Source organism: Podarcis cretensis (genome assembly GCF_951804945.1).
Source record: "Podarcis cretensis genome assembly, chromosome: 4".
Lineage (NCBI taxonomy): Eukaryota > Metazoa > Chordata > Lepidosauria > Squamata > Lacertidae > Podarcis > Podarcis cretensis.
The window spans coordinates 55,550,531-55,838,888 of NC_137173.1; the positions used below are offsets into that span (position 1 = coordinate 55,550,531).

The window sequence follows — 288,358 nt, forward strand, 5'->3', positions numbered from 1 at the left end:
TTGTTTTCTGTAGGTGTTATTTAATAGCTTAAGGAACCTTGGGGTTATCAAACCAGTGGCTGTTGCAAGAGAGCTTTCTGGTTGTCAGGGCAACTGAATGTTAGTGACTAACAAACAGCTTTTGCTGACTCCCTCCTTGCCTTTCCACCCCAAATAATCTTTCAGTGTCCCAAGTTGATTCATGAAGACATGCTAAGCCACCTGATCTGGCTAATTTTGACTGGAAGTGTGGGGAAGTATTTCTGATTCTTCCCTTTCCTCAAACCTTTATATTGTATAATATCTTACAACATAATCCTACTCATATTTTTCAAGAAATGAGTCCCACTGAGTTTAATAGGACTTACTCTCAAGTAAGTGTGGGTAAGATTGTAGCATGAATCATCTTGAAAATAAATGTTAATCTTAAAATGATCACAGTTTTTGCATGTGCAAGACATCTTATTGGCAATCTGATAACATTAAAAAATGTCAAAGTGAGATTTCGACTACCACACAACATCATATTTCCTGACTTTTATGCCAGCATATTAATCATTAGAAATCAACAGCCTCATTTACAGAACATTATTTTTGAATATGTATTGCATGTCCAGATATTCCTTCTTGTCCTCAAATAAATACCAATAAATTTCTTTGTTATTTGCCTGGCAGGAGTAAGGGGAAATGATCTGTACTGATTATAATTCTTGTAATAAAAAAAAAGGTGAGAAAGAATCTTACGGACATTAAAGACAAACAGATTGCATATGGTATAAAAAGTTTTCATGGATTTCTGCCATAATAAAGGTGTTAGGATTGTATCCAACATTAGTCATAGCCAGAGCCAACTCACTGTTTGTGCTTGCAAAAGTCTTGGTGTCATTATACTGCTTCATTTCTAATCATTGCATATCCCATAAATGCTAGAGTTGTTCAGTGGAATCCCTGATCTGGACCTGGTGTAGAAATAAATGAACTTCCCACCCCCAAAATGAATTCCAAAGCTTTTTGCAGAACAGTCTTAAGCTAGTTTACAAATAAACATTACATGAACAAAATAACAAAGTAACATTGCAAAGAAGCATTGCAGTTCAGTAAACTTTCCACTCTCTGGTTCCAGAGAGAGATCCTAAGCTTGTACATCATTGCAGAGCTTCTCTTCTAGTGCTGCTGCTACTAGCCCTCTCTCAAGTTTTCTCTTTTGCTGTGAGAGCTGCAGCTCAGGTTTCCAGGATGAGTAATCAGGTACCTTAACTCACTTAAGTGGGGGGGGGGGACACCATACTTCCGCTTTCACCCAGAGTGGAACCTCTCACTTCTCTTTATAGCATTCCAAATACCTGTACAATGAATTCAAACACAGCATTTTATGTACATTAAACATAACTTTAACAATAACTTCCTGCTGAAATCCTGTAAATGTTTATACCACAAATATTCTGGGATATTTTTGCCCTGCTTTTCTTGTGCTATACTCTGTCTGGACAGCAATAATGTGGTAGCATTGGGGAAGCATTGCTGAAGAATCTAAAGCAGAATAAATCCAACACAAATTCACTATATTATGCCAAGAATATGTTGCAGAATATACCCACAATGAAACATCAGTCCGGAGGGACCCTAAAGGACATGATTAATTTAGGTCATTATTTGCAGTGGGTTTACACTGAATAGAATGTGGTTGACTACAACTGTTTAGTTTTTAAGGTGCCAAAAGTCTCTCTTTTTTTGTTGTCTTCTGTTTTGGTTTTGCTGTAGCAGACAAACCCAGCTGCTCCTTTGGATTTGTATAAAAAATGGAAGACCTTTATGAACAACCTCAGAAGGATTTAGGAAGCACTGGTTGCTGTTACTACTTCTACTACTACTTTTCTAGCAAAATGATAATGATGCACCTTTTCTTACTCTTACAGAACATTAAGACTTCGATACCTGGGCAGGAATTATTCCCCCTTGATATGAAACAATGAAAGTATGTAGATGATTGCAATATTCCTTTGAATGGTAAGGAATTTACTTGAAATGCCACTTCAAGGTTCTTCTTATTTCTCCATTCACTTCCTCTCATCTCCCTCCTTACCTTAAGTACAGAACCCTTACTTTATAAATATGTAGATACCTGCTGGCTGTTCTCTGTAGAATATCTTAAAAAAAAATTATTAATAATTTCATCACAATAATGTTATAAAGATACAACATCCACATTATCCCCCCGAGGCATATGCCCACCCTCCCATCCCACCCCTTCAATTTCACTCAGCTCCTATCTCTGGTTTCTCAACATATGTTTTTATCTGCATGTTATAAAATTGTAAAGATCTTCAATTTATCTATCTCTATATTACCAATAAAGATTTTGTGAATGTTTATTCGTTCTCTGTAGAATATCTTGAGAATGATGTAATATGACGTGTCACTGTTTCCCAGACATTCCAGATAGTGTGATCTGTGGAAAGCTTCTGAAAGACCTGTTGCACTGTTGTGAGCGGTGCTGGGCTTTTAAAAAAAGTTTTAAAAAACCAAGAGAGGAAAACACAGGAAACCCACAGCTATCTTGTAAGGTTAAGTGTAGTAAGCAGACACTACCCTCCAAGCATTGGGTGAATTTCTTTCTGCCAGCCACAGTAGGGGAGGAAGGGATGTTTTGCTCCCATCCAACAAATGACTGAAAAAGAGCTGGCTGAAATGTTCAAGTCAGCTCTGAAAGTGGATAAAAATACTAGTTCTTAGAAACAGAATATGCAGCGGAGGATTCACAGTCGTCACATCCACATCATACATTTAAAACACTCTTATACCACTTTAGCAATCCTGGAGATTTGTTTGTTAAGGATGTTAGGAATCGTATCTCTGATGTCAGCACCTTTAACAAACTACAGCTCCCAGGATTCTTTGGGGGACTTTTTGACCAGGATTGTTAAGTGACAATAAGGTTTTATTAATGCAGCGTGTGGAGGTGGCTGATTTATGAAGCCACCAGACTCACCGCAAAAAGCCAGTGGAGCCTGCTAAGAAACAAAACCATGCCTCCCATTTTCTTTAAACTTCTTCTTGAATGCCTTAGTAGTCCTGCTCAGGGCAATCTCTCAAGGACTTAACCTTAAATCTCTTTCATAAGCCAAGCAATTTGGCATAAGGGAATACTTGATTTGTAACATTTTAAATGATTTGCTTCATCACTGCTTTTCCTACAGATACCAGCTCCTTCAGGGATGGTGTTCAGAATAACCTTCTGCTTCAGTTGCTTAGCTTCATTCTAAACAACAACAATAAAATAGGCAACTTATTTAGATTGGAGTATTTCCCCAGTTGCATACTGTGACCAGTTGTGGTAGGTGGAGTAGGGTGGCAGGGCTGCTTACAGGGAAGAAGAGTAGGAGCCTGAGGTGGCAGGGAGGTCAGCACTGTGCAAACTGGCACAGCACTGGCAGAGTGACATACTGGATCCACTGGGACATTTGCACAACACATTAAGATGCATGTGAAATGCCAGATTTACGTATAAGCTAAACAAGCTATAGCTTAGGGCCCCAGTCTCTTAGGTAAAGGTAAAGGGACCCCTGACCATTAGGTCCAGTCGCGGAAGACTCTGGGGTTATGGCACTCATCTTCCTTTACTGACGAGGGAGCCGGCATACAGCTTCCGGGTCATGTGGCCAGCATGACTAAGCCACTTCTGGCCAACCAGAGCAGCACACGGAAACACCATTTACCTTCCCGCCAGAGCAGTACCTATTTATCTACTTGCACTTTGATGTGCTCTCTTGGGCCCCCCCCCCAAATTATGAGTCTTTGTAAACTGTGTTTCTAAAGGAACATTTGTTATTGCCAAATGCCAATGTGTTTGCATTGTTAAAATGATTTTTTATTCATAACAAACTTAAGGTAGAGCTTAATAAGCATTCCACTATTAATATACTTCTTAATTGTATTTCACTATTAATATATTTCTTCTTAATTGTATTTCAGTTCAACAATTACTTTGATAAAATACATGTTTTGTTATGTGCAAATGGCTTTAGATACCTATTAGGTCCATAAATTACAATATAGCATATATTCAACACGAAAAAACAGTGACAATTTGTTGTTGACAAAGGACAGCTGGACATATAAAGGGCCCCATTGCCTTCAGTAGCTTAAGGCCTCATCAGACCTAAATCCGACCCTGTGCATGTGCCACAAAGGGCTGAACTTCTCAATGGCAAAATGAAATAGTATTTAGAAAAGTTATCGTTGGAGGTGTAGCACCCTGCTTGTGGTTAACGCTTAGCTGGAATGAAATATTCAACGCAGAATAGAGAAATTAAAATAATAATTTATTTGTCAGACAAATAAATGAGAGGCACAGTGGTATATGGTTACCAAGCTCTGGCCTGCCCTCCTGCCATTCTGGCCAGCACTTATATTTCCTTAATCTAGCCCCCTTGCTCCTCCTGTGGCTGCCTCTGTCCAATCAGCCTGGTTGAAATTCCTATTGGCTGTTTGCTAGAACCAATCACAAAAGATACACCCATTTCCTTTTGCCCTTTTATGGGAAACAAAAAGCTATATATTCTTCTATCTATAAAAGACAAATAAGTAGTAATATATCTTACATGTGTCTCAACAAGGAACCTTAATTACCAGCTCACCTCTTGCCCTCCTTGCCCTATTGCCCTCCAAAACAAATGGTTAATCTTAAATTTTTATCTTAAACAGATGTCAAGGATCTTGAGTTCACATCATCATTGAAAGATCTCCTTCTCTTGGAGGTCTTTAAACAAAGGCCTGACAACCATATGTGTGCTCTAATGATGTTTCCTGCTTGGCAGGGGGGCTGGGCTGATGGCTGATGGCCCCTGTGATCTCTTTCAACTATATGAAATAAGAATCTAGCATAAGGATTTAACATTTCTTTCTTTCTAAATCCTTTGCATAATTACATTTAAGCCAATATATTTAATACATAACATAGATAGCTTTTTAGAAGAATAAACCTTTTCAAAGTAAAAAAGGAAGGAACAGTTTCCAGCCTCAAAATAAGATAGGAAGAAACCTATCTTCTCCAGCCAAGCCAGTTGCCTTTTTCACTGCTCTTGACCTTTCAACCTTAGGAAAATATGGCTCAAGTTTAATGGGAGGCACATGGTTTTATTTTACTATTTATCAACTCTTAATTATGTTTATCTCTTTTTTTATCTTCTGTAATATGTAGGGTCAGTGTAACCTTGGCTGTCAGCCTGTAATTCCCTTTTTACGACTTTGAGAATTGTTTTCTGCTATAAATCAGGGGGGCCCCTTGTCCAGGAGAATAAACATCTTGCCAAGGTTCTTAGGCAGCTGGTCTTCTGCCTGGCATGAACATTTGAAAATCTTTAAGCTCATTTTAAAATACAGGCCCTGATCAAAAATATAAGCTTTGATAAAAATGCAGGCTTATGATTAGATGCCTCAGAGGCAGCTGCTATAAAAAGATTAGGCAGAAAATGCTTCCTGTTATTGTGGCTCATTCTGCAGTCATGGCTGCCTTGCCGCAGTCTTTGTTTCCTCAGCAGGTGATTACAGGAAAGGAAGGGCAAGGAACGGATGGGAAGGCATGGAGGACTTCGAACTCTTAACATGCTCAATTATGGTAGCGATGTCACTTCTCTGGCATTAAGCTTTAACAACTGCATGGCTGATATTCGACAGATGCAACCTTTCCCAGCAAGGACAGTGGTAGGGAAGCTAAATTAGTTGAAGATCTGCCCGTCATGCAGTGATAAAAAGCATACAAACCCCTTGCTGCAAACAGATAGCAGCTGGACATGCCAGCAATACCTCTGAAGAAAGCAGAAAATAAATTATGTTTTGGGTCAATTGGCATTTGACTGGGTTACTTATCCTATTCAAAAATTCTATTTTCACCCTCTAACCCAGTGGAGAAATGGAACTGGCTAGCCTTAGGCTGCAGTCCTAACACCACTTACCTGGGAGTAGGGATGGGGGAGAAATTTGATTTGGTTCACATTTAAAGCCAAATCTATCAAATTCACACATTCTGAACAGTAAAGGTAAAGGTAAAGGTACCCCTGCCCGTACGGGCCAGTCTTGACAGACTCTGGGGTTGTGCGCCCATCTCACTTAAGAGGCCGAGGGCCAGCGCTGTCCGGAGACACTTCCGGGTCACGTGGCCAGCGTGACATCGCTGCTCTGGCCAGAGCCAGAGCCAGAGCCGCACACGGAAACGCCGTTTACCTTCCCGCTGGTAAGCGGTCCCTATTTATCTACTTGCACCCGGAGGTGCTTTCGAACTGCTAGGTTGGCAGGCGCTGGGACCGAGCAGCGGGAGCGCACCCCGCCGCAGGGATTCGAACCACCGACCTTTCGATCGGCAAGCCCTAGGCGCTGAGGCTTTAACCCACAGCGCCACCTGCGTCCCATTCTGAACAGTAGGAGGACTGAAACAGCCATCCTCTGAAATTCACACCTATATGAATTTTGCAATGTAGTTCCCCAGCCAAACAACATTTCAAAAATGCATATACTAGGGGAAAGTGTACATAAAAATGGATATGTGAGTGAAGATAACATGCAAGCATATTTGCTTAAACATGCAGTTTTAACTAACCCAGCCTGATGATGACAGCTGAGGGAAGAGCCTGTTGGTCTCTCAGTAGGACCCTAGGCCTGAACATGAGATTAATACACAATCTAATTGACCCGTCTTCAGTATCGCTTCCCTGTTGAGCACCACTTTGCTCTCTGTAAATGCTTACAGAGTAGTATACCTAGGGATTCGTAATATACTTTTTAGTTTACCCACTGTTATAGCATCAGTTTAAGTCATCTCTGCTGAGCTGAATTGGGCGAACATACTGGTGCTGCTTTTGTTTTATTATCCTCAAGCTGCTTTCTGGCACTTAAATAGACTTGATGCCTTGTAGGCTTCTCTGCTTCAAGGCACATGGCAGCAATATGCTTGCTCTGCGTATTCTGACCACTGTCATTTCCTCATTCTCTGTCACTTTCCTTCTGGCGGACTCCGGGTAGCGTGGGCAGGCTCCCAGTCACTTCATCTCCATGCTTGATGGAGCTCACTTGCTCAAGGTCTGCCTCACACACGGTCCTTCTGGTGGCTTGCAATAACTTCTTTGTTTCTTGGAATAATGAATGCACACTCTACGAAAGGCGTTGAAACCAACCTACGTGCGGCAAATGTGAACTTCATCCCTACCCTCAGACTTTACATAAGTATGGCTTTTCAAAACATTCTTGCACTCCCATTGTGAGGCTGCTAATTGTATCTCCCAGTAGACAGGGTTATTATATATTTCATGTACAGTGTCACATCCGCATTCCCACACAGAGGAATTTTAGCTGTCACCCAAGCGGTTTTGAATAGGAAGCAGGAAATGGTGGCACTCATAACAACAAAAACACAGCACCAGTGCCATAAAAGGTTTTTATGGACTATCTGGAGAAATGAAGCTGCTACAAGAGAAGCTGCACAGAAATAATCATTTTATCTTAAAGCTCTTTTTTCTAAATAATAATAAAAAGTCTTAGAAGTGGTTAGGAGATCTCTCTTGATCCTCTGCTCATGTCAAAGGCCCAGCCTAACCTTTGACTCTGGCTTTAAGAAGTATTTGAGGGTGGAATTGTGGGTGCATTCAGACATGGGGAATATTGCATTAGTTTCCCTGCTTAATACTAGTGCTTCTGTCTTGCTTTCTAATGTTCCCTTCACACTGCAGTACCTGTTGTGTTATAGAACTGTGGCTTTTTCACTGATATACTGGCATGTCATGCTAAATTTCGTTTGCACCAGTGAGCATGGTGTGATGCAGCAATGAACATTATGGGACAAGATCCCTATTCCCCCATCCTTTCCGCACATGCATCCTTCCGTTCCCTCATTGGCAGAACTGTCTGCCAATATACCAGCCCACATTTCATCACTTGCTATCATGCAAAGATGCTGCTCAGGCTTAGGTAGAAGAATAAACACTGGGTGGGAAGCAGGGCTGGATTTCGGTTTGATGAGGCCCTAAGCCACTGAAGGTAATGGGGCCCTTTATATGTCCAGTTGTCCTTTGTCAACAACAATTTGTCGCTGTTTTTTGTGTTGAATATATGCTATATGGTAATTTATGGACCTACACAACACAAAACACTGTTGCTGTATGTAGCTTTTATTTTATTTGTTTTTTATCTTATATTTTGGAAATGTATATCCAGTTTTTTCCTTTAATTTTTTTTTGGGGCCCCCAAGTGAGTGGGGCCCTAAGCTACAGCTTGTTTAGCTTATACGTAAATCCAGCACTGCTGGGAAGTAAAGCCTACCATTGCTTATTTGAAGCTCCTGGTTCTCTGAGGAAGGTGCATCCTTTAAATGGATGAAATAAGCTGCTGCATTTAAATCCTCCTGCCAGTACTCTGCCACTTCTCCACAGTCTTCCTATGTCTTCCTATGGTGTTATGTTTTCCTCTCAGTATGGCAGTATGTTATTTCATTCTGTATGTCATGTTGTGTCTTATTTAATAGGATTGAGTCACATAAATTGTGAAATAAACGCCAGATCGCTTTCCAGTTTAGGTGTATCCAAGAAGCATGCATTGCTCACTTTGTAAAGATGAATTTCGTTTACCTTCCCCTCCCACCAGCTGTGCTGTTCCAGAACACTTAATTTGTCTTCATTAGGAAAGATGCTCTCAGGCAAATTGTGGTTACATGGCCATAGAAGTTTGCTTCTATGGCCAATTCAGATCTGCACTGACTGTTGAATATAAGCCCATCTGACTGGTGCAAACATTCTAAGTGTAACAATCAGAATTTTTAGGGCAATACTTCGGTTCCATGTTATTGAGCTCTTTTCAAAGAGGTTAGTTTGTCATCAGTGCATATACCAGTTCCAGGACTCCAATTATGTTTTGCACTGTTGTGTAAACCAAGAATAAATCAAGCTGGATACATTTCTGGAATCCTGCAAGGGGTTTGTAGCAATAGCTCAAATTGGAATCGGATCAGAAATCATGCACTTTCTTGATAACTATTCACAGTGGTGTAGAAAAGGGCAAGAGGGGCTTCTTTTTTTAAGAGCAGAAGTGATATAATTTTCCTGAGTGCCTGGGGAAATGATGGGATAGAAGGACCTGTCTTCCAATCTTAAATCCAGTTTGCCCTGTTTCTGCAGCAGTTTGCACAAAAAAACCTCATGAAAATTCTTCTGTGTTTTAGTGGAAAGTTATCCTAATCAACATATTTTGTAGGCAGTTTTGACTAATGTACATTGTTTTGCAAACCATTTCACTTAATATAATGCATTTTAATGTGCTATTTTCACTATTACTTTTCATTTTTATGTACATTTTCCCCTAACATATGCCTTTTTTTAAAAAAAAAAAACAACCAACACTGGTTGGAGAACTGCATCATAAATTTTGGATAAGTGTGAATTTTGAAGTATGTCTACGTTCAAGTTCTTGCATTGTTTCGGAACATGCAAATTTGATTCGTTCCTCTTAAAATATGAATTGAATTCAATCCTCCTCCCCCCCCCCCATTCCTAATGGCAGGTGAATGAGGTCATAATGAGGCATTCAAGTTGTAACATATTAGCTAGCTTACTAGTCTATGACTGTGTGGTGATCCTTATACAGATTGAATCCCCACAGGTCCCTGCATTTTTTTAAATGGGGTGGGCATGGCTTTGGGGACTATCATGCTGTTCTCCTGCACTTCAGAAAATACCACCGCACTAGATAATTTGTGGGAAATATCTATTTTCTGAGAGTTCTCCCTCAGTTTTTAATATAGGCATATGCACACTGATGGTGCCAAGGACATGCGCTTTATCATAATGTTCTCTGGGAATTGTAATTCCTAGCAAAGTCGTGGTAACCAGCCAGCTGAAAATTAAACTGTCCTCTCCACTCCCCCCAAAAGGCTTTTTGACTGGGATAAGGAACAACTGCCATGTAAAGGGTTTACAAGCAATGACTGAGCGGATGGGCCCACATGGAGAGGGTTCTTTAAAGAAACCAGGCTTGTTTGCTTGGGTGGTCTGAATATCAGCAAGAGGAAGGGATTTAACTTTTGCGCCTGTGCCTGTACAGCATCTGGTTTCGGGTGTCTGGCTGCTGAATGCATATGAGCAGAACCTTGTTCAAAATTCCAAGCTGGAAAAACATGTTTTTGGGAGAAATACAGCTTGCTTTGTAATACAGCGACTTGCAGCAGGTTAGACAAATCTGTTTTCCGGACCAGGTAATAATGAACTTGAGTGATATCGGTAGTGAAAAGCAGCTGGGGGAGGGAAACAATTTTGAACAGAAAACCCAGGTGCTGGGGAAAGAGTTAACCACTTGCCCGGAAGCTGTTTTTCTTCTAAACACATCCACCAATACATTAGCCTTTTATGCCTAGCAATGTGCCCTCTTTCCCAAATTCCTTCATGGGACTGTCCATCCTACTGTAGATCTGATGCTATTGTGGTCCAACGCACAGCTGTAGGCAAAATGCTTTCAGGAATTACCTTGGCAACTGCCTCTCTCCTCTTCTTTCCTCCTCTCCCTTTCGGGCTGCAACCCAAAGCCTTGCATGTACTCTTTTTGCTCCTTTCCCTTGGAAATACCATTTCTGCAATGTAATTTCTTGGCAGAGAAGTTTCCTTTTTCTTTCTTGCTTTTTTTTTGTATTCCAGACTTCAGCCTGAAGCAAATTAGCTACAATGAGTTCTGAACTATTGGAAATAAGGCTTTATTGGGAAAAGCTGACACCAGCTTAATGAATGTACTGCAGGAGTGAGACTGACTCCTGCTCAACAGCAAACTGCTCTCCTCTTCATCTGTACCAGGCCTCCCCAACCTTGTGCCCTCCAAGTCTTGCTGGCATTCAACTCCCATCAGCTCCAACCAGCATTGCCAATGGTCAGTGATGATGGCAGTGTACTCCAGACACCTGGAGGAACCTATACAGTGGACAGGTGTAACATGAATGAGAGGCTAAAGGCAGGGTGGACACATTGATTTTCAACAAATAACACAAGCCTGAGAATTCTTGGGAACATTGGAAGCTTCCTTTTATGGAGTCAGATAATTAGTCCATCTAGCTGAGTATTATCTACAGTGCCAGACAGCAGCTCGTCAAGGTTTCAGGCAGCCCTATAATAGAGATGCTGGGATTGAATCTGGGACCTGCTGTGTGCAAATCAGATGCTCCACCACTGAGCTACGGCCCTTCTGTTAGTTGTCTGGGTGAGCTCATGTGAGTTATGCCTACAAGCAAAAAGAAAAATCTTTGTGTATTGGTCTTTGCCTCCTCCTCCCCCCTGAATGATATAGGATCATTTTTGTTCTTGGTTGTCTGGTGTGATATTTCAAGAGCTCTACTGTCAGTATATGTGAAGCCATTTGGGAATGCATATCTCCAAATCTGGGGTGGGGGGAAGACTTCCCTCCTTGCAGCTTGCTGCAGTGTGCTGCAGCACATCAGCAAAATCCACCCCCTCTTGCCTTGTCTCCAGCAACACACTGCCTTGTCCTACAAATTGCGGGATTTGCTTGTGCACTCCACTGTATCTTTAAGCTGTTCTCTCAGCTTTAATTGTCTCTCCCAAGGAGCCTGAAGAAAACGGGGGAAAGAGCCACTGAGGTGCTAAGTTCTTTGGCCCCGAACTTCTTAAGTTCAAGAATTGGGGACTTTGAGATTAGCTTGTGTGGAGACGATTATGCATAGTGCTGCTGGCAATCCAACTTGCATGCCGCAAAACACGAGCTGCGGGGAACTGGGACCAATGGCAGCTCCCTGCAGTGTGCTTTCTGCAATGTGCAGAGTCAAGGAAAATGCACCAGCCCACCTCACACATTACTGGATGCTGGCAAGGGCATGCTAAATCTTTCATGGGCCCCTCCTCTCCCAGTGTAATGTGTGAAGCTTGCCAAGACTGAAGCAAGCAAGCTCTGTTTCCAGATCAGTCTGATAACGTAGCTGTGCAGTGAGTTTATGCGTCTCAGTTGCAAAACTGGGATGCATTACCCAGCTGTGGCCAACCTGGTCTGGCTTTCTGGAGACAGAAGCTCCCTACAAATAAAAAAAGGGAGTCTCTTGCTTAATGTGAACCCTCAGCAATGCCTCAGAATGTGGATTCACATCCTGTATCACTTTGTTCTGCCTTTTCGATACTAGGCGATGGGGTGAGCTCCTGTTGCTCAGTCCCTGCTCCTGCCAACCTAGCAGTTTGAAAGCACGTCAGAGTGCAAGTAGATAAATAGGTACTGCTCCAGAGGGAAGGTAAACGGTGTTTCCGTACTGCGCTGGTTCTCCAGAAGTGGCTTAGTCATGCTGGCCACATGACCCTGAAGCTGTACGCCGGCTCCCTCAGCCAATAAAGCAAGATGAGTGCTGCAACCCCAGAGTTGGTCACGACTGGACCTAATGGTCAGGGGTCCTTCACCTTTAAAGGATTTGTAGGGCTAACACCATTTGTTTTTTAAAAAGGCTCCTGTGCCTTTGGAAGCTGCGGGACTGCCAAAAATTCAACAGATAAATGCTTTTGGTGACTACTAACTCTAATGGCTATGTTCTCCATCCACTGTCAGACACAGTATGCTTCTGAATTCTGAAAACCACAGGAGGAAAAAGTGCTGTTGTGTGTTTTCCACAGGCATTTGTTTGACCACTATGAGCGCTGGCAGGCTTCCCTTTGTGTTGTGAGCTTGTGGGGTTAGCCTGCATGATGCCTGAGTGCCTTAAATTTTGGGGAGTCCTCTATCCATGAACCTGAGCCTATGATGGAGGGGTTCCCAGCCTAACAAGCCAAGAGGGTCTTGCTTCTTCCATAGGCACAGCCTTAGAGCCAAACTGAGATCCAACACAGAGCTCTCTGCCTCTCGCTCCAGCCCACTGCTTTACTATCTCTGTTACCTCACTCCTAACCTCCTACACTAAGCTTCCAGCCAGCTTTGCTTCTTTTGGTTACACCCTCTCTACACCCTCTTTACTGTAAGCTCTCTTCTGTAGAGGGAGGGACTCTGCTCCATTGGCATTTCACTCCCAGTTTCTTTGACCCTTTGATGTCTTGATGGTCTATTACCCCAGGCTATCACCTTGTGCAAGAAGCTAAAGGTAAAGGTAAAGGTACCCCTGCCCGTACGGGCCAGTCTTGACAGACTCTGGGGTTGCACGCCCATCTCACTTAAGAGGCCAGGGGCCAGTGCTGTCCGGAGACACTTCTGGGTCACGTGGCCAGCGTGACATCGCTGCTCTGGCCAGAGCCAGAGCCAGAGCCAGAGCCGCACACGGAAACGCCGTTTACCTTCCCGCTGGTAAGCGGTCCCTATTTATCTACTTGCACCCGGAGGTGCTTTCGAACTGCTAGGTTGGCAGGCGCTGGGACCGAGCAGCGGGAGCGCACCCCGCCGCAGGGATTCGAACCGCCGACCTTTCGATCGGCAAGCCCTAGGCGCTGAGGCTTTAACCCACAGCGGCACCTGCGTCCCACATGCAAGAAGCTAGTCCTGGCTTAATTAGCTCTTCACACATCACAGGAATCACCAGCCTGGCTTAGTTAGTTTTTCACACAGGATGATTCCAGAGGATTAGAAGCATGTAATGCACAGCTTAAATACACACAGGTCTAGCACAGTTTTAACACTAAGCCTTTATTAAATTGTAACACTAGCTTGAACTGGGAATTCTAGGAGAAATCTAGCACCCACAACTCATATCACAATATTATGTTCTTTCTCATACAGTGCTTTGCAAAATATACACATCGACAATGTGTGTTTTTCACAGAGCCTTTGTTAGGAATATGGTAGAAAGCCTGCTTGAAATATCAGTATTATTCTAGCAGGGTTTAAATGACAGTTTATGTGCACAACCTGTTTGATAGACCAATTTGTATTAGCACTGGAGGGAAGCAGCTGCACTCCTTATAAAACAGCACTATAAATATTGTCACTGATTGCCAAATGACAAGTTTGGGCTGTGGATATGCACTTGTGTGAGTGTACTTGAATAACCCTCCTCTGTTAAATTAACACCTCTGTTGCCTGTCAAAAGCAATCAGTGCCTCCCACAAATTAGTACCTGTGATTGCAATGGAAGACTACTCTGCAGTGATACCGGTAATTGACAAGATGATTACAGTAACAGCCACAGCATTTGCACCTGATTTGCACAGTTGTACTGAGTAAAATTATACAACAAACAAAAGCTCCCCATTGTTTGATTCTTTAAGACAGTGGTGTGCAAGACACATTTTCTGCATTGTGAGCAATATTTTTATAATGGAGAGGATAGCATACTATATATTGTTACATGCCACCCCAATATCCAAGCGGTGCAAGATTCCAGGAGTTCTAGGCACTCATGCAGAGTCTGTGTTGCCTTTGGAAAGGAGGCTCTGTGGAGACTGTGGTGCCTTTATGATATATGGTTTATTTACACATATATACAACCTGAGCCTACAGTGGAGGGGCAAACAGCATTACACTCAAAGAGGTTTTTACTTCTCCCCTGGCCACGGTCTTGGATGCCAACAAAATCGGCTATGCCCTCTCTCCCTCTCCTCCAGCTTGCTGTGTTTAACACACTGGAAAGCCACCATGAGTTATAGCAGCTTTGTGGGGAAGACATGGGGAAATGGGCACAGGGGATCAATCCCCTCCTCCAGCACTATGGCCCCTGATCCATATTGCTTTTAGCAACACTAACATCGACAGGCATGAAGACATCACAGATGAATGGACAGTCACACTTCAACATCACATTTAGTTTGGACTTCAATCAGATACAGGCGACATGAAAAATAATCAGTCTGACCTGAGATAAACATGACACCCCGCACTAAAATAAGACGGCTAAGGAGAATCTTAGTGTGAAAATAAAATGTGTCTGTGGAGCCTTTCCAAAAGACCATTAATTTGGCTTGTTATCACTTTTCTACTCCCCCCCCCGACATAGAGGAAAGCAAAAATTAGGAAAGATATATATATAGAGAGAGAGAGAGAGAGTGAGAGAGAGAGCATGTGCTCGATGCTCAAAATACAATTATATTTCATTTGCTCCCTATCTTACATCCCCTCTATTAGCTGTCATCTACAGAAATGTTGCATACCAAACATGGAGCACTGGTACAGCAAGAGGGATTGCTGGAGGGTACAGCAGCTTCGAAGATGCCTTAAGGAAATAACAGAAGAAGCTTCTATGCAACACCACACGGCTGTATCAAATTAATTCAGAGAAGGTATAATAGGCACAAATGGAATAAGTGGACAAGAAGATCTGCAGATTTGCTTCATGTGAACATCTCATCTGAAGCATTTTAAAGTATCCTTTACTTCAAAAAATGCAAACCTGATGCTCCCCTGCATGCCTCTTTTATTCCTAATATGTGTTCACAATGGGAAAGAAATCATTTTCTAGTCAAATTCTTTCCTTCCTTATGCTTCTAGTTCCAAATGGCCTGGGGGATTTCCCACAATCCCTTATACTGTATTTTATATTGTGGAGACATTGTACGCCCCGTTACACTTAGCTTGCTTCTCTGAGTGGTTAGAGATTTGAGTCAGAGAGTCTATCTGGGTTTGGTTTCTTTTGGAAGGAGGTCACAGGAGACTTATGGCATTTGGAAATATTTCTAGATTCCCTTGGATAAAAATGAAACAAAAGCACCTTAGGCAGGTGGCTATATATGCATTTACTATTAAAACGTGAATGCTGAGAACCACAGGAAGCTCACAGAAGGTCATCATCTTCTTCTCTCAGCTGCAGTCACTGTGCCTCCCCTTTTGAAATGTGGGAAGGGGAAAGTGCCCCAGAATGGAGCAGAGTGGAGGAGACTTGCCCAAGGCAAGCTCCATGGTGTCTCTGCTAAGTTACCCCTCTTTGGTTAGCCATTGTGCCACACAGCCCATGCTTCTCAGGAAGATCTCCTGATGCTCCAGGGGAGATTTTCAGGAGTGAGGAGGGGATGGAAAAGTCCCCTTTCACAATCTTAGATCTACTCATGGTTCTTAAGATCCACAGTCCCCTTTCTCCCCCCCACCCAATTTTCTTATGTCTGTTTCTTATAGTCAAGAAACAAAATGGTTTCATAATTTACTTTTGCTTCCAGGTTTCTTTCTCTCTCTCTCTTTTGCACTGTGGAATCTTATATGCCAGGCCAGTCTATAGCCAGAGGCATAACATTCAGCTAAAGATAGCAAAGGCTCTCAAGATTTCCATCTCAAGAGCTCGAGTGAATGTGGACAAGAACAACTTGCCTTATCTGCGGGTGAACAACCTTCCTAGCAGAACCAGCCCTTTTCCTGACCTTTTCGTTCTTGTCCTAAAGGAAAACCTGAACAGGTTTTACAAGGGACGGCAACCTTTTGTTCGACACTCTTGCTTTGCTTTGTAGCCTGCAAGTTCCATGATATCTAGATCTGGATCTCGCAGTCGTTGCTAGATCTTGGAAAGTGTGTATCTTAATATCATAACAAATAATATGGTGTTAAGTAAATGTATGCAAACAACGTCCCTGTTAATGCAATAGTAGTTCTGACATGAATTAAAATAATTACTTAACTGCCAAATGTGGAGATGAATCCTTACACACACGGTGTTAACGCACCAGGGCTGCATTTTTCATGCCATCTGCTGCTCAGCTTACCTGTATCTGTTTGTTTTCTCATTTGGTTACCTGCCGTATGAAAGCTATAAAAACAAGTGCAGATGTAAGAGCAGAAGAGACTTTAAAAGTTTAAACAAATGCAAGGCATGAACAACAGTTCTGTGTATACAAGTCCTATTCTAGGCAGGGAAATCTTTTGCAGAGACAAGAGTTTTCCTACAGAGGTGCGGTGCAGCTTTGGACCTGCTTACCACAGAGACTAGGACTTGCCAATCAGAAGGTCGGCGGTTCGAATCCCCGCGACGGGGTGAGCTCCCATTGCTTGGTCCCTGCTCCTGGCAACCTAGCAGTTCAAAAGCACATCAGAGTGCAAGTAGATAAATACTAGTGCAAGTAGATAAAAAGGTTGCCGTCCCTTGTAAAAAGGTTGCCGTCCCTTGTAAAACCTGTTCAGGTTTTCCCACTCCAGCGGGAAGGTAAACGGCGTTTCCGTGCGCTGCTCTAGTTCGCCAGAAGGGGCTTAGTCATGCTGGCCACATGATCTGGAAGCTGTACGCCGGCTCCCTTGGCCAATAAAGCGAGATGAGAGCTGCAACCCCAGAGTCGGGCACGATTGGACCTAATGGTCAGGGGTCCCTTAACCTTTACCTTTTAAAAATCAGCCAATCAAAGCCCGGTGCAAAAGACACACAAGCTACACACACCATGCACTGAAAGCACATTTAAACCGCATTCCTCTCCCTTAAGAATCTTGAGAAATGTAGTTAAGAGTGCTGGGAATTGTAGTTCTGTGGGGGGGATAAGCTACAGTTCCCACGATTCTTTGGGGGAAGTCATGTGCTTTAAATGTATGTTGTGTACATAGCCACAATTAGAATTAAGGAACAAGGTGCCTTTGAACATTCCAGGTTTCTCATTTCAGCAGCCTAATTTAGGTGGAAAAAGCCATTTTGTTGTTGTTACTGTAAAACAATTGGGAGTCAGAAACCCTTGTCAATCTCCTGCAAATCACCTGGTAGTTTTACTGTGCATGTGGGGCTCATAGAAGAGAACCAGGAGGAATCCCTTCTGCTGTTGAGAAGTTCTGCACATGTGTCAGAGCTGTTAATCCCTACTGTGGTCTAAAATCATAATCAAGAGAGAGTTAAAGAGGCTTAGCTTGCTGAATCTGATAGGATGGGGACACAGAAGCTTATGCCCTATTGATTTCCATGGGCCTTAAATGAAGTCAAGTTCAAGATCAGATCACATTTATTCTTTAAGCTGAGAGGACCCTGCAATAGTGGTGGTATTAAAAAAAAAAAATTCTAGTAAAATCGGCCAAGGAGTTCATTACAATGGCAGTAGCCTAAAAAAACCAGAATGCAATTAATCAGAATAAAACTAATACTTCCTGCAGTAGAGTTTATGGAGCGATTAGCATACCAAATGAGGTTGGTTTTCTTTTTCTTTTTTACAGTCTACCACATTTATTTCTATGAACCTGCTCAACTTCTGTGCTCTGGTTTCTCTGGATTTTATTCTGCTTCTGCTAAATAATACATTCATTTTCATTAATCAAATAGTGGTTTATCTTTGACTCAATATGATAAATCACATTAGGGAATAAATTCATCTATATAAAGCAAGCTTCCCTTTCCTTGCCAGTTTGAAACCAGATGGTGACATTTTCCTTCATTATTTTACTAATTTTTGTGAGGACTTCCCTTGAAAACTCAGATTAATTACAGAGTCTTTGAGACACAGATCCTGATCACAAAAGAGCACCTTTTAGATGGGATATTTTAATCTAGAAGAAAACAAGCAGGCAATGAATAATTTTGCAGATCTTTAATGATATTATTTGCTACCATCATACAGCTTTGTGGGTAAGGAAGGTGCTTTAAAAAACCAAGAAAATGCTCAGGCTGCATTGCAGTCATCCACTTTGCCAGTTTCCCATACATTGGTGCAGAATTAACTTATCACAGAGATGTTGTCAGCACTGAATGAATGTATACATGGTTCCCCAAACCTTGAAATTTGACGGGCAATATTTGTGTTGCTTTTTCACAGCTCCTTGTAATAAAGGATGGTGTAGTAAGCAGCTTTGAAGTAGAATTTGATGGAATAGAATATGATGAAGTAAGCTGGTTTGAAGTAGATTTTGAAGGGAAATTCCAGCTAAATGTAGAACAGACTCCCTTCAAGGAAATTTTATTTCCAAGCAAGTGGAAAAGATTGGCATCAATGCAGGACTTCCTGTACACCCACCAGGTTCACTGGAAAACTGGAATGTGTTAGCACTGTCTCCTGATAATGTTCCATAAAAGGGATTTTGCTACATTACTTTGACAGCCTGCTTTTTATATGGCACCATGGCACAGTGCCCTGAACATAGACATTAAAAATTCCCAACATCCATTCCGTGCTTAATTCCCATGAAAGCTACTATCCTTTGTATCCTTCCGTAGGAATAATCTCATAGAACTCAGCAGGAGTTCCGAGGGAATGTGTAATATTACACTGCACAGCTTTCTCCAGAAATGTTTTGCAGAATAAATCAGGTGTCTACATAATTGCCAGTTCTTTGTTTTTAGAAACTACAGATGGTTGAATTAATTCCTGCCCATCAAAAGTTGTTATTATGTGGTGCTGTTTATTCCTTAATTTCATCTTCATCTGCAAAAGAATAAGAATAATTTTATTATTTATACCCCAGCCACTCTGGGTGGCTTACATCACATTAAAAATGGTAAAACATTAGACATTTGAATCAACTAAGTTAAGCACTCAGCAGTTTGGAAACAGATGTTTTAAAAGGGACTCTGAGTGATATCCTACAGTAGTCACACTTTATTGTATGGTGAAGCAGAATTATTGTAAGAGTCCCTCAGAGGACAGGATGGATTTTTAAAAATATAAATAAATGAAAATGAAAATGTTTGTGATGAGATCAGTACAAGCACCCTGAATTCTGTCATCAGGAAATCCGTGAAAGGATAGATATATAATTTTGAATTACAAGAATGGCATAACCACATCTTAGAATTGGTGGGTTTAGTATGAGCTGAATGAAAATTGCACAACATCTTGTCTAGTTGACACAAGGAGATTATTCAAGCAAGTTTGGCATTAGAATGTTCACAAGTGCTATTGTGTGTGGCAATGTTATGAAGCCTTTCAACAAGCATTCTGTGGTATCCTTGCATAGAAGCAGAACAATTTATCTTTCTTTCTTTTTTTAAATAAATGATGGGATATTGTTTTCAGATTACAACACAGCAGGAAAACAGAAGAAAAAATGGCATTTTTTGAAGAACAGAGATGCCATCTAGTGGATATAATAAAAAGAGAAAGTTGCAGAATCCATTCAATGGCCACCTGGAAGTGCCCAGAAATATATAGAGGAATGGTCTGAAAAGCAACTCCAGAGTCCCTTTTCAGAAGAAAATTGGACTGAATCAATATTCTTCCATTTCTGTAACCATTTCAGAATGTTTAATAGATTTGATAAAAGGTTGGTAGAAATCTGATTAATGGCTTCCCTGTTTGTTTGTTTTTAACGTTGCATTTTCCTTGTTTGTTCCCCTCTATTGACAGAGAGCTATATTTGACTGAATGATTCTACAGAAAAGTGTAGGAAGCCTGTATGTTTCTTTCACTGATTATATATATATTCCATCTTATGCTGACAAGATGAAGAGCAGCCATTAAAAGTGGGTTTGCTGGCAATTTTAAAATCTGTCTTGGCACTTTGTATAATTTTAGCAAACTGCAGCCTTGCAGATTCTTAACCTACAGCTTTTCTGTATACTGATATGCTAAAAATGCCAATGGGCTTGTAACAGCACAAGAGCCTGTCTTTGATTAAATGAAATAAGGGAGATTTGCTGAGCTTATTTCAGTGGGTTGGATTTTTGCTGACCTAGACACAATGATTTTTGAATTGGGAGGTTTACTATGGGGTCACAATTCTCCTGATGGCAAATGATTGCATTGGGCAGGGCGGGATGACACACATTTTCAATCTTTTCCCAGGGCATGTTAATTTGCACTATTAACTACAAGGGGGGGGGGGGGCTTTTTACAAAACTACTTGATAATGAAGGACATCATGGTTGTTGTGGTATGTCTGTGTGGTGATGGGGTCTTAGTGACAGAAAACATACTTGGAGAAGGTGGTCTTTTGCAGATTGCATCCTGACTGAACGACTATAATGCATTTTTTAGATTTCAAATTGAAAACCAGCCTTCCTCCCTGGGTTTTCAGATGGTATCTGAAGAAGTGTGAATACACGAGAAAGCTCACCAATACCAATAACAAACTTAGTTGGTCTCTAAGGTGCTACTGGAAGGAATTTTTTTTTTTGTTTTATTTAAAAATATTATTATAATACATTACAGACAGTAGTTAAAACCAGTACACCATAAAACTATCAGTTAAAAGTCTAGATAAAGAATATTTTAAAAACCTTTGCATTTCCTAAATTTTGAACCTCCGTCTTGTCAGGATTTAGCTTCTGCTTGTGAGCTCTCATGGAGCCCATCATTGGTCCCAGACCCTGGTTCAGTTACCTGAACAGCCTCTCTTGGTTGAGATGGAATAGAGAAATAGGTATGATCTGCATACTGACAACATCATGCTCCAAATACAGTTGTTTGGAGTTATGAATCCAGACAAGATGTCTTTGCAGTGGATTTTCAGTGGGGGTTTGGGAGGGGGCTGCTGTCAAACAACTCATCATTGAATGGATTGCTAAGGCTTCACCTATCTATAACATAGCCTGTCCATAAGTAAGTGTGAGTGGCTGGAGGTTTAACGTTAATATCACTTTTATTTACATAGAGGTGTATAGGGGACCATACCTTGTCAAACCGATCAGGTTTAGTATGACATCGAACAACCCTTCTGTGTTTCAATAGATGCTCAGAAAGAGCCAGGTCCCAAACTTTCCCTTGCCATTCTGTTGGAGATGGACCTCTGGGAGCCTTTCAATTGGGAGGCGATCTCTAAATGAGCCATCCTAAATTGTAGGGCAGTTAGGTCCTTATGTATAAGGGGAGGGTCTAGATCAGCATCTAGTGACAGGAAGGCCAGAGAAGGATTTGGGTTCAGTGATTGACCAATAATATCAAACATCAAAAATGTTTTGCCAGAACCTAGTAAACTTGTCACATGCCCAGTAAGAATGCATGAGCTCGCTTGTCAAAAGCTTTTTGAAAATCCAAGTACACTATACTAACCAGGTTACCACTATTTTATATGCTTCTTGAGGACCTGCCCTTGCAGAAACCATCATGGCACTGCTTCAGACCCATCGTCCCACTCCATTATAAGGCAGCTTCTTGTGTAGCAACTGTTGACTGACCCTGGTTTTGGTGCATCTTTTTGAGTTCAAGTGAGGCAAGAGAAACAGTAAGGCGTCCTTTCTTTCTTTTGAGCAAATAGATAAAAGCAGTCATGTAATCCTTGTGTTGTTTAGTTGGGCAGTTAAAAAAATCTTCAAGCAAAATCTTCATATATTCTCCATTTTGTTGATAAGTAAGTCGGGAGAAGCCCACTGAGGCAAGATTGTGCCCTCCCCTTGTCTATGGCTTTTACACTATCTCAAGGGCAACGGGGCACTAATCTTCGTTAAATCCTCTAGGTGCTACTCTGAAATTAGTGCTAATAATTAATAGACAAGTTGGAGCTGAGATTAAAATGAAACATACTGGGTATTCCCAAGGACAAATAGAAGATTTAACTCTTCCTTCACCAGCAAAATGGGTAGATCTACCCATGCTAGCAGAGGAAACCTTTATCTGAAAGACTCTGGTACTGAGGCAAATCACCGTACTAAAATATAGTTTGCTAATATTGCTTGAAATTAGCATACAGAACTAAAGTCACACACATGTGGATAGCCTGTATATCTGGACTTTCTGGTTACTGAATGTTGTTAGATTCTTGAGCAGCCTTTTTCAACCTTGTGCCACCAGATGTTGCACTACAATTCTAATCATGCCTGACCACTGGCCCTACTGGCTAGGGATGATGGGAGTTGTAGTCCAACAGCATCTGGGGATACAAGGTTGAGAAAGGCTGATCTGGAGATTCTCATCGTTCTTAAAACTAAATAGAACAGAATCTAGGTTCCTTGCTTTGATGATTCCAGATGTTAAATGCTTATTGATTATTATTAAATAAATGTTATGAAAACACTCTTGTTCATTATGTGTAAATGAGATGCAGTGAAATTATACATTTTATTATGCCCTCCTGAAGTGACCCACTTGCCTCAGTATTGCACTATAATGGAATCAGGCTTGACGTTTATAGCAAGTAAACAAAATGAATGCAATGTCCAGCTGTGGCGATTTTGGTGTTTTGACCAAGGCCAATGTCACAGATGGTGCTGGTCAGTAACCACACAGTTCAGAGTTATCTCTTTATTAGCAAAAACACAATCTCCACAGACTTGGCTGAGTGTCAGGCCTAATGAGCACAGCAGCTCATTCCCAGTGGTCTTACTCCATGAAATCAGTTGCCGAGTCCAAAGGTCTCCACCTCCCCACAGCGGTCTATGTCTCCTCCTCTCCATGGTTTCCCCAAGCAATCTCTTCTCTGTGCTTTTCATGCCTCTCCTGGTTCTGGGAGATGGGGGAGGGGAGCTTGTCACAGAAGGAAGGGAGACACCCCTGACTCTTCACCAGCCTGACTCATCTCTGCTTCTTGGCCTCTCTCATACTCGCCAGCTTCTGCCTCTGATTCTTGACTTCTCCCTGCCACAGCTCACTAAGCCCTGTTACCTTTTCAGCTTCTGACACCTCTTTCCAGTCTTCTCCCTATGACTGCTCATTGTCATCCCACCACCACTCCCCAGGTTCTGAGCAGTCTTTCCTTGGTGATTCCCCAGCTGATTCTCTCCATGATCTATGGGTAAGGATCTTAACCAATTTAATTCAGTCCTTTCCTGCTACTACATGTCCCAACAGAGAAAGGACTGAAGTTCTGCTGGTGCTCAGTTCTTCATGCCTAACAGAACTCATGCTCTTCTCCTCATGCTCTTCTGATGGCCCGTGGCTGTGGAATGTGTCAAATCAGGGCCAGTCAGTTCCTTTCTGCAACCCTTTTCTGACCCTTGTAAGTATATTCACAGATCAAAGAGCTCTTCAAATTGCCCCTCCAGCTCTGTAGAGAGATTTTCCACTTCAGTACCAGCCATCCCATGGAGTTCTCCTGCATCTAAGAGATGAAAAGAGACACATTCATTTTGCATTATGTAATTGCTCAGAGCCAGTGCTTTAGGGCATATGGAAGCTGAGGGAGCTCCTCATATGGGATCTGCAGGTATGATTCTCTCATATTTACAATACATTTAGACAGCACAGGTTTGCATTTGTCTGCCTCACAATCACACTAACCCCCCACTATCTGTTCTATACTTCAATTTTTGGGACACAGAAAAATTGTGTTCCCTGTAGTGTATGAATGGTGGTGGTGCCATCATCACCTGTTTCCTCCCTTAACACCTGAGGCCAAAATTACAATTAATTCCATATCAGAAGAATTAATGACCTTGTGATATCCAGAGTGGAAGCACATACCCATGCATGATTCTATAATATTATCCCTCTACCTCACTTTTCCATCTGCGGTAATGGGCTACTTCCCAGTAGTTCTGCTGAGTAGCTAAGCTATAGAAAAAGTTCAGCCTTGCAGGGGAACAAAGTTCATTTACTATAGCTTTTAAGAAAATTAACTAACATCCAAGCCTGTAGTGAACAATTGCTAGGAGATTTATGGTTTGAAGAAATGCCATTCCTTACTCCTATCAGCACCTGCTTTGCTTTCTACTCAAATAATGTAATCATGAGACTTTGTTGGCTTTATGGGAGAGAAAACAGCAGTAAAAGGAAATTAACATTTAACTTTCTCTGGAGTACTGATAAGAGTGTAACTGAAACATCAGAATATTTTTTCTAGCTGGATTGACAAATTGCTATGGTTAAAAACGACAATAATTGACTTGGGGTAATTACTGTAACATTGTAAAATGTATCCTCAAGTGTCTAATGTACTCTTAAACAGAAGGATGCAGGTCCTTTATTGAAGCCAATGTAAGCTTTGCATCCTGTGGAAGCTGATGGGAATGTTCTGTCCACTTACGGTCTAGTAATCCTGCTTCTACCTCTCTCTTGTTGTTGTGCTGAGAGATGTCTGTGTGGGAGAAATTTCCTCCACTGTTGTCCCTTAATGTTTGACCATGCTCATTTGGCAGTGTTATGGCTTCATTATTGGATTATAGGATTGCTAAACAGATCCCAGACCCCAAACTGAATTGGACTGATTCATATTGACATAGGATTCAGCTGGATTGAGTTGAGGCAGCCCTGAATTGCCTCTGGTTGGATTGGGTCCTCTTGGAGGTACCTGGAGCTGTCAAAAGCAGGTGGCGCTCTGGTGATGAGTAGATGGAGAAACTTGGTGTGCCCATCCATTGGGACAACTCAGATGCTTCTGTGCAGCTCTGAGCTCCTTGCCCTGACCTTGGCTTCTTCTTGACTGGCTAGTTTCACCTTTCCTGGAATCCAGCCTGAGCATAGCAGCAGTTGTGACTCTTAACTGTTATTGAGCCTGTATCTCTTCACTGCCTCCATTAAGATAGCTTCCTTACTCTCAAGTAAAAGCCTCTGTTGTCATAGTCTGGGTGGGAGCCAGGACAACCTTCTGCTTTTTCAACTCACTATTGCTATTTGTTTCCGGCAAAATTTGTCACTCAACTAAATGACAGAATGGCAGAAATAAAGCCACTTCTATAAAAGAGGTAAAGCAGAGGACCAAAAATGGGTGATGGAAAGGAGGGAATTGTTATCATAGAATCATGTTGTATAAAAAGAGTATGTGAAGAAATTGTGAAGTGTTAAATGGTAAACTGTAGAGCTGAAGGAACTTTCCATAAACATTTCCAAAGTTGCTGTAGGATCGTCCTGAAAAGAGTTGGCATAGGTACAGAAAGGAAAAATAGATGAAGTCCTCTCCACACAAAGACACAACTATTCCTACTTTGTTTTTTAGCTGAAGGGAAGGTTAGCAACCTTGATCCATTTCGCTGGTGAACACTTTGATTGAGTGAGCTTTCCATGCTGAAATTGTAGGGGGCTTCACATTTCTCTGAATTCTTCAACACGTGCCCATCATGGGATCATCTCATCAAAAGGTGGTGTGATGTGATCAAAAGTATTGCTTTCCATAAACTTCCCTGTGAATATTCAAGATAGGAACATCCAGTGACATTCATTCATTCATGCACCACAGTCTTCTTTAAACACAGAGCTTATGAATAAACAACCCTTATGAAAATCAATGGAACAGCAGGCACTATCCACAGTGGGATGGGATTTTACATCCTCTCCCTTGGACAAGTGCATTGCTCAGTCTTAGATTTCATAAATTACATAAACCTGTGATCTCAGAACAAAGAAGGGGGGAAGCTGGTTGGTCTGTGGAATGAATATAGCAGGCATAGTCAGTCCAGTGTCATTTCTATAAGAAAGCAGAACTGGGCTTTTTGCTTAGCACTAAGGGTTACCTTAGAACTGAGCTGGACAGTTGCAGCTTCCTTACATGTTTTATGGAATATGAAGTTTGTTTGAAAGTGAAAACTACATTAAGTCCTAAACATGTGTTTGTCTGCAGAAATAAAAAAAACTAAATGAATCCTGTTTATTTGCACAAATAAATATTGGATTAACCTTGCCATTATATCCACTTTGCTGCTCTTTATGAGAAGAAGCCTCCTTTGAGATGCTGGTGGCCTCCAGTGCCTCACTTCTCAGCCTCATAGCTAACAGCAGTACTGGCACACTTTGCTGTAAGTAAGAGCAACAGAGAAAGTCCACAGGCCAATGCTAGAGTGCATGTCTTAAATATATGAGATCTCAAGTTCGGTCCCTGGCATCTCCAGTTAAGACTTGGAAAAGGTCTGCAAGATAAGAGCAGCCTATGTGGACAAATGTTCTGACTCACTATAAAGTAATTTCATATGGGCTCTAAAGTTCCGTGTAAATGCTAACTGGTATTACTCCTCTCAACTCTAAGAAGCAGCACGTAGAAATATGTTTCAGACCTGCTAGTACAGAGGCTTTAAATGAAATTGCCTGAAGATCATGAAATATAAGAAATGGGATGAGTTGCTGCTATTAATTATATTCGTACCCACTTTCTCTTTTAAAATTTATATTTATTTATTATCTGCCCTTCAGCCTAGGGTATCAGGGTAGGTTACAGTATTAAACACAGTATTAAAAACAAATTCACCAAGGATCTCAGGGCAGCGTCCAAGGTTCTTCTCCACATCTCATTCTCACAACAACCCTGTGAGGTAGGTTAGGAGAGAGAGTGGCATGAGTGCCCCATGGCAGAGTGGGGCATTTGAATCTGGCTTCCCCTGCTCCTAACCTTACACTATTCTAGGAGTAGCAAATGTGGTTACTTTTCCTCCAGATACTGACCTTGCTCTAGGCATTACACTGCATTGGCTCTGTTGTAGTCCTTATTTGTAGACTGGGATTGATGGAAAATAAAGGAACTTTTAAACAATGATGGCAAGGGAAGTGAATCCAACACATGAGTAAGTCGAAATACAGTGGTACCTCTAGTTACGAACTTAATTCGTTCCGGAGGTCCGTTTTTAACCTGAAACTGTTCTTAACTAGAGGCGTGCTTTCGCTAATGGGGCCTCTTGCTGCCGCTGCGCCACCATCACACGATTTCCATTCTCATCCTGGGGCAAAGTTCTCAACTTGAGGTAACTCTTCCAGGTTAGGAAAGTTTGTAACCTGAAGCGTTTGTAACCTGAGGCGTTTGTAACTCGAGGTACCACTGTAGCAGGATGCATCAGTGCAAAGGATACTGAGCATAAGTGAACATTTGAGTTTTAATTCATCCAGGGCTTAAGAAGCAATTTAAGGTAAACATGAAAATATACTAGATTAGAATAAATCTTGAGGATTCTGAAATGCACAAGATAGAGTGTTTATATAGTGCCAGGAATGTATCGATCTGTTATAGGTCATTACCTAGAGAAAACAAGCTCCTGGCTTGAGATGCAGTCTTCTGTGTTTAGTGGTATTCATCATTTTTGTGTCCATTCATATGCCCTATAAATCTCCAGCAAAACAGCTGTAATTTGGTGGTGAGCGCAGTGCAAAAGCACTAGTTAGGATTAAGCATAATAAGCTAATTCTTGTTTATTACCTGCAGCGATGCTCAGATGGTGACAGCAGTCATGAAATTAAAAGACGCCTGCTTCTTGGGAGAAAAGTGATGACAAACCTAGGTAAAGGTAAAGGTACCCCTGCCCATCAGGGCCAGTCGTGCCCGACTCTAGGGTTGCGCGCTCATCTCGCTCAAGAGGCCGGGAGCCGGTGCCGTCCGAGGACACTTCCAGGTCACGTGGCCAGCGTGACTAAGCTGCATCTGGCGAGCCAGCACCAGCACCGCACATGGAAACGCCGTTTACCTTCCCGCTAGAAAGCGGTCCCTATTTATCTACTTGCACTTAGGGGTGCTTTCGAACTGCTAGGTAGGCAGGAGCTGGGACCAAACGACGGGAGCTCACCCCACCACGGGGATTCGAACCGCCAACCTTTCAATCGGCAGGTCCTAGGCTCTATGGTTTAACCCACAGCGCCACCCGCGTCCCATGCTGACAAACCTAGACAGCACCTAAAAAAGCAGAGACATCATTTTGCCGACAAAGGTCCGTATAGTTAAAGCTATGGTTTTCCCAGTAGTGATGTATGGAAGTGAGAGCTGGACCATATAGAAGGCTGATCGCCGAAGAAATGATGCTTTTGAATTAAGGTGCTGGAGGAGACTCTTGAGAGTCCCATGGACTGCAAGAAGATCAAACCTATCCATTCTGAAGGAAATCAGCCCAGAGTGCTCACTGGAAGGACAGATCCTGAAGCTGAGGCTCCAGTACTTTGGCCACCTCATGAGAAGAGAAGACTCCCTGGAAAAGACCCTGATGTTGGGAAAGATTGAGGGCACAAGGAGAAGGGGACAACAGAGGACGAGATGTTCTTGGACAGTGTTCTCGAAGCTACTAACATGAGTTTGACCAAGCTGTGGGAGGCAGTGGAAGACAGGAGTGCCTGGCATGCTCTGGTCCATGGGGCCACGAAGAGTCGGACATGACTAAACAACTAAACAACAACATGCTCATAAAAATGCCTCTTGGCATGGCACCAAGAAAGAAATATTATTTGCTATCCTTCTTAGGAAAGACAGTTGACCTTCAGAACCAAAACAAATTAGCATCAGAAATCTAGGAGAAATAGGAAGGGGAGGACCCAGAGCAAAAACATAGTTGAATTGATTTCCCTGTTCACACACTATATGCATGGGAATGATTACTGGGGGTTGGAGCCATGTCACGGGACCCACCCTCAGCATCTCGTGCACACCTGGTCCTGCCCCCTCCATGTCCATGCACCGAGCATGGATGCCTTCAAAGAGGTGCCTATGAATGGGCAAGTGAGTACACATAGGTGTACGTCACAGAGTTCAATCCGGTGACAAGGGTGATGCTGCGGCAAGGACAGCATTGATGTCCTGCTCCACAGTAATTGCTTACAGCCCCTTAAAGCATGTGAAGGGTGCCAGTGTTTTCTCAAACAAAGGTGAAACACGCAGTCTGAGTCTATGTACATTTATTCAGCACTACATTCCACTGTGTTCAGTGTCTATGTGAGCATAAGACTCCAGCCAAAGAACTCTACCCATTCATCTTGTGGCAGAGCAACTAATTCTACTGTGAAAAGTGATGACTAGAACCATCTTTTCCCATGCATCCTGATCTGCAGTACTGCAGGACAAACCATTGTTATACCAGAACAACCAAAATTGGCAGGGTGCAAGGAGAGAAATGGAATCTTCCTCTTAGCCCAAAGACCTGGGGCAGGTTTGTGATGTGAATTGCAATAGATTAGTGACACAGTGGGGAAAGGCTGTAGCTCAGTACTGTACTAGGAGCATTTGCCTTACATGCAGAAGGTCCCAGGTTCAATCTGTGGCACCTCCAGGTAGAGATGAGAGAGAAGCTTGCCTGAAGCCCTGGAGAGCTGCTGCCAGTCTGTGTAGACAGTACTGAGCTAGATAGACTCTGTATAAGACACCTTCTTATGTTCCTAATTTTTAATCATTGCACACTTCACATGTGCATAGTCTCAATGTACCAAGGCTTCCTTTAAAAAGAAGAAGAAGCAGATTTTGCAAAGAAGGAAAGAAAGAGGGGGAAAGTGAAGACACCAACCCCATAACAAAAAATTCTGCAGGTGAGGCTTCCTTGGGACATGGGGCCCAAGTTGTACAAGGTTCTTGCTCCTGTAACAGCCTTTGTCCACCTTGTGCCTTACAGATGTTTTGGACTACAATTCCCACCGTCCCCAGCCAGCAAAATAAAGTTTAAATGGTTTAAAAAGGGAGAGAAAGGACAGGGGATCTAAGGCCCAGTGCAAACAACCCATGTCTCATGCCCCCTGGGCCACCTCCTAACAACTCCCCTAGTTGTCTACTGTTTAGTTTCTTACACAAATAGCACTTTATATAGCATGCCTGGATAGCTTAGTTGGTTAGAACAGGGTGCTGATAATGCCAAGTTTGCAGGTTTGATCCCCGTATGGGACAACTGCTTATTGGACTATCTCTCCCAATTCTACAATGCTCTGATTCTATGATTCCCTGAGGGCAAAAAACATTCAATGCAGTACTTATATAAAATGTCAAATGATGCTAGCACCTACTTCTGTTTTAGAGCATTGGTCCATATATGTGGGCAGGGATGGGCCACGGTGCCATCTCCTGCCGCTGCAGAGCCACTGCTTCTATGGGATCTCTTCTGAAGCTGCCACTGCTGCTGGGGCACCCATGCGGGATTCCTGTTCACCTCAGTGGGCTGGCCCTATACGTGGGAAAGACTCAGTCATACTTAGCTTCTCTCAATACATGTCCATGCAACTAAGCAGGTGTGGCAGTGATGGTCACTTGTGGCAGTTTGCATGCACTCGGCATGCTCCTCCCCCCCCCCCCCATGCTTGAAGGTTTCTGACTAGGAAATGCAAAATGTTGGAAGTGGCTATCAGCCAAAATAGTAGCTATAAAGTTTTAAAAGCCATCTGAAGGTTGGAGTTTATGCAACCAGTCTTGAAAGCAAGATAAAGTACTTGTCCATCCAGAGGCTTTATCTTTCATAATTAGCACAAATTAGGTAATAATTAACTTACTATTGGTTAAGCACTGCACTTTTTAAGCCCCAATATCGACACTTCCTAGGAATTAAATGAAGCTTTACAGAATTAAATTTGACTTATCTGGGAGCAGGATTAAACACAAAACCCCCCACTCCTAATCAGTAATGAAAAGCTTCTTTTAAGCAAACTTCCTATTCATTTAAAAATATTTTTGAAGCACACTTATTTTGAGTTGAGTTGTCCTGTAAATATGAAGAGCAGATTGTGTCACTTGGAAGCTTCAGTGTTTTGCTTCCCAATAGTTCCTTCCAAAACTTTGCATGTAAAAGTACCATCATCTCTGGTCTAGCACATTCACTTTCAAGGGGGGATAAATCTTTATAGACTATTTTAAGTACTTAGGAACATATGAAAAGCATACTGGATCAGACCAATGGCCCATCTAGTCCAGCATCATGTTCTCATGGTTGCCAATCAGAAACTCCCAAGTAGGCCCTGAACACAAGACCAGTCTCCTCTCCTGCAATTTCCAGCAACTAGTATTCAGAAGCAAACTGCTTCCAGCAGTGGTGGTACATTGTAGTCATCATGATTAGTAGCCATTGTAATGTATGATAAAGTATTGTAAAGTACAGTAAAGCCTGAGATTCCATTTAAAAGAAACTGAAATAAGGCTCGAGATTGGAGTTTATAAACATGCTCACAAGCCGTATTTTATCCACCGTATCAGAATTCTTACACTTGTGCAGAAACTGATTGTATCCACATCAGTATAATTCTCCATTTTCTCTTATTTGTTTTACTAGACACCCCCCCTCCCAAAGGGCTTAACACATCATCAAACATCTGCTCAGACATGTCTATCAATCTTTTCCCTTGAAGCGTCTATCATTAAGATATGGATTCAATAGGCAAAATGCTGAGCAAAGGGGTTTCAAAATGGTGTTTTTCATTTTTAATGACTTGCTGCTGCAACTGCCATTTTCAAGGGAAAATACAAATTGCAAAATTCAACTTGGTCCAAAGCAGCAGAAATTCAGCATGAAAAGTATTTGTGAGGACTTTGGAAGGAGAAGCACAGTACGAAGACAACAGGAACTTTCTCTAGCATTAAAATCCAGCACCTTGTTGTCAGTCTTTGCTGCAGTTTGAGATAAGTAACTGATCTCAGAAACAATATTTGCAGTAATATCTTGACACAGCAAGGGTATTCAAAGGTGAAGTGCTGGTTAATTAAAAACAGCCTTTTGGATGTAACTTCACAACAGGTTCTCCCCTGCCCTCTGTAATGGAGATGAGTCTTGATACCATTGAATATGATCCAAATTTTAATGTATTTTTTTTAAAAGCCCCACATAATTGTTTCCTAACAATCTGGCCAAAATGGATAAATGAAGTTCATTATTTTTGGCACCTGTGTTAATAATAACAAAAAAATATATTATTTACTGGATAGTTTACGGGAGTTTTTATTAAATCACTGCAGTCTATTAGGTAAACATGGATTTGCCACACTGCGTGATTGAACAAACATATACACAAGCTTCTTGAAATATTATGCAATTAAAATTTTATTGGACAAATAAAATAATAATAATCTGGACCAATAATCATGAGTGGCATCTTGACTATGGAGTTGGCACAGGGAGTGCTCCCTAAAGCTTTGTTGCTATTCAGTCTCCATCCAGTACAAAGATAATGTAGCAGCAGCCAGGATTGTCTTCAGATCACCCCATTTGTTGCCCTTTCATATGACTTTGGCAATAGCATGTGCAGACATACATTTATCTGTTTCAGCAATTCCAAACACGATCCATGTGGCAGCCACATTGTCCCAACACCACCATTGACTTGGACATTAGTTGATTCACGAATTCTTGAGAAGAGGCATTTTTTTTATGAGAAATAAACTGACCACAGTTGAAGACACTATGGATACCTGGAAATTCAGTTTCTGTTTCTTGTGGGTCCTTTAGAACAGAGATCAGGAACCTGTGGCCCTCCTGATGTTGCTGGACTACAGCTCTCATCAACCTGACCATAGGCCATGCTGGCTGGGGCTGATGGGAGTTGGAGTCCAATAATATCTGGTCAGTCACAGGTTCCCTATTCCTGCTTCAGACTCACTGCTAGTGGTCAGAACATGCTGCGATGATGGTCAAAGAGAAACAACAGCATGGGACGACCTGTTTTGAAATGGACTTGTACCTCTTCTGAGTGAAAAGATGAACAGAAGGATTTTGAGGTTCAGCCATGACATCCATGATTTGAACAATGAGCATGATGCTCTTTTTATTCTTTCACTCACCTTACACCTTCATAAACACGTTCTCCCATATCCGCTGAGCAAAAACTGATTTGCCAATAAGAATGTGCATAGTAGGGCTGCTTCAGTTGCTTGTGTTGAATCTTGACCATGAAACATTGACACCATATATGCTGCTTGGACTATGAGCCCATTGAAACCCTGACATTTCCTCCTGCAAATTTCCTTAAGACAATCTGTGGGTCTTTAACATTCTTTCTTTTATTGCCATTGAACACCCTGATAAAGTATGTACTCGGGGGTGTTCAGTAATGCTGGAACCTAAGACGATGAAGAGTTTCTTTATCAGTCCCACATCTCAGTCTGCTTCCAGCTGGCCTATGACTGCACCAGGACGGGGGGAACCAAGCCTACAATATTGTGAGAGCTGCTGGGAGATAATGCCATGATTTTCACTGCATTTTCCACCCAGAACTATGTTCACAACAACTAGCAACAGTTAAGATACTGGTCTAACAATTATTCTCAAGTTGCGCATTAAAATATTGGCACACGTTTCTGTTTCTTGTCTAACCATTGTTGCAAACAGAATCAGACATCTTCGCTGCAATCTTCTCTTCAGAAAATGGGACTTTTGGTGTTACCAGTATTTTTGTCATAGATTAATAGCCATGTTCTTCTGGAAAGTTTTGCTGTTATCTGTGGGAAATGTGAGAGATTTCTTGCATCTTAGAGGTATGTACAGTTTTTTGGCAGGGTAGAATGGGGGCTTCGCTATTGTTCCACAACAGTTGTGGGATCCATGCCCTGTACATTTTAATGTCTGCTGCTTTATAATTGATTAACTCAGCAAAAGCTGTGCCCTCCCACTGTGCTGGTGTTTCCTGCCGAGTCACTTGCCTAGAGCTTTATAAAGCCCCAAATACACATTTTGCACTCTCAGTGCTCTCATCACATCAGAACTTATTTTTGAAACATTTTTGCTGTCATTGCTATTTTGATCGCTTGTTCCATTACCCATTTTTCTTTCTTTTTTATTGTCAATTTATAGAAAAGTTATATATTTTGTATGTTTTAGCATTAAAACATCACATTATAAAATGGGGTAAAATTGAATATACTCAGAAAACAAAACCCACAATATTTTTCATTGTATATGGATTTGACCGGCTATTGTGATGAGTTGTTGAGGTTACTTGTGCTTATTAAGCTCCCCTTCAGTCCATTTTTGTTCTTTCTTCTTGTAACTTTGCAGAGTTGCACTTCTTTGAAGGATCTCCAGCCCCATCCTACCATTGGCTTTGTAGGTGTTCTGCGGGTCAATGTCTGTTGATAGTATGTCAATATTTTTGGATTCTCTGAGATGGTTGTCCAAGATAACATAATCTATATGGCCTGTGTTTCAGTGTACAGAAGACAAACCTCTGTTTGAAGGTCTATTTAGAGAATAATTGTTTATTTGAAGAAGTCTATTATTCAGCCAGTTTCGCTTCTCCAAATCATCTTACAGATCACCTTCAATCCCCGTTGGACCTCTGTTCCTGTTCTCTTAGTACCACCTCTTCAGTAAATTTTACCTCAACCCGTATCTTCAACATCATAATGTCCATGCGAAGGAATAAGGCCCCCGGCCCAGACATGGTCCCGTTGGACCTTTTCCTGACTGATCCTCTTTGGTGGAGTGAACAGCTGACTCCTGTATTCACCGCTATCTCCTCCGCCCTAGACATCCCCGACTCCTGGAGAGAAGCTACAATAGTTCCGATTTTCAAAGGCGGCCAGCCAAACATCCCTAGGAACTATCGCCCCATCAGTTTACTATCTATTCCGGGGAAAATATTTGCCGCTGTTCTACTGGAAGAACTTCTTTCATGGGTCCATGAGAGAAACATTCTACCGCCAGAACAGATTGGCTTCCGGAAGTCAGCATCAACCATGGACCACTGTTTAACTCTCTATCACCTTGCCAGTAAATACACTGCACCAAGGCAAGGCCACCTGTTTGCCGCTTTCATGGACCTGGAGGCCGCCTTTGATTCCATTCCTAGGCAGAGATTATGGTCCAAACTTGCCCATCTGGGAATTGATCCGCACCTCCTCTCCCTAATTATTTCCCTTTATTCAAACACCACAGCTCGCGTCCGAATTGGTCCCAACGGCTCCCTTACCACTCCATTCCCAACGGCTAGGGGCGTCCGACAAGGTTGCCTCTTGGCCCCTTTACTGTTTAATCTTTATCTTCATGATGCTCTTTCCCCTTTGAAGCTAGCAACTAAGTATCCTCCTCACTTAGCAGGCCACCCCGTTGCTTCCCTTTTCTATGCAGATGATGCCGTCATCTTATCCAGAACAGCTGTGGACCTAGCAAATGCAGTTAATGCATTTATCGCCTATTGTAAGGCGGAAGCTCTTAATATTAATTATAAAAAATCGAAAGTCCTCCACTTCACTCGTTCCCGCAAACTCAAGCTGGAGCCGCTTAAGATCACAGGTGGCTACTTAGAAAAGGTAAAAGCCTTTAAATATCTAGGCTTAATATTTACTTATAATCTCTCCTGGACCACCCATCTACAATCTGCCTCTCTTGCTGCAACCACGACCTCTAATGCCATTGTCCGATTTTATCACCAGAAGGGCGGCAAACAGCTTCCAGCAGCAATTCAAATATTTAATGCCAAAGTTGTCCCTAAATTATTATATGGCTGCGAAGTATGGACTACAGCAATATCAGGTAACTTGGATCGCCCACTTCACATGTTTCTGAGATCTCTTTCCGGCGTCCCGAGATGTGTCTCAGGTGCAGCCTTACGACTTGAGTTCGCCCAGCCCTCAATTGAAAAACGAGCATGGAGTCGAGCCATTTCCTATAGCTCCCACCTACTAGCATCGGATGCTCGAATTAGAGGTGGTTTCTCCAATCTGATCCTAAGAGATATTCATGATTCTCCTTGGAAAACCACAATTAATCTCAAATTCCGCTCTCTTCTCAATTTGAACCGCAAAACTGTTTTTAACTTAGAGTGTATTAGCCCGGCGGCCCTACCTCCAATCAAAAAGAAGCTACAGCAACTTGACTTTTCTAACACAGCTTCCCATGCGAGAGGGCCGTGTTCAGGCCTAGCCCTAGCTATTCCACCCCCTGAAGGGATCCCTCTATACTGCTTCACAATTCCTTCGGAGGCCAAGCGAAGGGCCTTTACCTGTGCCCGTCTCAACTGTTTTCCTACAGCAGTTTTGTCGGGTCGTTACTCCAGAGTTTCCATCACAAATAGAACATGCACCTGCAATGACATGGCTCTGGAGACTATGGAACATGTAATGCTCTTCTGTCCCAACTGGACAGATGAAAGATCTCGGTTTCTAACTCCTCTCATGAATAAGCTTCATCTCCCAATCCAGCCTTGGATAGTGCCCCTTCTTCTGCAGGATTCTGACTGTTGGATTACTGAGATGACAGCTAACTTCCTGCTTAGTGTGATGAAGAGGGAAGCGGCACCAACTTCTTCTTAAATACCACAGATGTAGTCGATACGCCGCACAATTGAACCTGTTTTTGTATTCTCTGTCACTCGATGTTTTAAATCTCCTGTTACTTTTGTTATCCCCATTTTTTTTTCCAAAGTATTCGCCCAGGACGACATCCACTTTTACCTCCCCACCCCCATTTTATGTTGTTATTTCTATGTATATTATGCTATGGCCATATGGCTAATGCAATAAAATCGATTGAAGAAGTCTTCTATTTGATGTCTTGTCTAAGGCCCATCTGCACTCACTCTGTTACAATTCCTAGAGTGCCCTGGGAAAAAGGAATGAAACTGCTCTGCAGTTGTAGCTCTGTGAGGGGAATAGGGGTCTCCTAACAACTTCTAGTACCTTTAAAAAACTATAGTCCCCAGACTTCTTTGGAGGAAATCATGACTAAATGATTCTGCTTTAAAGGTTTAGCACAGAAAGAGCCAGAGTCTAGCTTAAAGATTAAGAACCATAATAAATATGGATGTGTGGTTCCATATTTTACTGTTCAACATGTAGCTCAAATTCCTTATCCCTTTGTACCATTTCATATGTGAAGGTAGGCTTTACAGTTACACTGAGACCTTATGTAAGAAGTTACATCCAATATTCAGTTTCATTTGTTAAGAAGATAGTCTTTTGTTAACTAGATAGCAAGTTTTTTGTTTTTGTTTTCAGTAGGTAGCTTTGAATATTCTCTTTTGTTAGAAGAATGGCCCTTTAGTATAATGAAAGAGTTGTCCAAGTTTTGTTGATCTGTTGCCATAGTAGTTGATAATCAAAGGTGTTATATGGAAGCAGTAATGTCAGAGTAAGTAGTGAGGAGAAAATCTGCCTTTCACTCCTGACATTGGATGGTCAACAGGAAGGCTGCAGTGGGTCTCTGTTGTGACACATGGCATAGAGACACACACATTTGCCACCCATCCTAAGGAGAGCCATTTTACTCATCGTATATGAATTCCATTCTGCTGTTGTGTCCTTTGATTATGCTAGACTTCCACAGTGGTGTGCTTCATCTCCTACAGCATCTGTAGACACACCACTTATGTTTAGCACAATGAAAGTTGCAAGGCATTAGGACTCAATGTTCCTCTTCAGGTCTTCATCATAGTCCTTATCCATTATCTCTACTCCCCACCTCCATCCAAGTCAGTTGTTCCTGTGACCTCCAGGGAGAAGGTTGTAAAACTCTTGAAGTTGGGCAGGAAGAGATTTCTTTCAGACCACAATTGTGGTCTTTCAGCAGCTACATCAACCTCTCCACTTTCTTCTAGAGAAATAAATCAAAGCCAGACCTTTTGTGTGTGAAGGAACATTCAGTCCATCATACTGACAGGTAATTTGCCAGTATCTGTGTAATAATGATGGCGATTAATGAATACTTGATAATCAATGGAAATATGTAAATTTTAAAGACAAACCTTTTCACATCCTACAACCTTTGAAAATCACGATTTCCATATTTGTGGGCCTTTATATTATGTGTGTGTGGTTGTGGGTGTATGGTGGTGGAGAGCTCACATTCTGTGAAGGATGGGTGAGAAAGTAAGTGTAAAAATAACCTGAATCAAAGCCTGTGTCCATGAAAAGGGTTTGAAGAGACATGTTGTACCCTTAACTTTAAGCTTTAAACACATAAAATATGTAACTGGAAAGGTCAACATTTTCCTGTGTTTTGGAACATGTGAAAACAAGGGGCTATGATGGAAACAATTGAGCAGCTCACTGCCCTGGATACACTTGGTACCTAAAATTCTAGAGGTAATTCTGTCTCACCTTGATTAAAAGGATGTCCCTTTCATCCCCTTGATCACAATCTGATCACGTTAACTTTTTCTATTTTTATTTTTAAATAATATTTATTAAAGTTTTTAAGGGTTACAAAAAGCAAAAGTAAAAGTAATAACACCATATTAAACTAAAACAAAACAACACATCACAATAAGGAAAAAAAGAAAGAAAGAAAAAAAACCACAACTAATCTTCCCATGACTTATCTTTCATTTGCTTGCTTCCTTGACCTCCTCACACCTCCCTTTTTTGTATTCTAATTCGGTTAACTATTTCAGCAAATCCTTTCCATCTTTTCCAAATTTTGTTCTGTAATTTATCTCAATATGATGTAACTTTACTTTCCCTCCTTTCACCAATTAACAGTCTATTTTTTCCTAAACCCTTATAACATTTCTGCTAAAACCACATAACTTCATTCCAACATCCTTCTAACATTCATTAATTTTACAATGTTTCTGTAAATAGTCTTTAAATTTCTTCCAATCTTCTTCCACCGACTCTTCTCCCTGGTCTCGGATTCTGCCAGTCATTTCCGCCAGTTCCATCATGTTAACTTTTTCATACTTCTTTCTACCATTACAGATTTCTTCAGATACTGTATATAAAATCTGGACGAGATTATAATTCATTGCCATTTCCTTATACTTGTCATAATGGTTTGAAGTATTTACGCACCCACACCCACATAGGTTTGTCCCCCATGGCCAGCATTTTTCCATAGATTTTAAAGAAGGTAGCAAGTATGTAGCAAGGGAGAGTCATCACTATGCAAGTTCATCAAGCCTGTGGTTTCGACTGAGGATGGGGTTGGAAAGGAGCTGGGAAAATGTTGGGTCTTCTCATAGCAACAGCTTTAATACTCCAGGAACAGCACTCCAGGAAGCCTGTACCAGCTTGAGCAAAGACAACAGATACTCCCACATCCTTTTTGCAAGTGGCAATCAGAAGACATGTGCCTACCAGTCATTTGGGGTCACTGTGCCACTTTCAAAGCAATTTTTCCTTAGTGTTAGGGGGAAGTTCTGAGGGTTACATTTGCACATGGGGGCTGCATACCGGTGGTTGGTGGAGACCAGAAAAAAATATGTGCATGTCATAGGCAAAAATGAGTGAATCAATGGATGCGACTCTTACCTTTATATTGTAGACCACATTCCAGCCACACAAAAAACCAGTGGGTTCTACACACCCATTTCTCTATCCACCACCCAGGGACCAAGGGGTATTATAACAGTTTAATGACATATTGTAGCTGGGCAAAAGCCACCCACAGAGGGTGTGGAGCAGGGTAGGTTAGGGGTGAGACCTGGCTAGTGCCCTGAGGACCAGATGAAAAGGATTGGAGGATAGAAGTTCCCTGTCCCTGTGTTAGTGTAACTTTAACTTTTGGTAGTCTCAGTGATTTTCTTGATTCTTGACACTATCGTCCAAGTATTTACACAAGTCCAGTAGTTCAACAAAACTTGCCCTAAATCTTGCAGTCTCTGAGAAGAGTCAGATGACAGTCCTTTAGACCACCATGCAGCGATATTTCCTTCCAGAATCACTAACTGAGAACTCCATCTTTCACAGGCCGTAAAAGTTTGAAAGGTTAAATACTCAGCTAGCTGGAAAGCCTCATTCCATTTTTAGCAAAGAGATCTGGCTTGCTGAGAAACTGATGGACTCAGAGGCAATTTGAAGGTGCATATGTTACACACACATTTTAACTCCACCTTTTCTCTAGTGAGCTTAGACCAGCATGCATGGTTTCCCCATTTTGTTCGCAGAACAGCCCTGTGCGGTAGACTAAGCAGTACTCTTCAATTTTGAGTCCCCAGTGTTGTTGGGCTACAACTTCCATAATCCCCAGCCAGTTTAGCCAATGGTCAGGGATGATGGGAGTTGTGGTCCAACAAAGAGTGGAATAGAGTAAGTGATGGGCCTGACCTGACTTAAGGTCATCTAGCGAGTTTCATGAATAGCCCTGGTCTGACGTGCTTACAACTGCACCATACTTGCTCTCTAAATCCCCCTGACTCCCTATGGCATTGCAATGATAAAGGTCACCTTGTGTTGGAAAATTCCTCAAGATTTGCATTTGGAATGCATTGCAGCTTGGATTGACTGCTAATTGTACTAGGAGGCAAAAGAAGAATGTTCTTCTGCATTGATAACTGGGGGGGGGGGAGAGAATGGGGGGAAAAACCAGTCTTCTGGAGGAGCCCTCATACAGCCGCCCAACTTCCTTTACACCCTCTAGGCGCAACTGCTATCAACATTCTTGGAAGTCTAGGCCCTCACAGGTACTTGTTAGGCCTTTGGGGTTTTATTTCATTTCTTTTAATTTACCAATATATCTAGGGAGCCCTCCAGGTATGTTGAAACTTCTTCCCTTATTTGGGAGTTGCCTCATTTGGCTTCCAGACTGATGGACACGCAACCACCTGCATTTGCTACTAGAAGGAATGATGCCCAGCCCCAGCCTGTCCCTCTCCCCTGGCTAATGTTCTAATGAAAACAGAAGCAGGGTCAGAGGCCATTTTATGGGCCTCCAGGAACCATCCCTAGATAAAAGTTTATTGTTTACGCTGGTAATTTAAAGGAAAGGTCTCTGGCTATCTATGCATTGATAACATGATAATTCTTTATCCGGGTGCCTGCTTAAGTCTGCACACAATCCACCGATACTATAGAACAGAGCAGTAAATTTAGCCATTCAACTAACTACCACAGATGATCGCACAAACCATGCTTTGTTTCTCAAAAGTTCATTTTATTGGTGTAGCGTGGTTGTGGGGGGCACAGGGGCGGTTGTCTTGGGCCCAAAATTGTTAGGGGCATAAAAAATTCAACACCCAGTGCTGCCTCAATACAGCAGTGCACTTCCATCACTGGGCTCCACTGAAAATGGCTTCTCCATGCGAACAGAAAGTGACCTCTCCAGACAACAGAATGACTCTTCTTCTCTTATGTCTGGGCTTGCAATCTCCTGGGTGACATGGACACTGTTAGGCAGTTGAATGTGCATGTGTACTTCGTTTGCCTCTCACCCACCCCCTCCATGTGGCCCTGGGCACTGGCAACCCATGCTATGTCACTGGTTGATTGTGTTTTTCATTTGCTCTTTGCTCATGCCTTTGTAGCTTGGAAAGAGGTTCTTCCCATGTGTCTCTAAGCAGAAAAGCCATGTGACTGACTGGGCTGCTGGATAGTCAGTCCTGGTAGGAATGCTTTTACTCCATTTGTTGTTGTGAGGCCTGCCCTGCACAGCCACTATAGCAGATATGAGAGGAGTCAGGACTACTTCAAAAGCAGCCCTATGTAGTAGCATTAGCCTAACAGAATCATACATTGGTTCTAAGCCTGCTCAAAGTTGTTTCCCTGAAGGCCAGGGCAGCAACAGGGAGCATTTCTTACTTTGAGGAACTTTGTGTTTGCGTCTAGGCTTAGTATTTGTTTTGTGACCTTCCGGGGGGGGGGGGGGTGAGTGAACAAGCAACAGTGATTCTCTATAATACATTTCTGTTGTTGTTGTTGTTGTTGTTTAGTCGTTTAGTCATGTCCGACTCTTTTTTGTTTAATTATTTACTTTTTAAAAAATTGGGGAATTGGAAGGAGCAATAGTGGATGTCTAGTGGATATGTTGCAACAAACTTTGTGTTAACCATTTCCCTACATTCACTTATTAAAAGCTGCAGCGACTGCTGGCTGGGGTGGGGCAAGTCCAGTAGAATTTCTTCTGACTGTCAGTGAGGGAGCCAGAAGCACCTCACCAGGGAGAGTATTCCACAAATGGAGAGTCACCACCAAGAAGGCCCTGCCGCAGGCCATTACCAATCAGGCGGCAGCCCAGCTGATCTTGGGACCCGAGATGGTTGATATTGGGGGAGTTGCTTCTTCAGGTTGGGAGTGCTTGAAGGAGGTTCAGAAATGTATCAAACATATCAGAAAAAGTTAAAAATTAAAATACCCTTCCAAATCTCTGAGGCAAATCTAGAACTTTGGGACCAGCCTATTTCACCTCAGATCCAAATTGCCTTGTATTCTGAATAGCCTGAATAGCCCCAAAGTAGGGCCGTTCACTTTAGGTTAGTGCTTCATCTGGGGCTTTTACATACTCCTACTATTTTGGCATACTGTTGAGACTAGCTTTTAATCTGAATATAGTTGTTGTTGTTGTTGTTGTTGTTGTTGTTGTTGTTGTTGTTGTTCTCCTATTGGTGGCTATGTTAGTGCTTTCTTTATTCTGCTCCCGGATTTATTGTATTTGAATTGGTTATAATTGTGTTTTTATTAAAGCTGCTTTGGGGACCCTTTTTAGGGCCACAAATCAATTGTAATTGTTTTTGTAAACAAGTGGGTTTTTTTAAAAAAAGTGAAAGGTAATGTGTATATCAGAGAACAATATTCCAGGGCTAGCAGACTGAGTCTTCTGAAAGGCGAATGTCTCCTATTTCGCTCTACATTTTACTGATTTACTTCTGGAAATCACATCAAAAACCATAATGCCCAAGACATCCTGGAACCATTAAGAGTGGCAAAATATAGCTCTCTTTCTCAACACTCAGTGTTTCCCAGTGTTTAATTCTCATCTCTTGTAAATAACAAAGGAAATGCCACACACAAGAGATCAAAAAGAAACAGCGATGCCAGCAATCAGCTGGGAACCATCGATATTCTGGGCTATCGACTCTGTCCATGGTTATTACCAGACCTGCACATTAAGCTAGACCTGCTGTGTATTTGCCTCACAATCAACCTGCCATTTCCCTAAAAGGAAGGAATATTCAGCCATTTCTCTTTCTCTTTTTAAAAAGGATAATATCAAGATTTATTCAAAGCTTTTTACACTTGTTTATTTGGGCAATAAGGTCATGAAGGGACTTTGATCAAGTTTCTTCAAAGATTAACTGACATCCTCTGAAAGTACATCAGTTTCTTTTCAATCAGGTATTTGCTCAGCTCCTGACAGGGTGTTGAATTCATTAGAATTATACGGTTTCCTGGTCTTCGCTGTAGGTTTCCTTAAGACATGCTGCTGAAATCACAAAGTCTCCTCTCAGATTCCTTCCCTCCCTCTGGCTTCCTCATTCAGGTAATTCCAACTCAGAAAAGGCTCTTTCTAACTTGTTTTTGACTGACAGCAAGTACGAGGGGACGTTGGGTGGGAGTGTGGAGGGGAAGGAGGGGTTTCAAAAGCACGCACAGATACATTACCTGAGGGACACACTCCTTCAAGGAAGGGCCACCCAGCTTGACATGAGAGTAACTTCAAGAAAGGAATCTGAACTTTGCTCTTTTACAGGTAAGAGGAAATTATAAGGAGGAATGCATAGTTCCTTAGCAATAGCTGAACAACACTGCACAGAAATGCAAAGCTGATGATTAAGACTTGTCCTGATTATTTCTTTTTTTTTAAATCCCTTTTAAAGTTACTCAAACTATCTGGGAAGCCAAGCTTGCTGAGTGCTGATGAAATTCTGTCTGGGGAAAGAAAAATAAAGGTATGTAGTCTTGATGGGTTATCCTGATGATCTGAGGTGCTACAGGGTGGTGACGGTGATAAATTCCTCAACTTTACTTTGCCAGTCCTTTTCTTGGGCCATTGGGTTGTTTTTTTTTTGTTTCCAAATGCTTATTCTGCTCAAAGACCCTGGTGTTGTTTTTCTGTTCACTTTTCCTTTTGGTTTTTTTTAAAAAATCATCTTTAATTGCTGTATTTCTTAACTCGATCAGAACTCTTTAAAGTCTCTATTAACTATGTGCATAAGAAGGTATTCCACAAGAGTTTTTGTACTAATTATAAGGAGGCATAAAATAAACAACACTTGCATGAAGAATATGACCGTCTTATTTCCAAGCGTATGAAAAGTGAGATAGAATTGCAAAGCCCACCATTAATTTGTGGCAACTTAGTCATATATCCCCTTTTAGAACGTACGCCTTAAAACAGATTTATAGCGAAATTAATATTTTCCACATTGTGCTAATTCCAGAAAACAACAGATCTAGATGTTTAATGCGAAACGGGAAGATGTATGCTATTTTTAACTTCAACGGGTTGACCTTTTTCTCTTTGATTTATTGATATAAATTGTGCCCTTTTGCTGTTCAAATCATGATGCCTTTACTTTCAATATCTTGAAATATTCATGTTTTAAGCCATCAATCTTAAACAGAGGAATGAACATTAAACAATACCATAATAAATAAATGCCTTAGTTCGCAACTAGATAAGCATCTTAGTGCACAGCTTACTTTCAATTCCGTTCATTTATATGGCAGAATTAAGTACATGATTACTTTTCTCCCATTACAAATAGTGGGGTATAGAGCTTTTGATTTTGCTAGGTTTGTTCAATAGCATTTTGTGATTTCTGATATACCTTCAAAAGTGAGAAAAGCTCACTAAACAATGTTAATTTGTAAGTTTCTTTTTTAAAAAACCTGTAAATAAAAATGCTATGACCAGGCATCCATTTGTATGCTGAAGATCATGCAAGGCCTAGAGAAAGAAACAGTAGTCATTGGCCTGAATTCTTTAACTACATAGATATTGTTTTGTCTGAGATATGATATATCTATGTAACTGAAAATTTGTGTGCATGAAGTGTTGATCCCAAACATTTAGCACATCCTGATGGATCTGGGGAAAATGTAATAAGATTCATCCTAGACATAACACAGAATATGTCAGAATACTAAGGTTAAGAATTCTAGACTAAACTACTTTAGATTGTTGCAGGTGAGAGGCAAAATTTTTGACTACTCCCTGCACTTTAAAAATTGCCTAAACCAGCACATTATGAAGTTTTAATGCTGTAGGAAATTTAATACATGTAGGAAATCATTTATGTAGAGCAATCAAATTTATGACACATAGATGTACACCCCCACTGAATTCTGAAAAGGTACGGTCCAAAATTCTACCACCTAAGTTGACCACTTCATTCTGTGCATGTCACTTTTCAGTCAAAGGCTCTCTGAGGCAGCTTACAACACAATCTAACAAAATTGTACAAATCACGCCAAACAACCTTGTTCCTTTAACTAGTGGCAGTGTCCAAAATGTGCTTCCCTCGCAGGACCTCGGGGTGAAGGGGGGTGGGGAGGAGTAAGAAATCAAATTAGTAACAGTAATTTCCGTAGTAATTTGTAAAAGGGCTCTTGATGACAAAAAAATTCAGAAAAGCCCCCAAAATTGTTCAAGAACCATTGAGGTAGGTGCACCACAAATTGTCTGTGGCCAACCCAGAATTACGTTACTTCTAACAAGTACACAAGACACACATCCAAAGACTGTACACATTTTTAGATTTGGCTTGGACAGACCTAAATGTGTCCAAGGTTCAGGTTTTGTATCTGATCCTGGTTAAAACAGGTTAAAGCAGATCTTTTAAACTTGTTCAGTCAAGCAAAGAAACAAGTCAATGTGGCAATCATAAACTCAGGGACTCCAAACTTCTTTTTTGTTTGTCCTGATTTTATAGATAGCGCTGTTTCTTCCACTTTTATTGCCCCAGATATCTTTAGCTAACACAGACAGCCGGCAGCCTCTGGTAAGAAAGAGAGAGCTAAACCTTGAAGTACCAGACAGTGCTGAGGTGTTGAGCCAAAAACAACAGAAATTAACTATTCTACATACTGCCCTGAGACTGTGTGTTTCAAATCATTTTTGGCTTTTTAAAAAAGCCACCTAAGTAAAATATTGGCGGTTTTATATTATTTCTCCTTTCTCTCTTGCCCCAAAGTATTTTTGTCTGTCTCTCTATATGCAGAAATGAAACACAGAAATATACCAGATACAAGTTTCTGTATTAAAGAGTTAAAATCAAAGTTTGCCATCTCACAGAACCCATTAAATGTCAAGTGCTTGAAGGCTGCTGCCCTGCTGTTCTGTTTCTAACCTACTGGAAAGAAGGAACACTCATGAATGAGTTACTACAGACTCAAGCAGCACTTTACTATTTTGTTTCTACAGCATGGGAGACACCGAGGAATGGCCAGGAAGGGAGAATAAATAAGGGGGAAATTCCCGTTCTTGCTGTATCATTGAGAATGGCGCTGGGGCAAACATTCATCAAACCAGTGGTAGCCAATGTTGGTGCCCTGTAGGTGTTGTTGACCCTAACGTCAATCAGCAGAGCCCGTGGTCAAGGTGGGCATTGGAGTCCAGCAACAATCTGGAGGGTACCACATTGGCCACCCCTGCCTTAAATCCTCCAGCACAGCAAGTGGGGGGGGGATTTGCTGTTTTCCTGATTTCTGTGTGAGAACGGGTGAAACATTGGGGGTGGGTGCACATCCCATAAACCTAGGGACTCCCTGCTCCAGGATCCTATAAGCTATTATATGGAACTGTCCCTTTCATGAGAAGGGCTGTCTTTCAGTAGAAAAGAATATACTTTGTTGTCAAAAGGTCCCAGGTGCAACCTTTGGCAAATCAAAGCAGGACTGAGAAGGACCCCTGCCTCAAACTGTTGCCACTCAGTGTAGACCATGGGTAGGCAAACTAAGGCCCAGGGGTCGGATTTGGCCCAATTGTCTTCAAAATCCATCCCGCGGACGGTCCAGGAATCAGCGTGTTTTTACATGAGTAGAATGTGTGCTTTTATTTAAAATGCATCTCTGGGTTATTTGTGGGGCATAGGAATTTGTTCATTTTTTCTTCAAAATATAGTCCTGCTCCCCACAAGGTCTGAGGGACAGTGGACCGACCCCCTGCTGAAAAAGTTTGCTGACCCCTGGATACTGAGCTAGATGGACTGAGAGTCTGACTTGGCATAAGACAGCTTCCTCTGTCACAGCTTGTGGGAGGAAGGTTAATTTGTGCTGGAGAAAGTGCTTTCCACTTCAGTCTCCATTAACCATTCACAGAGGACCCTTTAAAGTGAAGAAGGGGGCAGACAACCCCTAAGAGTTTAGAGGATTGCAGGGAGAGGAGGACTGGAGTTGGAGATGTGTGCCACTCATCTTTCATCCTTTCATCCATTTCCTTCTTCTGTTAGATCATAGCTACACCACCCAGGTTCAGGCTTGGGAAAGAATTAAGCTCTGCCCTGACCGTATTGAAACTTTTCTGTTGAACAACTCAGATTTGAAGAGCTAAGCTCCTTACCTAGTCCCAAACCAGAGTGGTAAAGCATGGGGAGGGAGAAATGATTTGTACATCTCCAACCATAACTTCTTCCCACTTCAGGATGCTGTAATCTCTGAAGACCTCTGCACCCTTTGCAGTTCCAAGAGTCCTTTGAAAGGTTTCTTTGAATGGGTGGAAGCACTACTATCCCATTACCTACCCAAGGTGACAGACCCCCTCATACCTTAAAGGATCCTGGAGGAGGCAAAATTGGGACAGGGCTGCATGGTTATAGCATGCAACTCCTGGCCCCTGTTTTACTCCCCCCAATAAGGACAAGCAGGCTGCTTGCTTCCTTTCACCCTGTTAGCCTAAGTGAGGGCTTGCACCTGTCGTCTGCCTTCACACTGCCAGAACTCCATGGCCCAGCCACATCCTTTAGTCTTCCCATTTGGGGTTTCTTTCTATGATATTTTCCTGCTTACTCTGATGGACACTAAGGGGATTTAAATTTGGCTGGATTCTGCCCATGCATCATACTTGTAGGCATGCCCTATTAGACAAACACATGGGACAGCAGAAGGTCACCATACTTTTAAAGCACATGTAAGGCACATAGCTCTCACCAAATAATTCTGGGAAGTGTAGCTATGTCACAAAGGTACAATTCCCAGCACCCTGAACCCCCAGGATTCTTTGGGGAAGCCATGTGCTGTAAATGTATGGTGTGGACAGTCAGAAATCCTATGCTGCCCAATCAAGAACCACATACAGTGTGTGAGAACAACAACACTGTGGTACTGTAGTTATCAAATTCATCTTATGTACAGTGGTACCTTGGGTTACATACGCTTCAGGTTACATTTGCTTCAGGTTACAGACTCCGCTAACCCAGAAATAGTACCTCGGGTTAAGAACTTTGCTTCAGGATGAGAACAGAAATTGTGCTCCGGCGGCGCAGCAGCAGCAGGAGGCCCCGTTAGCTAAAGTGGTGCTTCAGGTTAAGAACAGTTTCAGGTTAAGAACGGACCTCCAGAATGAATTAAGTACTTAACCTGAGGTACCACTTACTTTGAATTTAGGTTTAGAAATCATTTGTAGAATCTTAATGGCCATTCCTTGTATGCTTATTTTCCACAACTGCACTGCCATATCAGTGTTTATGTTCTGTTCCCACCAGTCTCAACTCAGCTGATATCCATCATCAGCCTTAGTACATAACTGAAGTATTTGGCAAAGGCTAATATTTGTTGTTCTGTTGCAACAGGTGACTTGGAAAACACCATAGTAAGTTCCCACCTTCCTTTAGTCCTGGAAAAGTCAATGAAACACACTGTTATGTGTTCCGATTGTCACATTACCATTGCCTGGATCTGATTATAGAAATCTGCTCAGCGACAGTGAACAGTCCTACATTATTTAGCACAATCGTTTCAGGACTCAGCGTTTGACGTTCTCAAGATTGTTGAACTTTTGAGCAGAGAAAGGACTGTAAAAGAACAGTAATAAAGATAAGATAGCATGAAATGTAATTAAACAAGCACCACATCACCTCATTTTGCTGAAGTTATGTGCAATTGATAATGCAGAGGTTTTCATCTGTCTTCTTTTGAAATGTAGCATTGCAAAACTTTCCATAACAAAGGATAGTCAGCTACCACCTAATCCCCAAATTATGTTTCTAAAAGCATTCTGAAGGTTCTTTGATGCACATTCTATGGAAGGGATTTTGGCTGTGCTGGACTCCATTGTTTTCTCTAATTTTTAGATGTTGCTCACATGCTTCAGGACAGTTAAGCATGCATTTAACTCTGCAATAATTGGAACCAAGCCCTTCACTGACACACAACCACAGGCAAGGGTGATTTGAATTGTATCTGCAGCATAGAATGGGGGGGGGGTCTCTGCTGTTATAGAGACGCCACCCCTCCTTCCCATTACATTAATGAGAGCTAAGCTGAACTAGATGGGCACAGTTTGAACTAAAACAACAGCAGGAACACTTAGTTGGCATTGCTGCCTTGTTTTGGGCTCTGGAGGACAAAGTGGAGCAAGAAAAGCGAAGAAGATGCCACATATTATCACAGAAGGCTAGCAAAACTTCCCTAGGGGAAGCCTTACATTTCTGAGATGTGCAGGAGCCTGCTGTCCCTGGCCCCAAATTGGTCAGCAGTCCTACCCAACACCAGATATGCAGGGGAGGGGGCACACTCTGTTATGCGGCTCAGAAGAGGGAATAAACACACTGACTCCATCTGCACATAGACTGGGAGGTCAAAGAGGTATTCCTGCCTCCTATGGCAACAATCTGCAACTCTTTAGGAAGCATCACCGTACACAGAGTAGCAGTAGTATAACACAAAATAGAGCAAAAGGATGACTCAACTCTTCTTAGGATGTAGAATGAGACCTGGTGGAAGTAATTTTATTTGATGGCTCTGACAGCATTTGCTGCTATTTCCCTCTCCCCCATCCACCAGCCCCTGAAAAAGAAACAGGAAGAGGCTGCTGGTTAGCTGGGCGCACGTTTTGCTGAGTGTAAGTTGTTTTGCCTCTCACTCTCTGTCTGTTTTCCTCAGCCTTGTTTCTTTGATAGGCGTGCAGCCATGTGTGTGTCCCCTCTCTACCCTAAGCCATGATTTGTCCCCAACCTATTACTCTCCCTATAGCCTAACTGTCTTTTCTGGTATTCCTGCACTTGATTCTATGTTCTCTCTGTCCTGGAAAAAAATGCTACACCTGTCCTAATCTAAGTGAGAACTTCAAGGTCATCTATAAATATGCTCCATTTATCCCCTGGCACCTCCAGCCAGCTTTTTCTATTTCTCTGAAGCATGTTTCCTGCTTTGAGTGGAAGTAAGACCTATTGAATTTAATGGGGCCTACAGCCAGATAGGACTGCAGCCTTATTTGCATTCCATCTCTCCCTCCAACCAAGAGCTAGTCAGCATTATGTGGCTATTGACCATGCTCAATGCTCATAGAGATGCCCCACACCCAAATAAAGCTGTACTCCAGCAAACTTTGGGGTTCCCTCTTGTGGGCTGATAACTCCCTCAAGTGGGTGTCATTTTAGCTACAGAAGGCCTCTGTAGGGGGGAAGTATGGGTTAGAGCAGTGCTGGAAGCCTCTGGGGCTATTTCTTTGTTATCTTACCCTGACATGCTGGCTGCATCTTCAAGAAGTGAGAAAGAGATTTAGGTAAACTCACAATGCAAGCTAACATCCAGCAGCAGGCAATGTCCTTGCAGAGAAGGAAAAGCATCATTGTCAGTGAGCTGGTCACTCGTCAAGCATGCTGGTCTGGAAAGTCAAAGCCATTCAGGAGGTAAAGGGAGAGTTATCATCTGAAAACAGTGCCAGTATGTGGGATCCTTCAACTCAGCTTCCACAAATTCATCCCTTGTCTCCTATGCTTCAAGCATAAGGAAAAGACAGCCAAACTCTCTGCCTTTCATGAAATGCTGAAATCTATTAACTTGCTTTTCATTAAAGAAAGGATGTGAAGCTGCAGCTGAAAGCTATCATTTCATTATGGAAAACTCAATAGTTTTCCCTGTTGAGCTTTGATGTTTTCACCTCCCTCATAAAACATCAATGAATTCAAGGGACTCATTGACATAGTATTGAACTGGAACAAAGAATCATGGGATCTTGCATTCTTCTTGTTTTATAATTCTTTTGAAACATGGTCACTCTCCTCTGCTTCTTTCTGGAAATCATACTCAATTTCAGTGATTCTTGTAGAACACAGTTTCACTTGCAGGCACCAGGCTACTTGCTCTGAGATACTTTCATGTTTCACATTTGAAACAACAGGTAGGACCAAATTCCTCTGGAGCACTTTCCTTCCTTTCTCCAAGAATGTGCAGAAATGGAAAAAAGGGGGGCATTTTTTTTCCATTCGTTGCATAGAGAGCAAGAAAACTTGGCACATTCACCAGCCAAGTACTGGAATTTGGGTGGGTCTCGGAAAAAGCACAGACTTCAGTGGAAAACATATATGGGTGTGCGTGTGAAAAAGTATTTTAAACTATAAATTGACCACATACATAGATTGGTGAGAAAAATATATATGTAAGAATAATCTAGAAACGGGATCATGAAATTTTTGCTAGAAGACAAGCTGATTTTTTAAAAAGAGTTTTGTCCTAGGAAAGCACCATGGACATTTGTCAAGCTCAGTTATATTAATGGATCTCCAAAGCTGTACTAATTCTTAGAAGGAGGGAGGAAAGCTATAGACTCCAGTTGAATGTGTAAACAGAATTTCTTTTTGATTGGAAATGGGAATGGATGAATCAGTCTGTTTCTGGTCAGTGACACTTTTGGAAGTGTTCAATCATAAGTCCATTCCTTCCTGTTTCTGCATTAAGCTGTACTGTTTTCTTTTCTTTTCTTTTCTTTTTAACCCCCCCCCCAAAAAAAATCACATTTAAATAGATAAAAAAAAAATCTAAAAAAATACAATTCAACACACGTGTGTGTGTGTGTGTGTGTGTGTGTGTGTGTGCATGTGCGTGTTACAAGATTTGGTTTGGACTCTGATTCACTGCTTTCAGAAGCAGCATCCATAAATATGTGCATGCATAAAAATACGCACATATTGTTCAGGTTCTTCCTTTGAAATGAATTGGCCAGTCAGTGTTTGCATGTGTTGTCTGTGAATTTGAGCACCTGCAGTTCTCTTGACTGAGGCAAGGCTGGTGTCAGAGATTGACGTATTTTTAGGCACCTGCTGGTATCCAGCGGTTTGAAGAGATGTCACACTGCAAAGACCCCATTAGCTTCTGCTCCTTCTCCTCACTGTTGCTGCTTTCTCCTTTGTTGTTCCAGAGAGGATGAACAAGTGCAGTAAGGAGGAGGAAGCAGTCACTGCTCACTAGCTCGCTAGTTTTCTCCTTGGCAAACAAGAAGGCAGCATTGGCAAGGAGAGCAAAAGCAGGTGACAATGGCAGCAAGGAGGAGGTAGGCCTGCGTCAAAAGGGGCCTTGCCCAAAGGACCAAAGGCTTTCCCAAACTGAGAGCCAGCAATGAGCCGTGGTCATGAGTGATAGGAGCACCAGCCATAGATTTTGTGTAGGCCCCATGCTGAAGCTTTAACAATCTACCCCAAAGTTTATTTCAGCCAATTGTTAATCATTCCCTTTCCTTTGTGTACATAAACAGCAATTCATTCCATGGGTTTCTTTGTATTTAGCGTATGTGTTAAATGAATGCAAACATTTTCATGTTTTTATGTGCTTAGCGCAGGGGTGTGTTTAGCCTTGTGAACTGGGAAGGCTTCTCTTAAAAATACAAAGGGATTGAATGTCTCTCTTTCAATTAAAAGCCATGCCAAGGTACAACCCTGTTGTTTTTTTAAATGTAGAGTATTTATGCTTTGGGTGTGTTTCAAGATAAGTGTGTGAAGAGTAGGGATGTCAGAGAATTCAATAAATGGACACAGGGGCAGAAATGGCCCCAATTCGCATGTGCACCCAAGGTCAGGAATGGAAATCATGTAAGCAATCATGTAGCAGGATTCGCTATAACTGTTATTGATGTTTCCCTTCCACTGATATGCACTGAAATGAATTTCATAATTTATTATGTTAGTTTTGTCCACAGCAGTTAGAAATACAAAAAAGGAAGGTTTTAGCAGAAGCCAAATTGTGGAGAGATGAAACAAGTGCTGATTGTGAGGAACACAGAATGGGACAGAAATCGCTGCCTCCATACCTCCATAGTGAGGAAGGACTTTCCTATCTCCAAAATATTTCAGAAGGGCTTAGCTAGTGAACATATCACCCATGGTTCTTCTTTTTCTTTAGCCTCTGGGCAATATTCTCACAAGATTTCTTTCACAGAAGAGATGTGTGGTTTGCCCCACCACATTGTGTATGTGTGTGTGGATAGATAGATTGACAGATGGATGTTGTCATTATTTTAATGGCATTTGCTCACATACTGGCATATTTAGATTATGGATTGGGAGTTGTTGCAAAACAAACCTGCTTCCACGAATGATTGGACTTTTTGCAATAAGGAAAGTGGTAGGAAAGTGTAGGCCAACACAATACATGCTTGATACAGCATTGTTTAATCTCTCCACAAACAAATCAGGATGGGTACACATTAAGCAGGTTATCTGGAAGCAACCTAGGAATAAAAAACCAACAAAGTATAAAGCTAAAATCCACAATATTCAAATAGACTTTGTTATGATATATGTATTTTTAAAAATGGAGAGGAGGCGCACACTTCATATAACTGTGGCTACTTAGAAATGCCAAACACTATTTCTAAGGAGCACGTTGTACAGAGTCTACTTCTGAGTAAGCTTGCATTGAATTGTGCTGCAAGAAGAAGAAAAGAACGTTTGCAAAGTGGTGGGGCTTTGCTGAACAGACCTCTGCATGAAAGTTGCAATTTGTGTGTGTGTGTCTGCTGGGAACAGCGGCAAGGATGCTCAGCTCCAAAGTTTTACTAATGATAAATAACATAAAAATGGAACTGGCATGGGGAGAGAGTGGTGTTGCTTAAATCAAAAGGTTGGAGGGCCTTGTAGGACAGCTAATGTCACCTGCTGCTTGCTGCAGGAAATCCGGAGTTATATCACCCCACAGTCCAGCTTGAAGACCTTCAGAGGAAGAAAATCCACCATTCCTCTAGGTAGTTGCTTTAACTGGAAAACTCCTCTTCTATCAGTAAGATGGCCAATGTGGCATCATTCATGTCACAGGCAGTCGTTCAAGGTGACTGTGACACCTGCACAACCATATGGCAATTTGCTTACTTTAAGGGCAAATGCCAACAGCTGCACATTTCCATGGTGAAATAAATAGCTCAAGATGAAAGGCCCCAGGATTGCAAGGAAACTGAGATACATGGTGATATACAGATTTGCAAGGACGATGCCATGTGTGGAATAATCCTGTGTTCTAGGAATCTCCTGGTTTGGAGAGCTATGGCTAGTGGTTAATTTCCGAAAGTGTGGCAAGGCTAATATACCACTCCATATATCATGGATGCCTTGCCACTCACCCCACCCTGAGGAGCTGCTGTGCTCAGAGGCAATGGCTCCAATCTGGATGAAGTTAATAATGCTCAAGTCTCACTGAAATTAGTGGTCAAATTATCTGTCGTAACCAACTGAAACCCAACTGATGCCCGTGGGACTTAGTCATGGTTAACCTTCTCTGGACTGGGATCCATTTCATCAATTTTGTTTTGTGTATCTTGCCAGGGGATGCTCAGCCACTGATGACTTCTGGCTGAAATACAGACCTTGTTGTGACCTTCACATAACACATAAAAATTCAAAACACTGTGGTCTGAAGGGTGAAATTCCTGGTGGGCCTGGACAACTCATTGTGCCTTAATTCCTCCAGCATAAAATATCTACTTCATGGGTTTGTTATGTAAGGGCAGCTAGTCTTGAGTTTGGAGACGAAGGGGAGAGTCCTATGACTAAGACTACTGGGGATTGGCTGACTGTGTAAAGTAGAGAAAGTGATAGCTTTGAGATTATCAACAAAGCTATAAACACAGAAGGTTAAGCAGAGGAACAACCATCCTGAGTTGGATATTAGGAACAACCATCCTGAGTTGGATATTAGCCACAGTAGAATGTAATGTTGGGGAACTAGTGGGGAATAGAAGTGGGAGGGTGTGGAATTGGATGGATTGCAACTGAAAGAGCCTGATCCTACCAACTAGTGCTGGCATACATGTGTAGAATTAGACACAAGGGCAGGTGTGCACTAAAACACCATAGATTTTTAGGTCATTATAGCATTATAGATAATGGCTGCGTTCTTATGCACACTTACCTAGAAGTAAGCTCTGTTGTACACAGTGGCATTTACTTCTGGGTAAACATGCACTGGATTGTACTGTAAGAGGATTGTCTTCTTTAACCCCCCAGTTCAATTGTCACCTTAATAGCAAACTCCCCGGGTAGACCAGCCAAACTTCTGCCTCAGCTATCCTCTCCATCTGCAAAATGGGGATAATGATATTTTCTGATCTTTAAAGGTTGTTGTAACAATTACTAAAACTTTTGGGCATTGTGCATCCAGTGATATTGGTGTGTCCCCATGGATACTATATATAGTCTAGTCTGAAGTTGCAACTGAGATTGCAGCTGACAGGCAGTGCAGAAGAAAATAGATCCGTTTCTGATGTGCGTGAAATCTTGATGTGAAGACCAGTCTCAGGAATGAATGCACAGACTACTAAAACTGGTGTAAGAAGTGTCTATTGCAAATGTAATGCCTGCATTGCTGGGGGTTAGACTAGAAGACCCTTGGGGTCCCTTCCAACACTCCTATTCTATGAATGAAAACCTGTGAGCTTAAGGGGGGAAGGGAAAGTGCCCCAGATTTAATGAAACAAAGCATTCCAGTGAATCTGCTTAGGTAGTTCTCCACAGTTCCATTTCACTACTGTATTTGCAGTACTCTTAATTTCATGTGTACAAAAAGGCCCTCACTTTCCAATGACTTTTCCTTTATGGGTGTTACTGCTATAGTGCAATTCAGAAGTAATCATAAACTTGTTATCGGAACTCATTATCAAAAAGCACTGCTTTATATGGCTCATATGTTTTGAAGTCAAAAACCAATTCAATGAACGTTAACTGCAGGATGTAAAATTGTGTGCTAAAGAGGGTAAAAGTTTCCCCTCCTATCTTTGCATGTGATATTTTTGAGCCCCTGCCATATGTCTGCATCCTTTTAAAACGCTGAAGCAGTGCTGATACAGAGAGAAACAAAGACTTAATGAAATTTGACACATACACATGAAAAGTAGCAGCCCACCAAAATTGTATCTGCTACAACTCAGGGTGGCCATTCTAAGGATGGTCCCCATCTGTCAATTTTCTTAGTCTTCTGGTCTTACCTTCCATTCACCACATTTCCAGGTCACGGTGTGAATTAAAAAATTTTTAATTTTTTGTTCTCATGAAAATTCACCAGCCTCTTAGTACAGTATGTGTTTTATACATTTTTGTCTAATACATACATTTTTGGAAGCAATTTCCCCTCCTATAAAGCATTATAATGATATTTTCGCTAATATGAATTTTTATGCACATTCCCCTCTAGTTTTTAATTTTTTGGTTGATGAACTGCACCATAAAATGAGAAGGGCATATTTGGAAGTATAGCTGTATTTTGGCTTACATATTGTTGCAGAAAGTGCAAATGAGGTGAGTTCACATTTAAATACAAAACAATACTGAATGTCTTTCTCATCCGTAAGCCTAACAGATCTGGCAAAATAATGAATTATAGTTCATTAATGAAGAGTCTCTCTGGGAGATTAATCACTGCAGAAAATACCATGCCATACTATCTACAACAAAGCTACAAAACAAAATTGTGCTAAAATTATTGAAATACATTTCTGGATTCAATAATCTGTTAGGCTGGCCAGCATATGAAATAAAACAATGAGACAATTTTGGGAAGTCCCACTGAATGCAGTTGAAATTGATTGAATAGTCCGGGAATCCACATTAAAATAACAACTCCCCCAATGATGCAATGTTTGTTCCATTTTTGGATGGCAAACCAGGAATCCAGGGAACTCCTGGATCCATTCTAGCCCATACCTGCCATTGGCAAAAATGTCCTGGAGCATGAAATGTATTCATTAATAACCAAGTGCTATAAAAAGACAGGAATATCTCTCTCTCTCTCTCTCTCTCTCTCTCTCTCTCTCTCTGTGTGTGTGTGTGTGTGTGTGATTGGCACACTGTTTAGATATTAAGCCAAATAAGTATGTGCTACTTATACATGCCTATAGTATTATCAAGCGGTGATTAATAGTATTATTTATAACAATACAGTTTAGGGTGATGTGCAGCATAAATCTTTAGGTCCCAGTTTTGCAGGGTTAAGCCTGGCATTATTCATCTTGGCACACAACCTGTAATAACTTTCCATACATAGCCCATACTGCATTGGTTTCATATTAACAGCTGGAATATTATTAATGTGATGCTTTCCCCAAAGAATCCTGGGAGTTTGTTGAGGAGTGTTAGGAGACCACTGTTCTCCTCACAGAGATACAATTACCAGAGTGGTTTAACGGTGAATCCCTCTTCCCAGGGAACTCTGAGAACCCTTACCAAACTACACTTCCTGGGATTCTACAGTTTCCCACGACTGCTTATGGTAGTACGATACTGCCTTAAATATATAGTGCAGATGGGGGCCTTATTCTCTGTAGCACTGATAGCTATCCTATATGCTTTTAAGGAATGATAAACAAATGAGCCTTCATGCACACAGAGAGCTCCATGATGTCATGGATTGCTGCATCATGTGAAGAAGCCGAGAGATAGCAGTAGAAAAGACCAACCATTCTGGGCAAGCTGTTTTAATTGACAGGAGAATGACTATGCTGAGCTTAACAGATCACCAGACTGGGGGGTAGCAGGACAAGGCACTTGTCTCTGTGTCACTCTTAATTAATAAGCAGGAGTCTGTGCAGACATTGAAAAGAAAAGAGAGATTAGAGTATGGAGAAAGTGATGCCAGGCAGGAGGCCCATCAAAAATCAAGGGGAAAGGGGAAACTTGAAACTAGAGCACTGCAAGAAAGCGAAAGGCTGGGAGTGATGCCTGAGTTTTGTTCTTGGCTCGCTAGCCAGTCATTACAGGGATCTGCATATGACTAGGCTCCTTTCCTCCTATGTAAGTAAAATGGGGATATAGATACTGCCTTCTCTGCAGGACTGTGGTTAGGATTAATTAATGTTTGCTTAGCACTTTGAAGATGTAAACTTATACAGAGCTGAAATGCTCAGTGTTGTTTTTGCATGGGCATGCAGATGATAAAATCTCTTGGTGACCTGCAGTTGAGATCTGGCACGTGGAGCTGTAGGAATGGAAAGTTTAGCTCTTCAGTGTGCTAATATCTGTAGAAACACTCTGTCTTAAAAAGGCAGGTAATATTCACACAGCATGAACTGGGGCAAGGGTGTGTGAGAGAGAGGGAGAAGTGGAAAATCACTGAACTCTGTTTTGGATGTCAAGCTGTGCTAATGAAGATCCACTGTGAAGGTGTCCAAATTCAAGGAAGTTGGCAAGAGAGAAGCAAAAGGCCTGAGAATGTTGCAACTCCGGAAACGTCATTCATAAAATAAAACGTAAAAAATAATAATCGTCTGATCGCAGCAGGGAATGGGGGATTCTTTGTGTAAGGTGTTGTCTCTATTCCAGCAGCTTTGTTAGAACTCCTGCTGCTAAACAAAATAGCAGATGTAAGAGTCACTGCATTTTAAAACGGTTTTGATTTCCATGAAAAAACAATTTTGGTCAACCAACATCAAATGTAATACAGCCTGCTCTTTGGTCACTAAATAACAATAGCAATTTGCAAGCCTTTCACTGTTGCATGGATTGTGGCAGTACAGTGATACCTCGGGTTACATACACTTCAGGTTACAGACTCCGCTAATGCTTCAGGTTAAGAACTTTGCTTCAGGATAAGAACAGAAATCGTGCTGCGGCAGCACGGCAGCAGCAGGAGGCCCCATTATCTAAAGTGGTGCTTCAGGTTAAGAACAGTTTCAGGTTAAGTATGGACCTCCGGAATGAATTAAGTACGTAACCAGAGGTACCACTGTAATCCTAAAAGCTTCACCCACTCATACATCTAACACAAATCAATTGAGATGACTCCTAAAATAAATAGTTTATGATGACAAGCCATATGCCATAAACCTATTGGATTTGCTGAATGCTTTGTCCATAAAGTCTCCATGAAGGCATAAGATATTATTTGATACACTAACCTTCTATCCAACAGAAGGCTCTAAACAGAACTATATGAACATTCTTTGATATCCAAGAGGTTAAACTGGGTTTTTTTTTGGGGGGGGGGGTTTGGCAAATGTATAATTGGAATATATTTATATGCCTACAAGGAAGCACAGCTATTTTAAATGCCGAAGGTATTTTAAAACATCGAAGTTTATCCATTGATTAAGATTAGCTAGTACCTGCCACAAACACTTGTGTTAGTAAGACATGGGTGACACAAGTAACTGAGCCACAGATTGCAAAATGTTGCTCAAAGAAACACAATCAGCTCAGGAAATATGGACACACCAGCCATAAACTAGTATACAGTGGTATTTCGGGTTACATACGCTTCAGGTTACAGACTCCACTAACCCAGAAATAGTGCTTCAGGTTAAGAACTTTGCTTCAGGATGAGAACAGAAATCATGCTCCAGCGGCGCAGCAGCAGCAAGAGGCCCCATTAGCTAAAGTGGTGCTTCAGGTTAAGAACAGTTTCAGGTTAAGTACGGAACTCCGGAATGAATTAAGTACTTAACCTGAGGTATCACTGTATGTCACCCCAAGAGCTGTTTGACAGTGGAACAGACTCCCTTGAGAGGTTGTGTACTCTCCGTCACTGGAGGTTTTTAAGCAGAGGTTGGATAGCCATCTGTAATGGATGCTTTAGTTAGGATTCCTACATTGTAGGGGGTTGGACTTGATGACCCCCGGGGTCCCTTCCAACTCTAATTCTATGATCATGTTTCTGTGCACAACAGACAGGGCAAGCTTTGGGATTTTCAGCACCTTGCCAAACTATAATTCCTGTAATCATCAGGACGGTGCTACGAGGCAAGTGCATTTCAAATGCAAAACTGCACGTGCTCAGAGATGTTGTTGTTGTTAAGCAGTGTTGGCAAGCTCTTTCCGTTCCTCCAAACATATCAGTTGTAAAATATGGAATGTTGGTGTGGAAAGAGAAATGACAATTGTTGGCTTTGCATGGCTGTTTATAGCTCTAACCAACACCATCATAAGACCATTAAGTCCAGAGTACAAAATAATCCAGCTTCACCACTGCCCTGCCCACATCTTCCAGGGATATAGGCATCTATTTTATTGCGATCTCTGTCCTACCCCAACTTCACAATTTTCATGGAAATGTTGCCCATAGATCTTTTATTTATCCCGTACCCATCGTATGAGATGGCAGTGGAAAAGAGATACCCATTCTTTTATTTTTGTTCTGTGTCACAGCAGAAAAGCAGGGGAGCATTTGATGACTGATGTGGCAAAAGGAAAAAAAAAAAATCATCTCAGTTCAAAATTGGGCTGGAGAGCTCATTGGCCCCACTGTACATCAAGTGACATTGACAGGGCTAAGAAAGTGGACGGCACATTTCTGCGAGTTAACTGGAATATCCAGTCTTACGACAGAGAATATTGGAATAAACAAAGCAGAGGTTTGGAAAGAATGCAATCTTTCATGCTTCCAGGCAGAAGTCAGTCAAGCTTGGAGGGAGGAGGTGGGGATGCAACTAGCCTTTGAGGATAAGTTTACTGCTTGCCTCAGGGTCTTTTCCTAGTGCGGCTACCACCATTGCAACAAAATTGAGTATCCAATGGCCCCTTGTGGCAACCAGCCCCTATTCTGACAAGCATGGCAGAGGAAAAGGGGAGGGGGGATACTTCTGCCAAGGGAAAAAATAAACCTCCATGGATTTCTGTGGGCTTTAAGGATATAAACAACAGGAATTCAGGATCACATGAGAAGAGAGATGATGAAAGAAACAGAATGCAGGAAGTTGGGGTGGGGTGGGGGGAAGCCAGGATCGGATGGGATCCATTCCAGGATAAGAAAGGAAGTGACGAAAGTGGATACGTGAATGTTACCTAATAAAGAAACACAAATGGAAAGAGGAAGGCACCAAGGACTGGTGAGATGCTATTCTAATGCTTCTTTAACAGGTCAGGGATTCAGAAATGCAGAGCTTTATAACCTCGATAATAGAGAAGACACTGCCTTGACACACAGTGAGAAAAATGGCAAAATCACTGGAGCCAAGGGGACAGTGGCCAAGAGTGAGGCTGTGGCCCTTCTCTACAGGGGCAGGCTGATGCTTGGGGTGTTGAACTGTGTAAGAGAGAGCCTGGAGCTCCTTCACCCCCGGCACAATCCTGGGAAAATGCTTTGCATTGTTTTGGAAATTCACAGCTTAATCCTCACTCTGCTATGCCAGAGGTGAATGTGGGCTCATTAGACACTGAAGGCCCTAAAAGCCTGCCCTGTGTCCCAGCTAAATTGGTCATGAGGGCCTGATAACATTGAGAACCACAGGTCAAGCCATGATGGCAAATTGAAAGGTATGCTTGTGGGTTGCTCCCTATGTCTGGAGTTCCTATCTTCTTCTTTTTCTTCTTCAGAGGCTTATCACCCCAAGGCAATGTAAGACTTCAAATAATAATAATAATAATAATAATAATAATAATAATAATAATAATACATGTTTAATGGCTGGAGGGGGGATTTCTTCTCTTGTGATGTGTGCATGTGTGCACTTTCTTTTAGACTTGCTTCAGGAGATTCTGATGCATACCGGAGTTGTGAAAATAGGCAAATTCCATGCTAGGGATCCTTGGAATTGAAAATGTAACTGTTCATATCATAATGCTGTTTTCCAAATCTGTGGTGCAGCCGCTTTTGGAATGCTGTGTTCTGGTTCCCTCACCTCAAAAAGGATAGAGTTGGAAAAGGGTCTGAAAAGGACAATCAAGGGGACGGAGCCAGCCCCCTGTGAGGAACAGCTGCACCATTTGGGACTTTTTAGGTTAGAGAAAAGTAACAAGCAATAGATAACCTGGTAGAAGTTTATAAAAGTATGCGCTGCATGGAGAAAGCAATAGAGAAAAGCTTTCCTCCCTCTCTCGTGGCACAGGGATTCATGCACATCCCATGAAGCTGAATTTTGGAAAATTGAGGACAGATAAAAGGAAGCGCTTATTCGCACTGTGCATAGTTTAAACTGTGGAACTCACTCCCACAGGAGGCAGTGATGGCCACCAAAAGATTAGACAAATTCATGGAGGACCAGGCTATCAGTGGCTACTAGCCATGAAGTTAAGTTCCGCCTTCACTGTCAGAGGCAGCATGCTTCTGCATTCCAGCTGCTGGGAGTCATAGGTGGGCTGAAGACTGTTCTGCTGATGCTCTGCTTGGGGGTTTCCCACAGGCATAGAATCATAGAATTATAGAGTTGGAAGAGACCACAAGGGCCATCGAGTCCAACCCCCTGGTTGGCCACTGTGAGAACAGGATGTTGGACCATTGGCCTGATCAAACTACCTTGTCTTGTGTTCTTAAGAGTCAATAGATGGAGATGGAGGGGCAAAATAAGGAAGCAGGAAGACTCTGTGTAAGCTGAGGAGGAAAAGGAAAAATATATCAGCAATATAGTTGATGTTTTGTCGCATTTTTAACATTCTGTTGGGAGCTGCCCAGCCAGATGGGCATGGTATAAATAATAAATTATTATTATCATTTGGATAGGGTGGGGACATTGGATGGGGACATGTTCTTGTAGCCTGACATGTGAGTGCAATGGTGGACTGGATGTAGGCTAACAAGCCAAGATCTAATCCATAAAGGCTGTAGCACAGTGGTTCTCAACCTGTGGGTCCCCAGATGTTGTTGGACTACAACTCCCATCATCCCTGAGCTCTGGCCTTGCTAGCTTGGGGTGATGGGAGTTGTGGTCCAACAACAGCTGGGGATCCACAGAAGGTACCAGTCTCCATCCATGACATCTCTAAGTAGGGATGGGAATGCCTCTTGTCTGAAACCCTGGAAAATTGCTGCCAGTCAGTGTAGACAGTTCTGAGCTAGATGAACCAATAGTCTAATTCAGTATAAGGCAGCTCCTGTGGTTCTATTGTCCATTCTTTCAGGTGGCTGTTGTGTGTTTGCTTGAGGATTGCCTAACAACCTTTTTAACTGCCTCAGAGTTAAGGTGTTCCACCAGCCATTTGGGGGCAGCATTCCCCAACCTGGTGCCCTCCACATGTTCCTGGAATTCAGCTCACTGCATCCCTGACCATTGACCATGTTGATGGGAGCTGTAGTTCAACAACATATGTAGGGCACCAGGTTGGAAACAGCTGACTTGGATGTGCCCACCACATCTCTTTCCCCATCTTGTTTCCCTGGAACATACGGTGCTAGATATTTTGTCTTCAGTCTGCATTCTAGTTCCAGGTCTGTTTGTTTATTTAAAAGATTTCTAGACTGCCATTCAACCACTGGATTCCAGGATGGTTTTTAATAAACATTACTTTAAAAATGAAAATACAATAAACCAGAGCTTTCCAAACTGTGTGTCGCGACACGTCAGTGTGTCAGCTGCAGTGTGTAGGTGTGTTGTGTGCACTGGTAGAAGAAGGGGGTGCGGTAGATGTGGTCCCCCTGAGGGGGGTGACATTGCCGCCCTGCCCCCCCTGGGACACTCACCACTTGCCGTGGGCAACACCCCCATGGGAGGCTAGCCCCACCCCTGGGTACCCAGCATGTGTGGCGCTCCGGGGGCCAGAGAAGCTAGCGCCGCCTCTGGTTTCGTGAATACTACCTATGCTCCTCCTGGGGCTGGAAGGGGGTTAGTTTAATCTCTGGTTTGCTAAGTAAAACTGAATTACAGTGTTGCGAAATGATGCATGTTTAAAAAGTGTGTCATCAACATGAAAAGTTTGGAAAGCTCTGCAATAAAGCATAAGTCCATCAAACAATTACAGACTGGGAGGCATCAAAAACTTACAACAGCTAAAGTCAGACTAAAGCAATATCATGCTTTATAATGCCTAAGCAAATCAAAGTGTTTTAAGTCGTTGTCATGTTGGCGCCAGGAAGGAATTCTCTGGGGAGGGAATTCTAGAGCTGGGGCACTATTGCAGATAATGGAATGAATGAATGAATGACCCTCTTCTTAGTGCCTACATAATGCATCTGAGCTAAGGACAGTACTTGGAGAAGGACCTCCACTGAAGATCTTATGGCATGGGCTGGCTGGTATGCAAGGTCCTCTTTTAGATATTTGGGTTCTAAGCTATTTAGGGCTCTGAAGTTAAGTACCAGCCTGTCGAATGGGATTTGGGAGCAAAATGGTCACTCAGTGTAGTTCTTTCAGGATTGGTGGAATAGGACTCCATCTGGCAGAACCAATGAAAATTCTGTCTGCCCATTTCTGCACTAATTTGAGCTCCTGAGTCATTTGCTGCTAGGAAGCAATTAGAAAGTTGATCCCACTGCTACCATGTTCCTTGGCACTTCAGGAAATGTGTTTTGCTAGGAGCTCCAAGTAGCATGTTGCTTGAAATGACTTGTTTGGATTTGTACTTTGGAGTAGACCCATGCAGACATGATGCCTCCTCACCAGAAGACGTGTCTAAAGGGTGTCTTTTCAAGGCTGCAACTCTTCTCTTGCAAGCTGATCTCAGCAAGCTACTTTGGGTCCAAGTTGCCCTTCTAAGGGGCTAAATGCTCCTTATTGCGGCCACTTGTGCATTGTTGAAAAAGAGGAAATGTATCACCAACAAGATGACAAGAGAGACTACCAATATGCATAAAAAATGTATTTGCTGATTTATATGTAGAGATGAAAATTTACAAATAATTGTGATAATTTAAATAGCAATGCAATGCATTTGGCCATAATGGGGAAGTCAATAACTAGGTGGCTTCTGTGCCTATTCAGTCCACTATCTAGGTGCTTGCTGTTGTTGGGAGCCTTCAAGGTCCCTACTCTCTCTTCCTAGAGTTATTTACGTCTAACCTGGATTCGTACCAGACCACCTTTCAAATGGAGAACTCCCTCAAGCAGAAGACTGCCTTTTGTAAAGGATACAGTGGTACCTCTGGTTATGAACTTAATTCGTTCCAGAGGTCCGTTCTTAAGCTGAAACCGTTCTTATCCTGAGGCGTGCTTTCACTAATGGGGCCTCCCGCTGCACGCGTTCACATCCTAGGGCAAAGTTTGCAACCAGGAGCAACTACTTCCAGTTTAGCGGAGCTTGTAACCTGAAGCGTTCATAACCAGAAGTGTTCGTAACCAGAGGTACCACTGTACATGGTTAGTCTAGCCTTCTGGCTGTCTCTCACCACCTCCACCTCCAATACTTGAGGTGTGAAATTGACTAGGCCAGAAGGTTGCTTATTTTCATGATCTGTTCACTAGGAAGGAATTCAGTTTTGAGAGGTCAGCTGCAGCCCTCTTCATTAGTGGATTTACGCACTCCTGTTGTGCCAGGAGCTGCTTGATTTCTTGTAATTCCTGAGTCATGTTTTTGCACGGTGGACTGCCAACACCCAAAAGGGCAGTATGTTAAAAGAAGAAATGAGGATTAGTTACCTTGGCAAATTAATTCTTGCCCTTGCGTGACTATAGGCGGCTCAGTTCAACAATTCCTTATGGGTTCACGGACTCTGTTTTACAGATGGAGCTTCTCCACCCCCATTTTGGTCAACAGCACAAGGGCTTTTCCATTCATTTCCTACTTCTGTAAATGAATTTACCATCTTCTCCCAGTGGCAAGTATGGGTGACTCACACCCAAGCTCCATTTGTACATCAGAGAGAAAGTAACAAGCTGCAGGATGAAGATCAAACCTTGGGGAGCTGAGAGAAAATCTGGTACTGTTCTCTGTCCGTTGGTTAAACAAACCAAACACTATATTTTCTTGTCCAAAGGTTGTGAACAAGTACCATGCATTTCTTCTCAAATGGTTTTCTGGGTTGGGATTTGTGTGCCATTACCTAAGCTGCATTTCCTCCTGCCCATGTCCCAGTTGTTAGTCCGTTGAAACTAAAGCACATTTTCTGATGGACTGCCCCTCCTTCTCTCTTTATTGTTCTTGCTCACATATCAGGACTTTGTCTTTTTCCTCCGGACATGTTGCTGTGTGTGTGTGTGTGTGTGTGTGTGTGTGGTGCTGTTTTTACTGTCACACAAAAGTTCTTTTACTGGGATCCTTGGTGCTTTCCCCCTTCTCCTTTTGAGCTTTCAAGAGTTGTCATATGTGAGCTGGTTAAGGAAATAAAAATAAACACAAATTTACCTTCAGGCTGCCAGCAGTTACTCAGTTATGGGTGTAAACATAAATATTCTTTCACTGACAAAACAGGAAAGTTGCATTAGTGAATAATTACATTGTTATCCTGGCTTGGCACACATGTCTACTACAAGTACGTTGATTTCCAGAAATGTTCTTTTAAGGAGTTACAAGGGAGAAGTATTTCTCTCTCTCTCCTGTGGTTCATAAAAATGAATCACTTATTAAAGTTCTCTCTTGAAGCCAAACAATGGAACAAAACAATACTAGCTGCATGAATTGCCAGAGTACAAAGGATGCATGGGGGTTTTTTTGTGGGGGGATTTAAGCACAGGAAGTTTTGTTATTGGAAACTCCTGCTAACTTGCTCTGGCCTTGTGCTGCGTAACCACTGTCTGGTCGTGGAAACCGTGTCTTTTTTTGTCCCATCAAACTGGCAAAGACAGGCACCTCCTGCTTTTTGTGCGCTTTGTTCAGTCCTGGACAGAGGCACACTTCATCTCCATCTGCACTGAGCTAGGATTCACAGTAAACAAACTTTGAGAAACTTGTGGTCCAGTCCCTTCTGTGTTTGCTAAGGGCAGGGCCCATTGCTAGAAAGCTGAATTTGTGAATTGCCTCCTGTTTTTTCCACTGACTCTTTGAAATTGGAGAGGCCTATGATGTAAACAGCCTTGAAGAGCTTTCAGGTGCAAATATTTCTTTCTCACGCTCTTTTCTAGGCATTCACAAGATTGCTTGCTTTTATTTCCCCTCTAACACAGCTAGGCATTGAGGACTTCTGAAAATCGAAATCAAAATGCTCATTTTAAAAATCTTTCCCCCCAGCATTTCTAAGGGAGACATAATTACAGAACTGATTTGGAAAATCATAGCTAAATTGGTCTAGTGTTAATGGAATATTTGTCTCCTGAGTGGATCACATTCAGTAAATTAATGTTGTTATCGTTTTCTTAAAAAGAGAGGCCTGTCTTCTTTCCATAATAATAAATATGAGAAATATTTTAATACAATGTAGGACTGAATTGATAAAATTACTTTCTGGACTCTTGAGTCAAGTCATTTATATTGACATGAACGCCAGGGAGGAAATTATATTATTTTCTGCTTATGAAATTAACTTGGTGCAACATTGCATGCTGATGCCAGAAACTTTCAAAGTGTAGCAGATTTTTGCCCATAAATATGGAATGTAATCATAATCTGGTGATTTTAATATAGAGTCTGTTTTATCATAGCTTTGTTGTTGTTCTTTTAAAAAACTATTTCCCCCCATCTATTTAGGTCTAAGACACTGACAATGGAAGCCACCCAAATCAATATGTCACAAGCGCCACTAGTGAACGGCAACATCACTGCTAAGTCGAAGAAGAGCAAACCTCGTGTGATGTCCAAAAGTGGCCACAGCAACGTGAGGATCGACAAGGTTGATGGCATTTACCTCCTTTATCTTCAGGATCTGTGGACCACCGTCATCGACATGAAGTGGAGATATAAACTGACCTTGTTTGCTGCTACCTTTGTAATGACTTGGTTTCTTTTTGGAGTCATCTACTATGTCATTGCCTTTCTTCATGGAGATTTGGAAGGGAACAAACACCCGCAGAACCAGGCCCCCTGCGTCATGCATGTGAGGTCACTCACTGGAGCATTTCTCTTTTCTTTGGAGTCGCAGACTACCATTGGCTATGGCTTCCGTTACATCACAGAAGAGTGCCCTCATGCCATCTTCCTTTTAGTTGCTCAGCTGGTTCTCACCACCTTGATCGAGATCTTCATCACGGGGACTTTCCTGGCCAAAATTGCTAGACCCAAAAAAAGGGCCGAGACCATTAAATTCAGTCACTGTGCTGTCATCTCCAAGCACAATGGGCATCTGTGCCTTGTAATCCGTGTGGCAAACATGAGAAAGAGCCTCTTGATCCAGTGCCAGCTGACAGGAAAGCTTCTCGAGTCCTACGAAACTAAAGAAGGTGAGAGGATTCTGCTTAACCAAGCGACTGTTAAATTCCACGTTGACTCCGCAGCAGAGAGTCCATTCCTGATTTTACCTCTGACTTTTTACCACATATTGGATGAGAGCAGCCCTTTAAGAGACCTTTCACCCCAAAACCTGAAAGAAAAAGAGTTTGAACTGGTTGTCCTCCTGAATGCCACCGTAGAGTCAACAAGTGCCGTCTGCCAGAGCCGAACATCATATATCCCAGAGGAGATCTTCTGGGGTTTTGAGTTTATGCCTGTGGTCTCTCTCTCTCCGAATGGGAAGTACGTTGCAGATTTTAGTCAATTTGAGAAGATCAGAAGATGTCCAGATTGTACCTTGCACAGTATGGACTCTGAAAAACAAAAACTAGAAGAGCAATATAGAAAAGAAGATGAAAGAGAAAGGGAGCGCAGGACAAAGTTTTTACAGCAAAGCAATGTTTGATTTCTCATCCAACACCAACCACAACAAATATTTATACAGCAAGAATTATCATCACCCCCCCCCCCTGAAAATGGAAGGGCATCAAAAGCTCATCCAAACAGCTGTGGCTGCACAAACAAGACATTTTATTCTAGAATCCATGAAAACCAAGTACACTATCTAGATCTGTTGCCTATTTTTCGACCCTTAAGAGTGCTTATTGAGAAACAGTTTTTCTTATAAAGAAAAGGTCATAGCAGATTGAATCTGCATTCACCCCTGCCCCCCTCTGTTTGTCCACCTGAAATAGATGGTCCCACTAATCAAGACAGCTGTCACCACTCCCTTCTCCGTTCATCTGGGGCGTGTGCAGGGAGGAAAAAAGCATGGATAACCTAACCTAGGGGAGGGTTTTCAAATGTGCGTAAAGTAACCATCCTTGTGGACAGCAGGATCAAGACTCAATCTAGAGTGCAAGCAGCATGTTGAGGACAAGCAAGAACAATTCCAGATTGAGGAAAAAACTACATTTTTGTGCTACAAATGGGTTAGTGTGTGTACACAGCCTAAGATGTGGGGCGCATTCACCACTTTTGCATCATTAATCAAAGTGGTTTGTTTTTTTAAAAAAATTAAATGACTTTTGTGTATAGGATGCTGTAACTGAGATGAATATCTTTAGGGAAGCATAGATAGTAGCCTTGTACCGAGTCAGACCATAAGTCCATTGAGTTCAGTCTACACCGATTGGCAGTGACTCTCCAGGCTCCAGAAAGGGGTTATCTCCCAGCCTTTGCTGGTGAAACTAAACTGTACATGGTCTCTTATTTCAGAGGCAGCAGCTCCATTGTAAATTCACAGCTATAGACTTCCCCACTCTAGGAACATAGGAAATGCGTTCTACTGAGTCAGAAGTTTGTTGTGATGAGTATTGTCTCCACTGACTTGCAGTGGCTGTCCAGGATTTGAGACTGGAGATACAAGATCTTGGACCTGCTGAGAGCGCTATGGTGTCTCCTTGTGTCTTAACACTCTGCCATATGGCAATTTTCATAAGATTGATTTTCAGTTAACCCATGTGAAGTTCAGTATATTGAACAAATTTACTCACGATATTTATTTGACATAGATTAGCCATATAAGTAGGATGAAAGAGTAGGTTCTGAAAGGTTATATATTCTTTGGTATAGTGAGGCTGCAATCCTCTTACACTTCCCTGCAGTTGAACTCAGGGGGGTTTACTTCTGAGTAGACATGCATAGAGTTGCACTGTCAGTGTTTATTTACCCAGATTTTCATGCTTCTTAAGAAAAGGGAAATGACATTCTGGTTGTGTCATTGGAAATCAGTTTCACGGAGCGGAAACAATTTGAATGACAGTAGACAGCAGCCTCTAAAATGACTGCCCAGTGCAATGTGGACTTGGAGTGTGGGGTTGTACAAAAACAGACCACCACCCCTCCAAAAGCATCCACATCTGTTACAGACAGAAGGTTTCTCCCCTTGGCCACCAGTGTAAATGTCTGTGCTATAGGGGAGGATTAGAGAACCACATCAGAAGAACAGAAGTGCAAGAACAGAGGGAGATCTAATGTGGCCCCCATAGGCTCTATAGCTCCCTAAAACACCCTAACTCTTGCCACTCACCAAGGATGCCTCCACCTCCCTTAAAAAAAACCAAAAACCAACCTGAGGTACAGGAGCTTTTTCTGGTTGTATGTTGAGAAGTTTGCCTGTTTTTCTGTCTGTGTTCTATTTCCTGGGGGATGTAGGTTTGTTTTTCCCCGTTTTCTTTTGATGGTGGTCCTGAGGAGCACCAGTTTTTCTTCTATGAAATGGGTATGTTGTGGTGCTCATAGCAGCATCTCAGATTTCTAAATGTGCCCCTGCCCCCACAGAAAAAGTTGGAGACACACTGCTCTGGATTCTCTCTTTCTGGCACAGCAGAGCAAGAAACTCAAGGGGAACCACACACATATTGCAACAATGGCTTGGGAAACAATCATTTCCCTCTTTCCCACTTCACAGGCTCCTTCTGCCAGTCTTTGCCAAAAAACAAAACAAAAACAAAACAAAAAGAAACAGAAAGAAAATGAATGGCTCCAAGGGACAGTATAGTTTCTTCCCCATCTGCCATCGTACACACAGCAGTGCAGGTGATCAGGCTGTCCTAGTCCTGCCAAAAATTCTGTTTTGAATCCCTCCTCCACCCCTTTTTAAAAGACAGCTGTCATGGATATATAGGAATGGAGTTGTAAAAGAAAAAAGAGAAATGTATTATTGGGAAAATGCTACTGGATAACGTTTTTATGATATGACATGTATAAGCATTAGAGTCATGTATTTAAAAGATTGCTTGTTTTGCTTTGGACCACTGTTTAATATTCTTAAATAAAGATTTCTGAAACATTTGCTGTCAAATATTCATTTTTAACTGTTAGCCTGTTGTTACTGTTCATCTATCAGATAAAATTATTTTGATAGATTGCATCCCGGAGGTTGCCAATCCAACACCCAAGAGTGCCATGGCATTCATGAAAGTCTCCATTTGACACACCCAGACTCTGAGCTTTCATGTTAAAGAAGTAAGCCTCTATCCTTTGTAGAAAGAAATTTATGAAGCAAAATGTGCAGGTCCCCTCTAAGAGATTTCTCTGAAATAGCCTGGTTGCTCCCACCTAGCAGTGTTTTTAGGCAATGAGTGCAGTCAGGGCTCTGATTGATAAGTGAGTTGTTTGGCAATAGTAACAGGAATTCCTAGAGTCCTTATTTTCCCTTCCCCTTTAGGGGAAGGACTTATTCCCTTCAGCAAGGATACATCTTTCCTGTGGTGGGTTCCCTAGAAGTACTTAATTTTCTTCAAATATTACCAGACAAGAAGTGTGGGTGGATGTTAAAGATCCCCTCCTGCACAAAAATGACAAATGCAAGATGTGAAATCTTTGCAGAGGCTTGGGCTTCTTTCCTAAGGAGCTAAAGACCAATCACTACTTAAGAATTCACTGTTAACTTACATGTCTACTCAGAAATAAGTCTCTTTGGGAAGACTTCAGTATTGTGCTAATATTATCATTCCATCAGTGCAAGCATTTCTGCTTGTCAGATGAAACCATCACCCCTCTCCTCCATGTTGTTGTGGGGGTTCTCCAGGGTGAATTTGGGGCAGACATGAGAACACATGGAGGGAAGAGATATGGGGAAGGAGTTTTTGTGCTGTCTTCCACTAGCACACTGGGTTAATTGAATCCAGCCCTTTGTGTTTAGTGGAACTTACTCCCAGGTAAGTGGATGGCTGAGCAGGCTTTGGTTTTGAGTTAGCATTGGAGGACACAGGGTTCTTGTGCCATTAGCAGCTGTACAGAAGAATTCAAGGGTTTTCTAGCATGCAAATCCAATTATGAGAAAAACTTCACCATGACAGTACTCACATTTTGTATTATGCCATGCCCTCTCCCCCATGGCAGCCATGTTGCGTAATGCTATGCTCCCTTGTGGCCATTTTGTGACTGGTGCCCACAACACTCTCTCCAACACATGTTTCCACTGGTCTAAAGAGGTTGGAAAACCTCTGGGGTTTTGGGGTGTGTGTTTTTTTAAGCAAGCCCAGCCCCAGGTATTCTTGTAAAGCAGGCTTTAAGGTCTGAAGGAATAGCTCGATTCTGTCCAGGAGGCCACACTAGGTTATCTTTTGGTACATTAGTTATTTCTTGTAACACATCCACCTCACATACCATAACCCAGGGCTGGTGTTAGACATGGGTTACATCATCAAACACCTGTGGGGATTCATAGCTAATCAATAGAATCATAGAGTTGGAAGGGACCCTGAGGGTCATCTGTGATGGGGCCCACAGTCCTGCATGAAGTCCAGTATCAACGCTAGGCATCTCCTTGACTTGATGAAAGTAAGCAGTGACAGGAGGGGACCAGTTTCTCTCACTTGCCTTGCAGATTGAGTCCAGAGGGGAATTGGAGGAACCATCGTAGATTTCTTTATTAGAGCTATTCCTCATAGTTATTGATAGTCTCTACTGCTCAGTAGGTGCTCAGTAGGTGGTGTCAGAGCACCTGTGGTTTAGAGAGATTTATTTCACAGCAACATCACACATTTTAAGCACTCTTATATTACTTTAACAGGCTAGATAGCCACTTACGCAAGTAACGTTTGAGTGGAAATCTTTGGCACTCCAGATGTTGTTGGACTCCAATTCCCATTAGCCCCAGACAGCATGACCAATGGGAACTTTGGTCCAACAACACCAGGAGAGCCAAAGATTGCCCACCATTAGTATACATGAACGGTATATGCTATTTGCTTCAAAGAGGAGCTGTGTTGAAATGTTTGAGGCAAATAAAATCATTTTGATTGTGATGAAAATAACATTACTTTGAAATGAAGATGACTGCCATTTAGCCTTGGTTGCTTGATTTATTGCATCTTTGTCGTACAAGGTTATTAAAACAAGTGTGTGTGTGTGTGTGTGTGTGTGTGTGTGTGTGTATGAAAGACAAAGTATTAGATTGCATTGTGCAATCTACAAAGAACATATGTTTTTGCTGGCTACTCTATGATAAAAGTCCATTCTATTTTTATAGATTATTAAAAAATCCCAGTGAACGTATCTTTAAAATGCCTTTTAAAGCTGCATTGTTTTTCCACTTGCTTTTTCTGCTAATAATATATTTGATAAATCATGGGGAAAGAATTCAGTACGCTCTATTTTATGGTGTGTTCTCTTAAATTAAAACCATACCATAAGATCAACAAATATATCTTCTTTTCCTGGAAAAGCAAAACCTCTGTGCCTCAAAATCATCACTCCACACAAGTACTCTTATTCTTAAATCTTTTTGTTATAATACAAAAGAGATAAATGTGTACACCCATTTAAATTTTGAGGAAATACGATCACTCCCCTACTAACTGCAGCTAGTTAACAACAGAAAGGTACTCCTTCGCCATACTTTTGGGAATTGATATGAAAGAGTCTGGGAACTATTGCCGATGGAAAAATTGAAACATCAATTGAAATTTTCAAAAGGGCAAGACAGAAAGTAAACTTGGAGGAGACACATTTTGACAAGCAATAAAATATTGGTGAAAGAGTTTATTTTATCCAATTTCCTTTCAGCATTTAATAAACTGAAACTTTATGTAGTAGTGGTAGTAGCTATTCACGTTACAAATGTGATAAGTGTTCTTAATGTTACGAGAGGTGCAATGTGCAGAGTGCTCCTGCTCAGTATTCCCTTCAGCCAGCCATGACCTTTCCAGGATAAGCCATTCTATTCTCCCTCCCTCCCTGATTTCTGTCCCTAACAGCCTCTCAGCATTCCACAGTCACTGAGCATGCTCAGTCCTCATTGAGCTGTTTAGGACTTTCTCTGTTTACTTCAGATTTCAAACCCCCTCACTCCCCCCCAAATACTTTTTGTACAGCTGCAAACCTTGGGGTTCCTCCACCCCTAACACCCTGCTGCTTCTCCGGTGTGTGAGGAAAGATGCTGCCACTTTGACATAATAATAATAATAATATATACCCTGTCCATGGTGGCTCCCATCATCATCATCATCATCATCATCATCATCATCAAGCGAAACAACATCAAATATTAAAAACTTCCTTGAAAAGGGCTGCCTTCAGATGTCTTCTAGAAGTCAGAAACTGTAGTTGTTTATTTCCTTGACTTCTGAAGGGAGGGCATTCTACAGGATGGGCACCACTACCAAGAAGGCCCTCTGCCCGGTTCCCTCTATATAAGGATTCACACTTTAAGAATGAGTTTGCTCATAGTATATAGGATTGGATTAATATTTAGGTTCTATTTTCCCATTGTGGTTTTTTTGTGGGGAGGGGCATTTGATATGTCACAATGTTATCACTTTGTGACTGAGAATATGGTGGGGTTTTAAAAAATATAAAAATAGAAATATCAAAAGCACAAGACAAAAAAACCAAAACCAAAACCCATGGATCCAAAGCAAAGGTTTTTTGTTTTCCACCTTGCTGTTCCTATTTCACTTGAGTTCATTTAACCTCAAGTAGTACAGACTGGATACATTATAAGCCCACCTACGCCCAAGTTTTCTGGAGAGAGAAAGGATTATTGAAATTTCCCAGATTTTCAGGCACACCACAGTGTATTCTGTATAGCAAGCAGGACTCAAAACTTTTAAAGCGCATGAAGAAGGAAGGGTGGAGAAATACCTTCCTTCTCTAGGAAGTTATTAAGCATGTCGGAGCCCGGGAGCCAACTGGCCCCATTTCCCTCGCTTTCTTTTTTCACCACATCACTGTGACTGCCCAAGATTATAAATGAATGCGGTTCTCGCTGGCAGAGCTCCTTAAGAGCTTGAAATCGTCACCGATTCTCTCCTCCAAAAGCAGGTCTGACATACAGGCCACCTGAAAAGTACGGACAGAGCCATAAAACGCTTGCAAGCATTTGGCCACTCAGCCGACGAATAGAATAGAATAGAATAGAATAGAATAGAATAGAATAGAATAGAATAGAATAATCAGTGAGCTGGCAATCTGATTTCTTTGAAATTGAAACTGTTACAGAAGTTATGATTTATCTATCCCTCCCTCACTCCCCCAGCTAAGTTAAACAGGTAAAGCTAGCGATGTTTTTGAACAATTTGAGAAAAGTAGGGAAAGGGGAAAGAGGATGCCTGTGCCCTCATTATATCCGTTGTAAGAAAATGCAAGTGTTACATCATTTCAGCTAGCTTCTTAAGGAACTGATTTTGAGGTGAGGGTGGGTTGAAACTACCCTCAAGTGGCCTACTGGGTCAGTGTGTCTGGCTGTTAACTAGAAGGTTGGTGGTTTGAGCCCACCCAGGCATGGCTGTGGGAAAGATTACTGCATTGCAAGGGGTTGGACTAGATGACTATAGGATCCCTTCCAACTCTACAATTCCATGATTCTATGAACTGTTTGTTTGCTTGGTCGTTCATTCCTGTTCTACCTTTCCTTAAGTAGCCTGAGGTGATGTACATGCCCAGCTCCCATTTATCCTCACAAAAACTCTGCAAGGTAGCTTAGGCTAAAAGATAGTGACCAGTCAATAGTTTGTAGCTGCACGGGGATTGGAACCTGGGTTTCTGCAGACCTAGTCTGCGGAACTAATTACTACACCTCACTATAGTGACTTTTAACAGGACTGCGGGGTGGAATAAAATGGGGAGAGAGTACAAATGGAATTTCATAATTTTCAGCCTGCTTCTCTCACAGCTTAGGTGACTGTATGACTTTCCATCTGTGTGGCATATATTTGCACTACTGTGTTAAAGGCACTAAAGATCAAACAGTCCATAACACAGTGATGCAGAACCTCCAGCCAACGGGCCCATTTAGTGCTTCCAGGCCTCACAGTTGGCCTGTTAAGCCTTTCTTTCTTTCTTTTTTTGTAAGCCACACCCAACTTTACCGGGTGTGTTGTCATATATGGTGTCAGGCTTGGAATAAATTCAACCCACAGCTGCTGCAAAGGAATCCTTGAAGGGTTGTTTCATAAGGTAGGAGCCACTACTGAGAAGGTGCTGTCCTCAGTACTTGCCAATGCAACTGATTTTAAAGTACAGGGAGACATATATGGGCACAAGCAGTCCTTCAAATAACTTGTGTACCTATAACACAAGCATAGCCCTATTGGAATGAGAAGTATCTGAAGAACTCATCTTACTGGCTTAGTGTAAACATCTCATTATCATGTACTGTAAAATAATATGTTTAGTATTTTATCCCCCCTCCTCCTGAGGCTCCTTTTTGTTTTGTTTTGTTAGTCATGCCATGTTTTTTTATTTATGTGTGTACAATTTTGTAAAAAGAAAATTAAAAAGAAAGACTGACAGACCAGTTCAGGCCTGCACTGCTGCTCTATAAATATTAACTTAGCACATAATCAGAGTTCATGGCCAGCTATTTCTTTCTTAAATCTGCTCTTTACTTTGATAGCCCCATTTGAGGTATTCTATTTCATCCTTTTTTTACTGTACATGATGCAACATGCAACACTTCCTCGAGCTGAAGACCAATTACTCATCCATGGATTGACTTCAATGGTGTGATTCATTTGAATAAAGAACATCCACTAATGGATGTTGGCATTCATGCCTTCCTCCTTTATGTTTCTCTAACTGAATTTATTCTGGTTTTTACCTATTGCAGTTGCATTGTGCTGAAATCTGAAGAATCCCTCTGAGCTGCAGAGTGCATTCAAGGCTTACCCAACATGCCCTCTTCCCTATTAGCTAATCTGGCTGATTCCTATTGCACAGTAATATCCGACTTAACCCACCTCCAGCTCTCACCTGGGGGCAAAAAATTATTCTCCTGTTTCCTACCCAGGAAGGGCACAGTTCCACACTAAAAGGACTCTCACTCAAGGGATATGTAACACTTCTCTTTTGCACTTCTAAAGGCTACTTCCATCCTCTCATACTGGAAGTGGTCTAGAGTAGGGAGGAAATCACATAATACTCCCCTGAGAGGGGAAAGTCCAGAAGTTCAAATGCACAGTCATGCCCACTAAATTCAAAGGGGGTCCATCCTGAAGAAGTGACCCCAAAAAGATAAGTCTTTTTTTGTGTTCCCCCTTTGGCAGTGGTGTTGTGTCGGCTGCCAGGGTAAGGCGTGGGGCACTGTGCCAGCCCAACCCTTGCCACTAGAGCCAAGTGAGGCCATGCTGCACTGCCTGCCCATCCAATGCTGGCCAGGCGGCCATTCAGTGAGGGGGCTGGGGACCCTCAGCGAGACAGGCTGGGCTCCAAGCCCAGAGACCCCTGGCGGCATGCAGGGCAGGACAGAGATCCTAGTTTGTGCCCCCTCAAAATTATGTACCCAGGGCTATGATCCCCTTGCCCTTCCAGGCTATGCCCCTGCCCTTTGGATCACCTCTGAATGGTGCAACCCGCCGCCCCCAGCAAACTTGGCTTGTATCCTCCCTTTCTCTATCCCCCATGCAAAGTGTACTGGCTTGTGGGAGTATCCTGGGCAGTTCTAGTTGCTCAGTCTCAGCGGGGCCTAATCCTGATATTAGGGGAGTTCTTAATATTTGATGTTTTGCTGTGCTTTACTGTGCTTAATGTTCTTTAAATTTGTTGGAAGCTGCCCAGAGTGGTTGGGCAACCCAGTCAGATGGGTGGCATATCAATAATAAATTGTTGTTATTATTATTACTATGTGCCTCTTGGCAGGCAGCTGCTTTTGCAAGGGGATGGGGGTCTTGATATATTCTCTGTTTCTCTCCACTCCCCCAGGCTCAGCTGCCTCCTAACTCACTTCCTCCTCTTAGTGCAGAATATTTCCTGTGGGGCTCATTGGATCAACAGCCTTGGTCCAAAACTACAACATACTTTCATTCAAACTCCTGCAGTGCATGATGAAAAGACAATTGACTTATAACTAACCATATACTGTGACTTGTTCTACTCTGCCTAGATATAGTAAACAAAACTTCTGAAAAACACACAGAAGAAAACCCTACAGAAAAACTCCAGTTTAATCTCTAGACAGCAAGCTATGGTTTAAGGGCAAATGTGTACTCGTTAGAAGCACTCGATGTTTATGGATGTGCTGCCGAGCATTCCACAAGCTTTGTAACAAGGTGTCACAAGATTTGCAAATATCATATGGTTTCCAGTTCTTTTCTGTGTTTAACTGCCTTTCAGGGGTATCACATTCAAAAGAAAGGCTTTAAGCATATCCCAGGAAGCACCACCAGCCGATTTTTAAAAGAACACAGGAGGTTTATTTTGTGAGCTATTCTTACCCCAGGCTTCATGCCACAGGATGTGTATGAACCATGGCAGTGTTTACTATTTACCATTCTCTGCAGTTTTGCCTTCAGTATATCTGAAAGATTGCCTTCACCCATACCAGCTGCCTGTGCTTGAAGATTGACAGCAGAGAACCCTCCTCTCCTCATATGCACATTTTACAATACTTCAGCTGGTGAGCAGAAAAGAGAGTCCTTTCTGCAGTGAAACCTCAGCTCTTCAATCCGCCACCATCAACACTGCAAAAGGCCCTGTCACTTCAAGTTTTCAGGACAGCCCTAAAGATTCATTTGCTTCCAATTACTTTTTCTTGAGTTGTTTTATTCTTCTGCTGATGGTTTCAGTTAAGTGTTATATTTTAATATTTTGGGGCTGTATATTATAAATTCCGGCTTCCTTAATGATGTTACGGTTATTGATACTTCATTGCATTTTTTAAATTGTTAGCCACCTTGAAAGGGATTAATTATTTCTCATAAGACCTTCTGAGAGTTTATCTGGTCTCCACTTCCTGCCTTGTAAGCATAAAGATTGTAGCTGGAATGTAGCAAAAGCTTATCCCTGAGGACATGGTGGCTGCTCTTGATGTGAATGCAGAGAAGATGCATACAAATGCTGATCATTCAGCTCAGGGAGGAAAGATGTCCAACTGCTCAGCAAGGAGGGCTTAAGGTGTGTACTAGCGATTGCTGATGCTTCTGAGACAGGAAGGTAATTTAAGCAACTCAACTGATGGCAGGGGCCTCGTCTTCTGCAAGTGCTATCTCAGTAAACACACTTTCTTTTGACCTTTGTAAGCCTGTTGTGACCCTGGGCATTTGAACCATATACACATTTACCGCAGGGTATTTCCAATAGCCTCCCTGTGTTTGTTCGAACTATGCTTTCCCTTCTGAACTCTTTTCAGCAAGGTCCAAACACTACAATATATAATTAAGGGCCCAATCTAGTGTCCTCACAAACCAAAGTGTTGGTCCCTGAGGGATGTTTAGTTCTCACTCGTACTCAGGTATCACACAAAGGCTGCTGTGGCCCACTGCTTCTGGCCACTTTAGAAATATGTACGTGATTGCACATAAAAGCATAGAACAATAGCATTGTAAAGTTGGAAGGGACCCTAAGGATTCTCTAGTCAAATTGGAAGGGACTCTAAGGATTCTCTAGTCCAATCCCCTGCAATGCAGGATTATGCAGCTGTCCCACACAGGGATTGAACCTGCAACCTCGGTATTATCAGCATCATGCTGTAACCAAATGAGGGCCTTCACATTTGATGAGGTAAGCATTGAAGGAGTGTCTCCATCCCTATTGTTCAGCTCGGACACTGAGGTCCAGCTCCGAGGGCCTTCTGGCGGTTCTCTCCCTGTGAAATTGAGGTTACAGGGAACCAGGCAGAGGGCTTTCTTAGTGGTGGCACCTGCCCTGTGGAATGCCCACCCATCAGATGTCAAGGAAATAAACAACTATCTGACTTTCAGAAGATATCTGAAGGCAATCCTGTTTAGGGACGTTTTTAATGGTTGATGTTTTATCGTGCTTTTAATATTCTGTTGGGAACTGCCAAGAGTGGCTGGGGAAACCCAGCCAGATGGATGGGGTATAAATAAATTATTATTATTATTATTATTATTATTATTATTATTATTATTCTGCACATGGCAGTCTGCATACCTGAGTGCTAATACTTAACTGAGAATTTGAGCTTCAACTCTTGGAGAAACTTGCTGCATTACTCTGAATATCCCTTCTTCCATTCATAGATCTGACCTTCAGCCATGAGATTTGGATCTCAATGGTTGGTTATGAATCACAAGATAATTAGGAGGAGGACTTTTTCTAGCTTGAACTGTATGCATTTTCGAATCATTTGCTACCGAGTTCGGAGAAATCTTGAGAGCCCGCTGCTCCGATTATATCAGTCAGACAGAAGGCCTCATTACTCAAAAGGCTGTGGGACCTGCCTGACCACAACTTTTCAAATCTGCTCACAATGATTTCTAAAAGTAGATTTTGTTCCCATAATTATGAGGCTTGGTTCATTGCAAATTGTTTACAGCTGAGTAAAGTCAAATTAGAATTGCAGCTGCTGGCTGGTCATCTCTTTTGTCAAATTTTTGGCTGGCTAATAGTCGGAGATAGCTTCATCTGAGATGATCAGTGGATGTTTCATCAATGGCTGCTAATGACAGTAGATGGTCTCCTGATAGCTGAGGATCTCTCTCAGTATTTGGAAATGGAATGAGATACCCATTAGAGGCTGGAGAGGTGACATGCCTCCAGCTTTTGAGAAGAAAGGTAAATTAGGCTGAGAGACAGTGACGAGCCTAAGGTTACTCACTGTACAATTGGGACTGCCACTCCTGGTATGCCCTGTGGAGGACCTTAAGGTCCACAGATGACAACATTTTGGAGGTCCCAGGTCGTAAAGTTGTTAGATTGGTCTCAACTAGGGCCAGGGCCTTTTTAGTACTGGCCCCGACTTGGTGGAATGCTCTGTCACAATAGACTAGGGCCCTGCGGGACTTGACATCTTTCTGCAGGGCCTGCAAGACAGAGCTGTTCCGCCTGGCCTTTGGTTTGGACTCAGTCTGACCCTTATGTTTCCCTCCCCTTATGGTTTTGATTTATGGGCTACTTTTAAAATGAGGCTGCATTTTAAATTGCATTTTAACCTGTATTTTAAATTGAGGTTTTTTTCCTATTATGTTTTTACTGTAATTTTACTGGTGTTAGCTGCCCTGAGCTCGGCTCTGGCTGGGGAGGGCGGGGTATAAATAAAATGTATTATTAATAATAATAATGAATGAATAAGGATTTGAATCCAAAGTTTAGTCAACATGCAGCTAATACTACATCACCGTGGCTTGCCTTCACTAAGTGGGAATTTGCGCATTTAAAACAAACCGATGTGGATATTTTTGGATAGTTAAAATGAGGAGTGTTGAGTTTAGATATTTCTTTATACCATACATGCTTAGTAGAAACAGGATGGGGCATTTGAAGATGATAACCTGCGAAAATTACTACAACTATTCCTGCCACATATCAGAGACATATCAGAGTGTGACCACCAGTTCCTGTGCAGTAAACGGAACAGGAAGAAGGACCGACAAACCTAATCTCCACTTGCCTTGTTGTTTCTGATGCTCAGAGTTAAGGCCCAGCAGCTCGTTTCCCCTGATGAATTAGGATCTCTCCTTCCTTTGGATTGTCAAAAGCAAACATTTGGCTGACAAAGTCAAACACCATCATTTCCTCATTAGGATGAAGAAAAATCGGTGCATTTCCCAGTTGCCTATTCCCCACTTAGAACTGCCATGCCACTGAACGGAATAACATTGTATTGCATAAAAGATAAGGAAGGAAAGCAGCTTTTATTAATTTTTAAAATCTAAAATTATTCAAAATGACAATTGGCTATAAGCCAAATAAGGAGAAATGGGGGGGGGGATTTGATGAGGAGTCAACTGAAGAATAGGTTATGTTCATTGTTATGTGTTATGGAAGGCTTCGGCAAGATCTAACTTAGTTTTAAAGAAACATTTGAAGTAGATTGGCCATAACACTTACCATAATGAAGAATGAATATCCAGCATGGCTTTCCCTTTTGTTAACCCCCCCCCATCTCCATTTTGCTTTCACAACTTAGACTTGCATGTGTCATTTGCATCTGCCAGTATTTGTATCAATAACAAAATGTCCAGTTATATAGTAGTAGTAGTAGTAGTAGTAGTAGTAGTAGTATATTAATTAAATTTGTTTACCACCCTTCAGCTGAAGATTACAGGCTGGCTAACAACGTAAAAAGAGGAGAACAAAAAATACATAATAAAAACAAAAACAATCACAAACCAATAATCCCCCCTCTCACAAACGCATTTAAAAGGACATAGAATATTAATCAGCCCAAGGCCTGGTTGAAAACATTTTTCTCTGATGCCTAAAGATACATAATGAAGCTGCCAGGCAAGCCTCCCTGGGGGGCCACCACAGAAAAGGCCTGTTCTCATGTTGCAGCCCTTCAGATTTCTTGTGGAGGAGACACATTAAGAAGGAGCTGATCGCAGGGTCTTGGATAGTTCATACATATAGGGAGAGGCGGTCCTTGAGGTATTGTGGTCCTGAGCTGTTCAAGGCTTTATAGGTAAAAACCCAAGACTTTGAATTGGGCCCAGAAACTAATTGGCAACATCTTGCCCCAATGAGCAACCTGGCTGCCAAATTCTGCACCAGCTGAAGTTTCTGAACTGTCTTCAGAGGCAGCCCCACATATAACACATTGCAATAATCTAACAGAGATCAGCAGAGCATAGACAACAGAAGTTAGGCTATCCCTGTCCACATAGGGGCACAGCTGGGCCACTAGCTGAAGCTGATGGAAGGCACTCCATGCCACAGAGGCCACCTGAGCCTTAAGCAACAGGAAAGAAGTACCCCCAAGCAACATACCTACTCCTTCAGAGGGAGGGTAGCTCCATCAAAAGCAGGCAACCTTCCACCCGGTCTAGGGAAGTGGTTCCCACTAACAGTGCCTCAATCTTATCTGGACTGAGCTTCAGTTTCTTGGCTTTCATCTAGTCCATTACCAAGGCAAGACAATGGTCCAGCATATCCACACCTGCAGATGCAAAGGAGAAGCAGAGCTGTGTGTCATCAGCATACTGCTGACAACATATTCTAAAACTCTGAATAACCCCACTCAGCAGTTCCATATAGATGCAGTGGTGTAGCGTGGGGGGTGCAGGGGGGGCCGGCTGCACCGGGCGCAACATCTGGGGGTTAGGGTTAGGAGTAGGGTTAGGGGGCGCAAATCCACGGGTTAGGGGGCGCAAATTACTTGCCTTGCCCCGGGTGCTGACAACCCACGCTACGCCACTGATAGATGTTGAACAGCATAGGAGATAAAACTGAATTTTGAGAAACTCCACATTGAAGGTTCCACGGGGCTAAAAAGCACTCCCCAAGCATCACCCTCTGGAAATGGCCAAACAAACAGGACTAGAACTCAGACAGCTGCTCCAGAAGGATACCATGGTTAATGGTATCAAAAGCTACTGAGAGGTCAAGGAGAATCAAGAGAGACACATTTCCCCATCTCTCTCATGACAGAGGTCACCATCATACATCATATAATGGTCCACGTTGAACAAAGGTGGCACCTATATGCTGTTTTATAGGACTGTGTCCTGGCTTCCAAAAAAGAAGTTCAAAAGCTGAGACCTGGCATCCTGCCTTAGCTGGAGACAATCCTGGCAAGCAGGTTTCAGCAGTACATCCAATGCTGTATATCAGTGAAGATGAAAAAGGAGATGTGGTATAATAGAGCTGGCGGACTAGTAAAAGGGTAAAAGAGTACTGGGAAATGATCCATAATGAATTGAATAAAAGTTTCAAAGTCCTCCCCCCAAAAAAAACCCCAAACAAATTCCCAGGTGTCAAAAAGGTTATTTTTTGTTAGCCCCAAAGTGGAAAATGAGCAAGGACCCAACCAAAGAAGAATGGCAACTTAAGTTGACAGAATATGCACAACTTGCAGACTTAACATACAGAATAAGAGAACAAGAAGAACATATGTTTAAAGATGATTGGAAAACATTTATTGAATATAGGGGAAATAATTGTGTGCAGCTGAAAATGCTGGCAGCGTTAAATATGCAGGGATTTATGATATGTAAAATGAACCATGGAAAGAGAAGAAGGGAAGTCATTGATATCTTAAGGATGTAAAATGAGCATTTTAAATGGAAAATTTAATAACAATTATATACAAAGATAGAGCACTGGAGCACCTGATTTCAAACCACTGGATGACCTCAAACCAGCCACTAACTTTCATTCTTACCTTCTTACAAGGTTGTTGTTGAAGTGGAATGTGTGAAGCATGTGTACCACTCCAAGCAGACCGGAGGCAAGAGGTGCTAAAAATGTAATGCATTAACAAATGCAATAAATAAATATTCATATGACAAGATAAGCTATTAGATACAATTTCTGCTTCTGCAGAGGCCTGGATAAGATCAACCAAGTTCCTTCCAGCTCTGACATCTCTACCATTCTGTCACTAAGGTCTGGCAAAACTGCATATGTTTTGAGTTTCAAAAGGCTCTAGATGAAGAACAGCTATTTTCCCAACATTTCCTTTGCTTGTTTTCTTTAGATTTCCTCTAGAATCTAAAATTACCCCAGTGGGAGGGCAGTGGGGGTGGGGGGAGAAAGTAAGCGAACAAAACGTTGACTTGCTCATTGAGTGCCCATCGTGTCAGCCTGCTTGTGAGTTTTGGCTGAAATCTCTGCAGGAGAGCTGGCTACTGCTGTGTGTTTGGGAGAGCACCAGCAAGACCCACAAACAGGTGTCAGCCTTCAACAATAGGCAACTGCTGTTCCTAGTCAAATATTTCTTCACTGGTACAGAGAACTGCATCGTGTGAAAACATGCTTCCACTCAGTCCTGGTAAAAGGGTAAAGGTAGAGAACCCCTGGATGGTTAAGACCAGTCAAACATGGCTTTTCAGGCTGAGGGAGCCAGCGTTTGTCCACAGACAGCTTTCCAGGTCATGCGGCCAGCATGACTAAACCACTTCTGGTGCAACGGAACACTGTGACAGAAACCAGAGCAAACAGAAACGCTGTTTTCCTTCCTGCCTACCTATTTATCTACTTGCACTGGTGTGCTTTCGAACTGCTAGGTTGGCAGGAGCTGGGACAGAGCAATGGGAGCTCACCTCATCGTGGGGATTTGAATGGTCGACCTTCTGATTGGCAAGCCCAGGAGGCTCACTGGTTTAGACCACAGCACCACCCACATCCTGGACAACTGTGTTCTGTTACATGCACACATTGATGTACAAAACCAGAAAGTTTTGAATAAATCATGCTATGAAAGCATATACATATTATCTCGGATAGCCTGCCAGCAGAGATTTATTTATTTATTTATTGCATTTTTTTTTTATCCCATCTTTTTTTCCATGGAGCTCAAGGTAGCCTACATGATTTCCCCTCTCCTCATTAACCCCCACAACACCACCATTAGGCTGAGAGGCAACGACAGACCCAAGGACACCCAGTGAGTTTCATGGTTGCAAGGGGATTTGAACTGTGGTCTCCCAGGTCTTAGTCCTACACTTTAACCACTACACCACACTGGCACTCTCAGTGAACCTAATTACTTCAAAAATTCATTTCTGCTGTTGAAGAATGGCCAGAGCTCCACTGCAGAGCACACATCCTGCATGCCAAAGAATCCTGGTTCAATTCCTGGTTCAGTTCTAGGTAGGAAGATGACAGTAAGTGAGGTGAACTAATGATATGAAGTAACCTCCTATTTTCCAAGAAACTTCAAAACATGAAGATTTAATCAGTGCATTTGGGGCAATTGTCTTGACACCCCTGTTTGAGGTCCCCCTCTTCCTTTTGCTCTTGCTCCCTCCCCCCAAAAACCTTCAAATTGTTTTATGCCACAATTGTGCAGAACATCAGTGGCCCATAATGAGAAAAAGGGGGATGTAATAACTAGAAACATACATAACAAAAGAGGTTTAAATGATACATACCAAGAGGTATGCATCAAAGGATTAAGTATAATTTGAAAAAGTAGTTGGAAATGTTTTGAGCTGGAGAGATGACTGAATTATCAGGTTTTGGGGTTGTTCTGGTGCTCCAACCCCCTCCCCCCCAGTAGTGGCACCAGTTCTTGATATGTTGTAGACTCTGGTATAGCCTAGAGGTGCATTGTGTTCTTTGCTGCTTTCCATTCTAAAAGCATACAAATATGAATTGGTTGTATTGAAGCTGTTGTTGTCACACCTTTAATCAGTGTTACTGTTGGTCTGCCTGACAACAACATAAGTAGCAGCACAAGGAAATTTTCAAAGGCTGATTTGATTTAGTGGTCTCACCATAACTTCTTGGATGTTGGCTCCAGGTAGCCACTGCAGACCTTGGAAGCCATCCTCCTCTCTAGGAAAATGCTTAGGACTTCTAAGACTATGCCTTTTTGTGTACATTGTGTCTTTTCTCTTTCCCCAATCTCCACCACTTCCAATCAGCCACATATGGTGCTTGTTTGCAAAAAAAATTTCCAAGAGTGTACGTATTTTCCAAAAGTACTAACATAGGAACACATACTAGCATTTGATCTGTATGGAACTTGTGCTGTCTTAATTAAAACAAGATCATATGCCTGACATATGGGACACATTGATCCCGAACTGCTCACTATTCCACCTACCCTTTTAATATACTAGCTGGGTTGGATCAATGTTTTGTTGATTATCACAGTGTCTGGGCCACCAGTGAAGAGTTGCAGCAGACTGGCAGAGCCATACGTTGCCTGTTGGAAGAGCTAGGTTCAATTCTCTATTTAGGGCTAGAAAAGACTAGAAACCTGGAGAACCATTGTCAGTCAGTATAGACCAGGGGTAGCCAATGTGGCATCAACCATATTTCATTGGGTTTCAGCTCCCACCAGCCCAGCCAGCATGGCCAATGGTCAGCAATGATGAGAGAGGCAGTTAAACAGTATCTGGCGGGGCAGAGGTTAGCCACCCTAGCTCTAGAATGTGCTCAAGATCCCTTTCCAGTCTATAATAGATGTAAGGTTCCCAAGCTGATGTGGAAATAGTTCATTGAATGTTGTTGTGGGCATCTGTCTCTCTCGAGAGACAATGGAGTGTGCCTCTGGGGGTGAAGTCAAGCCGCTGCATTAGTAGCACCTTCCCGGGGCACAAGCCTGGGCAATGTGTATGGAGGTCCTGGTCTGCCCAGACAACAACCCCCCCCCCTCAGCCTCACTGATGTGTCCAAAGGAAAGAAGAGCAACATGTTTAGCACCAGCTTGGCTATAGGAGTTGCCAGAAGGAGGCATTCAAGGCACCATCCAACCATCCACTCTGGATTTGTGTAGGGTTTGCTCCTTAGCCTATTCTTCTCCTGAAGGTAGCCCACAAGGTCAGCAGAGGTTTAGGATTAGAGTTTTCCTTCGCCTAGATGGGCCCCTGAGGATGATGATCTCCATCTGCCCTTCACTTCCCTCTACAGCATGTGCAGAATCCACCTTCTTGACCACTGGACCCGCTATCGGTCTCATCCGCTCAATCTGCCAGAGCTTATCTTTGCATCCATGGGAAGTCCCTAACTCACCAAGGGATTATGACCCACCAGTTGCAGCTGTTTCCGGAGTGTGGCCACTGTCACATGCTGACAGCTTCTAGGAGCCACAGGTAAGAGCAGTGTGTGTGGGGGGGGGACTAAGGGTGGGCAAACTATCCCAGCATGACATGTCCCTCACTAGAGGTGCTACCTCTCCCCTTACCCCTCATATACCACATACACTACATTTGCTGAATGTAGACACTTGAAAACAACTCAGATAAACCATCTGCAACATCAGCAGAGCACCATAAAACAAGTTGTTGTCCTGGCATTGCAGAGACAGCGACTCTGCCAAAAGTCTTACGACTAAACATTAGGCTTACATTTGCTGTTTTGGAGGATCAAACTGGTAGCTTTTATTCTGAACTAACAACTATAGGCAGATTGGGAAAAATTCCACTTACTAAATATTTGTACTTTGCAAATGTGCAGGGCAGACAATCTGTGGGATAAAAATACCCCTATTCTCTGATAGATGGCCAAGGCCAACACTTACAATTGGACCATTTGGTGCTATTGTATCAACACTGCATTGGCAATGAACCCCATGAGGTCATGTTAAAACATCCCCTCTGCTGGCAGAAAGACACAAGAACTGGCTGAACCAGCTTAAGCAGGACATTTTCTTCCAAACCATTGATCTGCTTTGCTCAGTATAGTCTACACCAGGGCAGCCAATGCAAAGCTCTTCAGAAATGTTGGACTTTCATCATGCCTGACAACAGCCACACTGCTCACAGAAGCAGATTATTGGGAACATATTAATCTGCTGCTGAGAGACCTACTGTGGTTGCCAATTTGCTTCTTGGTTCAAGGTTCTTGTGTTAATTTACAAAGTCCTAAACAACTTAGGCCCAAAGTGGGAGGGGGCACAGGAAGAGGGGTAGGGTAGTAGATGTGAAGAGCAGCACCTCATTTTACTGATGATTATATTAATGAGTTCATTGCCTTCCACACATGCATCTCAAGGCAATGTACAGTAGAAATAAAATAAAATCCCACAACAGTTGAAACAAACAAGAAGCAGCAGATACATTTAAAACAAAACCAAAGAAAGCCAAATTAAAGGCCTTGGCAGCTGAGAAAGCCCGACAGAAGAAAAATGTCCTTGATTATTTCTGGAGAGTACAGATTGTGATATCTATAGGAATGATATTTCACAGAACAGGGGCAACCATACTGGAAGCCCTGCTCTGAGTTACTGTGGAGTGGGATTCTGGTATCTTTGGCAGGGTATATAAGGGATTATGGTCTATAAAGCTGAGATGAATCAGAATAAGTGACTATATCTTAAAACCAGGGACAGGTGTTATGATAATCCGTGATCATTTTGAAATGGGCTCTAATGCAGGACTCTAGAATTGAGAACTAATGTTCTAATGCAAAGCACCACCTAGTGTTTAGATATTTTTAAACACACATATACATTACAGGGCCTCGATCCAGCTGAAGTTTGTCATCATGAATCCTGTACCACTCACTTGTCTGTAGGTTCCATTAAACTCAATGGGAGTTGCTTCTGAGTAGACATGCATGGAGTTGTGCTGAAAGTCTCAATGAAAGCAAAGGGGTTTGTGATAAACTTGCATCATTTGTTTGAATGAGACATTCACACAGTGGATAACTTTGGCTGGATTGGGCCCATTATAATTCAGAGCTCTGTACTGTAAATAAAAATATAATTGCCCCAACCTGGCAAAAGTTGTTTATGCTCAGTGTGTTCCATTGAAAGAAATGAAATATATATATATATAAACTATATTTTACAGAGTGTAAATATTATACTTTCTACAAATTACAGTGATGCTCTATATACAATACTTGATAGTACATCACTAGAGCTAGTAACCTATCATGGGCTGGAGCCAGACACATCAAAGAAGTGTTTCAGTTTAAAGCTTTGTAAATTTAAACAGGGAAAACAGGTAGAGAAAAATGGAACTCTACATCGCCATCTGGTGGCACAGTATTATATCGCATGTACAATGCATATAAATTGCTTTTTCTTTACCAGTCTAGCTGAGTCCCCTAGGGAGTGTCTCTTGCTGAATTATCAAATGCTTAATAGGAAATCATGGAAGCCTGCAAAGATTTTAAACCTGCAATAAAACACTTTAAAATAAGAGCTGGGAAGAGTCAGTGTTTGTGTGGTGGGGGGGGCAGGGACAGACCTGCTGATAGACAAGTATATGTTTATTTTTTAAATTTTGTAGGCTTCACATTTCTTCAGGTGAGCTGCTGTTTGTACCCATCTTGCAATAGTTATTCCTGTCAAATATGAATAATTGCCAGTGGTGCGCTTGCTCACCATGAAGTTCATGGCTCGAGCTGGATCAGTTTCGTTGACAGGGGGTTCATGAAGGGGGAGTTAATAGAATCACAGTGAGGTGTGTCATATCTGCTGAACAATTGTAGTAATGACAATGCTGAGAATGTGGCAAGATTTTTGAGTGGCACTATGAAATTACATCGCCATAGGTCCTAAGAGCCATTTTCATACCTCACAATGTCTGGCCAGTTTTATCCTAAAGTATCTCCTACTATGTTTCATTAACTGTGTCATGTTCTGATCCATGTATACAATGCACTTTTTTATGCCAATAAAGGACACTGATTGATTGAGTTATTCCTGTCTCTAATGATATGGGTATATCAGGGGATTTTTCTTCCAGGGAGATTTTTACAGAGGCTTTCCAGGAAAACCAAAGTGATTCATATGCAATTTGATGACCCCATCAACACATCAGCAACTGATGCCTTGTGACTGAGCAATACTTGGTGTTGTAGTATAAGCTATTTGGTTACAATTGGGTCACTTACTCAGGAACAGTCATCACCAGTCCAGAATCAGTTTCATGGCAGAAATCGGTGGTGCTGGGCACGAAAGAAAGATTTGTCTTCATGAAAGAGATATGGAACAAAAAAGCCAAGGGATTTTTGCTTTCCTACATACTTTCCCTGAGGACACTGAGCCGCCACAAATCCAATTGCTTCATGTGAACTTATAGGTTGTTTTAATAGAATTTGAAAATGACTCAAGCATATGGCAGGATTGAAAATGAATGAGTAGGTAGCAACTGAAAGCCTGTTGATCCAGGTCACGATCCTATGAAGAATTACTTGAGTGTAAGCTCCATTAAAAGGGACGCAGGTGGCGCTGTGGGTAAAAGCCTCAGTGCCTAGGGCTTGCCGATCGAAAGGTCGGCGGTTCGAATCCCTGCGGCGGGGTGCGCTCCCGTCGTTCGGTCCCAGCGCCTGCCAACCTAGCAGTTCGAAAGCACCCCCGGGTGCAAGTAGATAAATAGGGACCGCTTACAAGCGGGAAGGTAAACGGCGTTTCCGTGTGCGACTCTGGCTCTGGCTTTGGCTCTGGCCAGAGCAGCGATGTCACGCTGGCCACGTGACCCGGAAGTGTCTCCGGACAGCGCTGGCCCCCGGCCTCTTGAGTGAGATGGGCGCACCAACCCCAGAGTCTGGCAAGACTGGCCCTTACGGGCAGGGGTACCTTTACCTTTACCTTTACCTAAGCTCCATTAAACTTAATGGGACTTACTTCTGAGTAGACAAATAGGATTCTGCTGTTAGTACTATATGTAAGTGCTTAAAGATGCTTTGAAAACCGAACAGTTTTTCTGTTTCTCTTCATTTAAAGAACTTTTAAAAATGCAGCACATTCTCAGTAGATTAATCTTGTGAATGCATAAATACTACACAGGGGTTTTTTTTTGGGGGGGGGGAACCAAAGACGTTCAAGGCTGTAGAAAATAAGTTCTTTTCGCATAATATGTATAAATTATATAACATAAATTATTTCCGTGTCCTCTCTGTCCTGTTCTCACCTTATTATGGGGCATTTACATTTTAGGCATTTCTTTAAAAGAAGAAGAAGAATTAGGGCAAAATATGTCATTATCAAATTAGTGATTGTTGCAGGGCAGAGGAGACATATTATTGGGTACATTTCCCGCTCATGGTGAACAATGTTACACAGCAACATATGGTTTTCAACAAATAAATTGTACTTAGCCGAACTATTTGGTTGCTTGAATTGCAGGAGCTAAAGTAAGTAAATAGGAAGGAAGCTGAAGAGACGCATAAAAATGAATTTGTTCCACACTCAAGATCTTCAATCAGTCTTTTTCCTAGTGAATTCTACTGCCATCTGTTGGCATAAAGTGGAATATTCCTAGACAGTTTAATGCACCATATCACTGTAGGCAACGGTTTATAATATTTATAATGTACTGAGAAGAAGACTTTAGGAAGCCTTACCCCCACCCCACAACAAAGGTATGAGAAACATGGCTGGTTCAGAGGGACTTTCTGTCATACAAACTGAAGAAAGCAATTTAGGGGAGAAAGCACAGGCCCATTCACTGTTCATTAGAACACATTACTTGCATGCAGAAGGTCCATGATTCAACGCCCAGCTCCTTTGGTTAAAAGGATCAGGTAAAAGGTTATGGGAATGAGTTCTGCCTGAGATGTGGGAGAGCTGCGACCAGTCAGGAGTGTTAATGTTGGTCAAGAAGGATAGCTAATCAGACCTGGGATAAGTCAACTTCTTGTGCCTGCTGATTCCCATATCATTAATTCTGAAGGCCCTCTCTCTTCCAAACACAGAGTGGAGCCCCAATGCTTCCATATATTTGAAACCCATATTCACCCTAATGAAGCTTAAGCTTAAGGGACCCTTGGGGGGCCACTAGGGGGCGCATTGGAAGATGGCCGACAATACCATCTCTCCGACCCACACGGGGTAATTAAGAGGCTGTTATGGGAGTAGGCAGCCTCCCTTGTTGCCCCAAGGAAATGGGGAACACTGCCCTTGCCTGCTGTGCCCATAAATCACCCCCTAATTCAAAAGAAGGGGGTGAGGGCCCTAGGCAGAATGCCCCCGTGTGGACCTCGGCTCTCCTGGACGCTGTCTCTGATCGTGCACTAGTTGCAGCAATTTGGAATAATTAATTACAAAAGAAGCAAATGCACATATTTCAAGTGAAGAAGGGGAGTGAAGTCTGCTAATTTAAGTGACCTCTGCGAAAGAAGATGACGGGCTGGAGAAACAGGAATATTTTACGATGAAGATACACCAAAGGCGGGTATGTTGACAACGGGGCTGAATGGGGGGGGGGGAACCTTTTTTACTTTCCTTCTATGTGATTTACAAGAACCCCTCCTCATTAGAATCGTCGGTTGAACTGACCCAAGCAGGATGATTAAGGTCTGTGTGGAGATAAACTTTAACCAAAAGTATGCTTTATGGAGATCGAGAAGCAATAAGAGCTTTTGGGAATGGCGCAACAATTAATTCGGAGTCGCCATCTTGCCAAAGGATTTATAGCCAGGAAGAAGAACGGATTTGTTTTCAGACTGCATTCCTAGTGAATCTCCTCAGAGGTTTTGAGAAAGGAGGCAGATTGGTGAAGATTAATGACGCTAAGACTGTTTTGATGTATGGAAGTGATGTTATATGGAAAACGTCTGGATATGGCTACTGGATAAAAAAAATAATATCCACGCAGGATTACAAACTGTTCTAACCAGCTTGCGGAGACTATCAGAGGTCACAAAGAGAAAGGAAAAATATATGAAAATAACAACAAGAGATGTGGAAAAATAATAAGAAAGGACTGGATAGTACTGTGAACATCATAAGGTTAGATTTGTGGACATTAAAACAGCAGTAAGAAGCAAGAAGTTGATTGGATCCCTTCGGAACTTGAAATATGGGTACCCCCAACAAAAATTTAAAATTTGGCTGTGTAATTTGGAATTTATGTAATTTGGTTTGATTTGATGTGATTGGTCAGTTAATAAAAATTATTCTTAAAAAAAAAAGCTTAAGGGACCCTAATTCTAGAGGGTACCCAAGAAACAATTTTAGTCCATATTGCTTAAATTTTTGGGGTATAGTAGACTCTAGAGTCTAGCACAACTCTGGTTGATTTTTTGTTGTGTATGTTTCAACAATCCCCAAGTTTGATAGTCAGTAGCACAGATGTTATAAAGGTGCGGTGATCTGTCGTAGAACAGCCCCACTGAAGAGGAGAACTGTGGTTATCCTGACCTTGTTGCTGGTTGGGAAGTGGTCCCCAAAATGGAGGTCTACCACTGTTCACCCTAAGTAATGGTTCTGGAGAGATTGTGTGTACACTCAAGGTATGAAATTTATTAGGGGGGAAGGGGTTAGATCTCACCCCAGCAGATTTCTACCCCACAGCACCATCATATCATCAGAAGCTTCCTGATAATAAAGCATTGGTTTGCCCTGTGGTGCCTATTGCATGCACTGAGATGTCGGGGGTTGAATTTGAGACTCCAACATGCAAACCATGTACTCTGAGCTATGAGCATTCATCAAGCGCTTCCAAGAATTACTCTTAGAAAGGTCAAATCAATGCAAGGGCACAGCATCCATCAGGACTGCCCACACGTCAATGGAATTATCTGGGCAGCTATGCTATTTGAAGCTAGAAGAGTAAGTGGCTGCTGGAACCTAGAGAAGTGTAAGGAATAGTCTCAACATGCCTATTTAACTCTATCCATAGCAATGGGAAGGTGAGCTAGAAGACGGTGACAGTTCCAGGTTACAGGATGCAACTATGTCTTCAGCAGTTTAAAATTTGTGTGGGGGGGGAGGGAGCAAATGCATTTTCTCCTGCCTGCACACCTAGGCACCAATAAACTATTCTCTCTAGAAGCAGATGGCATCTTGCCCCATCCCTAATGACAGAGAGCAGCCAAGCAGGTGGCAAGAGCCTTGTAATAATCACAGCCAATAGTCACTATTCACTTCTACCCTGATGTGTAGTGATGTATGGAAGTGAGAGCTGGACCATAAAAAGGCTGATCGCTGAAGAATTGATGCTTTTGAATTCTGGTGCTGGAGGAGACTCTTGAGAGTCCCATGGACTGCAAGAAGATCAAACCTATCCATTCTGAAGCAAATCAGCCCTGAGTGCTCACTGGAAGGACAGATCCTGAAGCTGAGGCTCCAATACTTTGGCCACCTCATGAGAAGAGAAGACTCCCTGGAAAAGACCCTGATGTTGGGGAAGATGGAGGGCACAAGGAAAAGGGGACGACAGAGGACAAGATGGTTGGACAGTGTTCTTGAAGCTACCAGCATGAGTTTGACCAAACTGCAGGAGGCAGTGGAAGACAGGAGTGCCTGGCGTGCTCTGGTCCATGGGGTCACAAAGAGTCGGACACAACTAAAGGACTAAACAACAACAGCAACACCCTGAAGGCAGCTTCATTAGGTAGGTGAATCCCAGAAGCAGTCCAAAGCCATATTCAGCTGTCATCCTCAAGTAGCTTTGCAATGCTCCCCTCAGACTCGACAGAGAAAGTGTATGGATCTCATTAGATGGGTGGTTTAGCACAAGGCCTTGTGGGGTGTTGTGCACTGTGGTGGTGCTTCTGAAAGATGGAGCTGGCCTGAAGGATACTTTGTTGAAACTGGTGAGCAGAGGGAGGTACCCCTAGGCCCCACTTCCTCACTAATCTGGAGCCTTCTGTGGAATTCTTCCTAGAAAGAAATACGCAAATACTAACAGAATGCGTGCAGCATGCTAGTATGCTGAAAAGAAGGCACTTGCTCACTTAACTCTGGAGTGGCATCAGATCAGCAAGTTAGCAATGTCCATGAGATTTTAAGGAGGTGTGACCTGTGCCTAGAAACTAGCCACTGGGGTTGGGCCACTGACATCACAAAGGCCTGTGCTAGGAAACCAGAATTGTTGTGTGACATCATTAAGGCATGAAACTTGTCACTTGCTCAGAAACTCCTAAGCAAGCAGCAGGCAGTAGAGAAAGACTACAACTTGGCCCTGTACTTCAACAAGGGAAGCTGAAAACTTTCAATAGTCTAAAACAAGTACACAAAGAGCTCTTTCCGCAAAGGACTCTTTTCACACCACCATTTAGACATCTAGTCAAGTCTGTCAGTTGATCTCACCTCCTTGGAGAAAAAGATGGATAATGAAGAACAAGTTAAGTAAGCCTTTACAAGTTAATTTTTTTTTAGCTGTATCTAGAAATGTTTTGAAGCAAAGACACTGAACTATCATAGATAATAGCTTTACATCTTTGCCTGCTCGCTCCCCTGTTGTTTTTTTTACTGGAGAACAGGTGAGCCAGTAATGTAAGGGGTCAAATCTACACCATACGTTTCAAGCACTATTATGCCACTTTAACAGTAAAAGACTGACCTACATTGAAAAAAGCCTATTTGATCTGGCAAATTATATCAAAATGGTTAGGTTACCCCACTAGGTAGAAAGCTAATATTTGGTACATAGTTAAATTCTCTCTGATTGCTAGAAAAGACCGATGGAATGACCTCTTTTTATACCTGATTGGTGAAAAAATTGAAATGAAAATGAACCACATCATTTACTGATAGTGGTGACAAAGCATTTCTCTCTCCCTCTCTCTCTCCCTCTCTTTCTCTCTCTGTGTGTATGTGTGTGTGTATCACAATAAAAGTCATAATTGCTGAGAAGCTCAGAGAAACAAAAGGACTGCTATTCAGAACCCTTTTTGATTGTTTGCTCCTCTTTGGGAATGAAGTAATCAGTTACCACCAAATTACTTTACAGCTCTTCTACTTGCAATAGAATTTCTAGCACAAATTCTAACACAAAATGTTGATGGAAATGATAATAAAAAGTTTGTAGAAAATATTTCCAAAGCAGCGAGAAACAGTAATAGGGCATAGCTTTTTTAAAAAACACAGCAGCACTGAAATCTTCATGCAATCTCGTCAGTTCACACATATTTATGTTGGAGACTTCTTATTTATACAACTGTATAACACTGTCCTGTGATTTCTTCCATTTGTCTCATGAAACACAGTTGTTGTTTGTTCTGATTCAGATGTAACCAGCAGGTATTCCTCAGGGAAGTGGCAGGACAAAATAAAAACCTCTCAGACCAGTGTCTAGAAATCATGGAACAAACAGGAGTGTGGATGAGCCCTTATTGAGCTACACATCTCCCAACCCAATCCTGAACATACATGAACTGGAAAAAATGTTGAAATATACATTTATTAAGAAACCAGAAGCCTTTCTTCTTGGAATAACAGGTTTGGAATTGCCCAAAAAGATGTTAAATTATTTTTGTATGCCATAACTGCAGCAAGAATTTTGTTAGCAAATAATTGGAAAACATAAGAAATACCAACAGTGGAAGACTGGCAGATGAAGATGATGGATTTTTCGGAGCTAGCTGACCTGACTGGAAGAGTCCGCGACCAGGAGGAGGAGGAGTACCAGGAGGAATGGATGAAATTTAAAGACTATTTAGTTAAAATACGTTAAGTTAACTTAATTGGAAAAGCTTGCAAATATCAGATAGGCTTAGGATTTAAATATGTAATGTGATTGATTAATATGTTTAATGCCAAATTTGAAAGAAAGAAGTATGTTAAGTGATTAAGTTAATTTTATAAGAATATTGGTTTTGGAAATCTGTTAAAATGATATACACTGAAATTCAACCAGGGGGATATGGGGAAGTCACTTAACAATGTTACTAAGATTGATGCAAATAAGGCTGAGATTTATGTTTGTTTGTGTATTTGTTGGTTTGTCTAAAAAAAGTTTATTGGAAAATTAATTTTTTTAAAAAAATAAAAAATAAAATCCTGAACATACAGTGGTACCTTGGTTCTCAAATGCCTTGGTACTCAAACGCTGAAAACCTGAAAGTAAGTGTTTCGGGTTTTGAATGTTTTTCGGAAGCTGAATGTCCGATGAGGCTGTCGGATATTGTTTCTGGGACGCCTGCACCAATCAGAAGCTACGCCTTGATTTTCGAACATTTCGGAAGTTAAACGGACTTCCAGAATGGATTAAGTTTGACGCTTTTGTTTTTGCTATTTATTTTGCATTTTTGTTTTGAGGCTTTTTCAGTTAATTTGTTTCTCTGACTGTGCAGAACCCAGTTCAGCTACTGACTGACTAACTGATTGATTGTGTGACTGCAGAAATGGATAAAAGCACCCCCATCCAAATAATGACGATCATCAGTGCAGGTAAGAATTTTTTATTTTTTATTTTTATCATCTACAATACTCTCTTATTTATTTTATAGTGCAGTACATTGATTATTACTTTCATTTTATGGATCAATGGTTTTGTTAAAAAAGTAAAATATATGTTAAACTGCTGTTGTTTTTAAAAGTCTGGAACAGATTGATCCATTTTGCATTACTTTCTATGGGAAAGCGCACCTTGGTTTGGGAACACTTTGGTTTTGAAACAGACTTCTGGAACGGATTAAGTTTGAGAACCAAGTAAAAGGCGAAAAATTTATATGATCTGAAGAGAAACCAGAAATTAACTGAAAGGCTGAGAGACAAAGACATAGAGACTTTAGGTAAGATTGGGAACCATTCATGTCATACTTACAGAAACAATGTAAAGAAATGGACTCGCTAGCAGGTTTTGAGTAAACACAATCAGCAAAATAAATATATGAATTATAAGGATGATGTAAAAATGAGAAGAGTATAACGATATTACAATTTAAAGATTTTAAAAATTAAGATATGTTAAAATAAGCAGGACAGGATAGTATGAAAGAAAAAACCAGAAGAGGAAGGGGGCATGGTATTTTTGGTTATTTGAATGAAATGTTGGTGATAAGAATGTAAGGCTTAATAAAAAATATTTTTTTAAAAAAGTTTGAGAACCAAGGTACCACTGTATTACTTAGAAATAAAAATGCAGACAACAGTAAGATGTAATTCCACATTATCTTCCCTGTCCAAATCTCTGCAAGTATCTGATGCTGTCAACAAGTTTTCTGCAACTAAGGATGCCTACATTCTCTTCAATGCTGAGTAGGAAAGGGGGATGATGTTTTTATTTTCATACAAATTTATAGACTGCTGCATGGCATAAAGCAGTAAAAACAGAATAAAACACCAAATTACAAGCTCTAAGAACAATAAAATACATCCAGCAAACCCTAAAACAATAAAAACATTCATAAAAACTCTAGAAACAATGAAACCATTTCACAAAATACACAGTTTTTTCCTATCTCTATTCAAAGGGCCTCTGCTCCACATTACCAAATGCAACAATTCACTGATAAATGTATCTATGTACTGGCCGCACTGGGACAATTTTAGAAAGTCATATGATATCGCTTCAGTATGGATTTGCACCATTCCAACTTTGTTCTGTTCAGGAAAGGGATGGCTACCAATGGGGGAGTCTGGGACGTGGGCAGCCATTATCCCTCAAGCCTGAGACCGCGTACTCAGCAGCCTCTTGCACAAGAGATCATCACTGGCACCCTAGCAGGTGGGTGTCAGACAGATAGTCATCACATGGACAATAGCAAACCATCCAAGAATGGATTAAGGACAAAGAGGTGTGATTACCTGACCAGGAAACCCAGGAACTTGTAAGTATTTTCTTTGTATCACTTGATGGGGGTAAGGTGGAGGGCAAGAGAGGGTTGGGGGCATAACCTGATGAACCAGTTTCTGCCAGAGACCCCTCCCCGTTTGTGACATATGTATGATGTATGTATGATGCTTCACCAAAGGTGTTTATGGGAAAAGAGAAAACTTATAAAAAAGGAAGCATCCCTTTGTTCTGGGCTCCTTCCGGCTTCTTCCATGTGGTGGGTGGAAGTCCTGTTGCAACAGTCCTTTAAAATAAAAATCAGGCCTACAGGCTGCTGTTTTGCTCCTATATCCCTGGCTGGTGTCTTTCTTTGGTAATCCAAGTGAGCCCAAGGATTTTCCTATAACAACTAAAAGCCCAGTCCGGTTAAGATTTTTATGTGAACCTACATAGTTCACACTTTCTGAAACAATATGCAAATTCAAACACTGCTATGCTTCAAAATTCACACTTCACCAAATTTTGTGATTTGGTTCTTCAACCAAGAAATCTGTAAAGAAATGTCCATATTGGGGGGGGGTGCATAAGAATGAGTAGATTAGTGAAAGAAAGAAAGTCATAAAATGTATTATATCAAGGAACTTTGCAAAATACTGTATACATAGCAGGCAACATTGCATATACAAGGATATACTAGGAGAAACTTGCACTAAACGGCTGACAAATTTTCACAAGGATCTTAAAAAGAAATAAAATTCACAGACTAAAGTAGTTATGTGGAGAACTTAAGTCCCCCCCTTCCCCCTTCATTTTGACAGCTCGGGGGAGAATTGGGAGTCGTGGGCGGGTGGCGTACCGTTGTCCCGCACCCCCGATGGCCTGCCTGGGCAGCTGTTTCAGCAGTGATACCGTAAGGTCGCAAATATAAGCCACACATCTGAAGGCAGCCCAGTTCAGGGAAGTTTTTAATGTGTGACATTTTAAGGTACTTTTAATCTTTGTTGGAAGCCGCCCAGAATGGCTGGGGAAACCTAGTCAGATGGGCAGGGTACAAATAATAAATTACTATTACTATTACTATACAAATCTTTGTTGGCAAGGTGATGTGAGACATCACCTTGCCAACAAAGGTTCGTATAGTAAAAGCTATGGTTTTCCCAGTAGTGATGTATGGAAGTGAGAGCTGGACCATAAAGAAGGCTGATCGCCGAAGAATTGATGCTTTTGAATTATGGTGCTGGAGGAGACTCTTGAGAGTCCCATGGACTGCAAGAAGATCAAACCTATCCATTCTTAAGGAAATCAGCCCTGAGTGCTCACTGGAAGGACAGATCCTGAAGCTGAGGCTCCAATACTTTGGCCACCTCATGAGAAGAGAAGACTCCCTGGAAAAGACCCTGATGTTGAGAAAGATGGAGGGCACAAGGAGAAGGGGACGACAGAGGACGAGATGGTTGGATAGTGTTTTCGAAGCTACAAACATGAGTCTGACTAAACTGCGGGAGGCAGTGGAAGACAGAAGTGCCTGGCGTGCTCTGGTCCATGGGGTCACGAAGAGTCGGACACGAATAAACGACTAAACAACATTACTATTACACTTTAACTTTTAACAATCGGAATGGGGGGGGGGATGTGGCTTATATTTGGGCCAATATGGTGCTCTAGCCTAAGTATTTTCTTGGAGACATTTTAATGTTCCTCCTCTTCCTTGTTCTCATCACTGCTTGCACACCTGGAGGGGGCAGGTGAACATACAGTAAAAGTCAGAAGTAGCAGCAGCAATGCTTGTCGGGATGGTTTCTAGAGCTCAGTAGTGGATCCCAGTATGGCCATGACAATGCTGACTCCTGATAACAGTCCTGACCCCAAATTTAATTTGATTGGAGATTCACTCTCAAACATGATCAGCTTCAAAGCGATAGTAGCAAAGTTATGAGATGCATCATCAAAATAAAGGAGACAGGCACAGTACAGTGTAGGTCAAGCAGCAATGAAAATATGTTCTGAGGGTGATAGTAGCCAAAGGTTTATTAACAACCTAAAACAAATGATGTTGCAGACAGTTTATGCGAGTCCTCCCTTTTCTTCCCCTTCATCAGCCTCAAAGCTTTTCCTCAACTCTCTTACCTTTACCCTGCAGTCCCTGTTTCTCAGTGTTCAGCTTGATGCATCTTCCAGCTGCCCATTCTACAAGGTCTGACAGAAGATGTCCAATGGTACGTGTTATAGGAATTCTAAGATCTCATATATATAAATCATATGTTCATAAATTTACAAGGCAAACACATACATAAGTATATAAACTATGTGTCTGAAATAGTACAGGAGAGCAATCCTGAAACCATTTTGGCTCTCCCAAATTGACCTCAAATGTTTCTCTGCAAGGTAGAAGGAAATGGGAAAGCCTCCCCATTGTCTCTTTGCTCACAAAAGCTGTCTTAAGGGCATATCTGTGTATGAATAGGGTGAGCCTGTGACCTGGATTCAGGAACTGAGTATTTACCATCACAAAAGTATGGCCAGGATGCCCAGGTAAAAGCAATCAGCGACCATTAATAGGTATCCTGGCACACAGGTTTTCTCCTGTAGACCGCCCCTTCAGTGATATATGTATGATGTTTTGGGGGGTGGTCTTAAGCTACAGTGGAGGCAATTTTCAAATGTCTATATATGAGCATGCACACCAATGTTTGGGGTTCCTCTACTCCCTCCCTGTGTGAGGTGAGTGGGGGACCCTGTTGCAACAGTTTAATAAAGATCATGCTTACCAGCTGCTTTGCTTCTCAATATTCTCTGGTTGGCCCCTGTTATTTTCTCCTACCAATAGAGAACCTACAAAAGGACTCTATATGGGCTCTTAGAAACTCCATATAACAGATGGCTGTGGCAGCTTGCATGCTTGGCAGTGGGAGGAACCCGTTGCAAGGCTAGAGCCATGGTAGCAGAATGAAATGGAACTATGGCCATGAATATGGCCAGGAGGAGAGGCATAAAGTTCTTTTATAGGACTCCAAAAGGGAACAATATAACAAAGCAGTCTGAAGGAAGGAAACACAAGAGGATCTTTAGAGCTCCACTTCCAAAAATGAATGTACTGGTATATCTTTTCCACAAGCAAATTACTGTATATACTCGAGTATAAGCCGACCCAAATATAAGCCAAGGCACCTAATTTTAGCACAAAAAACTGGGAAAACTTATTGTCTTGGGTATAAGCCAGTTCACCACACCACAAACCTGGTGGTGGCAGCAGCAGCGGAGGAGGAGGAGGAAGAAAAAGCAGCCCAAAAGGGCTGCTTTCAGGTTGCTTGTTCCTCCTCTACCGCCTCTGATAGTGGCAAAGGTGGCGGAGGAGGAAGGAGCAGCCCGAAAGGGCTCCTTTTGGGCCGCTTTTCCCTCCGCCGCCGCCTCTGCCGCTCGCAAGATCAGGCATAGGAGCCGCGGTTGGGAGAGGCACAGTGCAGCACAGCATCTCTGCGGCTCCTGTGCCTGCCCTTGCGAGAGGCGGGCAGTGGCAGAGGGACGAGCAGCCCAAAAGGAGCCATTTTTGGTAAGGTCATGGATTTAAGATGCACTTTAACTTTTCACAGTCAGAATTTGGGGGGGAAAGTGAGGCTTATATTCAGGCCGATACAGTAATGTGTCCCCTTTTCCTTATCCTTTAGTATGTGCATATATTTAGCTTTTCCAAGACTGCCCACATTTATAACACTTTTGAAGATAATAAAAAAGGAAATTGCATTTTGAACAAAACATACCGGTAGCTGGCACCAAAGTCACAAAAATGCAGACTACAGTATCAATCTGAATTGCCATGCTAGGCCAAGCTTATTTTATTACATACATTCTGCTTTCTAAGTACTAGTTAAGTTCATAATGTAAACATGAAGCATACAGAGTTAAAATTCAAGGCCACAATATTTCTGATTGTCCCTTTCTGTGTCTTTGGTTGGCCGAGATCAACTCGTAGTGTATAAATGCATAAGTTATATAATTATTATATAAAAAGAAAAAAAATAACGTTGACTTGTATATTTCATTCTGACAAACGCACAGCGTTCGCGACTCGGAAAAGAAAAACTGGCGCTGCCTAACAAAAATATCTATATGATTTCAGACTTTGGCAACTGGGGATTGTATCTTACCTTCAACCAGTAGAAAACAAATTCCCTTTAGAAGAATGAGGTCCTAAGCGTCATTTTTAAATATCAGACAATTCCAGTTTTACATTTTTATAAAGAGATGCATACTCTGATACTACAACTTTCCCCTTCTTAGACTTAATTAAAAAATCAAGTCTTTTCTTTGATAATACTGGAAATGGCATAATAGTCAACAGAATTATTTCTCAAGTCCAAACAAGTAATTCTTCATAGTTCAAACACTGTCCAGTTTTCAGTTTCCCCTATATCTACAGGAAATGTCTTCTCCTTCACTCTTATGACTCTTCCCTTCTCTTACCCCTTTCCACTTCATGTATCCGACCCAGGGGCTCTTGTGCAGGTCCAGTTCATTTTAGTAGAACTTGCACTAGAGGACTTCCTGGTGTGTTGTGCCCTTTTGTCTACAATCACACACTTGCCCTTCAGCACATTCTCAGTCCCAATATTTGGCTCAGAGCTCTTTAACACTGTCAAGGAATCATAAAGCTTGCATTGTCTTCACAGTTTTGAAATAGCTGATCCCTCCCTCTTAATAATGGAATGTATTTAAGTTCATCCCAGCTGAAACTGCTGCACTGAGAAACAAATATTTATGACACTGTTCTGTAGGTTTGTTTTTGTTTTGTTTTTTTTAAAAAAATGCAGGTAGTATCCTAGTCTGTAACAGAATTATCCTTATATTGCTGTAGTAGAGTCCCAATATGCATTAGCATATCAATCGTGACGTAAAAGCTTATAAAATTTTCCTGAAACCCATTTTATAGTTTGTCATTACATACTTTTCTACCTAGAACAGTATTTCATTGTTTGATGTGTAAGTTCAATGTCAACATACAATTTACATAATAGCATCTTTAAATTTCTTTAATACTCTCCTGTAATCCTTTTTTTTTTTTAAAAAAAAAAAGCATTTGTATATGGCATTTTTCAGTCCCAGTCAACCTTGTCATGTCTTTTAGGCACTTTTTGCTCATATCCTCCAATAAAATTCATTACAATTCATTGTATTCCTTGGAGAAATGTCCTCTTCTTATTTTGTTTCTTCCTTTAGTAGTAAGTGCCAAGGTGAGAAGGCATGTGGGTGGCCGGGAGCCTAGTGTTAGGATAGATACTTCCAGCTGGTGAATTCCAGTATGGAGTGGGTCCGGCAAAAAAGTTGGAGGAAGTGACGGGCAAAGCTGGAGCATGGGGAGCAACAAAGTTCATTTTCTGGGGATGTGCATGGTAGGAGCTCATGTAGGGAAGGTCTGATGGATATTTGTACATGGATGATTCTGGAGGATGTGGCTGGAGAGCTTGAGCAATCCCATGGAAATCAAACTTGTAGGCATAACGCTTACCATGGACTTTAGTCATTATATTTTTGTCGTAGTAGTAACGGAGAGCACGGCTGAGCTTGTCATAGTTCATGTTGGGTTTGCTCTTCCTCTCCCCCCAGCGTCGGGCTACTTCATCAGGGTCAGTCATCTTGAACTCTCCATTTGTGCCCTCCCAGGTGATACAATTGGAATTGGAGCTATCTGACAGAAGCTCCAGCAAGAACTGCCATAGCTGTATCTGCCCACTTCCTGTGGGCAGGAGGAAAAATAGGAAAAATGAATTGAGTAATGGCTGGAAAATATTTAGCTTTGTATTTTCAGCTGTGCCAGATTCTGGTGAGAAAGTATTTGAAGGACTGCTTATCTACCAAAATCAAACTGGAACATTTAATCAGGTTCTGTAGTCCATGTTATAATATACTGTTTTCTTTACTTATGAAGACCAGAGAAATCTGAACAAATTTTGCACAGTAAGATTAACACAGCCAATCACTATCATTTAATAGTATAATAATAATAATAATAATAATAATAATAATAATAATAACAACAACAACAAGAACAACAACAATAATGACAATAATGACAATAGTGTTAGGGTTGCTTAGCATCTCTTACCAGTGCAAGATACAATTAGGTTTGGTTGTTGTCATTAGCTTTTAATGATCTAAGGCACCAAATTACTGCTTATATGAGTCTACTTCTTTTTCTCGAGCAGTAGCCAACATGTTATGTGCCAACCTCTTTCAATCAGTGACATGGATGGGTTAGTTGTGGTGATGACCTTCTTAGATGCCTCTATTTCCCTATTTGCTCCTGTTAGCCAGTTAATTAAGGTCACTCATGATTTTGACAATGCCAACTTCATCTATCAGTAACAATATGTTATGTTTCTACGGTGATGTAATACGTTGTGAGGATCTAATGGTGTTTAAAAAGGAAAGAAAGAAGAGTACAATACAGTGGTGCCTCGCAAGACGAAATTAATCTGTTCTGTGAGGCTCTTCTTATAGTGGTTTTTTCGTCTTGCGAAGCAAGCCCATTGACAGCTTAGCAGATTAGCGCTATTAGCGGTTTAGCGGCTTTTAGCGGATCAGCTGATAAGCGGCTTATCAGCGGATCAGCTGATAAGCGGCTTAGGGCTTAGGAAAAAGGGGGGGGGAGGGAAAAGACCCCGCAGGAACTCGCAAGACATTTTCGTCTTGCGAAGCAAGCCCATAGGGAAATTCATTTTGCGAAGCGCCTCCAAAACGGAAAACCCTTTCGTCTAGCGGGTTTTCCGTCTTGCAAGGCGTTCGTCTTGCGGGGCACCACTGTATCTGTTTTAGGTATGTAGAGTCTGTAGCCTTCCAGATGTTGCTTGCCTATACCTCCCATCATCCTTTGCAATTGACTGATAGGAGCTGGAGTCCAACAGCATCTGAAGGGCCAAAGGTTTCACATCCCTGATGTATTTCTACCATGCTGGTGTTAAGTGTGCAATAAATTTCCATGGGCTTTACTATATGAATTTTTTAGATAAACATCCTAATGCAGTACTATTTTTCCTACCTGGATTTGCAAGACGGCTGCTGGTTGGGCCAAGAATTTGGTAGGGATCTAGAGAAAGGTTAAAAAGAGAGAGACATGAACTGAAATGCTGTAAAGATATTAAGAAAGCTTTTTCAAATATAGGTTATACAGTAATGTGTATAATCAGAATCTGGCTAAACAGCTTTGGCATATTTTGCAAAAATAAGGGATTTTATATTGATTAAAAGAAATAAATGCTACACAGATCTTTATTTTAAACTATATTACAATGCAAAACTAATCTTGAATTATGTTGACTGCCTATGATTGATAGAGCTGCACCTGCCAGAACAATCTTATCTAAAGAAAGTTGGTGTAAATTATAAGAAAGCTCAAGTTACCCCATTCTAAACTATGTTCAGATGGAACTTGGAGGAGTTTGCCTTATACTGTGTGCTAGGTCATGTGACTGAGCTGAAAGTGGTTCGGAATAGGTATAAGTCTCTTTTTGCCCTGTCCCATCCCTCCCCACACCCCAGAATGGCCCCTTTAGGGGATTTATACCAGTGGAGAATAGCTGCAGGTAGACATACCTAACTGAGGGCGCTGGTCTTCTGTTTTGGGCACTGCTGAAGATGATGCTTGGGCTGCTAGGGGGGAAAAACACAACTGAGTGCCCAGATCAAGGCAGTGAGTGGCTTTTGTCTGTAGAGCCTGAGTCCCTATCAAGAAAGCTGAAATCCCAATGTTTTGTAATTGTATTCCCTATCGAATCCCCCACCCCTCCATCTATCCAACTTGTCCCCGCTTTTGCCCTACTCAGCATTTCAGACGGTCTCTCCCTCTCTCTCACACACACACCTCACATAATATGATACAAAAACAACTATGAAGTTTTCTGAAGTCATAGTATACTAAAATGAAGCAGCTGCAAAGTCATGGAAGGTACGGACCAGGATCAGATGAAGATCAAACAGTAAATACCCAGGTATAATATATGAAATCACATCCCTATTCACAGTTATTATACTCTGGATGCTAAATATCCATAATTGCTATGGATATTTACTTCTCTAATCAGACCAGTCCAAACAGCAACAGATGAACTATGATTTGAACCTGTTTATATAAGGTATTCAATAAGCTGGTTTGCACCTGAAATTTAATTGTCAGAATCAAATTCTGCTGAAGCAGCTATGGCATTTCCAGGCAATGTTATCTGTTATGAAAGAAAAAGAAGATACTTTACCTTTTGACTGGGGAGCAGGATGACTGTGACTTGTCCAGGCTGACCTCCTGGCCTGTTCATAAGGTATATCTGTGTAAAAAAGAAATTATCTCAAATATATGTGAGCTAGAAATAACATATCAAAGGTCAAATTTCTCCATGTATGATTGTTTCTGAAATAAGTAATTTTCCTGATGACACACTATTCAACATGGTTGATAGCTGCACTGCAGGAAATCTAAAATCAAAATCACTCCTGCAATGATCTGTCTAATCACCACTCTGCAAAATAATTTCATATGCAGAACCAGTGGCCCTCCAGATGTTGTTGGATTCCAGTTCTAATTTCCAGAAGTCCCAGTCAGCCTGGTTCATAGTTGGGAATGATGGGTATCAATATTTAGGGAGCTGTATCTATGTCCCAGGGGTGCCACCTTGAATGAAATACTGGGGGGGGGCAGGTAAGGCCTCCCCCACATAATCATATGCCATGGTGCATGCACACCATTTGAATGGTAATGCCCATCGCCTTTTATGGGGGGGGGGGACAAAGCCCTCTCAGCCCCTAGGAGTTGGCTCCTATGCTATTCTTAAGAAGCTTCAAAATTCTTTATGTGCACACACATCTTGCTCACAGTTATGAATTAAAAACATGCAATTGCCACCAGATAGACAACTATGAATCTTTTCTTCCTTTCCTACATTAAAAACATGTATAGATTTGCATGGTATAATTTCTTGCAGCAACTAAAGACATTCTTCTTCTTCTTTGGTGATCACTCATAGCCGAGTAAGATTGTTTTCCATGAACACGGTCTTAACAATGAGTCTGTAAATGACTGTGGAGGCCAATTCTGGATCCACACGTTCTTCCACAGTGGGGACATAGGGTTCTGGGCAGGAGCTGATCAAGATGAAGGTTTACCAAGCATGCCTTCTTCTTAGCATGTTTCTCCTTTTCGCCCTGAATTTGAGCATCTTCAAAGTCCATGACACCTTTGGTAAAGAAAATCCAATTGGAGCACTCACAGACCAGTGTTTCCCAATTGCCAGTGTTTACACTACATTTTTAAAAAATTGCTTTGAGAGAGTCTTTAAACCTCTTTTGTTGACCACCAGCATTATGTTTTCCATTTTTAAGTTCAGAATAGAGTAGTTGCTTTGGAAGACGATAATCAGGCATCCAAACAACACGGCCAGTCCAATGAAGTTGATATTGAAGAATCACTGCTTCGACACTGGTGATTTTTGCTTCTTCCACTACACTGGCATTAGTTCACCTGTCTTAGAGAGCCAGTGTGGTGTAGTGGTTAAGAGCGGTAGACTCGTAATCTGGTGAACCAGGTTGGCGTCTCCACTCCTCCACATGCAGCTGGTGGGTGACCTTGGGCTAGTCACACTTCTTTGAAGTCTCTCAGCCCCACTCACCTCACAGAGTGTTTGTTGTAGGGGAGGAAGGGAAAGGAGATTGTTAGCCGTTTTGAGACTCCTTAGGGTAGTGATAAAGTGGGATATCAAATCCAAACTCTTCTTCCCAAGTGATATGTAAAATTTTTCTGAGACACCATTGATGGAATCTTTCAAGCAGTTGGAAATGGTGTTTATAAGTGGTCCATGTTTCACAGGCATACAGTAAGGTTGGTAGTATGATAGCACTTGCTAGACTGGAGATGGATCCCCTCCCCCAGCACTTGCACAAAAGTTTACAAACAGTGCATATCACGTTCTCCTCCTATTCCTGTCTAGTGTTTTCATGGCCTTGGGCTATCCAACACCTGTGGCTATTTTAACCCAAACCTTAAAATAAAACTTTCTGCATGATTGGGAAGCAGTCCCTGATTGGGCCAGATATTCTACTCATGTGAGTAAGCACCTCCCGCAGAACCTCCCTGTTTAATAAAAACTGACCATAAGTGGCCAACATGCATGGAGACACCAGGGGTGGGGTTTGTTTGTGCACCTCTGCCTCCTGTCCACAGATAACAGCATTTCATGCTCAATCAGATGCCCAAACACTTATATTTGAGGCATCTTCTATACAATTATATTTGTCTTATATCTACTACTAGTTTTCTGTGTAAGAGGAAAGAGCAAGATAGGAAGAACAACCAGCCAGACTGTAGCACTTTAAAAAGAGAGAAAGACAGACAGACAGACAGACAGAGAAAATAGGATGGTGTATTTGCATACCTGGCCTGGTGGTAATTCTTTGTGCAGTTTCAGGGTAAACTGAAGTGTTCGGGAAGATAAAAGCTGCACCTCCTAGATACAAGAATAAAACAGAAATAAGGATAACTTTGCATTTCAATATGTATTGGAACAAAACTTATTACTATATGTGCATTGGAGTTGGACTATGATAAAGCATCTGATCTATCAGGTAATTCAGCTGAAATCAGGACAGTACATTGAAAGAAAAATATTCTTATTTTTCAATTAGAAGACACTATAGTAACATTTCAACTGATTTAATTAGAAGCTTTTTTGTTTTGTTTTGTTTTTTATTCAGTCTTTGTGTAAGTCAGTGTTAGGTTTATCAGGTGTATCAATTATTTTCCCCACCCTGCATATCCCTAGTTATTGCATGAAGTAACTCACTATGAGCTGGTTATTCTCAGGGAGAATGAGGAAGCCTGGTAAGGCATATACTGTATAGCCACAGAACCATCACTTAATACATACAACTGCTGTACCCAAGGTAAACTTTTTTCAGGGTCAAATGGACTTGGATAAATTAATATTCTAATGGTGAACAGCAAGAAAGTAGAGTTGGAAGGAACATACAAGCTCCTTACTATTCCTTTTACACGTAGAATGTACAATGTAGTGGTTTCAGTTTTGGACTAGGACCATGGAGACCCAGATTCAAATAAAAAAGGAGGAGTGGGAAAGAATCACATACAGTACTCATAACTTTTTGGAAGAAAAGTGAGCTATAAACTGAATAAATAAAATGAACAAAGAGGGATACTGGAAAACCCATATGTATATGTATATGTTCTCATAGCCCACTCTTCGTCAAATGGTCCCAAGGGCAGGTTACAAATATATCACAATTAAAAAAGGTACAGTGTGCAATTATAATTATAAAATAAAACCACAAAACAACAAATTTAATAACAAAACAGAAGTACAGAACAGCAGTGCACAACAGGGCTTGCTTCCCATATTTCTTTAAAAAATCAGGGGTATGTGTAGCTGAGTCTTAAAAAAAGATACAGTGAGGCGAATGGTACATCATGTCTGTTCTAAGGAGATATTTGTGTACAGCAAAAGAGGGGGATTGTGATATCAATTTATTTAAAATTGTATCAAGCATATTAATTAGTACCTAGATGTGGGACCATCGGGAAACCGTACGTACATTGCCTTGAGTTCCATTGTGGAAGATAGGGAAGATATAGATGTAACAAGAACAATATCACAGTGAAAAATCCCTATTAGTTTCTAACATTGTCAAGAGAGAATAATAAACTTTCTATTCCTTATAGAGTTGTTATTTCTGGTCACTATAAGTCATCAAAACCCCCAGGCATGATAATGAGATAGATATCCCAAACTTTTAGTTAATCAGATTAAAGATACAGAAATTTCATACACCTACATTGTCTTCTGATGCACAATTTCAAGAGCTTGATTTTAGTTTCCTTTCCTATAACCCACATACGAACCAAATTTACTTCTAGAAACAGAGAACCAATGGGAAGTTTCTTTCCCTCCAAGTTATAACCTGATCTGCTGAGCTACAAAGTAGATCCTGGACAAATTGTGGCCTGGTACCTAACTCAAACCACAAAACTGGCACAATATGCCTCTATATGAGGCATACAAGTGATAAGAGAACAGAAAGTGAAGGACTAACACTTATTCCTTCCATGCTTCATGGTCTTCTGCAAGAGTGGGGAGATGGGCTGCTTCCCTGGTGCTTGTTCCCTGTCCTTACATCAGTATGAACATAGCTCATTGAAGGGCCATAGCTCAGTGGCAGAGTATCTGCTTTGTATTCTTAAGGTTGCAGGTTCAATCCAGGCAGGCTTGGGAAATACTTATTATATGAAACCCTGGGAAGCTGCTGCTCCCATCAGCGTATACAACACTGAGCTGGGTGGACCACTGGTCTGACTCTCTATAAGGCAGCTTCCTGTGTAGCATGATTCCCTGTACTTTCCTTCCATTATATCCTTTGGAATATAGGCAATTGAGGAGTTCAGTGTTTCTTGCAAGATAAGTTTATTTTAACATCTATATCTTGCACCTTCAGCAGTAATGCTATCAGGGAGGCCATCAATCAGCTACAAAAAATGATTTATCATTTAAAAAAATCAATAAAAACAGCATCAATGCAACAAAATGAATCAGTAAATAACAATTGAGAGAGCCAAAACTTCCAAAAATTAACAGTGGCACAAATGCCTGAAAATACATAGAAGGCCTGGGAGAATTAAAAAACAACAACTTTCACCTGGCTCTGAAATGATGGCAGTGCAACTGCAAGGTGGGCATCCTAAGTAAGGGCATTCTGTACATGGTGTGCCACATTCAAGAGAGCTCTCTTTTGGATGGGCAGCTCAATACAGCACACATTTGCTCCTGCTACAGCAAACCCACAGACCTGCACCAGTTGATCAAAGACACTGAATGCAGATCCCTACATTTAAATTATGCTCTACTTGGATACAGGCTAAGCTTTCAAAGGTGCTTGAGAGGTTCACCATGGCTGTTTGTTCAGATGACCTGTTTCACTCTTCTCTCATTAAGATGTTCAATTGCATAATGGATTTATAGAGATCTCCCGTACACAGAAAATTTGAAGATTAGGGAGCAGACTAGGCTAGTGCTCTCTTATCTCTAACATGCTACTTTTATATGGGGGCTTTTTTCCAAGCAAGGGAGACCAAACATACAATCTCCCACAGGAAATGGCACAGCTGAGCTACATGTGTCTGCTCTTCTTCGTCTTTATGTTTCACTCTTGGGATGAGCAGCAATAGCGAGAGTATTATCTGAGTGCTTGCATGTGTGTGTTCATGCACATAAAAAGGATGTAGGTACATGAATATTCTCTTTCTCAGAGGCCATATTTCCTTCTAAGAGAACTCATGAAGAGCTTCATCCAAATCAATTACTGTATCTGAGCCTAAATGGTTTATCTGTGTATGGCTTGTGTGTGTGTGTGAGCAAGAGAGAGAGAAAGCAATTCCCACCAATACTAGGAAGCATATTACACTCTTAAACCCTGCCTTTCTTTCTTAATTTACAGTTAGCATGCATTTGTCACATAGATAACCTTAACTTTAAAAAAATGGCCTATAGGGAGGGGAGTCGTGACAGCATTACCTGTATTTCTAGCATGCATTAACCGTGGAGAGTTTTGTAAGGCCTTATCAACATCATCTGAAGTCAAATGTGGAAGAGGAGCTACAAAACAAAAAGCAACACCAAAATTTTAAAAATATATATTCAGAATTATCTTAATAACCATTTTCTTTTATCCTGATAGGATTGTTTATTGGTCAGCCTAGCATCAATTCATTCTGCTCTTTGTGGGAGTGGGTTTATAATAATGCTGGAAGCAGGGCTTTAATTAAGAATATTGTAGAAAATACTGACAACTAGAAAGTCTGTGAAAAACAATGTCATATTGGTGTTGCACTGCCTGATTTTTAAAAACAGAAATTGTTCTTTGACATTTTATAATTCAGTTATGCAACATTGTCTATACCACAGATAACAAATTCACTTTCTCCTCCTCTCATCTTTGAATGCTGCTTATAAGTTTAATTTTATCTATATTCAGGGGACTCTTTTGTTCACCCTAACATCATACAAGCCCTATTTCTGCGAGAGTCTTATATACTGCTCCTTTGTGCACACACATTTAAAATCATGCCTGGAATTTCTTTTCAAATTATTATGTATATAATCTCATTTAGAATGATCATTTCAGTAATGGAAAAAGGGAAATGCATGTGACCAGAAAAAACATTACAATTTTTTATTATAGATTATGTTTGAACTGATTTTTGGTTTTCTTGTAATATCTAAAATGGTTAAAATTTCCCTGATTTGAAGTCTGCTTAAAGAATGCTGTGAGCATAGCATTTGAAAGAGAAATCTGAAATAAGCATTACAGTAGAAATTGCAGTGGACAAAACTTTTTTTGGGAGGAGGGGAAGCCATCAACAAAGAAAAGGTTCTTACTCTCTCTGAGGTAGTGTAAGTGTGAGAGAAGAATGTCTGCATTATAGCTTGGTGTTAGCCTCTGGAAGTCATCTTTGGTCATCTTACACAATTCCTTCCCATCAATATTCTGAAACAGCACAATGTCCACATCTGGCAGGCCATATTCTTTGACTGCCCATTCCAACCACTGACGTACATGGTCTGTGCTCCATAATGTGGGATCTGTTTTGAAAAGCAGAAAGTTTCATTGCGTTAATGTTATGGAGAATGAGTTCTGCTACAAAATTGACTGAGCTTCTCCCCCATAGCAAATGCACTACTGAACAATGGGTAGCATCCAATGCAATTAGCACAAGGGTTTATGATTTCACCCCCTCCCCTCCCCATGCACATTCTGTTACCCTTCCCAAATCTGATGTGGATGATTGGGGGGGAACCCAGAGGAGATTTAGGGGGCACCTGGGGAGAGGAAAGGGGGTAAAATTTTGTGTATAAGCATAAATCTTTGCACCATCGGAATGCGTTACTTAGTGCTACACTGAATACAAGCCAGTATTAATTATTTTGGCTCAGTGTGTTCGTCCCAGGAATCTGTTTATTCCATCAAAAGGAACCAAAACTTAGGCGAAAATTGGATGTGTGCCATCTATCCCCATTGAACTCAATGGAAACTCTTTTACTGAATTCAGTTGGATGTAAATTGCACCTAATGCCTGAGGCAGAGTGTTTGGCACACTTTCAAAAACATGCCTGAGCATTCATTTTTCTCGTCATGTATCTTGAATAGTGCTTATTATGAGAAGACATTATGCTAAAGTGGAACTAACTACCCTTTCCACTGTAGCCCTTTGTACTCTTTAGTCAAGGCATGCCATTATTTATTTATTTATTTATTTATTTATTTATTTATCAACTGCATTCATTTATTGTTAAGCCACTTTCCATATTGATTGCAAGGCAGATTACAACCTTAAAAGAGAATCAATAAGCAAAACCAGTAAGCTAACATTTTAATAAACACAAATTAAAATGCAACCATAAAGTTAGTTTCCAGAACAGTTCTCGATAGTTAGGAATCAGGAAATCACAAAGATCTATTTTCAGGAGGCCCTGAAAAGTGGCTGAAAATGTGACCTGTGGTTCAATAGTAAAAAATAAATTTTAAAAATGGCAGAAAACATCACCCACAAGTCATGACCTCAAAAAGTAGCTATCATATTGACCCATAGGTTTTGAAGTTTTGCCAAATGTCCAAAAAAAGTTTGAAAGAAGCCATACTGTCCTGCATTAGGAGCATAGAAGCACTCCAATAATGATGTCTAAGAAGCAATGGAACCTTTGGCTAGGAGGAATCTGCCATTCAGGTCAGACAGGGAAGCATCAAATATGTAGGGACATTTCCAAGTCATTGGAATAGTCACTCCTCTCAATTTTGAGGAACTGGGTGTGCACAGCTGTTTTCCTGTCCACACGCCCTACAGTAAATGGAATTCAGGGTTCGGTTGCTGGTGGTCCTCCTACAGTAATAATAATAATAATAATAATAATAATAATAATAATAATTATTTATATCCCACCTTCCCCAGCCGAAGCTGGGCTCAGAGCGGCTAACAACAGAAAGCAAATTGTCAAGATGCTCCCTCTTTTGCACACTTTCTACCCTTGATCTCTTGACTACTGATCCCAAACCATTAACAGGTCTTCCATCACAATTCTTAGAACTGCAATTCAGACTGATTCCCCCCACAATTTGATCCAAAATGACTTCAGTTTTCGCCTCCACTAGTTCCAAAGCAGATGCCCAATCCTCCGCTACTGCATTCCTTCTTTTAAAGATATATTCACCAGTTTCCCTGCTTATCTAATGGGCTTGTCAGGTTCCCACCTTTCTGTGTCCCACCCCACACCTTGTTGGTCTCATCAGTTTCACCTGACAGCTCAAAAAGGCTGCCATCCATTTCCTGCTGAATATCAAGCCTGGCAAACGTGTCTTAAGTCTGTGCAGACACTGGTGATCATCTTCTGTGCAGACACTGTGCAGATCATCTTCTGACCTTTGCAAGCAAGACCCCCTCACCCCAGTGTCAACCATTGCTCAATGAGCAGCCCCAACTACACCCCTGCTCTTTAAAGAAGAATGCAACCTTGTCCAGAACAGGTAAACTGCTTGATTCCAGTGCATGAAAGCCACCTACTCCTAGAACATCCAGCTTGTTATGATTCAGCTTCAACTCATTAGCCCTCATCCAGCCCACCACTGTGTCCAAGCATGGCCACACTTGATCGAGTGATACAGAGAAACAGAGCTGGGTGTCATCAGACTTATGATGATACCACACCCCAAATCCTCTACTGACTGCTCCCAATGGCTTCATGCAGATATTGAGCAGCACTGGGGACAGAATGGACCCTCTCCTGTACCCCTCAGCTTAACAGCCAGAGAATGAGGTATAGTCACCCAATGCCCTCCACTGAAACCAATTCTGCAGGCACGAGTGCAACCACAGTAATTCAGTGTCACTCTCTTCTAATTCATGGAAGTGGTCCAGCAAGACATATGAACACCAGGCCCTGCACAGTGACCCAGCTTAGCTGTGAACTATTAATCTCGCTCCCCCACCCCTTTTTCTTTTTTCTTTGCCACATCATCCTGCAATCTGTAATGGCTGTGTATAAATGAAAAACATCTGGCAGTCAGATAGCAGGACTTTGCTCAAATATTTCTTGTGCAGCTCAGCAAACAGCTGTTTATGCCTACAGACCTCTTGCTCCCTGAACAACATTTACATCAATTTCCAAATGTATTTAAGACAGATGTGGATAGAAGAAAGCTATTTATGATCACTCACGGTTCAGAGACTGGGAAATGTATCAATGGCCCATTTTTGGACCAGATTGCTTGGGAAGTGCTGCTGCTTTGTGGCTTGTTTCAGAACATTTTTATCATCCACTGAATCGGTTTGTTAGCAAAGCTTTATCTGAGTATGTGTAGAAGATTATGCAACAAGTGTGTAGCTTGACAAATAACTGACAGAATTTCAACTTGTTGTTTTAGCCACATCTAATTTTCCTATAGATTCATGTCACTATATAACTGTGGGAAAGTTAAGCAATGCAGCAGAAGTAGAATATATATTACTTTTAGAGTAGCATGAGTAAAGGTCAATCTTTTCATTAAAGATTAGCCCCATATACCAATGTAAACCACAAGTGGTAAGGGAATATTATGATTAGTTTTTGACTCTCCAAAATGTGCATAAAACAGAGGAATCAACAACCCCATTTGATGTTCAAGGTTCACCAGCAGTGATAATCAGCTGGAATAGCTACTTTTATGCCAGAAATTCAACAGTCTGGCTGCTGCGTTCTGGATTAGTTGTAGTTTCCGGGTCACCTTCAAAGGTAGCCCCACGTAGAGCGCATTGCAGTAGTCCAAGCAGGAGATAACCAGAGCATGCACCACTCTGGCGAGGCAGTCCGCAGGCAGATAGGGTCTCAGCCTGCGTACCAGATGGAGCTGGTACACAGCTGCCCTGGACACGGATTTAACCTGTGCCTCCATGGACAGCTGTGAATCCAACATGACTCCCAGGCTGCGCACTTGGTCCTTCAGGGGCACAGTTACCCCATTCAGGACCAGGGAATCCTCCACACCTGCCCGCCTCCTGTCCCCCAGAAACAGTACTTCTGTCTTGTCAGGATTCAATCTCAATCTGTTAGCCGCCATCCATCCTCCAACCACCTCCAGACACTCACACAGGACCTTCACCACCTTCACTGGTTCTGATTTGAAAGAGAGGTAGAGCTGGGTATCATCAGTGATTTCCCTTCCAAACTGTATTCATCACAATCAGTGCTATTTCTATTCTGCTGCAGTTCAGTTTCTGCCAGATATTACGCTATTTGCTTCACTGTCCAGTATTTAATGCAGGTTACATACATCACCTATTTACATGATTTTTGTAACTTACATTGATTTCAGTGTAAATGTAGCATCAAAACAATGTAAAAAAGTAATTACTATAATTACATATTACTTACAGACTTTGAAACACACCTATGTGAATGAATACCAATCATATTGGCTTGAGTGATTTCCATTCTAGACTGCAGGATGAACAAGCAAACCCTTCCCATCTTGGTACAACAACACCCCTACAACCAATGAAATGGCCAGGAAGCTAGCGCTGCAGTGCCACCTCACCGGGCAAGCTGCAACTGATATATTCCTAAGTATGTACACCAAGCTCCTGCTGAAATCAGTGTGGAACTAAAGGTGTTTAAGCTGAATGGCCAACTGTGTTTAATGACTGGGTGGGCCCAGTTTAAAAAGGTTATTTAAAAACATCCGTCTTCTCACCTGCTGGAACAATAACTCTCCGTTCATTGGTGGTCATGTTTGGTGGTGGGATGTGCTTTTCTTCCATATAGCTTCCATAGTTCATGCCAACGTTTTCTGTGTTGCTGGCCATCTTTCCTCCTTTTGCCACACTGCAGTTGTCAGGGGAATTCCTAAGGAAACAATTTAAGATTTCCTGAATAATACTTTTCAGTAAGCAGGTTCACAAATGAAAGAGGATTTTTGCTATATGCTGATCTGAAATTCTCATCTATCTGTCAAGCAATGCTGTTCCAGGAGTCTACTTTAGATACTAAAATGCCTTCCGCTGGTGGAGGCTGGATCTGTAAAAACTTGAGGATCTGACTTCATATTACTTTATTTTTGGAAATGGAAATGGAGTTTGGATTTGAAGGCATATGATTTAGGCCTGATGGACACTCATTGCTGCATCGCTTGAACTTCTAAAAATATGCATACTGTCTTTCTCCACTGGTGCACAAATCAGTAAACCACAAAAAAATTGCAAATCAGCATAAATACATTATAAAAACAGGCATAAAAATAGCATGCTGTTAGGAGACAAATTGGCCTAAACTTCAGACTAGAGTTAATGCACTTAGCTCTTCTCAAAGTCTTGGTATATTTGCTACCTGAAAGTGATGTACTATGGCAGGCCTTTTTGAGGAAGAATTTCCAGTTATGCACCACTCCTACCAATACAGAGATATGCATACACTGAGTGCTTATGAACCAAGCCTTCGAAAAGATGGGAGTAATGGTAAAGTGTATATATCATTTGGGTTTTTCACAGTAACAAAGAAAGCAGATTACATTAATTCTAGAGCAAACTGCAAGCATGGAAGCTGCCATATGTCAAAACAGAATTAAATATGACAACATTCCATTAAAAAAAAAAATCAAACATGTAGTACTTTTATTTAAAATCACTGTTACCCACCCACCTCCTCAAGAAAAAGGGTAAGGGCTAAATAACAATACTGGTAATGTTGATGAGACCCAAATGGACAGTGCAGTCTGGTTACTGTGTTTTTGTAAATAAAAATGATTTTGAATAATTTAAAAGAGAAGTATTGCTAGTAACATGCTTTAGATCGTTGTTCAAATTTACATTATTTCTTTCCTCTGGAAAAACAACAACAATGGAATGTAAAAGATATAAACTTCTTCCTGCAACAATGAAGTATATATCATCAGTTTCAGTCTGTCCTATTGTCATGGGCAATCGTGCATTAAAAGTACAATAAACACTTTTCAGTGTACTCTTTAAAAGATTGAGTGGTAGCAATCAGTATTTGGCACACTTCTTGGGAGTTGCTAGGGTGGGTCTCTGAACTGAATATAAACAGAGAAAAGACTAAATTAGCATTTTTCCCTGGAATCCAGAAGCATGTGCTCAAGAATTTTACCTTTATAATCAACTGAGGAAAATGACAAGTTAGTAGAGGTCTCAGCCCCAGAGACTGCAAAGTGAACCCCACATGTGCAGTGGGAGATCTGAACCCCTGACCCCAACATCCAAACAAATAAGCACATGTGCTGTGTTCTCTGAAACTCATGAGAACTTAGTTCAGCTGTAGTGAGAGAGAAAAATGTGGAGAAAGATGGACAAAATGGATATACCTCATTTCACATGCAGCCAAATCACTTAGTTTTACTTTACGCATGGCAATACCAGTCTCATTAGAGCCAATTCACACTTTATTTTGTGTTTTCTTTTATTGGCCTGATTTTCCTGAAATAGACACAGAAGAAGTTGAGGAGAGCATGGCTCTCCACATTCATGCTCATTATAAGGAAACCTAGCCATTTAAATGTGGATGTGCCCTGTACCATTGCCAAAATGAGTATGCGGATTTTGTTATTTGAAGTCTGGTATTACTTTGTTTCTAGAAAAAAGTGTCAATCAACTAATTGTAGAGGGTTTGCATATCTGAAGTTTTATGCATGTTGTAAGTCCTGAGCTAAACAAGGGTAGGCACAACTGGAACCCAACATACCAAGATGAAAACCTAACATATAGGTAGCCGGTGGCTTACAAGTATCAGGAAGGAAGCTGCCTACAAGGTAAAGGCTTGTTTAAGGAAAATCTGTTTGATTTCTGAATAGCCAAGGGACAGATGATAATAACAGAAAAGCAGTCTACAGGGAAGTGTGCCTGGCAAAGAGCGAAGCCCACCTGTAATTCATTCACAACCCTGGGCCCAAACTATAGCCCAACATGTTTTGGAATCCATTCTTCCTTGTATGCTGGTTTCTGGTCAAAAATAGTACCAGTGCCTTGCCCAACTTGACACATCAAAATGCTACAGACAAGTAGCAATAATTTCAGATAAATGAGAGGTGGGTGTTTATCAAGATGCACATATAGTACATTTTACTCTATGTTTTTGACACCATAATAAAGTTACATGAAGGCCGTCCACTCATCCCCCTTCCCTCTTTCCTTGATTCCTTTGCACATTCCAGCTGCTTTGTGCCTTAAGGCCATCATAGCAAATTAAGGCAGTCAGCATCTGGCTCACTGGAGGCCAGGCAAGCTATAAATATTACCAGCGCTGCTCTTTGCTTTTGCATGGAGGGAAACAGCTGGTTTAAGTTTTACTACACATGATCCTTTCTCCATTAGAGCAGACACTTCAATATTTCTTGTGTATGAGGTTAGAGTGAAGAAAGGGCTGAGGGAGTGGGAGCTCTAACTTGGCAGTTACAAAATGATGTTCCTTATATACTTAATTTACAATTATATTGGTGCTGGGAGAATTCTGAAATCTGATATGCTGGTACCAATACCAAAACCACAATAGCTTCCCAGTTGGCCTACAAGTTTCTAAATCCATTTTTTCTTGTTTTCCTTTTACTATTTCATAGAAATTCTATTATAATGGCAATAGAATACATTTCCCAAGTTGTATTTCATTTCGAGAACTTGTAAGCACATTGTGCTTGTGGTTCCATAAAATAAAGAGTGAGCTGGAAGCCACAGCCCTCCTATGCTTGCTTCTGAGAGTAGGAAATCTCATGTTGTTTTGAAGCTGCCAAAACAAGAGCATGCTGCCCATAAGCAGAAGTGTGTGTGTGTGTGTGTGTGTGTGATGTGTGAACCACATAAGAGTCAGTGTGGTGTAGTGGTAAAAGCTGGGGTAGCCAATGCAATGCCCTCCAGATGCTAGATTATAACTTCCATCATATCTCACTATTATTATGCTACCGTGGATTGATGGAAGTTGGAGTTCAAAACAACCGGAAGGTACCTCTTTGGCTACACCTGCATTAGTGTCCAGGTTTAAATCTCTACTCACACACAGAGCTCATAGGGTGACTTTAGGTTAATCACTATCTCCCAGTCTAGCCTACCACACAAGATGGTTGTGATAATAAAATGGGGGTGGGGATCCCATATAGAAATCATTTGAGAAAAGGCAGGATATAAATGGATTCAACCAACCAACACAATTCCACACTCTCTGTGTTAAGCTGAACCAAAATATCAGCTAAACTAGGTTATCCTTGGAGATGTACTTGCTTACATGAAGAATGACCACTAGCTGAGAACAAATCACATTTCCTTGAGGCAATTCCAACATTAGTAGGTCTATTAAATGCCTGAACCAACAGCTTTCCTGGGGGCCCCTCCAACACCTGAATTTCTAGCTTATGCTTGCCCACTGAGACCAAAAGGCTGCATGAATAAAACTAGCACAGTTCCTCCATGATTAGACACCGGGCATCAAACCAAGGTTCTGAATGTCTGGAGAATTTGTTACTTGAAATAAGAACTCACGGATATTTGAAGACTGTGCTACACCAGAGCTTCACCTTTTTCTAGCTTTAAGGACCTACCAAGATGTTTTGCTGCCTGTAAGATGCATCATACCCCTGAACATGCACAGAATTTGCTTTAATGAAACATTTTTTTTTCCATATCTGTAGGTAGACCAAACATAAACTGTATTACTAAACTGCCTCTGCCATAAGGCCAAATATGTCCGCCATTCCCAACCACCAAGAACTGAGGTTAGAGCTGATTTTATTTTATTTGAATTCACAATATGGTCTATGGGTTTTTGATGCTTTGCCCTCTTCTGAGGAATTACTCTTGCAACCTGTTGGGAAGGCTCAGGAGGGATCATTAGGGGAAAGGAGCTGCCCCTGCTGGCACTAAGTGTCTATCACGTGAAGTGGTTGCCTCACTGTACCTAATGGTACGTAGAGCTGGACTTATCAGTTTACTATACATTCCATATCAGCTTCATTTGTAAATTGTACATTTTAAAATATCATGGGAATTTGAGGGCCACTCACAATGAAATCAGCCTGTATTACTGATGAACTTTTGGTAACCTAGAACATGATGCATTTATGGCCAAAATCTCATGGCAGCAGAATCAAAAGATTCCAACATACAGCCCAGATAATGACCTGGAAATATACCAATGCAATTAGTCTGTTTCAGTCATGAGAGCCAATGCACACAAGTAATTTTATAAGGATTAAAGCTGCATTTGGATAACTCTAATATGTGGAAATTGACCAAAGCATTTTTCTTTATTAAAGTTTGTAAATGCATGCTTCTGCCCCAAAGCAAAAAGATAGCATATAATTTTGAATGGTGTTTGGTCTACAGCTCCTTTAGCCCACTATGGGAATAACATTAAATATGGGGCATGTCCACACTTTTGCTTGTCCCTTGACTACAAAGCATGGGTTCAATGGGTTTCCTGCCTGTCTTGTGCTTTCTAGGCATGGGTTCAAGTCATTTTCCATTTCTCCCACTGCTTTCCCTGGGTAAACAACCCACGCTTTACCACTGAATTGGGGCAAATATCAATCTGCTGAAAAACTGATTGATGTTTGCTTTAATTCAGCGGTAAAGAGCGGGCATTCCCCGGGGGGGGGGGACAGCGAGGCAAGCAGAAGTGTGGTCTCACACTTGGTCTCACAACCTCATTTTGAAAGTACTCTGCTGATGCAAATCTTCTTCACAGCAAATCATTTTGAAAAACAGACTGCATGGGAGGTTAGCCACAAATGGACTCATAATACAAAAACACAAAATTTGGAGCTAATTAAGAAAAAGCTAAAGAGAAGTTGCACTCTTGTTCAATACACTGAATATTAAGCCTTCTGTTATTTGTTTTCCCTCAATCCACTTGCCATTCTGCAAGCAGCACTAAAGGTAAAGGTAAAGGTACCCCTGCCCGTACGGGCCAGTCGCATCCGACTCTGGGGTTGCGTGCTCATCTCGCTCTATAGGCCATGAGCCGGCGCCATCCGAAGACACTTCCGGATCACGTGGCCAGTGTGACGAAGCTGCAGCTGGCGAGCCAGCACCAGCACAGCACACGGAAACGCCATTTACCTTCCCGCTATAAAGCGGTCCCTATTTATCTACTTGCACTTAGGGGTGCTTTCGAACTGCTAGGTGGACAGCTGCTGGGACCGAACGATGGGAGCTCACCCCACCGCGGGGATTCAAACCGCTGACCATTACGATCAGAACGTCTTAGGCACTGAGGTTTTACCCACAGCGCCACCCGCGTCCCTCAAGCAGCACTAGGATGTTACAATAATTTGAGCTGCATAAAGGCACTTTTCTATAAAGCACTTTGGGAATATTATTTATTCCACCTTCCATCTGCCTCCTTTAGTAGAGAACCCACATTTAAATAAACATTGGATCTCCTAGTTTTGGTGTTGTTTGCCTGTCTACCTGGTAAAGGAGGCAGCAGGGAAGGGATCATTTAAGTACTAGGCCTGCTCATAATTCTTCGATTCAGGAAGATTCAGAGTGCAAAGCCTTGCCCAAAGAGATGCAAAGAAAGAATCTTTAAACTTTTTTTTTTTTTACCTTGAGCCATTAACTTGATTTGGATTGCATTCCATCTTGATGGTGACTCTGGCTGGAGGTTGCGATAACCAGTCCTGCTGGGGAACACGTGGACTCATCTTTGATGTCTGCCCATATTCACTAGAAGAGGAGGCTGTCATCTCTGCCTTAGAAAGGTGGGGAGTTCCGTAGGCACACTCAAATAAAGACTGGTCTTCACTCACAACTGATAATGCTTCCTGAAATCCAGAGAAGAGAAAGCAACAAAATGACCTGAGAGAAAAGTTATGCACATTGTACAGAACTTTAAGGTTTTGATCCACAGCAGTGACAATAAGGACCCATCTGCACTATGCATTTAAAGCCGTATCATACCAGTTTAAACAGCCATGGTTTCTCCCAAAGAATCCTGGGAACTGCAGTTTGTTAAGAGTGTTGAGAGTTGTTAGGATACCCCTATTCCACTCACAGAACTATCGTTCCCAGAGTTGTTTAACAACCAGCCAACTGTGATTTGCAGTTGTGTGTGGAGAATAGGGATCTCCTAACAACTCTTAGCACCCTTAACAATGCTTTGTACATTGTGTATAACTGTAAACTACAATATACACTTCATTGTCCTTAGAATGATTTGCTCTCTGACAAAACCACAAAAAACCCAACACAATTTCCAATTAGTTAACGAGCCTCATCACCACAATAAACAAGGGGGAAAGTTGAAGAGCCAAAAGGTATACAAATTAAGTACTGCAAGTTGTTCAAAATTACGGTACATAGTTTATTCCAGCTGAATCGGTTGGGTCTTGTTGTTCCAGTCATTGGAGTGTTTTTAGGGAAAATTGCAAATCCTTTCACTGAAGGTGTTAACAACAGTAAATTAAACAGCAGCAGATGCTGGATATGTGCTTTTCCAAGATGAAAAATGTATCACTTCAGTTCTTTTTCTGTGGAGCAGCGACAAAATGAATTGCTGCTGTGTGCCTTTTTTGCTGCTCTGCACATACATTTTTAAAGCACAAAGCCATTCCATAGCTTTTGAAAGCTCTTCTCTGATGAGTAATGCCAGACCTCAAGCAAACTGAGGAATGCAAAGTTTTAGCTTTGTTTCAGTGTGTGTGTGGACATGTTATCCAAATGAAGGTGGGGGAATGAAACCATCTCAACTGAATGATTTCAATATTAATATCTATTTATTCTACCTATTTTTATGAGGAAGTAAATACAAATATCTAATTAAATGGAAACATTATTTCCATGAGTTCTTCTTTACCAGAACTAAGCCTATGAATTAATTGTCTTAGGTTGCAGTCCTTCACTCACTTATCTGCAGTAAGTCTCACGGAACTCAAGGCAACTTTACTTCTGAGTAGGCATGCATACAATTGTTGCATTAAATTGCTAGCAAGTGAGACTGTCATCATACATTATAGCATACTTGAACTCTTCCTCCCCATTTCCCCCATTTTCAAAATAGCAACCACATAATGGTCTGCAGTAAAATTGGACCTGTGGCATGAAGATTATCTTTGAATCTGGAATACGTCACTTGACTTGTGAATATTGTTCATGCAGGATGAAAAATAGGAGATAAATCCAATGTATTTCTAGCCAATGCAGATTTTACATTTGGATTACAGATGAAAGAAACATGAAAAGTGAAATTAAGTGTAAGCATCGCTTGTGCAAATGGGCAGTATGTGTACAGATGATACATCTTAAAATGCATGTGTAAGGAGTTGAACACATCTGAAATGTATTCTGCCTCTGTGAAACTGATTTATCAAATCAGACTAAGTACCTCTAAGTGATTATATTGTCATAGATCTAGGGCAGCGGTCAACTCTGAGCATATTTAACAACCTAAGGCCCGTGGGCTGGATGCAGCCCAATTGCCTTCTCAATTTGGCCCACAGACAGTCAGCATGTTTTTACATGAATAGAATGTGTCCTTTTATTTAAAATGCATCTCTGGGTTATTTGTGGGGCCTGCCTGGTGTTTTTACATGAGTAGAATGTGTGCTTTTATTTAAAGTGCATCTCTGGGTTATTTGTGGGGCATAGGAATTCGTTCATTCCCCCCCCCCCCAATACCCAATGCCCACCACAGGGTCTGAGGGACAGTGGACCAGCCCACGGCTGAAAAAGGTTGCTGACCCCTGATCTAGGGTATACCAGGGTCTGTGAATGAATGGTAGAAATGAATAAAATGGTAGCATTTAGAGAATATTTGGGATATGAAGGGAAATAAAATCTGCAAAACTGTGCCAGACAGGAAATTCCTGGGTTAGCTTATGCAAACCAGCCTGGCTTGGCTAGGTAAGTACTGAGCCATTAAGGGCCATTGGAAATGCAAAAGAACTGTCCTTCTCCCAACGCACCCCAGGAATGGACAAAGGCAGGAGAACTGGGAAGTTGTCAAGGTGACAGTGGGGTGTGATGTCACAGGAAAATGTGTCCTTTTTGAAATCTAAAGGTGTTCTGTGAACAAAAAGGAGGAAGTAGGCAGAACCATCTTGGCACTGGCTGGAGAAGGCTGCACCAAGAGACCAGGAACCATGACTGACTGCTGCTTTGGATTCAAGCCTGCTGAAGTTATGAGTCACTCTTGGGGTATAATACTCTGCACCCCCTCCACTGAAGACTCCAGGTGTAAATGAGTGTACAATAAACCATATTTCTTGAAGACACTAGAACTTCCTTTTTCTCAATGGAAACACAACCCTGGAACCCCCTGGAATCTTGCTAGCACTCGGCAGAGCTTGGGGGGGGGTGGCACACAAACTTCATAACAATATTCATGACAGGGCAGCTGAACAACAAAAACTCTTGGCATGAAAAGTAAGAAAAATGTTGCCCTAACCTCCCTAGGTCATAATTTTATTGCCAGTTTGGAAAATATAACTTACCTACTTAAAATTGGAACTTAGAAATAAGTTCAGTATGAACTTCAGTATAAAACTCCTGGTGGGAGGTGCACACACAATGCATCAGGGTACTACTAGAATTAGGAAATCTGTAGATGTCTATCAAGTTATTTTAGGATTTTGTACCCCGGTGTGAGAAAGGAATGGATAGGAATGTAGCAGACGCACAGAGATCACCCAATATCTGTAATGGCTCAGTCATGTGCTATATACCTAGGGAAATGGGAGGGGTGATTCATATTGGTCCTGTGTGTGCAGTAGGGTGGACTGTGTATTTGTACTCAAGTTTTCTATTTTGGTGATATTTATAGTACATCTATCTATCTATCTATCTATCTATCTATCCATCTATCTATCTGAGAATACTGTGTCCATATTAGCTATTTTACTCCCTTTCTGTGACTCTCCCAATCAATAAAAGGATTCAAAAGCTGGCTGTCTTATGGCTGATGTATGTGTTCACGAAAAGCACCCTACCAAGAATGTAGCACTCCAGAATGCTGGTTTCAAATTGTATGACTGAATGACTGTACCATATCAAAAACTCCTTGTATGGAATGCTAATTTGTCTGTGCTTTTAAATTGTGAAGTTCCATTCAAATGTGTCATTTTCCTAATGACATTCTGAGGTGGAAAAGTCTTAAAAGAGGTATATGGTACTTTTAAATGAATATTTAGATGAGGTATTAGATTGGCAATCATTACTGATGGATAATGGCTACAGCAGCCATATGTTGCACAACCAACTATGAAGATACAGTACCTGCTTTCCCTCAAGTCCTAGAACACAGCCACAACGTAGCAACCATTCATCACTAATTGTTGTTACTATGTAACAAGCCACTTTCAAGCTATATCTGAAGGGAAATACTCCACTTTGTTTATTTTATTTTCTTAAAAATAATACAGCAAAAGTAAGGAAGGAAGGTCAAAGAAAAGTTTTTATAAAATTATGGAGGTCAGCGGACTGCAGGTATTTCTGCAGGCATTAAGTTGTGCCATGCATTAAAACATACATTTGAGGAGCGTGTAAGCAGTTGCTCTTTTATTGCTTCCCCAAACAAATCCATTTCCTACAAATTAGTCCCATATCTTTTGCAGCACAGCTAACTTCCCAGAAAAACAACAGGAAAACAAAGTGTGAACTCCAAGCAACCCACTTCCACAGAACAATGCAGCATACCAAAAAGAAAGAACCCGCTGTTTTGGTTGTGCCTAGAGACTTGAAGAAAAAAGGAAGGTGGAACCTTAAAAGTAAAAGAGCTGTGTAACTGTAAATATGCAGCAGCAGGCATCTTGCCAGTGATTTCAAATGCTTTGAGGTTTCAAAATTGCCCAGAAACCCAACTGAAGTGCACTAGGGCTCTTACACTTCCAGGAACACGATAGTACAAGAAACCAACAAAACATTCTGGGTGATAAACAGCTTGTGCTTAATGCCATGACTATAGTTAGTACAATAACAATTTAAATACACTACTGAAAGTACTAACAGATTTGTGTTTAGTGTGGGATTGGTACTCCTACTGCACAGTAAGATTTTTGCAGCATCCAAAAGATACTGGTATCAAAATATTAGTTCATAGTGCCTCCTCCCATTTGGGATTTACCCTTTCTGCAGAAAATCGAGCTTGTTGCCAGTGATTCATTTGGGATTTCTGATAAAAACCATTTGCAGTATTAAGCCCCTGTCTGGAAGCACCCTGATACTGTATATCATGCCAGTTTATGTCACATAGCAGATTGTTTCATGCAAGCAAGCTCAGTGGACTGTGAATTTTGAAGTCAAATAACTCTTTAACTGTGAAGAAAGTACATTTGAAAAACTAGGACCAAGGAGCTTCAGTCCTCAGTTGTCTTCACTGTGCAAACCAACATATTTTTATAGTCAGTGGGCCTCATTCATTTCCACAGGATTTAAGGCATTCCTTTGCACCCAAGAGGTATATAATACGGATTACTATAATAAGCAGTGACTCAAAATGTACAGTGAAATACAAATGAGCTTTTGATTTTGATAAACACAGATACCTCTCAATTACTAAAAAGATTTCAGGCAATATACTCTAACTTTCTGCTTCATTTGAATTTCATCCATATTGTAAAATTAGTGAGCTAAAAAAACAATAGTTTGCACAAGCACTAGGTGGAGGCATGCTGCTGAATGAATTCCCACAGGGCTCATCTTGCTCTTGCTGTGCCACCCATGGACAAAAACAAGCCAGCACCTGGGTTGTTGTGCTATTCCTCTTGGCTTATCAACTGTGGTTTGTCTGGGAGGAAACAAGCCATGATCCTGATCAGACAACACCACAAACTTTGGCTTACCAGTACAGGCTTCTGGAGAGGAGCTTGCAACCACTTTACTCCTCCTCCCTGGCCATTTTTGAGCCCACACCATGCTCAGCCAAGTGAAGATTTGGCTTAGTGTGTTGTCCAAGCCAAGGCTTTTGGTTAAGCTCTTTCTTTATTAGAAGGCAATAAAACTGCTAGCACATTTGCAAAGCTAAGAAGGGATTGGTATGGTTTCAAGTTGGATGGGGACCTGTGTGTTGAGATTCCTGTATTGCAGGGGGCTGGACCAGATGACCCTTGGGATCCCTTCCAACTCTACAATTCTTTATTCACTAACCAACAGCTGTAGCCAAGACAATACTATAGAATACAGTCACAGCAGTTCTCAGAAACAACAGTCAAAACAGAACACAATCAGTAAAAATCTCTAAATTAAATGCCGTCAAATGCTTGGGTAAGTTAGAGCTTTTAAGTGGCATCTAAATGATAATGCATACCTCACAAATGTACACTGGGAAGAAATTCTACAAATGAGGCGCCACTACAAAAAAGGCCCAGTCCTGGGTAGTCATCAATTTTACCTCCAAAGGTTGAGTCATCTAGAGCAAATCTTCAGTAAAAGATATCAGAAGCAGGCAGTTTTCTATGGGAGTTGGTTCTTCTAAATGCTGCTTAAAACTATGACGAACATTTAGAAAATTGCTCCTCCCTTGGGCATGATGCTTCTGTGCTACCAGGAGCTAAGCCATTGAATCCTAACCTGAGTTCATAGTTTGTCTCACTCAGACAAAGCATGAGTGGCAAGTCAAGAACAAACCTTGGTTACAGCTCATGGTTTGTAGTGAGATGGACTGTTAAATGTTAGAAAGGTGCCACCTCTGTTGTCTTCTTGGTACCTACTGAAGACTTTACTCTTTCAAGGAAAAGATCATTCCCAGTCTACATCTGTATTGGAATTGCTTTGTGCATCTTTTTAGATATTTTAGTTGTTTTAGCATTTATGTGTTTGCCGCCCTGGGTTCCTTTGGAAGGGCAGGATATAAATAATAATTAAAATTAAAAACTGGTCTGAGTTTGGACATAGCACTATATCTAACCACTATTTTGGAAATGATAAAAATCTGTTGGCGTGTCCTGGAATAACCCTGGGTATTCTTGACTTTGATTTAATAAATAGGTTTTCAATGGACTGCTGTGGTCTGACATATTTGTTTCCATTGTGCTCACAATAATTTATGGGCAGTTGACCATAGGCATGGCCTAGAATTCTCCTCTTATTACCCTTTTCCTCTTGCCTTTTGTCCTTGCGAGATCCAGAACCCTTTAAAGTCAATGGAAAGGCTTCTTACAGAAGCAAATAACAGTTGCTGGCCAGAGGTCACGACAGGAAGTACTGTGTAAACATACTTGCTAGCCTGTTGATTGGTATTATTAATATTTTGTTTTCTGTTTTGGAATTTACTGAAGTTTCATGGAAGTTACAGAGCAGGCAGGATCTTTGCCAAATTGTGTTATTTTGGTTATATCAGAATGCCCAAAATAAACTTAGCTCCAGATAAGGCTATGTGTTCTTCTATGATAGTTATGAGCTGTTTGATGGTGGAGCAGAATACCTTGTAAGGTGGTGCATTCTCCTTCGTTAGAAGTTATTAAGCAGCTGCTGGATGGCCCCCCACCAAGGAGGCTATGAATGGATTCCCTGCACCAGCAGGACTAGATGTCCTTTGAAGTCCCTTCCAATCTATAATTCCTTTTCATTTGCTGTAATAGATTACTCTTGCCTGAAGCTTCCACTGCAATTTTTCTCATATACGTAGGTAGCTGATCCGCTGACCATTTTCACACAGATCTACAAAATCAGTGCTTTCAGGACAATGTTTTCCTTCCCCATTTTACTCATAAAATTATGTACATTTATATTATTAGCATGGATCCTTTGACTTCTCTAGGACTGCATACCTAATGATTTTATTATCATTTTGCTATATTTCTATAAATGCCAGTGTTCAGGATTTGATATGGTAGGACAGAGGTTTTCAACCTTTTAGAGTCCATGGCTCCCTTGACCAACTACAATCTTTCTGCAACTCCCCTGTGAAGAAACATACTCTGAGTCACAGCAGCCCAGTTATGTCGCCCATTGCCTGCCAATCCTTCTGCCCTTCACCCCTTTTCGGTCACCCTCTCTTGTGGAGGGTTCCCCCAGCGTCTTCTCCTCTCCCCTCTCCTCAGGGGTCCTCGCCCACTTGCTTGCTTACTCCGAGGTTGCCTCAGCTCCTGGCAACCAGCAACCCCTGGTTGGCCTCAAAGGCAACATTTGCCTGGAGATCTTGTAGCCAGGGCCATTGGTGTGAGAGGGCATCAGAGGAGGGAGGGAAGGGAGAAGGTATGGAGGTCCATGCTGCCTGTGGCACCTCTGACCACTATTCAAGGCACCCCAGGGTGCCACGGCACACTGGTTCAAAACCACTGTGATAGGGAGACTGGCATTCTAATTCTAAGCACATTAACCATGCAATGTTATACCTGCCACCTCAGAAGTAAGTTGTATTCCATTCAGTGGCACTTACTCCCAGGTAAATGGTTAGGGTATTGCAACCTAAGTAGTATTAAAAATATGGCAGGCTTCTAAGTATATTCAATCTGGGCAAGTGCCCCCCACTACTGAATATGCAGGCCAGACCCTCCAAGTGTTCCTATTTTCCAGGGACATCCCTGATTTAGAGAAGCCATCCCGGTTTTTTATTTGATCCCGGAATATCCTGCTTTTCCTTAGTATGTCCCTACTTTCATTGGAAAAATGTTGGAGGGTATGGAGTTATCCAACCCCCAAGCCATCTGAAGGCAATCCTGTATAAAGAAGTTTTTAAAATGTTTAATGTTTTATTATGTTTTTATATATGTGGGAAGCTGCCCAGAGTGCTGGGGAACCCAGTAAGTTGTGTGGCATATAAATAGTAAAATGATCATTATGGAATGGGATGCCCCTATTTTCATCAAAGAAATATTGGAAGTTATGGGAGATCAGAATTAATAATAATAATAATGAGAAAACTACAGAATCAGGTTTGGGATTAAGGTGCTTTGTTTTCAGGAATCCTGCTTTTTAAAAAATCATGAAAATAAGTGTCTAAATTAAAGCACATATTGAAATAAGATGCCTGAAGGCAAAACTCTAAAAACTGTTTTTTAAAAGTTCACCTCTCTTCTTTCTGAGGCTGTTTCTGCATTGAAAACTGATCTATGATGGTTTGTTAAATAATAATACTTAACATTTGAATATTTCAGGGGGATGTCACTGAACTACAACTCACATTGACACTGGCTGCTGGCCACACTTGCAGGGTCTCCTGGGAGTCATAGTTCAGCAACATTTGGAGCGCCAAAGATTTCCCACCCCTTGCATATTGCTTTATTTAGTTCTAATCCTAACAGCAACCTTGTCAGTCAAGTCAGTATTATTGTCTCCCTTATTGAACGTAGGCATGGCAGTGGTGGGACTGAAGCTGAGAGAGAAAGAGGCTTTCCTAAGGCCACCTAATGAGTTCACAGCAAAGGTGCGATGTGAACTGGGGACTTTCTGATTCAGAGCTCACTTTCTCAGCCACTATTGCTACAGCAACTCTCTAATAAACTGATTAATTTTTTTAGATGAATCAAGTAGTATATACATTTTGTCAAAGGGGAGGAGCTAGACAAAGAATGATCCAAGGAGTCCTCAATGGCAGAACAGGCGGAAGATAACAGGTGGTATGTTACAACGGCTGTGAAGGCGGATGAAGGCTACAGCAGATAAGAATTGGCCAGTCATGTTGATACCCATGCCAATGGAATAGAGCCTTACTGCGATTATATATTCAGCCTGTGGAGAAAACAGAAGCCTACCTAGTTTGAAAATAAAACTCAAGAAGCAGGTGTGCAAGATAATGTAGAGGCTCCTTTAGATCTTCAGAGTGTGATTTCCCCAAGTGTTGCTCCTGTGCCTTTTAATCATGCTTGCATGAACTTGGGCATCCTTACATTTCCATATTTATACAACTGCTTCTGGCCAAAACAACTTTTAACGGAAACTGTCCTGCTTTCCATTTTCCAAAAATGGATAGTTCGATGGTTTTTGTGAGCTATCAGGGCAAAATATTTTGAGCGAAACTCATAAATCCACAATCTGTTTGGAACAGCACTGACATCTGAAAGGAGATCTCAAGATGAATCTGCTTAAACCTGGGTTCATTAAAAGAGCTAATTCAAACCACTGCAATTGTTTCAGTTGTTTATGAATCTCGACCTTCACAATGCTATGAAAATGTGCTGTCTCCTAAAGATGTTCTTTGCCGATATGACACACATTTTGTATTGTTTCATGGCACACAAGCATTAAATATCCCAGAGGTAATCCACCCTTCTCTTAACGGCTGATGACAGGTCCAATGCCTGAGCAAAATCAGTTGAAGGAAAGGGAAGTCTTGTCGGAAATGAGATTAATCTTGTAATGAGTGTTCAGTCCTGATAACCCATCTGTGCAGAGAACTGCTTTAACTGGAGTGCAATTAACCTTCACCTGACAAGTTCTGCCCAACTGTTATAAACAACATTAAAGGCAACCCCAGTTTCTGTGTAGACTACGCAGTCACATTTCAATACCATGACTACTGCTATGTGCAACAGGTTACTAACAGTTAAGTCCCAGAGGGAAATTTAAAGTGATTCTGGGAATGTTTTCCAAATTATGGCTTGTATGTAACCAAACTTTTCTCAGAGTAGACCCATTGAAATAATTCGTCATGCCCATTATGACTATGAGCATGACTAACAATGTGTATGACAAACTACAACTCATTGTACTTTTAAAAAACCAGTCAGCTGATATAGTCAGACATATACTGGTCATGAAAGTACTTACCACCAGTTTAAAGTGGGCTGAGGTTGGTATATACTTTCCTGGAACATACTTGAGGTTACCAACATGATCTTAAGCCCAGTGCATACTCCCTGCTGTACATGCATTGAGAATTACAAAAATTTTGACACAACTCCGATCTCTATTTGTTGTGCTGTCTAAATAAATGTATCTTCATGATTGGATCTCAAACTAGTGGATTTTCTTTTCTTCTTTATTTAACAGCAAATTTCTATACCACTCTTCACCAAAAATGGTTACCAGATGTTGAACAAAAAAAAATATAAGACCATAATGTATATTAAACAAAAGCATTAAAATAATTATTTTATATTACACAAACAGCATAATTAAAAACACCATAAAAATTGCTCAGCCCATCAGCTACTAAAAGTGTTATTTCTAACTTGAAAATAAAGAAGTTTAATGAACCACTTTCTAATTTGGTTTTATCCTCACCAAGTGCCAAATTTAGACACAATCAGGCTGAATTCCTTGTTCTGTGGTGCAGACAAGTACACCAGACATGAGCACATTTAGTAACAAATATTGTGTTCACTTTACAGAATCTGAGTTTACTGCTTTTTTCCTAAGTTTAAATGTTTTTCATATTTCTTTCTCTCAGGAAATAAAAATAAAAGTGGGTTGTAGCCCATGTTAGTCCTACTCAGAGTAAACCCAGTGTCATTAATGGGCCTAAATTAGTAATTTCCAGTAATTTCAGTGGGTTTACTCTGAGCAGCACTAATATTGAGTTTAACATAATGTCTCTAAATACATTAATACCAAACTACAGAAGCAAAAAGCATTTTATAAACATAATCATATACAACATCAGTAAAAGATCAGTCATTGTACATTGTTCTAGGCCCCCAAGTCTGTGGAAGTTTCTTCCTCAAGTAATACACATGGCTCTATTTTTGGGAACGTTTAATAATTTATTATTATTATTTGCTTTTAATTAATTGCTACTTAATTGCTACTTTTTATTAACTGTTCTAATCAATTATCATTATTGTATTATATCAGTTTTCAGGGGGTGTTATGTGGTTTTTAGTGGGATATTTTTCTATGTTTGTTTTTCCTTGGAAGGGCAGCTGTGCCCTAAAAGCTGGCTCTAAATCAGTTAATAATGATTTTTAAAAATTGCTATGGATCAACAAAAGTTTCCAGTTTTGTGCTCTAAATCTAAAGAAGTGAGAAGTTTATTTTGGACCTTTCTGAACAGACTTTCAATGAATTACAAGATAATCGTAACTATGTCTACTCAAAAGTAAGTCCTGTTAAATTCATTGATGCTTACTCTCAGGTATGTGGGGTTAGGAATACAGCCTGATATTAGTGAAGAGGAAGTTCCAATTCAAAGAACTTCCTCTATTGGTACTCCCTGATCTGGTGAGCTATCAGAATAGGAAATGGAGGCAGGAAGTATCTGTCTACGGGCTCATTATCATCATAAGTGCTGTGGCAGCGTATTTATTGTTTATCACAGCAATAAACACACACATACACACATATATGGTATATACATATATATTCTCAAGAATGGCAAATTCCTATGAAGAACAGTATCTTGTTTACGACAAACCTTTACAGCATTGTTCAAATTCCATAGCATTGTTTGCTTTCTGTCTAATAAAAAAGGATGAGATGTTTTCATTCAGCATTCCAGTGACGGCCCATTGTTTAGAATGTTACTCAAGTGTCTTTTTTACCCTTACTTTCACCCTCCTTCCTGCCCTCAATTTAAGGACTGTAATTAGGCACCAAATCTTCATGTTGCCTTTCTGTACTACTTTAAGACTCTGATCAGAATATTTCTGAGAGTGATAGAAAAGTAGCAAAATGTAGTGAGCAACCAGACGCCCCATCAAAACACTCAGTCAAAGATGGACGGAAAACCAAAGGAGAACGAAGGCAAACAACACAAGAGCTGCTTGCTATTTTCCTACTTGGAATCCTGTGTCCACATGCGCATGAGCGAAGCAGAATCAAGCTTGCTGGCCTCTCTGCAAGCTCCATGTATTCCTCTGAAGTGATGTGCAAACAAACTATGCGTGGATCAAAGTCTCTACAAAATGTAGGCGCCCAAATCACAGAGACCCTTGGCTCATACAACTTCCAGAGGCATAGCCGTATTAATTTGTTTTGCAGCAAAGTCAACAAACCCTGAGGAAGCCTACTCTAGTCCAAAAAAAAAATGCCACAATAAGGTTTACTAAATGCACTACAAGACTTATCGGAGACAGATTTATTATTATTATTCTTTATGAAATTTATATACCATCCTTCATCCAAAGATTAATGGGCAGTTTACAGTTCTGATAAATAACTCATTCCAGGGCCTAATACATAAATAGCAAAAACTAGACTGGATTATGTAATGTCTCAGGTTATGCATGTATAGTGGTACCTTGGTTCTCAAACGCCTTTGTACTCACTTGGAACCCAAACACTGCAAACCTGGAAGTAAGTGTTCCGGTTTGCAAACTTTTTTCATAAGTCGAATATGCTCCATTTTGAGTGTTATGCTTCCCTTTTGAGTGTTACGCTGAGGTCTGTCTGTTTTTGCTATCTATTTTGCGTTTTTGTTTTTGCGGCTCTTTTTGTTTTGTTTTTGCAACTGTGTGAAACCCAGTTCAGCTACTGATTGATTGATTGATTGATTGATTGTGTGACTGCAGTACATTGTTTATTGTTTTCAATTTATGGATCAATGATCTTGTTAGATAGTAAAATTCATGTTAAATTGCTGTTTTAGGAGTTGTTTTTAAAAGTCTGGAAGGGATTAATCCATTTTGCATTACTTTCTATGGGAAAGTGTGCCTTAGTTTTGGAACACTTTGGTTTTGGAATAGACCCCCGGAACGGATTACGTTTGAGAACCAAGGTACCACTGTATCTAGACACCCCGTCCTTTGGAATTGCAGAAAGCAGGAAGTGGATAAATTACTTAGGGCATTCTGGAAAACTGGCTAGGAATGGAAACATATTCCCCAGCACAAACACTGTAATGGGGTGCCCAAAGTTTTGAGCCCATTTTTTATTGCCATGGGCACTTTAGACATCTCCCAAACCAGAAATTAGGCTTGGAAAAGTGTTTTTGTCCCCCCCCCCAAGCATAATAAGGAGAGTACAACTAGTAAGAGTTAACCATCTCTCCACAGGTGCAAACTCCTGGAAGATCACCCCCCTCAAAGAGCCAGTAGAAGGCTTTCACAAGCCTAATTATAGCAAGGAGGGGTTGTAACTGGGAAGTGAAGTGTTACCTCTGCAGTTGGGACCCCCGAGGTCGCCCCTCCTCTGTTGCAATTGAGTTTCAACAAAGCTTTCCACCATAGCTAATAGAATACAGTGGTACCTTGGGTTACAGATGCTTCAGGTACAGACTCTGCTAACCCAGAAATCGTGCTTCAGGTTAAGAACTTTGCTTCAGGATGAGAACAGAAATTGTGCAGTGGCGGCGCAGCAGCAGGAGGCCCCATTAGCTAAAGTTGTGCTTCAGGTTAAGAACAGTTTCAGATTAAGAACGGACCTCTGGAACAAATTAAGTTCTTAACCCGAGGTACCACTGTACTTCTTTCAAGCCTAATTTCAACATAGGGGAGGGACAGAAGAAATGGGACTCTGTGGAAAGTCTGTTCAGGTGAATGTGCACCTGTGTGCACCACACTGGCAACTCATGTGCTATAAGAATAATTTATGGTGGTTTATCTGCTTTTGCCCTCAAATAATGTTGCCTTGTAACATCGGACTGGGTGCAGCAGTACATATGTTCAATCCTGGGCAATTATTTACAGCTACCATTAGTACTGAGTCTTCATTAATGATGTTACTCTAAATGTATCTTTTCCTCTCACAACAGAGGCAGTTTTAGGGTAGTGCAACTGGTGTAGTCACACTGGGTGCTGCACTACAAAAAGCACCAAAACAAGACCGTAGAATGGAGCATCAGAAGTGAGGAGGAGTGCCAAATTTTAGCGTCACACAGGGCATCGTTGAAATTTGAGAGTCCGCCACTGCTCACAAGTACACATGTTAAGCTGTCTTTATCGCTGTGTGACTGAATTGCTGTTAACCTTAAGCTATATAGTGTAGTACATACTTAAGTAGACCCAGATTTGCAGCTGGTCTATATTAAAGGAGAATGGGAAGTTTTGGCCTTCATCCTACCTTATGAATGCAATTTTTAAGAAACAAATTTGACCCTTTAAAACTATTACATTTCCCTTGGGGGATAGTGTTCAAATTCCATTTGTCTGAACATGCTTAATAACTCAATCAAGATGCACTTTTAATCAAATTAGTCTCATTAATCATGCTTCTTTTAGCACTGTTTCTTCAAGAGTATAGCTGTTTGTTTAACAATGTCTAGAAGTTTAAGAGAGGATCTAAGACAGCAAAGACATGGGAATGTAATCTTCTGAGTGCTGCTACCATGAAATCTACATGCACCTCAGTGTGGTTCATGAAAAAGCCCAATGAAATGGGGGTTACAAAACTGATGGGCAACAGCTACACTAGGGTGGATTGATCACAGTACTGTGTGTTGCTAGCCATTGCCCTTAGATTTTTGACACAACACAGCACAATAGCTTGGAGAAAACAAAGGATGCAATTTGTTTGATTGGGAGAATAATCTGGCCAGAGATTTTTATGTCCTGCAGAATTAGAAAGGAGGGCACATAATTCTCTCATGGAAATAAGACATTGAACTAAGAATGTTTAAGATTGGCTGTACTGGGTCCTGGTTCTGTAGTAACAATTGTTACCTATTTAGCTTCCATCAATTTCCAATGCTGGGACCTTTCTGCAACTTTTGTTATATAAATGAACTTTTTTAGTGAAGTATTCAATAAAAAGTGAGAAAAAACTTTCCAATTTTGAAATAAAAGAGAGAGAAAAACAGCCAAGATGGAACAAAGGATTTATGCATCCTCAAAACGTTTAGAGTCTAATGGTTCAGAAAGAACTTTTGTTATGTTCACAAGTTTAGTGCTCCCTAGATATAATAGTTATGGTTCTGCTCCCACCTTGTTATGTAGGAAGTGTAGACTATACACTGCATATAAATTCTATTTTGAAATTTTTTATGTTATCTATTATATGTCAAAGAACAAGGAGGATATAAAAGAGTGTTTGTTAGTAAGGGGAGCCTGTTATGTTTTTAACAATCACTAGAATGCAATCCTTGCTACCTGGAGCTCAACTCATAGTAAGGAATTACCTTTCTTATTTTGGCATCTTCTATTGTCCAAGGTCAAAACTACATCAATGCACATAAATACTAGCAATGTGGATGAACAGCATTCTATAATAATTGTTTACTGGAATTGCAAATTCATCTCTCTGGATGAGATGGGAAGAGAAGACAATCCAGAGTAGGGTCATCCATGCATGAGTCCTTTTCTGCTCTCTCTTTCCTCCCCTAATACCAAACAGGCAACCCAGACTTGCTTAAGCCCCAAACAGGGACCATTTGTTCCTGTGGAGCAAAGAGGTCTGAATGACTCACAAAAGCAAGCCAAGACATGTGCTACATGCTCATGAGTCCACCTGTCTAATGGTGTAATTCTATCCTAAAGTCACACTAATTGAGCATGCAAATCTCCCTATGCTGACATAACTCAAAGATATGATAGCATAGTGAAATTGTGATAGTGTAGTAGGGATCCCAATGTGGCCAATCATGCCATAGATCCAGCAGTATTGAGAAGCCAGCATAGGATCACAGCACATACATGACTTTCTTTCTTTATCCCCCTGCCACCTCCCGCACTGGTGTCTAGAGAACATTGGTGACAGGGAGCTTTGGTTAAACAAGGTTAAGCACAATAACCAGAGAAACCAATGTAGATGAGTAATACTTCTCTTCTGAGCAGAGGCCTATTTCACCAATGTCTTGCTTTGGGCTTAGCCACTGTGAGAACAGAATGCTGCTTTAGAATGTCCTTTGGACTGATCCAGCAGCAGCTCTTCCTATGTTCTTAACTCTTACAGGTTCTTGGCCTCAGAGGTTTACACACAATGCAAACATCAGTTGATTGCACATCCAATGGAAGAGTGAGGAACTGAAATTAAATTTGTATACCGCCCTATTCCTCTAGATCTCAGGGTGGTTCACAACATAAAATTACAAAATGAAAAACACAAAATACACAACAGAAATAAGAACAGAAACAAACCAATAACCTCACTCTTCCACAATACATTTAAAAGGGCATCAGATGTCAATCAGCCAAAGGCCTGGTTGAAGACATGCAGAATGAGAAAGCGCCTAGGTAGCAGTACCTTTCTCAAATATTCACTCACCAACCCCTAATAAACATGTAGTCACAGGATCTGTTGCAGCTGCTGTCCACTGGCAATTGGTCAACTCTGCAGCACTAAGAGAGGCACAGGGTGTACCTCACCCACTAGACCACCAGCAGGTCTTCTAGCAGCAGGGACTAGTGGGAAGCCATCTATTCCTATGTGGAACTGCCATATTTTTGTCCCAAGAAAAGTCCTATGGAATAGAGAGCTCTTTCCGTAGCAGAAAAGTTGTACTCATGCCCAGCTGGAGAATGTAGTGATGAGTAAAGCTTTGCCTGGTACTCTGCTGCCTGTTACACAGCTTTCAAAGGCATAGTAGCCCTGCTAGGGAAAAAGTAATCCACCACAATGCTTTAGGAATTCACTCCATGACACGATGTTGCCTAATAAAATCGGGGCATGTTCTAGTTAAGTCTCTATAACAAATACAGACCCTTCCACTTGTCACTCACCTGAGCTGACCTCAGGATGAAACACTAAATAGTGGTGGGGTGGCGGGGGGGGGGTAGTTTTCTACCATCATAGCACTCCAGGGGGGCTGTTGTGGGAATAGTTTGTTGTCTCTTTTAAGCTGTGCTGATTATATGCTGTTGCAAACTGCTTTGAGGATTTTTTTATTTTTACAACCAAGTATATAAATTTTGCGAAATAAATAATAAAAATGTCATCTAGTACAGGTGGAGACTTGTTAAATAAGCTAGCTAGGTAGCAAAGCAGGAGAAACTTGCTCTAAAAATGGTTCTTGAGAGCACAATAAATGCCATCTTTACAAGTAACAAACAAACAACAAACAAACAAACAAATGTATTTCCCCCCCTTAAAAATTCAGGTCTGGTTTATTAACAGAGAAAACAGCACGTCTGCAACATGCGCACAGTCTAGCTACTGGAACGCCACCCAGAGTGAGGAGGCAGGGCTGAAGTACTCCTCTGTTCCATCCAATCTTCCTCCAGCATGCCAGATCGGGAGTTTGGATTCATCTGCTTGACTCTGTTCATCATTCATGTTTATTTGTAAGAGATTCAACATTGGATTGTAGTTTTGTACAATCCAACATTGGGATGTTTATAGTTTTTTTAGAAGTATTATTTTCCTCAACATTTTTAGAGCCCTTGCATTGCTTTTCAGACCCACGTCTCTTCCCTGATTGGTAAATTTAATCCTGTGTTTGCTAAATCTCATTGAATCTCATACACCTCTTAAACAGCATTCTGTGTAAATATGACGCTATTGGAAAATAAACCAAGCACTAGGCATTTTTTATCGTCTGCTCTGTACTTGGAGACCCTCATTTGCCTGAAAGCCAAATATCTGGATCAAATTCATCCTGTCTAATCAAGAATAAGCCCTCTTAGGCTTTGTTATTGGGTGTTCAGCAAAGATATGAGTGTAGAAGTGGAGATGAGCAGGCTAACTCTATTTCCCACCATGCCTATCCTCCTCACCTTCCAAGTCATGGAATGCAAACCTTTGTACCAGGGATCATTTTGTGTCCATGGAGGCTCACTACATGTTCCGGGACCCTGATTTCCCAGATTTTTGGAATGTGGAGTGCCTTGTCCAATACAAAAAACCCCCTGTTGCACATAGTCTCCTTCCAAAGTTGAGAGGCGATGAGAACAGCGATCTAGAGCTGGGGCATTCATCCCACTTCCCCTCCTCATGTGCTTATGGAACACTGGCTAAGAGTGCCTTCAAAAGAGTTAAGATTTAGTACGCTATAAATAAAATTCATTCCTGCTACATACATCAAGTGCAGTGCAGGATTTAGGTATAAGCTAAACAAGCTATAGCTTAGGGCCCCACTCTCTTGGGGGGCCCCCCAAAATGTAAAGGATTTTTTTTTAAGTTAGAGGTTAATAATTATTTCAGTATTATTATACTACTTCTTAATTGTATTTCACTATTAATATACTTCTTCTTAATTGTATTTCAGTTCAACAATTACTTTCATAAAATTCATATTTTGTTATGTGTAAATGGCTTTAGATACCTATTAGGTCCATAAATTACCATATAACATATATTCAACACAAAAAAAGCAGTGGCAATTTGTTGTTGACAAAGGGCAGCTGGACATATAAAGGGCCCCATTACCTTCAGTAGCTTAGAGCCTCATCAAACCTAAATCCAGCCCTGATTCAAGTGCATTATTGATTGCTTTTTTTTTATCTCTAAGCGAGAAACAATTATGGTCCTGATACTTATTTTAAAAAGAACTCAGGACCATACTATGTATTGCCACAATGTCAAAGCAAACTGTTAAACTAAATGAAACAAAATTCTTATTATACTTATTTGCATCACAAAGGCTCATTAGTTCCAGGGTGTCCAAGACCTTACCAAGTGGTACAGTACAGAGAACATTAAAAAGACATGCCTCTTAACCATGTGCCTCAGTCCCATATATTTCAATGACACTTAAGCTTTACTAGCTATTTCTCCATTGTGTTCATGCATTTTAATTAGACTGCCATTTACCAGATGAGAGTTAAGGATATGCATAAGCTATCTGATGAGTTACACAGCAAAGGAGTGAAAACCTTTTATTCCGGTTTTCATGCAAACGGTCTACAATGATGTTAGCAAAAATAAGGGATGAGAAACAAAAAGAATTGCATACTGCTGACTTCTATTGCATTGTAATCAAACCTACCTTCTCATAGAAATGTTTTCCATTCTCTGAATGGGCCGATTTTCCTTAATTGAATTAGCTATATAATCTAAGAAATACAGGACATTCTTTTTTATACTAGAAATAAACAAATGTTGCTATTGTAATTGAGATTGAATTACATAAACTGATATTGTCAGCAAAGGAATTATGCAGAAATCAAATTAGATAACTCTAGCGACTATTGAAACCTCAAACATTACTTTTCTAATTACATAGACATTTTATCTCAAATAGCAGAGCGTCCTAACCAACCACAAAAAAGGAAACTAGCAATTAAAAGCTGGCTATTTACATGGTCCAAGGTATATTGGGTGGTTTAAACTGAGACAGCTAGCCACAAGTGTATGCAGTATGCCATTTCAGAAAATGCAGTACTCTTTAAAATATGTTTTATTACAAAACTGTAAATACGGTTTTGTAATAAAGCCAAGGGAATCAAGGTAGCATAGCCTGCTGATGAAAAAATTGAAGGCAGGCATTTTTTTAAACCTTTATCCCACCATTTTTGAATAAGGAAAAAGAAACATCAGGATAATTATTTTTACTCTAATCAGCTAGCAATATTGACTTCTATGCTAAACGAAAATGAAAGCTTGATGTGGATTACTTTCTGTTCCTTTTACATATTATAAGGTGTCTACAGTCACTGGGTTTATATATGCCACCTGTACACTATACTAATCTTCTGCTTGCAATTAGCGTTAGAATAACAAAAGGGCCTGTAAGCTTCCCAGTTTGATAACCAGACAAAAACTACCCCAATTGTACCAACATTTTAAATTGGCTTGTAAAGATGGAATGAGAACATCCAATTGATCTAAAGAAGGGTACGGGAATAAGATATAATAAATGGAATAGGGGTGCAATCCATGCATCATACTGAATTATAGCAAAACATCCTTGCCACAAAACTATTACCATTTCATTATCTTCTGCTACAAAGCAGTTTGCACCGTTATTAAAAGGAACTGGGGTTAATATTCTTCAAAAACACTAAATACATATGACTCCCACTCCAGGCTTTATGGCTGTAGTGATTATGTTAGCAAGACTGCAGTTTGCAAACTGTTTGCAAAAAGTCCCACTAAAGCCTGGTGGAAATGGATGAAACTAGTCCAGGATCCGTGGTTCAGCATTTAATTTAATTTATTTTATGCGCATATGACAAAGTCTGGTTGCACATATTTAAAGCATGATGTATGTGCTTGCATGCCTATATAAATTGATGTCAATATTGACTAATAAAGCCAATGTTTATTATTTTTATGTCATATTGACACTGTAGTGCCTAGGACTACATAGAGCATTAGATGCTGAAATGGGCTTTTTAAAATGCCTATTAAGCAATACCACGACATACACTGATTTTGTTTTTGAGGTAAGATTAGTGTAAATAGAGGCTAATTGCACAGTGGTATTAATTGGGATACCCATACTTCTTGGGACACAGATCAATTTGTATTTTTTAAATGCAAATTGACTAGAATTCTCATCTTTTCTTAGAAGCAATAATCATCAGGTTATCTTGCAAAACAACAACCACACAACAATGCCTATAAACTGAGAATATAGCTTATTATACTTCTTACAGTACAGATTAATTTTGAACCCACAGAAATTCATTTAATTCTCCTCATAGTCCCATCACCATCAGTAAAACCAAAGCACACATATGTGTGTAATTTTACATGCAATTTCAGCTGTAAATAAAATGTTTACTGAGGAATTAAGAACTTTTCCTCTCTAAGGTATTGAACTCCATAGTTAAGAAAGAAAGAAAGAAAGAAAGAAAGAAAGAAAGAAAGAAAGAAAGAAAGAAAAGGAACCATGCGACAGTACACTTGCAGAAGTACTGACTAATAAAATGCCAATTGCACAGTTAGATTAATTGTTAACATGTTTGGTCCTATATAGTACTAATAGGAGCTAGCAAGTGCAAATTGAATGCCAAAAGACATGTAAGTATGTCATCAACTTTAAACACAATACTCACTAGTGTATTGTGGTTGTTTTTTTAAAGCAACAACAATGTAGAGACAGTAAACAGACTTGACAAGCTATTTTTAGTTTAAACAAGTTGACCCAATCAAAGATCCCATCTGTAGCTAGTTGTTTGTCTTGACATGATCAAACTATGCATCTGTAAATCTAATCCCAAAAGACTTAAGATCTTCATTTCAAGCTTGATGCTCACAACAAGGTTGATATAGTTGAATTTTTCATCTTTTGCTATATGGGTTCTACACGTTTAATTTTCAATGCATCAATGCAAAGCAAATTTGAATTTTGATCTCTATGCAGAATCATGAAAGCATGCCTGACTAGAAAAGAGAGAAGAGCGTTTTCAAACCCTACAATTAATATTATCTCCATGAAAGTATTTTCAGTACTTGAGGATACAAAACATTTAATAAATAATAACAAACCAAGTAAAACAGTCATTATTGTGAAACCAAACACCAGTTTAAATTATTAAAGCTGCAGCCCTAGTCCCACTTACCCGGGAGTAAAACTCCATTGAATTCAGACGGAGTAGGCATGGTTAGGGTTGTGCTGTTTATTCTGGTTTGGTTGCTAATATATTATGTAAAGCCTCAGAAAAGTATAAAGAAAGTTAATGCTGTGAATGAAATAGTGGATCTCTGTATGTAGGCATATAAAGAGAGTTCATTAATATAAATCCTATACCATTGTCATCAGGTTGTTAATTACACAGGGCTTGTTTCTTCCGCAATTAGCTTATTGTCAAATATGTAGCATGAGCTACAAAACTTCTTACTACAGAGGCACAAACTGCTTATTTATATGTACAACAAAATAATTGAAACCTCCACAAAACTGTCACCTTGCACAGTTTGTTCTAAAAGTAGCTAAGAATAATGCTCAGGCTGAAGTCATAAACCTCAACAAATTTTTATTACCTTCAAATTAAAAACAGCAACAACCAAAAAGGCATTCTAAAAAGTTAACTAAATTGCTATCATTATTTCAGTGACATTTGACAAAGCTGTTGAATATTAGATAAAATGTCTATAAAACAAAATCAACAATATCCAAACGGGAGCAAAATTTAAATTTCTATTTAAATATGTTTGTTTCCATATAAATAAAGGAAATGTTTAAAAGCACCTGAAAACATATCACTTAATTTCTCAACAATTACTCCCCCATTCCCTTACAGCAGTCCAAGGTCCAAATCAGATACATATCCAAAATTTGTTTTAAAAAAGAAGACAAGAAGAAAATTCAGAAGCTCTTCCCACAATAGGGCTTTGCAAGTATAATCCAGAGCACGGAATGGTGAATTTAAAAAAAACACCCAAGTTTTTCTGAGTTTCAAGTTTTTAAGGCTTGTGGACAGGGAGTAGGAAAAAGGAAATTTACTAGGCAGTACAAAGGAAATCTACTTGTCCTCTATTGTGGCTGCGGGGGTGTTGCCCAATTCTACCTTACTGGTGTTTAGAAAGGAAATTAAAAAAAAACAATTCTGAAAAAAGTCTAATAAAAAGGCATTCACTTTCTTACCTTAATAGTACTCGCCATAATGTGATCTAGGTTATTGATCGCTAATAATTACCAATAATAATTATTGCTTCACTCTGACCAGAAAGGAGTTTTGATGAAGTTATTTAGAGCGGATGAGATTGTGCTAACTCTGGGAAATGAAGTCAGCCAGTGGCAGGAAGAGGTTTCTATTGGTCCTGGCTACTGCAGTTTGAAGAAACAGGATATTTGGGAGCTAAGAGATAAGAGGTCCTAAAACAATGTTGTTTTTCTTGACGATATGCAGCTACAAGATTATTATTTTTTTTTATAAATGTCAATTGGCTATGACAGTGTCAGCAGGTGTGATATGATGTGCAGTAAATATGGTGTGCCACACTGAAGCAGGATGCAGATGTCGCATGAACTGGGCCAAATTTGATATGGGGCTCCCCAGGGCATTAAAGATTTAGGGCCAAATTTAGGTTCGGGGTAAATTGCTGCAACCCTACTAATGTCAGAGGACAGAAGCATACCAACAACACCGAACTTTTCTGTTACAGAACAAAGTGTCTTCATACCAGGTCAAACTGTCTGTCCATCTCGTCCAAACAGCAGCAGCTCTTCAGAGTTGCTGCTACCAAATTCTTTTAACTTCAGATGTGATGGACTGAACCTGAGACCTGTTTTGTGCAAAGCATGCCCTTTACCACTGTGACCCTTTCCCTTGAAAAGGGGAAGAATGGAAGTCCACACATGGGAGAATTTGAACTCACTACAGCCTCTGCTTTCAGCTCACCCTAAAGCAGCTCCCTTTGGCCGCTGTAGTGGTGAACTCAATACCTATTGTCTGTTTATAGCCTTCCAGATCTGTTTTAATAGGCTTATTTTCAATAAAGCTGGCCTCATGTCAGGAAAATGTATGAATGGGGATGGGGTGGGGCAATGTTACAGAAGGGAAATTGTACTAACCATTCAAATGCTTATGTACCATAGTTGGACAATTTGATTGTGTCCCAGTGTTTGATGAATAGCAGTGCTGCGCACTGGATCTTCTGTCTCGCATGCATCATCATAATCAAACTTTCCTATGAGGCGGGGGGGGGGGGGAGAATGCTGGCTCCACCTCTCTCACACATTACCCACTTTGTGTACACCGGTCTGATTCAGGGAGCCTAAATGTATCCTGAATGCCAGACACTTGTGTCAGTACAAGCTGTGCATGTTTGTTCCCACTTCTGCATCATCAAAAAGAAAAAGAGGAAATGTATCACCTCACCAAAATAGAAACTACAGGTTTGCATATGCTAATCTATCTACACAGATGTTAATGGGTAGCTTCAGGGCTTTCTTGTGCTTCTTTATCGTTAAGCCAGGCTTGTACCAAACAGCCCTTCAAATAGAGGATGTCTTCAAATAGAGGACTGCCATCTATAAAGTGGGACACATGGCCACCATAGGCAGCTACAATGGAGCTGTCCTCACAGTGAAAGGTATAACAGAATTCTTTCCGTGTGAAAATAATGATCCACACTAAGATATTAACATAGGTACAAGCTGCGTATTCTAGATAGAAGAAACTTAATTTTGCTTGCCTTTTCCTTCATTAGCATGAACACGGCATTGGAGACCCAGGCGCAGTGAGCCTAAGGTTGCTGGACTTGAGATGCAGGAAGCAGTAAAGAAAATGATGAGAACACACCTTGGGATTGAAATGACCACAACTTTATTGATTACAGATGTCAGTAGCCTTTGGTATAGGCACTAGGTATGCATCCTGCATCAACCAGCCCGATTGTTGGCTGGATATTTCATCAGGGTCAATCGTGGGTTATGGATCCCTCCATTACACACATCAAATATGCCCTTTTAAAATGTGGCTCTTTATGGGGGGGGGGGCAGGCGTGTTATTAGGTTGTTGTTTTTATTTTGATTATATATATATTGTGGGTTTAATGTTGATCTTTTCTGTGAACTGCCCTGAGACCTCTGGGTATAGGGCAGTATATAAATTCAATTAATAATAATAATAAAGGTAAAGGGACCCCTGACCATTAGGTCCAGTCGTGACTGACTCTGGGGTTGCGCACTCATTTCACTCTATAGGCTGAGGGAACCGGCGTTTGTCCGCAAACAGCTTCAGGGTCATGTGGCCAGCATGACTAAACCGCTTCTCATGAACCAGAGCAGCGCATGGAAACGCCATTTACCTTCCCACCGGAGTGGTCCCTATTTATCTACTTGCACTTTGACATGCTTTCAAACTGCTAGGTTGGCAGGAGAGTAATAATAATAATAAATAATAATAGGGCAATCCCTCCAGTATGCCATTTGGGGAGTTCTATGGCCCATTAGCACCTGTCTGGGCATTCAGACAGACACCTTCCCCCTGGACCCCTTTACTGGGGTGCCCTGATACTTTGATTATCAATAGTGGGGTAGGGCTCCTTCCCAACTACATCGCTTAGACAAAGTGCCCAACTCAATGCCTTTTTTTCCACTAGCAAGTTGTGACAGTTGCTATAAAGTGGTAGGCAGATCCCCATGCATGCAGGCAAATTCTTCCCTAGCCCCGAATACAGTGACTAAGTAACTCCACAGCAAGGTCACACACACATACAGTGCCTGCTTACCTTCAGGCAGGGTGAAAACATACAGGGTGGGGCAGGTGGGACTGTGCTGCTGAATGCAACTGCAGTCGGTTTAAATAAGTTGGAGGCAGACCTGAGCGAAGCCAGACTTCACCCATAGTAGCCTTCCTTCATAGTAGCCGCTATAGTTTATTGAGAATCCATTTGATGCTTTGAAAGGAAATGGTGCTAAAGAATTAGAATGACAAAATAACCCATGTTTTAAGGCAACACAAAAAAAGAGTTTAAGTAAAGAAAAGTGTATACAATGTATACATTATCTGTCAAACTATTTGGAATGGAGACAAGCATTTAGATTTTTTAAAAAATGTGTCAGTCCCAAATATTTGAAATTCATACATAATTTGTATTTTAGATCATGCTTCCTATATAAGAAGTTTAAAAATTTCCTGTTTTTTTCTTTTTAACAGATTCTGAGCTTCACCGAATTAGATAACTCAAAGAAGTCAAACGTAAACATTACCAATTTATGATAAAAATCAAGAAAACTGTAAACAGTTAAAAGGCAGAATAATAACTGTTTTCACTGTGATGAGTAAGAAAGTGGAAGAATGAGGAACAATGTTATTTCTTGAAGTTTGTTTATTTTCCACCCTTTTCATCTCTAAACAATGGGTAAGAAAACCCAGTTCAAAACATTGTACAATACTTGACCTGAGACAATTTCACCAAACTCAAAAGAAACTTTTTGTGCTCTAAAGATAAAACATAAAAATTCCATTCCAGTTTTGTAGATGAAGATTATCTAACATAATATTTACAACAACAAAAACATGCATTCTTACTCTTCACTCTCAAGTGGAATTCCATCTCCTCATTGTTTTAGGTACAGAGTAACATAGAATTCCTAAGAGGTTTGTTTAAATATTGTTTAATATTTTAAAAGTATCTACTGTTGAATTGCATTTATTTTCTCAGGATATGTATCCACCCTTCCACTTCTAAATAAAGTATCTGACAAAGCTAATATAACTGATTTTAATTTTTTTAGAATTGAATATTTTAAAGCACAAAACAAAAAAAGCATATTTTTAGAAACCAGAAAAAAGGAGAGAGAGTTGTAGCCAATTGCTGTCCCTCCACTGATGCAATGGAATGATGACAGATGTGAGCTTCACATCTTTGGGAATCCTCCAGAATAATGGCGGCGGGGTGCTGCACAAGAGAGGGGGGAAATCACAAAAAATCCTTTAAAATTGCCTTGAACCATTGAACCCTGCTCCCCATTCCTATGTTTCTTCATTAAACCACCACATGAGCTCTTTTCTCTGCGTACAGTTCTAATTGCTTCACCTCCAAAATTATATTGTAGAGTTGGAAAAGGTATAGAAAAGGGGAAACCCAAATGAGTAAGTGTTGAAGCATTTGGGAGTTTTTAATTTAGAGTAAAGACAAGTTGGGTGCGTGGGTTTGATAGAGGTGTATAAAATGATGCTGAGCGGGTTGTCAGGAGGAAGTCTCTCCTCAGTACTGTTGGACAGCCCAAGCACAATCTGCCTGACATTACTTCACCACCACTTCCCATTATTGATGCATTCCCCACCACTAGGGAGTTATCTCAGGCGAGACTGGACAGTGAGCCAGCCATATCAACTCTACCCTGTCTCCAAGGATGGAATGCTGGCTGTGCCAGTGCAAGCAAATCCAGCTTTCTCACTGGGCTTGATTGCCCAGTTCAAGGCTCGGGACACCAACTGCATGAATGACTTTGACTGTCCTGGTCTTCAGAAGGGAGAGTTCAGGGGGCATGTCAGCTGTTAGGATAATGTCTGGGCTTGTACCTTGTATCTTGTATCTTGGAGATCTGACATAACCGCTGATTGCATACATTGTAACCTATGTTTGGGCAATTTAGTGACTTCTGGAATAATGATGTTGGCAAGAATCCAGCCAATAGTCCAATTAATTAATATTAATAGTAACGGTGGTGGTGGTGCAACCATGAATGGGAGTCAGGACCCTTAAGAGAAATTTGCACTAAAATGCTGGTGAATTTTCATGAGGATTTTCTTTTAAAAAAATGAATTACAAATGGCTGCTGAAATGTGGAGAACTGAATTTAAGACTGGAAACATGAGAAATTGAGAAAACCAAAATTGACAGATCTTTCCATCCCTATGTGAAGGTTAGATAGTACCAGGTTTTTATTAACCATTTGTTCTTATTTGCTTGCGACAATTAGCATTTGTCCTCATTTGCTTGAAGGGTTATTCTTTCATGCCACATTTTTCAGTGCATTTTCCTGTCACTTTCTTAACCACAAAAAGTCAACTTACTTTAAAGTAATTTGTTGTGTTAGTGTTACAGAGTGCTTTAATCCACTGTGTTTATGGCTAAAATTCTGGCATGCACCTGAATCCCTCTTACAAAACATGGTCTGTTTTTAACCTATTCTACATTATTTTAATTTTGTACTTAACACTTTCTAATCAAGTTTCAAGCCCAGCCAGGAAACTGAGATGTCTTTTCCTTTCTTTTTATGATTATGTTTCAGAGATTAAACTTTTTTTTAAAAAAAGTACAGCAGTTATACATTCAGTTTCAAAGAGCAAAGTGTTATTCTTTTAAAAATAAGAATGTAAATGTTTATGCTTTCAAAGTTCCATTTATAAATGGCTTTAAGCAATTAGTGACACATTGCTAAAGGGAAAAGGCATGTCTAGATTCAAATGTTTCCAGGAGATGTGGAGACCGCTGGGGAAGATTTAGGTTTTTTTTTATTTTAAAAAATTAAAACTGTTTTTGGGATTTTTTCTTAGGAGGTATTAATTTTATATCAATAAAAGCATATGTTTATAATACTTTGCCAGAATACAAGTGACCACTCATATAAGTTTTTGGGGGGTTAAATACAGCAAAAATGAAACAAAACAAAAGCAGTGTATATATTACAAGTTCTACTGGGCTTTTTACATATCTGTCGAGCTAAATATGTGTACGGTAATTACATGCTTCCCCTGGTTGGTGACCCAGAAGAGCAGCAAAGGAACAGAAAGGACACTGAGTGTTGGGATGAAATCAGGCCAAATTTTATTGACTGTAGCAGGCAGGGTAGAAGTTAGCATGGCAGTAGGGCCAGGATCACTTCATGATTCCACTGCCCAATGCAGAATGGAATCTGCAGGGTTGGACCAAGTCCAACCCACTTCATGAGAGTTGGCCTCTTTGCATACTTTGGATACTGTCTTGGACCCCATCATCCCTGACCACTGGTCCTGTTAGCTAGGAATGATGGGAGTTGTAGTCCCAAAACATTTGGAGGGCCGAGTTTGAGGATATCTGAGTTAGACCATTCTTTTCCTCAAGCTTATTCCCCAAACATGTCAGATTCTTCTGCCACTTAAACACTTGGTGGTTTCTAGACAGTTTTAAGGTCTAGTATAGCTGTTCTCACAAGCACAGTCATATTCCAGGTTGTCCCTGAGGGTTTATCGTTAATATAAGGTAACCTTTTCCTACTCCTCCCTCTGTAGTATTTCCACAGAGGAGTAATCTTCATGTCAAAATTGTACGGTCCAATCCCCACATCTCTGTGGAAAGATGACAAAGTTGATGGGGGTTGGTTTAGTCTAGTGTTCTTCAACTCTGGTTCCCCAGATGTAATTGGATTACAACTCCCATCATCTACTTTAGCCAATGGTCAGAGATTACAAGGTCCCGTGCAGCATCTAGGAACCCCAAGCTGAAAATGCTGCCTAAGAAGAGTTCAAGTGAAGCTTAATTAAACAGTAAAAACTACTGTTAAGCTCTACTAATAACTAATTGACGCTATATTATGTTAGTTAAAGTAAATTTAACATTACTAGTTTTGGAAAGAAGTCAGGGTTAATCCTTGAGCTTAACTACCCTGTATTCAAGTAAAAGGATCTCTATTTTCATAATGCTACTTTTGTGAATTATCATGGTTATTAATCCTCTGCCCTTTTCTTTGATTCTAAAGAAATGGCCTTTTTTAAAACAGAAAAGTACTGTATCAGAATTTATAATTCGCTGTGATACTAAAGAAATAAATTTTAAAAAGAACTTTCTTCTAGTTATCTTCATAAATAAGTTTTAATAAGTTTAAAATCTGAGCAATGGAACCGTTCAAATGTGTCTGTGTCAAGGTAATTTCAGGTATGTTTACTTACAAGTAAATATGATTAGCTTCACAGTCTGTATATCATAACAGTGAAGAAAGATGGCAAGTATTTTCAAATGGAAATTGTCCGAATCTGAGCCAATTTGAAATCTGCAGAGCTGAATGTGAATATGTGTTTTAGTCACTAGATGGTGCTCAGTGTTCTTCTAAAATGAAAGACTTAGTTGAAGTGATTAGGCCACTGGAACAGGCTGAGAATATAAATTCTCCCTTATTTCACAACAGCATTTGACTCCATTGTTTGCCCTCAGCTTGCTCTGCTAAACTAAATATTGCCTTCCATCCACCCAGTCAACCTGTACGGGCTTCTTCCAACATATCCCCTAGCCCCCTCTGGATCAATTAATTCCCTGTATGCATTTTCAGAACAGCAAAGGCTGTCTTACACAGATCATAGATCTATCTTGCTCAGTGCTGTCACTACAGGGTCTCAGACAAGACTCTTTCCCAGCCATATCTAAATATTGTGGGGGAGTGAATATGGAACCTTTTATATGCAAATGGCAGGCTCTATCATTTTACCCATGCTCTTTAGACACCCGGCAAAGAAGTTTTGAGTCAGCACCCCTATCCTTTTTTTGTCTTTGACTTCAAGCACACACATCCCTCCATGCTAGACTCCTTCCACCAATCCATGACCTAGTCCCCTTTAATCTTTTATGGAAGTTACTGATACTGTTTGAATATCAAACAGTAACTTAATACTAAAACTAATACTAATAATTTTATAATTTATACCCTACCCATCTTGGCTGGGTTTTCCTGTTTCATATTTGTGTGGTTTACATATTGGGTCATGTATATATTTACAGATAAGTAACACCTTAATGAATTCAATTTATTTTGCTTCCACGTTTGCATAAGATTATAACTTTAATCTGCAAATTTGGAGGGCAGGAATAACCACATTTATTTTGAAACAAGCTAAATTCTTTATAGGAGCAGACAGACGTCTAATACTGGGATAGTATACAGTTTGTACTTCTTAGTGACTGAAAACATGAAACAGATGTGAAATATTTGAATATAGATCCTAGTGAACCAGAAAGGCTGGGACTAATCCAGATCATTCATAATAATTCAAAGCTGTCACCCTTTGGCCACCATGATTCTCTCTCCCCCTCACACGTGCTGTGGAACTTATGCAATGAACATGCAGATCCAATTTTCTTTCCTACAAGTATGCTTAGCAGTGCTCTTTCCAAACACAAATAGTTAAAAACTTTTTTCTGTCACAACAACCTGTTCTGATGCTGAAGCAACAAAAAACAGCTCTACGTTTGACTTATTTGAACAGGAGACCACACACTGGCACCAAACTTCGTAGCATTTGCACCTAGTAATCTTGATGGAAAATGAAGTCATAGCAAATCTGCTTATTTGATTCCAATAAATAAAAGTAGACCATTTTGGCCCAAGGCTGGTTTTATAGCGTCCAATCCATTTGGTCATATTCAGCACTCTACTCAACACCAGCTCACCAACAAACGGTTTTCGTAATGAAGCTGTTTCACCACGAGTGAAACAGCAATCCTGATTATTTCATCACAAATTCTGACACACACATACAAAATATTCACATTACTTGACCTAAATTTGAGCTGCTTGAAGGCTTATTTCTGCTCCTTCTCAACTTGACTCGCCAAAGGAGTGTATATTCCAGGCAACACACTTACATACTGTCCACTCTGTGAAATACGGAGCTAGCTTTAGAAAACAATTACTTTGCAGTAAAGTGAAACTACATCTTCAAGTACCACTTTGAAGCAGTACCCTAATTATTACAGTCCAGCAAGGGGCTTCTGCAGCTGGTTCCTATTTGCAGCTTAAAGGTGAAGAGCCATGAATGCAAGCTGTTCTCCAGTCCCCTCCCCCCAGCCACAGAGCAAAAGCCCTAGCAGTACACACTAAGTAGAGCAAAGCCTACATTAGAGGGGGGGGGACAGTTTCCTCATACCCCTCTTATTTAGGTCCCCCCTCCTTTTACTCAGATTTCATTATTTGTTTCAGATCTGTCACATCTCCCAATGGCTTCATATGCTGTGAACCAAAAATCATTTATATCTACCATGGAATACAGAGAAGCTTCCACAACACAAAGCAGTTTGATGTGCTTGGCAAGTCTGTTTGGCCACTGATCATCTGCAAGTTCATTATAACAGGCTTCTGCAAAACAGTAGGCACACAGGATTTGCCTAGCACAACTTGCTACAAGGTTCTACACTTCTCATGCTTCCTCTCCATCTAGTTCTAAGCAGTGTATGATTTGTAAAAGATGCCTACTATGTCAAATGCCAGAGAAAAATCAGTGCACTGCCATAGTTTATTGTGTTTATTATTAGCACTATAATCAGAATGCCCCTTCTTATTCATTTGGTTTGAATCTCTACTATGTCATACATGGCAGATGGCCATCCAAACTCTGCTTAAAAAGCTACAAGGAAGGAGAATCCACCACCTCTTGTGGGAGCCCATTCCACTGTCAAACAGCTCTTACTGCCGAAAAGCTTTTCCTGATGTTTAGTCGGAATCTCCTTTCATGTAAGTTGAATCCATTGGTTTGGATCCTACCATCCAGAGCAAGATAAAAGAAGCCTGCTCCATCATCCATGTGACTGCCCTTTAGATATTTTAAGGAGGCTAGCATATCTCCTCTTAGTCTCCTCTTATCTAAATATATTCCAACTCCCTCAACTTAGCCTCTTAAGGCTTGGTTTCCAGATGCTTGGTCATCGTGGTCACCCTCCTCTGCACATGTTCCAGCTTGTCGGTATCCTTCTTAAATTGTGGTGCCCAGAACTAGACACAGTACTCCAGCCAGGTGTGGTCTGACCAAGGCAAAATAGAGCAGTATTATTACTTCCCTTGATTGGGATTCCATACTTCTGTTGCTGCTGTAACCAGTCTTAGGAACAGGGCAATGGAAGAAGGATTAAGAAAAACAGTTCATAAATTACACAGTGAATGCAAATGGCCCAGTCTTGAAAGTTTCTTCACTGATAAATAAGCGCTTGTGTACGATAAGTGTGGCACCATCCTATTGCCATAATCTGCAGTATTGCACTGGCCCTCAAAAGACCTAGGATCTGGGACACCAGGTTTCAAATCTTCACTTGGACATAAAACTCACTGGGTCACTTCAAGTCAGTCACTCACACTCAGCCTAGCCTACCTCACAGGGTTATTGCGATGATAAAATGGGGGGGGGGGAGCTGAGTGTGTATGTCGCCTTGAATTCCTTGGAGGAAAGGTGGGATATGCATGCAAAAAAATAAAACTAACTAACTAACTAACTAAATAAATAAATATATGGTGGCAAAGAGGTGAGCATGTGACTTTTAGGTCATATCCTATCATTATGGTCTGGGGAAAACTTTCAGTCTTGTATACATTTTGTGCTTCTAGTGCATCCTCTCTCATTCTGTGGGAGTAAAGCATGAAATGAACATGGCACGTTTTGCATAATAAAAAATAGCAAGAATGAGAAGCATAATGTCTGAACTGAGGAAATTGTTTGTTTGCAATAAAAGTTGGCCCTCTGTCATTTTCACTGACTCTTCTGTTATGCAAATCATAAATAGCAGATTTTAAAAATTATGCATCAGTTTCTCTTGCAGCCCAGTTCTTTCTATCAGGTCCCTTCAGCTGCAGAGGGATAAACAGGATGCTGCATTCCTGTGCACCCAGAGTACAATTCTTTGTTGAAGAGCTTCAACAGAGTCCCTTACCACTTCATTTCTTTTAAAAACCACAAGAGCAGCACTGCTGTGCCAGCTCAGGAACTCTGGGGCTACCTGGATGCCTTCCATACCAGGGGTGTGTCAGGTGTTGAGTTCCAGCACAAGAATGAGGAGACAAGCAACACCTTGTGGCTGCCAGCATCTCTATGCTCTCCACTATGAGACCAAGTCAGGGCAGCAACAGCTCAGAAGTAGGTTTTAAGAGCTATGTTTTTGCAGGCTATGTTAATGTCAGTGTTTTATTAAGCAAACACATTTCTCACAATATTATAAATGTAATCTAACTAGCCAAAGCAAAGTTTGCCTGCTCTCTCAAAGTCTCTCTAGGAGGGAAAAACATGGAATGCAATATTTGACTTAACCCACATAATTGCATTAAAATTTGCTAAATTTAATCGGTTGCCAAGAGGTTGGGTTTTGTGGTTCCTGAGTTTTGAAGAGATACAGCAAGTGCTGTGATGTTGCTAAACTCCCTTTCTAGAAGCAAAAGACCATGAACTAAATCCTGAGGGAGATAGTGCGCTGTGCACTTTCCACTGATCTCACTCAAATCAGTGGCTGCTGGAAGCCCTCAAAATTACTTGGGACGTGGCCCGTTGAGAGTTACAGCTCAAGGCCTCAATAATAGAAAAAAGAAGCTGCTGCTTTATAAAAGCCAAGCAGGCCTTATAAACAAGAACATTGTGCTGGAAAACACCCAGATCCAACACAAGCTTGAGTATCCTCCAACACTACTTAGAACAGCAGATTCACATACTTTCCCAAGCCTCTAATCTTGCAGGTCTAGTGATCAGTAACACAAGCACAGAGGACATGGAAAGTCAAGAGAGAAAAAAGTTGTAAATAATGTTCAATAAGTCTTTGGATTTGATGACACTTTAGCTTTAGCACAATATATTTGAATTTAAAGAAATGTGCTACTAAAACAGTACAACAGTTGGCCCTGATGTAAGAATGCTGGTGGAGAAGCCCACTGTAACTTCTTAATATTTAGTGCAGACAGCTTCTGGTTCAACTTGCAAGCCAAGTGGATTGGTGGCAAGTGGGAACTGAATGTGTTTGTCAAGCAAGTGCTTAGCACTTGAGGTCAGGCAGAATATTTGTATTCAGAAGGAAAGTTTGTGAACTCAGAATAAAAAGCTGAGCTTGTCTAACGTTCATGGAATGCCATTTCAGCCTCAGGACAGATACGAGAAACGAGTCAACAGCAGGGCAGTGAAAGGATACAGAGTACAGAAGTATTCTAGGTGAAAATATATAAACACAGGAAGCTGCCATGTTCTAAGTCACAGGGCCCCTGCAGATTTCCCTTTTATTGCACATTCAGCATGATTTGTGTTCATGATGCTACTGGGGCAGTTACACGTGAGTCCACTTGTAACAGTGTTTGTGCCTGCAACGGTTTTGGGGTGGCTGCACTGCTCTACTTTCAATCAGTGCATGTCCTGTAACTTCCTACTGAAATTCAACAACTTTTTATACCACAAATGTTTATTTGTATCTTGCTTTTGCTGTGCTACAGCCACTCTGGATATTTTATCATCTGGTGTACCATCTGCCATGGTGCACCTGTAGTAGCACAACCAGATATTTTCATCTGCCCCAGCTGCAACAAAGCACATCTCTCCCATATTGGTCTCTACAACCACAGCAGGTGCTGTAACTCTCCAACAGTTTGACTTCACCCCCGAAGATGCACATTTCCATAGTCTCCCAAGACAGACAGATGCCACCAACCCTTTTAAGCTAACGGTCATCCCCACAGCTTACGGCAGCAAATTCCATGTTAATTATGCATTACGTCAAAAAGTGTTTTTCTGTCCGGATTCAATTCTCCATCAGTGTCATTAGGGGTCCCTGAGTTTTAATGCTACAAGAAGAAAATCTACCTATTCACCTTGCAGATATCATGCATTATTTTATAAAACTCTATGATGACTCCCTCCAGTCTTTTTTTTCTAGACTAAAAAGCTTCAGTTACGTAGCCTTCCTTGTACGGAGGCTACTCTAAGCTCTATCACTTTGGTTGCACTTTTCTGTACGTTTGGAAAGATTGCAATATAAAATGGAACACTCTGAACTGTATACTGTATTACCCATGTATCCATAAAGAAACTATGATACTGAAAGTCTTATTTTCAATACCTAGCATGGAATCGGCCTTTTTCACATCCGCTGTAACTCTGTTGACATTATCATTTACTAGCCCCACCCCACCACCACAGAGAGTCACAGACAGTTCAGATCCCATCAGTGTATATTTTAAAGTTAGGCTTGTTTGCCCAAACGTGCATCACTTCACACTGATTTTCACTGAATCACATTTGCCATTTTGTTGCCTGTTCACCCAGTTTGGAGAGATCTTTGCAGTCCACTTCAGCTCTCACTGTCCTGAATAATTTAGCGTCATCTGAAAAGTTAGCTACCATACTTCATTCCTCAAAGTATAACTAAGATTTAGGCATTTCAGTATGAAACCCTAAGCGGTTCCTTTGCATCACTTGTGGGTTTAATCCCATGAAATGTCACCCAAATGATAAAAAGCTATTTTCTGGGAGAGCTGAGGTGGCAAGTTCCCAAATGCACATGCCATCAAAATGGCAAACCAAGATTATTGTAAGGGAGCCTTCCAAAAAGGGTTTTGAAGATGCTTGCAAGTAGGACATTGTGCCTCACAGCTATAATATCATAAAATCCATTCAATTTAAATTAATATATTTGGGCAGACAGCTATATTAGAATTCTTGTTGTTTTTTCTGTTATAATGGTAGCCTGTGGTATGACGAGTCCGTTTCAAAAATCTGTGCAGTTATTGCCTTTCTTTCGCCTGGGGCATATCATGTGTTTTCGATTTCAATGAGCTGCACTGCACTACCTCATTAAAAGAAACACTTATGCAAAGCGAAAGGATGTGCATCATGACACAAGGTATGCTTGCCAGCTTTGAAGGCTGAATGGTTTCCAAGAAGAATATCAAGCAGCTATACTGGCAGTTAGTAGTTGTGGACATTATATGAAGCACACTAGAGTTCTGTAGGTCGGCAAAAGTAGGTCAGAGGATGAAAGCAACATATTGCAAGTATCCTCAACTTCTTGCCCAAGTGCTCCTATGTGGGACTCTTGCCACCTTACCATGTCCTCCTCCGGGATACTACAAGTTCTAAGGATCTCAAGCAGGGTACTGCACTCTCCCACTTCATCAGTTTGCGGGGGGGGGGGGGGAGAACAGTCTGTGAATGCTGAGCATGTTCAGTTCTTAGTGAGCTGTTTTTTGTCCCCTTGGGTAGACCCCCCCCCTGCAAAACTAGGTGTGGGGTCCAGTACAGTGGTACCTTGGGTTACAGACGCTTCAGGTTACATACGCTTCAGGTTACAGACTCCACTAACCCAGAAATAGTACCTCGGGTTAAGAACTTTGCTTCAGGATGAGACCAGAAATTGCATGGCAGCAGCAGTTAGCTAAAGTGGTACCTCAGGTTAAGAACAGTTTCAGGTTAAGAACGGACCTCCAGAATGAATTAAGTTCTTAACCCGAGGTACCACTGTACTCCCCTCTTGATTTCTAGTGCTGCTGCTTTGGCTACAATGTGGTCAGCAGTGACCATCTGAGTTTCTATTAGAGGGTGCCAGTGGTGAGGAAGGAGGGGGAGTACTGAGAGAAATTGAGGGAGGACACCCCACATTTATTATTTGTTTTTCTTAATTTATATCCCACTCGTCTTCCATAATTGTACAGAAGACGGCATTGAGCCCAAGGCAACAAGAAAAACTATTTTAACTTAAGTTACAGATAGGTAGCCGTGTTGGTCTGCCATAGTCAAAACAAAAGAACTAACTTAGTTGGTCTTTAAGGTGCTACTGGAAGGAATTTTTTTATTTTATTTTAACTTAAGGCTGCATCCCATATTACAGAGGTGTCCAACAGGTCGATTGCAATCTACCGGTTGATCGTGGGGTGCCCCTGTTCGATCCTGTTTGATCATTTTGATCATGTGACCCTGATCCCCCCCCCCCTGAAAAAAAGCTCAATAACTCTGGCTCAGCCTCCCCCCAAAAAGCTCAACAACTTTGATGGGTAGATCACTGCCAGTTTATTTATAGTGGGAGTAGATCAGTCTCTTGGAAGTTGGACCTGCCTGCCATATTACATCGCCTCTGTGGATTTAAATGAAAAACACTATTCTGTTGAAATGATTTCACGAAAGCAAAGACTGCTTTCGAAGAAACAAATCAAAGATTATCACTCTTCAAATTTCAATTTCTGGTTTTTTTTTAGGAATTTCTAAAAGTTTGAATGGAAAAATGGCCATACTTAGAAAATTTAATTTCAGTCTGTCAATACTACAGATCAATGCAACCTTCAAGAAATTCAAGTCAATGATAAATTGTTTCATTTGCATTTTTGAAAGGATGAACATCAAAATTTAGAAATATTAAAACCTGAATTTTAGAGCTATGTAGGGTTTTGATTTTTGTTATTTTTAAATGGAAGTCCATAATTACGTTATTTGTAGAAAATAATAGCTGTTTCCAACAAAGTCTAATTCAAAACCAACTCAGTATTTTAAAGGTTCCCTCCCCCCCCCCCCCGGAATGCTGTTATTAATTTATTAATATTTTTATAAGGCAACCTGCACAGTTTACAAACGTATCACTAAATTCCCACTGAAAGGGAAAAAGAGGTTGATTCTTGCTGTTAAATAATGCAGAGTCTAATGCACTATGAAAGGAAGACAAAAAAAATTGATTGTGTCAAGAGCCCAGAAGTTAGGGACACTGGCTGCAGTGTGATATCATGAGCCCAGAGAAAGACTCACATAAAAAACAAGGTAACCCTCAAATTCTCAGAAGTTGTCTCATGGGCTATGACCCTGAAATCAGTGGTGTTTCCTGTATAAGGAAGCAATGTTGGAAACTGCTGCACTCTACACACACTTCATTTTGTTCTAGTACAAGAGCATTAAAGCACATTTTCCTCCCTGAAGAATCCTGGGAACTTTGGTTTGTTGAGGGTGCTAACAACTGTAGCTCTGCAAGGGGTAAACCACAGTTCCCAAGAGACTTGCAGAGGAGAAACGTGTGTTAAATGTATGTTGTGTCTGTAGCCTTTAGTAAACTTTCCAGCTTGTACTCCCTCACACCTTTTCTGCTGCTGCTCATTTCTAATATACTTCTGGCTGTTTCATCTCCCTAAAGGAGCCTTGACCCCACAATATCTATGTAAGATCTGTGTGCACTACTAGAGATTCACTGTCATTTCTTACATGGGAAAGGAGGGCTATTTTAGCGTATTTCACCCAGCAGTAGATCCCAAAGTGGTGTGCTTGCATGAGCCAATAAGCATGTTTGTAACTAATTTGAGCTTCTGCTGTCATTGGGATAGTGACTCTAGTAAACTGTATCGCCTTCTGTGAGCAACTTGTGCATAAAGTGGTGTTATCAACCAATCCATAGAATAGAATAGAATAGAATAGAATAGAATAGAATCATAGAATCATAGAGTTGGAAGAGACCACAAGGGCCATCGAGTCCAACCCCCTGCCAAGCAGGAAACATCTTCATTAAGTAGTTAGTTTCCTACTCCCTAAAAATATAAACACTGCAAGGGACTACGAACTGAACTAATGAAGCTTAACACAAGCCTTTTAATTAACCATCGTAAGATTTTTGCAGTTAAGTGCCTCTTGTTCACAAAAACCAGCTATTTATGCTGAGCCTCTTTGTGGGCTTTCCAAAAATTATTTTAAAATATATGCATCAAACAATGAAGATAATCTTGTAATGTACTTTTTTGTTTTGTAGGTGGGGGACCTTGTTCATAAATGTTAGCAATTGGACTGATGTATTTCAGTGGGGTTTCTCAAGCTGTTTACAAGACAATTACATCGTTTTTACTACAGGCTTAACAATGTCTATATCAACCACATTTTGGAAGGTCATCAAAATGTCAAGTAACCTGAATGATTGTTACATCTGTGACATGGTTTCAGTGTTGGTGGAGATGATCGTTCTATGTCAAAATAGCAAGATTAATTAAGGGAAAGACATTAATGTTTGCATGGTTTTGCAGTCTCAAACTCAGAGACGAACTCAGGCTCCTTGCACCCTTGGCAAGCTGGGAGAGACCATGGACCAGAAACTCAAAAAGTTTGCTTTTCGCTGCCTTTCGTGCTCCACCAGTGATTTCCTCCACAGCCATTTGGGTAAGGTCAGATCTTCTCTGCTCCATCTCCCCTCCTCCCCCCCGTCTGTTCAGCTGCCTGCCTCCTTTCCTCTGCTCACTGTTTTTCCTTCTGGCTCCCTCCTTCCTTTTTCCCCTTCCTGCAACTCTCACCCACACTCGCTGTCTTTCTTTCCTCTGAACCCTGCTAGGTGCTCTGCTCACATTTCTAATAGTGCTGCTGGCTGACTGGGGAGGAGGCCCCATAGGGCTGCTATGATGGTCCATGGCAGCAACTTGATTCCTCCACCGAGGCACCCAGAATAGCCTCTGTGCTTTGCCCGACTACCCAAGTAGTGGGGAAATGGCTTGGGGAGCACAGGGGCAGGTGGACTCTTAGCCACTCCAAGTTAGAATGGAGAGGCATGATTCTTGTGCCTTCCTGTGCCTGAACCCTTGGCAGGAGCCAACCTCACCAATCTTTAGGTATATTCCTGCTTAAACTTTCTTCTGAGTTATTTTTGAAATGAGGTGGAACTAGCAGCACATTATGAAACAATTATTTGAAGAAACCAATATAGATTCTTAGAAAAGATTATAAAACACAGCATTGCAAAACAAAAGGGATATTAATTATAAAAGTTGTCTAGAATTGCCATATTCTGAACTTTCTGTTGTAAATGCTTCAGTAACTGTAATATAAAATGGATGATTCCGACTTTAATGTATTAATTCAATTTAACTTGCAATTCATCTAAGAAATCTTGCTATGAATGCAACTCTCCTAAAATATATGCATTTTGCTAGGTTATTATATTTTATTCATTGCATAATTAAGGGCGCAAATCTAACAAATTTTATACATGTTCCTATATGCTTATTATTATCAAATACTCAATTTTTCTTTTTGTTTAGGCCAAACATCATAATAAGTCAAATAGCAAGTCCTCAGTCACCAGCAGCAATTTGGTGTCATCACATTAGATGATACAATGAAACTGATAAGCATTGACTTGGTATTCTATAAATGCCAAAACTAAAACCTTTCATGTATGGACAGCAGCTAGGCATTTCAGAAAAAGAATTTCAATAGCTTTGTCTCCTGTTATGCAGAATTTTCTTCACCTGTCATATAATGTAGGATTTGCATACCTGCAAAAAATGGCTTAAAGATCATGTTAGCTGTACTGACCATGCAAATATTCTTGCATTTTCTGATAGGGTTTTGCCTCTCAACTAAATAATGATTTTAAACTATAACCACATGCTGTCTTTAAAAAAAAAAAGGAATACAGAGGAAACTCTTTGCTCAGCCAAGTCAGTCACACTTTTGGCTATGGAACAATTTTCCTCTGTTTCTGAAGCCAGAGGCACTAAAACAGGCCTCTGTTATATGGCTTGATTCACAAGACAGTTAAGCCAAAGTTCTTGAATATAAGCTGATTTGAGAAATCAGTGTAAATCCAACAAGCTGGGTAAAACAGGGTTATCAGAGCAAGAAATTCCACAGCAAAATAAGTGTGTGTATTACTAATTGTAAATCATATTTATTCAGAACATGATACAAGATGAACATCCATCCTGCAAGGTCAAGGATTAGCAGACAATGCACAAATAAATGGTTCCGTGCAACTCCATGTTGCTTTACCCTCTTGCTTCCTGATATTGTACAGTGGCACTGTTGCATTGCACACTTCCCTACCAGCAAGTAATACCAGCTCACACATTATACATGTGTATTATACATGGCATTACCAGGAAGAAGAGAAAGACTCACATGTGGTAGTCCAGTTCTTTATGGGGGGTGTCCAGTTGGTGTCTGTTCACTGACCAAAGGCATCCATTAGTGAAACAGGGAGGGAGGCCATTTTGGGGCAATTCTTCTTCCCCCTGCAGCCCCCTGTGTGCTGCAAAATTTTCTCCTGGTGAACACCCAACCATGCAAAGTATATTGTGGGGGGTCGGAGAAGAAGGGGAGAGGGAACAGCCTCCATCCATATTCCACTGACAGATGCTTTCCTTCTGCACAGGGACACCAATTGGATACCACCTTATATTTCTGCCATATTAGTCATTTTTAGATGGTCAGTGCAGTACTAGGTGTGTGTTTTTTTACTGTTGTTTTAATATCAGAAAAACCTAAATGAGAAGAGGAAATAATAGGTTGTTAAAATTCCTGTTTATTAGCTTTGGTCCAATGCCTGTAGAATGCTACAGTTAGGGAGAGCTACAGTTCAGGTCTTCTTTATTCAAGCTCTATAATAATTACTCAGTGACTGAATAAAAAGTGGTGTTTGACATTTTGTGAATATTTCTTTTTTCTTAAAAGAAATCTATTAGGTCCTTAAGAATTTTAGGAATGTAGCTGTATTGCCATTTCACTACAGACTCAGGCTGTGTTTACATTACCATTATTTTTCTCAATCTGGATTGTAGCTGCTTTGGGAAATGCCATCAAAATGCAGTATTTCATAAGAAATGACAGGATAGGTATGAATTGTGACTACTTTTATGCACGTGCCGCTCCCCAAATGAACACATCAGAGTGCACTGGACACAGAGTGAAAGGTAGTGTGTGCACAACCTAAGTTATCATATCTCACCATATTTCAACCAGGCATTGGTTTCAATTCATTAATGAAGGACAGTTTTCCTGCAAACATTCTTTAGTAGCATGCTCAGTAATTCTTTCAGGATAAAAGCCACAATCTAAATTATTCCACATGTAAACAAGAATGCTATGCCTCATATATTATCAACAATTCAATATGTAGCATATTACACATTAGGGATCCACGATACTAGGCATACACAATCATCTCTATGCTTGCCTCAGAAATGACTGGGTTGTTTGCAAACATTACCTTTTCATGAAAGGTAATGTTGTGTGTACTGAAAAAGAAGTCTTGTAAATAAATATGTATATTTCCCTGCAGTAGTCATTTTTTGAAACACAGCATCTTTTAACTCTGTCTAGCCAAGTCAGTGGAACTTTGCACCTCTATAGATTTGAACAGGCAGAGCTCAAGTTGTGGCACCTCAAAAAATGGCTGGTGTGGGGCAAAGAAATCAACACACTACTGAGGACTCTTGGTCCAAGGAGCAGCATTGGGTTGTTTCTGACCTGCACCAGCCATATTCAGGCAGAATTAAGAAGGAAGGTCTGTTTATTAAGGTGATCTTTGCCTTCCTTGATATCTGCTAATATTCCAGCACCGCTGCCTGAATCTTTGAGCACCCCTGCTTAAAATGCTTTCCCTAGCCATAGCAGTTACCAGCTCTGCCATAAATCTGAAGAGAGGGGAGACAACTCTGCATCTCTCATTAGGACATTTATTTTTCTCCTCTGATTTCCCCTGATGCTCTATACCTCAGAAAGGCATTCATTTTGAAAACTTAACAATTCACTTATCAATTGTGAGAATTCAGCCCAAGAGCTCTCAGAGCAACTTCCAGAATTTAAAAGAAGACCAGATCTTAATACTTTCTAAAATCACAGCAATAATAAAACAGCAGCAGAGTCAGCATTAAGGGGGGGGGGGGACACACACAGCAGAATGAATCAATAGCAAATGTTTTAAAATCCAAAAATATCTTAAATCATCTTTAAAGGCCTGCAGAACTATGAGTTATGTGGTTAATACAGGAATGAATCACCATCTTTCTCTAATACTACCTAACGCTACCAGTCTGAAATACCACCACAAACATTAAAGGTTTTGAAACTTCATTCTCTATGAAGCCATGCAAATAAGCTAAAAATTGACAACTTTTGCTATACTCCAAAATGTAAGGCAGCTGCTTAACAATTCAACGTGGAAATGTTTACAACAGCATTAAGTGCATTCAAATTACCTCTGCAGCTTGGTACAGCATAATAATTGCCTTGCATTGCTTGGATTTCCCCTGACTCCAGTGATCATACAGTCAAGCATATTACTGTAAATGAATTACTGCAGCTATACTGTACAGTTGCCTGAAAAGGCTACCAGATATCGGTTTAGCTAAATTTGATCAGGTTTATTCGCATTTGTCTACTGGTTAGGCACTGAATAGCCAGCACAAGTGCTTTCAAGTCTGGTGCAGCAATTATTTTAACCATAGTACACTACGGAAGCCCTAGTGAAATGTGATATCAATGGGCAGCAAATATTGCATGTCGGTGCACAGATTTTGTGAGACAATCATACTGTGGAAATTTGTCCACTAAATGCTGTCAAAATTTCCGAACTGACAGTCCAGTAGCAGTGCAGGACACCTACAAAGTGGGAGTGATTTCTGCTGTGAAACTAACCCTTTACTTCAACAGTGTTGCAAGGATAAATACCTCAAAGAGTATAGTGTTCGGGGGGCCACTAGGGGGCACATTGGAAGATGGCCGACAATACCATCTCTCCGACCCACACGGGGTAATTAAGAGGCTGTTATGGGAGTAGGCAGCCTCCCTTGTTGCCCCAAGGAAATGGGGAACACTGCCCTTGCCTGCTGTGCCCATAAATCACCCCCTAATTCAAAAGAAGGGGGTGAGGGCCCTAGGCAGAATGCCCCCGTGTGGACCTCGGCTCTCCTGGACGCTGTCTCTGATCGCGCACTAGCTGCAGCAATTTGGAATAATTAATTACAAAAGAAGCAAATGCACATATTTCAAGTGAAGAAGGGGAGTGAAGTCTGCTAATTTAAGTGACCTCTGCGAAAGAAGACGACGGGTTGGAGAAACAGGAATATTTTACGATGAAGATACACCAAAGGCTGGGTATGTTGACAACGGGACTGAATGGGGGGACGGACCTTTTTTACTTTCCTTCTATGTGATTTACAAGAACCCCTCCTCATTAGAATCTTCGGTTGAACTGACCCAAGCAGGATGATTAAGGTCTGTGTGGAGATAAACTTTAACCAAAAGTATGCTTTATGGAGATCGAGAAGCAATAAGAGCTTTTGGAATGGCGCAGCAATTAATTCGGAGTCGCCATCTTGCCAAAGGATTTATAGCCGAGAGAAGGAACGGACTTGTTTTCAGACTGCATTCCTAGTGAATCTCCTCAGAGGTTTTGAGAAAGGAGGCAGATTGGTGAAGATTAATGACGCTAAGACTGTTTTGATGTATGGAAGTGATGTTACATGGAAAACGTCTGGATATGGCTACTGGATAAAAAATAATAATATCCACGCAGGATTACAAACTGTCTAACCAGCTTGTGGAGACTATCAGAGGTCACAAAGAGAAAGGAAAAATATATGAAAATAACAACAAGAGATGTGGAAAAACAAGAAGAAAGGACTGGATGGTACTGTGAACATCATAAGGTTAGATTTGTGGACATTAAAACAGCAGTAAGAAGCAAGAAGTTGATTGGATCCCCTTCAGAACTTGAAATATGGGTACCCCCAACAAAAATTTAAAATTCGGCTGTGTAATTTGGAATTTATGTAATTTGGTTTCATTTGATGTGATTGGTCAGTTAATAAAAAACTATTCTTAAAAAAAAGAGTATAGTGCTCAGAAATTATAGGAATGGATCAGTGGAGGGGAGACCATTTGAAACACTTGTATGCACATGGCATCTAAGGTTCTTGCTCTTAAAAAACCATTGGTTTGCAACCATAGATATATTAGAACTACCTTGAAAAGTTTAATTCCCCACTCCATTATCTCACATCATCAGTTTTAGCTTCATTAGATAAGTGCCTTGTTTTAGGGATGGTGATTTACTTTGATCATCACTTCAAGCATATTTTTATTAATAGCCACAATATGTGGCATAATTTTTGTAATTACTATTGCTACTATAGGAAATCTAATCCAGTTCTAAAGCATATACCTTTTCTATTTATGGTTCTTATAGCAGCAGATGAAAAGCTTATTTATCAGTCTAGTGGATCTGATTGCTTTAAAAGCTTGTTGTTGCTTATCCTGAAGCATCTCATGGTAAACATAGAATGTAAGCTTTAGCTTACAAATACCTTTTGTTTTCTAGGAAGTCAGCATGCTGATTGCTCTTGATAATAAGACAATAAATATGTACTGTGTCGATAAGAAAATAAAGAGCATTCATAATTGTTTCACTGAGAAATGTTTTAATAAGATCTTGCATGATGGCCTTAATTTCAGTATTGAACTTTGATTCTGTTAAAAGGGGTTTGGCTTGATTTTGTTAGGATTTTGGCTTCATAGTTCCAAATATAGGATCCATCCCAACATCTGGTTAACACAACACACACAAGTCAATGCACATGTGGAAGAGAATGTGGCTGCTACTTTGCTGGTCCTAAGGACAGACACATTGTCTCTGTCTACATTTCTGCCTGTCTGTGTCCTTTTTCTTACTTTTTTTTTGTAAGACTGCACATGTGTTTCTTCCTTTCTGCTCTGAATATGACCAGCCTATGATACAAGGAACATTCATTCAAAGCATGTGGTGAAGATATTGTTAAGTGTCTCTATTCTACCCAAATTATGGGTATCTGAAATTAGAATGAACCAATGCCTCTGGTTATTTCCACAAGAACACATACACTGTGCTAGGCTGGTCATGTTTCATACATCACTTTTATGAATATTAAAATAAAATAAAAAATTACAAGAATATCATTGAGCATGCAAAAATAAATAAATCACAAAGCAAAACAGTCATTACTCCAGCTATCACTAGATGCAGCAGCAACAAGAGTTCCTTGTTCTCCCACAGGATTTGCTTGTAAAGCGTGAGTTTGTCAGGAGATGCGGAACTGTCTCTCTCACTCTGGGTTAGGCTTAGCAACATTACAATGCTTTTGGCCTAGTCACCTGAAGTTTCATGAGGATTAAGAGCTCTGACCAAAATCCATGCAAGACACGGGAATGCAACCTGCTTCCTGCTTCTGAACAATGAAAGTTGGTCAATCAGGCATTACATACTCTCCAACATTCCTCAGGTGAAAATAGGGACATTTCTTACTCTCCCCCAACTGACCCTTCGCAACCCACCCCCAGCAGAGCATTTCTGCCACCGCATGCACCCTCCACGGTCCTAAGAAAACCCCTTAATCCAGATTTTATTTTACTGTGTTCTTTGGTAGATTTACAAAAAGAGAAACACCAATGAATAAATTTTAGAAAGGGGCATGATTGGACATGGACACACAAAGTATTTTTTAAAAATCCAGACTCCTTGTGCTCTGCTCCCCATTTCTTCCTGCCCAGGGTAGCCCTGTCTCTGCCTGAACCTCAGGGCTGGCGCCTCACATGAGACTGTACCTCAGTGGTGGCAGCTTCTCCTGGCCCGCTCTCCAGCAGCCAATATGATATGCCTAAGGGAGGAGTCTGGCAGCAGCAGTCATGGAGAGGCCATGGAAAGGTAATGGGACGCTCTCTTGCAGCCACCACTGCTGCTGCTGCACTCAGGACAACCACCAGTTCATCCTCCTCCCTGTGCTCAGTGGCAGTGGTGAGGGAAATAGGGACATTCCAGGATGAAATCATGAACTGGGGTGGCTTTTGTAATCCAGGACTGTCCCTGAAAAATAGGGACACTTGGAGGGTATGGTGTTACGGAGGATGGGAAGGAATCTGTAATGGCCGCTTCAGTGGAGGTTTGTCCATTGTGGCAACTGGAGCCAATCACCCCCCTGTATCAAGCATTAAAAAAAAAATTTCTTCAGAATCTCAAAGCCGTCTTACCCACAGGCGCTAGGGGTGCAGGGCACCGGGCTTTCAGGGTGACCAGGCCGAGAGTCCGGGGCCCAAGAGTTGAGTCCAGGGAAGAGCCCACCCATCGGTCGGAGTGCCACGGTGGGCTCTTCTGCTACGGCAGGCTCTGAGCCGTGAGTTCAGGGGCGACCGAGCCAGTGAGATGCTGAGGCGACCAGCCGGCTCTGCCCTTCTGCGTGCCTGGGACTGGGTAACCGGGGGGGGGGGGGAATCTTTGCACCCCGGCACCACATATGCTTAAGACAGCCCTGCACATGTTTTAGAATTCATTCATGTTCTCTTCTCTGGCCAACCAGTTCTCTGCACCATTCATCCAATCCTACTCCAAAACTATACCTATGGCAGTGAGGTCCCTCACATGTGTTTCTAAACAGAAAAGTATTGTGACTTGTTGGGCTGCTGTAAAATCAGCTCTGGTAGGAAAGCTTTTACTCCGTTTGTTGTTATGAGGCCTGTTCAGAACAGCAAATTATTGGTTGCAATGTTGGGCAAGCATACGAACTGGCTCACTGAGTGGGAAATGTAAAAACAAAAGCCCATACGAAAATCTAAAATTCCTTCAATCTATAAAAGATGTTTATAGATACAAAAAAAAAAAAAAAAGATAATTTCAGCCACAACTAATTGATGCAACTAAGCAGGGACAAATTCAGAACATCATTTCTTTTCTTTTCTCTTCTTCTTCTTCTTCTTTTTTTTTTTTTTTTTAGAAAAAGACCATTTATAAGGACAGAAAAATCAGAAAGCTTAGCCATTTATTATAGACAGGACAGTGGAAGACATCAAACTTTTGGAATGCATTTCTCTGCAGCTTTCTAAATGGTATGCCAGCACCCATAGTAAAGATGAAACCTAGTGTGGTAGCTCAGCTCCTCCATTCCTGTATAGATAGCAGTGGGAGGCCAGGGAAAGGGATGAGGGGGATGCTCACCAGCCCTGGATATTTAATAGAAATCATTAAAATCTATAAACGAACTCATATCAAATTCAGGGGGAAGATTAAAGTAACATGTTGCCCTTTGAACACATCATTAGCACTGTTCTCCATCTGGCTGCTGGCAATGATTTTTGGATTTGTTCAGAAATCCTGACTTATAAAACAAAGAAAAGGTTCTTTCTCACTTCTTCTTCTTCTTAAATAAAAACCAATGAGTTTTGTACTGGTTTTTTCTCTCTTAATTGACACACAGAGAGAAGAAAGAATGGCATTCAAGAATTTCCTTCTTATAATTTCACTAAAAATTCCATCAATCCACAGAACCGAAAAAAATTAAAAGCAAAATAAATGTGAACGACACACATTTTAACTTGTTTGCTATGATGAAAAATTTGATTGCATAACAATTTCTGCATATTTATGAGCAACCCTGATTTCCCCCCATGTTTCTTATTTCCATAAGTATTCAGAATTAACCATGTCAGTATCAGTCAAGTTTGAGCACATTTTATTTAGCTTAAAAATATGGATATCTAGACCTGGGAGTAAGTGCCATTGAACTCAATGAATAGGGTTAGATACTGCAAACTTTTTATTCTGCTACTCATAAAAGCAAAGAAGACAGCAAATAAAAAAAAAAAGCATATGCTACACAAGTTGTCATATAAAGAAAGTCAGTTTGCCATATGGTGATCCATAACTGATTTTATCTTGGAGAGAAAATAGACCCATAATTAACTTAAAAAAACAGTTTAAAAAAAGTGTGACTTTTAAATAAATCAAAGATAAATGAAGTAGGGCTGAGCTGAAATTTCTTGTAAGGCATTCTTGTGATGAAACCTGAGATTTTTTTTCTTTTTATCATCCTGCAAGAAAAAAGCCACTTTGCTTAATTTTCTCTCAATATTTTTCTAGTGGACACCATTTTCCCCTTCCAATGGCCCAGAATGGCATGAGGTCAGAGGCAGGGGTGTCAGAAACAAAACGATGACCAGGCTGCCCCTTCTGCTCTTTCAAAAGGGTCCAAAAATCAATATTCCAGTGTTCATTCTCAGCAATAAATATTGTGCTTCTGTACTATACATATACAAAACTGACAACGCAAAATATAAATGGTTTATAACTAAAGAAATCACTCAGTTGAGCAGGGCTGGCCTACCCATGAGCTCAGGGGAGACAGTTGCCTCAAGTGGCAGCTCTGGTCTCCAAGAAGCATACCACTCACTGCCACTGCTGCAGCTGCCACTGCCTCTTCTGACACCCACTGACACCCGCTTCTCTCAAGCCTCCTTTTATTCCCCCACCACCTTCAGGGGAGGGGAGGGGAGTTTGGAGGAGAAATGGTGTCAGCAATGGAAGGATGCAGAAGAGGAGGAGGCAGGGGGCTGCAGAGGAGGAGGAAGTGGGGGGCAGCATTTTCTTTTTTGCCTCAAGAGGCAAAACATCCTGGGCCAATCCTGCAACCATACTATTATTTAGCAATCTAACCTACCAAATCTGTTAAAGCCTTCAACAAACTTATTCTGGTGATGAACACACTTGCCATGTTATAAGAACTTAATAATAATAATAATAATAATAATAATAATAATAATAATAAATAATAATAATAATAATAATAATAATAAATAATAATAATAATAATAATAATAATAGTAGTAGTAGTAGTAACAGTAGTACTACTGAGTATCTGGGTCAGAATTCAAAACGAGGAATTAAATATTTTTAATGGCTGGTTGGTAACAAAATACAGTAACTTCTCATATGTTCAATGTTCAACAATATAATGGCTCTTGTAGCTGCTCAAATCTCCCCCTCTCCCTCTCCCCCCCTTGTGTGATTCAAGTTAACATCTAAAGGGGATAGATTTAAAAAAGTTTGCACCAACAACTACTGTGATTTGAAAAATTGCATATTGCTGGGTTTTCCTATCACAGAAGTAGCTAGCCTCTGAGATATTCCAGGAGTCCATAATTTGGTAGAAAACCCATATACACAGTTAATTACAGGAGATAACATTTGACAAAGTTTTATTCAGAGTTCTAATCCATTGAACTTAATAAATATAACTTGGTCCATTAATTTAACTTTGAGTAAATGAAGGTGATTACAACCTAAGGTAATATATATCTTCATTACCCTAGTCCCTCAAACACAATTCTTGAGAATTGTTCATTAAAGCTAAATATCAGAACCTGGCACAATGAATGTTCTCCATCTCCCCTTGTCTTATTACCCACAAACCAAATGGAATCCTTTTGGACTCAAAGCAGCAAAGCACTCTGAATTCCTTGACTTGTCTTCACAGCAAGTCATGGGACAGTTCCATTTCTTAAACTGCCAATACAAGGATCCATTTTACCTGCTGAGAACCAAGCTCATCCAACAACACAATTCTGAACATATTCACTTAGATGTAAGCCCTGTTCAATTCAATGAAATCTGAAATTTCCATGTGCACCTAAGATAACTAGAGTGGTTAAGCAATAGCATTATCACCAAACCAAACCTCCTTTACACAGAAAGCTAAAGGAAGGGTCAAATGATAGAGACTAGCTATATGCTGAGCATTGCTTCTCTCCAAAAGTACCATTAAAAAAAAGTATTTTCCACACCAAATCACTGAAAATAGAACTTGGTACAACTTGCCTTCTTTTTACAAATGAACAACATCACATTGAATTATCATTAGTACAACGTGTTTCTATAGTTACCACTACTTGTTCCTTGTTTTTAATGAACAGTAGAACAAAATAGTCACATGAAAGCCAACATAAACTGCAATTAGAATTGCACTTGCAAAAGGAATAAGGCAAGTTCTGACCTTTCCAAAAACATTTATAGTCTTCTTTCTCATTAAGAAAAGTTTAGGAAATTTTCTGGTTTGGTTACCTTTTTAAGAATGAAGTTCAAAGGAAAAATAGATACGCTAATGGCAAAGCCTTTCCTTTTCTAACAGGCATACAGCTCTTCCATTAAACTGCCTTTGTGTTTGATCCCATACTTTACTAGCAAAATCAAACCCTGTTAAAATGCACATCTTGATTCAGTACAAGCAACCCTAGCTTCATTCAAAAAGCTGTAGTGATACAAGCTCCAAGTAAGTGAATAGGATCTAGCATGCTGGGTGTTTTATAAACACGTGGAAGTACTCGTTTTTTTAAATGCATGTTACATAAAAACACATAGATTTCCACTTTAAAGTGACATCTCCTTTATAGGAGAAGTCATTGTGTTTAGACCTACCAGGGCTATGCACTCATTCAAACATTCAGCACTACAATATCAAAAGAATACAAAGAAGGGAGAAGAAATTCAATTCAATCTGTACTGATGGGCTTCAATCACACTATTACATTTTCACAATATTTCTCTAGTGGTATCTGTAACTTTACAGGCTGTGCCTTATTACACAAGGAAGACACAATGCAGGAATGTGCAGCAAAATGACAATGGAATCATGTTTTATTAGGAAATGCAAAAGCAGGACCTGCAACAAAATGTAGTGCATACCCACCCTTAAGAAAATTCCTATTGTTCATGGCTCCCACCATTTGCCTGATATCAAGTAAGTTGCCTAAAATACAAACCCTTCTGGTGTTTGTGGCAGGAATGCTCAGTGATTTTTCTTTTTCAATTGCAGCCTGGCCTGACCTACATCTTGAACATCTTCTAATTCTCACTCAAATGTGCAAATTCAATCAGTGACTCTAGTAGGCAGTGAAATGGTTTGCAAATATTGTATTCAATCTATAGGGATTAGCAATTTGAATATTATCAAACTAAAGCACAGACAGGAGTTTTCTGTGAGGTTTACTTAACTGATACTCTATCTAAACTTCTGGAACTTCCACACTTTCTGGAAAAAAAGACTTAATAGTTCAAAACACTTGTTAAGGGACAGCTTTGGAAGATAAAACCATGTTAGTTGTGTTCCATGCCTGTTTGTTTTGGGTTGTTTTTGTTTTTTGGTTGTTGTTTTTTAAAAAAGCTCATTCCCCACTTTTGTCTCTTTGTTACAAGCCAGCATGATGGAAGGACTGGAGAATGGTTGGTGTGTGGTGGGACGGAAATGCCCTCCAGACACTAGCATGGCTGTAGACTACCTGGACCACACTGTGGTAGGGCAAGGCTGCATGGATTGCAGGAGTAGCAAGATTGGGGCTGCATGGATCCATCAGCACCTCTAATTTTGCAGCCACCTTTCCCCATCCCACCACCATCCAGATAAGCTGCAGTTGTTGGGAGGCTCCATCACTATTGAAGGGAAATAAATATAGGCATAGCAAGTCCAGAGCTGCCTCAACTTCTCATCTCATTGTACTTTCCCACCTGCGTTAAACTCAAAGAATGCCAAGGCCACCATGAGCAACTTGAGAAAATTAGACACTTTTATGTAGCATAGAGAGCCACTTGGCCTTCTTTGATCTCTCCCTGACACAGTGGGTGGCAAGTTCTAAGGCAGAAGGTCCTAGCTGGCTCCCCGAACAAATTAGATATAGAAGGAACTCTAGTGGTAAGCAGGAAGAGGAGCGGAAGCTGTGTAGTATCTCCCCAATCTCGTTACACTGGCCTTCTCTTGCCATAGCCACTTTTGGATAGACATTTAGCTAATGCATAATCAGCTGTCAAGAGACCTGAAAGCAAACATGAAATTTACCTTGATATGAGCTACTGGATCTGGGACAGTTTGAATCATGTCCTTTAACAGCCAGCATATGTACCAGAAGGTCAGACCCCAAGGCAACTGTAGAGCCAAGAAGATAGAGACGTGTCAGTACAAGATTTTTTTAAAAATATACTTTGTAGAGAAATATAAGACCATTTATAACCCAACTGCTCTACATACATAGAATTATTAAAATCAATATTGATTATATCAATTACATTGGCATGCCATTTACAGAATTCTGAAGCTGCTGGGCTCAATCTTTTCTTTTCTTTTTAATTTATCCATTGATCTAACTCAAGACAATTCATAAATTGTCTGTAGTCATGCCTTGACAACTAACCAGATTCAGCTTATCTGTGCTGTAATGTGTGAAGCAGGGGTACTAGGAGGTAATAGAATAATGAGAAATGGGTATTTCCACCAACACCCAAATGCCAGCTCTCTAAATATTGTGCTAAGCACTTTATAAATTAGAAACAATTATCTTCTTCCAAAGAATAATACAATAATTCATTCACTCATTGGCAGAAAAAACACATTCAGGAGGATCCAAAATACTGTGAAAATCACAGGTGTATGGTTAAGGGGTTCAAGAAACCAAAACCTCCCTCAAGCATTCCCCAGTGTGAAATGATGTCAGTATCCTACCCTCTAGCAATGAGTTGGAGGTACATCATGTTCTTCTTTTACCAGGGAAACACATGGGTGAGATGCAGGCCAATGACAGCTGGGGATGGAGGAGAAATTAAATTCAGTTCATTTAAAGGTGAATCAACCTAATTTGCACTTTCTAAAAGTGAACTGAAACACAGACATCTTTTGAAATTCACTCCTCTTTTGCAATGCAGTTATTCAGCCAACTAATGGATAGAAAAATGTATATACTAGATTAAAGTGTGCATAAAAATGCACATATGGGATCCTTTGGAAGCTGGAGAGGGAAATACATTTAATTAACAACAAGTTTCTATGCATACCCACCCATCCATTCTATCTTCCAAGCAAATAGGAAGCATTGTCAGTGTTAAAGAACACCTTTCTGCCCAGGAAAACACTCAAGAAGAGTGCGAAGAGGACTTGTAAGGGGTAGGCGGGGCCTGGAAGGTGTTCAGGGGGCCAGCCAGGGATGAAGTGTACAGTATCAGAAGCTAAGATGTCTGAGCTTAGTGTGAGGGTGATCAGCTGGTGCTATGGGGAATGATATATTGTTGCTGTCTCTACATACATAGTCCATGTCCTTAAGGTCGAGAGACAATGGAGGGGTGTCCTTAATATCGATCTAGAAGCTGAAGCTGGTGCAGAGCAAATAACAGAAAGACTCACGGGTAATGACTTATTAAAAGAATTGCACTGACTGCCAATATGCTACCTGGCAAAGTTGAAGTTTTTCTTACTAATTTACAAAGCCCTAAACAACTTGGTGAGGGACACGGGTGGCTCTGTGGGTTAAACCACAGAGCCTAGGGCTTGCAGATCAGAAGGTCGGCGGTTCGAATCTCTGCGACGGGGTGAGCTCCCGTTGCCCAGTCCCAGCTCCTGCCAACCTAGCAGTGCGAAAGCACATCAAAAAGTGTGCTTACCGGCGGGAAGGTAAGCGGTGTTTCTGTGTGCTGCTCTGATTCGCCAGAAGTGGCTTAGTCATGCTGGCTACATGACCTGGAAGCTGTACGCTGGCTCCCTTGGCCAATAAAGCGAGATGAGCGCTGCAACCCCAGAGTTGGCCACGACTGGACCTAATGGTCAGGGGTCCCTTTACAAACAACTTGGTACCAAGACCCCTAAGAGATCACCTTCTCCCCATAGATGGATTCAATTACTGGGATTGTCAGATGAGACCTTCCTGGTGGTTCCACAGATTCATTTGGTTGCTAGTTGGAGCACAGCTTTTACTGCCATGGCTCCTATTCTATAGACTATTCTGCCTCCCTAAACTTGGTAAGCATTTTTGTATTTTCAGTGTTTTCAGCCTGCTTAAACCTTTTTTTTGTTGTTGTTTACATTTTGGCTATGGTTGCCACTGACACTTGAGTATCCTGTTGGACCTATTTTACTGTATCATGTATTGTATTTTTTTATTTCATATATACTGCTTTGAGATTTTTCTAAATATTATCCTGTTTGTAAACATTCTAAATAAAATAATAAACCAAGCATTTTATTGTGACAAAGTCTTATATCTTTAAAGAATTCTCTTTTACTTAAGAGACCCAAACCTAATCCCAAAGAATAAAGGAAACACAGTTTTTAAGACCTAGACAATCATTCACTGTGCAGGCAAAAATCCCGCTTATATGACCACTGGTTCTTTGGGTATATAAAATTTCACACAAAAAATGTGATCTTACTTTTCTAATGATTGATTGCTTCACAAATTAGCCAAATTTATTTTTTAACTGCAAAATCTTTTCTGGATTTAAACAACATTATCCATTGTTCTTTTCTTGCAGAGTGATTATTTTTAGCTCTTTAAATGTCATACATTAAAATATTAGAGTTTATGAATTGGAAAATGCCAGACTTGACAGATGATGCCAAAACGCTGCTGAAAGAGGAGCTAGGCACACTTCTGTGTGGTTTTTATTTCACTTTCTTGGTTGTGTGGAACATTTTTATAGCCACTGGAAAAAATGTGACAATGTGACAAAGAAAATCCTAATAATGAACAATTGCTTATTTTTGTCATCAGACTATGTGCAAATATTGCCGCAGATGAATAATGCACACTATTATTAGGTACATATAATTAATTTTCTAAATATCTTTTTTTTAAAAATCAACTCAGTTAATAAGAAATTCATTCCTACCTTTATTACTATAAATAACCATGTCCCTACAAACCTGTCTTAGCCTAATGAAAGTTGCTGAGCTTCCTGAAACTTTGCCTAGGTCACCTGGAAAACATGTGTTTGATGAGTTTTAATAGTTTCAGTGGGGTAAGCTGTATGCCTGAGTCCCTTCTAATTCCTGGATCCAACAAAGGTTCAATTGCTGGCATAGCTAGAAAAGTTTCCTGGTAATGACCCCCTAAATACAGGCTGTAAGTTAACAAAGGAAATGGCTCTATGGCAGAAGCCAAATGGGTGGGAGCCCCACTCCCTCAACAGTTAGTTAGTTCGAAAGAACAAAGGCAAGAGTTGAGGTGTTTGAGCTATAAGTAGAAGGAGGAGGAGGCAGGCTGAGAAGCCAGAGAGACAGAGTCATGCCTGATCTTTGCTTGAATCCAAGACTGTGGCTGTGGGAGAAGCAAGACCTCCTTGGGTTGTTAATGCTGTGAGCCCCTCCACTGTAGACTCAGGTTTTATATGTGTAAATAAACCACATACCATAAAGACACCACAGTCTCCACTGTCCCTCATTCTGAGAAACCAAACCCTGGGTGAGCACCTGCAACCCCTGGAATATCTCACCATTCGGAGACTGGGGTAGTGTTTAACAATATGTTTATATGATTGCTCTAATAGCCTGCTCCTATAAGCTGCTATGACAACAACCAGTAGGATCAAATATTAGAATCACATGGCCAAACTACACAGAACCTGGGAGATAATAGCTAGACCTCTCAACCTATTCAAAATGAAGAGGAAAAACGCTGAAAAGCGTACATACACAGGGATCAAACGGGACCAAAACAATGATGCTGTCGCAATAGGAGAAGAGGGCTGTTTTACCTTTTCTTCCCACATTATTTTCCTGACTGAAACCTCTGCTCTGCAAACTGCTAAAGCCCGGCTATGTTGAATGGGCAGGTCCATTTACCATTCCATCAAGAGGGTTAATTGCCACCTTTGTATAAGGAGTGGGTGGCTGAAAAAATGGTGTGTACGGAAAGGATTAGACATCTCCCCCCACACATTAGGGAGCCTCAGATAAGTCCTTCTAGAATAAATGAAACACATGAAACAACACAACTGATGGTCTGCACCCAGAGTCCCACTGAAACTGGTACTCATCTGACTCAGACTTTGCCATTACACAAACCCCCAGGAACTCAGATATATTATATGTGCTCTTGATAGAATGCCAGAAATTCCCTGGGCCAGATTATTATTGGCTTTCTTAACTTCACAGTCATAAAATACATAATTTGTGGCTGTAAATGGACTAATTTGTCATAAATTGGCATATTATGCAAACCTAAACAAGGGTACTTTGCATGAAATAGTTTCTGTCTCAAACACAATAAGCCATATGAGCCTAAAAATGAGTGCTTATTTCATGGTCTACCTATCTACACTTTCTGTTCTCTCATCATACGCAACCAAAAACGAAAAGAAAAAAAGGTTGGGGCAGAAGGTGCCCACTAGGAGGAAAATATTCTGAAAAACCTCAAGTATTGCCAGTACTATGACATCAACCCTGGCTTCAGACACAATTGAGCATGCCCACCCCTGTGAGAGGGAGGCAGCTGGATGAGTAACAGTGGTTGCTATGTTAACCAGTGAACACTGAAAGAAAATCAATAGAGAAGCTATTGGAAGTGACAGTTGGTGCTGCAAGCTGCTGAAAATCTCTCTGAAAATCTCAGAGATCTTCAGAGCCTGCATAAAAGGGAAAGCGGGAGTTATTGGAAACTTCTGCAAACAGGTTTGAAATCACTACAAAGGGAACAACTGAAACAATTTTCAGGTGGAGCAACAGTGGTACCTCTGAACAGCACACTGGTTTGCATCCTAAGGTGAGTTAAGGAAGTTCACCAAAGGAAAACATATCATCCCTTCCTTCCCAATACAACTACCTGATTCTCCAAAAAGCTCCTCTGGAGGGTCAGTGGGCCTGCCTGGACAATGTGAGATGGAATATGGAGACTAGAAGCCAGAGTCAACAATTTAGGCAGAGCTTTCACATCAATCAGGGAAGGGAACTGTTGGTCCTGCAAAGATCAGAGGAGACTGGGAGACTTCTATAGTCACAGCCATCAGCCTGGTTGTCAGTTGGGTATACTACCTCCAGTTGGTTTGTTGCTTACATATGTCTCATCTCCTCCTCCTGAGAAGACCTGTCCTCCCAACATAGACCCTGTTTATAGCACATTCATCCTGTGAAATTCGGTCCACTTGTGCTTTTGTCCCTGAGACCCAGACAGCAATGGAGAGAATCAGGGATCAAGGAATGGCTCAGGATACAGTTATTGGGGGGCCAGGGAAGGCATCTCTGAGATGGGGCTCTTAGGACTGGGTTTGGACTGGCTCTGTGTCTTCAGTGGAGACAGAGAACTGTAGGAGGCAATCTTCTTGAGGTCTTCTCTCCAGGTCTGGGTGACTAGGATCCTAAGAGGAAGGCATAATTACTCAAAATTGGGCTTGACTCCTTGAATACATTAAGTAAGCTCGTGGAAGAAGTGTTCCCACCCTCCTTCCACCAACCCATCACCATGCCTAATCCCACATAGTTCACATAGGGTCCCTCCAACCACCACCCCAGTGTAGCTTTTCAGAGGTCATGGGGGTTTGCATGGTGGAGAAGGAGATGAAAAATCTTTCCTTCCAAGACCTTCCTTAAGCAGAGGTGCTATCAAAACAAAACTGGGTAGTTTTGTTTTACAGATACACTGTATGGTCATATTTTGCTTCTAGAAAAATAAAAAAGATAATGATGATCCAGGAACTAGTGCTGGGACATTTTCTTGGACTCAAAAGAAACTGTTTATTTTAATTGGCTAATTTTTATTTTTTAAAAAGATCTGTGAGACCTGCATCCAGAATATGCAAGCAAAGATCTTAGCCTTTAGGAGGTTAAGTTGGAATCACATTAGACTCAAAGTTTTCTAACAGTTTTCTAACAGCCACAGAGAAATTTGTAGGCCTAAATTCCAGTCTTCCTCAAATTAGCCGTCCTACTATTAGCAATCAGATCTTTTCAACCATGTTAAGAGCTTGATGTTAAGACTTCAGAACAAATAATCAGTTTTCCAAAAGGGGCAAACTATCAGCACAATCCTATGCATGTTTACTCAGAAATTTAAAAAAACTAGAGAGAAGACAGCCATAATGCATACAACACTAAGTGGATCCCTGTTCCTGCCTGTCAGGAATACAAAGATCTGTTCCACGTAAAGGAAATGACCTAGGTCTAACTCTCACAACTAGCAGGTGACATGGCAAATCTGGCCGATAGTATTTCAGACTACAGCGGGAGTTAACATAACTGAAAGCATTCATATACAAATTCAGCTATTATTAGCATGGAAAGTTTATGACAATTCAGCTTGGAGAACAAAAGTAATACTGTACAATTTTGTTCCCATCCTTTAAAGCACACCTGGGCCTGCAAATAGACATGCAAGTACTAAATGAGCAATACTAGTCCCTTGTTTTAAGAGGGATGGGCATGGGCTTCAGCTACCTCTATCAAGTGATTGCAGTGGCGTAGCGTGGGGGGTGCAGGGGGGGCCAGCCGCACCGGGCGCAACATTTGGGGGGGGCGCTCGCACTCGCAGCTCTCTGCCCCTACCTGGCCCACTCACTCTCTCCCACTGCAGTGCTGGCTGTGCGAATCCGATCTGACCTGCCAGGTCGCTGCCCACTGTGGAGGGGGAGGGTGCCAGGCGTGTGTTGCGGTGCGGAGAGAGAGCGAGGGAGGGACTATCTGGGGGAGGGACAGTGCAGCGGCCACCCAGCGCAGCGCTGAGCGCGGGAGAGAACCACACCCTACCAGCCCAGGCAGCAGCAAGAAGAAGCTGACAGCGGCGGCAGGTTAGGGGTTAGGGGCGCAAATTACTTGCCTTGCCCCGGGTGCTAACAACCCACGCTACGCCGCTGAGTGATTGTATTATTTATATCAAAAGATGGGACTACTAAGAAAAGGGGTGGGACTTCTGGTAGAAAGGTGATGGGACACCTGTTACTTTTTAGGCTGTGGAATAGTAGTACCTCTATTTTTAGAATCATAGAACTGTACAGTTGGAAGGGGTCCCTAGTCCAATCCCCTGCACTACAGGCATCTCTTGCCCAATGTGAGGCTCGAACCCATGACCCTGAGATCAAGAGTCTCATGCTCTACCAACTGAACCATGAGTCGTGATCCATAATCTTCTACTGTTGATGGTAAAGGTACTAGCTACCTGATCTGTGCCATGCTTGTCATTCGTTCATAAGAGGATGCACGTACACAGAAGCCTATTTCCTCACGCTAACTGGATGGAGGGGTGGGAGTGAGATTCAGATGGCCCAAAAATGCAAGTTGATAAATTGCCTTATTAGGAAATGCTCTCTTCATCAGTGAAGTCACCTGGGCCTCTAGTGACAGCCATGCATCTAGGAGCACCCCCAAACTATGTACCTGCTCCTTCAGATGGAGCGCAATCTCATCCAGAGTTGGTACACAACCCAATCTTCAGACTTGGGCACCATCCATCCCTGGGGTCTCCATCTTGTTACTCACTGTTTATTAGCCCTCATCTAGACCATGTCTGCATCTAGACATTGTCTTAGGACATACTAAACCTCTTGGGGATATCTACATAAACAGTGAACTAAATACTGAATCATCTGAAAAGGAGAGAGTAAAGCATTTTACAATATCTGTGAATAGTGACAATCCTTGCTCCTTCAAAAATCGTTAGTACACTTTTCAGGTAGGTGATAGAGAATTGCCACTCAGTAGTATTCTCATTTATGTATGTGAATGAATACAGCTACGCAACCTTGCCGTGCTCCTACAGATTCACTGAATGACTACATCTGTGTAGCAGATGCTCTGTAAATCCCTGTTCAGAATGTGGATGTGTGCGTAGAAGTCAAATTTCCACACTACAAGTTAGATAAATCTATTGCTTTATTTATATTCTAACCCTCACATCTTAAGAGAGGAAATGATACTAAAGTCAATTCTCCTACAGTAGGAACTTTAGGCAACAACCTGTAAAAGGTTATTATTAGACCCTTTCATCTATCTTCCCCCCACCCCAAGACCACATTCTTATTCAAAGCTATATAACTTGGATTATGCATCCATATGAAATGCAGTGCAGCTATTCCTGGATCTCCCAAAATAGCATTAAGAAGCTCAGTATCCCCAAAGTGTATATCTTCAATCCTGACCACTTGCAAATGTAGTTAAAATGAAATTAAAAGAATGAGGAGAGGAAAGGAGACCTTTGAGTCACATCTGACACATTTAACTGTAATGACCGCTTTCCATATTTTAGGAGTTAAATGTCTCTCTCAATACTGTACTAAAATGTTCACCAATGATTAATCTCTGATGCTTATCCTGTTACAGGATACACATATACACGAATGTGATACCAAATGGAGGTTAAAGAATTTTGTGCATTCCTAGTGGGAAACCACACAGCCCATGGGAATACACACACAACCACACACACCAGAGAGAGAGAGAGGCTGGATCAAATTAAAACTGTACCCAATGGGCACTGCACTTCTGTTCAGTTGTGTACTTTTTCTATTCTTGACCCATTTATTTAGAAATAAATTCAACTGGGATCAATAAAATGCATCCCATTTATTATTTAATTTAGAAGATGCCTCACACAAAATTAGTCCCACAGTGACTTACAATTTTTTTTAAAAGACACAAAACAAATTAAAGCAAAATCATAACAACAATTTAAACAAAATAAAACAACATCATAAATACTTAAAAGATACAACTGTAATAAAACCAGGATAAAAGCATATTTTGCATAATACCAATTCACAATTACCAGCCAAAAGCTAATGTAATTGGCCTGTCCCACAACACTAAGTGTCTGGGAATAGAGATAGGTTTTAATCTGGCAATGAAAAAATAAGATCAGCCCCAGTTGGGCCTTACTGGGAGCAGCATTCCATAATTGGAGAGCCACAACCAAACAGGCCTCTTTCTTGTCACCATCCTCCAAGCCTCACTCAATTTCAGTGTCTTATTTTGCCACTCTTAAATGCAGTTCTTCACATTTCTGCAGCAATCTGAGGTTGCTATTTTTAAGCCTCATCAAAATCCAACAGCATTTTACTGCAAATTTCTCCTAATAAGCTCATTGCTGTACTCAGTTTTGATTAGCATACACATTTTTGCAAACAATGTCTCCTAATATAATTTAATATTGTATGTAATTCTCATGAATAGATCCATTTTATGTACACTTTCTCCTAATGCATGAATTTTTGTAAGCACTGCTCAGTTGGAAAACTACGTCACAAAATTCAGGTAAGTGTGACTTTCAAAGGATGCCTGTGTTTCAGTTCTCATATTGTCCCAGAAAGTGTGAATTCAACAAATTCAGCTGAAATTGTGAATTGAACGGTATTTCTCCCCCATCCCTACTTACAGCTAGTCAACATCTATAAAGCAAAATGAACACAAAACTCTGGTTCAAACAAATGCCTACTAATACTTGGCTCAAACTAGGCTGTGTGCCTTGCAGCTACTTAGAATCCTATAGAGTTCCAAATAGTGTACTGTGATGTTTTGTAAAGATGACTGCAGTTTCCTTTCTCTCTGTCCTGCACAGCAGTCAGTCTGTGTGGCTTGCTGTCTCGGGATCAAGGTAACTGTATGCAGCAATGCTGTTATTTACTTCTCTGTTATTTAGTAACATACTTCAGATTGTTGGTTATGATTGGACTCAGAAGCTCAGGATCTGTTGTGGGGAAGGAATCACTTTCCTAGTTCTAACTCACAACCTAACAAGCCACTTTTGAACTTCTCCTATCTTAAAGCTATTTTATCAGTTTACAGAAATGGGTCGCTATTGGAGCAAAGACATAATGCTTTGTGTCTGTAAGCCACCCAGAGTGGCTGGGGAAATATATATGTATATATACTTCTCTGAGCCACCAAAATAGCAACCATTTGACCAATAAAAGTTTTATTTTGAAACTTGTGTCATTATGAAGAACCTGTATAATATTTGAAGCAAACTGCATTAGAAATGCTGACATTCTTGGAATCCTTTTTATTTATAATACTTCATGCTTTCTATCCATGTTATTCTTTGGCATAAACTCCTTATTTCTATTTGGATTTTTTGATGTTGGCACCTGCATTTAAAATGAAGTTTAAAAGGGAAAAAATAACAGCTGTGCAAACATCAAATATTTTAAAAGGAAAGATATTTTCAATAAGTGTTCGTTTTATTACAAAAATTATGGGAGGAGGTATATAAAAAAGGCTGTTTTTGCCCATTGCCATTTAAAAATTAATAAAATGCTAGTATATATTGCAGAAATAAAAATATGTTATGTCCACACCTAAACCATGTCTGCTGGAAAAACATGTCATCCTCAATAAATAATGCTGTGATTTCTGGACTTTACTGTGTTGTTTTCATTTTGTCTCAAGTACAGTACAGCTTAATAATATCTATAAATACTTCACAGTGATCAAATGCATAATTTTGGCCTCACATCATTTCCACTTGCCAGGAGATTAAACCAGTTTCATACATGAAGAATAGAATCTCTCTCCTTTTCAACGTGTAAAATCTAAGGCCTTGAAGCTAATTATTTTCGTAAGTATAAATGCAGCTCGTCAATTCCTTTGTCCTTTGAAAGGGTGCTCACTATCTAAGACAACACAGCAGGGGAAGTTCCCTGCCTAGGAAATGTCCACATCAGAGCAGATATTAAATGGCTAGGGATGTCCAAGAAGTGGAAGCAGAAATAGCTCAAGTTCACTTATTCATCCCATATCCAGAACGAAAATCAATTCAGCAAATACGATTAGCATGTTGTTGTTTTTAGTCCACAAATGATACATAATTAGCATGTTGTTGTTTTAATTGATTACTCCCCGCACAGCGTTATATTCAGATTGCCAATTGCATAGGAGATTCATTCATATAGTGTGTTTTCCTCTGGTTCCAGCTAATAAATGTATTCTGCTGCAATCTTACGTGTCCTTACTATGGAGTAAACCCTACTGAATTTAGGGGCACTCATGACCAGGATTATGCTAGTAGAGACTCAGTTTTCAGTTTGATTTAAGTAAGGCTACAGTTTCCATCTGCTCTGTTGTGGGGCTTTGGCTTTGAAGCAAAGTAAAGGTCACTCTACAAGTTCTTAAGTGTCATGATAACACAGACTAATGGATATCCTAAGAGTTCCAAGTTTCAAAGAATTTCTGATTACATTTCATTGGCACTAATCCAACTCCTCCATCCATGCTTTGCTGTGTGGAGCTAATGATACTGGATAGGGATGTTCATCACCATTTACAGACATTAAATTCAACGGCGACCAGATGAGCATCTGAATCTGATGTTCAATGCATCTGCAGCAGCTGGTCCACAGGACTCTTCCATGCCAGGTGGAGTATGCAGTTTCACTATGCTTGGAAACTGTCTCACTATACATATATGTATGTACACACACACACACACACACACACACACACATGTATATATGGGATTGGCAATATTACATCCATACAAAATTGAAAATTTAATATCAGGCATATAATAACAATATCAACACTTTCAAAATAAAAATAGAAGTATACAATTAGAAGTCCAAATGGAGTTTACAGACTGGTGTTATACATAGCAACACAGACTTTGGAATGCACAGTATCAACATGGCAGATCAAACCATTCCAAAAGGCATGCTATTGAAGTTATTGTGGCACAATTTTGTGTGATAGTTCTCAAGATGGAAGGGACGTGGGTGGCGCTGTGGGTTAAACCACAGAACCTAGGACCTGCCGATCAGCAGGTCGGCAGTTCAAATCCCCTTGACGGGGTGAGCTCCTGTTTCTCAGTCCCTGTCTTGCCAACCTAGCAGTTCGAAAGCAAGTCAAAGTGCAAGGTACCGCTCTGGTGGGAAGGTAAACGGTGTTTCTGTGAGCTGTTCTGGTTCGCCAGAAGCGGCTTAGTCATGTTGGCCACATTACCTGGAAGCTGTACGCCGGCTCCCTCGGCCAATAAAGTGAGATCAGCGCCGCAACCCCAGAGTCGGTCACGACTGGACCTAATGGTCAGGGGTCCCTTTACCTTTACCTCTCAAGATGGAAGAGAGGGTTTTGGTCCTTGTTTGCCAGTCTCTTGCTGTTGGTTATGGCCTGCATGGCATTGGCTGATGCAGGACAGTTTGTGGGGTGGGGTGATCAGTGAGGTGGGTCCAGCTCAGGTGGCCATTTCCATGGTTTTCCCCTTCCATCCCGAGCCAATCACATATTGGATATAGGAGCCTATTTGCCAGCATAGTGGTAATCTCTCTCTAGCATAATGTAAATATTGTATTGCTCTGCACATCTCTCATTGCAAACACAAAAAATATATATTAGACATATAGTAACATTTTTCTTATAGAAATTGTACCCTACCAAGAAAATCACCCCGAAATCACACATAATCTTCAGAACCTTTGAGGCAGACCTAAAGTCAGGTAATATTATGCCACAAAACTCTAGATAAATCCTCCTTAACAGTTGTCCCTTTCTGTTTCAGTCCTCAAAAGTAAATAAGTATTGGGAGGGGGAGCTACTCCTGATATCTAAAAGCACTGGAGGTCTACAGAAAAATCATTAATAATCCTATTCTCCAGAAAAAGGCATGGAAGATGTCACTCAACTAGCAAAGCAAACAAAGCCAACAAAATTTGTTCTCTCTAATTACTCTTGGTAGAGCATGAGACTTTTAATCGTGGTCATGGGTTCAAGCCCCACATTGGGCAAAAAATTCCTGCATTGCAGGGGGTTGGACTAGATGACCCTCGTGGTCCCTTCCAACTGTACTATTCTATTACAGTAGTACCTCGTGCTACAAACACTTTGGGTTACAAACTCCACTAACCTGGAAGCAGCACCTTGGATTGAGAACTTTGCCCCAGGATGAGAATGGAAATCAAGCACTGGTGGCACACCAGCAGTGGGAGGCCTCATTAGCAAAAGCACGCCTCAGGTTAAGAATGGTTTCGGGCTAAGAACAGACCTCCAGAACAAATTAAGTTCGTAACCTGAGGTCCCACTGTATTCTATTTTATAAATTATTACTTTATGGATACTAAGAGGAAAGTTTATGAAGATAATAGAAATAAAACAGCACTACTCAACAAAACATATTATTTTAATGTATTGCAGACTGTACCAATAAGCATATGGTGAGTTCTGCTTTTGTCAACAATAAAAACAATATGAGCGGCTTTTAACAGACAACTAGCTGGTGATATGTGCCAGCATTTTTAGTTGAGTTTCAATTGGTTCTGTTGGAAGGAGAGCTTTGTTGGGCTCAAAATGTTCACTAACAGAAATTGTCCCCAAAGAATGAAGTTTTCATGTGATAGTCCGCATTTGCCAGTAATTTTACTGAATAGACTTGGGCACATAAACACCAAAATATGTAAACAAGCCAAAATGAAGCACTTTTAAATCCTGCTGAATTTGCTTACTTTTTCCTATTGAAAAATGCAACTTAAAATCCTTCTCTTCTACACTTTCCTGACCCATATGACTGGATATACAACTTTAGATTTCTTCATCTAATACCACTATGATGGTACTTGCCAGCTAATTCTTGCTATCCACCTCCATCATTTAATTTAGTTATGAACGTGCAGCTTGTTTTAGTAAGCAGTGTTTACTCCCTCTTTCACCACTTTGCAATTCTACTTTAGCATGTTATGAATCAGATCCTGTAGAAAATTGGACTGAACCCATAGCTGTCAACTTTTCCCTTTTCTTGCGAGGAATCCTATTTAGAATAAGGGAATTTCCCTTTAAAAAGGGGGAAACGTTGACAGCTATGACTGAACCTCTGAAAACCAACTTTATGTACTATTTATGTATGCTTTCTAGATGGCAAATACTTAAGTGTACCACTGCACTGCATAAATAAATGAGCATGCAGCACTTAGTAATAATAGCTCTTGCGACTCATAAGAGCCTTTGGGGGGAAATCTCACTAATATATTAATAACAGAGAACCAGCAACACTAAAAATTATAAGCTCGTTTCACTTTTTAAAGTACCTTAGAGACGGTTTTCTCATGCAACAATTGCAGACTCAATTATTATATAGTAAACATGTGCTCTGAATCATGTTTAAGCAGATTTCATGCAGTACAGGAGAGAGTCCTGTATTCCCAGCAGCAACAGTATTGGAAGAAAAATGAAAATGACTAAAGGTAACTGGCATAAAATTGTTTAATCTTATGAGGAAACATCAGCACATTATTTATTTTAACTAGATTCCTGGCCCCAGCCCAAGGACACAAGTGTCTAGACGTGCATATATTTTCACAAATTTAATTTTTTAAAAAATCATAAAGTCTGCAATATCTGATTGAGCACCTACAAAAGGAAAAATCTCCACAGTTTTCTGTCTACCTCACTCAACCCTCTTATTCATGGGGTAGAGATTTCAACAGTTATTCCTGAAGGGCCACAGCACTTCACAAATACCTCCCTCTCCAACCCCCTTCAAACATTTATTTTAATTTGTTTAAAATATCCATAAGCCACCCTTCATCATGGTAAGCTGCAATACCATTCACCTTAAAACAATAATTCCAATGCAATAAATGAGATAATAGATAAAACCATAAATATAAACATTGTCGTATGTTCTCTTGTTTAAAGACCCAGATCCAGAAATGAGCATATCCCACAGACTCAGTGCAGGTATAAATTCTAGTTTGCATATACTGTTTAGATCTCTCATCAGTGCTGAATTGATTTTGAATATTCTCTCCTTTCCACAGAGCTATTCTTTTAGAATCATATAATTGTAGAGTTGTAAGGGACCCCAGGGGGTCTTATAGTCCAACTCCCTACAATGCAGGAATCTCAACACGCAGTCCCCCATCCAATCTGAAACCATACTGGACTCTGCTTAGCTTTGCAAATTCCTTACCTACCATCTTATTCCTCCTGGTGCATCACTCCAAAGATCCAGGTCCTCTCACTTAACTCCAAATGTTCAATTACTTGGGTCCCTCACAATAAATATCCCCTAAGCTCAGTGCAGGTATAACACTCCCATTCTCTTAAACAAGGCTAAGGGATGAAGAGTAGACTGCATGGCTTTGTGCTTCCTCCTCATTCCAATGAGAATCTCCTACATCCCCTTCCGGCTTTAACCATGGTTAGGGCTTACTACCCTTCAGCTTGGATGCAACTTCTGAGTATCATTCAAAAGTCATGTGAGTAATGGTAATACAATTCACTCTGGCTGTTTTATTGAAGGCCACTTATTTCCACTGTCTGTTTAAAACTACAAGTTCTCCAAAGCTCCGAATAATACAAGTTTGCTGTTTGTATCACTTAAAACAGCTGCTCCAAGAAGCCAGCCAAGAAAACTGGCAGCCAGGATTCTGCGCTTAAGAATTCACAGCTCTCAAAATATTGATCCAAGCTGTCAGCAGTTCTTGGGTCATTTCAACAGTCCATAGCAACCACTACCACCAGAGGTGGTAGTGATGAATGTTTTTTACATGCACATAGTGACAAAAACGTTTTCTAAGCGATTTGTGGCAGGTAATAAGTAATCATAGTCTCTACAGAAGAAAATAATAACAACTACCTTTCTACCCTATCTTATGAATAGGTCTGCATGCTTTGGCCAGATGGATCATGTTTCAATTCCACATCTGATTTTTTTTTCCCCAGAAGCTTTTCCTGTTCAGAAGCTGCCTGCACAGAACCCCCAACTACACTTTGAACTTCCTCTGTGTTCAGAAAAGCCATTTTGGGATTTAACACAACAGCAGTTTGGGGAGTGACCAAGGAGGTGAGGGATATACCATGCAACACTGCAAGTAGCAGTCCCCATTCAAAACAATCTTCCTCAAAATTCTCAAATGCTCTGAGAAGAATTTGGAGATTCCATGGGGGTGGTTTCTGCAAAACTAAACCATAGAGTGCATGCGGGGCCCTTTGGATCACAGCTCTTCTTTATCATTCTATGGATATAGGAACATTTCACATCTTCACATCCTTAAAAGACATATGTAGCTAATCATTGATGGGCTTCATCAGGCTGGGGCTGATGGGATAAGGCATTCTTCTAACCTCTAAGACAGCCTGGGCAATGCATCAGTACAGTGGTAGTTGTTTTGCTTCACCCCACGTTTCTTGCTAGCAGCAACACTGCTGCTTCCCCAACAGAGCCACTAACCTGGATTGCTGTTAAAAGAGTTTAGACAAATTCATGCAAAATAAGGCCATCAATGACTACTAGCCATAATGGCTGTATAATACCTTCTGTATTGGAAGTGATATGCCTCAGAATAGTGTGGCAGAGTGTTGTCCTCATGTCCTGCTTGTAGGGTTCTTCTTACATTCTTTCTCTTTATTTTCTAAAGTATATTGTAAATTATTTTATAAATTGTATGACCTTCACATACATGCCACTCTCTGAGTGAGAGGGAGAGGGGTGGAGGGGAAGAGAATGACTAGATGGAACTGCAAAAGTAGGAGTAGAGAGGACGATTTAGTGGGACACTCTATGACCTAGTTTTGCAGCCAGCAATTTAGAAAGAGGTTTAAATGTGCTTACTCACTACAGCTGGTTATGAGAACTGTATAAGGGGAAAATATTTTTATCACTGTGATATCTGAGATGTGTTGCGACGTAAGTTTCTACAGCAAATATATTCCCCATTAAAACAAGATGCCCAAGCTGAGGAGCTACAAAACATTTTTGGGACTCGTTGGTAAACTTTGCCAGTGAAACCTATGAGCAAATCCCTAGAATTAATAAACCTTCACATGTGGCAAAGAAAGGAACAGGCAATTCTCTACAATTGTCTGCTTAACAGGTTACACTTCTAGCCAACTGGTAGCAATCAAGCAAGACACTGTAGAGGGCAGGAAATCTAAAATTAGGTTTTACTACCTATAATGGAGGATTTATGGGATAATTTAATTGGCAGTCTTGGGACAGAAACCCACGGTGGGGGGAACAAAAACATCTTTCTCAATGTACTCTATGAACCTTTCCTGCAGAGCACTGAAAATGAAGGCCCTTGGAAATCAGTTTAAAGATGCAATATCCCCCCCCCTTTTTTTTAATGCAAGGTAGTATGAAATAGGAGCAGAGACACTGAACTGAAACACATTATTTCCCCACTTTTCTCACTGGGAGAAACATTACATTAATTGTTTCTCTTTTTTGCAAACCATGTCTTTAACACATTGTATAACAAATAGCTCTTGAGTAAACAGAAGGCTGTAATTCACCCCAGTGCTTTCCTGACATCATAAACTACAAAAGCACTGCTCAACAGTTTGTAAATGACAGCAAATTGAGTTCAGCTTTGTATTTGTTCATTCAAGGGCAAGTAGCAGTGGTTGTTGTCACTTATGCACAACCCCTATAAAATGCTTTATAATATCTTTTGTGGGGAGTTTTATTCTATGTTCTCAAAATACAAAGACAATAGTGGCATTGTAAATAAGCTTTTATTTTTCTGGGATAAACTGTAGCACCTTTAGAAAAGCAACTTGCTGTCCTTAAGCAAAACAATCTACTTTCTCAGCACTCATGAAAATTCTGCCACAAAGCCCAACCATGTTATTAATTTCTTATTCACAGCTATCCTTGACAGCTGACACATCTGTCCTTTTCTGAAGGCTGTAGCAGTTTTGTTACTTTTTGTGAAGCTAACACTTACTGTATAGAACATGAATAATATTCACAGTGGCTTGGCCCATAAACTTTATTTTAAAATTTTCTATCCACTAGGAAACTCAAAGTAGCTAACAGTTTAGCCATAAATAATCCAAACAAGCTCAAAACAAAACAGAGTCAAAACAAACAAGAGCAGTCAAGAATATCCAGCTCATCAGCATAAAAAAAACCACACTAGTAAAGCCTCTAAACAGTCAAATTTTCACCTGTTACCAGAAGGTGCTTAATTATGAGTTCATATGGGTCTCCTATGGGAGGGGATTATATAGAGCATCAACCTGAAAAGGCCTTTGCTTCTTGTGCCTGTCCAAATCAAAGAGTTTTCATTGCAACAATAAATAACCTTTAGGCTAAGGTATAAGAAAAGCAGGGCTACTCCACCAGCCCTGCTAAGACGCTCCCATCAGCAGTGCCACCAAGAGGTAGAAACATGGATATTAATGTACTGGGCTCACAGAGAGCAAGGGTCCTAGACTCCAATATTTCTCTCTCGCTCGCTTTACTGGAGAAAACAAATACACTTAAGTCTGATATAAACATGAGAATATTCAGAAACCACCATGAGAACATTGGGGTTGTGCTGGTTGTGCTCACAGCTCAATCCAATGGTTCTGAGTAGCCCCAGTCAGACCCAGGGTCAACCCAGACCAGATCTAGACCGCACACAGATTTAAACCTGAGTAATCAGGGTTTAAAATCTCTCCCAATGCTTTGGTAACCTCCAGGCTGGATTATTTCCGATGCACTCTATATGGGACTTGCCATGAAGACAACGCAGAAACTTCCACTGGTCCAAAACACAGCAGCACCTTACTGGCTAGTATTCCATTTAAAGGTTTCAAAACAGCTGCACTGGTTGCAAGTTGGTTTATGGGTGCAATTCAACGTGCTCACTTTGGTGTTTAAAGCCCTAAATGACTTATACCCCAAATATATGCAAGACCTTCGTCTTCCCTATCGCTCCTCTTTAGGGTGTTCCATAAGCTATGTGAGAGATATGTCTGGAACCATGAATGTATAGTTTTTGGCATATGTTGAATATGTGCCTTTTTTCCCTGGGCCACTTGAGATACACCCATCCTATTTTTTCTGCTCTATTCTGATACTTTTTAATGTAATTTAAAAACTGATTTTAATACTATATTACTGAGTTGTAATCTATCCTGGGACCTTGTGCTGATGGGCAGGTAGGAAATGCCATTAAATATATTGGTACTATCTTCTATGACTGAATACAATTTGGATTTGCAATGTATGTCACAGACATACTACACATTTATTTGCATTGTATTTTATTCTTGTACTCACTATACATACCCACCCACCCCCTATATATACTGTACATATCTGTCAACTGACTACAGCAGTTCATGCACCTGATGATGTGAGTTCTGGTCCATGGAATTTATATAACAATAAATCTGTTTGTCTTTAGGGCTCTCCAACACTCAGTTCTTCCTTTTATTTGTCATGAATCTTCCAAAATCCAGCTTCATTGGACAGCCCCAAATTCTAGCACTGTGAGACTGTGAATTATCCTTTTTGTGCACACTGGTCAACTTTCTTTCCTCAATTTATTTGTCAGCATTTCCAAAGTGCACATGCTTATATTCAGTAACATTTCCATCTGATGATTCTTATTAGATGATGGAACTAATAAGCCGAGGCATTCCCAAGTCTAAATTAATTCTGAACAGAAATGCAAATGCGGGATTTGCTAATAAACGCCAAACTAACACGTAACAGTTTTCTTTAAAAGTTGAATCAGAACTTTCACTTTGTCTTTCTTTCTCACTAGGCAATTGCAGCTCCTTCCATCGCAAGAAGTTCAAAGCAGAAAAAGAATTTCCCAACAGAGAGGTAGCCATGTTTCTTGCAGATGAAAACAAAAAACAAAAACAGTTGCCCCTGAATGTTGTAACTGCATGTATGTAATTTTCAAGAGGCAATTGCATTTTGAAGTTTGAAGCTCTGAATAGCTGTAAGGCAGGGCTTACATTTTTTTTTTTTTATAATAATTTTTATTAATTTTCCACACAAATAATAAAGAACAGTATAAAACAATACAACTTCAAGCTCATCAGTTCATACCCTTCTTTCTTTGACTTCCCCATACCTCCCCATCCCTGCATCCTTGTTTAATAATTCTTTAGCAACCCTTAGGTCCATTGTCTTAATTCCCTTTCATAAAAATTTCTTAAGTTTTTTTTTTTTTGTTTACTGCTGCAATTCTTTACTTCTTACCCCCTGACATCTTAACACTCCTCAATTTTACAATTATTTTTAAGATATATTTTGAATTTCTTCCAGTCCTCTTCCATTGTCTCTTTCCCCTGGTCCCGGATTCTGCCCGTCATCTCAGCCAGTCCCATAAAGTCAATCACCTTTGTTTGCCATTCTTCCAGAGTAGGTAGTTCTTGCGTCTTCCAATACTTTGCCAGTAGAATTCTTGCTGCTGTAGTGGCATACATAAAGAAAATCCTATCCTTCCTTGACACCACTTGGCCCACCATGCCCAAAAGGAAAGCCTCTGGTTTCTTAGGAAAAGTCCACTTAAGGACCTTCTTAATTTCATTATAGATCATTTCCCAGAAAGCTTTAACCTTTGGGCAGGTCCACCAAAGGTGGTAAAAAGTGCCTTCAGTCTCATTACATTTCCAACACTTATTACTAGGCAAATGATATATTTTTGCAAGCTTGACTGGGGTCATGTACCACCGGTAGATCATTTTCATAATATTTTCTTTTAAGGCATTGCATGCAGTAAATTTAATACCGGTGGTCCATAACTGTTCCCAGTCAGCAAACATAATATCATGACCGATATCTTGTGCCCATTTAATCATAGCTGATTTCACCATTTCATCCTGTGTATTCCATTTTAACAGCAAGTTATACATTTTTGATAAGTTCTTAGTATTGGGTTCCAACAATTCTGTTTCTAATTTTGACTTCTCTTTCTGAAATCCTATTTTCCTGTCCTGTTTAAACGTCTCATTTATCTGATGGTAGTGCAACCAGTCTCGAACCTTAGGCTTTAATTTCTCATAACTCTGAAGTTTCACCCTTTCACCATCATATTCTAAAATCTCATAATATTTTGGCCATTTAGAATCCATATTAAGCTTTTTTACTTCCCTAGCTTCCATTGGTGACACCCACCTAGGGGTTTTACTTTCCAACAAATCTTTATATCTAATCCAAACGTTATACAATGCTTTCCTTACAATATGGTTTTTAAAGCTTTTATACACCTTTACCTTGTCGTACCATAAGTATGCATGCCAACCAAAGCTATTGTCATACCCTTCCAGATCCAAAATGTCAGTGTTCTCAAGAAGTAGCCAGTGTTTCAACCAGCAGAAAGCTGCTGATTCATAATAAAGTCTTAAGTCCGGCAGGGCAAACCCCCCTCTATCCTTTGCATCAGTTAAAATCTTAAATTTAATTCTGGGCTTTTTGCCCTGCCAGACAAATTTTGATATGTCTTTCTGCCACTTCTTGAAACAGTCCATCTTGTCCACAATCTGCAACGTCTGGAATAAAAACAGCATTCTAGGCAATACATTCATCTTAATAGTAGCAATTCGGCCTAACAAGGAAAGTTTCAACCTTGACCATATTTCCAGATCCTTTTTAACTTCTGACCAACATTTTTCATAATTATCCTTAAATAAGTTCACATTCTTAGATGTTAAGTTTACCCCCAGGTATTTTACCCTTTTTGTTATTTCCAAGCCTGTTTCATTCTGAAAACTCTCTCTTTCTTCCATTGTTAAATTTTTTTCCAACACTTTCGTTTTTTGTTTATTCAATTTGAAACCTGCTACTCGACCAAATATTTCAATTAGTTCTAATACTCTTTTAGTACTAGTGTCTGGCTGTTGCAAAGTCAATACTAGATCATCTGCAAATGCTCTTAATTTGTAATGTCTAACTCCGACCTGAACTCCTTTAACCAACTGGTCCTTTCTAATCATGTTTAACAAAACCTCCAGGACTGATATAAAAAGCAAAGGGGATATTGGGCATCCCTGCCGTGTACCTTTTTCTATAGGTATTTCTTCTGTTACCACATTGTTTACAATTAACTTGGCCTTTTGTTGAGAATATATTGCACCTATACCGTTTTCAAAACCTTGGCCTACCCCCATCCCTTGGAGATTCTTTTTCATAAAAGTCCAACAGATATTGTCAAAGGCTTTCTCCGCGTCTACAAAAATCAGAACTGCTTTCCTGTTAATGTCAACATCCAGCAACTCCAAAATGTCTATAATGTTCCTCACATTGTCTGACATATGTCTACCTGGGAGAAAGCCTGTTTGGTCCTTATGAATCTCTTCTATCAACACTCTTTTCAATCTTTTTGCCAAAATGTCTGCAAAAATTTTGTAATCCACATTGAGTAAAGATATAGGGCGGTAGTTTTTGACCTGGTTCTTCTCAGTCTCTGTTTTCGGTATAAGTGAGATGAAAGCCTCTTTCCACGATTCAGGTGCCTTTTTCCCCTTCAAAATTTCATTGCAAACTTCCTTCAATGGTTGTATCAGCCATTCTTTCAGCATTTTGTAGTATTTGGCCATCAGGCCATCTGGTCCTGGTGATTTTCCCAATTTCATATTTTGGATGGCACCCTCTATTTCTTGTTCTGTTATTTCCTCATTTAAGATCCTTTTACTTTGTTCTGGAATTTTTGGTAGACCGTATTTTCTGATAAATTCTTCTATTTCTTGTTCGTTGATTGGCCCTTGTGCATACAATTTCTTAAAAAAACTTTGAAAACAATTGTTTATCTCATTGGGTTTGTAGATAATTTTTCCATCCATTTCTAGACTTGTTACAGTGTTCATTTTCTGCCTTTTTTTCAGTTGCCATGACAGAAGTTTCCCACATTTATCCGCTGATTCAAAAGTTCTTTGTCTCATTTGCTTTATCTTCCATTCTATTTGTTGGTTCATAAGCTCCATGTACTGCATCTGATAAAACTTTATTTCTCTCAAAATCTCATGGGACTTTGGTTTGGATCTCAGCTTCTTCTCTCCTTCTTTTATTTTTTCTAAAAAAAATTCCTTCTTCTCATTTTGTTGTTTCCTCTTTATAGAATTTTGTTGAATTAGGAAACCTTGCATCACGGCTTTGCTTGCGTCCCAAATTATTCTTTTTTCCACATCTGTTTTCCTGTTGATCTCAAAGTAATCTTTTAATGTTTTAAGGGCCTTCTTGTGGATCTCTTCATCCTTAAATAGGGTGTCATTCATTCTCCATCTAAAGGATCCAGTTGTTGTTAGTTTCATCTCCATCTTCACCGCATTATGGTCGGAGCACGTTTTTGGACATATTTCTACTTTTTTTGTTCTTGACGCCAGACTGCTAGAAATCCAAATTTGGTCTATTCTTGTCCATGTCATTTTTGCTTCAGAGAAGAAAGTTCCCTCTCTCTCTAGAGGATTCCTTGTTCTCCAAATATCAATCAAGTCCATTGTTTCAGTCATTTCGAAAAAGGTCTTTGGTAGTCTCCCTTCTTTTGAAATCACTTGTCTCTGTGCTTTATCCATATTTGTTGAGACAACTCCATTCATATCTCCCATCATTAGGATTTTGTAGTCTAAAAAGTCAACTAATGTCTCATGCAACTTCCTAAAGAATTCGGCCTTCCCCTCATTTGGGGCATATACTCCAACAATCAAAATCTTTTCTCCTTGAATTTGTATTTCAATTGCCAGGTATCTTCCTTGTTCGTCTTTAAATATCAATTTTGGAGCCAATTTTTCCTTTGCATAGATCACCACACCTCTTTTCTTTACTTTGTCTGATGAGATAAATTCTTGACCAAGTCTCTTATTTATCAGTAATTTCCTATGTATCCTGGCAATATGGGTTTCTTGCAAGCATATTATATCTAATTGTTCTCTCTTCAAAATGTGAAATACTTGTCGTCTTTTCCGAGGAAGGTTCAAGCCGTTACAATTCCAACTAAGGAGTTGCAGAGACATTTTGTATTTAAGTAGCTGTTCCTCCAACTGCTCCAAGCTTCTGCTCTTCCTCCGATGGTGGTGGTAAAAGTCCAAATGACAGATTTGCTATATCAGGTGGTTCCCCCTCCTCCACAGTTCCTTTCTGCAGGTCCTCCAGGTATCTCTCCAGAAATTGTTCTTTGTCCTGAATTGTTTTTATTTTAATCTTCCTTCCTTTAAAGTTAAAGGACAATCCTTGTGGAAACTCCCATCTGAATGGTATGGTGTTTTTCTTCAGCAGGTCTGCTAGGCTTTTATAATATGTTCTCACCTCTAAAATATATTTGGGAATGTCCTTAAAAATCTGTATTTGACAGTTTTGGATCACCAGTGCCTTTTGATAATGCAAGTTCAATATTTTATCTCTTTCTTCTTTTGATCTCAATGTAATTAGACAATCCCTTGGTTTTTTATCCTGCTTTCTGCCCAGTCGAAAGGCTGTTGTTATCTCAAATTCGTCATCTTCCTCCCATTCCTCTTGCCAAAAAGCTATAATGTTCTCTGTAAGGAATTGCACAAGGTTGTCCCCTTCCCCTTCAGGAACCAATCTAAGTTTTAGGTTCTTCTCTTTACGCTGAAGTTCCAATAAGGAGAGGGCTGCATCATGCTCATTCACTTTTTTAATAATAGGCCCAAACTTTTCCCTTGTCTCTTCAGCCGTTGTTTTTGCACTTTCTGCAATCTTTCGTGTTTCTGAATTCTCCTGGATTAATCTATTTATAGAATCTGTGTTAGATTTTACACTGGCTGTATTCACATCCAGTCTTGTTGTCAACTCTGTTAATTTTTTAGAATTCTCTGTCGATAGCTTTGTCAGTGCTTCCAGGGATTGATTTATTTTAAGTAGTGCCTGAGTCATAGGATCCATAGAAGCTGGTGTTTTTTCCTGTGCAGCTGATACAGTTCCTGATATAGAGCCCCTTTTCTTGTGGGATTGTTTTGCTTTCTGCCTTGTTACTATCTCTTCTGTAGGGGCACTCATATCCTCAAGGTCGTTCTCACAGAGTTGATTTCCAAGTGGAAAATCCCACTGTTACTTTTCCAAGTGCAACAATTTCACTTAAAACCCTCTAGAGGGAGCATTCAATTGTATCCAAGTGGCAAGGAGAAAGAAAAACAAAGAAGCAAGGAAGTATAACAGTAGCCAGTAGTTTCCAATATCCAAACCGTAACGTCTCTATCTTCTATGTTGCCAAAATACAACAGGGTAAATCTGAGGTCCAGTAACTTTGTTACGAACAAAACCCCACTTTGCAAGATTTGACAGTCCACATCCCGGTGTCTTATTTGGGCAGCCCGACCTGGGGGGGTTTGGCAATGGAAGGTCTTAATTTTCCAGTAATTTTCCAGCAGGTTAACAATGTCCCAATCCCTTCCCCCCTTCTCCTGCCAATCTGGGGGGAAGTTTAAGTCCGATGTCAGTTTGACAGCTTAAAAAAAATAGAAAGGTTCCCTTCAAATGCAGCTTGGTTTTCGTTGCTTTGTCTCTCATGCAGCTCCGGGAAGGCAGACTTCCTTAATTTAATGCCTTTCCCGTTTTCAGCCAAATTTCTAATTTAATGTCCCGTTACTTTTTCAGTCTTACTCACGGGTGCTGTGGTCAAATTCCAATTGCAGGAAGGAATCGGCGCTCTCCGTTCATGGCGACGCGGCTTCACTCCGCTAGCTGGATAACGACTCTCAGCACCGCGCTTACCCCGATGCCGCTCAGAAGCCTTTAAAAAGGCTCCTTCACAGTGCCGGGGGGCGCAAAAGGTGCCCACCGAATCTCCTTTGTTCACAGGCTCCGCGCCTGTGATTTTAGGGGTCCCCCGCTTGCCGTAGCGGGTAAGACCCGAACTAGCGAAGCAGTCCTGCCTCGGAGCTCGAGGCTCGGACCGCCATTAAACGCTGGCGCCGACCGGAAGTCGTAAGGCAGGGCTTACAGCTCAGCTGTGCATTAGCATTATTTGCATTCTTCTTCTTGAATTATTGAGTTATTTTTGCCTTTTATGCAGTCAAGATAAATAAAGGGTGTTGGAAAGTCTTTAAAATAAACTTTGTTTAAAAAGTCTCTGGAGAAAATGGAAGGTGAAATCTGAGTGGTGCTACTAGGAATTAAATATATGCCTCTGTTTCCATGAGAAATCGCTCTGTCTGTATTGAGGATGTATGGCATAGCTGTCAACTTTTCCCTTTTCTTGTGAGGAATCCTATTCAGAATAAGGGAATTTCCCTTAAAAAAGGGAAACATTGACAGCTATGACAGCTATGATGTATGGTTGTATGCGGCTCTGGCCCCTCTTGCTACTGGATTGCGGCCCTCAACAGCTTTCCACCAAAAGGAACCACACCTCTGATCAAATCCTTTAGCTCAGGGGTAGAGAACCATTTCTGACCTCAGGGTCAAATTTCCTTGTGGGGAACCTTCAAGGGGCCACATAATATTACAGATATTAGTTGAGAGGGGGTATGGCCAAACAAGAGTCTTGGGCACCAAACAGAGAGCCTTAAAGGCCATATTTGGGGTCCAGGCCTGAGGTTTCCTATCCCTACTTTAGCTCTTCAGGCTAGGAACACATATGAACTAAAGGCATTGGCACCCAAATCTAGCTAAAGTTGTTGATTGCTCTCATGACCAAAGGGCACACTATGATTGCCATGAAATAGGTTTGATCCTGGCAACCGTGGTTTCTTCCTCCCCTTCTGCTACCAACTGAGGTAAATAAAATTGTGGCTAAAATAAGAGATAGGCTAATAATATGGAAAGTGTAGAAAGGCTTTTCAGTATGGCACTATTAACATGTAACACTTGACTTTAATGTATCATGGAACCTCCTGCCTCATAGAAGTCATATATTCTATAAGTCTCTATATCTTGTTCTTCCCTTCTTCTGCCTGACCACCTCACTGCTCTTGAAAAATTAGCATCACAAACAATGAAAGCACTTAACAATCTCCTCCCCTGCTATTTAAAAATATGGGAGGGAGGCAATATACGCAGTCACCAACATAGGGGAAAGCTTTGCGCTGAAACATTTTTCCACATACAGTTTATAACGAAACAGTGCTGTTTGAGGAATGGAAGTGCAAATAACCACATCAAGACCACATCTACATTCACATTGTGTCATACTGAACTGGGTCCATAAGGTTGCTTTCATAACGTATCCACTGAGCATTCATCTCAATTTGCATAACATTTGTGGGGAGGTTAGACAATGTCTTCTATTTATTGAGCATTTGTTCCAATTTGTTTGCAGGGAAGTTAGACAGTGTTGCATCAAGCAATCTTATCCCATACTTTCCAGTGTCCACTTTTCCTTATCATAAAAAGTCCAGTTTTCTTTTTTTTTTCTTTCCCCTCTTTTGGCACACAGGTTTGTTTGGCAAGAACACCTACTGAACTTTAATTGCACAGTCTGAATTTACTGGTATATGATTGAAAATAGCAACAGTCTGGAAGTGCCAGCACCCTACCTCTCAGTTCTTAAAGCATCAATCCCCTTGTCTGGAGGGGAGAAGGACTGATTGAAGTTATTTTACCCACCTCCATAACAGATAACCAACACTGTCAAAACTCACAGTGCTGACCATCTGCTGGGCAGAGAGATCCTGGTGCAACATAGTCGATGTACAGCACACTGCTACAAGCAAGGACGTCTTTATTAGGACTCTTATTTTTTGATGTAGAACCATATGCTGTGTTTCATGAAAAAGCCTCCATCTGTAAGCATCTATGTTTCCATTTCATTGGAGTACTGTTCAGAGAGCAATAATTCACCCTGTATTGCTCTATTTCTCTCATCATTTACCCCAATGTGTTTTTTCTTAGATTGATTTTCATTTTGAATAAAAGGCACAAAAGCAATTTTAAAAGAGGGAAAGTTTCTATTTTTACAGAAATAGAAAATATCATATTCAATGTAACACAGCTGCATAAAACCATCAATAATGCCGGCTGTGTATGTATTATAAGCACAGATAGCCTAAGAAAACACTCCAGTTCACATCTGGTCTTGAGAAAAAAATACTACGAGAATAGCATATAATGTCCTACAGTAACTATCCAAGACACTGTTGAAATACCTCTGTCCCTACTTAGTCAAATATATTTGGTGAAATTATTACATTTCCACTTTATATTTTCATGTTGGATTCATCAAGATGTATGAACCCTATGCCCTTTGGGTGTATGGACTCTGGGCTCTTTATTAAACTTAATAAAACCTAATGAAATTGGCAGTGATTTGTAGGGGATTGATCCAATATTTTCTGAAGCCCAGCAAAGCCTATAGCTATATACATAGCATGATATCCATTTAACCTGTTGAGTAGCTCTACAGATTCTGTTCCCATCCTGCTGCTAGAAGAATGGGGAAAAGAAAGTTTCTAGGTGTGCTTATAAAATAACAAGAAATATGGAAATGGTCACATAAGGTCAGTCTCTTTCCATCTCTTTTTTTCTGGCCACGGTCAAAGCATTTATCCAGTTTTCTGCAACCTGCTGCCCGCCAGGTATAAACATTCCAGATGATCACTGTCTTGTTTGAAAACACCTTCAATGTGTGTTCTGGTCTCTTGGGTTTTAAGTCCATCTAGTCAGCTAAACTCGCACCCATGCCACATTTTCAGGTAAACTAATCTTCAACTTTAGCAATAACTTCAGCACAACTCGAATACCAAGTGACACATCGATGCAGGTGACAAAATATTAGCTGTAGAAGGAGGATTAATAGAAGGCTGAATCTAACTAAGATAAGAGAGAAGGTGTGGACAAAATGAAAAGACAATGCAAAGTCAAGCCCTTCAAACTACAACTTGGAGTGGCAGAGTACAAGGCCAAGGGGGTTATTATTTTCTTATTCTGAAGAGAAGAGGTCTAAACACAATTAGATGTACCACACAGGCACAACCAACAGATTCATAATATTAGAAAGCTCTGTGGCCTATCAGATCTACATAGGGAAATTTAAAACAGTTCTAAATGCAGAGACTAGGGGACAATATAACGAAATATACAATGCCCAGCACTGGCAGAACGGTATGTGTTAGCCCATATGCATCTAGTGTGTCAAGCCATCTATGGCATAGATAGCTTGCTACCAGGAGTGGTGGGGCAGAACAGCTGCTGCTTACCAAGACAGGCAGGGAAGGTTGGTAGCATGGTTAGAGCTGTGTGGGCACACCAGCAGAGCCAATCTGATGCTTCCTCCAGTGAACCCACATAGCTACAACCTTGCCAAAGCCCTACCCTGCCCTCACATCATTATGCCAAGCAGCATTGTAAGGAGAGCAGTGGCAAAGTTGTGGCTGCACCACCATTCTGCTGCATCCGCACACCGTTTCAGTAAGTGGTAGTCATACAGCTGTTGGGAGTGCAGCAGTACAGCACCAGCCCTCTGTGCCAGCCACTACCATTGCCAACACTGCACATGTATGAGCAGGCACACACCGAAGTGCATTCAAATGAGACAGCAGCCATGTGTAATACATAGAATGTGCTGCAGTACTGCCTCATCCTGTCCATGCACCAGAGATCAAACTGAGCATTTTAGGTAGACTCTGTGAAAGTTTTCCTTTATTTGCTGATGGACTGTATTGCTTCGCTCTGTGTTTGAATGCTCCTCCAATTGTTTAGTTGGTTAATTAAGCTCTTTCCATATCCAAAACAGGCATGTCAGGGAAGAGGGTAATGGGTTAGGTTTTTCCCTGGCATGCTAGTCTTATATGTGTATGAAGTTTTTATGTAGGGAGATCACCCAAACATTAAGACTTTCGCATTTGGAATTTAAAGTGGCAGCACTAAACATATCACATAAGCATGCCAATTGCAAGTCTCAGCTCTCACTCTTAGACACCAACATTCTTGAAGGTGCTTCCAGAACAGACCATAACACCCTAGCTACTAGGAAAGTCAGCAAATGTTATATTGTTATATCCAGTGGATTGAAACATTTTGCAACACACACAAATAATCTACTTTATAACTCTAGGCTGGAAATCCAGCAGAAGCCAAGCTAAAATCACACTTGTAAGTGACCGAAAGCAGGTTTATGGGAGTTCACCCTTCATAAACTTGACTCACGTTTACATGGAGGGGGTTGGGATTTGAAGGACCAGGTGTGCAGCCTGGGAGTCATTTTGGACTCACAGCTGTCCATGGAGGCACAGGTCAATCCTGTGTCCAGGGCAGCTGTCTACCAGCACCATCTGATACACAGGCTGAGACTCTATCTGCCCACGGACTGTCTCGCCAGAGTGGTGCATGCTCTAGTTATCTCCCGCTTGGACTACTGCAATGCGCTCTACGTGAGGCTACCTTTGAAGGTGACCCAGAAACTACAACTAATCCAGAATGTGGCAGCTAGACTGGTGACTGGGAGCGGCCGCCGAAACCATATAACACTGGTCCTGAAAGACCTACATTGGCTCCCAGTACATTTCCGACAATTCAAAGTGTTGGTGCTGACCTTTAAAGCCCTAAACGGCCTTGGCCCAGTATACCTGAAGGAACGGCTCCACCCCCATCATTCTGCCTGGACACTGAGGTCCAGCTCTGAGGGCCTTCTGGTGGTTGCCTCACTGTGAAATGTGAGGTTACAGGGAACCAGGCAGAGGGCCTTCTCAGTAGTGGCGCCCACCCTGTGGAACGCCCTCCCATCAGATGTCTAGGAAATAAACAACTATCTGACTTTTAGAAGACATCTGAAGGCAGCCCTGTTTAGGGAAGTTTTTAATGTTTAATGTTTTATTATGTTGGGAGTCGCCCAGAGTGGCTGAGGAAACCCAGTCGGATGGGCGGGGTATAAATAAAATTGTTGTTGTTGTTGTTGTTGTTGTTGTTGTTGTTGTTGTTGCACAGGCAGCTATCTTTGCAGCATAGTTGTATACCCCTTTAGCAGGTATGGCTAGAAAAATGGTTAATGTACTATCATGACACAGGCAGAAAGCTGGCATTTGGAAAATGCAGCACAAGATTAAATCCAAATGTAGAATTTGAAGTCCACCTCATAATAGTGACCAACACTCCAGCAGTGAACAAACCAAGTCATAAAAGCAAGAGGACAGAGGATAACAAAAGTCCCGTCCACCCCATGTCACACTATATTTTAAGCAGTGGGGAAAAACTGCATGCTGGGATACCACTCCAAATGTCATCATGTGAGCAGTGATGGTGTGATAATGAAAACTGCGGGGAAATTACAGCACAAAACTCCCACAATCTTCTGAGTTAATGGGGCTGCAAGTGGATTTTTTCTGGAAACAACCAACATGGAAATGAGTACTAAACTTCCACTAGATTTCCAGAAGTGGCTGTTACGTCCTGTGAAAGATCACATAAGATACAAAAAAATTCATAGGTAAGGAAACATCAGGAAGACAGGATAAAGTGCTGTCTGAATGCAGCCTGGATCAATGTTTTCATTGAACTATCCACCTGTACAGAAGAAATCCATCCGAAGTGGAATTTTCTGGTCTGTGTTAGAAAGAATTGTTAGAAATTCCTAAGCACTGACACCAAATGCAAGTGCCTCATCAGTCCTTCAAGGCCAGTGTAGTGAGAACCGGTTAATGAGGACCTGTGATGGAAGGGGGTGTTTGCTCGTTCAAGGTGGGAGAGGTCTTGATGTCTTGAAGGTTCCTTTAATCAAGCATCATGATTGGTTACATCAAGTCGTGGGATGCCATTTCCTCAAAGTCTGTGCATATGGATTCTGTCTCTGCACATCCCGATTTACGCTAAAATTAGACCAAGTCACTGCAAATTTTCAGTTTCATATCATGCCCACTGTGTACTCTCTTTTCCATATGGGGCATGGAATGCAGATGGAATTCAGTGAACAATTCCAAATCTAACTACTGTTGCCTTACTACTGCAGTTTGCCCAAAATAGATACAAAGGAAATATTAATTTTGTCAAGAGTACTCAAATTGATTCCCCCCCCTCCAATTGGTCTTTTTTGCACAACTTGTGTCAAACTTTGAAAATAAAATGCTCAGATCCTGCAAAGTTTCCCCCCTCCGTTTTACTCAGTTTTCCAAGAAAAGTGCCTGAGCAAATATGCTATTTTAGTAAGAGTTTAAAAGGCCATTATGGTCAGAAAAATGACTGTGTAAAAATGGCACCTTTTTACTTCACCACTCTATTCACTGTAAGTATTCTGAGTCATGTCTGCTTATTTTAGTGCTCAAAATAGGTCTTTATTACTTTTCATTCCTTTTTAGCCCTGCAGTACCAAAACAGGAGAGAGAGAGAGAGAGCTGGATGGACTCCATTCAGTCGAATGCATCATCAAGAGACTTGTTAGCTAAGTTGCTGTTGCAAAATCTTTACTCCCGGTGATGTTGCATGAGCCAAGAAGCACACAACTCGGCATTCGATTCCCAGTTTGCATTTGCAAGGCAGCTAACTAAATAAATCACCCTTTTATGAGAGAGAGCTGGACAAAAAATTTATTACAGGGAAATCACTGAGAGACACCTACTCCATGTCTCACACCTCCGAAAGCAGGATATATTCTTTGCATTTCTGTTATCTTTTAGGTCTCACTTTATTAATTTGGTTCCCCCCCCCCCCTCTGTACCTAATGCTATCTGTACCTATTTCCATACATATAATAGTTAGTTTCTATTTGATATAGCTGTATCTGCAAGGCAGCATAACATCAATATTAAAATATGTGTAAAAGCTAAATAAAACAATATAATCAGCAGCAGTAAAACAAGTGGGCCTGAATAAGGCCACAAAGTCATCTGCTATTACAAATTCTCTGCAAAATAGCAGAATTTTACATACAGTGGTCTACAACTAAGTTTTATTCAAAGGAGACAAACTGAAATGAATGAACATGACTATGCTAGATCCATTAATTTTAAAAGGTCTACTCTGAGTAAAACTTAGCTGAATACCACCATACACAGGCACACACACTTTCTCAACCTCATAATTTTCATGAAGTGGGCTTCTGCCTTCAAAAACTTGTGTTGTAATAAACTACTTAGAATAGATCATCCAAGTTGAACTTATGGCATGTTAGCTGTGCTACTGAAAAATTTAATGCATTTGCTGCATTAGATAAAATGATAAGTCTCTAAATACTTCAAAATAAAAACTAGTATTACTAAGCAATATCTGCTAGTGTATATTGTGTATATATAGTCAAGTCACTGCAATTTCTATTTTATTTGCCAATGCTGGTTAAGAAAGGAACGTGGGCTCTGCTGAGGGAATACTCAGCTGGTGCACAAGACTAAATGACCACATCATGGTCATGGACAACATCACTGTATTTATTTCCTTACGTGAGGAAAATGCTCCACAGAATCTCATACTGAAGACCTATACTGAAGATACAACATTGTGGGCAGGATTCCTGTAATGCAGGCAGTTGAACTAGCTAACCCTTGGGATCAGTTTCAGCTGTGCAATTCTATCATTTTATGAAACGAGGACCCGTTACACAGGACACCTTGCATTCAAATGCACATCGCTATGTGAATATCCAGGTGCACATCCAAATCCAGCCTGTAGCTTCAATCTAGCAAGGGAATCCCAAACTTGGAAGCTACTTCTGCTACTTTGTCCCTTGCTGAAGAAAGACAGGATGAATGCGCATAAAAGAGCTATTGCCTTCATTAAAAAACAACAACATTGTAGTGGTTCTCCTTTATCTGATTTTGAACTCAAGAACTAAGTTTTTTGAACCAACCATATGAAACCCTGAAAAATAAACAAGAGGCACAGCTCTGACCACAGTCTGGGGTTGTGCACAGTGCAGTCCCACCACTAGTGTGGAAAGCAGTGTACCCACAACATTTGCCACAATCCATACCTGTCCTATATCTACCCTGTCGTTTCTTGGGAAATACTGTATTTTGATGCATTTCCCCTCCCCCCCCAAACAGCATCAATTTGATTTGAGAAAAGGAATGATGTAGCTATTTTTAAGCCAATTTAAGCCAATGTACACACAGCCACAAATAAGAAATAAGCCCTTTTAAGAAAGCATGCCATTATTTTAAGTTCAGTTGCTTTGGATTTTGAAACTGCTCTGTACATTGTAATGAAACACATTGGTTTATGCACAATGCTGCACCAGCGGTTTTTGCTGATGCAATGGATCTTTCAGTTTCTCCTTCACCTCCCCTCCCCTCCCAACAGACACACATTTTATTCTGTGAACCACCCTGAGACCTAAAGGTATAGGGCAGTATATAAATTCAATAAACAACAACAACAACAACAACAACAACATACATACATATATACACAAGCACTCACTCACTCTGCTCTGGAGCATCCCTCAACTCTCAAGAACTGATTTTGAGGGCATACGGGGGACTGGAGGGAATAGAACAGGAAGACGTTTGATTGGGTGCATGGAAATTCCAGCATTTGATACAGCCCTTTAGGTCACAAGACCTGACCAGTACATATGCAGCACCCTACAATCCTGAATAACATTGGTACCTATAGAGAACTGTCCCATTCATAAACCTTTAAACCAACAATTTGTATCTATTACGAGTTCAACAAAAGTGCCTTATAAGTTGCTATTTCATAAAGATCAGGACAGGAAATTCTTGACAGTAGCACCACAGCTTCACTCCAACTGTCCATTGCAGTCCTTCAAGCACTGCTAACCTTCCAAAGATTATTCTATTCAAGCAATGGGCTGCAGCTATCTATTTTCAAGAACACTGAAAAGAAACTAATAAATATTCAGTAGATGTGTTTCCCATCTCCCCAAAACTAATAATAATAATAATAAATCCTTGTCATTTTTCTGAAGGGTCTAAACATCTGATCTAGTTTGACCAAGATTTTCTGCTATCAAACCTATGTTCAGGCTCTGCCCTACAAGGTTTGGTCTTTGTTCTGTCCCCAGTTCTACCTAGTATTTTTGAAAGAAAATTCTGGCAGCTCTTTTAAATAGTTTTAAATGTAACTGTTGTTTATTTTATAATATTCTGGAAACTGCTCTGGGATCACTATAAGGGCAGGTCTACAAATATAATTACTTATTTAATTAATAATAGATGTGGAGCAGAGCATCTAAAGGTGTTGGGGCAGACTGAAAGATATGTGGCTGATCAAGCCTACAAGTGCTTGATTAATCATAAGCCTGACCTGAAGGAGCCAGTTCTAATGTGCAGGCATTCAAAATGTTGTTGAAATGTCCGGGGGTTATCACCTGCATCAGTGTTCTATGGTTTGTCTTTCAGCAGTTTGCTTAGCAATGCAATTCTATTTATACTTGCTCAGAAGAAGGTCCTGCTGTGTTCAATGGGGCTCACTCCCTATTAAATGCATTTTGGATGGCAGTCTTTAGTTGTAGTGCTAAAACTGTAAGTATGCAAGTAATGTACAGGTGGAATAATTTCCTTACACAAAGAGTATCTCATAAATCTGAAGGAACCCACTTATATGCATCATACAAAATAAAAGAGTTCAGTTTTGTACAACAGAACTAGCAAGGCTGCTACCCTGGAAGCCCTTTTAAAAGAGTGTGTTGGAGTTTGTCACCACCCCTCAGTCAGTGTGGTGTAGTGGTTGAGAGCAGTGGACTTGTAATCTGGTGAACTGGGTTCGCGTCCCCGCTCCTCCACATGCAGCTGCTGGGTGAGCTTGGGATAGTCACACTTCTTTGAAGTCTTTCAGCCTCACTCACCTCACAGAGTGTTTGTTGTGGGGGAGGAAGGGAAAGGAGAATGTTAGCTGCTTTGAGACTCCTTAGGGTAGTGATAAAGCGGGATATCAAATCCAAACTCTTCTTCAGTCCACCCCACCCCCCACAACCCCCCACAACAGTTCCTTGGCCTGTGACAAAGGACACTTCTGAAGTTCCCTGAGTTTTCAGGACCAGCTTGTCAGGTGCCACTGAGGGAGGAGGGTGTGCTGTCAGAAAGAACAAACTCAAAAGCCCTGTTGTGAATGCAGAGCTCACTGCCTGGTGCTCTGGATCAGGGCCATAAGCTTGAGGGATTTTCTTCTTCTTGGAGTCAAGTTATGCTGAGAAAGAGATCTATCTGATACAAGCAGAATTCAAATGCAACATATTTCCAGTAACAAATCTCCACTTAAAAAAAGAAGAAGAAAAACACTGACACAGAAAATGTGGTAATAATATAAGGCTTTTTTTTGGGGGGGGGAGGGGGGACCCTTTAGGGCACAATCCCAAACACAGGAAATTCCACTGAAATTAATTGGGGGGGGGGGTTGCCTTCATTCAGATATGGTATGGGACCCAAACCTTTGGCAAAGTCGCTCATGTTTATTCTAGATCAAGTATCCTTTTAGTTCTCCAGTCAATGTGAAAAATGCCAGACCCAAGGGGATATTTTATTTTATTTTTCATTATAAGTACACATTTGTGACAATTGGCTCTCAGAGCAAACTTGAGTCCAGAGATGAAAACACCCCCTGGCTTTCATTGTTAAATTAGTATTTCTTGTATTCAATCAAACTTTCCAGATTATACACGTACATACCACTATAAAAGTATAAATAGAAGAAGTTAAAATGCAGCTTACAACAAATACATCCAGAACACCCTATTTAGATATATACCCTTTCATTTCCCCACCCCCACCCAATTCCCTACTTTTTAACTTGCATGTATATTTAGCCAAGTAATTTTAGGCTGCCAACACTATACCTACAATAGTCTTACTATGCTACCAGTAACATATTAAATTTTGTTCTATTCTGCCTTTTCACAGAATGCCAAATGAAATATGAGTTCATGGGCAGCATACAAAGAGAACTTCTAGGGAGTTTTTGATGTGCATCACTGAATGCTCTGCCTTTCTTAGGTGTCTGGGATTGGAGCTACAGTAAGATAGGGTCACCGGAGTGGCTCTGCACCCAGTATAATTTCCTTGATATAAAGGTAAACCACAGAATAAATTATCATAGAATTAAAGCATCGCTGAATGAACTCCCAAGTTAGGGGCAAATATCTTTATACTACATGATAGGAATATCCTGCCGGTGTTTATTTTATGAAGGCGAAAATCTCTTTAAATTAAGCAGATGTGAAGAATTCCATAAACTGCATGGTAAAAAATCTACACTGTAGAACTAAACCATTGAAGTCAATGAGGCATATACTAAAGGATTAGGAGGAAGCTGGATTTGGCCTATTGTGTCCAATATTGCAGATAATGCCATATATGTAATTTCCAAAAAAGAAAGCCACATGAATGTCCAGACTGCTACATGGTCAAGGTTTCTGTCTGTTAACTTAGACCTACTACTACTTAGATTCAAGAGGGTTGGAGGTGCTACTCTATAGTTTGAGGATCACAATATGAAGGAGCAAGGTTCATCTTAATCTGCATTTATTCTTCATTATTAGGGAATTGTGCATATATGCTTATATGAAAGCATTTCTGAAAGATGATCAGTAACCATTAATTTTGACATGCAAATAACAAAAAAGAGATCAACAGCGCCCACCAAAATACCCTTTCCCCCCCCCCTTCATACTGATGAAGCAAAATTTATTTGATGAAAACTTTCAGCAACAAATGTGCTTCTGCTGCTGCTGTCAGATTTGTGGCAGCATGAATAATGTTCCCCAGTTGCTGCTGGATGGTAGCTACTATTATTTTCCAAGATTGAAGCTGGCAGCCAGCAGCTACCACTAAGAAGAGCTATTGCTGCCATTGCCTGTAAGATCCACATTTTGTCCCCCTTAAAAACTTCTGAAATCTCTTTCCCCCCCCCTTTGCATTCCATAACCAGGACAACAAAATCAGGGTGGGGGTGGGGGTGCACTCAGCAAAACGCTAGTTTTCTTTTGCATTTCGGGAGTATAGTTTTTAAAAGTAGGCCGTTGACTGGTCAGTTGAAAATACTGGACAAGCATCAAATACTGTAGAACTTGCAAGAATGCTACTGTGTAGAATCTACACCATAGGTGGAAGGTGGAAGCTAACTTCCATGATGGTGTTATCCTTTAGTAAAGGCAGGGATGAAGGCAGCTTATATCCAAGCCCTGCTACAACAAGGTGCAAAGTTAGAAGCACAGAAACGTTTCTTCCATTGCCTAAATAAGGGATGGGAGAGCTGTGGATCTGCAGTTGTTGTTGGTCTACAGCGCCCATCATCATCCCTGAACATTGGCCACAGAAGTTGGAATCTAACAACACATGGAGGGAGGCACAAGTTCCCCCCATCCCTGGGCTACCTGAAAGGCATCTCCAGCAAGGAACACAAAAAGTCATCATTGGCAAACATCACTGTCTAATGAACAAAATTTCAGACCAAGACTAGAAAGACCAAGTTCTAAACCTTAATTAGCCACAAAACTCATTAGGTGAAATTGGACTAGACACAAACTCTCAGCCTAATAACCCACACAGGGTCATTGTGGGGTGGATGATGTATGCCACCCTGAGGAAGTTGCAGGAAGAGCAGAATAAATTTATAATAAAATAAATAATTCATTTCAACTTTTTCAAATTAATATAACAGTGGTAGCTATCTAATTTGCTTTCTGTAATCTGTGCATGTAGAAAACCTGTTGATTATTTTCTTTGTAACTCTAATAACACAACTACATGACCATTATTTCACCAGATTTGACCAAGTGACAAAATCTTTATTGACTGGTCAAGTGCAAAACCCTATTTTAAATTTTAAAAATTAATTATAGCTTTTGTCGACTGCCTCATCTACTATATATTTTCCAGATTTCTAATTCAAACCAGTTAGGCTACAAATGTAGATTACTTGAAAAATGAGGTACTACCAATACGTTATTTATATATAAATGCTTCTACGGAAAGAGAATACTCTCAGTCAACTCAATTAATGATGTAAGCATATTGCATTTCTTTTTCGGGATGCATTCAGAATGTCAACAAATTTAGGCTGCAATCCGAAACCAGTTTACCCAAGAGTAAGTCCCATTGATTTTAGTAGGACTTACTTCTAAACAGACATGCTTAGGTTTGGGTTGTAAGACTGTAATCCTATACTTACTTCTGGGTAGACATGTACAATAGGACATATATAGGACTGTGCTGTGAGTGTTACTTTTTATCAGTTAAAATACAGTACTACAGTAAAAAACAACAACACTTTAACTGTTGCAACAGTTTCAATTGATTGGTAAAGGATATGCACAGATTTCATAGAACAATGTCATAAGCACGATCATAGAAGAACACTCTGATTAAAGTCAAGCTAATAAGAAGCAAAGTTTGAATGTGCATTTGTTTATTAATTAATCATACTGATTAATTTTTCCCACTGCTAAGATAAAGTAACATATTTCCAACAACAATATTAATGGCAAACTTTGTGTCTATATGTATTTTGTTTTTATAACATGTCACTGCTATGCAGTTATATTTAACCATCAAAAAAATTAAAGACAAACTCTGCTCAAAGTGTTTCAACACAGGAAAGAACTGAAATCCTGCTAAAGATATATAAAGAAATATATTAAGGTCCAAAGTGATTAAGCAAGACAGCAAAAATTAACAAAACTGAGTACCTTGCAAAACAGCAAAATCCTCAGATAAAAAGCTAATTACATATAAAACTAACCATGACAGATCATTCATACAGTTCTTGCAGTACTATGGGATTTGTTTGACTTTGAGGAGCAGATTTGACAAAGTAGAAGAGCTATACAATGTTGAGATCTATGAAATACTATTTGAACTTTTCCCCCATTCAATGAATCCTTCATAAGTATATTTTCCCACACTGAGTTTAAATAAAGTGACCCAAACAATGCTAGCTTGCTGCCCATTACTGCCTATTATGACAATAAAAGAATTGTCATGTTTTAAAGTATTAGCTAGTTAGTAACAGCTATATTCATTTCTTTTAAACTGTCCTTCTTTAAATGCACAAAGATGTCCAAAAAAATCTTTGTATCATGTCGTGCCAATGATAAGATGGATTTTATTTCTAAAGCAAAACATAAATGCACCTAAATTAATAACAGTATATTCACAAACCAGGTAAAAACATCGTAATGGAGTTTAGGGTTGGTTCTTTATCTGAACTCAAAGCACTCTTTGTCTGTTGCTTCAAACAAACCATAGATGTGTGCTTATAGGGTTAAAACTCAGGAATGTGACAGTTCTCCATGTGCAGTCTATAGACCTAACTCTTCCACTTTCCCTGGTGGGGCTCCAAACTACATGAAAACAATGCAGCACACAAACTACTATTCCGACACTGAAGGTTTTGTTAACTCCACAGAATGCTATTTAAACCAGAATTGTTTGGGGTTTTTTTTCATTTTAAACGCAGCAATTACAGCACTTGGGGTTTCTAGTGAATACAATCATGAATAGAGAGAAGCCTTTGCTTATTTTACCACATACTGAGAGCATCTGATAAAATGATTTATATTTACTTGACAATCACCTGATCACAGAAATTAATTTCCTGTATCTGAGTGTGCCATTTGTGAAACCAAATGTGAGCCTTTTACCAAACTCAAATCTGACCCTTATTCATTATATTATTTCAAACACTTAAATGCTGGAGAACAAAACTAAGAGTCTTTTTACCTTGGACAGGGAGTTGTACAGATTTAAAAAGGCACCATTGTATCAGTTAATTGAATGATGTCTTGTGGTTACCTACAAAGTGTGTGTGCATGTATGCATTTATGTACACTATGAGAGATGCAGAAGGGGAGTAAGAATGGCGGTGGGTCTGAAATGAAATAACTGAAATGAATGAATTTAAATGTAACTGATTAATTTTACTCATTCAGACCTAAACTGAATGAATAGTTTCAAATGCAGCAACCATTCTGAAAATAAAATTAGCAAAATGAAGAACTGAAAAAAATAAAAATACTGTTTTAAGAACTAAGGCAAGTAAATGTACGCATCCACAAAATCATACAGCATTCTCCACTTAAGCAACAAATAAACTTTTAAGAATTGGTTTAAAAGAAGGTAGAGCCAAGTCAAGAAAAAATTTATGGCTGAGGGAAAAGGGGGTGAGGTTGGGGCACAGAGGGAACTAATAAGAAAAACCAGGTAGTAACTTCAAAAGTGCAGGATGTTCTTTAGCACTTCACATGTGGCAAAATGAATGTATAAACTGTGTGTTTTTCACAGCTGCCTTGGATGTTGCCCAAACATGTGTACAGTGCCTTTTGGCTTAACTACATTCAGATGAATTTTTAAAAGAAAAGTATGACTTCTGCAGGTAAGTACTTCAGCAAGTGGCACTACCAAGAGAGAAAGGGCAGAGGAGGAGGTATGGTTAAAAAAAGTGTGGCCATGCTTAATCTTGTCCTCCAGAAGAAGAGCACAAGCCATCCAAGTATGGTACTCAGAGGCAGCTAGCAACTGCTTTTAGGATTCAGCACAGTAGCACACACAAAAAGTATTGTCTCCTTCTACACTTCTTGAGCTGTGGGACCACCAGCACCTTCTTCTGCCAGATCACAATGCTTCCCCTGTCCTGTTCTTTCCTTCTCTTGCCCCAGAACCTGCCTCTTCCCTTCGGGTCCTGCATCTAGGGCAAGAGCTACACACACACTAATGCAGCCTGAAAGATGCCTTGCTATATTCGGAATTCAGTATTCCGGAAAATCTCTGGAGGCCAAAAGCAGGTCCCTGCACTGCATTGGGGCTGAGCTCCAAGCCCTCCTTTCAGATGCATCGGAGGAAGGGGATTGCAGGACACAACCCCATTCAGAACCGTGCTAGGACTTTAAGAAGCCACAAAACTGTCCTGGTTCTTTTCAGTGCTAACACATTCTGTGAAGAAATAAGAGTCCGGGGTACCTCTGAGCATGTGCAGAGCTCCTCTCCCTTTCCCCCTCCTCAAATAAAGACAAACCCTCCGACTCATCAGGGAAGGTCCAAGCAGGAACCCAGCCAGCCAAAAAGCGTAGAGTTGGAAGGGACCACGAGGGTCATCTGCCTGCAATGCAGGAATCCTTTTTGCTCAACGTGGGGCTCGAACCCGCGACCCCGAGATTCAGAGTCTCACGCTCTACCCACTGAGCTATCCCAGGCTCCCTTCTCCGCGCCTCGAAGACAGTCGCCGCCGTCGAAGCGCTCCAGCCACCTGGGCGCTCCGAGACTGGACCGGGGCTGCGGGGCGTCCGAGGTGGCCGCCGAGCTTCTTCCTCCCTCCATTGCGGAGCCGAGGAAGCGCGCCCAGAAGTTGCCCGCCGAGCGCAGCCACCTTCACCCAGCGCCCCCCCCCGCCCTCACACTTCGCTTTGCCGCCCAGACAGAGAGCCTCGCGCAGGCGCCCGCTCCCTCCCTCCCTCCCTCCCGCCACCTACCTGAGGCCCCTCACTCGCTCCCCACACGGGAAAGAACTTACCTCCCGCCCTGAAGCGGAGGGAGCGCGCCCGCAGCAACAGCGTCCGGCACCGGGACTGGCGGGAAAGAAAGGCTGACGGAGGAGTTGGGGAAGTCCCGTCCCCCCCCCCCGCTCACACGACGTCTCCCCCCCCCCTCCCCACCACTCCGCCCGACTCGCGTCAGGGCTCAGCCCCGTGTGGCAGCTCCGGCCTTAGAGAGCAGCCTGCAGCCTCCAATCATGGCACGGCGAGCGTCCCACCTCCCCACCCCCTACCCCGCGGTCCGACTGATCCCCTCAGCGAGGGCGGCCCGTCAGGCCTCCTGAGGCAGAAGCGGCAGAAGCGAGCGCGCCACACGCGCGAGGCGGCGGCGCCTGTGTTGACTTAGCGTAGGCAGCGCGAGCCGGCGGCTCCCTCCCCATCCACGGGACTCGGGCCATGGGCTCCGGTGGGAGGCGGCTTGCCGCGCGCCCGCCCGCCCGCCCGCCAGCGGCGAGGGGCTCTCGGTCCCCCACCATTCCTGTGGTGAGAGGGGAAGGGGGTCCTTGGCTCGCACGTGGGAGTGGAGGCGGCTGAGGGAAAGAGCGCGCTCGGCGCAGGATGCCGCGGGGAGAAGGTGCCCAGTGGCCCAGTTCGCCTTAGGCCGCCCATGCCGGGAAGATCGCTTCAAAAACAAAGCCCGCACCCTCTCAGAGATCGCTCCACAGCCAGCCATCCAAGGTTATCGATTCTGAAGCTCCTTCGGTGCGAAGGACGGACCGAAGTGACTGGAAGATGGAGAGGCGAGCGGGGAAAGCGCCAACTTTTCAAGAGTTTGAAGAACTTTCTCCCTGCCTAGCCACGGACCTAGGTTTATTTTTTTGCTACAGAGCTCTGGGCAGGAGCTGTATAGGTTTAAATATTCTAGGCTAAAGATGCCCGGACACCGTTTGGTGCTGAGCGATGCTCTCTTCAGGAGGGAGCGAGAGCTCTTGGGGTTTACTTCTGAGTAAACGTGCTAAGGAAGATCCAGCTGGAGGAGGGTTTTCAAACACCACCCGGCCGGATCCTAGACAGAAAACGCCTCCGCAGCGACGACCTGAGGTTCAGAAAAGAGCTCAGCGTGGGTTCAAGGCAGGCTAGGGAAACGCAGCGCGCCGAGAAAGCTCGAGTTGTAAACAACCAAGTGCGCCAATCGTGCCCTGTGAGAACGTCTGGGATCGGTCCGATTTTAACCACCACCACTCCCAGATCAGCTCCAGTACTAGGGAAAGAACAGCCGTGCAGGCTGCGATCTTACCGTGATGCCTCTTCTCCCACGATCGTTGCCATCGCATTTCCCTTCTCAGGACCGTTTTCGTCACCAAACCGTATTCATGTGTTGCTTCTCCTGGGCTGAAGCCCTGAAAGCTACCTTCCTTCTTTTCTTTTTTTTTCTCCCCCTCCTTCTGCTCTCAATCCCAGCTACGAATCCCAGCTGACAGTCCAGGCAGACGCGAGGGCGAGCAGGCAAAGAAGAAACTCGAGTACTCTCTTAATTAAAAAACGAGCGGCTAAAAGTGTCTTGGGCTCTCTTAAAAAATAAAAAATAAATAAAAAAGCAGAGTTACATAATGTATTAATTGGTTGCTATTAACGCACTTTTATTGAGCATAGCACACAGAAGTCTGATTGTGAGCGAGGAGTGTTTTCAATGAAAGTGGAGTTATTTTAGCTGCAGACATGTTTACATTTCTGTGGTTTAGTCTATAACTTTCTCTTTTTCTTGCTTCAGAATTCTGCTCCATGAAGCAAAGCCCTTAGCTCCCAGACATTCCAAAAAGTCTGCCAAAATAACAGAAAAAAGAGAGATTTTCTTTTTAAAAAAAAATAAAAAGCAGGCACACATAGACCCCCAAGTCTGGGTCAGGCAGAGGGCTGTATACCCCCTCCCCACTCTCTCTAGTTCAAAAGCCTTCAGGGCTCCATTTCCTGTTTCTAAAGGGGTGGGGGGATTAAGTGCCTCTACAAGTAGTGATTTTTAGGCACTCCCTAGAACAGATCTAATTCTGAGTAATTCTGCCTATACCAATTGACAGTATTACTTTCTGGCAACAGCCTTGTCTCACAAAGGACAAAAACCACATGAACGATCTCAATTTTGCCCCAATATAGCTTCCTCGTATATGCTAGCTATTTACTGCGCACCAGAGTTGATCTGAAGCACCTGTAATGTGCAATGTGCACCAGCAACATCTGGAAGATCAATTTAGAGTGCTGCTACGGTGCTGAAACATGCAAGGATTGGAATAAGAGCAAATTTCTCCACATTGATTTTCCATACTATGAAAGGCTGCATGTGGGGATCCTGTATATATTATATTATAGCAGGTCACCCGTGTACACAGCTTGTCTGGCCCTTGTTATCTTCTTTATGCACTAGCATTTCTAAAAGCAGAGTTTATAATTTTTCACACATTTTTTTCAATCTAATAGGATAAGTTCACTAGATGAGCTCAAGTTTATATGTGACATAGAAAGAACAGGTGTTTGACATTCATAATGACAACCTTCAAATACTTCCTCTCAGATAGCTTTCCTTAAAGCCAAATCAAGTTGCCCTACTAGAAGGTTCTATGTGGATATTTTGTGGATGGTGTAGCAATACACTGGGGTGCTCACATATGAAGGCACTACAGGCAATGCAAGCCTAAATGGCACCAAGTACAGTGGTACCTCGGGTTACATACACTTCAGGTTACAGACTCCGCTAACCCAGAAATAGTGCTTCAGGTTAAGAACTTTGCTTCAGGATTAGAACAGAAATCGTGCTCCGGCCGCGCGGCGGCAGCAGGAGGCCCCATTAGTTAAAGTGATGCTTCAGGTTAAGAACAGTTTCAGGTTAAGAATGGACCTCCAGAACGAATTAACCTGAGGTACCACTGTAGAAATCAGCCTGCACTGCAGCCATAGGCTAGATGATTGTCCTGACAATCATAATAATCAGTGTGTTATATATTCATTTGTTTGTTTGTTTTTATAAAAAAAAGAATAACACCCTGTTAGGTCCAAGCCCTCACAAAGCAACTTCAACCACATAAAACAATGAAAACCAACCACCAAAACCAGAAAATGCAACATATTTTAAAAATACATTTATTTGGCTCTTATGTCTTGCCTTTCCATTATAAAATAACAACATCTAAAAAATGCAAACAAACAATGACTGTGATCATCTTTCTTGGGCATAAGCTCTGTTGAGCTCAATGATGAATAAGCATAAGATTATGTTGTAAAACAATCCCATTTCCCTTAAGCCAAGTAAAGTGCCTAATGTTTCTAATGGGTAGTCTACTGAAGACTTATTAGTGCAGTAGGCTGAGAATGGCCACTGTCACATCAGCAAAATATGGTTCTGGGAGGTGGAAATGGTATTCTGAATAATGTCCTTTCTGATTTCAGATTTATGTCTGTTTGTGTAGGGGTCAGCAAACTTTTTCAACAGGGGGCTGGTCCACTGTCCCTCAGACTTTGTGGGGGGCTGGACTATATTTTGAGGGGGGGGGAATGAACAAATTCCTATGCCCCACAAATAACCCAGAGATGCATTGTAAATAAAAGGACACATTTTACTCATGTAAAAACACGCTGAATCTCGGACCGTCCGTGGGCTGGATTGAGAAGGCGATTGGGCCGGATCTGGCCCCCGGGCCTTAGTTTGCCTACCCATGGTGTACATGCATGGAGAGAGAGAGAAACTAACCTCTTTGTACTGTGTTGAATGCAGAAAGGCACTGCTGGCAGATGATAGTATATATCATGTTGGAAGGTGAGCAGGTGAATGAACCCTCAATGTAATGGCTAACTTGGTGCTACCTCAGTGGGGTCAGAGTCAGCACCTGGATTCATTGCAGGATCTGGTCCCTGTGCTTGTGTCTTTGTTGGGTGGCTTGCTGTTGCTTGTGAGTAACTATTCTAGATTAGGGGGCCCCTCTGTAATTGTGGGCCTTTCCATTTGGACTTCTGAATGCTCTGGTTTCATTGCTCTCTGGAATCATTGGTTGACCTACTTGGATGTTACAGTGTTACAGTGAGCCTGTATTGGGAAGGGAGACATAGCACCTCTGACTGCCATGGGTTTAACTGTCCTGATGTAGGAGGTCTTGCCAGCTTAAGTTTAGGCCAGGGGTCACCAGCTTAAGTTTAGAGCAGGGGTCACCAGCATAGTGCCCAGAGGCTTTTCCTGCTGCCCACACGGTCCCCTCCTCTGGTGAAATTAGACTGGTGTGTGGTGTCCACAATAGTTTCTCCAGTTTGCAAATGCATTCACAGGCCCCCAAAGGTTGTGGTGGCAATCGATGAATCTCATACTCCAACATACGATAGATTAAACTTCCAAATGGCACCATGCTGATGCAGAGTAGTTAAGCAGTCTCAGAGGCAGCTGTTCCCTAGAAAGAGAAAGATCACACTTACTGCTTGTGAAGGTCATATATTATATATTTTTTTCTATATGTCAATCTAATCAACAGCTATGGTTATTCTTTCTGGACAAAGATTCAAGGTAAGTAGAAAATTATCATATACTTTCAAGCTTTGCCCTGCTTTCTGTTAATAAAATTGTTTTTGGGGTGTCCGCTTTATATTAGATTTATGGTTTATGTAGATTAAAGTATATTAGTGTATGTAATCATTCTCAACTACCTTATATAAAACAGAATCTATCACTTCCTCCCTAGTGTGCACTTACCATGGTGAGCCCATGCTACTTATTCATATTGAACTTGCCCGTAAGCAATAAAATCAGTGCACAAAATATCCACCCAAAGAACTCGTAGAATGAGAAACAGGAGCTCCCACCCTGCCCCCACCCTCTTCATAATAGAATCAATGCTCTATTTAACACAGTGAATTGTTTCAAATTTCAGTCCTCATGCCCTCATTGAACAGCCACTTCATCTTTGAAATATCCAAAATTCTGAAATTTACAAGGCCTTTTAAAAAAAACTATAAATGAAGCAATTAAACCTCCAGATTGGAGGATGTAAACCTTTAAAGGCCTCTTTATAGAATTTCAAAAGAAAGAGGGGGTTATATTTAGCAGGTGTGGCAGCCCACGCAAGACATTTCATTGAGAGAGAGCCTGACATTATCCAGTAACAAATACTTAAATTAATATAAAACATCTTCTGGAGAGACCTTTTTCCTTCCTTCCTTCCTTCCTTTTTTAAAAATAAATGCTGGGTGATCATAACCCTTTAGGTGAAATCCTTATGTGTGTGTGTGTGTGTGTGCGCGCGCGCGCGCACACGCACACACACATGGCACTATACTCAATTACTTTAAAATCCCCTTGACTTCTTGCAGGGTCAGAATTTCACCCTTTGCAGTTCCCTCAAATGAGAAAAGCACAGTCACACACACAAAAATCAAAAGACCTTTATTAAAAGGAAATCTAATTCAAAGTGACTTCAGGAGAGTAAGGGAGATGAAGGGCATGAATAAATTGTGCTATTTTCTTATAAGCTAACATCTCTTTTCTGCCTCAAAATCATTCCTTCATTGGGAGAGGAAGAGGAGAACAAATGATCAAATGGAATGTAATAATAATAAATTTTTATTTATACCCCACCCTCCCCAGCCAAGACCGGGCTCAGGGTGGCTAACAACCAATAATAAAAACAAGTTGATTAAAATACAATTTAAAAAAGATTAAAATACAACATTAAAACATTAAAACATTAGGATGCAGCCTCTTCACAGGAGGAGAAAGGAAAAAGAAAGAGGGGGAGGGAATCAAACTGATTCTAAGCCAAAGTCCAGGTGGAACAACTCTGTCTTACAGGCCCTGCGGAAAGAAATCAGATCCTGCAGGGCCCTGGTCTCATGAGACAGAACTTTCCACCAGGCCAGAGCCACTGTTGAGAAGGCCCTGGCTCTGGTTGAGGCTAATCTAACTTCCTTAGGGCCCAGGACCTCTAGGGTATTGCTATATATGGACCTTAAGGTCCTCCGTGGAGCATACCAGGAGAGGCGGTCTTGTAGGTACGAGGGTCCTAGGCTGTGAAGGGCTTTAAAGGTCAAAATCAGCACCTTAAATCTGACCCTGTACTCCACCGGGAGCCAGTGCAGCTGGAAAAGCACTGGATGAATATGCTCCCATGGCAGAGACCCTGTGAGGAGCCTCGCTGCAGCATTCTGCAGCCGCTGGAGTTTCTGGGACAGCTTCAAGGACAGCCCCGCATAGAGTGAATTACAGTAGTCAAGCCTGGAGGTGACCGCCACATGGATCACTGTGGCCAGGTCAGGGCAGGAAAGGTAAGGGACCAACTGCTTGATGCAGCGAAGGTGGAAAAATGTCGAGTCGGCTGTTGCTGTAACCTGCACCTCCATGGCATCAAGGATTACACCCAAACTCTTAACGGAAGGATATGGCACTAATTGGGCCCCCGCAAGAGAAGGGAGTTGGTCCCTCATCCCCATACCATCCTGACCCAGCCAGAGGACCTCTGTCTTCAAAGGATTTAGTTTCAATCAGCTCCCACGAAACCATCCAGCCACAGCTTCCAAACATCTGGTCAGTGTGTCCGGGATCGAGTTGGTATGGCAATCCATCAGCAGATATAGCTGAGTGTCATCAGCATACTGGTGACAACCCAGCCCAAAGCTCCGGACAATCTGGGCAAGGGGGCGCATAAAGATGTTAAAAAGCATCGGGGAGAGGATTGCGCCCTGTGGCACTCCACACACCAAGGAGTGGCGTGACGACATCTCCCTCCCTAGTGCCACCCTCTGTCCCTGACCAGAGATAAAAGAGCACAGCCATTTACGGGCTATGTCCTGTATTCCCACGTCAGCAAGGTGGTGGTCCAAAAGATCGTGATCGACCATGTCAAAGGCTGCTGACAAATCTAAGAGAATCAGCAGTCCTGACCCGCCTCGATCCAGTTGTCTGCGGAGATCATCTATTAGGGTGACCAGAGGCTCTATTAGGGAGAGCCAGTGTGGTGTAGTGGTTAAGAGAGGTAGTCTCGTAATCTGGGGAACCAGGTTCACGTCTCCGCTCCTCCACATGCAGCTGCTGGGTGACCTTGGGCCAGTCAGACTTCTTTGAAGTCTCTCAGCCCCACTCACCTCCCAGAGTGTTTGTTGTGGGGGAGGAAGGGAAAGGAGAATGTTAGCCACTTTGAGACTCCTTAAAAGGGAGTGAAAGGCGGGATATCAAATCCAAACTCTTCTTCTCTTCTTCAGAGCCGTCTCGGTCCCGAAACCAGGAAATGAAATAAATGCTGCCTTCTGCATAGAGCTTTGGCCAGTCATCTGAGTTTGGAGATGATGTGGGTGTACTTCCTAAGTGGGGATAAGATAAATAACAGCAGTTTGTCCACCTTTTGTCCCCATTCTGCTCTCAGCTCTCACCTAACTATCTAGAATCATCATGAAGGCTTTGCATTACACAGTGACAATATTGCCAAGGTATCGTTCCTGAAATCTCAGCAGTGCCACTGTGGAATGCACAGCCTTCATAATGATACTGGGCATTTAAATCCTTAGTGGTGATGTAAATCATATTTTAAAATTAGCCTACCCTATTCCCTTAGAAAGAGTCCTCCACGAGGATGCTTAAATTTTATAGCACGGGATACACTTTTGATTTGATTTGTTCACCAAGCATCATCAGGGTTACAGTCCTTTGGTTGCACATGCTGCAAATCTTCTTTCTTCAAATTAGGTAGATTATTCATTTTAATGTTGTGGCAGAAGTACAAGAGGAACTGCCCTGGAGAAGTGCCAGCTGATTAACTACTCCTGCTACACTCATCTATTGACAGAGTACCTTGATTCCTTCAATGGCTTCTTCAGTCCAAGAAACCACCATGTCTTCATTAAGTGTTTGCAGTTTGAAAGCAGACCACATGACCCGGAAAAACTGTCTGTGGACAAACGTTGGCTCCTTCGGCCAGTAAAGTGAGATGAGCACCGCAAACCCAGAGTCTTTCGCGACTGGACTTAACAGTCAGGGGTCCTTTACCTTTACCTTTAAGATAAAGTAACAACACCTATGTTTAGGTGGTAGCCGTGTTGGTCTGACACAGTCAAAATAAATTTAATTTTTTTTAAAATGTCCAGTAGCACCTTAGAGACCAACTAAGTTTGTTCTGGGTATAAGCTTTTGTGTGCATGCACACTTCTTCAGATACCTATGTTGTTCCTGCCAGCACAATACTAAAAATTAAACCCATATGTCAACCAAGCAGCATGGGATCAATGTCCCATGGAACTGCGTTTGGCGTGTGTAAAATGCATATAAGTAGATTATTATCTTTACACACAGTAAATCTGGCCCCATACAGAGGATCATGAACCTTATCCAACAACGACCATTTCAATGTAAAAAGTTCTTGTTGATGTACTGGACACAGCTTCATTCTGAGCCAGACAGTTTTCTGCTTGTGAATGCAGCAGGATGGATGGTCTCAAAATAGTCTTTATACTGCACCAAGGCCATTTAGACTAGCATGGTGCATTGCTCCCAAACAATTGAGAACTTTAATCAAACAGATCTCATGTTCTTCTATTGTCCTACCAAATACTATTGAGTCTTCAAGATACACAAGTACTTCAAGGAGTTTCATGCTCCCACAACTTTCTCCATCAGTTTTTGAAATGTAGCTGGAGCCCCAGTTACTACTTGAGGCATCCTTTCAAACTGGATGGATGCCCAGAAAACAGATGAGAGCAATTTGCACACTGTCTCCTTCTGCCATAGGAATTTAATGGTAGCTGTACATGAGACCCAGTCCTGAATACTACTAGCCTCCAGTCAAACTGCCTGATCCACCATCTATTCAAGGCAAGGCATTGGTTTAAAGTCCTGTAATCAACACAAAGCCATATGGCACCTTATTTTTTGCACACTGTTAAATAGGTGATGACTCTGGGCCATGGATTCCTTAGTCTAGATTGTTCAGAATGGTCAGTTAATGTTTCAGATTGTTCAGAATGGTCAGTTAATGTTTCTTCATGGGAACTAATTGTTAGAAGAGTTTCCCTTCTAACCAGAGGATCTCTCCTTATATTAATCTCAGTAGCTGTCAGGGTCTTCAGAAATGAGCTTCTCTTCTAGCTAAGAGGAGGGGGCTGATGTAAGGTTTGGGAGAAGGAAGGGTGAGGGTGAGGGGGTATGCGATTTTGTTGAAAGTGCAGGCCTTCTTTCTGGGAATCTGATGGGGGGCAAAGACTCTTGAGCCTTGCAGAAGTGCCTGCTGTTTGACTCTGCTTACACTTGACTTTGTAAATAAAGAGAATATCTCAGAAATGCCATAAATCCCATGTTCACATTTCCAAAAGAAACCAAATCTGCTTGCACTTTATTGGGAATTCTCACTGATCAGGGAGTTGTGGAGTGTTACCTAAAAGCAGCCATTCGATCAGGCTGCAGATGAAGTAAAAGCAGCACTATTTGTGCCCTTCTCTTGAGAGACTCCTTGCTTTTGATCCTCCTTCAGCTGTCCCCTAGTGGCAGCTTTTCCATCAGGCTACCTGAACCAATTCCACCCCAGCTGGTTGCTAAAAAAATTGTTAAATTTTAAAACTGGTACCTATGCTTACTTTATATCCTTTCCTCACCCCATTTATTTTCCCTCATGTGCCATGTCTATTAGATTGAAAGCCTAAAGGTAGGAACTGTCTTACTCCTGATCTCTTTAAGCCATGCCTTTTCAGCTCTGACCGGCAACAGCTCTCCAAAGTCTTTCTCAGCCCTTCTATCAGAGATCCTTACCATTGGAAAATATATTTGGGACATTCCACTGGAGACATGCTGACGTTGGCAACATTTCATCCCAGATTCTAAATGGAAAATATTGAGAAAACAATGACAAAATGAGCTGGATAATGTTTGAAGGTAACATCTGGAGACTTTGGGACTGTGTGCTGACAAACCTGGAATGGGAGAAGACATCATGTGTAAATTAAAACCAGAAAATCAAGTCACACAATTGACACCGACTCTCTGTATTGGATTCAAGGTCAAATAGAGTGTCATCCTAATCTCCCTGTGTAGATGGCTGGGGGAAGGGTGCAGGACAGTGCATTCATTGCTTCTCTGCTACCATTGGTCAGCAGTGTCCACTGTGGTGGAGGCCTCTAGTTTTGTCACGGTGGATGAGAAGGTATTGCCTCTGGTTCCCCTGCCAGTGGTAGCAGAGGATTGGAGACATTGGCTTCTCTAGATCCACAGCTCCATGAACCCCGCAAGGGGTCTAATCCTCATGCCCTCTCATGGCCCTGTAAAAATAAGAAAGAAAACTGCCTCATTCTGGCTGGCTGGCATAAGCAAGTGGGATTTTGAATGTGGTGAAATATCAACTGCTCTGTGCTTCCCTAGTTCTTCAGTAGGATTGCTCTGGAGATTGTACCTGGTTCCCATTTAAATCGCTGGTAAAAGTTTGTCATCATGATGCAGGTTGCATTGATCTCCAGTAAGAACTAACCTAGTTTGCATCCACTCAATGCAATCCAAGCAACAGCATGCCAGAAGCTAAGAAAAGGTGTATCACAATAAATATGCCTGAAGAGCAAATCACTCCAGGCAACTCAGGCATGTGAGCCAAACCATGAAGTTGCAGGGAGGGGGCGGAGAATGTGGAAAATGCAAAGTAATCTAATATGCCTCTGAATACCAGTTGCAGTGAATCACAGCTGAGCAGAGTGCTCTTGCACTCATGTGCAGCTTGCAAACTTCCCACAAGCATGTGGTCAGCCAGCCTGTGAGAAGAGGATGCTGGACTAGAAGGGCCATTGGCCTGATCCAGCAGACTCATCTTATGTTCACTATCATTTATTCTATTTGTTGTTTTGGCCATCACACCAAAACACAAAAGTAAATTCCCTTCAGGACATGTCATTCTTACGTCGGTCTGATCTATCCATTCAGATTGTTCCACTTTGGTCTAGAAGTATCATCTGAAGGGCATGAAGCGCAGATTTTGATAAAGACAAATGCAGTACAAATGATCATGATTTTCTCTAAGACATTTAGCAAGTATGGCTGCTGCAGTTTAAGTCTTCTGCACACGCAGTAGTTCCCAGTAACACATGGCGACCACAAAGGAGGGTTCCATAAAATTGCATAATGCATAACCCCAATCAACTGGCACGGTGTGCAAAAAGAAGACAATATGAAACACATTGTACATCTGTCACTGAGCTCTAGTGACAAATTTACGCAGGATAAATCAAGGAAACAAATTTTTATTTTTTTGCCGGGGGGTGGGAATCACAAACATATTTATTATTTTAACCAAGAGAATCAGTTTACCATTATGTGTGCTTCCACTAAAGCTCCAATTGTAAGCATACTTTCTAGGAAGTCAATATTGTTGGATTCATATTTGTTTTTGTTTTATATTTATAATCACCCTGTAAGACATAATGCAATCAAAGGCAGATTTAGGGCAGCATGACCAGTTCCTCCACACTGGGTGTGGAGCCTAGGGGGCACTGCAGGGCATCACAATTTTGACATAGTGAATTGAGTCTTCTTCTTCTTTGGCGATCACTCGTAGCCAACTAAGATTGTCTTCCATAAACACAGTTTTAACAATGCGTCTGTAAGTGACTATGGAGGCCAATTCTGGATCCACATGTCCTCCCACAGTGGGGACATTGGTTTCTGGGCAGGAATTGATCACAGTGTGGATTTGCCAAGCATGCCTTTCTCTTAGCACATTTCTCCCTTGCATGCTGATTTCAAGTGTCTTCAAAGCCCTTGACCTTTGGTAAAGGCTGTTCTCTAACTGGAGCACTCGCAGGCCAGTGTTTATACTACATTTTTAAAGATTTGCCTTGAGACAGTCTTTAAACCTCTTTTGTTGACCACCACCATTATGCTTTCCATTTTTAAGTGCGGAATAGAGTACAGTTGTTCCTTGGGTTACATACGTTTCAGGTTACATATGCTTCAGGTTACACACTCCACTAACCCAGAAATAGTGCTTCATGTTAAGAACTTTGCTTCAGGATAAGAACAGAAATCGTGCTCCGGCGGCACGGCGGCAGCAGAAGGCCCCATTAGCTAAAGTCGTGCTTCAGGTTAAGAACAGTTTCAGGTTAAGAACGGACCTCCGGAACGAATTAAGTACTTAACCCAAGGTACCACTGTAGTTGCTTTGGAAGACAATGATCAGGCAACCGCACAACATGACCAGTCTAATGAAGCTGATATTGAAGAATCATTGCTTCAACACTGGTGATCTTTGCTTCTTCCAGCACACTGATATTAGTTTGCCTGTCTTCCCAAGTGATGTGTAAAATTTTCGGAGACACCATTGATGGAATCTTTCGAGGAGTTGGAGATGGCGTTTGTAAGTGGTCCATGTTTCACAGGCATACAGTAAGATTGGTAGTACAATAGCTTTGTAAACAAGTATTTTGTTTTCCCTGCGAATGTCCCAGTCCTCAAACACTCTGCACTTCTATCGGGAGAAAGCCACACTCGCAGAGCTCAGGAGATGCTGGATTTGGCATCAGTGTTGGCCCTTGTGGAAAGATAACTGCCTAGGTAGGAGAAGTGATTGACATTTTCCAACGTTACACCACTGAGTTGGATTTGTAGCGCTGCAGAGGGGTTATTTTTTACTTGTTGGTGCAGCACTTTGGTTTTTGGGATGTTGAGTGATAGGCCAAGCTTTTCGTAAGCTTCTGCAAAGTTATTTAGGATGGTTTGGAGGTCATCCTCTGAGTGTGCACACACTACATTGTTATCAGCATACTGAAGCTCTATAATGGAAGTTACGTAACCTTACTCTTTGCTTTCAGCCTGCTCAGATTGAAGAGCTTCCATCTGTTCGATATATGATTTCTACTCTGGTGGGGAGTTTCACTTCGACAAAGTCATGGGAAAGATCATGGCAATGAAAATAATGAATAGAGTTGGGCAGTAACACAATCCTGTTTAACACCTGATCCCACTGAGAATGGTTCACTTTGAGAGCCATTGTTATCTGCGATTGTTGCTGTCATATTATCATGGAGGAGCCGAATGATGTTTACAAATTTATCTGGGCAGCCAATTTTCAGAAGGACAGTCCACAGGGCATTACGATTTACAGTGTCGAAAGCCTTAGTCAGGTCAATAAACACCATATACAGGGGATGGTTTTGTTCTCTGCATTTTTCTTGAAGCTGTCGAGCAGTGAAAATCATGTCCACTGTCTCCCTAGAAGGCTGAAAACCATTTTGGGATTCAGGAAGGGTCACCTCGGATATTGTTAAGAAATGGTTTGCTAAGATCCTTGCAATAATTTTGCCAGCCGCAGCTAATAGAGAGATGCCTCAATAGTTTCCACAATCAGTTCTGTCACCTTTTTTAAAGAGATTGATAATTTTGGCATCCCTAAAGTCTGCTGGGATCTCTTCTCTTTCCCAGATTTTTTCGATGAGCTTGTGAAGTTGTTGTATAAGTACAGTTCCACCCACTTCGAAGATTTCAGCAGGTATCCCATCAGGTCCACTGGCTTTGTTGTTTTTTATTTGGTTAATAGCTGTACACAACTCTCCCAGATTTGGAGATACTGCAAGCTCATCTCTAACTTGTTTTTGCAGAATTTGGGAGAGGACCTCAGCAGCTATGGTGGAGTTGCAGTTAAGGAGATGTTGGTAATGTTCTTTCCAGAGCAGTGCAATAGCTTCTTTATCTTTTAGAAGTGTGATACCGTCTGCTAAGCGTAGGGGGCATATGCCATGATTTATTGGTCCATAGACAGTCTTTGTGGCTTTAAAGAAACTCTGTGCGTCATGAGTGTCAGCTAAGTGCTGTATCTCTTAAGGTTTTTTTTATCTGCCAGGTGTTTTTTAGTTCTCTGGTTCTTCTCTGAACCTCAGCCTTAGCATTGGCATAGGTTTTTTTCTTAGTGGCACGGTTTCTATCTCTTTGCTAGATCTGAAAGGCCTTCCTTTTCATGTCAATCATGCGTTCAATCTCACTGTCATTCTCATCAAACCAGACCTGGTGTTTCTTGGTTTGGTATCCAATAGTTTGTTCACAGGCTGCAATAATGGATGTTTTTAGTTTGGTCCAGTGTTCCTCGATGTTATCAGGGAATTCTGAAAGCAGATGGTCCTTAAGAGTGAATTGAGTAGAATGGAAAGCAAGAGTCAAGGGATGCTGAATTTCGGCCTCTCACATTGCAATGCTGAAATTTGAAAGACCAAAGTCCACAGCTGATGCCGTATTTACATATTAAAAGAACTGTTGCTGAAATTATGTTTTAACTGGATTCACGTTTGTTTGTTGTTATGCATTTATATCCAGTCCTGATCAGGAAAGATTCTCAGTACAAAAAAAATAAATAAATCAAGGTGATTAGTACAAATTAACCATTTGTTTAATTGTTTCCTTTTTTATAGAATATTTATTAGAGTTTTCAAAAAATAATACAATATAAAATGAAAAATAAAAATAAAAAATAAAAAGATAGTTGTTTCCTTGGGCCAGGCTGAAATTTCAGTATATTGTGCAATTACCCCTATCTGCTAACACACTGCAAAGTAAATTGTGCAAATCTGCCAGCTGCTATTGGAAAGAATAAGGAAACTCTTCTTTTTTTTCCAAGTGAATTTTTATTGTTTTCCTTATATATTCTTTTCCAACAAATTGTAATAGCACCATACATTCCCTTTGACTCTGCCGAGTCGCGACCCCCCTCCCTCCCCACAACTGGTATATTTATCCTCTTTCCATCACGCACATCCTTCTCATATTAGTACTATTATACATTGGAGGTATTATGTCAATCCTGCTAGTGTCTTGACCTCTTTACAATTCTTCTTTAAATATTCAATAAATTTACTCCAATTATTTTGGTATCTTTGATCTCCCTGGTCCCGGATCCTCCCTGACAGTTTGGCAAGTTCTGCATATTCTGTCAACTTCGCCTGCCACTCCTGAATAGTTGGTATATCTTGTACTTTCCATCTTTGGGCCAGAAGGGTCCTCGTGGCAGCTGTAGCATACATGAACAAATTTTGATCTTCTATTTTAATTTCTGTTCCTATTAAGCCTAATAGACACGCTTCCGGTATTTTGGGGAAAGTATATCTAAATATTTTTTTGAGTTCATTATAAATTGATTCCCAAATTTTTTTTACCTTATCGCAGGTCCACCACATATGGAAATAGTCACCATCTGCCTTTTTACATTTCCAACATTTTCTTTCTTTTTTCCTAAACATTTTAGCCAATTTTACTGGCGTCAAATGCCATCTATACATCATTTTTAGCAAGTTTTCCTTTAAAGCCATACATCCTGTAAATCTCAAACCTTCCTTCCATAATCTTTTCCACGCATCCAATTCAATATTAATGCCCAATATCAATTGCCCATTTTATCATTGATTCCTTTACTTCTTCGTCTTTTGTATACCATTCTAGTACTGTAATAAACTATACATTCTTGATAAAATTTTATCTTTACAGTCTATTAACTCAATTTGGAATTTTGATTTTTTATCTTCGAACCCATTTCTCTTTTTATCTTCATTTAATAAGTCACTGATCTGGTGGTATTGCAGCCACCCTGTTAACATCTTTTCAATTTGGTCATATGGTTTGAGCTTTATCCCTTGGTCTGTTTTCCTAGTAATATCCTCATATGTTACTCTTTCCCCTTCCATGTTTACTTTTTTGTTGTCAGCACCTCAATTGGTGATATCCACCACGGTGTCTTTCTTTCCAGGAGGTTTTTATTCTGATCCCATAGTTCATATAAAGAATTCCTGATCACATGGTTTAGAAAACCTTTATGTACCTTTACTTTGTTGTACCATAGGTACGAATGCCAGCTGTATCTATTGTCGTGGCCCTCTAGATCTAATAGGTCAGTATTTTCTAAAGTCAGCCAATCTTTTAACCATACCAAGCACGAAGCTTCATAATATAAAGTCAGGTCTGGTAAATCAAAACCTCCTCTTTCTTTCTTATCTACTAGTATCTTCATTTTTATCCTTGGCCTTTTCCCCTGCCAGACAAATTTCGCTAATTTTTTTTGCCAATCCTTAAATTGTCTTATCCCTTTTACCACTGGTATTGCTTGAAATAAAAATAACAGTCTAGGTAATATATTCATTTTTATCACAGAGATTCTTCCTAATAATGACAATTTTAGTCTGCTCCATGTGTCCATATCTTTCTTAATTTCTTTCCATACCACCTCATAGTTGTCCTTGTACAGGTTTATATTTTTTGTTGTCATCCAAATTCCTAAATATTTTATTTTTTTAGCTATCGCGATTCCTGAGTCTACTTGTAATTCTTCCATCTCTTCTTTCTTCAGATTTTTTGCTAGCATTTTCGTCTTGTTTTTGTTGAGTTTAAACCCTGATACCTTCCCAAACTCTTCCATTCTTTTTATTGCCTCTTTCACACTTTGTCTTGGTTCTTCCAACGTTATTCGCAGAATAAGGAAACTCTTCTAGGTGGGAGAGTTCAGGGTACCTATTAAAGCCCACAGGCCAGGAAAAAATAGCCAGTTTAGATAATGGTGCTTGTTTTAGCATTGCAGAAAGATTAATGAGAAACGCGGGAGCATTTTTCTAATATCCTTAAAGTTTGCCATATAAAAGAAAGAAGGGTTTCCCCCTCCCACATTGGACAGTGATATTTTAGGTGAAAATACTTCACCTAAATTTCACTGCTCTTTCAGCTTTACCTCTCTTTGCTTAAGATGTAGCAAGATGGCTCTTCAAGGCTAAAGAGAAAGTTGCCAAACTCAGAGGCGTATCTATCCAGTTTCTCTTGTCATTCTCATATTTGTTGCTTTAGGAAGAATTCAGACAAATCTGTATACTGGTTATGAAAAAAGAATGGTTTTGTAAGAGAATATTTAATACAAGCCTAAAGTATCAGCTATCTTTAATATAAGTCCTTGTCTCTTTAATACAATCCTGAAGCATTAACTATCAGTTGTAAAGATTGCACTACCAAGAAAACAAAGCATCAACTCTCATATCATGATTTGAAAAGACAAGCATACTTTAGTGAGGGGGGAGTCTGTTTTCTACGTTTAAGATAATCATTCCAGCAGTTGCCTTCACCATTAAAATCAAAGAAATGAACATTTCCTCTATGAAAATAACTAGAATCCAGCAATTGTATGAAAAGCTGACAGCTAATGTCACCTATCACACATTTGGATAGCATTCATTAAAAAGATTCCCTAGTTTTAAAAATGACATTTTAAACCAAAGCAGAGAGGAGTAGATTGACACATCCCTTTCTCTGCTCACAATCTTTTTGACATGAGTTGGACATTTGAGCGGTTTCTCCAAGCTGCTTTGACAGGAACGGAATAACATGTTTTTTTTCTCTCTGGAAGGAGCTCTTATGCTGCACTTCTGTACACACTTACCTGGGAGTAAGACCCAGTGAACTCAGTGGGAGTTGTTTCTGAGAAGACCTGAATAACATTGTGCTGCTAGGTTGTAATCCAATACATGCTTATCTGGGAGTGAAACCCACTGATTTCAGTGGGACTTTTTTCAAGTAAGAAAGAACCTCAGTGGGTGTGAATAGATATATTATTTCTGAATCCACTAGCAGTCTGGATCAGTCTCAAACTTATGGTAGAAAAGCCTCAAAAGTATGAGACATTTGATCCAGAGAACAGCCTGATAATTCTGATGTTTGGCTGAGATTTATCTAAATTGTCATAAGATTCCTTAGTAATCAAAACAAGGATACAGATCTCATGAAAAGAACTCTTTTCATGGTATGTTGGTACCATAGCCTCCAGGCTTGGTAAAAACTCTGAGGAGCAGAGGAATTAAACCACCACCAAAATAAGTTCAATAAACTGATGTCCAACTGTGTTCACACTGCAGTGTGAGAAGGAGGACATTTTATCCAGCCATTGGACCCAGGACTGAACTGACACTTTGTTTTTCAAATTAACATTTTTAGTTAACAAATGAATACTTTGTTGCAGTCAATGACCAGCTTGCACAGAGAACAAAAAATATGGCACTCTCCAAATAAGACAGGCAGCTGTAAATAAAGCAAGTTAACCATCAGTTTCAGATTGTACCAGAATTAAATCAAGTACAAGTCAATTGATCTCTCACTTTAACTGCAATGTAATAGCAAAACAAAGACCTTTTTTTAAAGTAATTGCAGGAATGTCATTGATTAGGCCAGTCTTTGCTACCTGGTGTCCAGGTATTTTGGACTACAACTCTCATCAACACCATATCCTGGCAAGGGCTGATACAAATTGTAGTCCAAAACATCTGGAGAGCAGATGATTAACTTAAGTAGGTTTTGATAGGTCTGCCTAGTCTGGATCTAACCCATGATAGGTACTTTCTCTACCAAGGGTCATTAAATTATTTCTATCCTAATATTGTTGCAAAAATGACAGTATAAGAATACATGCAATATTTAATAAGCAAATAAATTGCATAGCAAGATAGAGGGGCTATGCCATTTTGGATAAAAAAAGATGCATATAATCCTCTCCCCTCCCCCATGAAAAACTCCCTGCAGTGGAAAGTTACTGTATCAGAAGAATTGTAGCTGTTTTCCATGCTCCTTTAAAAATGGGGCCCAGGCAAACCCCATTCAGGAGAGTATTCCTATAACCTGGATGTCGTGATGGGAAAGGCCAGTTCTTTCTTTCCCACTAGCTGAGCTGCTCGTCAGAGATAGAGCAAGAAGGCTCTCAGAAGCATGAGAAGAGGCTCATATGAGCAGAGGCAATGTGGATCATGCTATCTTTCAAGATGAAGAATGCTTTGGATGGAAAATGCGGCAGATTAGAAGAATAATCTTCATTTCACAGGGGAAGGGGCGGAAATCTGTTTGGAAGCAGAAGACGGGAAGTTTCTCAATATTTCTCCCAGAACAGAAGAATTAACCTGGAAATAAATGATGATAAAACCAAAGGCTTGGGTAGAAAACAGCAAGAAATAACACAGACCAGATGGATATGTCTGCATACCTGAGACGCTTAATTTCAAAGAAAAGAATTTAAGGGCTGTGAAGAGAAGAAAGGGACTAACATGAGAAATAAGAACACGCCAACAGCTGAAATGTAAATACCTGTGAATAAGCCAGTTTGAACTGAAAGCAACCAGTTGTGTGACCCTTTCCACTCCTGTCAGCAAAGCAGAATAGGATCACAACAAAATCATTTGATGCAATTGAGCATTATCATGGCACAGCACAATGTCATGCTGAAGTAACTTTAAGCCACCATAGACCTATGTGGTCATAAAATGTTAGCATGAGGTGTGAAATGGGCAAAGATGGAGTGTGATTGGCGGGGGGAGTGGTTGAGTTAGAATTTGCACTGGAAGGCTTCCTCAAGGGCTGGTTCCACCCACTTTGCTGGTTCAAAAATATGTAAAGAACCGGGCTAAAACCACACCCATTGCAACCACTGGACTGGACAGCCTCAGACATCAACCCTCTCCACACTCCTCCAGTCATGATAGAGGAGGGGATTCGAACTGAGCATACATTTGCTTGTCTATTTTATTTGAAATGTCTCATAAAATAATTTCTCTAGGTGTCACACACATAAGAGAAGAACATAACAATAGAACCATATCACAATAAAGCACCATAAAGAGGCAATGGGCATAGAAACTCAACACATAGCCAGCACAATAAAGCAAGCACTGTAAAAAACAAAACAAAAAACAGCATAGACTAAAACTGCCATCAAATACATCAAAACTGCCAACTGGACCACAGTGATCTAAAACCAGGTCTTAAAATGCCTGGAAGAACAGAAAAGACTTAAGCTGATGCTGAAAGGTACCAGGTTAGCTTTCCTAAGGAGAGCATTCGAGAGTTGAGTTGTACAGCTTACGGCTCCATCGTTTTGCCTCCACACCTGTAGAGCTGTGAGTAGTCTAGAGCACGTGGGAAGTTGGTGATTGAGAACTTTAATGTAAAGGCAATATTTAGACTACCTGTATGTGTGCGACTCACCTCCAAGTAAACATGGCAAAAGGTTTCGAACCTCAGCAATGTACAGTCCAAGGGCAACAACTATGGCCAGGTATACAGCCTGGAAACTGACTAATTTTGCAGTTGAAATGAACATATAGGATGCAGACCACTGCAACATTATAGCGAATGGAAATAAAAAGTTGTGCCCCACCCCTGCTCATGAGTGGCAAAATGAAAACAGAGAAGGTTACACAGTTTGGTTTTCCAAAATGAAAACAAACAAGCAACAACATATGACTGTGGCTTTGGGAGGCATGGTCGTTGCGACATTTCAAACTGTAACAAGGTTTTGGGATAAACATGGGAAAAAATACAGTTCTGAGAAATAACTGAATTTCATTGGGTTACATTGTATTTGATAGTTTTTAATGTTTGCAAGACACCTTGAGCCTAAAGCGACAATGCGGAGTATCCAATTTCAAATAAATAAAACTTTTGCTCATGCAGCATACATGCATCTCTTCGTTAGAGGAAATAAATGACACGGCTGGAATAAAATATGCTATAATAAATAAAGCCTGTAAGTCAGCAGCAAACTGTTGCTGCAGTGTCAAAAACTGCCCCCAGTGATCTGTGAAATCATTTTTAAATCTTTTTTCCCTCCCCAGGGATAAGATTTACGGTTAAAAGTACATACTGTGTACGTTTGGAAGTATAATAAAGTTGGAAGGTTTTCCATAGAGACTTCTTTCTTGTTCAAATCAGCTGTACTTTGCCCTGATTATAAACACTTTCTGCATGAGATGCACCTGGCTTTTGGACAGCATCTATTGTTTCATTTTCCTTCAGTCCCCAAAGCAGCCTTATAAATTCTACAGCAGTGTAAATAATGTTTCAGTCTCTCTCTCTCTCTCTCTCTCTCTCTCTCTCTCTCTCTCTCTCCCCCAGTCTCTCCCTCCCTCTCTGTTCATACCCCCTCCTTTTTCATCTGAACTGAACCACACCTCTCTAAAAATACTCACTTTTTAATGAAAACCATATTTTTAAAGCCATTGTTTGTGTGTGCATGACCTGCTGAAAAGCTTGCAGAGTCTTTAATGTCAGTTTCAGATGACACGTGTCTTAAGAAGTCTGGGATCCAGCCCTTGTCTGGGCCTGGGAGATCTGTCCCAAATCTTTATGAGAAAGACGGACAAAAAAAACTTCTGGTTTTGGCATTTTGTATTGGAGCCTGTTTTAGGCTTAGAAGGCAGGGAGGGGGCAGGCAGTGGGGGGAGAACCAGCAACGTAGAGTCTAGACAGAAGAGATTGGGTTGAAATCTGGAAGCTATTCAGTGAGGCTACAGCACATGGCAGCTTGACTGCAGAAAGGGATCACATTACACTGCCTAATTACACATGAAAAATGTACACATCACTCCTCTTAAATGCTTGGAAAAATAGATGTTCAGATGGCAATTGTGAACTGCAGCTACACAGGCAGTTTGCACATAACTGGAACATTTCAGAAACTGACATTTTACAACCAAAGTCCTTTCTCTCCTCCCTCCCCCACCGTCTTGTGTTTTAAAATGCATTTCTCCCAATACGTTAGTAAAGTAAATTGCATTAAAAAAAAAAAAGTTCTACAACTACTACTATTACTACTACTACTAAAAATAATTTCTAAATATAGCAGATAGTCACTCTGAAAATGGCTTATTAGAAATGAAAATAAAATGAGTCAAATAAAAACTCCAAACCTATTCCAATTTACATAAGACAGGGAATGTAAAAAATATCCATAAGACTAGAGCAAAAAGAGAGAGATGTGAATAAAAGCATACACTTGCAACTAAAATAACCCTTGTTTGTCATCAGACACAATTTCTCACTAAACAAGACCATTTTAGTAGAGTAGTGGGAGATGTATGGCCAGGTCTCCCTTGGATTTTGGTTTGCTGTAGCTCTCAATGGTGGTAGCGGTGGTGATCATAATTTTGTAATTAGCTGTGTAGTGGCAGGGATCAGATTGGGGAGAAGTGCTGGCAATATTTAATTCTTTCATTGTGATGCTTTCGTGATCTAAAACATCACTCCCTTGCTATTTGCCCTGCAGTGAAACATACAAAATTAAGGTTACTAGTTGTAAAATTCCCAAATTGAAGAGACTGAGAGGGGGGCTTGGGGTTGATTGAAGGCCCCTCTGGATGCTTTTTTTATTGTGCATTTGTGACTATTTGTGTTTGTGATGACATCAGGGCAGTTATATGGAATCCTAATTTCAAAACTGTTTACGCCTTCAAAGTTTTGCTCTCATACAGCTTCATTTCCATTGGTGCATGTCTGTAGCTTCCTACTGAAATCCTGAACATTTTTCATACTGCTATAGTTCAAGAACACCCTTCCTGACAGCAATAATACAGTGCATTGGTGGAAATGCAGGGAGGTGAACTTAAGACTGCAGAAATGAGGAACTGGAAGGAACTGGAAGTGACAGATTCACCCATCCCTATCAAGGATATAGTCTAGCCAGGCTAAAACACTCATGAAAGCCATGGAAATGCATTGGTGAGAGGCATGGCTTAGGGAGCATGTGTGACTAGGGAGTGTCCTGGGGGCCAGACAGAGAGCCTTAGAGAGTGGCATTTGGCCCCCAGGCTTGAGGTTCCCCACCTCTGAGCCAGTGGATCTGAGGATCACTCTTCTATTCACTCATACATACACTACATACTGTACATGTATACATTTTAACACCCTCTTTTCCATTCAATTAGCACTCTCAGGGTGGCTTGCAATGAAAGAAAGAGCAGACAAATTTAAATAAAGGAACAAAACCATCTTTCTAAACACATGTGTATGTTTTCAGCACCGACTAATGCAAAAGCCAACTAATGCAAAAGATAGAGCAGACAAATTTAAAGGAACAAAACCAGCTTTCTAAACACGTGTGTATGTATGTTGCCAGCACCGACTAATGCAAAAGTTGTAAAAAATGAAAATGAGTCCTGAGAAAATTTTAAAAAGTCTTTGCCCAGAGCTAATAGAGCAACAGAGGTCCTCTCTCTGGTCCTTACCTCAGATGGCAGGTGAAATATACTCGGAGTCGAGTGTGGATTTTATGCTCTTTATTCAGCTCATAGTAGTGAGGAATGAAAGTTTCCCCAAAATATCTGCTTTATATACACTATTTACACAATGGGCCGCACGTGATTGGCTAATTCCGGGATTTTCCTGTAGGCCAATCAGGTTGCGGATTCACTTCCACCTGGAGCTGGATTGGGTGGCTCCTGCGGACCAATCATACTGCTGCATTTTGGATCCTATTTAACTCAGTACATAACACCAGGGTACCCGGAGAAGGGCCACTGGAGTACTTATCTCAGTACTTGGTCCAGTTCATGTAATGGTCCTTTAGCTTTTAGTTAAAACTAAATCAGTTTCCTAAATTTAATTCCGTTAGAATGCCATTCAACTCCATCTGAAGTGGAGAGGCATTAAGAACTCAGTCTCCCAGGTTCTTCAGCTCAGTCGGTAAAGCATGAAACGCTTAATCTCAGGGTGATGGGTTCAAGATCCACATTGGACAAAAGATTCCTGCATTGCAGGGGGTTGGATCAGATGGCCTCATGGTCCCTTCCAACTCTAGAAGTCTATGAAATAAAGCTCAACGCCAGGGGTGCACAACCTGCGGCCATCCAGATGTTTCTGGACTACAACTCCCATCAGCCCCAGCCAGCATAGCCAGTGATCAGGGGTGATGGGAGGTGTAGTCCAACAACATCTGGAGGGCTGCAGGTTGTGCACCTCTGCTCTACGCAAACATCCAAGCCTTGTGGATGAGGCCGCTGCTGCAGCTGAAGCCCTTCTTACTCTCCCTTCCTCCAGAACATGCATATTTAGTGCTCCTTGACATGAGAGGAAAACCTATGTGGGATCCCACTTGCATGGAGGAACTATGCATGTTTACATAAGTATGTATATGCATCTCTTCTCATATGTGCTGAACATGCAAAAGGTACGGCTTGTCCCTCATGGACCATGGGTTTAGTCCAGGCATAGGCAAACTCGACCCTCCAGATGTTTTGGGCTACAACTCCCATCATCCCTGACCACTAGCGATGATGGGAGTTGTAGTCCAAGACATCTGGAGGGCTGAGTTTGCCTATGCCTGGTTTAGCCTGTAAGATCTGCATCTCACACATGCGTTATTTCAGTTGGATTGGGGTGGGATTGACCGACATCTTCTCTGTTGGTGTCTTGGTCACTACCCAAGAATTTGAAGAATCCTCCTCTGAACTGGTCCCTGTATCACTGGTTGGGTCTTTCCCCCAACTTTTCATAGACCTAGTTCCTGATCACCTTCCCCTTTGCTCTAGACCAATTTCCCTCCCCTTCTTGCCTCAGGAAAAGAGGAGAAAACTTAACCGGTAGGTGATAAAAGGCAGGGGCTCCCCTTAAAAAATAAAAGCTAATTGGTTGGTTTATAAAATACGTAAACATATGAGCCTAAAACTTACATACCCTATTAGTGAAAGGTGGTTTGGTGATGGGATGTGAATGTGAATGTGAGCCATATGATGAGGGAAATATTATCATAGCAATGTAGATGAATCTATTAATGAGTTCCTTATGATATACCTTAAATTATTTTCAGTCATTTCCTCTTCAAAAGGCAGGGGCATGCGAGATGGAGCCACCACAGGAAATATACCACTTCCTGTAATAATATCGCTGCCCATGGCTAAGTCATTTATAACAAATCTTATTAATTCTGTCTTATCTTCTGGGCATATGCAGGACAGAGCTAGTAACAAATAAGGCAAACCAAAAGAAAAAAGAAGCATTTTGAAGTGCCTTTTTATGGACATGGACTTAGCTCTCCTACAGGAAGGTGCTCTGGAACTCCTTCTTGTGGCCATCTTTGTTGGGAAAGAAGGGGAAGGGCTATCGCTCAGGGCTAGAGCAACCGCTTTGCATACAGAAGGTTCCTGTTTCAATCCCTGGCATGTCCTGGTAGGGCTGGGAGTTTCCATTCTCTGAAGCTCTGGAGAGCTGCTGCCAGCCAGTGTTGACACTACAGAGCTGGGTGGAGCAGAGAAATGATCCATTCACCCAGACTTCCTACTAGTTAATTACTTTCTCTAATAAGCTACCACCCCCATTACAGGATTTTCACAACCATTTTATAGGTTAGGAGTCCACAGTTTGTTGCCAAAATATACACAATTTCTTTTATTTAATCTTTTTTTTTTTTAGCTGCTCCTAAACTATTGAAAAATTTCAGATCTTCTCTGGAATTCAGTGTCTTTCTCTTCTGAATGTTCCATCTGTGTAAGCATTGCAGCTTGCCAAGCGGAGTGATTATTCTCTCTCCTTGCCCAGTACGGTGGTACCTCAGGTTACAGACACTTCAGGTTACAGACTCCGCTAACCCAGAAATAGTACCTCGGGTTACTTTGCGTCAGGATGAGAACAGAAATTGGGCAGTGGTGGCGCGGCAGCAGCGGGAGGCCCCATTAGCTAAAGTGGTGCTTCAGGTTAAGAACAGTTTCAGGTTAAGAAGGGACCTCCGGAACGAATTAAGTACTTAACCCGAGGTACCACTATATGCCGTTTCGGGGGTTCTCCTGACCCCCCCCCAAGTCAATTTCAGAGGGCACAGGTGGCGCACAGGCGGAGCAAGTGGAAGTCCTTGCAAAGGGCTTCTACTGATGGGGACAGGCTAGCTTCCTGTCATGTAAAATATATATGCTACCTCTCATATAAAAATATATATGCTACCTCTCATGTTCAGAAATCATTTTTTAGAAAGAAGGATTTCAAATTTCATTATTAGATTTTTTTAAAAAGAGATTAAAACTATAGCTCTTTGATTTTTCTTTTTTACACAGTGTAGTTTTTAAACATATTTTTGCAAATACACTCATATAAAGGCACTATTATGAGAGTTCGAAAAGGCCTTTCAACAGCAGACTGCCAGCTCAAAAGGCTCGTCCAGTATTACTCCACACATATATAAAAATGAAACATCCCTGGGGTTTCATGAAACACCAGTTCACACTTTTATAAAATGTGCTTCTAAACTACACTACAAATCTGGCAGATCATAGTGTTACAAATCTTGCAGAGTTGGGTTTGGATTATTTGTCTCAGAGGGGAGAATTGTAATGGGGCTTTCCTGCTCTATGTTTGCATTAAAAAAAAAAAAAAAGGCATCGAGGCGTAAACATTGTTTAAATTTTCTTCTTTTTTCTGTTATTTGGAATCCACTCCTAGGAAGAGCCAAAGATCCAACAAACATTCAGAGTCTTTTAAACTCAACTTTTAATAGATGAGCATGAAGCACATTTGATTTCAAGCATTTCTAAATGAAAAGCAAGACTTCAGATGTTGTGGACAGAACCGAAAAGTCTTTTCTGCTCTTGGCTGAAATCTTGCACACAATTAGGCTGCTTATAAATTCCCTTGAAGTTGACATATTTAGGATCGGCCTCAGATTCAGGACAAGAAATCAGAATAATATTTAGACACTGAGGCTGCAATCCAAGACCAGCCATATGTGCGGGCACGAGGAATGTAAGCAGGAGGTGTCTTGAAAGTTTTCATTGCAGTTGATCACTTGGTTAAAAAAGGCAAGCAGGTTTTAAATGAGGATGTGAGTTGCCCATTCAGCTTGGTAATCAGCTGCAGGAAAAGCTCTCAAAACAAAGACCCAGGTAACTACCAACTGGTCAGCTTGATGCAGGTCCCAGGAAAAGTCCTAGAACAGACAATTAAATGATTGGCCTGTGAGCACTTAGAGAAGGATGCTGTGATTACTAAGACGCAGCATGGGTTTCTCAAAAACAAGTCATGCCAGATGACTGACTCTCTCTCTCTCTCTCTCTCTCTCTCTCTCTCTCTCTCTCTCTCTCCTTACAAGCTTGATGGATCAGGGGAATGCTGTGGATGTAGTGTATCATAAGTAAGGTTTTTGACAAAGTTCCTGATGCTAGTAAAATGTGGGCTGGAGGAGGTGACTGTTAAGTAGATTTGTAGCTGGTTGGCTGACTCGGTGGTGGAGGAAGCTGCTCGGGCACCTGGGGCAGGACGCACCACGGGGCCTCTGGAGTCTGGCTGCCTCCTCCCACTCAGCCACCCTACAGCTTGGGGGGAGGCAGCGGACAGACCGTTTGGACAGCGCAGAGCCTGTGCACGCCCAAGCCACCACATCTCTCCCAAGAGTGAGTGCCGCCTGGCATTTTGTCACGCCCCTCAGTGGTGACACCCGGGCGGCCTGTACCCACTGCAACCCCCTTCCTCTGCCCCTGGACTGACTGAACCCAAAGAGTACTTACTAATGGCTCCTCATCATCCGAGTAACAAGTAGGCTGCCACAGGGCTCTGTCCTGGGCCCGTTGTTGAACATCTGAACATCTGAAAATGATCACCTTAAATGACTTGCCCATTGATCTCAATAGATCTATTCCATGAATGACTGGACATTACCTATGATTTCTAAGTCTGCTGCTTGCATCTTTCTCCTGTGAACCGCCCTGAGACCTGTGGGTATAGATCGGAATATAAATTCAGTAAATAATAAAGATGATGATAAATACATATAGATTTAACATATGCACATTTTATGCAAATTAGGAATCTTTTCTGTACACTATTTTTCATTTCCTCTTTCTTGACACTGCAGAAGTGGTCACCTTAGGTATGTATGTGCTTCTCCCGTGCTTGTATATGGTCATCTAGTATTGCAGCTGTATCATTTAATTCGATGCATATTTACTCAAAAGTATGCTCTGGTTACTTGCAGTGCCCTGCTTACTTGTCAGGGGGCTTACTTCCAAGTAAGTGTGGATAGGACCATAGCCTTAGTGTCCAAACATTACTATATTTTTTTGGTAACAGACCATCAGCTTGGTCAGGAGTGTGTCCTGCTGCCTTCAGTGGAACTTTCTTCCTGGCAAGGATAATTAGGCTTGCTGTCTTAGACTTCATACACATTACCATTTCCTCTGGCTCCAGTGTGCTCCCACTGCTCATTTTTGAATCCATGTACACATAATGTTATCCAGGATCCAGAGCTATCCTGTAGTTTCTAGTGAGATACTGCATTTTTATGTGGCTTTCCCCAAGCCAGCTTCAATCCAACTTGAGCACGGTGTCCTTATTCAAGTTGCATTGAATCCCAAGTGTGCCTACATTTGAGAAACCTTCCTTCCCTTCTGGGTTTCCAGGGGCAGAGATGGGGCAAGGAAATTGATGGGGCAATTCCACCAGGAGAAGACATTTCCATGCAATCTCTACTCCCTGGTGTGGACATATAGCAAGTGACTTCAGTACACCTTAGCCCTTGCTGATGTGCAGAGCAATGGGCAAATTCAACTTAAACACAGTGGGGTGGGGGGTGATGTGGTGATGTGTGTAGCCTAAATTGTGCGAAGTGCTTCATAGGAATTATTCTGTTAATTCTCATGTAAGTCCCTAAGAGGACATTTCAACTTTAAATATGAGAAACCTATGACCCAATCAAATGTGATGAAAGAACAGCATAAGGGTCCTATCAAGACTATGGAATGTCCTTCCCAAGGAAGTGTGCTTTGTGATGTTTCAATCTAAGCAATTAAACTCCAAAAAAGACCTTTCTTTTCTGACAGACACTGGCTGAGCTTTTGTGAAGAGTTATGGAAGAGGAATTTTTGTAAGCTTTTGGAGGATCTGATATGAATTGAAATGGAGACGCAGTCAGGAAAAAAATGCCGTTCGCCATTTTGTGAGGCATTGTGGGAGCTCTTGGGTCTGGGAGGAGAAAGAGAGAAATAGAGTTGTTTACATATCGTGAATCAACTCCTCGGTGGGACCTAAGAGCGACAAATGCCAAAATTTACGATGGAAAAAGTGATGTTATCTACGAAGGAGATATATGCAAACCATCTGGACTTAGTGGAGGAACGGGAAATCCACACAGGATTATTACACTTGCTATCGGCTTAAGGAGACTAACAGAAGAGATCGTAAAGGAAAAAGAGAAATTATACGAACAAGATATGATGTGGCAACACCAAGATAAGACTGGATAGAATTATGAACTTTGTTTGGACTGATTGGGACTGATTTGGACATTAACGCAGTAATAAGAAGATGATCTGAATTCCCCTTTGGATCTTGAAGTATGGGTTCCCCCAACAAAATTTAAAAATTTGGCTTTGTAATTCGGAATTTATATGATGTGATTTAATTTGATGTGATTGGCCAGTTAATAAAAATTATTTTTAAAAAAATGAATTGAAATGGAGATTCTTAGTTATATTTGATACAGCTTTTATGTATTTTATTCACTACTATATGTATTTTATGACTGTAACTCAGGGATGCTTCTTGCCATGGAAATGTGTTCAGGATCAAGATGAAAGGAACCATTTCCCAAAATAATACTAATATTCAGCAACTAGATGGTGTTTTTATAATGCTCCACATGTATTTTTGTGATGGTTAGCTCCTGCAGGATGGTGGGGCAGTAATGATGCCTTGTCTCCTAAGGTTGATGAATCCAAGAGGTTTCCGTGATGCTACAGGTGTGTTACCACCTAACTTCATTGTCCATCCTGCTGTCCCACAAAGGTGGTGTGAGGAATTCCACCCAGACAAAATGAAACAAAGATGTGATGGGCCCAACTGATCTGAGAGGTGGTGATTCCCCTCTGCAGGATGGGGTCACCCTCCCCCCAAAGAATTAGGTGCATAACTTAGGGTTGGGGCTTGACCCAGCATTATTCTGAGAGTGCTGTGACAAGCAGGGTTTGTTTTCATCAGCTTAGGCCAGTTTGCCACCTACAGCCACTCCTAGAGAATGGTAAAAGGCAAAGGACCCCTGGACAGTTAAGTCTATTCAAAGGTGACTATGGGGTTGCAGCCCTCATCTCACTTTGAGGCCAAGGGAGCCAGCATATGTCCACAGACAGCTTTCCGGGTCATGTGGCCAGCATGACTAAACCACTTCTGGCACAACGGGACACTGTGACAGAAGTTGGAGCACACGGAAATGCCATTTACCTTCCTGCCACAGCGGTACCTCTTTATCTACTGCTTTAGAACTGCTAGGTTGGCAGAAGCTGGGACAGAGCAACGGGAACTCACCCCGTCATGCGGATTCGAACCGCCGACCTTCCAATCAGCGAGCCCAAGAAGCTCAGTGGTTTAGACCACAGCGCCACCTGCTCCCATTCTCCTAGAGAATGACAACCTGGCCACAGTGCTTTGTGCCTTGATAGCCTCCACAGCAGACCACAGCAACTCACTCTTTGTGGGACTACCTTCTGAAGACTACAGGGAATTTCAGTTACCACAAAACGTGGCCTCTTGCTCTACAGCTTTGGAAGTGAGATGAAAAGAGCTCGTTAACTCCTGTACTAAAACAGCAAAGTTAGCTCCAAGCTTGTTTCCAGATCCAAGCAGTGTTGCGTTTAAGCTTTAAGCCCTAAACAGTCTGGGTCCAACTTACCAGAGGAAATGCCTTTTCCATTACCAGCCTCCTTGTGCACCGAGGGCAAATTAGACACAACGCCATTCATTCAATTAGCCATTTTGTGAACAGCTTTTTAAAAGTAAATATGGGCCCCCTGATTCAGATCAAGATGCTGGTGGGAAGGCATGGGTGGGTTTTAACCCTTTGCCCCTCACTGAAGTCCTGATCTGAATTGGGGGCCCTGACCCTGCTTTTCAAAACTGGTTTCTAAGAAGCTCCCATTTGATGCAAGTACCAGATACATGCAGTCTGATCTGGATTGAGGATCTGAGGGAAGGGGGAAGATTAGACCTCCCCTACCCCCTACACCAGGGTCCCAGCGTCCTGATCCATATGAGGCCATACATGACTACTTATACTTTGTAAAGGGTATTTCGAAAGAGGCGGGGATGGGCATCTCATCTGGTTTGGCCCTGAAACCCTCAGAAGTGACCCTACTGCTCCAGGTTGCCTCTGACTGAAATCAACGGACAAGGTGAAGAAACAGGGATTCCATAGCTTCTCTCTGCATAGTCACCCCACTCTTCAAAAGGTAACCTTAAGGGGACATGTCAAATGTTGGGACATGGTATTCGCTTACACTTAGCCACATAGAAGCCAACTCCAAGGGGTCGGGGTCCCTTCCACCCCCCAATAAAATATTTGAGTAGGCTGCCCCCCCAAAAAAGTTGATGGGCACTGCCATTCAAATCGTGTGTGCGCGCCATGTCATGTGGGGCAAGGCTTACCTGCCCCCCTATTTTATTCAAGTTGGCACCCCTTCCTAGCCACATACCTTAGAACTCTGCTACGAATTTCTGAACTGTGTAACCTGTAGCCTGATCTACATTTGGGCTGTGTGGTGAATTTTGGAACAAAGCATTTGGCAAAAACCGAGCTGAGAGCTCAAGTACAGTGTCCCTGAGTGGGAGGCAGGGCAATTGTCAACTATAGGTTAGGTATCCTTCACACAGGGGCAGACTTTGGTCTTTCCAATTTCAGCAGCACTCTATGTGAGGCCAGAATTCTGCACACCCCACCTCTTGCCTTCCATTCTGCTCAATTCACTACATCATATTTGTGGCACCCAGTGCAGCGGAATTGGTCGCTCTGCCTTAAATCTGCCTCTGCCTCACAGAATATTGCCTGGCATTACTAGGCCTTTCTTTGAGGAACCTCTAACAGAAGGACCTCTTCTGGTGCTTCTCAGAACACAGCATGAAGACTACCAGATTAGTGAGGCTTTCTTACTTCATGAAGAGGGGGAAACCAAGTCTCTGCTAATAGCAAATCCGACAAACACCAGAGAAAGGCAGTTGGAATAAGATATTCTGCCAAAGAAGTAAAATAAGATTTAGTCAAGATGTGGTGTTTTCTTTAAGAAAGCCACAGTGCATGCACTCACGCCTGCACACAGTTAATATTCTATAGGGACACTTACTATAAGATCTAGCTGTGAGCCAATGTTCAGATCGGCACACAGAGAGTATGACATTTTCTCATCGTAATTAAATGCTAGCAAGGAGGAGCGTGTTAACATCCAAGTTCAAGGGGTGATCCATCATGGACCCTTGCTGTGTGGGCTAGTGAGGGCGATGCACATTGGACACATTCTTGGCCAGTGGCATGAGCCAAGAGCAGCCAACGCTTCTCCTCCGGAGTGCGTCTTGTTCTGCCGTTCTGGATCCGAACAGCTTTCAGCTGCACAGGATGCTTCTCTTTCTGGCTGCTCCGAGAGATGAAAAAAAGATGTAGGGAATCAAATCACTGGAAAGGGTGGGTTTTTAAAGAGGATTAAGATGACAGCCAAGAATATGAAGGGTGGTGGAAAACCCAGGAGGCCCCGCAGCTCCTGTCTGGTGCCTGCCTGCCAAGTCACACAGATCTGTAGCGTGACACATGTCTTCCATTTTGGATCACGTGGCCGCACAAATAACTCACTTGTTCATCATGCTTTTTGCAGGTTCCCTCTCTCTTGGCTTAATGTGCCAGCACCACACACTGTGTGTACTACTGTATGGTTCCTTTCTTCTTCTTCTCTTCCCTAAAGTGTTTATTGATTTTGAGAATAAAAACAACACACGGAACGTACCACAGAGGTTACACTGATGTAATTCCTCTGGAGTGCTCCCATTTCAATGTTCTCTCTTTCCCTTTCTGTATCTGCTTTCTCGGGGCAGGGGAAGGGGAAGGGGCAGGCCCAGAGGAGATGAGAAAAGATAAGAGCTTTGCATCAAGGCCAGTGGTAAGGGAGAAATTTAGTTCTTGTTTTGATGCAAACTTCCCTCATTCTCCCTTTCTGAAACAGTATGCGAACTGAAGCACAGCTGCCCCTCAAAATGTACCCTTTCCCAAATTAAGCATTGCAGTTCTCCAACCAAGAAAGGCATATATTATGGGATAGTGTGCATAAATTCATACATTAAGGAAAACACATAAATGCATTCTATTAAGGGAAAATGCTTCCATATACAGCCATACATCGGGTTGAAGACGCTTCGAGTTGAGTGCGTTCGAGTTGCACTCCTCGGCAACCCGGAAGTAACGGAGCGCGCTACTTCCGGGTTTTGCTGCTTGTGCATGTGCAGACGCTCAGAATGACGTCATGCGCATGCGCAGAAGAGGCAAAAAGCAATGTGCTCGTGCGCAGACGCGCCGTCGCTAGTTATGTTTACTTCTAGATACGAACGGGGCTCCGGAATGGATCCCATTTGTATCTAGAGATACCACTGTATATATACACACACACATATATAAATATATGGTAAACTTGCATTCAAAAATGGTGAGTATTAGGAGAAATGCACACTAAAGTGTTGATGAGTGCTCAGGAGTACTTACAGAATTGTACTCCAGTATGGAAATGTGGCAAGTTGAACACAAGACTGGTGTGTGTGACTGTGTGAGAGAGAGAAATGGAGAGAAACTGAAATTGACAGATTTACCCATCTCTCGTTGAGGCCTGCCTTTTATTTTGCTCCAGGAGTGGACTAATATTTCATGATTATGCTCCAAGACAAAAGCAACAACAACAGTACAATCTGTTTTACCTAAAAAAGTAGAAATTGCCACCACAAATATAGCTGATGATAGACAATGTTTTCTAAGCTGAAAGAGGTTTGAGAGAAACATCACTTTCCTTATTGTGATGCGTGCGTGTGTGCGCGCACACACCCACACACATATTTTACCCCAGCAGGTTTCTGAATCTTTTTTTTTAAAGATACCTATGTTCACCAGAGGTAAAAGATGGATGACTCCTATTTCAAATCACCAACAACTCCTTAAAAAAAAAAGTGTCTGTCTCCAACCACAGTGTGTTGGCCTTTGCCATGGGAGACTCAACGTTTTTATCACCACATTGCCACAAAGCTCTCCAGATGATTTTGATTGGCACCATTTCCAATGCAGCTTAGGGCGTTTTCATATCGTCATTTATTGTGGATGCTGAGGGATTTGTGCACCATCCAAGTGATGTTGCCCTCATCGACATGCTGGCTCGTTTTAATTGGATTTGCTGTTTTTCCAAGCAGGGGGATAAACTTTCCAGATTTTCCATGGAAGTAGTAAATCCAGATTAAACAGGACAATTGTACTATGGTATGGCATTGTGTGGATGCTGCACAAAAGTCGTGCGCTGGAGCACTATCAAGACCCCTATGAACACGCATGTAGTCATGCCTGTTTACTCTGTACAACTGCTGGGTCAGTAAACAACTTAATGGAAATAAAAATGGTAACACAAGGTACACTGAAAGGTAGCATACTGACCCCTGATGCTGGATTGGGGTACCTAACGCAAAGGATTTTGGTCAAAAATATTAACAATGGCTTGCACAATAATGGATTTGGATCAGAGAATAACACCTCTTCTTTCTGTGTGATCTTAAATGGTCACCATTGCTCAGCTGCAGTTTCCCAGCTGTGGGATAGGAATGGAGCCGATGAACTTCACAGAATTGTTCTGGATTTGAGTTGCCAGTCCAAAATGTGGTGCAACACACTGTTGGGTGAAACTACTCTTAATTGTATCAGTTCTGAGCAAGCGAATTAATTCTGCCCCTGTGCATATTGTGTCCTCTCACAGCCGCAGTTGAAAACCCTTTATGTTTGTGAGCGCTGAGCAGCAAAGGCCGAGTGGGTGCTACTGGAAACAATAATAATCAAGCTCATGGGTTCGGCTTTGAAATTCACTTTCCATGAATTTGTGCCAGTGAAACTCAATAACGCAAAATGTTCAAAGAAAGGGAACATGAAAAGCGACACGAGCATAGCCAAAATGAATCTATTTAGTGACGAAAATGAATATGCAGGGAAAATCCGTACAATGTTCCCTCAGCTCAAAGGCAAAACGAGTCGCAAAGCCAAACCTCAAAGGGCATCAATGTTTTGTTAGCTGACTCTTTCACCTTAACACAAACGTGGCAAACAGCATGAGCAAAAGAACAAAATCCTCTTCCAAAGAAGGATTTGTCACTATGTGCTCCAAAAGAAAAGCAGCTGAACTGTAGAGTTGGAAGAGACCACGACGGCCATCTTGTCCCTGTAACACAGTAATCCTTTGGCCCAGTGTGGGCCTCAAACCCATAACCCTGACATTGTTTTCAACAAGTCCGATTCTGATAATAAATGACAATATTTGTCATTTTCATCAAGCCAGGCCCATAACTCTGGTGCCAATGAGCAGGGCCTGAAGGTCAGTGGGAGAGTGCATACTTTGATAGCACAAGGACTTAGGTTCAATCCCTGGCATCTCCAGAATAAAGGATTTTGGTAGTGATGATAGGAAATGGGCTGTTGTCACAGGTAGGCAGTTGCTGAAGCTTACATCCTGGCAGGAAGTTGACAGTCAACTCCTGAAGTCTCACGCTGCTCATCCTTGCTGTTCCTCAGGACTGGCATCAGCACCTGGCATCCTTGGGCAACTGTCCCCCTTAACACCCACTCTCAGGCCCCTTTAATTTATTTTCCCATCCTGCTGTTCCAAGCACCACTAGGCAACTGGGTCTAGGCAACTTGGTCTAGCTGCCATTTTAATTCCTCACAACACTCTAGAGTGACACTACATTGAGGACATTGAGGGAAATTAAAATGGCAGCTAGACTCAACAACCAGAAACTGCTTGGCGCACCACTGTTGCCCCCACAGCACCACCAGGTAAGCCCACCAGGGCCTTCCACTCCGCCATACTACTTATTGTTTTGAAATGTCCCAGGGCATGTAAACTATGGGGACAGATTGGTGTGTGCGAGCCCTCCTCCAAACCTAGAAATAAGCACCACACTCTTTAGCTTGAATCACAGGCAGTTCAACACATTATAGGAAATGTGGGGCTGTGCAAAAAATGTCAGCCCTGTGTGTCCCGATGCCACCAAACAGCACATTTCCCTACACCTTTCATTGGCTGTCGCCAGTGCAGGGATTGCTGACTTGGGGGGGCCTGTGGGCATGTCTACAAATCAGAGAAACTCATGAACACCACACACACGCATGGCAACCAAGCACACATTGCAGTTAATTCTATCGGCTGCAACAGAGTGTTTCTCTCAAGCACGGGGGAGGACCCTGTAGGCACTCAGAAATGCCTCTTCAGCCACATGAGCACCCAGGCCATTGTAATGGATTCAGGACAAGGAGTGAATTGTACTACATCTTATGCAGGCCAAGGAGGAACCCAGCCCAGCCAAAGACCAACCCCCTCTGTATCCCGCTTTCCAGAGTGCCCAACCTGATGGCGCTGGGAGGCCTAAAACAAGACTGGAAGGAAATAGCCATGAATAAACTTTGTCCTGGTTTCATTGGATAATACACCAATTTTCTGGTAGAAAGTACATTGTTTTGGATTTTTAAAAAAGTAAAATGCATACTTGAGGTGCTTCAGAGGAAAAAGCTGGGCTATCCCACTTGATGTTCATAAAAGAAGTGTTTTCTAGAAAGAGAAGGGTAAACATTAGCAATGGCAAAAAAAATTAACAACATAAAATAATGATAGTAAGTTCAGGCAACATTTGTGCATGCACAGATAATGGTGTGCGTGCAAATGAAAGCTTCATGAGACTGGTGTTTGGCATGGGGAAGGAAATCATCAGCTGAAAACATCCCCACACAGCTCTGGTGTGAACAGAGAAAATGGTGTGAACAGCAGGGGAAACGACCTTTCAGTGTTTCAAGCCACTAATGTGAACATATCCCAAGTCATACTCAAAGGAGACCCACGGAAATCAATGGCTATATTAGTCATATCCTCTGATTTTAGTGAGTCAACTTTGTAACTTAGTTGTATACAACCCAAAGATTCAACTCCTGGAAGCACATATCTAGACAAACATTTGTTCTAGAACTTTGTTACAGAGTTTTGAGAGATCCTGAGAAGGTTATCCCTGAGTTACTGCCATTTTAGAAAGTACTGACTGGGACAAGGTTTGTTTTGTTTTTGTTTTTTTCTTTGAATGTGAGTGATGTTCCTCATTTGCTGCACTAACCCTCCTTTCCCATATGGTTTCTTCATTCCTGGACATAATTTAGATAGCCCACATCATACTACTTAGACAAGAAGCATTTGTCTTGCCCAGGCATCAGAGGGCACCTTTCTAGCCTTGGAAAAATATTAATTCCACTTTTTTAAAACACACACACATACCTGACTGACATTTAACAATGCAAAGCCTTTTGTAAAACTAGCAGAAGGTCACTGTGTATTTCCTTCTCAAGGAAAATGGCATAGGCCATATTTATACAAATTAATGTTTGCCCAGACAAGTAAGGCACTGGAGAAGAAATTCCCACTTTATTTGCAGCAAGTCAAAGCAAAACATTGTCTTTTATGTGAGGCAAATATGTCAACCGCCTGACCTCACGAGGGAGATGCCTTCCCTTAAACGGCTTCTCCTCTCAGCCTATATTGCTTTCCCAGAACCAGAGGTTACCAAAATGACTGACTGAATGAAAGGCAAAATGGCCCATAACTCTCCAACAGTTGAAATGAAGTTTAAACCTATTCTTCATTTCTTTCATGTGCTGCGTTGAAATATGAGTACAAAGGGAGGCCAGCCGAGTTAAATATTCTGTCATGAGGTAATTCAGCTTTGAATGAGAGAATACAATGATAGCAGTGTGCTTTCTGTTTCCATAAAACCTCATATAACAGTGAGCTCAACGGGCGCCTTCAATGCGCGGCTGAAATGGGAACAGGCAGGATTTCTCCAAATCAAAATGGTCAGATTGAATGTCCTGTTTTGGTGGCAAATCAGCAGCTAATGGGCTCTGAGTACCATCCACATGAAACATACAGTTATTTACCCATTCGGAAGCAATTTCCGCCATGTTGTTTGTTTACAAAGTATTGCAGGCCTCCACCAAGAATTCTTTCCACGGAGAAAAAACAACAACCACATGTTGTGATGGTGATCAATCCACATGACCAGCTGGCGCCCATGAATGACTCATAGCATGGAGGGCTGGTAGTTTTGACAACAACTCTCCCTACCAGCTGCCAATGGTAGTTGCACCAGAAGAACAAGCATCCTTCAACACAACAGGAAAACAAAAGCCAGTTCACCCAACTGTGTTCAGGTGGTGAGATACAATAATGTTATATTCTTTCTCACATCAAGGCAGGGTAGACACATGGCCCCAGGTTCTTGTGCTTCACCATCCTCCCAGTATCCAGCTCTTCATTATGTACCTACCTTTTACCACTCCATTACTCATTACAGTGGTACCTCAGGTTACATACGCTTCAGGTTACATACGCTTCAGGTTACAGACTCCACTAACCCAGAAATAGTGCTTCAGGTTAAGAACTTTGCTTCAGGATGAGAACAGAAATCATGCGGTGGCGGCACGGCAGCAGCGGGAGGCCCCATTAGCTAAAGTGGTGCTTCAGGTTAAGAACAGTTTCAGGTTAAGAACGGACCTCCGGAACAAATTAAATACTTAACCTGAGGTACCACTGTATTAGCTTCCCCAAGGTTAGGCAGCAGGGCAATAATCCAGGATCTCAGTGCAGTCCCACTGTCGGGCATCCAAAGAAGAAGAAGAAGATCCTGACTGAAAAGCATAATACAGTGAAGTCAGGCATCTCCAGACCATCCTATTTTAATTTATAATCAAATAAAACAGAGTTTTCACATGTATAGCAGCTCATTTCAAAAACCACTTGCTTGCTTTGCTCAGTGCCCTGCTGTGCTCTGGGGTCTTTCATCCTTAGCGCTGATTTAGTGTGAATTTCAGGCTGCAGTCCTATGCAGTGTTAGAAACTGAGATGTGAAATCTAGGAGCTAAATGGCACCTTAAGGCTAGGTTATGGTTGCGACAACAGAATGTCTAGGCACACTTTTTTAATAGCCAGAATACAAAGCTGAAAATGAATGAACTGCAGCTAAAATATTATGTTCATTTTTCACACGGTCTAGTCCTCCCCCTGCCCACACCCCTGATATTCTTAAGAAGGTCTCTTTTCCAGTCTTTGGAGAGTAGCTGGAAGTGGGGGGGGGGGTTGTTAGAAAAAGGTCCTCCTTTCCTTCCACTCTGCAGTTTTAATCTGAAATCTTAGGTGCAGTCCTGCACCCAGAGCTCAGAAACTGATCGTGCTAAAGAAATTCCCTGTTGCAAAATATGCCTAGAACAATGGGAGTTTTGAACACTCGTCCTATGTGCATTTACCTGGGAGGAAGGCCCATTGAAGTCAATGGGTCTTAACTTTTGAATAGACAGGCACAGGCTGTAAGACACTTTTTGCCTGTGTTATATGTGGTGGCAGTGCGGTGCAGTGGTTACAGCGTTGCACGAGAATCAGGGAGACCCAATCAGTCGTGAAGCTCAGTAGATGAACTAGGGTCAACTTCTTAGTCTAACCTACCTCGCAAGGTTGTTGTGAGGATAAAATGGAGGCAGGGAAAACCACGAATGCTGCCTTGACCTCCTTGGAGGAAATGCAGGATACAAATGAAGCAAGTACAGTAAATAGAAGGTGAATGGCAGTCAGTGTAGTTCATGTTGCAACACGCAAAATACTATTCAGTCCTGAAGAGGCTAAGAATCCTCCCTCTCTGCCCATGGACTGAACGTGCACATGAAACCTGTGCAGACGACCAAGAGGGTCATGTGAACAGATCAGGATAACTGGTCACAAGGAAAAACCTCACGCTCAGGCACTGCCATAACTATCCAGACTCTTTAAGAGCTGGCCTTTCTACACTTTCAGCATTCATAAAAAGTAAAGAAAAAAGTGTATAACCAAGATATAATGTTCCTATGTGCTAACTTAAATGAAGACATACTTGTGCCAAAGCAAATTGTAGCAGTTCAGTTTTCAGCCAGGTGGTGGCACTAAAACCAAATACTTGCTTGCTGAATTCCAAAAAGCAGCTTGTGTTGACTGCAGTATAATTTTACAATCACCCATCGTGTCCTTGTTTGTGATACTGCTTCCTAGATCGTTTAATGTCCATAATCCGGTGCTGTCAGTAGGATCAGATGAAAGGATGAATGTTTTTTTATAAAAGGGTATAAAAGCCTAGTTAGCCAGATTCATTAGGTACAAATTCAGAGGGATTTGCCATTATTTTAAAGCTGATGCAGAACTTTTGGTATGTTGCCAAAACTGACTAGGCTGCTATGATAAGAAAGCATTTCCATATTAGCATATGTCAAAGCAGACAGAAATAGCTCCTTTTGAAACAAAAAAACCAGTCATGCAAACGAGAGACTGGTTTCATACACCAAAGGTCAGGGATTGTCAGGATGTTTTTGTATGATTTATATATATTAGTGCAGGGTTTTTTGTGATGGTGGTGTGAGTGTGTGGGTGTTAACATGTCCCACATCTGTAATTCAAATGTAAATAAACTGCACTGCCTGCTAAACCATATTCTATCTCTGTGTGTTTCAAGGCGCTATTTTTCCATCACACATTAGCACTTGTAATTCCGTGTATTTGTATTACGGACCAAGACTGTCTCAAGGCAAATCTTTAAAAATGTAGTATAAACACTGACAACTGGGAAACACTGGCTTGAATGTGCTCCAGTTGGAGAATAGCCTTTACCAAAGGTGTCATGGGCTTTGAAGACACTCAAACTCAGGACACAAGGGAGAAACGTACTAAGAGGAAGGCACGCTTGGCAAATCCACACCGTGATCAACTCCCACCCGGAAACCAATGTCCCCACTGTGGAAGGACATGTGGATCCAGAATTGGCCTCCACAGTCACTTATGGACTCATTGTTAAAACCGTGTTTATGGAAGACAATCTTCCACGGCTACGAGTGATCGCCAAAAAAGAAGAAGAACACACTAGCAGCTTAAAATGTCGCTCCCTCCTCACTGCATTTCAAATCACTTTTGCACACTACTGTATGCACCAAAGTGGGGCAGGAATGTATTTACCCGTTGTGTGTTACCTGTTCGGTTTCCCTGCTGTCTTCTGCACATGGGCAATGGCTGTTTCAAATGTACACACCTCAGCTTAAGCATGGCATATGTTTTCAAATCAGGCATAATATCATGCGTACTTGCCTTCAAATCCCAGCAGTGGGAGCCAAAGTAAATGGGAATGTAAATGGTGACCATTTAATGGGAATGTGTGCACAGCCTAATAATGCATTGTAGGGTAGAAACACACATTATAGAGCAAACATGGGTTTCCCAACCCTGTGTTTGCATCGTAAAACAGATAGAGGTGATGGACACTTACAGAAAAACACTGGCAGGCAGCAGATGACCCGCCTTCCATTCTACACTATAATCCACCCCTCACCCCAGCAGTTTTTCTGTTTTTCCTTCAGCCAGCCCTGAGACTGGAAACTAGCTCATATCTCTTATTGATTCTCATTGTTCCTGAGTTGCTCTTTGTGCAGCTGCAGGCTATGTGTGCAAAGCACAGCCCAGGACCAGCGGAGGAGAAACCAAATACTAAGCAGTGCATTGCTGCACCTCCTCTTGAGCGACAGACACCACTGAAGGGGAAGGGCAAAAGACACCAATCAAATCACTTCAGGTTTCAAGTGGAATGATAGCATATCCCTCTTCCATGGGCGATAAACTTGTTCAAGAGGAATCTCCACCTAAAATGGCACATTGCTGTGCCTCTACGTGGGTGAATTACCAGTAAGTCAAGGGTAGGCACTGCAGTGTGCAGTTGAAGCCTGGAAATGGAGTGTTGTGTTGTGTTGTTACAATTGCTCTTATATAAATTTACTACTTCAGTTCTTACCCCAACTTCAGAACAGATAATAAAAAACAGTCAGTTCCCAATGGCCTGTCGGTATAAACAGAGTCTTCATCTACCGGTGGAATGACAACAAGGAGGGAGACAGTCTAATTTTTCTAGGAAGGGAATAGCCTGGACCTAAGTTGCATAGCTGTGGGATGTGGGTGCCTGTGGGACACAGGTGGTGCTGTGGTCTAAACCACAGAGCCTGGGACCTGCTGATCAGAAGGTCGGCAGTTCAAATCCCCACGATGGGGTGAGCTCCCGTTGCTTGGTCCCTGTTCCTACCAACCTAGCAGTTTGAAAGCATGTCAAGTGCAAGTAGATAAATAGGTACCACTCTGGCGGGAAGATAAACGGCATTTCCGTGTGCTGCTCTGGTTCGCCAGAAGTGGCTTAGTCATGCTGGCCACATGACCGGGAAGCTGTCTGCGGACAAACACTGGATCCCTCAGCCTATAGAGCGAGATGAGCACGCAACCCCAGAGTCGTCCACGACTGGACCTAATGGTCAGGGGTACTTTTACCTTTACCTTTAAGCTGCATAGGGCTTGCATAGAATTGTAGAGTTGGGAGGGATCCCTAGTCATCTAGTCCAACCCCTTGCAATGCAGGAATTTTGCCCACAGCCATCCCTGGGTGGGCTCGAACCACCAACCTTCTGGTTAACAGTCAGACATAGTGACCCATTGAACTACTTTATAGCTAATAACCACCACTTTGAATTGTGTTCCAAAACTGACCCATAGCCAGTGAAGCTATTGTAACAAGTTAGTTAGTGATATGATCCCTATAACCAGCCCCGATCAAATAGCACCAATCTCTATAAAGTCAGTACAGGTACAATTCTGTTATGCCTTCTTTCTCAAATTGCTTTCTGGGCAGGGGGCCAGAGAAGGATCCAAATGTAAAGATAACGGCAGTTTTTAAATAAATTAATGGTGAAGCACCCACTTTCCTACATACAATGCATTTTGTGTAAATCAGGGAGCTTTCCCCACAGTACCACAAAAGAAGTCTTTCCTCCATTCAGACAAAATAAGATTTTGAGCAACATCGATTCAAATGTGTTTCGAATATTGAGAAATGATATGTGAAATGGTTTATTTCCATTTTGCAATAGCGGAAAAGTAGAGGTGCATTTTGTACAACTGTAAAGTGTAATAGATTTTAGAGAGAGAAAATGGTAAGAGTACGCATCTTATTGACAGACATTGTCTAAGATAACAACAAAGCAGCCCACAGCAGCCTCCCAGAAAAGCAACCAGGGGAAGCATTACTATTTGCAGTAGAGCAACAAGGAAGAGGATTTCAATGGGCTGTGGAAAGCAAACAGCTCTGCTAGCAAAGCCAACTCAGTTTATGAGTCATAGCAATTAGCAAATTCATTTGTGTGTCTGTAATCTTAGGCTTCTCAAGAAACACACAGTAGAATGAGGTGAGTGATAATCAGCAACAGTGTTTTATTTCTTTGATGTGTTCCTTGTCCCAGGTGATCTTTTGGCTGGAGTTCCATGATCTCTCTTGATCTCTACATAGTACCAATATGGGACAAGGTTCTATGTCTTCTGTGGACGCTGCTATGTGGAGCATGTTGTTTTGCGTCAGTTCTACCCGCATCATGCTGTTTAAGCTGTGCCTGCCAAAACCTCTTCTCTTAGGCAGCTATTGAAGGCTCAAGAGCCCTGTCAATGAAATGATCTGAGAGGGATAATTCTCACTTTCTAGTGGGGGAAAGAAATCCCATGGCTTGTCTATCTGGAAACACCCCATGATAATATGAAATCCCTTTCCCCTAATCCAAGGGTAGGGAACCTGTGGCCTTCACTATGCTAGTGGACTTCAACTCCCATCTTGCACAGCCAGCATGGCCAGTGGTCAGGGATGGTGGGAGTTATAGTTCAGCAACCCACTGGGGGACCATGGGTTCCCCTCTCAGCCTAATCCCTAACACATTCATAGAATCATAAAATTGTGGAGTTGGGAGGGATCCCGGAGGATCATCTAATCTAGGGGCCGGCAAAGTTTTTGTGGCTTGGACCAGTTCATGGACCCACAGACGCTGGAGTGTGTGTGTGCGCACGCACACACGCACGCATGCTCAAATGCTATTTCCAGCTCTCCTTCCAGCATGGAGGCGTGCACAGCCTCCCACTGGCTACAGAAGCTTCCTGCAGCCAATGGGAAGCCGGCCAGCATCGTGGAAGGCGGTCCCCGCTCTGCTCCACGCCAGTTTAGCACGGCGCACAAGAGCCAACCGAGCAGGCAGTGGGGGTCCATGGGCCGGTTAAATTACCCCCATGGGTCACTTGTGGTCCATGGGCCTTAGGCTGCCGACCCCTGATCTAGTCCAACCCCCTCCAATGCAGGAATATGCAGCTGTCCCATATGTGGATCGAACCTGCAACCTGGTCATTATCCGCATAATGCTCTAACCAACTGGGCAATCCAGGCTGACTCATCTAGGCTGGATCTACACACAGGGGAAAAACACTATAAATAAGTCAGAAATTAAATTGTTTGTAACAAAAGCAAAAAAACTCTATGTAAAATCACATAGACAAAGTTTTGGGCTCTATAGCAATGTAACATGAGTAATGTGTTACTTCATATGACCCTAGTCATTGAAAATGGGGACCAGGTGCTCAGCAGTCTGGATTCAGAGGAGATCACCTTTAGATGATTCTGTGATTCAATACAGAAGACATCTAAACATAAATATCAGAAGGAAGCTCTTAACAATCTGTTCTGCCTTCCATGAAACTCTGAGCTGTTTTAGGAGCTTTTCTGGAAAGCACATGTCTTGCAACCCAGGACCAGTTCATGCATTTAACCTACACATATGGGCTCCATTTTCACTGCAGTATGTTCCTTACTTGTCAGCCTGGTTAGAATCACCAAAACAGAGTACAAAGGCACACATGCAAAATAGCTTGCCTTTTCAATCAGATGCCACATTGAATGCACCTATATCTCAGTGTGAGAAGCAGGAGAAAATATGGTGGTACGAGCAGTTTAGAAAGCAATTTGTCTTCTCAGCTGCAGGAGGGGAAGGGAATGCATGAACACAGCCTTTGCCAACCGGTGCCCTCCAGATGTTTTGAACGACAACGCTCATCAGCCCCAGCCAGCAAAAACTCCACTAACACATCCATGGATCCTGGCTATAGAAAACTGTGGCCAGTGGTTTAACCAGAAAACATGCTAATCTCCCCTTGGGGGTGACAGAAAGCCTACTAAAATTATGGTGTTTCCTGTGGTTTCGTGAAGAAATAAACTCAGAGATAACAAAGCCACAAGAAAAGATAAGAAAATGAAATAACATCTGCTCTGAAGAATAACTGAACAAGAAATCCTCTCAGAACAGTTATTGAATTCTGCCATTCTAAGAAGTTTTAGCTATTTAAATAAATAGAACCCAGTTTCATTTTTTTAAATGTTCAGAACAATACCCACTCCTTCTATAATTTCTTCAGCCACTCCTATAAAATGCTAATTGTGGCTCCTTTCATTCATGTGTGAGACCCACAAGAAGTATCAGTTTCCACATGCTCGCAGCTCATTCCTCCCTGCCCCCACCCAGACATTTCAGTAACAGAAAATTCAGCTGATCATGTACTATTATTATCACTTGGTAATTATCCCCATCTGTAATGCACCTCCTATGCGAGAGGAAATTTGCCATAAAGCTTTAAAACAAAACGACTCTCTGGGACAATATGAGGAAAGCAAGGAGACAGAAGTGTGTGAGTTTCAATTGGTTCCCTCTCACTAGAGTTTTAGAAGGATAGTGATCACTTTTTGTTTGTTTCATCTTGCTTTAAACCTACCCTGCTGTCAGCCTCCTGTTATAGTTCTGTATTTTGTCACAGGGGCCCATTTTATACCCTCTCTTGTTACTACTACTGCTGCTGTTGTTTTAAGCAATATAATGCTCTTGGCTTTTGTTCTTGTATTGATTGTCTTATTGGGTTTTGCTGTATTTTACATTTTAACCTGGAAGCTGCCTTCGAGGACTGAAAAACATGATAGAGCTATCAAATGACTGAAGGAATGAAGTGTACCATTTTATCACTTTGAATGTATAAACTAAGCCTGATCCTTCAATGAGACCTAAGCTAGCGGCAGCACCATGATGGAAACTCACAACACAGTTGCTTGGAGTTGCTGCAGCCTGATTTCTAGAAGCTGGGCAGTAGGAAACAGCATCTCCTTCCAGCCAAGAAAGGAGCTGAGGCTGAAGTGATGGAGCTGCTGCATTGAGCAGCCAGGGACTGATGATTCTGCCAGAGAGAGCCTTGCCTCTTCTCAGAGCTGTTCAGGGCCAGAATCTAGAACATGCAATGGGCTTGTGTCCTCCCAAGTTTGCTCAGTGGATGGGAATCCTCTGGCTACTAGCTGGGCACTAGGTTGTCAGACCTGAGTTTTGGCCAGGCCCATCATTCCTCTCAGAGATGATAAGATGAGACCTCCAGAACTGACAATGGAGCTGCCTTTCCCATTGAGCAGATTGAAGTGGCCATCTCAACTGGCTGCTGCCACACACATACCCAACTTTTCCTTCCTCCATCCATTCCTATTCTCCTGCATGGTTAATGTCTGCTTCTTTCTGGCCTGAGCTGGCTGGCTGGCTTAGCTGCTCATTTAGACTCATGCATTGCTCAGCTCACATGGGACATGCTGTTGCTGCTGCTGCTTTGTTTACAGCCAGTAAAACAGTTGGTGAGTGGTGGCAAAGTTAAGGAAGACTGAGCTCCAGTACAGTCAAAAGTTAGGGGTGATGGGCAGTGCCGGATTTACATATAAGCTAAACAAGCTATAGCTTAGGGCCCCAATCTCTTGGGAGCCCCCAAAAAATTTAAAGAAAAAAAAGATGTACATTTCCAAATATAAGATAAAAAATCAAATAAAATAAAACCTACATACAGGTAGAGCTTAATGATTATTTCACTGTTAATATACTTCTTAATTGTATTTCAGTTCAACAATTACTTTGATAAAATACATATTTTGTTACGTGCAAATGGCTTTAGATACCTATTAGGTCCATAAATTACCATGCAGCATATATTCAACACAAAAAACAGTGACAATTTGTTGTTGACAAAGGACAGCTGGACATATAAAGGGCCCCATTACTTTCAGTAGCTTAGGGCCTCATCAGACCTAAATCCGGCCCTGGTGATAGGAGGTGTGGTCCAACAAGATATGGAAGGCTGTAAGTCACCCCATTCCTGACCTAAGTATTTGACATCAGTATTTGCAGAAAGCCACACTGAGATCCAGAACTGGATCTACCTCTACCTATTAGATAGGGGGAATTCTACTCTGTGTGCTCCCTCCTCTCTGAATTGCACAAGCCCAAGTTCTTGGAACTCAAGGCATAAGATATTCAGACATGACCTGATTCTGCTGGATCTCTGGGGTGTGATTTGCCGCTCAGTCATCAGTTACAAATACAAAACACAATCAGCAACGGTGAAGAAAGAAAGAAAACATCCCCCCCCCCAAAGCAGCAGCTTATTTAGTCCAAGTCAGAATATCAGAACAAAGAAGATACAATAGTGTAAAAGACTGAATTACTCCAAGAGACAAACCACCAGTTAATCACAAGCCGTGCACAAATAATACAATCCTGTCCTGGAACTGGATCCATGCAAGAAATCAGAAACACCCAAAGAACCGCAGTAGTCTACAGTATTTTTTTTTTAGGAACAGCCAAAAGGCGGATATTAAGTTAGACGTCAGCGTATTTATTGCCCTGTAAAATATGTTCTGCTAAGCTTCCCTTTGCCCTTCCCTGTCCTCAGACAGCATACTATAATTTTTTTTATACAACACAATAAAAAACAAATGTGCGATATCTAGATCAATTTTTTTTTCATGCTGTGCCACCAAAGGGTTTGCTCATTTTTATTTTGTTTTAATCACAGGGACCATTGTTTATCCATGTGGGTGGATACAGTTCACTATGTGTTCTGTGCTACTATCATGTTAATATTTAACATTGCAGTTGAGATAATAAATTCTGGCTGGGCTGGGCATTGCCAGTAATATTTTGTTCATTGACCTGATTCAGTCTAATGGAGGCAGAAGGACAGTTTTCATGTATGTATTTATTTAATTTTAAAAGGGGCCCCCAGAAAATCATTTCAGTTTTAACAGAGGTGAAAGATAAAGTTTCAGCGGTGCCATGCCATAATAATTCAGCTCCTCTCATAGCAGCTGTTCTTGACTGATTTGCATTCTCATTTGTCATCAGCTTAGTTTTATCTTCTCACCACTCTTGAATTAAGAGTTCTCACAGTTATACATACATTCCTTGAACCTAGAGCTTAGGGATGTCACAACTGTTTGCAAGGCTGGCCATATAGCTTTTCACCTCCAGCAAATGCAGGAACCTGTGTATGTGTTTGTGGCAGGTTTCACATACATGACACTACTGGGCGAGTAGGTCAGTGACTCATATGGTGGAAACAAAAAAAATTCCTTCCAGTAGCACCTTAAAGACCAACTAAGTTAGTTCTTGGTATGAGCTTTCGTGTAACTGATCATATGGTGGAGAGGGACATGGGCTCTCCCCCTCCGCCATACGCATCATATCATGTGTGAAGCAGGTGCTCCAGATGGAATACAGATTCCCATGTGATTTGTGTGATTCTTCCCTTTGGAGTGGATGGGAGTGATTGCACAAATTTTACTTAAGCAAATCCAGCGATTATGACCTGCTCCCACACCATGCAAAGGGGACTGCTGGTTTGGAAAGTGTGCAAACTGAGCTAGAGGGTAACTCTTTTCCGCAGCTGTAAACTCACTTGGTTTGTTATGAAATCCAGTCCTTAATGTGTTCAGGTGCAGGTCCTAAAATGTAGGCACTGCACTCCAAAAGTCAGGAATGGCAGTCTGTTTAAGCATGCATTTGTGGGTGTTTATTCTGCTATGTTAGGAGCCCACCCAATGTCAGGCTCCAGAGAACCCAATCCCTCCCATGGTGGCAGCCAAGAAACAGATAAACAAGAAGAATTCTTACCAAGTAATTTATTCACCGTGCACAGAGAGAGAGGAAGGAATGCAGTCTCCCTAAGATAATGACGTTGCTCTGAGTAAAGTCCCATCCCCTCCGTCGCTCCTATTCTACATCATCCCTGTGCCGGCTGATCTGAGCTTTCTGCCTCTGAACTTTCTGTTCTACTACTCTCAATGCCTGCCTAGTCCTGGGAGGGGTATGTGCGCTCAGGAGTACTTTCCAAAGACACTGCGTATGTCAGCTGTCTCTCCCCCAATGCTTTTTCTTCCTGCTGTTCTTCTCCCAATATTTCCCAGCTTTTCCCCTCTGCAGCCTCTGAACTCTGGCCTTCTGCAAACCACTGTTCTAAATCTATACCGTCCACCTGTTCTCGGGAAGGTTCGGGAGAAGGGGGAAGCGTCCCCACCAGTCCTTCTCAGTCCAACCCCTGACACGCTATGGTTTGCCATATGGGATTTGTTGTTGAAGTCTATAGCCTGTAACAATCCAATTGGTTGGTCCCCAATCCTATGAGGTCACACAGTGGGATTCATGGCAACAGGGCTGCCAAAAGCGCGACTACATAATGCCCCCTTCCCCATGTGACAAGGCAGTGTGCAGCCTGCAGGTTCCATGTTTAAGTACTCTTGTGGCCCCCTTGGTATGAAAAGTTGGACTGCTTAGCTAAGGCAGAAGCTTCTCAAATTATTATTTGAATTACATATGGCAATGTGAAAGCCTACGTTAAAAAATGGGTGTAAAGATTATGAGAATCCTGTATTAGGGACCTAGTTTTTTCTCTGTACAGAGAAAAGAATCAATCCACTTACAGGAAGTCTGAATAAATGGATTGTTACTCCATTTACAAGCAACCCTACCCTAATGTGTGCAGACCCCCACTAAATGAATGCTACAAGTGTATAATTAAATTATATGCTTGTGAAGACTAGCACAATTAAAACCAGGGGTGAGGAGGCACAAAAGATTAATCCCTCTAAATCAGGGCTTTGCTAATTTAGTGAGCAGGAAATACAATTAAGGGAAATAACATATTAAAAACACCTACACAAATATCGAAACATCTCTTGAGTGCATTAAAACTTGTGTGTCCGTATAAGGAGAAAACTTCATTTCCTTAATAAAATCAAATTAGAAAACTGAACTCATTCATACCCTGGAGAAAAATTTGCACCTCAAAATGTTCCGAGCAGAATATCATCAGAAGCTGAAAGGAAATCACGATGTTATTTAAACATTTTATAATACTCTGAGGTTATGGTTTTAGATAGCAGTTCAAATTCTAGAAGAGGAATTTGGAGGAACAGGGACTGCTTTGCATTAACACTATACGCTTGCATTTTCTATGGAAGAATAAAGTGGCAATCCTTTTTGCATTTGTAAAACAAAGCAACCATCTTGGTCCCCAAAATATTAGCATTCCATTGCTATTCTCACTGCTAGGAAGAAGTGCTTTTACATCTCTCCACCTCATGGGGTGGTTTACATGGCTAGTAGTGTGGTCGCTGTGTGTGGCCCTGACCTCATATCTCTAACACTTCCTCCTTCAATGCTACAAAACTGAATGAAAAAAAAATGTAAAGGAAGCAGCTGTGTGTAAGTGATAGAGAATATAAAGCAGCGGTGAGGGAACTTGGTATCCTACAGATGTTCTGTACCACAACTATCGTCCTCGTCCCTTGGCTGTGCTAGCTGGGGCTGATGGGAGTTGGAGTCCATCAACATATGGAGGACACCAGGTTTCCTGTCCCTGGTACAAGGTGCTGCAAGTGTAAGGCACCAGGTTAACTCCCTGACTACCTAAAAGGCAAGAGCAATAAGGAAATCCTGGGGAAAACCTCTGGTCTGGGGACAGGGTAGCTGAAGAGGTAACTCCGCTGAGAGCCCAAGGAGCCATTGTCCTTCAGAGTAGACAATACCAAGTGAGATGGGCCAATGGTCTGACTCAGCGTAGGGCAACTTCATGTGTTGATGCTCAGTATCAATTTGCAACACAATAATTAGTTCCACATAGTTTTGGGGCTACTCAGAGGATATACACCCCCGGTAAAAGGTGCAAGTGCAATAATTTCCTCCACCACCCTCATGACTAGATAACATGCACATTTGATTTCACAGTTCTCTTTTGCAGCGAGAAGACAAGAAATGATTGCTGGAGGCAGGTTCAAAAACAAGACAAAGTCACAGGAGGACATCATGATCTCCAAGATTAGGAAATGAGCACTCACGTTGTGCTAAAGAGGGAGGGTTAAATCAAAGCCTCAATGATCCAACATTCCTGATCGTGCACATTCACCAGCAAAAAAAGCCAGGAGGTCTGAATGCCGTTGATGTTCTACCTGTGCATTTGTTGGGAAACGGGGTTGACATGGCCTTGTGATAAGGATCTGCTTTCCCTTCCAAAGAATGCATAGCAGAACACTTGTTGAGGAATACCCATAGAAGTTGACCAGCAATAAGGACCCAATGTGGGGCCAGCCCAAGCAACCAAGAGACCAAACGTTCAATCATGGATGAGGGGACAACACTGGATCGGCCACTCCTGGTTAGTGGGAAAGGATAGTGGCCTGCAGCTCTGCTGCACAGGTTATTGAAGGGATATAGTCCACATTCCTATAAATCAGAAATGAGTCCCAGAACATAGACAAAGCATTAGGAAGACTAGAAGATCACACACACACTCACACACTGCAGGCACTGAAGATAATAATATACAATGCATTTCCACTCGTTCACAATACGGTGAGCCACAAAGCCAAGTCGATGGAGCCCAAGGGCTTTGTATTCTGCTGGACTGGTTTAATGTTTTACTGAAATTGATGATGTAGCTCATTTGCGTACATGGGGGGGGGGGGAGAAGGTTGTATGCATTGTGTAACTTGTGCCAGAGGTTTCGTTAAGAAGTACTGGATAATGATATGAATTATTTAGGCAAGGTCTCACTCCATACGTGTGCATTACTTTTTTTTTTTTTTTTGCTAAGGACTCTCTGTTCTTAATCAAAGGTACATGGAAACATCAGGCTGCTTATTTTAAAAGCCTGCCTCAGCCTGTTAATGGAGTGTGGAAATAACACTGGAAGGTAAAGCACACCTGAAGTTTGTCTTTCCCTGAAGCAAACATTGATCTTTACTTAAACAGATTGTAATAAAACCAGGATTTGTGTGATTTTATGATAACGCCTGCAGTCCAGTTACAATCTAAGGCGTGTCTACTCAGAAACAAGTCCTATTGTGTTCCGTGAGACATTCTCCCAGATAAGGGGGAAACTTTGGTTTATCAAGCAGAAATTTTCAATTCCCACACCACCTCAAACAAATATCAGCAGAAATGATTGTTGATAGATTTGTCAAAGATGGGAGGAAAGAAGAAATGTTTGTACTCTTGATAGATGTTTTCAGAGGAAAATTGGGAAGCACATACAGTACTATCCTAAAATACACATTTTTAATACATTTTGGTACATTTTTTTGAGCCAAGAATTGTATTGAAAAATTCTGAGAACTTTGAAATCCAAAAGATAATTACATTGTTCCACTTTATTGTAAATGGAACTTCTAAGTTGTTTACAAAATAAAGCAAATATTAAAATTGGCAATAAAAGACAAAATTAAAAGCAAATATTTTTTTTAAATGCAAAATATAATTAAAACCAACAGTTGAAAACAGATTAAAGCACAGGTCACCTTCTGCATGTCTGCCTGAACAAAAATGTTTTTAACAAGCACTGAAGAGAGCACAGCAAATGCACCTGCCTGGTGTCAATGGGCAGGGAGTGTTGGTGCTGCTATGCTCAAAGATTGGTTCCTTACAAGTGCAGAATGCATATTATGTTCACCTGTAACAGTTTGACAGACTGAAGTGGTCAGGTGGCACATATGGGTAAGCCAATCCCTCAAGTACACTGGCTCCAAGCTTTTAAGGGTTTTATATACTAACAGCAACACTCTGAATTTTGTTCAGTAACAAACCAGCATTAGTCCACAAAGTTCCAGATCAGATCAGTTCACATCGGAATTCAGATCCCAAATTGCCCTAGTCATGACACTGCCTCCATGGCTCAGCTTTCAATGAGGGCAAAATCACGAGAGCTACAATGGGCTGCCCTCAAACTATGGGAAAGTCCCTGTAGTCTGAAGAACTCTCTTCAAAATTAGCAACAGGGAAACCTCAGACTTTGCCTGGAGGCTACTGAGTTTCCGCTCCTGAGCCAGGCCCCTAATTGCTAGCTAAGCGCTGTCCATTTTATGTTCTAAGAGGCACCTCATTAAGCTTTAAAAAGAGCATCATGGGGAACAACAAAGCAGCTCACCTCCTGTGTGGCCCTCCAGATGCAATTGGACTTCAACTCCCCTAACCCCCAGCCAGGATGAGCAACGGTCAGGAATGATGGGAGCTGTAGTCCAGCAACATCTGGAGGGCCACAGGTTCCCCACCCCTGTGATATGCCTGCACACCATGGCAATTCTCCTGTAGCAGCTGCAGCAGCAAGGGCCCCAGCCATCTCATTCATTGTTCCTCCACTGTACGTCTTGCTGTGTCAATCAGCACCTGCAGGACTATCTTGCAAAGATTAAAATGTGGTCGGTGCCTTCCGCCTGGTTGCCGTCCAGCACAAACAGGTACATGGAATCCAATCATAGGCACATGAGTGCATTTCACTGCCTCTCTAGAGAACACAATGTTTTATTAAGCTTTGCTGGAGCAAGAGGGGTTGTGGAATGACTAGCATATGAAAAACACATGTGCATTGATTATGGTCTACATTGTAACATAGATTCGTAGACTCAGAGAATTGGAAGGGTCGTCTAGTCCAACCTCTAGCAATGCAGGAATCAAAGTTTGGCTCAAACCCACAACCTTGACTGACATTAAAAGTCTAATATTCTAATGGCTCATGAATTGGAATGTGTATGCCTCCTCTAAGTGACTTCATGGTTTCATAGTATTTTAGTAGGAATTGCCTAATCTGTGCTGTTCATGCTACTGGATTAGTTTATCGCTGCTGTTGATTAGTGTACTATTTTTAAAAATGGTAGCTTGCAGTGTTGTAGTCGCTGTTCTAATATTTTCTGTCTAGAATTATAGATGGGGATGGGGATCTCAATTAGTTACTGCTCGATATGTGCACGATTAGGACCACATTATTCAGGGATGTGCCCTGGGAATAGGAGAGAGATCTTTTGCATAGGATCTCCCTGTACAAGGATCAAGCAAGAATACAGCCATGCCCGGGGGGCGGGGGATTCCAGGAAGAGAGTAGTCAAGAGAAAATGTGCTTTCCTCAGATGATTCAGATACAATTGGATTATTCTGCCTTGAGGTACATTCAGCACTCGCAGTCATCTCCGTTCTGTGGGTCTGTATTTGATTTGATTTGATTTATTATATTTCTGAGCCACTTTTCCTTCAATTGAATCCCAAAGCAGCTCACAAGCAATAAATAGCAATAACATGACAGAACATGACAGAACATCACAGATACAGCATAAGTAAGATGGAACAATTAACAAACCACCAGTGTGATGATTACAATCTGTAAACTGTTAGCGAAACAACAATTTAAAAATAAGAAAACATCACAATTAAAGCAAAAGCCATATTATTCAATTGGCAAATCAATACATTTATAAGCTATAAAACAATATTAACCTCCATATAACAACCTGGTTTGAGAATAAATTCTTTTTCCAGGAAACCCTGGGAATTTTAGTTCTCTGAAGGAAGTGAGGCTCATGATAGTGTATAGAGAATTTTTAATGCATTCTTTTTAAAAAATAGTTTTTATGAATTTTACAATTTTATATTCAACACAATCCTTATTATCACAAAAAGAATATATAAATCCCTATTCACCCCACCCCACTCCTCTCATGACTTCCCTCAACTTCCTCTTCTGGTTCTCTAAATATTTACTTCTCCTGCCTGTTTTATTCTTCTTTAATTTTATAATCTTTAAGTTAAATATTATTATAGTCTTATCATTTAATACCATATTCTTTCACATTACATCTTACCATTTATTATTTCTCGATTATTAACTCTTAACTTTTTTACTTGTTTTCTTAATTGTAAGTGTTTACTCAAACCCAGCTAGTGAGTCCACTTCTTTACAATATTTCTGTAAATACAACATAAATGGTTCCCAGTCTTTTTTAAAGTCCCTGTTGGCTTTGTCTCTTAGCTTTCCAGTTAGTTTTGCCATTTTGGCATACTCCGTCAGTTTTTCTTCCATTCTGCTTTTATTGGCATCTTGTCATTTTTCCATCTTTGGGCTAGTAACATCCTAGCCGCTGTTGTAGCGTACATGAATAGTTTTTTTCCACACTTTTGCCAAGTCTTGTCCCATAATACCTAGCAAGAAAGCTTCTGGTCTTTTAACAAAGGTTATCTTAAGCATTCTTTCCATTTAATTATAAATCATTTCCCAATAATTTTTGATGGGTTTACATTTCCACCACATGTGATAAAACGTGCCCTCTGTGTATAGAGAATTCTTAGCATCCCGCCAAACCAGAACCACCTCTGGCCCTGAAAAAAAGTGCTTTGGGGGGGGGGCGAGAGCAAGACACGGGTCATGTGACTTGCCCTGGAGCGCATTCTGGAAGCTGCACATCCTGCATCCTGGTCTTGCATCAGAAAATGTTGGAAGGTATGTGTGGAGGGCCCAATCCATATATGGTGTATTGGGCCCAGAAAATCTTGCAAGCTGCAGCAAACATAGGAACAGCACAGGTCACCCAACTTGCCGTATTAATGAAAAAAGCTGGGGTGTCTTTATTTGAAAGCTATAGGTTGGGCTTCCTTCACTTCTGATTCAGGGCCCAGTAACCTGGCAGTTTAACCTTTGTGCATCTGTGCAGCGCCACTCCTGCTGTGGTGGTAAAATATTAATCTGTCAAAGCCGCCGTTTGATGAAACCTACTAATCCCCTCCTTGTAAAAGATATTGACCCAAACAGAACGTTCTGTATTCTCACCAACCGTCTCCAGACTTTTATATGCAATGCAACTTTACTGTTAGCGCCTTATCAATAAACACGGCAAAGCGTTAAGCCATAAAAGGCAACAGGTCACGAGTAATAAAAGTTACGGTTCTGACACAGAAGTGGCTGAGTACAGTATAAGAGAAAGCATCCTACAGCAAAGCAGGTCAGGATCAAATTGGGGCAATTAGTTACTGGCCTCAGCAGCAGCAGTCATAATCTGCAGTTTAACTGGAGGACTTTAGATGACTGCAAAGTGCATTGCTGCATTTTGGAAAGGGCAAGCCATGTAGCTTTCCATTAAAATGAGAACCAAGCCAAATTTCTCCCCATATCTATGCACGAGTTCCCACTGCAGATGTTGCCTGCACTTCAGAAGTCAGAATGCACTAAGGGGTCCACTGTGCATTGAGCTCCCACAATCCCATGCATTAACACAATCTTTTAGTGTTAATGCATGATCGGACATGACTGGGGAGTTACCCAGATGATCAGAGAATGTGCTCCACACCCACCTTTTCAGCCTTTGCGAGTTAAAAAAATTATTCAAGTCCTCATTCAGAATCAAACACTCAAGCCAGGATGCAAAGAGGGAACACTATTTGTTTCAGTCCTTAACTAATGGTTTGGCCAGTCTTGGATCCTGCTTGGATAGCCTTAAAGGCATTACCAGGTTAACTGGTGGTACACAGTTGTCCTGATAGATGGCTACCATGATGTTCTCCACTCTGGGTAAGAGGGGGGCTTCCTTGATACAATGTGAAAAACAATTGATATGTTGCACTCTAAAATGTGATGTTGAATTTAGGTTCAACAGCCATACAGGTGGAATATACACAACGATTTCCAAATTCAGGGCTGTGCTGCATAGGTTTGAATACAATTTTATTGCTGCTTGTAAGATTATTTAAGTCCTTTCTTACTGATGCTGCCAATGTTCTCCTGAGTCAGTCTCAGAAAGAAACTTTGGGGGCTCAAAAAGCAGATATTAATTTTCTAAATCCTGAACTTTCTCTTCAGCTCAGATCAAAATCTAAGGGAGAGAATTCTTGGCTGTCTTTCTTCATACAGGCCCCATGGGTTAAGCAAGGAGGGAGAAGAGAAGAGAGCATTGTGCAATATATTATTTTACTATGGAAAAAGGAAAAAAATGGTGGTACCATAAAGATGAATATATTGATTATGGAGTAAGCTTGAGTGGTTTATAATCCATTTCATGAGATGCTTGAAGTGTTCTTAGTACACACACACACACACACACACACACACACTGTGTAAAGGGGAAACTGTGGGGGGAAAACAGCAGTGAAATCCAAAAAGTACCAATTGTGTGCTGATTCAATTAATGCATAAATGCAAAATAAGCACAGTGACCGTTCCCAACAGCAGCTTGGTGACAACACCACATCTTAATATTGTAATTTACAGACTAATTAAAGAAGCTTGTGCCTGATGCTAAAGACCACAGATTGCACTAAAGCATTCATGGACAAAGGTTGATGTGGTAAAACCTGTATTGTTTTGCACTGGGCACTAGTTAAACTATTGCAAGTGCTTCCTGAATCATCTAAAGACCGCAGTGCAATGCACATGGGACTTCTACCATATTGTGTACCTCCAGACTGTCAGTATTTCATAGGAGGGATTCAAGCTCATGTTGGAAATTTAAGTTTCTTCAAAAGTGGATTAAGGCACTCTGCTGCCCTAGCACTGCAAACCCACTTAAAGCAGTTGGACTTCTAGAGGTGTGGAAAGTGATGGGGGAATTACACTGAAAAGTGCAGGGTCAGTAATTGGTTTGTGGGAAGATATGTAAACACTCCACAAGTGAATCAGGATGGATGCAGGATGAATGCTAGTGGTTATACAACTACTCCATAAACAAATCAGAACAAATGCTCATTAAAGGCTGGAAATAGTCTAACCACTGTGTAAACCTGATGTAACAAATCAGGTCACCTGAAGGAGCCCATCCTCAAGCAATAACATCTTTTTCTGTGCTCCCCTTACCCCGTTTTCTTTTTTAGTTAATACTGAGCCTGAAAATCATTCCAACATAGAAGCAAGCTCACTGGTTTGTAGTGTTTTGGTGGGTCCTTATCAGTGCTGGTTTTCTAGGGAAAGAGCTGCCAGAATTCACAATGAGCCTTGTTCTCTTATAATGGCAATGACACCAACCTGAGAGGTGCCTGAATCGAGTTCTGGTTGAAAAACAAAACAAAAACCTCTGGTCCTTAAAAAGATAGTGATACTTCTGTTTGGATTTTTTCTTCTGATGGGCCAACACAGCTGCCTGCATTTTCAGGCCACTTTAGCAAGGAGACAAACCACTTGGAGAAGTCTTCTTCCTTCAACCAAGACAGAAAAAAACCCAGGGTCATGGCAGGGTTATGCTGCTCAGCACAATTAGTACTTCAGGTTTATGTTCCAAGTGTCACAATCAGGACCTTAAATAGGAAGCTTGCCAGTAATTGCCATCTTTGCGAGCAATAAAATGGCCACATAGGAAGGAAGTTAGACAATTTGTTCTTCTGAAGGTACAAGTTGGCGACATCAAAAGGGAATATACGGTAGTTTGTCTTCCTTTCCTTGAGGTTTTGTTTCCTCTTTTTGAAGCAGCTCGCCCTGTGTTCTGTCATGTAATTTTTGTTTAAACTGCAAAATTATTTCTCAGTTGGTTAAAAACAGTGGCCAATGGATGTAGTACACAATAGTTAGACTATGTCCAGTTTTTATTGAGCATTTGTTTCCATTCAAAGACAGTGAACATTTATCTTGATCCACTTGAGGGTGTTCATACATCTTCCCGTTAATTGTTAATTAATCCCACACTTTTCAGTGCATCACTTTGTGAACCACAAAAAGTCTCTCTGTGTGTATTTTAAAATGGATTTGTTGAACTTGGGCAACAGAGTGCTTTAATCCACTTTAATTGCAAACACCTAAATTCCGAAAGTGTGCCTGAATTTCTCCCATGAATAGCTGACAGCCTGGACTTCTGGCCTCCCCTCTAGAAAATATTGAGAAACAATTCATCCATGGGTCTGAAGATGCACTAGCTAGATATCTTCACAACTCATGGCCTATTGGCAAAAGCTAAAAAAAAATGTGAGCCTTTACTTACCAAACACATCTTTACAAATTCTTGTAAAGAACTGTTGGGGATTGATGCTTTATGGGTGTTTATTATTATTTTATGCTATGATGATGATGATGATGATACCGTATTGGGCTGAATATAAGACGCACACGCAAATAAGCCGCACCTTTAAAATTCAAGACTTTCCAATCAACTGTAACCTTGCAACTTAAATTTGCCAGTATGTGGCAAATTTAAAACAGTGACCATCTGGCACTGACCAACTTGAATAAAATATTGTGGGGACCCAGGTAAGCCCTGCCCCACACAGCGCAGTGCGCACACACCATTTGAATATGAATGCCCATTAACTGGAGGGGGCAGTCCTCTCAAATATTTTCATATGGGGGGGGCGAAGCACCCATAGCTGCTAGGATTTTAGGATTTTCTTTTTTTTTAATAATTTTTATTAATTGGCCAATCACATCAAATTAAATCACATCATATAAATTCCGAATTACAAAGCCAAATTTTTAAATTTTGTTGGGGGAACCCATACTTCAAGATCCAAAGGGGAATTCAGATCATCTTCTTATTACTGCGTTAATGTCCAAATCAGTCCCAATCAGTCCAAACAAAGTTCATAATTCTATCCAGTCTTATCTTGGTGTTGCCACATCATATCTTGTTCGTATAATTTCTCTTTTTCCTTTACGATCTCTTCTGTTAGTCTCCTTAAGCCGATAGCAAGTGTAATAATCCTGTGTGGATTTCCCGTTCCTTCACTAAGTCCAGATGGTTTCCATATATCTCCTTCGTAGATAACATCACTTTATCCATCGTAAATTTTGGCATTTGTCGCTCTTAAGTCCCACCGAGGAGTTGATTCACGATATGTAAACAACTCTATTTCTCTCTTTCTCCTCCCAGACCCAAGAGCTCCCACAATGCCTCACAAAATGGCGAACGGCATTTTTTCCTGACTGCGTCACTCCAAAACTCTTAGCTTTCCAGCTTCATCTTGAAACATTGCTTTGGATCGAAAGTTTATCTCCACACAGCCTTAAATCCACAGCTTAAGTCCTTAATTTCTGACTCATTAGGGGAGGGGGATTCTTGTTAAATCACATAAAAAGGTAGAGGCAGGTTTTTCCCCCCCTCCCCCCTCAGTCATTACCGTATCTTGACGTTCTTCTCGTATTTTATTGTTGTCTTGTTATCAGAGATCTCTTCTGTCAGCAGTATTTACTCCCCTTTTTCCTTGATGTATGTCCAATTAATCATGTCCAAATTATTTCTTTTAAAGATCATTGCAACCAGCGGCGCGAATCGGGGACGGCGTCGAGGAGTGCCGAAAATCCCACAGGAGGGCTTTGTGCCTAGTGCCCCCACCCCCACAAATTCGGGGGTGGTATAGGGCACAGCAGGCAAGGGCCGTCCCCCCCATAATCCTGGGGGGGGTTAAGGAGGCTAATTACCCCCATCATAGCCTCCAAATTACCTCGTGTGGGTCGGAGAGATGTTATTGTCAGCCATCTTCCGATCCGCCACCTAGTGGCCCCCCGGATTTTAGGATTTTCTCCCCAGAACAATAAAATAAACACCTACCCACCCACCTACCTACCTCTCTTTCTTTATATAGAAACTGAAATTCTTAACTGCTCCCTGAACCTGAGTGTTTAAAGCTTTCAGGTGAGTGGGGAATCAAAAGGATAAGATCTCAAACTCTAGTAACAATTGATGTTACTGTCAAAGATTATATGCTGAATATCCTGGTACAGTAAATTGCTCAGACCACATTCCTGCTCCCGATTACAACTCCATCTAATTGCTGTCAGTGTGGTTTCTATGCTTAGGATGACAGACTGGTGAGTTTCCAGCGAGTAGGTGTCAAATTCCCTCACATCTCACTTGCAAGTTTTATTATCTGTAATAAATAGGGAGTGAGTAAAGCCTACAGGGAAGAATAAAAAACGTGAGTTGTCTTGCCACGTTGTATCATGTTCATAAACTGATGATCTAAGGCCAACAGCTTACAGACAACACGATGGTGAAGAACAGTTACGTCCTCGGTTTTCAAGGAGCAAGATTAGGAGATTATTATTATTATTTTAAATGAGGTGAAGTACATGGAGTATTCTGCTAAATTTGGGAAATCATTCCCATTGAGACATTAAGTGCTCTTTCATAATGAGCATTTCCCCTTACGAGCGAAAATTGCAACGGCTTCGCTTCTGTGAATATTTTTTATTGGCGCACTGGATTGATTGAGTTTTTAAAGACGCAGGATCTAGATCAAAGATGGTCGAACTTTCCTCACCCCCATCCCCTCCAGCTTCACATCACAACTGGAATGCTAATTGAGAGTGTCTCCTAGAAACACCTTTTAAAAACCCATTTTTTAAGTGTCTGGCTTAAAATTAATCTCATTTTTCCAGTATGTGCATTCTCACATTCCCATCTGAAAATGGGTGTTTGGTAGTACAGAGCACTGCACACAGTTTAGGCAATGCCGCTTTTCCTTTTGCATATGTTGAACTTCATGATCTCTTCCCCCAAGACAAACTGCTGGTATCCTGCGTTCCATGTTTACAAGCAGGAATCCCCAGGTGGTGGTGGTGGCTGTGGTGGAGGCAGTTCTGCTGCTGCAGGGCAGATCTTGCAGATCCCCACTCAGTCACATACAAACCCCTAAAGGGCTGGGGGGGGGATCAGATGCAGCTAAGCAGGGTTTTGACATGATAGGAGTTGAAGAGAGGGAGAGTCTGCAGACCAGCCAAGCACCAAATAGGCATATAAATTATTGCATACTCTGAGCTTAATCTGCCATGGTAGACAGACAGGAGTTGGGGTCAGGTAGGCAGGACAGAAAGTGAATTGAGAGCTACTGGTAGATCTCTGATGTGCAATAGGATTCTGATTCTCACTTGTTTATTAACAACAAAAAGGACATGCACACACACCTATAATTTAGGCAACTGAGTTGAAGAAAGCTCAGGGGCAAAATCAGTGTGTATGTGTGTGTGTGTGTGTGTGTGTGTGTGTGTGTAGTCTGTGAATTCAGTGCTGGTACTGAAAACAATACAATTCATCCTAAGGACACTTCCAGCCTTCTACTACTTTTGGGTGGGATTCAATCGCATGCTGGCAAATTGAGGGTCCACTGTTACAGTTAATTTGGAGGTCTTGCGCAACAAACACTCCTGCAACAGACTGAACTTTGGGTGGGTGATCAAGAAAGGGACAGGGAAATGCACAGGGGAGTGTGGGCTAACACATTCATTCATTCATTCATTCATTCATTTTAATCTGCCCTTCATTCCAAAAGAGCCCAGAGCAGCACTTTGCTTGCTTTGATACAATGTCCTCTAACCTAAGGTTACCAGATTTTTTTTCAGTGAATCCAGGGACATAATACATACATACATACATACATACATACACACACACACACACACATACATACAAACTACACGTTCGGGACGTTGATGCTGCAGCAATGGTGGTGGCAGAGGGAAGGGAGGTTTCACACTGCCTTTTGGAGCAGCCCCATCCCAACTCCTACTTGCGTGTAAGCAGGAAGGGGCAGGGATCCCTCAGCTGGGAAGGGAGGCTTCCTGTTGCCTATCTGAGAGATCCCTGCCCCCTCCTGCTTGCACGCAAGCTCTGATACAGCATGAAGCCCCCCTTCACAGCTGAGAGATCCCCACACCGCTCCTGCATGCACGCAAGTTCAATGCTTGCTCCCATAGGCAACATGAAGCCTCTCTTCACAGCTTAGTTGCTGGGGTCAGGGAAGGTGGAGGCAGTCCGGAAGCTGCATCTTAGAGCCCCTGCACCACCATCATATAGGGACTTCCAAGCAGCTTCTGAAGCCAGCCAGAGCCAACCTCTCTGGGCTGCTGAGACTGCTGCTGCTGCGTTTCCCAGGGACATTAGATGAAATCTGAAGACATTCTGGGGATGGAATTTGTCCGGGGACTTATTCACAAATCCGGGACTGTCCCCAGAAAACGGGGACATCTGGTAATCCTACTCTACCCTCCCTGAAAGCAAATTGGAATGAATGCTCATTAAATAGCAAATGTTATCTACCCCCTGCAAACAGATCAGGATGAATACTCAATAAACAGGCCATATGGTAGTGTTCTAAGAGTATGTTGACCCTGCCCTGTCGCTATTTTGCACTTGGCTCCATTTGATGGACATCACGCATCATAGACCCCACAAGCCCATCCTGGCAGTAGACCCTTCTCAAGATCACCCTGACATATCACAAGGTAGGTAAGTTCACAACACAATCTGGATATTACTGACCATTGATGCCTTTTGGTTCTTTCAACACCCCAGCTTGTTCAGTTCTACAAAATCCAAACAAAAACAATTGTGGTCGGTCCATCAGTCGCTTTTATATTTCTTACATCAATGTTTTTCTAGAAGTTATTGCAATAACTAATTCTGGATAATTGGCTTAATTATTCAGCTCCTTTGTAACTGCCAGCCTTTCAGCATGCTGTAGGTGGCTTTAATGGATGTTAATGAGGCACACGTCACATTCAAAGGTATATAATCTTTGTGAATGATAGCCAGGTGAGTAACAAGAGGAATTTAGAGCACTTCAGACAAATTCAGATTTAATTCTCAATTAAATGAAGTGTGCATCTCAATTTTAAGTAGAGCATAGCAATCATTTCTATAAATACTAGCACTGTGTGAAGAGGAGTTAATGACTGGTAGTTATATCCCAGTAATTAGGGGTGACTGACATTGTTTACTATGTAGACTAGCTGTTGGTATTGACATCTTGCATGACCTATTCATCAAGTCACTTGGTCTACATTGCCAAACACAATCTTTGAGGATGATCTTCTCTCCAGTCCCCAATGGAAGGAGCATTGGAAGCCATTTCGATCGACATTGAGCAAGTTGCTTTAGTCTCACATTGCAAAGGACTGGAGCACAATCTGAATTATCACTGGTTTTAATTATTATTTTTAATGTTTTAAATAGTGGTTTTTAATTTTTACTGATAATTTTGTTCTTTTATTCTTTCTGTAAACAGCTATGAGGGTTTTATTACAATCAAGTGGTATATACCGGTAAATCTTCTCAAAAAAAATAAAAATAAGGAGCATTGGTAGGTGTGCACAAGAAAAAAAATGTTTTAGTGGGTTGTGTCCTTGATTTACTTTTTGAGTAACAGTTTTTAAAGGAGACATTTCTGACAGCAGTATTATTACAGAAAGCCAATGGCAAAATGGAAGCGATATAATCAGAATTCCTTTGGGAAATTAAAGGTGACTGGACTTGATCAACTGGATACTCAGCTTTGTGAGTGTTCAGGCATCAACATACACTACTCATCTCCAAGCTGATACCCTGCAGGTGTTTTGGACAATGACTGTCATTAGCCTCAGCCAACATAGCTATGCTTGGCTGGGGCTATGGGAGTCATAGTCCAAAACATCTGGAAGGGACCTGGTTGCGGAAGGTTGGCATGCATTGTGAAATGTAACTTGTGACAGAAATGGAATAAATCAAACCAAGATCAAGGGTCGTTCTCTAATCTGTCTATGCACATATATTCGGAACATTCCCCATTGCATTTCTCTACTAGTTGCTACTTTAAATTATTTGCTGGCCACCAGAAACCCTACAAACGAGCTTCTTGGTTTTTCCAACCTCTTTTAGTGGGTTGTCTCATATATTTTCAGCAGTTCACCCAACTGCATAAGTCTTACCAACCAACCCTGAGAGTGGGCTCATGCAGGTGATTTAATCATACCTGATGCAGCAAGGAAATCCAGAGTTCTTGGCTGTGGCGAGTTCTGCAACCTCAAAGGCCTTCTGTGTAGCAATTTTTCAAATTGCTGCGACCAAGGTTTGCAGATCTTAACTCACACAATCCCTGACATGGGATTAGTTACCCCTGGCTGAAAGCCAATGAGGGAGAAGACAAGTGCCTGATGAACATGGGCACTTTGATGCTCAGTTACCTGTCTGCACATTCCTACTTCTTTTCTTCTAGGACTGCAGGTCTCTTCTCTGTCCATAGGTGCACCGAATGTAATCAAACAACTGATCCTTCATAGAGCATGGTGCTGATAATCCCAAAGTTGCAGGTTCAATCCCCGTATGAGACAGCTGCATATTCTTACATTGCAGAGAATTGGTCTAGATTATCCTCAGGGTCCCTTCCAACTCTATGAGTTCCCCTCTGCTAAAACTATTTGTCACACAATAATGCAGCTGAGAGGCCCTCAGAACTCTTAACCATTTCCCATGGCTATATACAGTGGTATCTTGATTCTCAAACTTAATCCGTCCTGGGAGTCCATTGGACTCCTGAAATCGTTCAAAAACCAAGACGTGGCTTCCAATTGGCTGCAGGAGCTTCCTGCACTCAAGCGAAAGCTGCGCTGGACGTTCGCAAACAGGAACACTTACTTCCAGGTTTGTGGTTTTCGGAAGCCGATCTGTTCAGGAGCCAAGCCATTCGAGTACCAAGGTACCGCTGTACTGTAAATATTATGGTTAGTATTGCTGATGTGATTAATTATGGCAAGTTTTGTTTTTTCTCTTTCAAATGATGTTGCTAAATTGGAAAGCTAAGTGCTGCAATCCTAACTATATTCTCCATTAATATTAAGATGGAAACATATTTAGGATTTGGCTGAAAATTTACCATGGGCGCCATCAAAAGATATTGAAAAGAAACATCAAATGCACATATGCAAAATGGACGGCAACTAGTAAGTCAGCTTTATCTATGTGCACTGTTCCCCTTACACTGAGTACTTCTTGCCTTTTATAAATAATACAAATCATTCAGTTATACACTGTGGGGAAATGTTGACGTGACCCATTTGAAAAACAATGATGTAGGGTGAGATCTACTGTGAATTCCCTATGGCAATGAGCTGCAGCTGTTTTGTCCTATAGTTATACTGCTATTAAGTGCAATGAGCTTGGTCCAGATTACTGAGTTTACCTACCCATGTTTTTCTGTAAACAATTGCCAGGTGTACAGTTCTGGAGTGTGCCACTTCACCTAGGACATTACACACCCTAAAATTAATCTATAAGTGACAGCCAACTCCTCATATTCTCCATGACGACAATATTACAAACTGCAGACTTTTCTCCTATACCATGAAATATCTCCCAGTGCACAGTTATTTTGGCTGAATGTCTTAACACAGAGGTTGGTGAACCTCAGGCCCGTGGTGGGTGTGGGCTGCAGCTTTCCAGGCCTGTCTACTTGGCCCTTGGAACCCTCTCTAAGCTGTACCTTCTGCCTAGCCTCACCTCCTCTTCTCAGGTGATTCTCCTCACTGGCCCTGCTTCACACCTGCCACTGATGTTTTCACAGGGCTGGGATGTTTGCTCTTGAACTCTATGTCTACTGCTTGCTTCTATCCATGCAGAACCCATCTTATTGCACAATGGTAATCTGAATGACCCAGGCTCACAATTAATGTGTTAATTTATGAACATTTGTTTTGTTATGTGTAAATTATTGTCCAAATGTATACAAAGGACATTAATTATTATTTTTTTTCTTTTTTGTATTCTATCTTCTTTCATGAATTGAATAAAAAATATATTTTTTTAAATCCACATGTGCTATGCATTTTGCACTTTTGACCAAAGGAATATACTCTACACTGATTGAGCAACCATAAGTAACAGCTGCAGTGGTAACATGACTAAGCACTGACTTACAAGAAGCAAAACTGTGCAGATTGCATGTCATGTAATAACAAAATTCAGTTTCCCACTTCTTTTCCCATGCAGATACTATGCAAGGCAAATATGGGTCAATTGCAAAGTCATAACCCATTCAAAATTCACAGCATTTAAAAAAAAAATCCACTTTGCTATTTACGATCATCTGTATTATGCAACACAGAGCACAGGGTACATCATGATCTTCTTTCAAACTTCCCTAAATAATTTCAGCATGTGTTCCAATCAAACAAATAGTGGTCTATGTGCAAATGTGGCCTCCGATTAAAAAAAACTCATCCATGGCTCTCAGAAGACAGTGGAGAGATCTCCTGCATCTACTCACTGGAGCTGCGTGTACAATATACACTCCAATCCAGAGATCCACTACTAAACTTGTAGAGGTGTTCCCCTTCAAAACAAGCTCCCTTCTTTCTCATCCCTGTAATTGAGGCTTGTTGTCAGTTTTTTTGTTTTTAAGTTCACTACAAACCCCCACCATATCATTTAACTTATCAGGAGGCAGTTTTGCCTGCCAGGTTTGATACTTAAAGTATTCAGTACAAATTTAGTGTAGCTCTGTAGGAAAACCATTATCAATACTGTATATCTCAAGCAAGCATATTGTTCCACTTATTAGTTAAAAGTATCCTTCTATAAATCTCTGAGATGCCAGTGGTTTATATCCATGTTCCCTTAGTAGCCTATGTCCTAGTAAAATGTTGCTTTGTTTACAGTTAAAAAATGATAGGAAACAGTGGTACAAACCAGCACAAAGAGATAATTGGAAGATTTTCGGCTTATGCAATTTCATTTCAAAATTGGCTTGTACAAAAGCAACAATCCCTTGATAAGCAATAAATTTGTGAACCCCACTTTACTTTATGCATATATTTCTTAAAATCCAAACAGGTTTCCCAAGATCAGCTCATGATTCAAGCCTGGAGTGCCCGGGGCATTTTTACAGACGGAGTCAAGGATACTGATATCCATGGAAGTACGTGGTGCCCACTTCCAGTGACATCTAACAATTATTATTTTTTATATAACATACCACATAAACCACACTGCAGAGGGAACCCATAGAATAAGGGACTCCAAAATGCTTACAGAAAATTACAGGCTCAGGCATGTCAAACTTCATGCCAAGAATGAGTGGAGAATTCCATTCCACTGCCGTTTATAGTAAACTATAATGCAGCAACACTTTCATAGCTTCCTCTCAATTGGTGTTCACAGATTTAGGCATTTGGCAATAATGTGAAAACTATCATGAAAAAGAGCTTACTTTAAAAATAAAATAAAAAAATCTCAGCCACAGAGATTTCACAATAGTACAGCTCTCAATGGGTTTCACAACAGTATTGATGGTGTTGCCATTGTTCAGTGACACGTGCAGCACTACACATACACACACAAGGCTCTTTTTTTGTCTGAAGAACAGTAAGTCATGCCCAGGCCATGGCAAAAAAAAAAAACTATAACACATCTAAAGCACATTTAAAGCACATTCTTCCTCCCCACTCCCCCAAAAAGGAATTGTGGGAACTGTAGTTTTCCCCTAACAGAGCTATGATTTCCAATACCCTTAACAAACTACAGTTCCCAGGATTATTTGGTGAAATGGGTCAGCTTTAAATGTATGAAGCCTTCTTGTAAGTCCAGCTTTTCACTGTTTTGGTCCTTGGATCTGTAACGGAGGACGCACTGAGGATTGCAGCTCTCGTGCACTTTAAGTTTGAAAATAGAAACCTTGGCATAGATTTCATTGGCCCATCTTAAAATTACACACACATATATAAAATATATACATATCGTGAAAAGCTCCAGAACTGAAGCAAGCCTCTCATTTATCAGACAGTTATTTCAGAAGGGGAAGGAAAATGTTTAAACATTTTTTTCACGGCATCGCATACAAGAGAGAGAGAGAGAGAGAGAGAAATAATTGACAAAGAACAAAGAACCCCCATTCTGCCATCTTATCCTTTTTGACAGCTGCTTCCTCAATATAAAGGGCAGTATAATTGTTCTCATCAGTCTTATAATTAAAATCACTATCCAGCTGACATACAATTTGCAGAGGCTTCCCTTATGAGTTTAACAGATGTTGCCTTATTAGATCATGCCTCTGCTGCATTAAGAAGTGCTATCATCATAATCAGTGCTTTTGTGCGCCTCCCTTAATGTTTGTTGTCATAATCTTCTTGATTGTACACATTTGAGAACAGAAATCAGATATCAGGTCTCAAGGGGGTTATCCACAGTTTAAAGTGTCTCTCCCATCTTTGTTTATCCTTTGTGAGGTGGCCTTGCAAGCTTTTATTCAAAAGCTGTCCCGTATTATTCAACCCGCAGGCACCAGTTCCATCCAGGGCCTCCACCTGCCAAAGGGATGGAGTAATACCAATGCAGGGGGAACAGCTTTGCAGATGTGGGGAAACCCACTTTTGTCCCTTCCTAACCCGCTATGTTTAAAACAGGGAAGGGCAACCTGTAAGGGAGGGGGGCGGTGGTGGCAAAGAGAGGTTGAGAAAAGGGGTGTTAGGCCCACTTTCTGCTCCACCCACTACCATCTTCAACTCTTCCCATCACCAGCATGTTGGTCCTGACAGATCATGTTCAAAGGAATGTGGAGAAGGTTCCAGAAAGGAAAAAGATTCTCCCTATCTGTTTTTAAAGCTGGGTAACACAAACTGCAGCACCTAAGAAAGGGAGCACAGGCAGGGTGGGGCTTGCATAGGAGTGAAAACTGACCAGGTTCAACAGAAAATCTGGAGAAGTCCATTTTCAGTTTCACTGTTGAAATTTAAACGAAACATCTAAATACAGTGGGACCTCGGGTTAAGTACTTAATTCGTTCTGGAGGTCCATTCTTAACCTGAAACTGTTCTTAACCTGAAACACCACTTTAGCTAATGGGGCCTCCTGCTGCCGCCACACCGCCGGAGCCTGATTTCTGTTCTTATCCTGAAGCAAAGTTCTTAACCTGAAGCACTATTTCTGGGTTAGCGGAGTGTGTAACCTGAAGCGTATGTAACCTGAAGCGTATGTAACCCAAGGTACCACTGTACTGAATACTGCCAGGAGTATAAACAACAAAGGGTCTTCCAACTTTGTCTGTTCGTTTCAGTCAAGCATGTGCAATTCCTCTCTTTGTGGGTTGAGTACTGGGGTTAGGCTCATAATATGGGGGCGGCCAGTTTGGGGTTTATGTGGGTGTGCTCTCACTCATCATCATCAGTGATGTCTCAAACACAAGTCCAATAGGTCCTTGTATCACTCACACAACCACTCCCAAGACACTACTCCCGAACTTCACCTGCTGGTGGGAAATCATTACTTTACTACGCTTGCAACAGTACACTGCAATCCATGTGCTGAGAAGCTGCAATATCCCTGAAACCCAAGTGCTTCCTAGTTTGAAAGAACTTATTTCCACACAACAAAAAAGCACAACTACAACTGCACATTGATGTCACAATAGTTGGGCCCAAAGTAAAAGGGAGGGACTGCCCTGAGACCTCTGGGTATAGGGCTGTATATAGATTCAATAAATAATAATAGTAATGTTCAATATTCAAGTTTTTTTTTTTTTAAAAAAAGCATGAGCTTGCAATGGTATATCTCATCTAAAGTACAATGATTGCACATTTACACTTGATTTAAAATATAAGTGCTTTGTTAAGCTATGTTTAACTATGCACTGTCCTGAATCTTCCAACACAGCCCCAAATTTGAGATTGGGGTGTGTGTGTCCCCTCCTATTTTCTTTCTCCACACCATACGCCTTCTTATACTCCTCTGCTATGTCCCCCACCATTTCATTCTGAATTAAAAAGCTCCAGATGTTCTGAACATCCCTCATAGA

The 288,358-nt window shown here is 41.3% G+C and overlaps 2 protein-coding genes and 2 long non-coding RNA genes across 20 annotated transcripts; 1 reads left to right on the forward strand and 3 right to left on the reverse strand.

Annotated features, from left to right (window-relative positions):
- Positions 1 to 23,463: 23,463 nt before the first annotated feature.
- LOC307215610 lies at positions 23,464 to 30,547 on the reverse strand. 2 transcript variants are annotated; one of them, XR_013838585.1, is made up of 3 exons: positions 30,342 to 30,547; positions 25,629 to 25,792; positions 23,464 to 23,775 (listed from the first exon to the last, which is right to left on the reverse strand). It is a non-coding gene; the product is annotated as an uncharacterized lncRNA (long non-coding RNA). The 2 variants fall into 2 exon arrangements; XR_013838586.1 differs by having other exon boundaries at positions 25,597 to 25,792.
- A 3,164-nt stretch (positions 30,548 to 33,711) lies between these two features.
- On the forward strand, positions 33,712 to 71,121 carry KCNJ15 (potassium inwardly rectifying channel subfamily J member 15). Of its 8 annotated transcripts, none has more exons than XM_079974933.1 (5): positions 43,133 to 43,444; positions 43,782 to 43,853; positions 49,909 to 49,966; positions 52,265 to 52,396; positions 67,587 to 71,121. In XM_079974933.1, exons 4-5 carry the CDS (start codon positions 52,380 to 52,382, stop codon positions 68,728 to 68,730), a joined length of 1,161 nt encoding a protein of 386 aa, XP_079831059.1. In that variant the 5' UTR covers positions 43,133 to 43,444; positions 43,782 to 43,853; positions 49,909 to 49,966; positions 52,265 to 52,379; the 3' UTR covers positions 68,731 to 71,121. The 8 variants fall into 8 exon arrangements, with proteins under 8 accessions (XP_079831064.1, XP_079831066.1, XP_079831059.1 ...); XM_079974935.1 differs by lacking the exon at positions 43,133 to 43,444 and adding an exon at positions 43,535 to 43,654; XM_079974934.1 differs by lacking the exon at positions 49,909 to 49,966.
- Positions 71,122 to 102,818: 31,697 nt separating this feature from the next.
- ERG (ETS transcription factor ERG) lies at positions 102,819 to 219,590 on the reverse strand. Of its 9 annotated transcripts, none has more exons than XM_079974916.1 (12): positions 219,349 to 219,590; positions 176,845 to 176,923; positions 176,185 to 176,271; positions 123,636 to 123,853; positions 117,785 to 117,936; positions 113,443 to 113,646; positions 112,579 to 112,659; positions 109,432 to 109,503; positions 107,263 to 107,331; positions 106,607 to 106,663; positions 106,053 to 106,100; positions 102,819 to 104,750 (listed from the first exon to the last, which is right to left on the reverse strand). In XM_079974916.1, exons 3-12 carry the CDS (start codon positions 176,221 to 176,223, stop codon positions 104,230 to 104,232), a joined length of 1,461 nt encoding a protein of 486 aa, XP_079831042.1. In that variant the 5' UTR covers positions 176,224 to 176,271; positions 176,845 to 176,923; positions 219,349 to 219,590; the 3' UTR covers positions 102,819 to 104,229. The 9 variants fall into 9 exon arrangements, with proteins under 9 accessions (XP_079831042.1, XP_079831041.1, XP_079831043.1 ...); XM_079974915.1 differs by lacking the exon at positions 219,349 to 219,590 and adding an exon at positions 218,090 to 218,147; XM_079974917.1 differs by lacking the exon at positions 176,845 to 176,923.
- A 2,512-nt stretch (positions 219,591 to 222,102) lies between these two features.
- LOC307215482 lies at positions 222,103 to 239,034 on the reverse strand. The gene is made up of 3 exons (XR_013838524.1): positions 239,007 to 239,034; positions 227,812 to 227,879; positions 222,103 to 222,471 (listed from the first exon to the last, which is right to left on the reverse strand). It is a non-coding gene; the product is annotated as an uncharacterized lncRNA (long non-coding RNA).
- Positions 239,035 to 288,358: the final 49,324 nt, after the last annotated feature.

Excerpts from the sequence above, each read along its gene's own strand:
- ERG (XM_079974917.1), bottom strand. The coding sequence starts at position 176,223 with ATGATTCAAACTGTCCCAGATCCAGTAGCTCATATCAAG. Across the intron at positions 107,332-109,431 it reads AAGAATTACCACCAGGCCAG|ATATACCTTATGAACAGGCC; the intron begins GTATGCAAATAC and ends TTTTTTACACAG. Across the intron at positions 104,751-106,052 it reads CAGCCGTCTTGCAAATCCAG|GAAGTGGGCAGATACAGCTA; the intron begins GTAGGAAAAATA and ends TCCTGCCCACAG.